We start from the raw sequence: 217,500 nt of genomic DNA on the forward strand, positions 1-217,500 counted from the left end.
GCTGCCATTGGGTATTTAAAGCATAAGATATGACATGTCTCAGCTTTACTGTTTTATCTCCATATAACACTATAAATCAGCCTATTAGTCCCCCAAGGTTTTTGTCATCTGCAAATGTCATGAGTAATGACTGCATTTTTCCTGGGTCATTGTTGGAAATGCAAATTGGTGCAGAAGCAAAAATTCGGCTCAGTGACAGTCTCACAAAGAACATGTTTAATAATGTGTCTTTTTTTGGTAAACATTTCTAAACCTGTCATTTGAAGAGTTTTGAAAACATTTAGTATGCATGACTGCCATTTCACACGATTTAAATGGTGTGGTGCAACGTCAAATGCCTTCTGAAAGCTGTAATTTGATGCTATTCTGTTTGTCAACCAGATTTCCAAGTTAGCATGATGAGAATTTCCAGGTTGATTAGCATTAATTATATTATTTTGCTTTTAATTTGTATTAATTGAGTCTCATATCGACTACTGCATTATCTTATCAGGATCCCAGTCAGGCTGACAGATTTGTAATTACCTAGGTCATCATACTTATACATCACTATGTCCTTTTATGCAATAAACATGAATTGTTGTAGGTCTTCATACAGAAATCATCTGATAATTAAAATCACAGAATCACAGAATCAACCAGGTTGGAAAAGATCTCAGAGATCATCAAGTCCAACCTATTACCTAATACCTAACACCTCCTGACAACCAAACCATGGCTCCAAGTGCCACATTCAAGCCTTTTTGAACACCTCCAGGGACAGGGACTCCACCACCTCCCTCGACAGCACATCCCAATGGCCAATTCCTCCCTCTGGCAAGAACCCTCTCCTCACCTCCAGCCCAAACCTCCCCTGGCACAGCTTCATTATACCAAACATTTAGTATACAGACTATCCATTGTACTAGAATGTTCTTCAGAAAGTGACAATCCAGTGATCTGCTCATAAAATCTCTGAGCATAATCCAAACATCTCATCCTTTGACATGGGGTTTTGTGACACCTTCCTATAGAGAAAGTGTTTTGTTAAAGGGAATTGGGGAGGTCTAGCAACAGTAATTTAAACATAGAACAGAACAGAATAGAATAGAATTAGAATAGACCAGACCAGACCAGGTTGGAAAAGAACTTTGAGATCATTGAGTCCAATCTATCATCCAACACCATCTAATCAACTAAACCATGGCACCAAGCACACCATCCAGTCTCTTCTTAAGCACCTCCAGTGACGGTGATTCCACCACCTCCCTGGGAAGCACATTCCAATGGCCAATCACTCTTTCTATGAAGAACTTCTCCCTAACATCCAAGCTAAACCTCCCCTGGAGCAGCTTGAGACTGTGTCCTCTTGTTCCGGTGCTGGCTGCCTGGGAGAAAAGAACAACCCCCCCACCTAGCTACAACCTCCCTTCAGGTCGCTGCAGACAGCAATAAGGTCTCCCCTAAGCCTCCTTTTGTCCAGGCTAAGCAACCCCAATTCCTTCAGCCTCTCCTCATAGGGCTTGTGCTCCAAACCTTTCACCAAACCCTTCACCAGCTTTGTTGCCCTTCTCTGGACACACTGAAATGCAGGCTCTTTTACAAAAATCTACCAATGCATGTCAGTCTTACTGCAATACCCCCAAATTTTTCTGTAACATTTGTAGAACAACTGGAAAAATCTGAGATTTTGTTGATACTGGGGCTAAAGCCTGCAGTGGGCAGTAGTGTCCTCCCTACTCTAGTCAGGAGGTCTGTGGTGACAGGTTGAACTCGATGATCTTTGAGGTCTCTTCCAACCTTAGTGATACTGAATCTACTGAATCTAAAATAAATATCCAGGAATTGAAAGAGCTAGGCCTCTGGAATCCCACAGTAATATTCCCTCTCTGTTTTCTGACCTAAGGAAAAAAAATTATCCCTCCTGCTACAAAAATACTTTTGGCTTTAGAACAAAGAGGGCACCATCCTGTGCTTCTCCCAGGGAAGAACAGAATTGCACTGTGAGTGTATGATAGACATTACATGCAGTTCCTCATCATATACATAAAAGTCATCACTGGTGAAAGCTCTTTGTCTGTTTTCATCAGTCTAGTTCATTATGAGACCTTGTGCTGCTTTGCTTGACCGTTCTCTAAGCAACAAGTACCTCTGCTGCAGAAACAGGAATGGCATCATAGAATAGAATAGAATAGAATAGAATAGAATAGAATAGAATAGAATAGAATAGAATAGAATAGAATAGAATAGAATAGAACCAAACCAAACCAAACCAAACCAAACCAGGTTGGAAGAGACCTTCAAGATCATTGTGTCCAACCCATCAACCAATCCAACCCAGCTAAACAACTAACCCATGGCACCAAGCATCCCATCAAGTCTCCTCCTGAACACCTCCAATGATGGTGACTCCACCACCTCCCTGGGCAGCCCATTCCAATGGGCAATCACTCTCTCTGTATAGAACATCTTTTCTGCCACAGGGGTATGTATTCTTTTCAAAATTAAAAGGAAATATAAACATTACAAGAGAATCTCAGATCTGAGCACTGGTCAGCTGGAAGAAGCTTAAACTTACAGTTCGCATCAATCCAGCAGCACATCAGCCAAATAGCCATGACTCTTGTGTCAATGCTGGACCTGTGCAGCCAGTGAGGCATGGGGCCAGAAAGACACCACATGACTCCAGCTCTGAACCCAGCTCTTGGGAAGTTATATTAATTTTGTACAAGAAAATTTATATGGTTGAAGCTGGATGCAGAAATTGCCTTGGAAACAGTGCCCTTTCTTGACTGATACTGCAAAGCACCTTTTATCTGCATTCTAGGTGGAATATAATCTGTTCTTTCTTCTCTTCCTCGTCCACTGCCTTAAAACAGACAAGGGGAAGCTGGTACACGTTCTATATCCCTGAGAGAACACAGCACTGAGGGCACTGTGAAAGACTCCACCAAGGATCATGGTAAAGGTCAGGGTATTGACCACCTCCTTTTATCTTAGAAGGTACCTAAATTCAGAAGAGACTTAGCTAGCTGGGATGCTATTGACATTTTCTGCCAGGTCCTTCGAATGGAGAGTGACAGACAGACACAATAGTTGGATGAAAAGAAGGTATCTTCAGAGCTTTCCTTATCTTCATTTGCTCTATGTCCTCTATTTGACTTTCTGCTTCTATTAGGATGATTGGATTGGCTATTTTCCTGCTCTTTGCCCAGTTTCCCCCCTGAAATGGGCACCTAAAATACAATCACATCTGCTCACAAATGAAGTACTGTTGGAGCCTTTCCATTATCTACCACATGGGAGCAGGATTAGGTTCACTGTCAGTTTTGGGAAACATGAAAGGGATAAAGAACCATAAATTATGCATAACAGAATTGCACCCTACTGGTTCCTTAAGACATACAAGATGTTTCAGTCCCACTGTCATCCTAACATGCTCTGGAAGAAAATATTTCATACAGCCAGAATCAGTCCTCTGAGTGTAGCAGGGCTCATCCAATATTCCTGATACAACATCATGTTCACATTCTTTTTTGTCCAGTGAGGTGATGGTAAAGGCTTGGCAGCACATTATAATTTGTTAGACTGGCTAAGACTAAAAGAACTACCTTAAAAAATAAACAGAGTAGGTAAAGATTCATTAGAGAACTGTTAAAACCTGAGTGTTTTCTCTATACCTTCACTTACTTGCATTGCAGTTAATAATGGAAGGAAAGAGTATTAAAGTATCATTGTGATTGCAATTGGCTTAGACCTAAACTCTTCCAAAGAGTAACACAATCTTTTAGTACCAGAACCAATTTAATGAAGGTTTAAATTAGTAGGAATAAACATTTTATGAAAAGCTGTGGACAATGCCTGGAATGACAGAACAGCCTGTGGGTTTCTCTCACTGGCCAACTTCTCCAGCCAGTGTGTTTTCATCAGTTATTCCACCGAGTCTCCTCTCCTATCTTGGTGCAGGTCAGTGATTTGGGTCGTCCTAGTACAACGGGTAACCTTTACGTGGCCACAGCTGGCCCAACGGTGACAGGACACTTAGTCGCGTAGCCTCTTTGATGCAGAGGAGACCCTGGCACACGACTCCCACCGGGCGCACCCGCCGGGAACCCCGCCATTCACTTTCCACCGGGGCCAGCCCCCTCTTATCATCCTTCCTACCACTTTCTGCCCGGGCTGGAGATGGCGCGGCCGGTACCTCAGGGAGGGCCCGGGCACTGCTCCCTGCCCCCCCGCCGCCGCCGCCGCCAGCTGTTCCAGCCCGCCTCCCTCCCTGCCCGTGGGCCGCCCCCTTTCCCCGGGCCGCCTCTAGCCCACGGTTCTCGCTGCGAAGGTCGGGGCGCTCCCGCCGCGCCAGACCCCAGCAGCGGCTCCTGCCGAGCGGAGCGGAGCGGCGCGGGGGCGGTGCGAGGCAGCGGGCACAGCCCGGCAGCGGTGCGCGGAACTACGCCGCGGCGGCCGCAGGGGAGCGCGGCTACGGCAGCGCCTGCCTGCGACGTGGTGCACGGAGGGGGCGGCGGTCCCGGACGGGGTTTTTCTCACCTTTGCTGAGTTTGGCCAGCCCCAGAAAGGCAGCAAAAGTTCAGCATGCAGGAAGTTTGGGGAAAGCTAGAAGAGTAACTCGGCAGCTGCGGCTACTCTTTCGGGCGGTGGGAGCTTCTGGGGCTGGGGGATTTACTTGTGCTTTTTTTTTTTGGTTCCCCACCACTGCGCACAACTCCCACAAACACACAGGCAACTCGCAACAACAACCCAAAAGTCCGTGAAGGGAGAGAGAACAAGAGAGAGGGAAGCGCTCTTGGTGGGGAGAGCCGTGTTTCTTTGCAAAAGCAGGGTCCCGTTCACAGCGGATCCCAATGCAACTGCTCATCCTCCTCCTCCTCTATGCTGTCGTCTGTGCCAACTTCTGCAGCCGTCAGGGCACCACTGCCCCTGCCCAGAGCGGATCTATAAAAGCTTTGCGGTCCTCCAATATCAGGCGAGATGGTAAGTGTCCTTCTGCCTTCTTCATTCTCAAGGGCTGTGTGTGCAGAGTTTAAGTCCCGATCCCGGAGCGCACTACGGGGAGTGACGTCCCCTCTAGCTCAGAGACAGGGGGCCACGACCCTAGAGGACAGCAGGGATCTGTCCGGGTGGGGGTCTTGTCCCTGGGAGGCCAGCGGGGTCAGCCGAGGAGCGGGGACCCGTTCTCGGAGACCAGATTTGTCGACCCTGACAGGCACCGTGTGACCAGGTGGAGAGAGGGAGGTGTGGGCTGAGGGCGCGGCTCTGCCCGGCGGCTGTTTCGGGCGGTCCCAAACTTATCACGACAACTTCAAGAAGGTTTCCTGGGAACCAGCAGTGCCGGCGACAAGCCCCAGGGTCTTCTCCTGGCTAGGGGCGGCACCTCGCCCCTGACAATACGCGGTGCCCTATTCCAGCTGCTGCCCCTCGGCACCCTCGGGTCCCGTCACTTCTGTGTCCCTTCGATGTACAGATGCCGGGGAGAGTGCGGGGAGGATGGAGAGTTTGTTGCGACTCCGGCCTGAGCGGGACCGCTGCAGGGTCCCCTCTGGGGCGGTATGTGGTGGGCAAGGAGGGAGCCCTCAGGGTGGGGAGCAGGCGCCGCTGCCTCAGGGGTGCCTATAGCGGGAGCGCAGCCCCTCAACCGGCCCCGCGGCAGCCTCTCGCAGTTCGGGCTCCAGTAGTGGCTCTGGAGGTGCTGTCCTGATGGAGGGGCTGCTTCGGCGGGAGGGTCTGAGCCCAGGTCTGGGTTCTCACCTGGGTCTGCTGGGCAATGCCCAGCGAGGACTGGCCTCGTCCGTTGTGCCAGCCACACCATTGGCAGGAGTAGGATGCTCAGTGATAGTGAGCACCAAGGATAGTGCTTTATGACACTGCCCGTCTATCGTGTTTGAACTTTGGTGCGTTTCCCCTTGCAAGCCACTGGCAGAGGATATCCTCGACAGCTGAGGTGCCGTTAAGGGCCTGCGCACAGCTGTGTGAGACACAAGTGCCTCAAGTGAGCAGTCCGCATGGCCATGTGTTGTGGCCCCATGATGAATGAATGTGTAGGCTGCATAAAAATAGCACCACTGAAATTCACCTTTGGAATCCACTTGTTGGTGATTAAAACCAAAGAAAACCAGGTGTTTCTGTTTGGGAAGGGTAATGAACTTCTCACTGGGGAGCTGCTTGTGTTCCAGCTTCTTGGGGGAAGACCTGCTTTTGCAATGTAGTGTACCTTCTTGAAGAGTGAAATGGAGGATGTGCTTCCTGAAACTGAACAGAGTTAAGTCTTCAAGTTAACATCTCCCAGTTGCCAAATTTTATATACTTTATGAACCCTTTTCAAAAAGCCCAGTCACTTGAGCCATTTCCAAGATTGTACTCAATATTTGCCAGTGTTTATTTCTCAGCATGTATATGGTATATATAATGGATACGCTGTTGATTTAGGAAGGTAGTTTTGTTTCATCGTTGGAGCTATATTGAACTTAAAAATCTTTTCTATGCTGTTCCTCGTCACTGGAAGAAGGCATAGAGGAGGTGAAGAGGCCTTTTATTAGACTTGAGCTAGTGAGTTAGGAAATAGGAGAGAATTGAAGTTTCTTCTGTCTGAGAAATCAAATGTAATAAAAAGATGTGTGTGTTTGTAATAAAAGCATACAACCATTATTTCTTTATCATCCTCTAAATCTATTGTGTATTTTATCAAATCTTCATGACTTGTTAGCCTGCCATCTTAAACTTTATAGGTGAACTGAGGCCATCTCTGAACTAAGAAAGCTTCCTTCCAAGTCAAACACCAAATCAACTTTTTCATGGAATACTGAAGGGATTTCCCTAGAACTTCAAAATGTGTTTTACTCTGATCTTCTCTATCGTCAGTGAAGAAATCATTAACCCCTAATAGAAATAAAATTTGCACCTTGCTGGCAGTGTGACAGGTGTTTTATTCTGCAGAAGAAGACTCCCTGTGGTGAAATTGCTTCTTGGAGTGATGAAGAGTACAAGCCTGTGTGAAATGATTAGTTAATTATTCTTTTTGTCACTGTGATTGTTTAATACTATGATTAAGCTTTGTACCTTTCAAATTATCTTTTACAACTTCTATTGGCTGAACTTTTGGGGTCTTGGAGTGAACTTGTACTAGAATAGAATTAGCCAGGTTGGTAAAGACCTTTGAGATCATCAAGTCCAACCTGTCATGCAACACCATCTAATCAACTAACCCATGGCACCAAGCACCCCATCCAGTCTCCTCTTAAACACCTCCAGTGATGGTGACTCTACCACCTCCCTGGATAGCCCATTCCAATGGCCAATCACTCTTTCTATTAAGAACTTCTTCCTAACATCCAACCTAAACCTCCCCTGGCACAGCTTGAGACTGTGTCCTCATGTTCTGGTGCTGGTTGCCTGGGAGAAGAGACCAACCCCCTCCTGACTACAACCTCCCTTCAGGTAGTTGTACATGGCAATTAGGTCTCCCCTTCTTCTCCAGGCTAGGCAACCCCAGCTCCCTCAGCCTCTCCTCATAGGGCTTGTGTTCCAAACCCCATACCAGTTTTGTTGCCCTTAGGGCTGTTTGAAAGCAGCAGTTCCATATGAAATTACTTACTGTCTTTGAACCTTCTTTATCCACATGCTAGGGAGGCCTACTGCCTAAAGCCATAGTGAAATGCATGCTCGAGTCAAGACACTTCCGGAGTCCTTTAGTGGATGTTGTCCATGTACTGAGGAGGTAACACACTTTTAGGAAGACCACATGCAGACCCCTAACATGCTGCAGCCTTGCTCTCTCCTTGTACTTGAGACATTGAGACATTGTCCATGCCTTGGACAATTGTATTCTGTTATGGCCAACGGAGCTGGGCATTGAGTCACCACATCTAAAATGGGTTGGCTGCTGTTTCCCCTGATTTTACTCAAATCAACCAAACTGTTGCTTGAGTTTGTCAACTATGTTTGTACAGCTAAAAGTTATGAGCTGTATTCCAAATGTTGCATGCTACAAGCTCATGAGCAAACTATTGGCCATAGGCCACTAGAAGTATTTCTGTCTTTTATAGTTTTCAGTGGTGTTTGTGTCTTGTTTTGTTCTGAAGTGCTGATATGGAATATCATTAAAGACATGTGGGTTGCATTGCTGAGTGAGACAGTCTTTCTTGCTTTGTAAATATTTGCAGACATGACAATGCAGAACAGACTCTAAAAAACACAGAATATGCTGGGGGGTAATATGTTCCAATGGTCACTCTCAAAATGCACAGCGGGAATGAAAGCTACTATCACGTCCTGGTTTGATGATCATGATTATTGTGTTGTGTAATTAAAAGAGATACTGAAGAGGAAGCAAAGGCTGTTCAAAAATAGTATAATATTTATAATATATTTGTATTTATAATTTATAGTATAACAAAAAAAATATTGTGTCTTGGCAAGTCCAAGACCACCTGCATGGTCTATTAAAAAAGAAAGAAATCCTTTGGATTCCAGTTTTCTGTTCCCTCCAAGCAGGATAAACTAGTGATACAGGATACATTGGGCTTTAGTATGGATGTTTGGTCTTGCTTCTGGCCAAAACTTTGCGCTTTGTGTGATACAAGATTGTCTTCTTTTAGGCTAAAAGCCTGTTTGTTCTTACTTAAGACTAAGGTTGCTCTGGGAAGAAATCAATAGATGAAGGGCAGCGCGTACGAAAAATAGTGCCTTTTAATGACTAACAAACCTAACCAGACTGTACTTCCTGCTGAATATATTAGGAATATAAATAACCTGCTTACAAGACATCCTCTTGTCCTAGTGGAAGGCCGGACATTGATGAGTCAGCTGTCCAGTGTAGCACTAATCAATTTTTTGAAGTGTCTTGGAGATGCCAGCCACATTTATAGCCCAAGTATTTCCTTAAAGTGTTTATTAAGGCCATCACCTGTTAAGTCCATTGAAGTGTGTCAGAATAATACACAGAGAGGCCTTCCAGATGCTTCCATTGCTCTCTTTACCGCAGGTAATACCACCTCATTGCAAGAAATCTGACATTTCATTTCTGCTGTTTTGATTGTGTGTGCTTGGAAATAAAAAACAGAGGTAAAAAAGCAAAGTAATATTATTTAATACATGTTGTCTAACTGACTCATCAATTGCTTGGTTTTATGTGCTATTGAATGAACTTCTGTATAAATGCTCAATCTAGGAAAAGAGACCTAATCTGTATGCTCAGACTAAGCATCACAAGGCATATTTTAAACTTTAAAATCCACAGTTTCAGGAACAGAACAGAACAGCATAGTGTCAAGTAATTTTGGTATGTAAACAACTGGAAACCATGGAATCAGTGTCTTCTGATGTGGACTGGAAACCATAACATCAGGCGACTTGAGATAAAATCCTGGGCTCTTGTGGTTTTCATTATGAATTAAAAAAACATGAGGAATTTCCAAACTTTGCTTTGCTTCTGCACCACCAAAATACAAAGGAAAGTTGTACTTTACCAGTCTGGCAAATTGGCAGCCCTTTTGGCTCTTTGATGGCCTCTCCAAAAGGATGTTGGATCTCATTAACTCTACCCTTCCCTTCCTTGTGTTGGCCTGTGCCTAAGCACAGGGAAAAGCATTTGATGATCTGGGCAGTAATTTTCTCACCAAACAGGTGTTAATTGCATGTTCTTGGGGAAAGATTCAATTAGTTTTGGGGTGTGTTTTTATACCACTTTGAAATGGCTCTCATATCACTAGTGATATATGAACCATGGTGCCATGGTTTAGTTGTTTAGGTGGGTTGGACGCGATGATCTTGAAGGTCTCTTCCAACCTGGTCTGGTCTGGTCTGGTCTATTCTATTCTATTCTATTCTATTCTATTCTATTCTATTCTATTCTATTCTACCTCTGTTTCTTTTTTCATAGGTTTGTATGTATATTTTTTTAAAGGACTCTGGTAACATAAAATTGTGTCAACTGGAAAACAGCTTAAGTGAATTTGCTTTTATAAGCTTTATTTTCTTAACTGTTGTAGGCTCTGTAAAAATAAATGTGTATTTCAGGCTTTGTCAAATCGAAATAACACTTTAGTAATTTACCTGTAGCAAAGCACTTCAGTCTACAGCTGCTTAAGGTTGATTTCTTACCTCTATGATTAAGTATTTGGACTGACATACCAATAAATATTGCATGAGAATTTGGACATGCACCTCAGTGTCTTTTGCACAATGAGGGGCCCAACACTGAACCAAAGATTCAAGGTGTGGCCTCACCAGTGCTCAGTAGAAGGGCGTTATCTCTTCCCTACTCCTGCTGGCCATACTATTCCTGATACAGGCCAGGATGCTGTTTCACTTCTCAGCCACCTGACCACGTTGCTGGCATATGTTCAGACAGCTGTCAACCAACAGCCCCATGCACTTTTCTGCCAGGCATCTTTCAGTCACTCTTCCCCAAGCCTGTAGCATTGCATGGGGTAGTTGTGACTCAAGTGCAGAACCCAGCACTTGGACCATTTGCCTCAGCTGATTCATCCAGCCTCTCCAGATCTCTCTGTAGAGTCATCCTACTGTCAAGCAGACCTATGCTCCCTTCCAGCTTAGTGTTGTTTGCTAACTTGATCCCCTAGTCCAGATCACTGATGAAGATATTAAAGAGAACAGGCATCAATACAGAGTTCTGGGGTATACCACTTGTGATACCTTGCCAACTGGATTTAACTCCATTCACCACAACTCTTTGGGCTCAGACATCCAGAGAGTTTATAATCCAGTGAAGCATGTGTGAAATCTGGCTGGTGAGAGAGCCAACTAGGGGAGGTACCCTGCTGGATGTGCTGTTTGCAAACAGAGAAGGACTTGTGGGTGATGTAATGGTTGGAGGTCATCTTGGGCATAATGATCAGGAAATTGTAAGAGTTTCTCAGTCGTTGGACAAGAGGATGTGATGTTGATGCTATCTTGGACTTCCAATGCATAGACTTTGGCCTGTTTCAGAGACTGGTTGCCAGAACTCCCTGGGAGGCAGTCCTGAAGGGGTAAGGAATACATTGTTCAAGAAGAAAGCTCTTAAAGGTGCAGGAACAGGCCATTCCCTGGTGGGAAAGAAGGCCATCCTGGATGAATAGAAAGGAGACCATCTAGAGTGCCATGATGCAACATGTGCAGGGAAACCAGGTGATGGTGCCCAGTGTGGTAGTTTCAGGCTATGCCTTTAAACTTTTCCACAGATTTTGAACAGAAAGTGGTAGAATGTAAATAAATTACTATTGAGTTCTAAACTATCCCATTGGACAGGTAACAAATATAAGCTAGTAATGAAAACTCTGTTTTGGCTTCCTCCCTCTGGGAGACACTAACTTGCTTCTGCTGGCTTTGCTGACCTTGGCTGCATTGCTTTGTTTTGGCTAAGTAACAAAACAATTCTCTGCTCTTGCTCTTGTCCCTTTGTGTACAGGGGACTAAGGAGGGGAGCAGGGAAGGGGAAGCTATTAGCTCCCTTGGTTTTTGGCCAGGGGGGTTCTTGTGCTGTTTATAAATTGTATATACCTGTAAATATATCTAAGTGTTGTATATTTTGTACATATTCACTGCATTTCATTGTAGATTGTAGTTTCACTTGTAAATAAAGCTTCATTTGCTTCCAACTCTGGCAATTGAATGTTGGGGGCAATTTTAAACTCACCACACCCAGCCAGCCAACTGGATTTCAACTTAATTCACCACTACTTTTTGGGCCTGGCCATCCAGCCAATTTTTTACCCAGAGAAGTGTCCTCTTATCCAAGCCATGAGCAATCAGTTTCTCCAGGAGAATGCTGCAGGAGACTGCCAAATGCTTTACTAAAGTGCAGGTAAATGTCTACAGCCTTTCTTTCATCCACTAAGTGGGTCACCTTGTTATAGATGGTGATTGAGTTCATTAGGTAGAAGCTGCCCTTCAGGGGCCCATTCTGACTGGGCCTGATTACCCATTTGCCCTGCATGTGCTGTGGAATGGCACTCAAGGTGGTCTGTTCCATGACCTTTGCCAGCACTGAAGTCAGACTGACAGGTCTGTCGTTCACTGGATCCTCCTTCCAGCCTTTCTTGTAGATGGGTGTCACATTTGCCAATCTCCAGTCAGTGGGGACTTCCCCAGTTAGCCCAGGCTGTTGGTAAATGATGGAAAGTGGCTTGGTGAGCACTTCTGCCAGCTCCCTCACTACTGCTGGGCATTCCATCTGGCCCCACAGACTTGGATGTGTTGTAAGTGGTATAGGAGGTTGCTAACCATTTCTTCTTGGATTATGGGGGCTTCATTTCTCTCCCTGTCCATGTCTTCTAGCACAGTGGGCTGAGGAAATTTGCTTTCACTATTTCTTCTTCATCATCCTTGGGTCACAATATTTTTGTGAAATTCATTTGTCAAATATTCTCTTAAATTAGAAATAAAACCACAATGTACAATAGACAATATGTCCATTACACACAGAATAAATATATGTTGCATCTTTTGCATATTACCTAGTGTGGGATGTTGTAAAAGCACATTTATAATACATACATCAGAGTGTATAAGCACAGGGAAATGAGAGTGAATACACTTCATGAAATTTGGTACAAATTGGCATTAAAATCATAAAACCATTGTAGCTGGGAAAATGTCTTTAGAATCCTAAGATAAAAGACAACCCAGGGTCGGTGTAACTTTTTGAAGTCTTAGTTGAAGAATGAACTGTTAGACAACTATTTGAGTCTTTAACTACTTGAGGTAGTTAAGTTCCCCTTTACATGATGTTATTAGCTGTGTAATTTATGGAATTCAGGTTCAAAGCAGCAGTTAAGTTTAAAGATGTGTCAATTTTCCAGATTGTGAGTGGGAATCCTGAAAGTAATTTACATGTTATTAATTTTTTTGTGAGTAAAAAGGAATTTTTAGAAGGAAGTATTATCTGAAGCAGCAATTATTTCAACAAAACCATCTACAAATTCACTGCATTACATTTCTGGCACTCCTTCTTTACACCAGATGTAAATTTTGCATAAAAGGAACATCTCTGAAACATAAATATTGTTTATACAGCAAGGAACTCCTTTGGGGAGCAGTAGATTAGAAGGACAAGGAATGGCTTTCATTTTGTATATATATGTATCTTGTTATATACACACAAAAGGTGCAGCAGAAGTTTACATTTTGTGCTCCAGTCATTTCATATGGATAGTCTTGCTTACTGTAAAATAAATCTGCAGCAAATTGCAGAATGATCTCTTTGGCAGTAAATAAAATAGCTTACTAGACTGGCCCTGAACACAGGAGAAGTAGGTAGCTGCCCGTGATGGCTTCAAAATCTCCTGCTCATTGTTGCCTCCAGAGCAATAATGATGACCTCCAGAGGTCCCTTCTAACCTCAGCCATTCTCTAATGGTACCTACTGCAGCCTACAGAAGGATGGTGATGGGTGGAACACACCCTGCCTCAAAAGCAGTAATTACCTTCCCTGTTTCTACTGTCCTGCTCTCCTTTCCCACTCCTTTTCACATGCACAGCAGTATCAGAACATGAAGCCTGCTTCTCCCACAGCTCTAGACCCAGCTGTGTCCCTTCTCCTTGCTGTGTTGTTCCATTCTGTGTGTAGCAATGTTCAGTTTTGCTTACCCAGGTGAGGACTTTGAGTTAGCTCTCAATGTTAAGAGTATGTTCCCAACTCTAAAGAAGCCTGCTACTGCCTGCTCTGCCTTGTGTGAACATGCAGGGATTTGACAGTAGGATAATAAATTAATCCTAATGAACACCACAAAGGCTCTGTGTAGACATTCTCTGAAGTAAGAATTTGCCCACTAATGAAGGAACATTTAAGAGTACTTCTTTTAGCTGGTTGGTTCAAGCTGTATTCAAGAACTACTTGGAAAAATCCTATTACATTTAGGAGGTTGGTTACATTATACCACATTTTGGATAAAAGAGACCACTTACATCACTGCTTCTGTTGAGGATCTCTTGACTAAAATACTGGATTATGTTAGGTTACTTGGCAGTTTGTTTCAATTCAATTTCCTGTTTACAAAGCGAAGGAAGTGTCCTGTTTACAGTGTCAAATTGCCTAGATTTTCTTTGGGGAGTTTGGGTTTGGCTCTAATATTTTTGGTAGTGAATAATCCTACACGATCTCCAGCTTCCTATTGTACTTGAGTAATCTTCAGTTTCATGCTTCCTTTTTGATCTGTGTCCCATGCTGTGAAGGCCAACTTCCCATATTTCTGCTTTGTCAGAGCTCTGCATAGTTAGAGATGGCGCAGGGGGACATAATTCTACCTTCTGTAAAACCTTCCTGTCAATGTATTTTAGCCCTGCTGTGTACTGGCACTTGATGGTGTTAGACTTTATAAAATTATTTATTAAACACTAGGTCCATGAACAGCTTGAAAATTAGCCATCTTGACCTTTATTGAACTGAAATCAGTGATAAAAATTCCATCAGCTCTTACTGCACCAGAGTCTGGCTCACAGTGTACATGACTTAATACAAGATAAAAAAATAACATAAAAAACCACTTTGGAATTCCATGATGAGTTTGTTCTAGAATAGTAAACACAATTTAGGTAGAAAAAGACCCTTAAGATCATCAAGACTTACCATAAACCTAACCCTGCCAAGTCCACCACTAAACCATGGCATTAAGTGCTGCATCTAAACATCTTATTCTATGTATTCTATGTATTCTATTCTATCTTCTAAATATCTCCAGGGGTTGGTGACTCCACCAGTTCCCTGGGCAGCCTGTTTAGTGCTTGATAACCCTTTTGGCAAAGACATTTTTCATGTTGTCCAATCTAAACCTCCTCTGGCACAACTTGAGGCTGTTTCCTCACCTCCTATCACTTGCTACTTGGGGGAAGAGAGCAACCCCTAGTTTGCTCAAACTCCTTTAAGGTAGTTGTAAAGAGTGATAAGGTCTCCCCTGAGCCTCCCCTGCTCCAGGTGGAACAACCTCAGTTCCCTCAGCTGCTCCTTATGAGACTCATGTGCTAGGGAAGGCTGGGGAAGGACTTCTCAGGATCTCAGGTAGTGATAGGACTAGGGGGAATGGAATGAAGCTGGAGGTGGGGAGATTCAGGCTGGATGTGAGGAGGAGGTTCTTCACCATGAGAGTGGTGAAACTCTGGAATGTGTTGTCCAGGGAGGTGGTCGAGGCCCCATCCCTGGAGGTGTTTAAGAGCAGGCTGGCTGAGGCTCTGGCCAGGCTGATCTAGTGTGGGGTGTCCCTGCCCATGGCAGGGGAGTTGGAACTAGGTGGTCCTTGTGGTCCCTTCCATCCCTGAATGATACTACGATAGTTTCTGCACCAGGTTTCTTGCTCTTTGGATGCATTCTGGCACTTTATTGTCTTTCATGTAGTGAGGGGCGTATGCAGGTAAGTTTTACAATACTTGCAGCTGAGATACTTGGTGTCCACATGCTGAAAAAATTCCCACTTCCTTTGCACTGACAGAGATGAAGAGGTAACTGTTGTAGTTACAGACTGTGCAGCAAAAGTACAGAACAAAGCCCCATGAGTTCAATGTGTCTGGCTGCTTTTTCTCCTCTAATGACAATCTGATGTGTCATTCACAGGATATCCTACAGGAGACTTGAGCTGCAGTACATTTCTAAACAAGACCTTTAGGAAACCTGTCAGTGTTTTTCAGTGTCTTGCATTGTTTGTTTGTTTTTCAGTTTTAAAGAGGCTCCAAATGTAATGTGCGTGGGGGTTTGTTATTGTTTCTTTTTGGATCAGTTGCAGAAGATTTTTCTCATAGCTGAATGTATTTCTAATCTGATGTGACTCACTATAAAAATGGATTGAGGATAAAGCAGAGATCCAGAGTGGTTAGGGAGAAGGATAAAAATAGGTGCACAGAATGTTGGTTACCAGAAGTACTGAGGAATTTGGAAACCCTTTATGTACCATTGGGAATGTAATTTTTCACCCAGGAATTTGCTTGGAAGATGAATCCTTTGCTTTTAGCAAACCATTGACAGTAGTGTTGCATGAAAACGGCAAGTAGGTGGTAAAAATGCCTTGGGATTCTTTGTGGAAATAGGCCTACACAGCTTCTTAATCACAGTGTCTCAGCAGGGATAAACAGTGATAGGAATGATTTCACTAATACATCCAGATGTCAGTAAAAGGGTTTAAGACCTTATCACAGAAGCCCACAGAGAATTTACTGCTTTGAAATTGATAGAAAGCCCCAAAGTTGCAGTGCTGTTTCTTTTCCTGGATGAGGCTGTAGACCTGTTCCCTTGCTGCTCTTAAGTTGCCTTCATGTCACTGTATTAAGCTGCTGGATGTTTGGAAGTCAGGGTGATGCTGCTTTGCTTCATTGCTGATCATATGGTGTGACTTGGGGCTCCCAAACCCCCATCCCTGCATGTGTCACTGTTGTTACAGTAGGATGGCTATGTAATTGTGACAAAGGGAAAGAAACTCTTTGCTCATTCCATCCTCATAATGGCAGAATGTAATTCTTTGCCTGGGTAGGCTTGGTTTTGTTTGTGGTTAGTACTTGTGACCCAGGAGAGCTTAATGACGTGGTATGTATTTCTCATCACTGGCCATCATCCTGTAAAGTGGGAGCTGAAGCTGAACTCTTCTATGCAAGAGAGAAAATTCATGCATCGTACAGGAGTGATCTGGCTGCTCCTAGGAGAATTGTGATCTGTTTTTCACATGGTTAGCACATATAGATATATGAACCTCCAAAGTCAGTTCTCTGATGGTGCAGACCATGTACAGTGCACTCAGGGTGTCTTGTGTGAATGCAGTGACAACTCCACCTTTGCAGCACCCTTGAATAATGCAAAGGTGTTTTGGATCTGACCTTGGACCTGTGTGGTAGTGCCAGGTTTTGATGTTACCTACCCATCTCCATGAATACAGTCTGCCCCTCACAAGAAAAGAGTGTATTTCTTGGCCTCATGACAACATGGAAGCAAGCATCGCTCCAGAAAATAAGCTGCTTTGCACCACAAAGGAACCTCATACCTTTCTGGAGTGCACATCTGAGGATTGATTCTGAATCTGTGTTATTCCCACAGTGACAAGCAGAGGATGAGAAGTGGATCAGCATGGCTCTTCAGCCTGCTCTTTCCCCAGTCCTGTCACAGCACATGTAGTAAGCCTTTACTGGACAGTGTTCATCCATTTGACAACATTTTTCTGTGAGTAGTAGCACCGTATGGCAGTACCTTCTATTTCAGTGTAGGGGTCAAGCCTCAGCAGCTCAGAGATGCAGAAGTGCCACCCACAGTAGTCATTACATATGGGCAAAGACTGCAGATCTTTAACCAGGGTGCACCCATCCTTAAAATGCAATGGACTTGCTGCCTGTGCTGTCTCACCTGTTCACTTTCCTGCTCAGAGCTGCCACTGTTTTTGCAGGCTCAGTGCTGTGTGACATACTGAAGCAAAATGCAGGACGTGTGGATAGTGGTTTTGGGAAGAGCAGAGGATCATACAGAACAGCATGATGTCCTGCATAATAACCAAATATCTGGCCTCTGACATGCTTGCCTGAAAAGAATTCCTGTTGTGAGGGAGTTAAATATCAGTCTCCCCTTCAAAGAAACCCCAGAATAAACCAGTGAAAGCTATTATCCTGGGTTTGTTTCTTTACCGATTCCTTGGATTCAGTTTCACCTAATGCATAAGGAAATAGAGGAAGACCATGAAGAAGAAATCATAATGACTTGATATGTCAGTTCAGTTTATTTTTTTGAAGAACGACTTCAGAGGCTTTTTTATCAGTAGGTGGAGGATATTTTGCAAGGCTTTCAGGTGCTCTTTTATTTTTGTACAAGGACCTTGTCTCAGGATTTCTCTCTGCGCCCTCACAACAGCAATGCCATTTGCTAATGCTGCTGCTATGTTTTATGCCATCATCAAGTCTTGCAGGACCTAAAGTCAAGCCTTGTCAGGCAGACTGCTTGTCAACTTACCTTAGGCAAGCCATTAGTTAAAATATTGACTGATGAGAAAGTGTTTTTCTCACCAGAAGTGAGACAGAATGCATTCCTATATATGCTTTTGCAATTAAATGATCGAAATGTAAGTACACATCTTTGCAGCAATGAATTTCTAGCACTTTGTTTTCAAGAAAAGCCTTCAAACTAGAATTGAAATACCCAGAGCTGCTTTTTTTTCTTTCTAGAGAGGATAGCTGGCCTGGTAGCCTAAAGCAGCTTCTACTTCCTTTTAGGTTCCATCAATAGGAGACAAACATTTTCTTTGCTTATTTATTATAAATCTGTATTGTCATTAAAACCAAAAATTACTCTGGCTAAAGGAAAACCTATATTTAAGATACAAACCAGCATGAACTTAACAGTATTGTCATTATTTTCCTGGCTTGATGATTTATGTCATTTTGACAGCTGGCTGAACATGAGCCAGCAATGTGCCAAGGTGGCAAAAAACACCAATAGCATCCTGGCCTGCATCAAGAATAGTGTGGCCAGCAGGAGCAGGGAAGTCATCTGCCCCTATACTCAGCACTGCTTAGGCCACACCTTGAGGACTGTGTCCAGTTCTGGGCCCCACAGTTTAAGAAGGACATCGAGACTCTTGAACATGTCAAGAGAAGGGCAACGAGGCTGGGGAGAGGCCTTGAGCACAAGACCTATGAGGAGAGGCTGAGGGAGCTGGGGTTGTTTAGCCTGGAGAAGAGGAGGCTCAACGGAGACCTTCTTGCTGTTTCAAACTACCTGAAAGGAGGTTGTAGCCAGGAGGGGGTTGGTCTCTTCTCCCAGGCAACCAGCACCAGAACAAGAGGACACAGTCTCAAGCTGCACCAGGGGAAGTTTAGGCTCGAGGTGAGGAGAAAGTTCTTCACTGAGAGAGTGATTGGCCATTGGAATGTGCGGCCCAGGGAGGTGGTGGAGTCACCATCCCTGGAGGTGTTCAAGGGAATGGATGTGGCACTTTATGCCATGGTTTAGTAGTCATGAGGTCTTGGGTGACAGGTTGTACTCGATGATCTTTGAGGTATTTTCCAACCTTGTTGATTCTATGACCTGTAAATTGGTTTTGATATTGGTTCCCAGCCATGCAGGAGCAGCTGGCACAACCTTTCAGAGACAATGAGTGGCTCTGCTGAAAAAGCTGACTGGAAGAAACCCAGGGAGCTCCCACTAGGTACTCAGCTGAACTTTTGTAAGAAAGCTACATGCCACATCCAAATACATTGTGCTTGCTTGTGGTGCATACTGAGTTCATGTTTAATGGTTGCTGAATGATTTCACGTGAAATATCCTTTTTTTGTCCTGCACATATGCACCATTTTATTAAAAGGCTGGTACATTTTAGAATTGGAATGGAATGGAATGGAATGGAATGGAATGGAATGGAATGGAATGGAATGGAATGGAATGGAATGGAATGGAATGGAATGGTAGACCAGACCAGGTTGGAAGAGAACTTGAGACTGTGTCCTCTTTTTCTGGTGCTGGTTGCTTGTCTACAACCTCCCTTCAGGTAGTTGTAGACAGCAATAACGTTTCCCCTGAACCTCCTCTTCTGCAGGCTAAGCAACCCCAGCTCCCTCAGTCTCTCCTCATAGGGCTTGTGCTCGAAATCCCTCATCAGCTTTGTTGCCCTTCTCTGGACATATTCCAGCAACTCAACATCTTTCCTAAACTGAGGGGCCCAGAACTGGACACAGTACTCAAGGTGTTTAGATTCAGTCTGCCTTACTGAGTGTTTAAATGAGGTAGAAATGCAACTGGCAGAGAAAAAAGAAAGTTCATCTTACAAAACTTTGGTGGTTTGAAAAGTAGGGCATCTTGTTAAAGCTTCCTTTATAATTGAGGGGGATAGGCACCTGCCAAGAGCTGTTCATCCCATTTGTTTTAGATGTCTGTCTTTAGGTGGGATGAATTACCTTCTGTGTGTCCCTTCTTTTTGCACTCAGTACGGAGCAAGTCTAGGGCAAGTAGGTCACTATCACAGCAAGCTCAGAGAAGTACCTAAAAATATTCCTGGTTTTATCATTCTAAGAAATGTGGATTGGGTTATCCTGATCTCCTCAAAAGCTGAATCTTTAAGGTAAGAGCAAAGATTTCTTTACAGTGATGAAGAATGGCATTATACTAGCTATTTTTGACTAGCAAGTGATACCAGGACATCACTCTGGAAACGTGAGATTAAGAAATAACATTCCTTACCGCTAGTTTGGGGGTAAAATGTGAAGGGTCACCATAACTGTTGGAATAAGAGCAGGTTTAGAATTAGATTTGGTTTATCTCTTTTTTAAGGATCACAGGCACTTATTAAATAGACCAACATATATTTGTGCAAGATTTTGTGTGAGCAATTTTTTATATGTACAGAGGTCAACTGAGATTAATACATATTACCCCTGCCAGCTGTTTTAGACCTCATAATGGCACTAGCCTCTGACTCACGGAGAATGAATTTGTCAGAGGTTTCTGGCAGGGTCTGCAATCACTGCTTGTAAGAAAGCAGCTCTCAGCCATGCTTGGCTAAAGGTACACGGTCAAGAAAGTTGAGCCAGAGGTTGCTGCACAATTGTAAGTACTGAGCAGAAAAAGGGTTGGTAGAATGTTGCCTCCCAAACTGCAGAGAACACGATTAACCTTGTGGTAGCTTTCCTTGATATCTGTATGTGTGGGCTGCTTGTATGAGTATTTAAGTGCAAACATGAATCTACAATTTTTGAGCCCATTAGCTCTCTGCCTTCAGAATCTTTGCAGTTGTGCCTGTCTCACTCTTTGGCTGAAGCCTCTTTCCCTTTCTCTCTATTCTTTCCATCATGTCCAGAACCACTCAGACCTTACTGAAAGATCTGTGCCTGGGGATGTCATCCCTGAATCTGTAGCTGTAGCACATTTAGTCACTGACTTATGTATGTTTTCCTGCACCTCAAACTGTGTAATGATGGCTGCCTTCCACTCACACTTTGTAAACTCTCTTTTTCCCTTATTTATCAGCAGGTTTAAAAGCAAAGGAAAAAAAATCTGCCATGTATTTAGAATTTGTTTTAAAATCTGATTTCTTGCTTAAAATAAATCTGTTTAAATGCAAATAGAAAATGTTTGAATCTTACTGTCTTAAGTCTTTAATATATTGAATTAAAATCAAATGTAATTCTTTGGACAGCAGAAGTGCTATTCTATGAAGAGGGGATTGGACATGGCACTTGGTGCCATGGTCTAGTAGGCATGAGGTGTTGGGTGACAGGTTGGACTTGATGATCTTTGAGGCCTTTTCCAACCTTGTTGATTCTATGATTCTATTCCATGATTCTATGATGCAGCTTCATGTCTCAGGACCTCATTGACAGGCTATGCTGTGAAATGTCAACTGTTTGAAACCTCTCCCAGTGTTAAGGAGAACAGTGATGCTCCCCCTCTGGGCTGCCTGCTGACCAGTGAGGATAGGCTTTCTCTGTACATAATTACACAATAGGCTCTTTCCAACCTATGGCTTCTAGGGTTCCATTTAGTGCAGCTAAAATCTGCAACTGTGTCTTAAGGGAGGCTTTTACAAGCACAAGCCCTATGAGGAGAGGCTAAGGGAGCTGGCATTACTTATCCTGGAGAAGAGGAGGCTCAGGGGAGACATCATTGGTGTCTGCAACTACCCGAAAGGAGGTTATAGCCAGGTGGGGCTTGGTCTCTTCTCCCAGGCAACCAGTGACAGAATAAGAGGACAGAGTCTCAAGCTGCTCCAGGGGAAGTTTAGGCTCAAGGTGAGGAGAAAGGTCTTCACAGGGAGAGTTGTTAGCCTTTGGAATGTGCTGCCCAGGGAGGTGATGGAGTCACCGTCCCTGAAGGTATCAAAAACAGATTGAATGTGGCACTTGAAGCCATGGTTTAGTACTCATGAGGTGTTGGTTGACAGATTGGACTTGATGAACTTTGAGGTCTTTTCCAGCCTTATTGATTCTATGATTCTATGATAAGGCTCACGCTCCTTGCCTGCTCCCTGGGAAGCATTAATACAGCCTCTCTCCACTCCACTTTCCTGTCTTCAGAAAACTAACAGAACTGGAGTACCTTTGAGGTTTTTAGCCTCGATTTAACCAATGGATTCAATAGCTATTAGGGAAGTTCAGGAGTGGGAATATGGGCATAGAGCAAATTCACACTGGTGATGCTACTGAGAGCTTAGGTATTAAAAAACAGATTTTGTGTATACCTAGAAGTCGATTTATGGAAAGAGTACAACATAAAATCAGACCTCAGTGTTGCCTGAAATCTCATCCCACTGGAGTGTGGGATGAAGCTAGCAGTAACTTCAGTGGGAATAGGGTATTCAGAGCTTACATAAATCCCCATCCAGTCATATTTTTCTTTCTCAGAGAGTCCTGAGTATTTCAGAAGCAGTTTTTCAGCTATTTGGGTAAGCAAACTGAACAAAAAAAAGAAATGCAAGATCTAGTGAATAAAAATGCAGAAGTGAAAAGGTGTATAAACACAGTACAAAACAGCTAACATGGGATTCTTCCTTTGACCCGCTTTGGGAATAGGTGGTGGAGGTCTCGTAAGGATTTATTTACCCAATAAATTAACTTGCTAAAATTCAAGTGGTAGAAGGCCTGATTCAGAATATTCCCAAAAGGTATTTGACTGCATCTAATGTGAGACAAATGGTTTAATAAGTTTTGAGCAATGCAGAGACATTTCTGGATTTGCCCATATGCCCAGAAAGATGATTACATAGAATATTACATAGAATAAACCAGGTTGGAAGAGACCTTCAAGATCATCGTGTCCAACCTATCATCCAACACCACCTAATCAACTAACCCATGTAACCAAGCACCCTGTCAAGTCTCCTCCTGAACACCTCCAGTGACGGCGACTCCACCACCTCCCCGGGCAGTCCATTCCAATGGGCAATCACTCTCTCTGTGTAAAACTTCCTCCTGACCTCCAGCCTGAACTTCCCCTGGCACAGCCTGAGACTGTGTCCTCTTGTTCTGGTGCTGGCTGCCTGGGAGAAGAGACCAACCTCTGCCTGTTTACAACCTCCCTTCAGGTAGTTGTAGGGAGCAATAAGGTCACCCCTGAGCCTCCTCCTCTCCAGGCTAAGCAGCCCCAGCTCCCTCAGTCTCTCCTCATAGGGCTTGTGCTCCAAGCCCCTCACCAACTTCGTTGCCCTTCTCTGGACTCGTTCCAGCAAGTCAACATCCTTCCTAAACTGAGGGGCCCAGAACTGGACACAGGACTCAAGGTGTGGCCTAACCAGTGCAGTGTACAGGGGCAGAATGACCTCCCTGCTCCTGCTGGCCACACTGTTCTTAATGCAGGTCAGGATGCCATTGGCCCTCCTGGCCACCTGGGCACACTGCAGGCTCATGTTCAGCCTACCATCAACCAGCACCCCCAGGTCACTCTCTGCCTGGCTGCTCTCCAGCTACTCTGACCCCAGCCTGTAGCACTGCATGGGGTTGTTGTGGCCAATGTGCAGAACCTGGCACTTGGATATGTTAAATCTCATGCCGTTGGCCTCTGCCCATCTGTCCAGCCTGTCGAGGTCTGATGACATTGCTACCTTGGCCCTGAATGAAATGGAATAGGCACTAGCATTAAATTAACTGAATGTTTCTAGGGCTGTGAGTCCAAGTAGAATTAAACAAATCTAGAATAAAAAATACATTTTCTTTTGTTATCTAATATTACAAAATCATTTATGTCTATTGTAGTTTTAAGTTGCCCTCTGAGGAACTTGGCACAAGTATGAGCAGAAGAAAGATCAGGCTGACTGACTGATTTGCTGTGTTCCAGCAGTTCCTACCAAAACATACAAACCAACAATCATGTGAGTTCCTTCTTGGCTCTTTATTGCTGAGCCTAGATAAACAGAAAAGCAAAGGCAAATGTGTAGAATATGTTGGAGATAATGATTTGGACAAGCAGTGACTGCTTGTACTCTCCTCTGATTGTTGTCTGCTGACACTGAAAAAACTCTTTTGGATGTGATCTAAACCAAAGCATCTCAACATCATTTCTTGGTCTGAACAGCAGCCCACTGGGGGAAAAGCTGTTTGGAATGAAGGAACTAAAGATAGTTAAAGATAGCACTTTGTAGCTTAATTTTAATCTGTACCTTGAAGGCTTTTAACAGACATTAAAAATAAAGGTCCTCAGTCATCTTCCTGCATTTCTCCATCTTTTCACTTGACATCTTCATGAGGTTCACAGCTGTTAGATGGCTTTCTTCTCCTTACTGGCTTGATTAATAAACTGACTTTCTCTCATAGGAAGATTTTTTGTTCCCTTTCTGAAATGTAGAACTAGCATAGTATCATAGTATCATAGAATCAGTCAGGGTTGGAAGGGACCACAAGGATCATCTAGTTCCAACCTCCCTGCCATGGGCAGGGACACCCCACACTAGATCAGCTTGGCCAGAGCCTCATCCAGCCTGGGCTTAAACACCTCCAGGGATGGGGCCTCGACCACCTCCCTGGACAACCCATTGCAGGGCTTCAGTTTTAGCACATGTACTCTGCACTGCTGTTCGAGCAATGGCAATGTAATGAGGGTGGTTGAAAATTAATAAGACGGATTATCTTGGTTCCTAAGTTATTAACATTATTTTCTGAGTGACAGCAAGTTGTTTTGTGAACAGTGGACCAACAAGGATTGGTTTCTTCAGGTTTTTCATTTTTTACTGTGCGAGTTTGTGTGGATTCCCTGATGCCTGATGTGTTCCCAATCTGCAGCTGCCTTCTGACTGGTGTCGTTAACAGAGTCCCTTTTCTCAAGCTGGCCATCCTTTTTTTCTGTTAACTTGTACAAATACTGTATCTTTTTAACTCTCCTCCTATTTCATCGTGGTTCCAATTGGCTTGAAGCTTAAAAGTCCAGTAGTGGGGCTTGACAGACATGTCGGTGTAGTATGTTCACATGGGAAACCAGCTCTAAAAATCTGTTTGCCTGAAAATCTACTGACTCAATATAAGATCCCTTTGTATATTGAATATTACAGTGCATGCTTCAAGTATAATTATTAAATTATAACTCACCAAGTGCAAGTCTCATGCTTAAAAATATAAAGATAGTTTGAAAATCTCTCTCTATATATAAAATACACAAATAAAAAATTGATATAGAAACAGTTTAAAGGCCAGTCTGGTGCCTGTATAAAGGACTATCCAGTTCTGGGCCCTTCAGTTTAAGAAGTATATTGAGATACTTGAACATGTCCAGAGAAGGCCAATGAGGCTGGGGAGAGCCCTCAAGCACAAGCCCTATGAGGAGAGGCTGAGGGAGCTGGGATTGTTTAGCCTGGAGAAGAGAAGGCTCAGGGGAGACCTTATTGCTCTCTACAACTACCTGAAGGGTGGTTGTAGTCAGGAAGGGGTTGGTCTCTTCTCCAAAGCAACCAGCACCAGAAAAAGAGTCTCAAGCAGTCTCAAGCCGTGCCAGGGGAGGTTTAGGCTCGAGGTGAGGAAAAAGTTCCTCACAGAGAGAGTTGTTAGGCATTGGAATGTGCTGCATAGGGAGGTGGTGGAGTCACCATCCCTGGAGGTGTTCAAGAAGGGATTGGACGTGGCACTTGGTGCCATGGTTTAGTAGTCATGAGGTGTTGGGTGACAGGTTGGACTTGATGATCTTTGAGGTCTTTTCCAACCTTATTGATTCTATGATTCTATGACTAGCTCTGTCTGTATACCATAATCCTTTGCAGAAAGTGGAAATAATGTTGATATTCTTGAAATACTAGGCATATATAACTCATAGATATGCTTGTCAGAGTTCTAAATCTTTGCACCTCTTGCATTTTATGTTGGCTTAAGTGGAACAAAGTGGGCAAAAGCATGTGAATTCCATGATTTATTTGGTGTTAAATACTTAGTAGAATTTTCCATCAGAGTGTGTCCCACCTTTCATTGCCCATTTTTGAACCTCCTCTTCTTAAATGCCTTGCTTTCTGGCCCTGTATCAAGACAACACTCAAGCACATACTTCCATCCTATTAACTTCAGTACCATTAAGCTTCTTTATGTCCATGCATGTACATTGTAAACAAAGGACTGATTGCAAAAGTTATGTGAACCAGTTGCCTAAAGGTGAAAATCTGTTTCCAAGATGCACTGCCAAATCTTTATACTTAAAACGTCACAGCGTGGGCTGCCGTGTGCCAGCAACTAGAGCTGAGAGGGCTCTTGGCAGAAGTTTCACGTCACTGCAGGGTGGAATGTGAGCAATATTTGCATTTTTTTCAGAATAACCTAATATATTTGATACTACTAAACTTTAATGTGTTTGTTTGTTGAGTTTTATTGCTTGTTTTTGTTTGCTGGGTTTTTTTTCTATTGAGAAGGATGTTGTGATTTCAGAATAAATAAAGCTAATGGAAACAGTACAATAAAAGAAGCATGGATACTATTTTTTTGAGTGGAAAGATTATGAGGAATCTCTCTTGACATTAAGGCCCATTTATACTCCATTTGTATATTATCAGTACTCCCATTAGGACTGCTGATTACTGTGTGGATTTTGGGTTGAAAGGCTAATCTCACCATCTCTTTCAGCTCTGAACACAGGCTCCACTTTTTGAGTTGTCAAGACCTTTCTCTTTTTTCATGCCACTCTGGCTTAAATAAGTTCAGCAGAAGTAGGAGGTTGCAAAGGAATGGCCTGATGTGCTAGGCCTGTAATGGTGACAGTGGCATTTCAAATAACCTATTGTAGTGAACTTAGATTATGGCTGTAAGCACGGATTTCTGTGTCCCAGGATAATTACTCTGCAAGAGGAGTTCCTGAAGAACTTGTAAGCAAGTTCTAGACCAGAAAAAAACCCACTAAATTTATTCTGCCATTCTTCATTAAGCAGGCTATAATATTTCACCAAATGATTACTTCATTGCAGTAAGACATTTCTGATTAGGTTTAGAACAAGTTCTGATTTCATTACTTAAAAATCCTACTTTTAAACACTTAAGCTTGCTAGAATCCATTGTTATGTTATTCTGCTTGTTGAGAGTTGAGTTTAATCTCATTTTCAGTCTGAATTTGTCTAGACTTGTCCAAACTGTATCAACTTGCTGTGCCTTAAATATAAATATTTGCAATCATGGCAATGGGGACAGAAGATGTGTGCTGCCTAAGAAAATTTTCACTATGTAAATTTACTCTTGTGTGGAAGAATACTCCCAGCTTTTTAAGACAATAAAAAACCCCAACCATTCTTTTTGTCAGTTTTATATGGTTCTGTCACCTATGAGTCTGACTGACTAGAATTCACATTTCTCAAAATACCTTTGCACTTTAATATGCAACTTCTAAAGAAGATGTGACACGAGGTCACATAGCCCTGTTATGCCTGTGTGATGTTTATCCCAGGATGATTTCCAGACTCAGAGCAGCTTATGATCTACTGATGGGAAGCATGGTCACAACACAGCTGCTTTGCCAAAAGTACATATTTTGCTTTGCATGTTGGACCTACCAGTGAAGATTGTTGTTACAAAGAGAGTTTTCCCCCTTACCACTTTTCTCTGTGTGTCCCTTTTAATATGGGGGAGCGGTGGAATTAGACATGTTCCAGCTGATAAAAGGTGATCTTTATCTCTGTATTTTATCTGCTGAAGCATGTTGTGTTCCCTCCAATTTCTGCTGCCCTTTGTCTTCCCTGCTGCAGAGGACGAAGTCTCACATAAAAATTTGGAAGTGCTTACAAGTCCCTAGAAACCTGAATTTCTCTGGAACAGTGGTGGATCTACAGTTGTTCAAGCCATGGGCTCGGAATGGAATGGAATGGAATGAAATGGAACGGACCAGACCAGGTTGGAAAAGACCTTTGAGATCATCAAGTCCAACCTATCATCCAATACTATTTAATCAACTAAACCATGGCACCAAGCACCCCATCCAGTCTCTTCCTATACACCTCCAAGGATGGTGACTCCACCACCGCCCTGGGCAGCACATCCCAATGGCAAATCACTCTTTCTGTGAAGAACTTCTTCCTAACATCCAGCCTAAACCTCCCCTGGTGCAACTTGAGACTGCATCCTCTTGTTCTGGTGCTGGTTGCCTGGGAGAAGAGACCAACCCCCACAGAGCTCTTTGGGTTGGGGAGTATTTGCATAGAAACTCTCTCTTCAATATGGTCATCCTTCAGATTTGTGTGGCACCATGAGTAATGGTTAGCCCCATGTGTAGTCACTCTGTGAGCTGTTAGCTCTTGCTCAGCAGAAACTTGAGGCTGTGGTAGAGTAGGATGTCAGTCTGGAATAAAATCATTGTGAACTTAACTGGTATTTTAAAAATTGTTTAATGAAGCATTCAAAGATCAAGGTAGTACTCCAGAAAGCTCAGGACAACTACAGGTTCTGGGAAGAGTGACTATCAAATAGTTTCTCAAAAAGAGAAAAAAGAGCAGATTGTGGAAGTGGTTAGCTTTCTGATAAGAGAATGTTTCCAGTGTTGCCTAACGTGCCAGTGACACAGTGAAACTTGGCAGAGATCTCTCTCTGTGCAGTGTTAAATATTATGCTGGAAAATGCTAGCATGTGTTGTCAGTTAGTGATTACAGGAGAAATGCTGATGAAATAGTGTGCCAGAAAGGATAAAGAATAGAAAGTGATATCATCTTGTTTACAGGGAGATTCAGCAGTAGAACACAGTCTTGCAGAGGGTTCAAAGGCACATTCATGTGCTGATGTTCCCCGAAGCCTCCTTACAGCTCTTTGAAGAATGTCTCGTTCAAATGCAGTAGATCTGGTGACACTTTTGGATTCATCTTACTCAATGATTTAAGCAGTGTGTGAAGCTGGTCATCTGGGTTCTGTCTGAAGGGAATGAACAATGACAGGCTCATCCTGAGAAAGCTTTACCCCACCTTAGGCTGATGTTAATGCAAGGTGATATTAATCCCCGCTGCTTTCCTGGGAGCTTTTTGGCTAACTTTCTGACTGTCCTGTGGGACTGGTTTTGTGCAGCTGGTCTGCATCCCCCTAACTATTAGCATTTCAGACCACACTACATATTTCTTAATTCCCATTCAATGAAGAGCATTGGTTAGGACATTTCTTCGATCAATGACCTGCCTTGTACCTTCTTTTGCTTATTTTATTTGCCCTAATCCCTAAGGAGAATATATTAGTTTACAATAATTTCTTGACTTCATTACTGTCTCTGTAATTAATATGCTAGGTCATGTGTAGTTCTGAAAGATCTTGTAGCACATGCTCAGCATTGCACAACTGGGACCAAAAATGGATTAAATGGAGGACAGCATGGAAAAGCTGAAAGCTTTCATAAACTGCCAATTTTTGTGTTTGTGTCTCGTTGCTAGAGAGAAGTGGATATATTGAATGTATGACAGAAAATCTCTGAAAGGACAGAAAGCAGAGTATGCATGGGGAATGAGAAAGAAATGAAAATGCAAAATATTTACCCAATAATTATAATATCCTTGATTAAATTGGTCTTTCCTTGTAATTTAACAGAAGGGCTGCCCGGGAGGTGGTGGAGTCGCCATCACTGAAGGTGATTAGGAGGAGACTGGATGGGGTGCTTGGTGCCATGTTTAGTTGATTAGATGGTGTTGGATCATGGGTTGGACACGATGATCTCAAAGGTCTCTTCCAACCTGGTCTGGTCTATTTCTATTTCTATTTCTAATTCTATTCTATTCTATTCTATTCTATTCACCTTCAGTGCCTCAGCGCTTGCACAGTGCAGGCCAGAGAACATCATGTACCAAAGCTAGATTAATGCCAGCGGTCGTAGGGGCTATACAGTGGAATGAAGGGACTCAGGTAGGTTGTGATCATGAGTGACCTCACCATATTTTTCCTTTAAAAATTCTACCTCCTGGTTGTGCACTCTTGTGGCTTGCCCTGAGAAGTGATCATTTCTGTTTGGCAATAGATAGGAATATGGGAAGATGGGTATGGTCAAAGAAAATTTATCTAACTGAATTTGATGTACCACTTCTTATTAAACAAAAAGTAATGCCATCCTGCAGAACTCTTTTCTTTCATAGCATTAAATTAAACATTTCTGTGTGTGTCCTGTGTAATTTAGAAATGTTTTGAGAGAATTTGAAAAAGTCCAGTGTCATAGTTTATGTATTTTTACTTGTCAAAATAAGAGCATTAAGCTGAATGAATAATGAATTGGGGGGGAAAACCAAAACCAAACCACCATCATTAGTATAATTTCATTATTCAGATGCATCAGTTGAAAAACACTAACTGGCCAGTTCTTGTCTTTTCTAATGTTGTTATGTAGATACTGAAATACAAGATAGGAGCAAAGTAATGGACAAAGCACAGTGCAGTTCTGGGCCCCTCAATTTAAGAAGGATGTTGAAACTCTTGAACGTGTCCAGAGAAGGGCAATAAGGCTGGGGAGAGCCCTCGAGCACAAGCCCTATGAGGAGAGGCTGAGGAGCTGGGGTTGCTTAGCCTGGAGAAGGGGAGGCTCAGGGGAGACCTTATTGCTGTCTGCCACTACCTGAAAGGAGGTTGTAGTCAGGTGGGGGTTGGTCTCTGCTCCCAGGCAACCAGCACCAGAACAAGAGGACAGTCTCAAGCTACACCAGGGGAGGTTTACGCTTGAGGTGAGGAGAAAGTTCTTCACAGAAAGAGTGATTGGCCATTGCAATGGGCTGCCTAGGGAGGTGGTGGAGTCACCATCCTTGGAGGTGTTCAAAAAGGGATTGGACGTGGCACTTGGTGTCATGGTTTTATAGTCATGAGGTGTTGGGTGATAGGTTGGACTTGTTCTCTGAAGTCTTTTCCAACCTTATTGAATCTATGATTTTATGAATATAATGCTTAGACTTCAACACCACAGATTTTATTTTACATTACATATTTATGCAAAAGCTGGATTGGACTAATTTATGAGTCATGGCAAATAAATTAATGAACCTTTTCATTGATCAAACATAAAGAAAACACACTAATAATAACTAAGTAAATATAAACAGAAGTAGGTTTGGAGACCATATGCCAAAAAGTAAGAACAACCTTCATATCTGGAGGTTCAGCAAATGGAGGCTGCTTTTTTACCTAACAGCATCATCATCGTGGTTTTGTTTCTTTTTCTTCCAGTTCTAATTTAGGTCTCCATTCAGTTGATGTCTGTCATTGTTGTCGTATCCTTACCCCTTCATTTCTTGTGTCCATTTCTCACCCAGTCCTGAACTTCTCTTTGCCTCTCTTTCTCACAAGAGCTACATAGCAATGTTGGTGGATGCGACACTACTGCACAAAAGTCATTCTTAGCATCTCTTTTTCCCCAAGGAGAATGAACTGACCTTTCATTTAGAGGTGTCTGTCTTAGTTATTGGTCTACTAGTATTCTGTTGTACAGATATATTTCTTTCTGAGTACTAATGATAATAGCAAGTGGCAACATTCAGCAGAAGGTCCTGGAGGTCAGGAGACAATGAGCTGGGAAGGGAGGAGCAGCCTGTGCCTCAGCTAGGCTTGACAAGAGAAAAGCAGTGTTGGGAACAGAACAGGAGTTGAGGGGAGCTCTTTTACGTGTAGCTACATGGTAGATGTACTGCCCAGGGAGGTGGTGGAGTCACCGTCCCTGGAAGTGTTCAAGAGGGGATTGGATGTGGCACTTGGTGCCATGGTCTAGTCATGAGGTCTGTGGTGACAGGTTGGACTCGATCTTTGAGGTCTTTTCCAACCTTGGTGATGCTGTAGTACTGAGATACACATTAGACCTGTCTATTGACAGCTCGAGACACCAGCTCCAGTCAGCATCATGACAAACTGGGGAGATTTCTGCTGGACAGAGGATTTGCTTTGAAGTCCCCTTTCCTGCAGTCTGGTATTTGTGTGCTAGGAAATTCACTGAAGCTAGAGTGGGTTTAAAATACTCAAAGTTCACTAACTAGCTGCTGCAGCAACACTTGTTCTGTGAGCAACAGACATGCATTTGGGCATCATTCAGTGATGCTGCCACCATTCAATTCACTTCTTTCCTTTTGCATAAAGGAGGGGAGATTTCAGCGCCTGGAGGATGAATGTGAACATTTATCTGTCTTACCCTTATTGATTTCCTGTTATAACTTGTAGCATAATAGTGATAATAGCTTGAGCACACTGTTTTTCTCAGCAATAAACCATGTGATAAACTACTGGGCCTTTTGTCTCTTAATTTGCCTTGTTGGCAGCCACATTTAGGCTTTTACATAGCACAGTGATAGTTTTATTACTTTATTCAATTAAAACAGCAGACACCCTGAATGAAGGATGGAGGTACAAATACAGTTCACATCTGATGCTCAGAAAATCTGGTGTCTGGGCCTGGTTATTGATTCTTGCACAGAGCATCAGCATTGAGCCGGTGCTTGGGCATTCCAGCTCTTGTGACTACAGAGGAAACCCAGACTTTGCTTTAGATTGGGTACGTAGCTTCAGATAGCTTATTCCAGCTAGTTACCCCATTTCACCTTGAAAAGAATTGCACAGTGTAATTATGGGTTACCTTGATTAGCAGTGAGTGGTGAAATACTGGAACAGGTTGTCCAGGGATGATGTTGAGGACATTAAAAATCAGACTTGGTGTGGCCCTGGGCAGCCTAATGGAGCTAGTGATGAAGAATGGTCAGGTTCAGTGCCTGGGGAGGTTGGAGCCAGGTGGGGGTTGGTCTCTTCTCCCAGGCAACCAGCACGAGAAAAAAAGGACATCATCTCAAACTATGCCAGAGGAGATTCAGGCTGGATGTTAGGAAGAAATTCTTCACAGAAGGAGTGATTGGCCATTGGAATGGGCTGCCCAGGGAGGTGGTAGAGTCACCCTCCCTGGAAGTGTTTAAGAAGAGACTGGATGAGGCACTCAGTGGCATGGTTTAGTTGATTAGATGGTGTTGGGTGATAGATTGGACTCAATTTCGAAGGTCTTTTCCAACCTGGTTAATTCTGTGTTTCTGTTTGAAGGATGGGGATTCACTTTTCACAAAGTCCCTGTCTCAGGGATTCTTTCTGTATAGAAGTGTGAGTGAGATTTCCAAGCCAGCTTGAACTTTTCTTCCCCTCTGCATTTACCACCATGAAACATAACAACAATGGAAGAGATGCAGTCTTCTCCTGTCTGTTCTTTATGACATTTGTCTTGTGATTCATAAAAAGTGATTCTCACTTTCCACCCTGCCCCCTTCCTGAAGGCTTCCTGTTCAGAGCTGATTGATAAGTGAATGCATTTGCCAGAACTGCTTTATTGCTTTTTCCCCCTCCTTTCCTTCCTTATTTCTGAAAAGCAGCGGTGAGGGGAAAGAAATGGTCTGTAAATGAGGCACAAAAGCAGAGATTTATTGAATGATGAGAGCAGACTCCAGGGGTCTCCAGGTAAAAATAATGTAATTAGCATCATATCATCTGACTGAACAGCTCCTGCTCCACCACCATCATTCCTGCACTCAGCCCAGAGCCAGGGGCAAGACTCTCACCAGCCAAGACACCACTCAGAGGAGCTTACCCCCCATAAGGAGGCCCAGCCAGAACCCGTGGATGATATCGGAGGTGTATTGGATCATTGCCCTAACAACCGGGGGGCCACCAGGCCCCCCGGCCTTTGTTGTCACCACCACCATCACCCAGTGTGCACCATGGGCACTCACCAGAGATGAGAGGAGGATCCTCAGCCCAGATGGGCTCAGCTTAGGGCTTCTGCTTTTCCTGGGGGGGATTAAATAGGGCAGTGGGTGGGGAGGGCCAAGTGGCCACACCTGAGGCAGGAGGAGACTTCAACAGAGCCCAGGTGCTCTGGGATTTGGGGGAAGAAAGGAGGAAATGGGGCAGGTGAGGGGCTTTAGGGTGTCAGGTAATGATAGAACTAAGGGGAATGGAAAAAAAAAAAAGGTAAAAATGGGAAGATTCAGATTGGATGTTAGGAAGAAATTCTTCACCATGAGGGTAGTGAGACACTGGCACAAGTTGCCCAGGGATGTGGTGGAAACCTCATCCCTGGAGGTTTTTAAGGCCAGGCTGGATGTGGCTCTGGGCAACCTGATCTAATGTGAGGTGTCCCTACCCAGGGTACAGGGATTGGAACTGGATGATCCTTGAGGTCCCCTCCAACCCTGATAATTCTATGGTTCTAAAACAATTTTGCAGTGCAGGCTGCATGTGAGGAAGAAATTCTTCACAGACAGAGTGATTGGCCATTATAATGTGCTGCCCAGGGAGGTGGTGGAGTCACCATCACTGGAAGTGTTCAAAAAGAGACTGGATGAGGCACTTAGTGCCATGGTTTAGTTGATTAGATGGTGTTGGGTGATAGGTAGGACTCAATGATCTTGAAGGTCTTTTCCAACCTGGTTAATTCTGTGATTCTGTGATCTAGTTGGAACTGTCCCTGCTCACTGCAAAAGGGTTGAATAAGATGGCTTTTGAGGGTCCCTTCAGCATTAGTCTCTTCTGTATCCTGTATCAGTGAGCTGTACAAAGTAATTACATTTATGGAAACTGATTTTGCTGTTTGCAAACATGCTGCTTGTATTCCATCATACCAGTTTTATTTACTGTGGTGCAGCTTCCCTGTGCAGGTTAGGAGGTGTGACAGAGTGGGGTGTATGGTGCCTGGCTGTGCTTGTGCACTTGGGGACCATCATCCTGCCTCTTATGGACTGAATAGCACACAACTGGAGTGACTGGCTTCTACTTGAGACTCCCTACTTGAGACTATAGGAAAGTAAAGGAATACTCTTTTCATTTTAACCTCAACCCAACCCAACCATTCGTTGTCTGCCTTTCTCTTGGCAGAAAAAGCTGTCAGTTACACATTCGTGGACTGTATTCAGTGAAGGGTCTGACCTTGCCCCCAATCTCTTGTGTTCCAAACATGCTGTACTCTTTTCAGACTAGGAATTGAAAAGCATTTTGTTTGTAAAACCATCAGACATTTATTTCAGTTAGTTTTAATTAAGTCCCCTGAACCTAGTTATTCCTGCTAATTAAAAAAGAGAAAATTAGTCAAATATAAACAAATCTTTAATACACAGCCAGTTGTGATTTTTATGGTGGACATGATAGTACCCAGGGTGAAGATTAGTATCCATTGAGATCTGAATGGTTTCTGTTGTTTCTTTCTTAATACCAGTTGATGTTGTGTGTGTCTGGTATTGTCATTTAATGCTGGACTCATGTCTTTCCCTTAGCCTCCATAAGAAAAAGAAGCAGGGAGGAGGCTGTGTTCTTTTGTTCTTTGTTAAACCCTCAGTGACTGTGGTGTGCTCCACATAGCTGGTGCAGGTCCTTGTGTGTAACAGTCCCTCCAGAAGGAGAGGGACCTGGCAAGTACAGCAGCATCCTTTCTGCAGGACTGTCTTCACAGGTCTGCCAGTATTCTCTGAATTCCTCAAGAGTACTAAAAGCAAACTTTCAAGGTCTTTCCTTGTTCACTTTCTCTTTTGTGATAATGGCTCTTTTCCTGATTCCTCTTGATTTTTCATTGGAGACCTTCTCCCCATGCCTTCCCGCAGCAGCTACACACAATAGCCTGTCTATGCAGCTCAGTCTGTGCTTTTCAGGATAAAAAATTTCCCTCTTCTCTCCTCCTTACAGAAATAAGCAGGGAGGTGGCAGGCGCTTCATCTCTTTGCTGTGCTGGGCAGCTCGCCAGCTATTTGCGGAGAACGGTTCACCTTTTGAAAGGATCTAACAGTGGAGGGAACAATATCATTGTGAGACCTTTCATGTGTTTTTTGGACCACCACTGGGCTAACAGACGAGGATCTCAAATAAATTCTCTCGGCATAAAACGCCTGCTGAAAGCTCCTGTAACTTTTAATAGAAGATGAGCAAAAAGCGTGTGTCGCATTCGGAACGTGTGCTACACTAGAAAGCGGCACACCTGTTGTATTTTATATGTGGTAGGTCAAAATGCTAACAGAAAGTTTAGCCCTTTCTAATAAATCCTATGGCTTTCTAGAGTAATTCCTCTTGAACTCCTCACATTTCTATAAATCCTGTTCTGTAGGACTGGTCTGCTCCAGCTTGGCTTGCTTTGTAGTGTTTTCATTATTGCACACCGATTATCTGTGGTGCTCTCTGATGGCACACACACACCTCCATCTCTACCTCCCCCAGTGACTTATTCCCTACTCAAAGACTAAATTCTGCCTTAAAATTATGATTCTTAATTAGATAATTATGATCTTGTCATGGGGCAGAGCTTGGCCTCGGGAGATACCGCTTTGTCAAGCTCCCAGCTGTGAGAAGCAGCTTGGGTGTTGGCAAGGAATGGCTCCACGCCCACCAGCATCAGCAGCAAAAGGCCCAGGAATGTTGTTTGTGTCTGCAAAACTCCCCCTGATCAAGGCACACAGGGCCACCCTGGAAGAAGCAAACAAGATAAACAAAACATCTAACTCCTGCTTTGCCTTCCTCACTGACGACCTGAGCATTAAATGAGGTTCCTTGAATTCAGACCTCTTGCAGCATGTGGGTAGTGCTGCAGCCATTGTAATGCTCAAGCTCACAGAGTCATGGGGTCTGTGTTGATAGGTTGGACTCGATGATCCTCGAGGTCCTTTCCAACCTAAGTGATACTGTGATACTGTGATACTGTGAAGAGCAGTGAGCAGGTCTGTATCAGGTACCCCACACTGCTGGCTACTGCTACTCTGTAGAGGCAGCATGAAGAGGTAGGAAGGGGTTGGGACTGCCCAAGGTGCCCAGTTTTGGAGGTGTGATCATCTTTCTGCACTGGGAGCTAAGGGGATGCAATGAACCACCCATCCTCCTCTTGACCACCAAAGGCAGGCATCCTAGTGCATGTGGAATGGTTTGGTGCATGGGCACCACTTCTCTACTATCTAACATCTCAGGAATAGCAAAGTCTTGCTGTGGTTGTATGCTGTGGGGTAAAACCTTTCATTTTACTTGTTCACCATGAAACATTGAAGTACAGAAGGTTGCTTATGCAGGTAAGACCCTGAATATTTTATGGGTTTTGCTAGTGGAAATAAATTACCCCACCATTGCGTGAGCATTCTTGTCCCACCACTGACAGAAACAACTCTCACTGCTGTTTCTTTCCCTGCAGTATGGAAAGTGGTCAGGATTTTCTAGTGCCAAAGCATGCAGTTCAGGCAGACTTTCTGTCTGTCACAACAATAGTCTTTTTCTTATGCCTGAACAATATTTGACATGACCCAAGTTCATTTATATATTAAAGTTTCTGTGAAGTGCCATCTTTGAAGAAAACTATGTAGAGTATCTCCAGACATAGAATCACTGCAGCTAGCAGCCAGGCACTCCAGTGAGGGAGTCTGCCAGCCCTTTGTTTCCAGCACAACGTTCAGAGAAAAGCTGGTGCGGCGATTGAAATGCAGCTCTGCTCGAGGAGGTGCACCCAGGAATTGCAGCATTCAAAGCTTCCCCAGTGATGGTGCTTTATCTCTCTTGTGCAGTAGTACAGCAGAGCTAAAAAACAACTGCACAACTGAGTGCCAGAGGAATCTTCTTTTTTTTTCTTTTTCATTTCTTTTTTTTCTCTTGTGGAGACAAATTAAGCAGTGTAAATTTGTCTTCTCAGAGCAATGAAGGACCTGTGATATTCTAAATTCACAGCTTGAAGAATTTTAACAGAAAGCAAATACTGCAGTAATCTGATCTCTCAAATAGGAGCACGCTGGCTTTCCTAATTTTCTTCTATTTTATCCAGGTGGGGTTATTTTTTCTTAGTCATAATAGTCACTCACTGATTTGAATTTGTTTTTAAGAGAGCATGAAGTAGTCTTGAATGCCTCCTCCTGACTCCTTTTCTTGTTGATATTGGAACTTTTCAGTTAAATTCATTTAAGTCTATGTCATTTTCAGTAGTCAAACATGCCCCTTTCCCCCCCCCCCCCCCCCCCCCCCCCCCCAAACTTCCACTTAATCACTTTTGTTGCATAGCTGCAGAGAAGGGAGGGAAACATTGCTGCCATCATTTCAGAAGGAAAAATCAAAGTGAAAAGTCTCTTGGCCAATGGTCAGGATTTAGAAAGCATGTGACTTTGCTAGAGTTTGGAGTAGGTAGCAGAGCAGGGTTTTGATGTGAGGAGCACCAGAACAAGAGGACACAGCCTCAAGCTGCACCAGGGGAAGTTTAGGCTCGAGGTAAGGAGAAAATTCTTCATTTAGAGAGTCGTTAACCATTGGAATGAGCTGCCCAGGGAGGTGGTGGAGTCACCATCCCTGGAGGTGTTCAAGAGGGGATTGGATGTGGTACTTGGTGCCATGGTCTAGTCATGAGGTCTGTGGTGACAGGTTGGACTTGATCTTTGAGGTCTCTTCCAGCCTTGGCGATACTGTGATTCTGTGTGTGATTCTGTGAGTACTACATCCCTGTATTGAGCATGAGGTATACACAGCTGACTCTTGGCCTACACTTAGCAATACCTGAACCCACTCCTCATGTATTTGCAGTGCAGAGATGCTGCCTTTGTCCCTTGTTAGAATTCCATTGTTCAAATGCAGTTGGTTCTGTGGTCTCTGCACCTAGCTCTCCCTTTTTGAGGATTAAGGAGCGAGGCTGTAGGGTCATGCAGCAGTTACCTTCTCTTTGTACAAGGCACCTTCCCCAGCAGCATGATCCATGAGCAAACACCTCGCCTTCTACAAACCTCCCAGTAAACTTGCAGTTAGCATCTCTTTTGCAACCCAGAAACACTGGGTTCACTCAGATCACTGATCTACATGTTTTAACAAACAACAAGAAAAAAGAAGCCAAAAATAGCAACGCAGGTCCCCCAGGATAATAGCCATTTTCTCCTACTCACTGAAGTCCCAGCTTGCATAAGGACAAAACATCACATTTCCTGAAAAAAAAAAACATTAAAAAGCAGCATTTGTAAAATGTTGTTAAAGAGCCAGAACTACCTTATGTAAGTGGAATGTATTTTGTCTTTTGATGTTATTTTCTGCGCCTTCTATCGTTTAGAACAAAGTGATTCATCAAATAAAAGAACTTTGCAATTAATGGCTTGGTCTGTTTATTTCTGATAACTGCCTCCAAGGTTTTAGAATTATAGCACTCATACTGTCACCCTGTGCTTTTATTCACAAGATGAAATTAGCAAGCAAGCTGTCTCTGAAGCTTTTTGGTTTGTTGTGTGCTTTTTGGTTGTTCCTCCCCCCTCCCCCCTTAGTTTCAACTTGGAATTAATTATTCAGCGAACCAAAACTATTGAAATAAAAGAAAGATACATTATCTTTATTTGCAGAAGAGACTACTGCTGTCAGAATCTGTTTCAGAACTTCTTATTCTAGATGCTTAACAAGTATCTTCCATTTAACTTGTTCCTAATAAACCACTTCAGATATTTGACTTGTTTTAAAACTCTGACAAGCATGTACTGGTTCAATTATTCAGACTAAGTAAAGAAGTATTAACATTTTATGCTTTAATAGATATAATTGGTTTTGGTTGGACTTTAAATATGCATTCCAATGCACTAGCATAATTTAAACAAATAGTGATTAGTTTCTATTTGGTCTTTTCTTAAGTTAGCCTAACTCAATAGGCAATCTGGAGAGCCAAAGTCCATCACTTTCTGGTTAGAATAGAATAGAATAGAATTAACCAGGTTGGAAAAGACCTTTGAGATCATCAAGTCCAACCTATCACTCAACACTATCTAATCAGCTAAACCATGGCACCAAGTGCCCCATCTAGTCTCTTCCTAAACACATCCAGTGATGGTGACTCAACCACCTCCCTGGGCAGTCCATTCCAATGCCAAATCATTCCTTCTGCAAAGAACTTCTTCCTAACATCCAGCCTGAAACTCCCCTGACACAGCTTAAGACTGTGTCCTCTTGTTCTGGCGCTGGCTGCCTGGGGGAAGAGACCAACCCCCACCTGGCTACAACCTCCCTTCAGGTAGTTGTAGAGAGCAATAAGGTCACCCCTGAGACTCCTCTTCTCCAGGCTAAGCAACCCCAGCTCCCTCAGCCTCTCCTCATAGGGCTTGTGTTCCAAACCCCTCCCCAGCTTTGTTGCCCCTCTGTGGACATATTCCAGCAACTCAACATTTTCCTAAACTGAGAGGCCCTGAGTACAGGGGCAAAATGACTTCCCTGCTCCTGCTGGCCACACTATTCCTGATGCAGGCCAGGATGCCATTGGCCTTCTTGGCCACCTGGGCACACTGCTGGCCCATGTTCAGCCTACTATCAACCAGTATCCCCAGGTCCCTGTCTGCCAGGCTGCTCACCAGCCACTTTGTCCCCAGCCTGTAGCACTGCATGGGGTTGTGATGGCCAATGTGTAGAACCCGGCACTTAGACCACAGCCAGCTGAAGCTTCTGCAGAGGCATGAGACCCCTTAGCACACATTCAGTTGCCAATGTATTATATTTTTTAATCAGTTAATTTAGATCTAGTCTTCATTGGAGGCTCTTTGGGATGAGATTAGAAGGGCAACAGATAGAATCATGTGTTCTTGGCTGTTTGCCCCTTGCGTGTCCACATTGCCATCTCCTGCCTTATTTCCAATATCTACAAATGCAGCCAACCTTTGTGAGGCTTTAAATTATTTCTGTTTCAGCAATTCCACCTCACTTTTTCTTATGGTGCATGAATACTACTCCTCTGAAACCATATACATTCTTCAAAGAATTCTGCAGAGTAGTGCTCATTCAAGTCAGCTTTTTAGCTTTTCTTCATTTGTAGGCATGAAAAAGAGAGGTTCCACATCCTGTGATCTACAGTCTACATGTCCTCATGCCTTCCTTCATTTCTTCCTCTTTTGTTCTATACTTTGTGGTATTTTTCCCCCACAATATAATGTTGGGGATTCCAGATGTTCATCAGAAATGGTTGTGTCGTCAGAGTCCCTGCAAAACAGCTGATCCGGGAGAACAATAGCTGAGTAAATTTGATGGATTGAGCAAACATTTAACGAGAATCAAGGGAGCAGGGGAAATAGAGGCTATATGGAGCTCTAAAAGTACTGCATTTTCCCTCTGGCACTCATCTATGCTGCCTTGCTTGGTACAAAAGAGCTGAAACCAGCTGCCTTCTAGCATTTGAACACAGCGAGTTATAGCAGCTGATTTTCATCCCTGACGCAGTCTGCATATGCTCTTCTGTCAGGCTCAAAGTGCCACAAACGTGCTTCAGTGGGGCAAGGTGAACAGTTCCCTGACACAGGGACAACACAGACTAGGAATTCAGTAGCTTTGCCACATGCCCACCACAGACCCCACCACAAAATTCAGAGGATGACCTCTCATTCACTGCTGCAGGAATTCCAGACCTTACCAGAAGCCAGGGATGGCCTTAAATTGATGCAGACCATTGTTATTGTAGTGTTGTTTTGACACCTATTTTACTTGCAATTTTCCTGAACTTGTATAAGAAAAAAAGACACCTGAAAAATCACAGAATCGCAGAATCACCAAGGTTGGAAGTGACCGCAAAGATCATCAAGTCCAATCTGTCACCACAGACCCCATGACTAAACCATGGCACCAAGTGCCACGTCCAATCCCCTCTTGAACACCTCCAGGGATGGTGACTCCACCACCTCCCTGGGCAGCACATTCCAATGGCCAACAACTCTCTCAGTGAAGAACTTTCTCCTCACCTCCAGCCTAAACTTCCCCTGGTGCAGCTTGAGACTGTGTCCTCTGGTTCTGGTACTGGTTGCTTGAGAGAAGAGGCCAACTCCCTCCTGGCTACAACCACCCTTCAGGTAGTTGTAGACAGCAAGAAGGTCTCCCCCTGAGCCTCCTCTTCTCCAGGCTAAACAATCCCAGCTCCCTCAGCCTCTCCTCATAGGGCTTGTGCTTGAGGCCTCTCCCCAGCCTCCTTGCCCTTCTCTGGACATATTCAAGTGTCTCAATATCCTTCTTAAACTGAGGGGCTCAGAACTGGACACAGTACTCCAGGTGCAGCCTAACCACTGCAGAGTACAGAGGCACAATGACTTCCCTGCTCCTGCTGGCCACACTATTCTTGGTGCAGGCCAGGATGCCATTTGCCTTCTTGGCGACCTGGGCACACTGCTGGCTCATGTTTAGGAATGGCACACACAAGTGGAAATTTACAACATCCTACTTAGTTTATCTAAAAGTTAACACATCCCATTGTAAGATGTATGGAGGATGAGCTTTCTAGGGCAGCCTGTCTATGCTGGCTACCAAAAAAGCCTTAGGATGACAGAGATACCTCTGCTTTAGGTTGGAACACATTTATTTTCTGCTTCATCAAGGACAGGAAATTCTCTGTGTCTGTTCAAACTGGCACCTGTTTTGTACTCAAAAGTTGCATGGTGGGATCGGAGTGGTCTATTCAACTCAGAGTTTGTGGTCAGGGGTAGTTGCATGACATAAAAAAGGCAGTTAAATATTTCTAATCAGAAAGCATCACCAACCAAGTGTCAGCTTTACCTTTATCTTCAATTTGTTGCTTAGGAATCCTGGATCTTTGCAGGAGTCTGCATTCCTCTCCATCACTGTGTTGATTTCACAGTGGCTTTTCTTGTGGAGAATTTGTATTAGTGATCTTTCTGTTTCCAAACCTATGAGCCAAGAGTGGTCAAAATATCTGAGTCAAATCTTGCTTAGCTGCCGAACTGCCAGCTTTCTCATTCTGCTTGCTCTGAAAGTTCCAACTTTTCCACCTCTGTCATAAGTCCCAGCCATCACGCCTGCTGCTGAGGTCTCTTCTGGGCTCTCTGCCAGACTTGAGCCTCACTGAGGGCTGGCAGCTTCTACTTTGACACATGGAGCCAATCTCTGCCTCCAGACTCAAGTCCAGAGAGACCACGAATGAAGAAAGCTCAGCTCAAGGGCAGAGGGTGAATTTCCTTTGGCCTGAAGGAGGCTTTTGGGGATTTTTTTTTACAAGCAGCATACCACTTGCTCATTTCAATCCCTGGATGATATCAGATAGTTGCAGTGAGTGAAACTACAGGAGTGGCCAGAGAAGCATGTCAAAAGCAAAACAGTATTGAGTTGTGGTGCTGTGCCAAAATGTGTTAGGCACAGATTTTATAAAGCTGCCTTGTCTGCTAAGCCAATGTAAAAGATGAAAGTCAGGGTGAGCACAAGGTCAGGCACCAGGCTGGAGGTTCACTCCAGCTGAAAGGCAGCAATTACAGCCTGTTTGTAGGCAGAAAGGACTGCCAGACCATTCAAAACCATGGCTTGTACTCCGAAGAATATATGTTATGACTCCTGTTTATTTTTCATTGCATTCATGAGGTGTGAGATTCTTCATGTCTCAGTGAATGGTTTGACTAAGTTGGAGTGTCTTTAGTTTTTCTTCTTCTTAACTCTATAAAGCAAAATATGTGTATAGTCAGATATAAGGAAGTTGGTGTTGATGCAGGGCACTTTCCAGTCTTCTAATTTAGTTTAGGAAAGATGTTGAGTTGCTGGAACATGTCCAGAGAAAGGCAACAAAGCTGGGGAGGAGTCTGGAGCACAAGCCCTGTGAGGAGAGGCTGAGGGAGCTGGGGTTGCTTACCCTGGAGAAGAGGAGGCTCAGAGGAGACCTTATTGCTCTCTACAGCTACCCGAAGGGAGGTTGTAGCCAAGTGGGGGTTGGTCTCTTCTCCCAGGCAAGCAGCACCAGAACAAGAGGACACAGTCTCAAGTTGTGCCAGGGGAGGTTTAGGCTGGATGTTAGGAAGAAGTTCTTCACAGAAAGAGTGATTTGCCATTGGAATGGGGCTGCCCAGGGAGGTGTGGAGTCACCACCCCTGGAGGTGTTTAAGAGGAGACTGGATGGAGTGGTTGGTGCCATGGTTTAGAGTTGGGTGTTGGGTTGGACTTGATGATCTTGAAGGTCTTTTCCAACCTCGTTAATTCTCTTCTCTTCTCTTCTCTTCTCTTCTCTTCTCTTCTCTTCTCTTCTCTTCTCTTCTCTTCTCTTCTCTTCTCTTCTCTTCTCTTCTCTTCTCTTCTCTTCCTCTTCTCTCTTCTCTTCTCTTCTCTTCTCTCTCTTCTCTTCTCTTCTCTTCTCTTCTCTTCTCTCTTCTCTTCTCTTCTCTTCTCTTCTCTTCTCTTCTCTTCTCTTCTCTTCTCTTCTCTTCTCTTCTCTTCTCTTCTCTTCTCTTCTCTTCTCTTCTCTTCTCTTCTCTTCTCTTCTCTTCTCTTCTCTTCTCTTCTCTTCTCTTCTCTTCTCTTCTCTTCTCTTCTCTTCTCTTCTCTTCTCTTCAAGGTGATCATAGGGTTCTCACAGCCTGAGATAGCACAAATAGCTGTGCTAGTCTTACAGGGCTATTCTCCTGCATTTGAAGTCAAGTAAGTGACCTTTATTCATATGAACAGCTCCTACTGTAAGAGAATGGCCTCACTGACATGACATGGTTGAGGTTATGTGGAAGAAATAACAGATGAAACTGCAGGATTGTATTGGTGTCACTGACATCCATTACCTACACTACAAAATAGTGGTGTTGGTAGCAAAATGGATCAGGTGGGTCACAGTTTGCTCTTTAGACATCTTTCACATTAGCAGTTGGGAAGGAGATTGCAGAGAGGAGACACACTAAAGTGATTTTAGATAAGCAAGGAAGGATAAAAGCAAGGATAAAAGAGGACCATGCACACCCTTTTTATTAGCATGTCTGTTGTACCCCACCTCCCTCCATAGCTTCCCTTAATTAGTTATGGAGATGTTGCTAAACTGCTTCTAAGAGGTCAGAGCTATAAATGCTTTTCTGGGGCTGTTTCATTCCATGTGAAATGGTAGTCCAGTGACCATCTTGGGACTACCACTAGCCAACCCTAGGTGATTGCTATGCTTCATTGTTCCATTGAGATGACTGACTGGTCAGACAGACTCCTGGTCAGATTGTGATCCATCTGGCTCTGGAATTGTCAAAATTACTCATCTAACACAGGGAAAGCTTCTGCAACCTTTCTCCACAGCTGATGGAAAGATCTACCCACCTCTGTAAGGTGGTTCATTTAGTCCTAGAGCTAATATCTCCACTAAGTGGTGTGAACCATCCACTGGTATTGGTGATCTGGTAACAACAAGGAAACTTACGCTTGATTTCACATTACCAAGGCTGAGGCTTGTTTCTCTGTGAAATGGCAAGAATAAATCTGTGTTCTGGTCAGGGCATGAAAGTGTGGCTGTGTGGGTGGGAAATGATTTAGGTACTTCCTTGCTGTGATGGTTTGAGCCTTAACTGGGACTTAAGAGCTCAGATGGGGGCCAGGCTGAGAAGCCCTCCCCCCACTGCCCCCTCCTCTTTCCCAACGGAGAGGAAAAGAAAGGAAAGGAGCAAATCCGCCAAGAAATAATTTGGATTTGGCTTGGAAGTAGAGAGGTAAAGAATTTTCTTTAAACAGTGTGTGTGTGTGTGTGTGTATATACATATATATATATATATGTATATATATGTAATGGTAACAGGATTCACAAGGGTAAGGAACAAGGATGAATGGGAAAACAGAAGTATGAAATACAAATCCAGTCGTGTGCAAAGGCGTGAGTGCAGCAGGGAGGACCACGTGGCAGAGAAGCAGGGGAACCAGCAGCAGTCCTCGTCCAGGCAAAGGCAGAGCCCAAGAGAGCTAATGGCTGCAGTATCCTCCTTTATATAGCCTTGCTGGGCAGGGAGGGGGAGTGGAACAGATTAATACAGTTTTCAAGGGGAAAACCCTCTCCATGGAGAGCAAAAGCTCTCACAAGCCCTCCCAACCTGCTTTCAGGATGGGCATAGCCCATCACACTTGCACAGAGAGAAAACAAAGCACAGTTGTATTTAAGAGGTGCTGGTTCCAGAGGTAGATAAGCAGGTTTCCTTTGCATTTCATGAAGTACTGAGTGAACTAATGTTAAATAATTCAGGTGGTTTTTCCCTTTTAAAACTTTTATAGCATTTTCATTGTGTAAGGAATGAAATGCTTAAATAATTGTATTTGTAATTTAGACTGTAATGAGACATGTTATCATCATGTTTTCTTTGCTTCAAGATGTTTTGGTCCCATTTTTACATAGAAAATGGTCCTAAATGCCTTAACTATTTTTCTAGCAAAAGTTAATGTTAATTTAATGGTTAGCTGTTCTCGAGAAGAAATTGCACCTACTGTGCAAAATTGTTATTCTGAAGCAAAAATCCAGGGTACAGAGTACCTAATTTGTGGAGTTTACACAATTAGAGGGTAGTTTATTTACAGGAGATATTCTAAAAAGAAACATTTCTTACTTATTACAGGAAAAAAGGAAAGCTTAACTTGCTTTTATCATGAGGAAAAGAGGAATTAAAGGGTGTAAATATACACTGCCTTTCTTTTGAAGGCAAAGCTGGGTTAGGCATGGGGTAGTAAAAAAAAAAAAAAAGAGCCTTTTATTGGAGTCTGAAATTCTGTAGCTGATTGTAAAAATGTGTACTAGAACTATGCCACTGTCCCGAGCAGAGGCACCCCGCTAGCCCATGGTGGATGAACATCCTTTCTTGTTGCCCTTTCCTCTCCCTCAGCCCCATAAATGCAGCAAACTTAACACAGTGGATTTTCAAAAGCACTGTGCTTGTACAAAAATTCTGAATGTTTGAAATATTTGAAATCCCTGCATTATATTACAGTGCAAAACCCTTGTGTGTTACAACTGAGACTGTGCCATGTCCTCTGCAAGAGTGTTCTGGTTTACATCCCCAAACACATGCCAGATTTCAACCACAACACATTTTTCTTCTCTTCTTGGCATATAACCATGCTGTTGAAATATATACAGTAAAAAAAAAAGAAATAAAGAAGGAAAGAAAGAAAAGGAAGGAAGGAAGGAAGGAAGGAAGGAAGGAAGGAAGGAAGGAAGGAAGGAAGGAAGGAAGGAAGGAAGGAAGGAAGGAAGGAAGGAAGGAAGGAAGGAAGGAAGGAAGGAAGGAAGGAAGGAAGGAAGGAGGGAAGGGGGAAGGAAGGAGGGAAGGAAGGAGGGAAGGAAGGAGGGAAGGGGGAAGGAAGGAGGGAAGGAGGGAAGGAAGGAAGGAAGGAAGGAAGGAAGGAAGGAAGGAAGGAAGGAAGGAAGGAAGGAAGGAAGGAAGGAAGGAAGGAAGGAAGGAAGGAAGGAAGGAAGGAAGGAAGGAAGGAAGGAAGGAAGGAAGGAAGGAAGGAAGGAAGGAAGGAAGGAAGGAAGGAGGGAAGGAAGGAAGGAAGGAAGGAAGGAAGGAAGGGAAGAAAGAAAAAAAAAGCTGTCTTTTGCCATAGCTTTTAACACTGCAGACAAAGTACCCATCTCAGCCAGCACTTAGGCACTAAAGTGTAACTGAGACCTTTTAGTTCTCTTGATGTCAGACACAGCCTGGAAATCAAAATATGGTTCCATAAGAATTTCCTGTGAGTTCTTTCTCCTTACTCATCAAAAACTTCAGCAGCCTTGAATTCCTGATAGAAGTTCCTCTTTCTTCTCTTAAACTAATTATGGGGAAGTCAGGCCAGCACTGGTTCTATAATAATAGCATGCTGTTTAATCAGTGGTGGGGGTTTTTCTGAATATCCAGAGTCAGTTTTTATTAGACTACTCCTGTGTACCCAGTAATGTGTTTTCTTTCAATAAAAAATGTGTATATATTAGAATAGAATAGAATTAACCAGGTTGGAAAAGCCCTTCGAGATCATCAAGTCCAACCTATCACCCAACACTATCTAATCAACTAAACCATGGCACCAAGCGCCTCATCCAGTCTCTTCTTAAACACCTCCAGTGATGATGACTACACTACCTCCCTGTGCAGCCCATTCCAATGGCAAATCACTCTCTCTGTGAAGAACTTCTTCCTGACAGCCAGCCTAAACCTGCCCTGGTGCGGCTTGCGACTGTGTCCTCTTGTTCTGGTGCTGCTTGCCTGGGAGAAGAGACCAACCCCCACCTGGCTACAATTTCCCTTCAGGTAGTTGTAGAGAGCAAGAAGGTCTCCTCTGAGCCTCCTCTTCTCCAGGCTAAGCAACCCCAGCTCCCCCAGTCTCTCCTCTTAGGGCTTGTGCTCAAAACCCCTCCCCAGTTTTGTTGCCCTTCGCTGGACACGTTCCAGCAACTCAACATCTTTCCTAAACTGAGGGACCCAGAACTGGACACAGTACTCAAGGTGTGGCCTAACCAGGGCTGAGTACTGGGGCACAAGGACTTCCCTGCTCCTGCTGGCCGTACTATTACTGATACAGGCCTAAGGATGCCATTGGCCTTCTTGGCCAGCTGGGCACACTTTCTTCTGGAGCAGAGTGATCCTTGTCTTCACTTGAGAATATGAGGCAATATGTATGAAGGCAGAGTAGGCCAAAATTCTTGGACTATGCTCCTGTCCCTTACCCAATCAAATAGAAAACCTTATCACAGATACATTTCTTAGGATTGAATGGGTAGTAAATATCAACCAATTTGGCTTGTGGGAAGCCTTAGATGAAGCAAATGTTTTCTGCCCTGTTTCTACTTTTTCCTGCCAAAATATCTACCAAATCCACCAAAATCTGGACCTTTACAAAGCCTCCATGTTTTGTTTGATGTCATATCTTCTAAAGAGAAAGCTAAGGTTTATTTTCCCTGAGGTTTTCTATAATGACCTGACTGCAACAGTAATTTAAAAACAAATACTGTGTTTGGAGTCAAGAGTTAATGTACATTTTGATTGATATGATATCAGTGCCTGACCTATAGTATATTGTTGCTGTGTGACAGAATGCATTGCGACAGAATGCATTCCAGACCAGCTTTATGCTACCAAAGCAACTTGACTGATACATTTATCTGAAAGCTTTTGGTGTGAAATAAGCAGATTGTAATAGAAGGTCATGAAACTGAATAGAACTAAGTTAGGGCTTTGCTTGAAGCTTGAGAGCAGATGAAGCAGTTCAAGCAATCAAAAGAGTTCCTGTGTTGTAGTTTGTCATGCCATTGGTCTTAGTTTAGTTGGTAATTGCTTTTAATGCACTGGAGATGCCCTCATTTTTTTCCTTCCATCTCATAATGTTCAATAGTACAGTGTTCATGACCAAAACTTTCATTGATATTCTTGTGGGATATCATTGCTGAGTATCACATTAAACTACTATATGATTCCCTCATTGCTATTTTACAATGGTGAAGCTGTTATGTGAAGCTGAAATGTGAAACTGTGCCACTCAGTTTAGGAAAGATGTTGAGTTGCTGGAACGTTCCAGAGAAGGGCAACAAAGCTGGGGCGGGGGTTTGGAACACAAGCCCTATGAAGAGGGGCTGAGGGAGCTGGGGTTGCTTAGCCTGGAGAAGAGGAGGCTCGGGGCAGACCTTTATTGCTCTCCACAACTACTTGAAGGGAGGTTGTAGGCAGGTGGGGGCTGGTCTCTTCTCCCAGGCAACCAGCACCAGATGAAGAGGACACAGTCTCAAGTTGTGCCAGGGGAGGTTTAGGCTGGATGTTAGGAAGAAGTTCTTCACAGAAAGAGTGATTTGCCATTTGAATGGGCTGCCTGGGGAGGTGGTGGAGTCACCATCATTGGAGGTGTTTAGGAGGAGACTTGATGGGGTGCTTGGTTGCATGGTTTAGTTGATTACGTGGTGTTGGATGATGGGTTGGACGCAATGATCTTGAGGGTCTTTTCCAACCTGATCTGGTCTATTCTATTCTATTCTACTCTACTCTACTCTACTCTATTCTACTCTACTCCACTCCTATTCTATTCTATTCTATTCTATTCTATTCTATTCTATTCTATTCTATTCTATTCTATTCTATTCTATTCTATTCTATTCTATTCTATGATTTCAGTATTCTACAACCACAAAACATTTAGAAATTTTGATGACGTCTTGAAACCAATAGTTGTTATACCTTTTATTTCAGAGGAACCTTTTACAATGTTACTGGGACAATGCCAGCTTAAAGTTTATGTTTCACTAAGGTGGTTCACCTTTTACTGCTGGTATTAATAGACATTTTGATCCTGTTGGACGCATTTTGCAAATGCATTGAGACTGAATGGATCAAAGAAAAGGATCAGTCCCTGGTCACAGGTCTGATCTCTGGTTCCTGCACAGCAGAGTAATGTTTCTGTGCTTGTGTTCCTGATACAATAGAGAGAAGGTTAATAGGGTGCAAAATTTCTCAATACAAAAAAGTAAAAGCTCTTTTGCTCAAGTGTGTGAAACAAGCTGACATTAAAATGTATCCAGGTTTTATTAGATCTCAATAAACAGGCCTTCTAGTTTTACTATGGCACGTAAGTGCTTCCAAGCTCAGATTTGTCATACTACATGACATGTCTGGAGGAGTTACAAGCTCTTGAAATGTGAATGGTTTGATCTTTGATATGTGTGTATGTATTGAGGGGTGGAGGTAGTGAAATTGCAGGTTGACCTTTTTATATAGCAGCCATAGCAATTGCTGCTATAATAATCATCCTCCTTTCAATTCCATCAGAGAATGGAAATTGCAGTTCTACAGATTGCTTCTAATTTTATGCATGAGCTTGTTTAGAGTCATCTATCACTGAAGAGCTTGTTGTCCCACCATTGTGGCTTTTCAACAGCCTGCAGCATGCCCACTGTATTTGATAGCATATGATGCTGAATGCAGGCTGCTCAGATCAAGCCACTGTCACGTGCGTGCTTGCATCAGCCAAATAGAGCTGCTTTACTCCTCTGCTCACGAGGAGAAGTGGTGATGAATACTGCTACTTTTCCCTGTGAGGATGAACTATGACTCTGCTCCAGGTGTTTGCCAGGGATGGAATGGAGCTGCCTTATGTAAGTATTGTTCTCAGAAATTAATTAGCTGCTGCTAATACGATGTGGCTCTGTGTTGCTCAAAGGCATGATGTTACCTTTAGGAGCACAAGTGTCTTTGAAAATGGTTTCAGATCTATCATGGTATTGGTTTGGCTTATTTTAGAATAGAATAGAATAAACCAGGTTGGAAGAGACCCTCAAGATCATCTTGTACAACCCATCAACCAATCCAACCCACCTAAACAACTAAACCATGGCAACAAGCACCCCATCAAGTCTCCTCCTGAACACCTCCAATGATGGTGACTCCACCACCTCCCCGGGCAGCCCATTCCAATGGGTAATCACTCTCTATGTATAGAACTCCTTCCTAACATACAGCCTAAACCTGCCTTGGTGCAGCCTGAGACTGTGTCCTCTTGTTCTGGTGCTGGCTGCCTGGGAGAAGAGATCAACCTCTGCCTGTCTACAGCTTCACTTCAGGTAGTTGTAGACAGAAATAAGGTGTCCCCTGAGTGTCCTCTTCTCCAGGCTAAGCAATCCCAGCTCCCTCAGTCTCTCCTCTTAGGGCTTGTGCTCCAGACCCCTCACCAGCTTTGTTGCCCTTCTCTGGACTCGTTCCAGCAACTCAACATCTTTCCTAAACTGAGGGGCCAAGAACTGGTCACAAGACTCACGGTGTGGCCTAAAAAGTGCAGAGTACAGGGGCAGAATGACCTCCTTGCTCCTGCTGGCCACACTATTCCTGATACAGGCCAGGATGCCATTGGCCTTCTTGGTCACATGGGCACACTACTGGCTCATGTTCACCCAGCTGTCAACCAGTACCCCCCAGGTCCCTTTCTGCCTGGCTGCTCTCCAGCCACTCTGACCCCAGTCTGTAGCACTGCATGGGGTTGTGGTGGCCAATGTGCAGAATTGTTTTCCTTCAGATATATATAACGCCAGTGAGTGAAATCCAGGGCTTTTTGCAGAGCCCTCACTCAAGCAATAGTCCTACAACCCTTCTGTCAATATTGTGCCAGAATGAAGTTGTGATAAACCAACATAATGACACCAGGATCAAAGTGCTACTGGACAGACATGCAGGTCCCCAGGGCTGAAGGAGGGCTTGGGGCTGTGCCCTGACTAGGCCTGCACTATATGGAAATGTAAAAGCAGAATCCTTAAAATGATGGGGTCAGGGAGCAGAAACTGTGAGATTATATTGAGAGGGGTCAAAGACAATGTCAGGGAGGCAGCTGTTTAAGAGGACTTCCAGGAGAAGTTTGTGGTAAGGGAGAAAAAATGTGATGAGTATTATTTAAGACTGAAAATAACAGGAGTGGTACTGCTCAAGCCATAATGATGCAGACATCACCATGTGCTTCACCTCAGAGGCCTCAACCTGAGTGATTATGGGCACTACATTGTTTTTGTGCTTCTGGAATCAATCCCAGTGGATCCAGGAGACAGTGTGTTCAGAGGATATCATGGAGAAATGTTGTCTTGTTACTCATAGAATCGTAGAATCAGTCAGGGTTGGAAGGGACCACAAGGATCATCTAGTTCCAACCCCCTGCCAGGGGCAGGGACACCCCACACTAGATCAGGCTGGCCAGAGCCTCGTCCAGCCTGGTCTTAAACACCTTCAGGGACGGGGCCTCAACCACCTCCCTGGACAACACATTCCAGGGCTTCACCACTCTCATGGTGGAGAACTTCTTCCTCACATCCGTCTGAATCTCCCCACCTCCAGCTTCATTCCATTCCCCCTAGTCCTATCACTCCCTGATATCCTAAGAAGTCCCTCCCCAGCCTTCTTGTAGGCCCCCTTCAGATACTGGAAGGCCACAATTAGGTCACCTCAGAGCCTTCTTTTCTCCAGAATGTACAGCCCCAACTCTTTCAGTCTGTCCTCACAGGAGAGGTGCTCCAGCCCCTCTGCTCATCCTCGTGGCCCTATTCATGCATGTTACCAGTTTAAGCAAAAGTGGTTAATAATTTTTTGCAGGTTATTGTTTTAAATTTCAGTTTACTTTTATTCCCTCAGCTTCTCACAGTGTTCATATTTCTCTATATCTACCTTGCAGCTCCTGAATTCAGAAGTGCACAAGTGGTCTTTGTTTCCCTGTGGGCATTGCTGAAAGGAATCCTAGGGAATAATCCTTTCCATGTCCTGAAAAATACCCAAAGCAAATTTATACAAAAGAAAAAGTGGGAAAAGAAAAAGTCTGAAAGGAATGCACAGAATGTTTAAGTGAAATTTGGATTCAGTTACATTAGTGTAAAATGTCTTGGATTACCATGGAGCCAGGTTTGCAGCTCAGGATTTTATTTCCATTACTGCCATTAGATGTGCTGCCAGTTTCCCCCACGTAAGATGAAACTATGGCACTTTCCCATCATTGTACAGCACTGCAGGGGTCACTGGAAGGAAAGTCCACACTAAATCCAGGTACTAACTCGGTTTACAAAGCATTGGTTTATTGCAGGCTTATCATGGGATAAAAAAGTGTGGGGAGGTTTTCCAGCTGTTTCCAGACATGTCTTGCATGGGCTGTCCCCTTCCTGACAGCTGAGGCCACATCACTCTGTCTGCCATACCAGTTGTTCTGTAGAACAGAACAGATAGCCACCAAGAGCTCAATGTCTTTACTGTGTGGCCTTAATTCCCTGTCTGTCTAGCGTCTCATCTTTTAGACATGGATCATCTGTGGAGTAGAAAATATTCCCTGGTGCTGTGAATCTTAGGACATTAGGGGTTCTAATATGGGGCCACTAACTGGAGAGAGTATTTACATCTGAGGTGGGCCTTGCACCTGTGAAAACATATCCAAGGAGTGCAGCTCAGACTGGGATCCACCTTGTTGGAGAGCAGCCCTGTGCAAAGGGACATGGGGGTCTTGGTGGGCAACAGGCTCAACATGAGTGAATAGTGTGCTGCAGCAGCAAAGAATGTCAACAGAATGCTGGGCTGCATCAACAAGGGCATTATCAGCAGAGACAAAGAAGTCATTGTCCCATTCTACTCAGTGCTTGTCATGCCACACCTGGAGTACTGCATGCAGTTTTGGTCCCCCGCTGGATAAAAACGATGTGAGCAGGCTGGAAATTACCCAGACAAGGGCCACAAGAGTGATGGAAGACCTTGCAAAGCAAAGGCTGAGAGAACTGGGTTTGTTCAGCCTTGAGAAGGCTTAGGGGGGATCTTATTACCATGTACCAGTACATAAAGGGTGGCTACCAGGATGGTGAAAACTCCCTTTTTACAAGGAGTCACGCAGAAAAGACAAGGACTGAGGGGGGCAAGTTACTGCTGGGGAGATTCCCATTAGAATTCAGAAGAAAATTTTTTGCAATGAGAACAGTTAGACATTGAAATAGTGTCCTAAGAGGAGTACTGGATTCCCCTAGATTCCTAAATTTTAAGACTCAGCTTAAGAGGGTACTGGGTTATCTCATTTAACCTGGAAATTTGACTTGTGAGGACCAGAGACTGCCAGTAAAAGTTGTAACAGTCTGCCAGTAGGCAAAAAGTTAATGCCTTCTCTTATTATTTATAGGGATTCTTCCTCTTTACAGGATCCAGTTAAAGCACTGGTGGTAGTTAAGTAATAATCTCAAAGAAAAGAGTATGCAGGTTTGGAAGAGGCTTACCAGATTGGTAGTCCCATCCATGCAGCATCCCTACATGTGGGACTGCACTGCAGGGTGGCTGCAGCTGTGCACATAGCAGAGGTGCTGGGCATCGTGCCTGGGTAGGAAGGCTGTATGCTTACACATGGAGGGGTAAATGTGGGGAACTGAGTAGCATAGGACAGTGATATTAGACATAAAGTATTTTACCACTAGTACAGTTAGAAAGGATTTGTAGAGATGCACTTTTGCAAGGTGATCTGGGCAGCTGGATCCATTCTGTGTGATCCCAGAGAGTGTTACACCCCATCCCTCCATCTTAAACACCATCTGCTCTTCTAACAGCATTTGTCTATCTTCACCCTCCCAACACAAGCCTTCCCCATCACCCCAGAGCAGCAGCAACCCACTCACACCTTTTCCCTCCTTTGGCAGGCTTCTTGCAGCACTGGCAACCAAAGGTTATTCCTTCTCTCCCCGAGAAATAGCAGCCTCTTCCCATCTGCTCCCTCAGAGCCAGCCAGCAGAGTTCCTGAGGTCTGTGAGCCAGCATGAGAGGAGGTGTTTGGCTGCTCAGCCAGCCATTCTTTGTGCTTCCCAGGGAAAAGGCAGCAGGCTGAATGGAGGCCCTGGGTTTGACTCACTGGCTGCCAGTTGGGCTGTGCTGCTTTAGCACATTCCAGCCATGAACAGTGTAAAATGATATTGCAGGACTACAGATGTGGTTTGCTCACTGGCACTTTGCTTCTCAGCATTCCTGATCCATGCAGCATGCCCATCACTCTTTTATTCTATTGCTTTGACTGAAAAATGATGAGTAAGGGATAACTGCTTTTCTGCTGCGTAGGGACTTGGGTCAACTCTCTTACTTGGCCAAAGAACAGAGGTTGTGAAACAGCTTCCACACAGTCAGAAATGCAGTATTTCATGCCTATAAAGGAATCTGCTACTCTACTTGTGTATATGCAAGCATGTATGTGTTTTTTTGTTCTTCTGCTCTTAAAACACTCTGTAATTCCATGCTGTAAGAAGCCAAATATCAGGATACTAGGAAAAACAGAATCATAGATTCACAGAATCACAGAATAGTTGAAGTTAGAAGGTACCTCTGGAGATTGTCTAGTCCAAACTGCCTGCTCAAAGTAGGATCAACTAGAGCAGGTCTCTGTAAACAAGGCTTTCTAGCATTTGACTTTCCTCAAGAACAAACAAATAGTTTTTATGATGTTTAAATTAAATTCCCTGTGTTTTGTTTTATGCCCATTGCTTCCTCTTCTCTGACTGTGAATGACTGAGAAGACTCTATCTCCATCTTCTTTATACTCTCATCAGGGTTTATATATATTGATGACATCACCTAGAGCTGTCTCATCTCCAGGCTGAGCAGTCCCAGCTCTCACAGCCCCTTCTCATATGACAGATGCTTCAAGACCTTAATCAGCTTTGTGGCCCTTTGCTGGACTGTCTCCAATATGTCCATGTCTCCCGTGAACTACGGAGAACTGGACACAGCACTCCAGATGTGGCTTCACCAGGGCTGAACAGAAGGGATTGTTCACCTCCCTTGACCTGCTGGCAATGCTCTGCTTAATGCAGCCCAGGAAGTTGTTTGCCGCCTTTGCCACAAGGACCCATTACTGTTTGATCCCAGCCTGTCCTGGTGCTTGGGGTATTTCCTTCCCAGATGCAGACTTATAATTTCCTGTTGTTGAACTGCAGGAGGTCCTTGTCAGGCCATTTCTCCATCTTCTTGAGGTCCCCCCCAATGTCAGCACATCCATCTAATGTATTAGCCATTCCTCACAGTTTTGTGTCATCTGTGGAGTCGCTGGTATCATCTGCAGAGTTACCGAGGGCTCACTCTGTCCCAGCATCCAGGTAACTGATAGGGATGTTAAACAGTATTTAGTTGGCCCCAGTGCACCACTAGTGACTGGACTTCTAAATGGATTTCACACCACTGAGCACAGTCTGTTCTGAATTTCAGATCTGGCATCCTACAATTTACCTTGTTCCCTCCTATGAGGACCCTGACCTCCATTTTTAGGCAGCTAAGGCTGCCCCCAGCCTTTGCATTTTTAATCAGTCCTTTCTCATTGATGAATATTTGGTCCAGCAGAGATGGACATTACTAAAACACTCTCAAACACAGGACTTTTTAAGTTTACCTGTGAAATGAGTTTGATTTTCTTAAGTCATTTGTAGCTTTTGTTAATCACTTTTTTGTTTTCCCCCTGCAAGTTTTGGTCCAGAAGGTTTTTGCTGTGACCTGCTCTGCTTTTGTAGGTGCCATTGCATGAGCTAAGTATTATCCTATCATTCTGTGCAGTTTCAACTACAGCAGAGTTACTCCTGGCAATAACCTCCTTTGAAGATAATGTTGCTTTTAAGGTGGAGCATGCAATCACCTTCCCTTCTGAAAAGACATTTTAAAGCTAGAACAAAATTAAGGACATAATGAAAGCAACATTTTTGTTCTCTGATATTAGAGGGAAGTTAGGTTTGTTCCGTTGACCTTTGTGTGTATTTGGCATGTTGACCTCATTGATACACCAAAATTAAGGACATAATGGAAGCAGTATTTTTGTTCCCTTATATTGCAGGGAGGCTGGGTTGGTTCAGTTGACTTTTGTGCATGCTCAGCATGTTGATCTCATTCTGGCCTATCACCTGTACCAGTATGGGCATGTGTCTTCCTGAAATTGGGCTTTGGAAAGAGGCATCAGTATAGAAATGCCTCAGGTCTTGCATCTGATACTGCTTTTCCCAGGTTTAGTTCCACTTTCCTAGAGCTGCATTTTTTGCCCAAGGATGAGCCAGTGCTTGACTCTTAGCTTTTTCAGTATCACTGGTTGTGATATAATCAGTTCCTTACTCTAAGTGTGTCAATTCTCAGTTGGCTAGCACAGCAATAGATTAAAAACTTAAGTGGGTGGAAAACCAGCTTTAATTAATTAAGATGGCTCATAATTATTTCTAATGTTACTGTTCTCTGAGGACATACATAGTCACCCATGAATTTGCTGCATTAGTTTGAAAAAGACTAATTTCTCCAAAAGGGAAAGATAATTTAACATCAAAAGTTAACCAGTAGCAGCCTGTTTAGATATTTCCATCTATGTCTTTTATTGCAAGTGGGTGTTGTTACCATGGTTCATAAACCATGGATTACACTAAATAACATAACCTTGCCTTTTTCTTCATCTGTCTGAGCTCATGGACCTCAATTGAGTGACCTTGGTGAAGCTGGGGACAATATTTTCCCCAGGCTGTATTCAGGTAGGTAAGTTTTTTACTGACAAGAAGCTATGCAGACCATAGCACAACACTAAACATTTGTATTCTTCAGTATCATCCCTTTCCTTCAGAGTATTTTTATGACTATCCAAGCTTTTGATTACTTTTTTTGTACATGTTCAAATTCACTTTCTGTCTCTAGAGGCTACAGATACCAAAAATCTGATATCCCTTAGAAAATTAAGCTTCAGCATTTATCTTTAGTATCTCTTTCTAGATCTGTGGCACTCCCTCTGGTGAGTACTTGCCAGGAATGCTTTTCATGGATATTTATAGCACCATTTCTTTTGTAAACTAAATCTTTTTTTTTTTTTGATAGAATTTGGCTTTTGGGGTTATTTTTGTTCTGTTTCTCTACTTGGGCTGTCCAAGACCTCTGACATGCTGTAATCCACTGGAATGAGAGAAGAAGGTTCAGTTTATTCTAGCTTTACAACAAGTTCTGGGACTTTATGTAAGTTTTGGGATATAATTCAAACAACTTTTTCAGTATCATTACTGTTCAAGATCATTCATACTATGTCCTGATAATTCTTGGCTTCATATGGTATTGATCATATAAACCATCTCGGTGGAAATGAACATTAGGTTCATGAAATACCGAAAACACATCAGTATGAATGTCTCTTTAAGCTGTGTAGATAGATATAAGTCTCAAAATAGGAGGAGAAAGAGCTGACTGACAGTCCATCTATCTATATGTACTTCCTTGAGTGAAGGTCTCTGATCCAGAACATTGTGTTGCGCAGATACTGTGATACTATGAGATGATGGTTTCAGTCAACCAAGGCTGACCAGTAACAGAGTTCAAAGTTTGCAAGTCATGTTGTCCTTTTACTGATCTTTCTGTTGTGTACCTGATGTCTGATGTGACTTCAAAAATGTGGGCTAATACCCAGCACTAATTTGAAATATCCTTATCTTGAAGAAATAAATAGGAAAGTTAGATGCTCCTTGTGCATCATATCTGAGAATTTACCCCTGTGGATCCATCCTACTGACCAGGGCTCTATCCCTCTCTCACCCAAAAGAAAGGCTATGTTTATTCACTTTCCAGTGAGAAAATTTCACCAAATATGTGAAAGTCCATTACACAACTGCAAATTTAGCTTCCTTCAGGGTCCTAAGCTTTAGTAAAAGTAATGACTTCCAAAATTCGTAGTGTTTGTCATCATAGTTCTATGTAGCTTTAAGCCCCAGGGAAGTCTCTTTAGCTGATAGCCTCATCCTATTAATTTTACTTTTTCTTTCTTTGTTTTTTTTTTTTTTTTTCTTTTTTTCTTCATTTTTTATCCCTTGACTTCAATTTGAGCAGACCTAGGCCAAAAAAAAAGGATTGTGTTCCATGCTAATCTGGTAAATAAATGTTACTTAATAAACTGAATGATTTAAGGCATCAAGTAGGTGAGCTTGTTTAGTTTTTTTCTTCCTTCAACTGAGTCATGTTGCTTTTCATCCCTCCTTCTCCTTCTGTATTTCATTATCCTCCCTTCTTCATTTCTGAACTTGTCATAGCTCCAATAAATATACAAAAAAAAAACCCCAAACAAAAATAAAGAGCCCCTCATTGCAAATGCTGCTGAGATTGCAGCTCACTTAGAAATAGCTGTGGTAACTCTCAAGCAGCTGCAATACTCAGCATGCTGTGCTGTGTGTTATGATAGCTATCCTCCTATCACTACTGAGATAGCTAATTTAAAGATAGCTCAAAGATGTTGCCTTGAGCTCTAGTGACTGGAGTGTTGACTGTGAATAAGTACTCTGATTGCATGGTGAGGAAGTATTCTATATAATATATAGGGTATACCCCACAAGATAATGGAAAATGGAAAAGGAAGACTGCTTTTCTTCATTTGCAGCTACTCAGTTTGACTGCATGAAATGAAAAAGGTGAGGAAAATGATGGGAGGGAGGGGCAGGACATCGTCATGATGATAAGGATGTGTTTCTTTCTTCTTGTGATAGAGCAGCATTAAAATTCTGAGCATCACAGCAGCACGCACGGCATCACCACCTTCCAGGAGCAAGCAAATACAATTCAACAGCGCCTACATTTGTCAGCAGACTGTGCTGTTGGGAAGGAAGGGGGAGTCCACATGAATGCTTTTAGCATTTCTGCACTGACAGGGTTCCAGAATAGCATATTGTCTCCCAATTATTTCCTTTAGAGTTGATCCAGTGAACTTTCCTCTACTTCTGCCATCCCACATCTGTTTTGTTCGACAGCTGTAACTGGTTTAGAGCCATCGTAATACTAAAGGAACCTTTTTCCTTTCAAAGCAATCTGTAGTTTGGCAGGGAATAAAATAGCCGCTTCAGCACTGGTGACAGAAAAATCCGCCTTTAATTGACAGAACCAGCTTTTTCCAGACTTGGTTAGGCACAATATCTGAGCATATGCATACCCTAAAGTATCCTGGGGGTTAGCGTGTAGCATAGAAACACAATTTAATCTGTTATATTTTGTAGTCTTCTTTGCTGTGTTTCCCTGTGAATTCCTCTCTCTCTTCTGCTTCTTTCAACTCCATGCATTTCTGTGCTGCAATTCTGTATTTCAATTTCTCTTTCCCTCCTTTGTCTTTTGCGATAAATACAATGCAAGAAATTCTAGATGCTCGGATCTGACCTGGAGCAACTTCAGGTATACTGAAACAACTTGGGGGAGCAAAATAGTATTTGGTGAACTAAGGAAAGATCGGTCAGCACAACCTCTGAATGCTCTCATCATACTCTCCAACTGCTGCAGAAAACAAGGACAAAAGACATTTCACCATTTTTGTCCTGCATTGTGAAACACTTTTTTGAATCTCTAGTGCCTGCCGAAGCTGTAGGCTCAGCCTTTAGAAAGAGAGAGTGTGAAGTTCTCCTCTGGACAGCAGATTTCTGCAGCAATCTTCCTCTACAGCCATTCTGCCTCCCTCTGTTTTCCACAATTCAGCAGAGAATTTACAAGCCATAAAACTGCATTATTCAGTTATGAAGTAACAGCCTCATCACCGTGACTTCAGCAAAGGCTCATAAAAGCCAGCGTCAGATTTATAAGCGCAGGAATTGCCAGCTGCGTCCAACATATGGTTTGCAGTGACAGGCTTGCTGGTTTCTGTCACCTGATAAGGTAAAATTGTGATTAGGTGTATTGCAGATAGTTGTTGTAAATGATTAAATGGCTTAAAGCCCAAGTCAAGCATGTCACATGGTGCACTTTCCTTGAGGAGATAGTATTGTCTGCTGGGATGATGTTTTCTTCATTGCAAATGAACCTTCAAGTTCTTTGTTGTTTTTCCTGAAAGCAGTTGTCGTGCAGAAAGCTGCTGTTCCCATGTCACAGTTTTGTCACTGTCCCATGGGTAATTAACAATTTTCCCCTCTTTTGATGCTCCTTCAACATACCCAAGTGGAATGTTCACCCTGTGGGTAAAGTAGAAGCCAAGGGACTCAACTGGCCTGCCTTGGAAGAGCCAGAGGCACATTGCTTTGCTTTTTGGGTAATTTTTGTGTCTACTTGTTTTGAAAGACAGAGGCCATATTTTCCTTTTTTCAGTTTCTTCAGGAGCTCACTAGATCCATGTGATCTTTCAAACCTGGCTGCCAGTGACTCAGAAAGTTTATTTATTCTTTTCTCACTTGAGGCTCTATTTCATAGCACGGTATTAGTGGCCTGCAAAATACTAATGAAGACATCAAGCCTGTTTTTCCTCACAGGAGTATGAAAAAGGGTGAAAGACACTAAGACCCCATATATCACCCACATATATATATATATCTGGAGGGTATTCACATTGATTATTTCAAATACTTCACAAACTGCTCTAAGGCAAAAAAAAAATTGTTAGTGTAGTCTGGAGCTTGTTATTATGAACAAACCGAAACTGAGATGTTGAAAGGTCTTTTACATCACTTCAGAGTAGCTGTTGCCCATTAACTGTGCTCTAATATTGCAGAAATTTTAAAGGGCATTTGAAAATCATTAAAAGATGAGACATTTAAAGATCATTTAGAAGGCATTGTAAGTGACCTGCATGGCCCTGGATATTCTGCTATGTCCATGGTTGCCTGTGTGGACGCTTCTTCTGTTTTACAAATTAGCCCTGTGCTAGTTCAGCAGTCATGAAATTAATGAAGTTTTTAATTTGAAACATTTAGAGTTGGTGTTAATCTTGCCATCATTCCTATCATTTTATCTAGTTACATAAAATACGGTGGTTCATGGAACAGCAGACTGTTGTCTCTATTTTTCGCTCAAGCAGTGATCTAGTGTGAGGTGTCCCTGCCCATGGCAGGGGGGTTGGAACTAGATGATCCTTGTGGTCCCTTCCAACCCTGACTGATTCTATGATTTTGTGATTCTATCTGGTGACACAAGTCACCAACAATCTGCTTCTGTTTGTTGTGATCGACCATCTGTTTTTTTTCTATATTGTTTACAAATATTTGTTTCAAAATGAAGGCCTGGAGAAGAGGAGACTCAGGGGTGATCTTATTGCTGTCTGCAACTACCTGAAGGGAGGTTGTAGACAGGCAGATGTTGGTCTCTTCTCCCAGGCAGCCAGCACCAGAACAAGAGGACACAGTCTCAGGCTGCACCAGGGGAGGTTTAGGCTGGATGTTAGGAAGAAGTTCTATCCAGAGAGAGTGATTGCCCATTGGAATGGGCTGCCTGGGGAGGTGGTGGAGTCACCATCATTGGAGGTGTTCAGGAGGAGACTTGATGGGGTGCTTGGTGCCATGGTTTAGTTGTTTATGTGGGTTGGATTGGTTGATGGGTTGGACGTGATGATCTTGAGGGTCTCTTCCAACCTGGTCTGGTTTATTCTATTCTATTCTATTCTATTCTATTCTATTCTATTCTATTCATGGCTATTCTGATTTTGTAATAATGTTTGAGATCTGATTCCATACCACTATGAAAATGACATAATCCTGAGCATAACATTATAGAATACAACATTATGAATGAGAATATTTCCAAGAAAAACAATACATGATGAATTTAGAAAAGGTAGTGCCTCCTGACCTTAATGTTTGCCTGAAAGTCAGAATGACATAAGTCTGGTTTGAGAGGTGTTTTGTGGTTCATGACACAGGCATCAGTGCCGCCAGCAAGCTTGTATACTGCAAATGATATATTTCTGAGGTTCCACAGAGCATTGCAGCCTGTGAGGGATGCTGAATTATGTTTCAAATGAAAGAAAATGTGAAACATAAAAGGGAGAGTGGAAGCCACTCTTCAGGCAGAGTCAGAAGTGTGAGCTGCAAAACAGGGAGAGGGCAGTGCTTGGTACTTCTCAGAAGTCTGAGTCTCTTCTCCCAGGCAACCACCAACAGAACAAGAGGACACAGTCTCAAGTTGTGCCAGGGGAGGTTTAGGCTGGATGTTAGGAAGAAGTTCTTCACAGAAAGAGTGATTGGCCATTGTAATGTGCTGCCCAGGGAGGTGATGGAGTCACCATCACTGGAGGTATTTAGTAAGAGACTGGATAGGGTGCTTGGTGCTATGGTTTAGTTGATTAGATAGTGTTGGATGATAGGTTGGACTCGATGATCTCAAAGGTATTTTCCAACTTGGTTGATTCTATTCTATTCTATTCTATTCTATTCTATTCTATTCTATTCTATTCTATTCTATTCTATTCTATTCTATTCTATTCTATTCTATTCTATTCTACTCTATTCTATTCTATTCTATTCTGTTCCGTTCCGTTCCGTTCCGTTCCATTCCATTCCATTCCATTCCATTCTATCCCATCATTCCTTGGAAGCAGTGTGATATTTGTTTTGTTCTGCTTTTGATGGATCTCTAACTGCTTCTAACCTTTCCTCTTGAATAGAAATTTCAGAAAGATGCTTTAAGACATAAATTTTTGTGCTAAAAAGAAAAAAAAATGAAAATAAAGAAAAAGAACTGTGTGAAAATGTATTAAGGCAGTGACATGCATAAAAATATCATGTTAAGTCAGAAACATTTCAAACCAATGTGACATGAAAATGTGGTGATATTCAAATCAGCTAAAACATTGCTTCAATGCTTATGAGTATTCCATAAGTGCTCTGATGTCCCTGGAAACAGAAGGTGTTGCTGAATATCTGAAGAGAATGGTGAGCTGTACACCTTACACTGCATGTAGTAATGCAGACATTTTTGTTTGAGAAAGGATGACAACAGTTTTTGCAACCCTAGTAGGTAATACTGTCATTTGGTGGGCCCAAATTACTCTAGTAGTCTTTTGAAATTATTAATCATTGGTTCGGATTAACCTCAACTATGCAGTTCCATAGATGTCATTAGCACTCCAGTGAAGAGTAGAATAAACTGACTGTATTGTGGACAGTTCTTGTTTCTTACCACCATCTTTGTATTCAATTTTCCAAGTAAAATACACCATTAGTATATCACAAAGCAATCTGCAGCAAGTAGAATAGAATAGAATAGAATAGAATAGAATAGAATAGAATAGAATAGAATAGAATAGAATAGAATAGAATAGAATAGACCTTTATTTAGAATAAACCAAACCAGGTTGGAAGAGACCTTCAAGATCATCGCGTCCAACCCACCAACGAATCCAACCCACCTAAACAACTAAACCATGGCACCAAGCACCCCATCAAGTCTCCTCCTGAACACCTCCAATGACGGCGACTCCACCACCTCCTTGGGCAGCCTATTCCAGTGGGCAATCACTCTTTCAGAATAGAATAGAATAGAATAGAATAGAATAGAATAGAATAGAATAGAATAGAATAGAATAGAATAGACCAGACCAGGTTGGAAGAGACCTTTGAGATCATCGTGTCCAACCTATCATCCAGCGCCACCTAATCAACTAAACCATGGCACCAAGCACCCTATCAGGTCTCCTTCTAAACACCTCCAATGATGGTGACTCCACCACCTCCTTGGGCAGCCCATTCCAATGGGTAATCACTCTCTCTGTGTAGAATTTCTTCCTAACCTCCAGCCTAAACCTCCCCTGGTGCAGCTTGAGACTGTGTCCTCTTGTTCTGGTGCTGGCTGCCTGGGAGAAGAGACCAACCTCTGTAATTAAATACATAAAGAAGTCCTGGTGTAAAGTATGTTTGAGGCAGGTACCTGGTGTGCATTTGCTGAAGCTTGTTGCCTTTTGTCCAGGTTGATCAATGCAGCATGGGCATGGACTCTGCTGGGTTTTAGTGCAGTAAAGGATAATGATGCATAGAGTTAAAACCTGTAATTAATTAAGCCCAGACAGACGTCTGTGTCTGCTGTAGCAGACTGCTGTGGTCTTGGGTGTGCCTTGTCCTCTGGGAAGTGTGTCAGCTTCCTGAGCCACACCGGCCTCAGTGGGATTGCAGGGGAGGCTGCAGGCACTACCAGCAGACTTCTTCAGCATTCTTTTCGAGAAAATTGGCAGGCTTCTGGGAACTGGGATCTCAAATTCCTCGTCCCTTCATCCAAAATTCCAGGTAGATATTGAATATGTACCTCACTGATATTAAGCTTTTGGCTCTGTCATTAGTTTAAAAAATTATGTTTACTGGACTTGCATGTTTTACTTGCCCCTCAAGGCACATATCTACAAGTTTATCTAAATTTTCTATTGATTTTATCATATCCTCCATTTCAAATTAGACAATTCCTACTTATTCCTTTCTGCAAAAATGGCTCAGAAGTCACTTTTGTGCTGGCACATGAGAAAATGAGACCAGTTGTACTTCAGAACAACACTTCAAAGATTTTATTGATTTTTTTTCCTTCTTTTTTTTTTTCCAGAGGAATGTTTCATCAAGGGCTTTCAGTGAAGTTCTTTTGTCAACGCTTCTTGTGATATATAGTGCCCTAAAAAGGCAAAATGTTGTCTTTTTAGATTATTGACCTTCTAGGGCAGAGGACTCAGTGACTCAATATTTCAAAACCCAGAATCATTTGAAATTGCAGTATATTGGTGATGCAGATTTTTCTGCTCAGAGCATTTAGAGATACATCCTTGCAGGAAGCAAAATGTGAAGGCAGCTTTCAGTTCGAGATGTCGTCTCTGACAGTATTGTGTATTTTCCTCCTCTTTGTGTGCATGTATAATCAGTTTAAGATCAGAGAAATCTGATTTACATAATGTGGTAAACATTTCATTTTGGTCTTCTTTCTTTTAGCTGTAACTCAGGTTATGAATTTTGTGTGGTTGTTTTTTTCAGAGGTAACTAACAGAATGTCTGTATTTTATACAAGGTTACACTCCTCTATGTAGAGATGCTCTCACAGTTGTATGTGTTTATGGGTACAGAGGAGGATGAGAGGGAGTAACAGAGTTGAGGGGAAGAAACAGTGTACTGTGAGACATGAGATAAGGGGTTTATTGTGAGTCTTTCAGGATCTGGCTGTATTACTGGAGATGAGCCATGACACAGTTATGCAGTTTTCCTGGACAAGTGCTGATAAACCCTTATGGCACACCAAAGCAGAGGGGGTCCATATTGGAGATGGATCAGGGGAGATCCTTGAGAACCTTTTATAGTGCTTTTAAAAAAATAATAATCTGTAGGATTATTAATTATATCCATCTGCTTTTAAAGCTAAAATCAATTCACTGTCATGGCCTGGAGTGAGAGCTTACATCCTCATCATCATAGAATCATAGAATCATCAAATCATAGAATCAATAAGGTTGGAAAAGACCTCAAAGATCATCAAGTCTAACCTGTCACCACAGACCTCATGACTAAACCATGGCACCAAGTGCCACGTCCAATCCCCTCTTGAACACCTCCAGGGATGGTGACTCCACCACCTCCCTGGGCAGCACATTCCTATGGCGAACGACTCTCCCTGGGCAGCACATTCCTATGGCGAACGACTCTCTCTGTGAAGAACTTTCTCCTAACCTCAAGCCTAAACTTCCCCTGGTGCAGTTTGAGACTGTGTCCTCTTGTTCTGGTGCTGGTTGCCTGGCAGAAGAGACCAACTCCCTTCTGGCTACAACCACCTTTCTGGTAGTTGTACACAGCAATAAGGTCTCCCCTGAGCCTTCTCTTCTCCAGGCTAAACAATCCCAGCTCCCTCAGCCTCACCTCATAGGGCTTGTGCTCAAGGCCTCTCCCTAGTCTCCTTGCCCTTCTCTGGACACGTTCAAGAGTCTCAATGTCCTTCTTAAATTGAGGAGCCCAGAACTGGACACAGTACCCCCCAAAGACAAGTGGTAGCAGATGCCACTGAGCACACTCTGGGACTGACCTGAAACTGTACAGTGGGACATGTTTTGGGAGGAAGGATCAGTTCAGATGAGCTCTTCTCACAGTCCCATGAAGCAGGAATAACATCTCTTACAAAGTTCTCATTAATCTCCTCCTTTTTTTTTCTTTCTTTTTTTTTTTCTTTTTGTTTTTAGATTAATGACTATGCTACACTTTGACAGCTTGTAATGAGTTTTTCCAAGATGGATATCTGCCTTAAGCCATATTATTTTAATTATTTTCTTTGGGAAAATGGTGACCATAAAATGTTAGGCATTTGGGGGAATAAAACAGAGAAAGAAAACGTTGGGGTTTTGTTCTGATGCTGATAAGTTTAGTGGCTGTCAATGAGTAGCTGTTTTGAGGGAGACCTGAAATTTGGTTGGTGGTAGGGATGAGGGGCTGAATTTCTGCTAAGAAAGTGTTTTTGATGTGTTCCTCCTCTACTTACCAGAAAGTAAAGCTGTGTGTTTGTCTGTTCTCAGTGAATACTCCTCAGATCTCCTTTGCAGCCATGCGGAGCACCTCCTGGTGCAGGCTGAAGAACGCTCTGCCTCATGGTGGCAGGGCTTCCATGAGGAATATTGGGCTGCATGTGCTATCCATGATATCCCCACTCACAGAGTGACCTAGGGAACCACTCATTTGTGTAAGTAAGGCACCATATTTACCAGCATGCACCAGTAGGAAGGGACTGCTCAGGAGGGACTGCTCTGATCCTCCATCTCAAAGCAGTGTGTGATGTGCAGCCTCACATCACATATATTGTCTCCCACATGTGAACTGAAGTGTCCACCCATGCAGCATTGGCTGCTACAGCATTTGAGTTTTGTGGTTCACTCACAGATTCCTGACTCCTGATTCACAGTGCTTGGAATACCCAAAATGGGTATTCCATGAAGTTGGAAATCATACTCCTGCCATTAAACGCAGCCAGCAGTGGTCCCTAACAGTCAGGGGCTTCTTTTTGTGTGTGTGTGCACTTTGTTTAGGTCTGTTTCTAATGTGTTTAAGTGTTTAGTGACTTTATCTATAGCTGTGCAATCAAGGGTGAGGTATATCTGATGCACACCCCTGGAGAGACTTTAGATGAGCTAGGCACTTTGTCTCATGAAATGTAAATGTATGCAGATGGCGTTTTTTCTTATATAAAAGATGATCATGTGGTGTGGGGGCTGGCAGTCACATTTATCCTTATTAAAAAAGGGCCAGAGAGCCAAGGTTTGTTTGGTCCCACAGCAGCACCAAATGATGGCAGGGGAAAAAAGAAATAAAATCAAGTCCTACCCTAACCTTTTTGTTCCTTTTAAGCTGTGCTTAAGGGAGGCCTTGGGTAAGGAACAAGGAGAAACAAATACCTACAAGTGAGGTATGAACATCAGTCAAACCTTTCAGTTTTTGAAAAGGAGGCAGAAACAACACATGCCTACAAAATCAGGTAAGGCTGTCAGTGTTGTCAAGTCTTGCAGCCTGTAGCAACTGATGTCAGGTCTGTGGGAGGCACAAGACTTCTGTGTCTCTGATTTTGAGTTAGCAAACAGAAAGATAAAAAGCAAAACATACAGTCTTGTCCATAAATAAAAGAAAAACAGTAAATGTTTTTTCTAATTCCCTGCCTCCACCACCATCAGTGAGGAGGGACCAAAGTAGTTCCAGGCTGGTTTAGTTGTGTGCTTCTTGCTAAAACTTAATATAAACCATATGTGTGAGAAGTTCCTGGTACTCCAGTGAGAGCAGCATATTGACAGCAGAGCAGACAGACCAAGGAAGCCAAGCTGTTTTTCCACGAATCTTAGATATTCTTGTTAGAGAGATGATGTTAAATTCCAGTATCTGGTTAAGACTTAACAGCAGCAGTCCCTGAGATCCTCATCCCTCTCAGTGAGACCAGATGCTGTCACGATCTCAGTGAAAGTACCTGGCGGTGGTGATGAGGATTGACATTAGGACGTTACTGCAGGCTGTTGAACTGCAGGTGTGAGCAGATCCTCAGTGAATAGGGGCAGGTGATCCCCAGGGTCCTCCAGGAGGAGTTGGAGAAACTTACAGGCCAGAGCCTTTGCCTGCTGCTTCTACAAGGATGTCAATATTACCATACCAAATGATGGCCATTCTAATTTGAGACAACTCTGCTGTTCCTGTCAGCAGATAAACATCTTAACTGATTCTGAATCTAATGACTGTAAATGGAGCCTATGTGGCAGGGTTAGTGAGGTGCCATACCTTCAGCCAGCTAATAATTAAAGACATGACCCTGTTCAGCATGTTCACATTCTAGGTTTGAATTTATTTGGGTTACATTTTAGTCATATTCTCTGCCATCAATACAGTTTGGTATCTTCTTTGTCCTGAGTGCTGCATGAATGAAAATGAAGAGCAGTTTACTTTGACTACGGAGAGTCCAAAGCAAACAATGGCAGGCTAAGTTCACAAACAGTTGAGAGCAGCCCTGCAGAGAAGAACTTGAAGATACTGGTGGATGAAAAATTGGACATGAGCTGGAAATGTGCATTCACAGCCCAGAAGACTGACTGTATCCTGGGCTGCATTGAAAGAAGTGTGGCCAGCCAGCAGGTCAAGGTGATTCTGCTGTTCTACTCTGTTCTATTGAGACCTCACCTGGAGTACTGAATTTAGATTCCTCAATACAGTGAATACATGGATATATTAGAGTGGGTCCAGAGGAGAGCCACAAAAACTATGAGAAACATGAGACACCTCTCCTGTGAAGAAAGCCTGAGAAGGCTCCAGAGGGACCTTACTGTGACTTTTCACAGTTTATTAGAATGTGTATTAGAATGACAGAGACTTCTTACCACGGTCTGTAGTGACAGATCAGGGGGTAATGGCTTTAAAAGGTTCAGCTTAATTAAGAAATTTCCTACAAGGGTGGTGAGATGCTGGAACTGGTTGCCCAGAAAAGTTACGACTGTCCCCTCGTTGGAACTGTTTGAGATCATGTTGTAGGGGCTTTGAGGTCCGTGAAAGATGTCCATGCCAATGGCAGGGGTGTCGGACTAGATGGTCTTTAAAGGTCTCTACCAAGCCAAACTGTTCTATGATTTTGTGATTCTAAAATAAATTAGCATAATAACCAGCAGCTGGACTGACTTGGCTTTTGTAACATCTTCATAGGTATTGTGTACAGGAGAACATAAGAAAGCATAAATAAGTTCCTCAGGGGCTGATGAGTCTTTGAAAGGCAGAAGGCAGACTAACAATGGTTACCATGAACTGCACAGAAGTTATGAGTGAGCCATAATAAATTCTACAGGCTTTGAAAGTCAGGACAAGTACCTTATATTTGATAGAGCAGAGCAGAGCAGAGTGGGTTAGTGACACGCAGATGAGATTATATGGTCAAAGGCATGATCCTGAGAAATGATGTCTGCATGAGGTTTCAGGATGGGTGTGAATAGTACACAAGCCCATGTGATTCAAGTAGAAATGACAGTTTAAGATACATTTCATCTGTTCAGATGTCTGTGAAAGTATATCCAGTTATCCAGAGAGAATCAATACCTCATATGCATGGCATAATAAATACAGGATCTGGAATGAGAAAATGCTGCCAAAACTGTAGACCATAAATACGGTAATGGGACTCCAATAAGTGAGGTGGAAGGGACTACCCATTTCTTTTTCTTCATATCAGTACTTCTTTTGTCACAGATATCTGAGTTCCCTGGATACAGCGAGGCTCAGCATTTACCAGCTATTAATTGAAATTAATTATCCCAGGTTTTGAGTATTCAGTAAATGTTTGATGCCTTTCTGCCTGACAGTGACTGTCTCTTAATGACTGCTGTCAGGTTGTGTGAAAAAGTATGAAGAGAAGTATGTGAACATTGTGACAAGGTCTGATTTGGTCATACACTCCTGTTTAATACTGCAAAATGTTTTCAGTCTTCAGAAGTGCAGCACTTTTACAGGGTTTGTGGCTGTTGCATCAGTAGGGAGCTTGGCACACTATTGACTCTGCAACTTACTCTTGAACAAGGGAAAGCAGGCAAACAAGGAATTTCAGTCTCTTGCCCCTGGAACCCATGAGCATGGCCTTTCAGAATAAATGGTTGTCATGTGTTTAGTTTTATGGTACCTCTAAAGGACTTACATGAGTAATAAAACTTAAAGTCATTTTTATTAGAGTTCTACCTTAGGAACAAAGGAAGGCTTCCATAAAGGTCATATTTGTTTCTGAAATCATAAAATTGGATCCTCTTCTTTTGGGTATTTCTTACCTGGAAAAATCTTTTCCTTGTATCTCTGAACAACTCTTTAGAAGCGGCTTTTGTCTTTTCTTTTTTATTTTTCCTTTTTTTTTTTTCCTTAAATATAGCATATCAGAGCTCCTTGACTCAAAGCCAACACTGTGTTTAGTTTTACTCTGAAATGTTGTTTGCTTTCTGTGCATATGGACACGGGTGTGCAGGACTGCAGTCTTCCACAAGGACAGCCTTTTCAGGTTAACGTGCTGACCTGCACTCTGGACCTCTCAGGCCCAGAGTAAACCGAATGAGTAGAGAGTGGCAGAGTGCTGCCATCCCTTGGTCCATGGCAGGGCTGGCAAAGTTACACGTAGCCCTTGCACAGGGCACAAGCTGCAATTACAGTATAGCCTGCTACCTTGCTTTTGACAATCAAATAAGCACAACCTTATCTCTGCTATGCCTGATAACGCTGAGAGAGGAGGGAGTGTTTTTTGCATATATTATTCATACTTATTAGAAAACAAAGAGAATACAGGGATGCTTGTCTTCTTCCAGGCATTTAGATCCACATCAGAGACATGAGCAATTGCACCAAGTGCTGTTGAAGGACTTCAGAGCTCTTTTGCAAATGGCAGGAACTCTCTTCACCTCAGTCTCTGCCAGAGGGTAGATGAAGCCCTGTGAATAGCTGCCTCTCAAGGTCAAAAATGCTACTTTGTTGAATGCAAACTAATGAAATAATCTATTTAAACTAAAACCATTTTCTATGCTGTATTCCTGACTAAGTATGATCTGAATGCCTTCAGAATCTCAAGGAGCAGCTGTTAGGTCCCATAGCAGTTTTCTCTGACTTACATTATAAAGCCAAGTTGCTGCTGCTGCAAATGTAAAATCCTGCAGGGTCCTTGGAGTTCTTTTATAGGGTAGCACAAAACTGTCTCCTCTATAATCTGTTTTCTGAACTGGCAATTTCTTCTTTACTTACATAAAATTGAGGATTTGGAGGGAAAAAAAAAAAAGCTTCAAAAAACCCCACAAAACCCCAACAACAAACAAAGCCTTCCTCCCTGTATAGTAATGGATATCCTTATTTCATGTCTGCTGCTACTATTGCTGCTTTAATAAATCTTCTAGATTGCACAAACCCTTTTAGTGTTGCCACCAAAACTGATAGATTATTTGCTCTAATCCTCATTTCTTTGCCTAATACTGTAATTATTATGCTCAGGTGACCCAGTTTTCTAAATGTAGATTCCATGTGAAGGGTACATTAAAATTAGAAAGATGATATGATATGATATTATTATTATATTATATTATTCATAGTATATTTTATTATAACATATTTATTTTAGAGATTAAATTATATATCTTATATTATGTTATGTTATGCTATATTATGTTATGTTATATTATATTATATTATATTATAAACTCTTTCTTCTACACTGTGCTGGGTTACACCGCCCTGGGCTGGGGAGGGTTGCGAGAGCCCTGCTTCCCCCAGGGGACAGAAGAAACCTGATCCAGGTGGATGTGGTTTCTCCCTCCTGGGAGGAGGGGTCCCTAAAGTCAAAGTTGGTCTGTTCTGCTCTCCCTTCCTGTCCAGCAAAACTGTAAAGAGGAGGGCAGGGCAGCCATTCTTTTTTCTTTGCTCCTGCCTTGCCTGCTCAAAAGGACCCTCTTGGTTCTGCCACATGGTCAGGCCTGATCTTCTCCCTGCCACATCCATGCATCTCTAAAATACTTTGCCAGGTGGCCAAGAAGGCCAATGGCATCCTGGCCTGCATCAGAAATAGTGTGGCCAGCAAAGCAGGGAAGTCATTCTGCCCCTGTACTCAGCACTGCTTAGGCCACACCTTGAGTACTGTGTCCAGTTCTGGATGCCTCAGTTTAAGAAGGACTTTGAGACTCTTGAATGTGTCCAGAGCAGGGCAACGAGGCTGGGGAGAGGCCTTGAGGAGAGACCTACAAGGAGAGGCTGAGGGAGCTGGGATTGTTTTGCCTGGAGAATGGTGGCGCAGGGGAGACCTTATTGCTGTCTACAACTACCTGAAGGGAGGTTGTAGCCAGGAGGGGGTTGGTCTCTTCTCCCAGGCAACCAGCACCAGAACAAGAGGACACAGTCTCAAATTGTGCCACGGGAAGTTTAGGCTTGAGGTGAGGAGAAAGTTCTTCACAGAGAGAGAATTGTTGGCCGTTGCAATGTGCTGCCCAAGGAGGTGGTGGAGTCACCATCCTTGGAGGTGTTCAAGAGGGGATTGGACGTGGCACTTGGTACCATGGTTTAGTAGTCATGAGGTCTTGGGTGGCAGGTTAGACTTGATGATCTTTGAGGTCTTTTCCAACCTTATTGATTCTATGAAATCCACATACATTGAGGGAGATACAAGGCCATCCAAATTTGGTTTTGTATATTTATCTTATTCATCCTTTTTCCTTACCCTTGTAATCCCTCCCTGTTATTGAGATATATATATATATATATAGTTAAAAAAAATTATTTCTCCTACTTCCAAACTGACTCCAGGTTAATTTTTTGGTAGATTAAACTCCAGTAAAGGCTTAAACCACCACATACACACATTGACCTTTTCCATCAACTGAATGAGCATTGACAAACATGTTCCTTTCCAATGCTTAGGATTCAGAATGGAATAAATTTATGTAATTGCTCATCTATTTATCTGCTTTTTCAATATGTGGGTACTTTCAAAGCAGAGTGTGGGAAATGTGGTTGGGATCCATAATGAATGATGACAAGTAATGATCCTCCTATCTGTCAGACACATGAATACGCTATCGCCCTGGCTGAACCTGAAGGAAAGATGTTGACTGCTTTGCTGTATAACAATTTTGGGAAAAGGCATTAATGCAGCTGGGAAATCCTTCTCCACATTCCTTTTCCATTCACTGTTTTGCTGATTTGAAAGATTGCTAATTTAAATACCTTGTACAATCCCTGAGATCTGGTTGCATCTTCTGCAGCCGACAGGAGCTAGTAGTCCTTCTCAGCAGCTTTGACTGAGCATTTGAAGAATTAAGCTCATGCCTGAATTTAGTGGGGAAAGAATGCCATTACTTTTTTCATGGCAGCTTCAGTTAGTTGTGCTCATTATCCCTGGAAGCATCTAGAAGAAATCTGATCCATGAACATACACTGCATATTGCTGCTGGAGTCAAGCAGGGAGGCATCCCTAGTTATTAGTATTTCCCTGCAAGGATCCAAGGAGCTATATGACAGGTTGGACTTGATGATCTTTGAGGTCTCTTCCAACCTTGGTGATTCTGTGAGAAGGATTCTGTGAGAAGGACCACTTTCCCATGTGTGGGTACTGATTACTACAATATGTGTGTATGCATGCACATGTATATAAAGGTACACATTTTATCAACCATTGCCTTAGCTCTGATCTTCACATTTAAGGTTTGAAAAAGGCAAGTCTGGCATCATCTGATTCCCACAGATCTTCTCATTCACTCAATCTGAAACTGAGCATAGGATTGGTCTTGAAAAATTCTCACCATGAGCTCTTGTCCTGGATGATGTTCATGTTAGATTGTTCTACCCATTATTCATAGAATCATAGAATCATAGATAGATTCAATAAGGTTGGAAAAGACCTCAACGATCATCAAGTCCAACCTGTATTCTACCCATTCTAGTACTGTCCTACTTGCATGATTTTGAACTTGACAGTTAAATGCTGCAGCCATAACATCTTTGAGACCTGTTGGCTGGAGTGGCCTACGGGATAAGAATTGTAAGGAGAAATATAAATACAACAGAACATCTCAGAAGCTGAGCAAGTATGAAACCAATTTTCATTTGTTCTGCTTTTCCCAGAGCCCTTGTTTCTTGTGCAATACATTTTTACTTTGGGCTGTAGCCTCTATTCTGCTGCAATTTATAATGGATGTTCATGATGCTCCCTTCTAATTTTATCATATATTGAATGTTTGCCAGAATATATTTGTTGATTCTTGAATATATATCAGTACCTGTCCCTTGGCCTCATTTTTTTTTTCTTTTCTGTTTTTGTTTTGTGACATTGTGAGTGTGACCTGTTTTTCATCGATTTAGACAATTATTTGGGTTCGTCATGATTAGCTTATTGATTAATTTATTTATTAGAGACCTGACTGCTGCTCTGAGCAGCCCTGTGGAGGAGAACCTTGGAGTTCTGGTGGATAACAAGTTATTGATGGGTCAGCAATGTGCCCTTGTGGCCAAGAAGGCAAATGCGATCCTGGGGTGCATTAAGAAGTATCGGGATGGAGATTGGAGTCAGTAGAGCTGACCAATATGATCGAGTATTGCTCCTTTATCGTTCCGGTATTGCAGGACTATGGTGCGAGTATAGCACAGTAAAGTAAAGCATAGAAGAAGAAGAGAAAGGAAAGGCAGAAGTGCATAGCAAGGGAACTTCTACAACTTATATAAACTAGGAGAGCCTCATTGGCATGGCTTCATTGGTTCCCTGTGAGTGACCACACATCGCACTACTATAGATTATTGGTCCAACTACTAACGACACACGAGGTTTGTTGATGCAGGTGCATGTCCTGTTGTCCCAAGATAACTTTCTATGTTTATAGCTACCAGTACCCTGTTTTAGTTACATGCTGCAGGCACAGCACTGGTTTGCTACACTGCTAGCGTGCTCTGCACTAATGCTGAGCATGGCCTACCGCCATGTCAGGCTCTAGGCCTGCACTGCCAGATTGCTCACACTGCTCATCGCTGGCATTGCCACAAAGAAGAGTGTGTCCAGCAGATCAAGGGAAGTTCTTACCCTGAGACCTCACCTGAAATATTGTGTCAGTTTTTGGGTTCCCCAGTTCAAGAGGCTCAAGGATCTACTGGAGAGAGTCCAATGGAGAGCTACCAGGATGATTAAGGGGCTGGAGTATGTGCCCTATGAGGAGAGAATGAGAGACCTGTTTAGGCTGGAGAAGAGAAGTCTGAGAGGAGATTTAATAAATGTTTATAAGTTTCTGAGGGCTGAGTGTCAAGAGAGAGGGAACAGGCTCTACTCCATTGCATGGTTTAGTTGATTAGATAGTGTTGGATGACAGATTGGACTTGATGATCTCAAAGGTCTCTTCCAACCAGGTCAATTCAATTCTATCCTATCCTATCCTATCCTATCCTATCCTATCCTATCCTATCCTATCCTATCCTATCCTATCCTATCCTATCCTATGATAGGACAAGAGGTAATTGATATAAACTACAGCACAGGAGGTTCCACCTCATCATGAGGAGGAACTTCTTTACTGTGAGGGTCACAGAGAAATGGAACAGGCTGCCCAGGGAGGTTGTGGAGTCTGTTCTGGAGATTTTCAAGGTCCATGAGGATGTGTTCCTGTGTGACCTGTGCTATATTCTATGGTCCTTCTCTGGCAGGGGGGTTGGACTTGATGATCTTCAAAGGTCTTCTCCAACACTGAACATCCTATGATCCTGAAAAAAACCCTTTGGTGACATTTGAGAAGAGGGAATCCCAAACTTTACTGATTATTCGCAAACTATTTTATTCCATCTTTATCCATGGACTTTCTGAACAGGATAGTCCTGTGTACCCCTGAGGCCTGTCTCAGTGTAGTGTGTGTGTGCACCTTTAAGAACAACTGAGAGACATGAATAGGGAGTCTAATTTTCTGCCCATCCCTTATCTAGCTTTCCTTCCATGATAGTATTCACCAGCTTTTGCTTTAGTGACGCATATAAAATGCAGTTTAAAAAAATCAATACTGGTCTAAGTGTTGCTTGCTACTAGTTCATTCTCTTTGGGAAATTATGTATCTATATACTCCATAAAGCTAGTCAATTGTTAAAAAATAAATAATTCTTAAATCACAATTGTTTACTTTGCTTTATGGAAGTTTGGTATTACACAAAGACCTCACTGAAGTAAACTAAGTGCCTCGTAATGCATCTTAAGGGCCTCTTAAGTGCATCCAAGTGCCAGGTTCTGCACATTGGCCACAACAACCCCATGCAGTGCTACAAGCTGGGGTCACAGTGGCTGGAGAGCAGCCAGGCAGAGAGGGACCTGGGGGTACAGGTTGATAGCAGGATGAACATGAGCCAGCAGTATGCCCAGGTGGCCAAGAAGGCCAATGGCATCCTGGCCTGTATCAGGAATAGTGTGGCCAGCAGGAGCAGGGAGGTCATTCTGCCCCTGTACTCTGCACTGGTTAGGCCACACCTTGAGTCCTGTGTTCAGTCCTGGACGTCTCAATTCAAGAAAGATGTTGAGTTGCTGGAATGTGTCCAGAGAAGGGCAACAAAGCCGGGGAGGGGTTTGGAGCACAAGCCTTCTGAGGAGAAGCTGAGGGAGCTGGGGTTGCTTAGCCTGGAGAAGAGGAGGCTCAGGGGAGACCTTCTTGCTGTCTACAACTACCTGAAGGGAGGTTGTAGCCGGGAGGGGGTTGGTCTCTTCTCGCAGGCAACCAGCACCAGAACAAGAGGACACAGTCTCAAACTGTGCCAGGAGAGGTTTAGACTGGATGTTAGGAAGAAGTTCTTCACCAAAAGAGTTGTTGGCCGTTGCAATGGGCTGCCCAGGGAGGTGGTGGAGTCACCATCTCTGGAGGTGTTCAGGAGGGGATTGGACATGGCACTTGGTGCCATGGTTTAGTTGATTAGATAGTGTTGGGTGATAGGTTGGACACAATGATCTCAAAGCTTTCTTCCAACCTGATTAATTCTATTATATTCTAAACCCTGTGGGAGAGAGTGCATTGGAGTTTGGATCTTGAGATCTTCAGTCCCAGGTCAGTTCTGAGTCTCCTTTTCTTACTGTGATTGCAACATGCAGACATGGAAGTAATCATCAAAAAAGTTGCAAAAGACCATGATTGTTATCAGAAGAATGTTCGGAATCATTTGATCCTGGTCGCAGAACACAAGGAAACTTAAGGCAATGCTACACATATGATTTTCACATTTTGGTCATGGAGTTAAGTCCAAAATAGCACTGTCTTTGATTTCTTCCTAGCAGAAATTAATGAGCATTACACAGAACATTTTGTCCTGTTGAGAAGCAAGTTCTTGCTCTTAGATTGTGTATAACACTCACATGTCAGTGACTTTTCATAATATGAGGATAGCATCCTGGCCTGCATCAAGAATAGTGTGGCCAGCAGGAGCAGGGAAGTCATTGTGCCCCTGTGCTCAGCACTGGTTAGGCCACATCTTGAGTACTGTGTCCAGTTCTGGGCCCCTCAGTTTAAGAAGGACATTGAGACACTTGAAGAAGTCCAGAGAAGGGCAACGAGACTGGGGAGAGGCCTTGAGCACAGCCCTACAAGGAGAGGCTGAGGGAGCTGCGGTTGCTTGGCCTGGAGAAGAGGAGGCTCAGGGGTGACCCTTATTGCTGTCTACAACTACCTGAAGGGAGGCTGTAGCCATGAGAGGGTTGGTCTCTTCTTGCAGGCAACCAGCACCAGAACAAGATGATGCAGTCTGAAGCTGCACCAGGGAAAGTTTAGGCTGGAGGTGAGGAGAATGTTCTTCACTGAGAGAGTTGTTAGCCAACCACAGATGGTGGTGGAGTCCCCATCCCTGGAGGTGTTCAAGAGGGTATTGGATGTGGCACTTGGTGCCATGGTCTAGTCATGAGGTCTATGGTGACAGATTGGGCTTGATGATCTTTGAGGTCTCTTCCAACCTTGGTGATTCTGTAATTCCGTGTGAAATGTCGTAAGAAAAGCTTTAAGTTTTTTTCTCCTTCCCTCTTTCCAGCTACAGTTCTTCTGATTCTGCCATATATACAGCCCCATTTTTCAGCCTTTTTCCTTCAAAAGAATCAAAGTCAGAAGTCAATTGCATCTGTATTGTTGCCACTGCTGGAATGTTGGGGCTTTTTTCAACATTTTAAGCATGTGGTGCTACCTCTGAATGGACACAGATTGTTGAACAATAGTAAGATAATGCAGAGAAATCTTCAGTCTCTCAGTGTATTGAAAATGCTAAGTTTCTTCTGCCTTTAAAGATTTACAGGCTTGCTGGGTTGTGCTCAGCTCCTTTGATGTTTAAATAGTAGATGCTATAGTTCTCTCAGACATTAAACAGAAGTGATAGTTCAAGTCTCGATGGCTGGCAAAATGATCTCACTAAAATGTATGCCATCTGAAAGGACCTTGTGTGCCTTTGTCTGATTCTCACAGAGAATTTGAGGTGTATGTTGCTTGCATTTTAAATGTGCTACATGTTCAAGGGTCTGATTTTGTATTGGATTAGTTTAGAGGAAGTGTGTGTGTGGGGGGTGTTTCCATCTTGTTTGATTCTATCATGACCCCAAGGGAGTTTTTGCATTGACTTCAGTCACATTTGCAATGGCCACATGAGTCTGAAAAACACATGTCCTTTGCCAAGGAGTTGTTTTCCTTGATCCATTTGGCAAAACACTGATTTTGCTCCCCCATGTGCTCTGAATGAAATTTGAAATGAACGTCTGCTTTTATTAGACAGCAGCTTATGAGGCAGGGAATGGTGTCGTGTCTTTCCTAAGCGCTTTTGCAGAGCAGCAGCAGCACAGCTGCTAGAGGAGCTTTGCAATCTGTGTGTGCTAATTGCTGCAAAAAAAGTTCCTGGAATAAAGATTCTGTGTGTGGTTCCTTAAAGAAAAAAAGAAGTCCAGCCACAAAGTCTCGTTTGCATGCAGGAAGTAAGCCCATTGTCAGGAGTGGTTTGGCCCTTCTCCATTTTCCTCAAGGTGTTCACTTCCAGATGAGCTCTGGTCCCAGTAGTCTGGACAGTACACTTCATCTGCACTTTCTGTACCGAGGAAACCTTCTTGCTGTCTACAACTACATGAAGGGAGGTTGTAGCCAGGTGGGGGCTGGTCTCTTCTCCCAGGCAACCACCAACAGCACAAGAGGACACCGTCTCAAGCTGCTCCAGGGGAGGTTTAGGCTGGATGTTAGGAAGAAGTTCTTCACAGAAAGAGTGATTGCCCATTGGAGTGTGCTGCCCAGGAAGGTGGTGGAGTCACCATCACTGGAGATTCAGTATTCCTAAGGTTGGAAGGGACCTCAAAGATCATTGAGTCCAACCTGTAACCACAGACCTCAAGACTAGAGTAGGGAGGACACTACTGCCCACTGCAGGTTTGAACTCACGACCTTCCCATTAAGGGTCTGATGTGCTACCAACTGAGCCACATCCCAGTATGTTTAAGAGGAGATTGGATGAGGCACTTGGCGCCATGGTTTAGTTGATTAGATGGTGTTGGATGATAGGTTGGACTTAATGGTCTCAAAGGTCTTTTCCAACCTGGTCTATCCTATCCTATCCTATCCTATCCTATCCTATCCTATCCTATCCTATCCTATCCTATCCTATCCTATCCTATCCTATCCTATCCTATCCTATCCTATCCTATCCTATCCTATCCTATCCTACTTCCAAGTGTCTCATAAGAATGAAGGAAGTCTTGAAAAATCCAGTTCTAAACCTCAACAGCAGAACTCAGCCACAAAGAGAGGACCACTGAAAATACTTTGTGCCCAAAGGCATTTTGGTTTTTAAAGCCATTTCAGAGAGTCCAATTAAAAATTTTTACCTTTTCTTGCAGGCTTTCTTTCCCATCCTCAGGCCATGCAATGTTTTTCTGCTGGCAAACAGTAGGCATATAATGAGTAATGTATGTGAATGTGCTGTGACTGTTGCTTTTTGTGTATTATTCTATGGCTTATCTATGCTGCAGTGGTTTGGATTTTTTGTGCTCCTTCTCCATTTCTTTTCCTATCCTGTCCTTTGTCACTGCTCAACCTGTTGGAGAAGTATTTTTCATAACCATATGGTGCCTAGCTCAGGAAACGCTTTGAATCTTCAGGACTAAAAGTCTCTGACATAATAAATTAGGAGAAACAGCCATGTTATAAAGAGACAACCCATCACTGAAGGTGTTCTGAGACGGTTGTGATGTGAATCTTTGCCAGCCCTGGAGGAAGATTTCCAAGAAGCTGTGGGCAAGTGTGTCCCAGTTCTTCTGCCACACAGCAGAAGTTGGCACCAGAGGGTTTTGTGAGCATTATGTACCCACGGTTACGTTAGGTGCAAAGATCTTGTGTAGACCTTTATATGTTTTAAGTGGAGAGCAAGGTGGGAAATGTGTTGCCTGTCATTGGAATCAAGGATATACAAACAGTCTGGTGATTTTCTTTGTGTGTTTGAGGAAAGAGGGGAGGGAAGGGAAGGATGGCTCACACAGCAGATGATGTGACTGATCAACATGTTAACTAGTGTGGCAAAATCCCATCTGTTTATGTGGTTAACATCTTTCTCAAACATGGAATGGGATGGGAGAAAAGAAACACAGAAACCAAATCCAGTATGAATTAAAAGCTGGAGCCTAAGCCTGTTACTGATGAAACTAGCACAGCTTCGAGGAGAATAAGATAATGCCTTAAGAGAAAGGCAACATGAACAGCCACAAATACCATCATCCCCTAATTCTACTTGGCAAAAACAGTAGGGGCTTTTCTCTCCAGATTTCTACTTTTCATTCAGAATGTGCTTAAGCTCCTTGCTGCCTTCTGTAATAATAATAATCAATTCCCTTTTTAATGACAAGCAGGGCCTAGAAGAAAGGATATTTTAACAAAGGAGTCTTTCATAATAATTAATTGCAACTTGATCATGGTTTGAGCTTTTTTTTTTTTTTCAGTTTCTGTCTGCTTGGTTTCTTTTATTCAATCTGGCAATGGCAGTGAGGGGGGATAATAAAACATACTGAGATCCAGGCCTAGTCTACTTCCTGTGAAAATATGAGGACACTTAAAAAATACTCGTGCCACAAACAGTTTCTGTGCCGTGACAGCACCCTGCCTGTGTTGCTTCTTTTCTGTAGTTGCTACAAAAGTAGCTGAAGGAGCTTTAGTTCTGACTGAAGCAATGTTTATGCTTTCTTTAATCACTATTTACTTTCAGTAAGAGAGCTTTTTCAAGTGGAGTAAAATATATTCTATCAATTAGTCTAAACATTAAGAAAGCCATGTAGAAAACTATTATAATTTAATCATAGACTCGCTCATTTAGGGGGAAAAAAAATTACCAGAGGCATGCATGCAGAAATGTCTTAGCTGTGTGTGCAGATTCTCAAAAAAATGGCTGTGAATATATTATTGTGCATGTAGAGAAATTCAAACTATCAACATTTTGACTTCTATCACAGTACACAGTGCTCCATGAAGTGCCTGATAAAAAGCTGTTGCAATCTGCTCTTACAAACGCAGGATCAGGAGTAGTTTGTACTCAGCTAGTATGTGTTTGGGACCTCCTGGATGTGGGGTATGGCAGAACGTGGAGGGTGAAGTCTTGCAGAAGATTCAATGCTCCCAGGCACCTAAGAAGAGAGACAGAAGTTTTATGTTAAGTGTTGATGGAGTTCAGAAAACCAGTTCTGCCAGAATTGTAGCACAAGTATGATGGCCAAGGGGTATTATTTGATCTAGCCACAATTGCAGTTATCAAGAATGTGAGTAATGACAAATGTATTGATTCTCATGATAAAGCAATCTAGTGTTCATTCCCTCTGAATTGTAAATTTTGTCTGAATCCCAGGATAATTTAGATCCCCTTGGTGATATCTATTCAATACATAGCCTATTAGGGCTAGAGTCTGTTTCCCTTTATATTCATCACCTGCCGTAACAGAGCTTTGGTCACAGCTTGCTGGAAGTTACTGCATACGAATAATATTACTCCACTATAATGATGCTAATGTCTTTTATCTTTTCCAACAGCCAAGGAAATTCCCTTCTCTTATCTGCCACTGTTGAATTTGGAGAGTGGTGCCTTTAATGTCCTTCCACTAACCTTAGATATTTATGGTAACGTCAAATGCTTTGACAGTCTTTACCTCTTGCTCCTTTAGTGTCTGAGAGAAAATACAGTCTGCAGGCTTCCTCGTAACCAGATGTGCATTATGTTCTGATAGAAACTCATTCTCTGCAAACTTTTTTTCCTCCATCCCTGCTGCTCAACCTCAACTGAAAAGAAATCCTCAAATTTTAAATTTCTATTTATTGTTTATCTAATTTGGGTGCTTGGTTGCATGCTTTAGTTGATTAGGTGGTGTTGGACGATGGGTTGGACGTGATGATCTTGAAGGTCTCTTCCAACCTGGTCTGGTCTATTCTATTCTATTCTATTCTATTCTATTCTATTCTATTCTATTCTATTCCATTCCATTCCGTTCCATTCCATTCCATTCCATTCCATTCCATTCCATTCCATTCCATTCCAAACCTTCAGTTGACTTGATCTTTTGTCCTGTTAATATTCCTTAGATCAAAGTGCTGTTGTCAATGTGATATTTTTGGAGTCATCTCATATAACCTTTTTTTCCTTTCCCCTTTTGAGCTGTCTCCTTCTTCTCTTGGATTTCTTCACTGTCTGTTATTTGACTAACTGATAATTTTGCTTGTTGATGTAAGCAGTGGTCTGTATTTGGAGGATGTGAAGAATTCAACACATATTGAATTGATTCCTAGGCTTATAATGGCTAGTTGGCACTACTTTCATGACTTGCATGACTTTCATGACTGTATGGAAATATTTCAGATGAATCAAAGAGAAAAGAAACAAAACAAAACAACAACAAAGTCAAATATGATGCCTAAGAATCCACTATTTGCAAGATTATAGGTGAATTTTTAATTAAGGGCCTGTAACTATCTACATGTTTATGTCAGTAACAGAATGTCCAAAAGATTACACTAATTTTAAAAAATTCACAACACAGGCTGGGGGCAGAGTGGATAGAGAGCAGCCAGGCAGAAAGGGACCTGGGGGTACTGGTTGACAGCCGCCTAAACATGAGCCTGCAGTGTGCCCAGGTGGCCAAGAAGGCCAATGGCATCCTGGCCTGTATCAGGAATAGTGTGGCCAGCAGGAGCAGGGAGGTCATTCTGCCCCTGTACTCAGCACTACTTGGGCCACACCTTGAGTCCTGTGTCCAGTTCTGGGCCCCTCAGTTCAGGAAAAATGTTGAGTTGCTGGAAGGTGTCCAGAGAAGGGTAACAAAGCTGCTGAGGGGGTTGGAGCACAAGCCCTATGAGGAGAGGCTGAGGGAGCTGGGGTTGCTTAGCCTGGAGAAGAGGAGGCTCAGAGGAGATCTTATTGCCATCTACAACTATCTGAAGGGAGGTTTTAACCAGGTGGGGGTTGATTTTCTCTCCCAGGCAAGCTGTGACAGAACAAGAGGACACAGTCTCAAGCTGTGCCAGGGGAGGTTTAGGCTGGATATTAGGAAGAAGTGATTGGCCATTGGAATGGGCTGCCCAGGGAGGTGGTAGAGTCACCATCACTGGATGTGTTTAGGAAGAGACTGGATGGGGTGCTTGGTGTCATGGTTTAGTTGACTAGATAGTGTTGGATGATAGGTTGCACTTGATGATCTCGAAGGTCATTTCCAACCTGGTTAATTCTATTCTATTCTAGTATGTATAGCAGCTGAGTAACTTTATCAATGCTGTGCTATGCATTTTAATGTCAAAGTCTTACTTCAAGATCTGTGTTGTATCTTTCTGTGCAGTAGTGGAAATCTTGTCTAAAATGTGTGACCAGGAAATAAAAAAAACATAACAGGAATTATGTTGTGTGGATGAAGGCAATGATCACTGTGTCTTGGTAAAGGGCTATTTTCCTTTGCTCTCTCCTGGCAAAGAACAGCTGGCTTTGCTGCGTGTTTATTGTTCAGCCCCAGCTCCAGGACAATAAATCAGGCCAGGTCCATTTTAGTCATCTGAACAGTACTGATTTGCACTGGTTGATGAGTTGGTTTTCTCTTGGGTCATATGAAAGTCCCCAGTGCAGCTGTGTGAGACTTTCAAGGGTGCTTTCCTGACCTCAACAAATTATAACCCCACTAAAAATGTGACAGGTAGTGCATGAATTCACAGAAGTGGCTGCATTTGGCCCTTACTTTTATGTCCAGAAGATAATTCAGCAATGACAAAAAAAAAAATTGGTGTCTTGCAATAGAATCATAGAATTATTAGGGTTGGAAGAGACTGGTTCCAACCTCTCTGCCATGGGCAGGAACACCTACACTAGATCAGGTTGCTCAGAGCCACATCCAGCCTGGCCTTGAAAACCTCTAGGGATGGGCCTTCTACCACCTCCCTGGGCAATCTGTTCCAGTGTCTCACCACCCTCATGGGGAGGAACTTCTCCCTGACATCCATTCTGAATCTACCCATTTCTATTTTTGTTCCATTCCCCCTAGTCCTGTCACTCTCTGGCACCGTAAAAAGTCCCTCCCTGGCTTTCTTGTAGCCCCCCTTAAGATACTGGAAGGCCACAATAAGGTCTCTCCAGAGCCGTCTCTTCTCCAGACTGAATAGTCCCAACTCCCTCAGCCTGTCTCCATAGGAGAGGGGCTCCAGCCCTCTGATCATCCTCGTGGCCCTTCTCTGGACACACTCCAGCACCTCCAGATTAGAAATACACAAAAATGAAATGCTTTCCTTTAGATCAAAGAACTCATAGCGTTTTGATATAAACAGGAATCTTCCCCTCCCCATCTAAGCCTTTGAATGAATAGCATCTCTTATCTCTTCAATTCTAATTAATAGCTTGGAGAGGCACACCTTGCATCTTCCCTGATATCTCTATGAGATGATTTAGTTCACTTTCTCATGAGTTTAATGTATCACTGCACTGGGCATTTACTTCTTCTCACATTCTACATCCTGCATTTAAAATTTGGGGTTGTTTGGTTCTTTTTTTCCTTTCCCTTTTCATCTGTTACTCTGGTCAGATTCTCAGCTGATATAAACAGCTTTAATCACTGTAAGGATGCTGATGATTTATGCAAGCAAGTGATCTGTTTCTAGGCTGTCTTGATGCTTTATGAAAATAAATTTGGAGAGTGAGCTTCATTTGTAAGTGTCTGATAGGAGTTTATTAGCATCCTAATATGCCTTGGAAAGTGGCTTTTAAGGGTGTTTTCATTTTATTTCTTAGGAGAATTTTATGTTTATTCTTTCTTTATTACTTAAATGCTGCATTGAAGAAATAAATTGTCCATTGAGATGGGTTTACTGGAGCATTTGTTTCTTTCTTGACAGAATGCTTCTCTGCATCCATTAAAAAGCAGGAACAACAACAACAAAAAGGCATTTTATTTTAGTCTTTATGCATTAAATAACCAAATAAATGTGTATATGGGTGGACTTGAATTGGCAGGTGGGGGATTACCAGTCCCTTAATTAAAGTGAATGAATCAGGAAAATTCACTGCCTTTACCTTGCAGCTGTGTGTCAGACAAACCCTTGGCAGGCTGTGACCTGTGGGTCTGCTGGGATTTTAGGTTTTCCTGCACTGCTTTCTGCCAGTGAGTGCCAGCCCTGACCCTGCTGCACCTAGCCAGGGAGAGAGGGAGAGATACCTTCTCCTTGCCAGATATTTGCTGCAAAGATCTCAGTAGTGTTTGCTCTAGTCAGTGTGGATTTTTAAAGTATATATTGACCTGGAATTCAGAGGGGGAATGTGGATGTGAGCAGTCTGTGCCATAGCATGCTCCATCCCATTTGTTGCCATGATGCTTTTGAGGAGCCCAGTGAGGGTAGTGGCTCCAAAATGCTGACCCATGTCTTGTGCACTGAAAGGGCAAGGAGTGGTTTGGCAAATTTGGTTATGTGGGAAGGAGATGGGGTGAAATGTCTCAGTGTGGTTCCCTTCATGCTCCCACAGCTTCCATAAGCTGACCTCTGCTCCCTTTGCACCATAGTTGAGTCCAGCATTTCGCTAGTCTTTGCAGCTGTCCATCTTCAGCTCCGAGAGGAGGACAAAGTTGAACATGGGGCAAATCAGTGTTCATAACATCTCATAAGGTTTACAATCTAGGAAGTTGGTTTCAGTGACAAATCAGGAGTGAAGGTCTGAGAAAGGTGGAGCAGTTGTGAGACAACAAACACCCTGAGAATACAAATATGAATCACTTTAGATCAAGTAAATCAACAGAGGCTGGCAACTGATGGGACAGTAGTGCAGAGCTGTCTAAATAACACACTAACACTACTCAACAGCTGATTTTACTAACACACCATGCAGCTGTTATTTACCAAAGATATCACTTATTTAATTATAGTTTATACTAGAAGATGTTCAAGGTCATAGTTGTGGTATTTTCTTAATTACACTATAAGCTATAAAGAAAACCATAATGTTTCACCCTAGGGAACCTGAAAATAGTTGTTGCCATTCCATCTTACTGAGTGCTCTTGAGTGTCTTCTGTAAAGCAGGACTTCTGAACTCCTGAAACCAGGAAAGGTTTAAAACGTTATCCTTTGGTGGACTGTTCTTCCGTGGTTTCCGTGGAAAAGGCTGAGATAAACTCATCAGAATGGCTGAAGTAGATTGGAAGTACAAACAAACAATGAGGGGGGAAAGAAGGTCTCTGGAATTCTTTCCAAAAAATAGAAAGCATAAAAATACAATTTTGACACCAAATCTGCCATTAAGCCTGTTTTCAGATCTGTTCTGCCAGGCTGAAGGTCTTGCTTTTCTTTCTCGTTTCAAACACGTGAACTTTAGCATTCTTCCTCTTTTGGGCAAGGGTTCAACCTGGCAAGAGTGAAGGGGCCTGTGGCTGTTACTTCTGAGCTTCAAAAGCAATAAAAGAACATTTACTGTTTGTCTTTTTAGGTCTTCTTTTTTTTTTTGGTTGGTTTTTGTTTTGGTGAAAACTGACCAGAGCACAGTTTTAGGCAGAACTATGGTGAATTTAACTGTCTTGTATGGGGTCATATCTGATAACATCTGGCTCAAGGTTGTTTGTGTCTAATAAAAATTAAACCCTAGCATCATATATTCTGGTTTTGTTATATGTAGAGATGGATTGATGGCCAGCAGGAGCAGGGAAGTCATTGTGCCCCTGTGCTCAGCACTGCTTAGGCCACACCTGGAGTACTGTGTCCCGTTCTGGGTCCCTCAATTTAAGAAGGACATTGAGACACTTGAATGTGTCCAGAGAAGGGCAACAAGGCTGGGGAGAGGCCTCAAGCACAAGCCCTATGAGGAGAGGCTGAGGGAGCTGGGAATGTTTAGCCTGGAGAAGTGGAGGCTCAGGGGAGACCTCATTGCTGTCTACAACTCCCTGAAGGGTGGTTATAGCCAGGAGAGGGTTGGTCTCTTCTCCCAGGCAACCAGCACCAGAACAAGAGGACACAGTCTCAAGCTGTGCCAGGGGAAGTTTAGGCTGGAGGTGAGGAGAAAGTTCTTCACAGAGAGAGTTGTTAGCCATTGGAATGTGTTGCCCAGGGAGGTGGTGGAGTCCCCATCCCTGGAGGTGTTCAAGACAGGATTGGACGTGGCACTTAGTGCCATGGTTTAGTCATGAGGTCTGTGGTGACAGGTTGGACACGGTGATCTTTGAGGTCTCTTCCTTGGTGATTCTGTGATGCCATGAAAAAATGCAAAGATAACTGAGTAAAAGTAATTTTGTTTGGGTAGTCCATAGAGTGCCAAGGTAGCCTTTTGCATTTCAAGCATTAGTGTGGAAAAAATTTTCCAAGGAAATGGTGCAGTATGTCTCTGTCTCCATTCAATAGCTCTGCTGTAGGGTGCTCACAAAATTTAATGATGTGAGAGGACTGCATTTATTGGACTTTCTCACTCTTTTTATCTCAGTCACATAAGCCTCTTGTCAGATGCCTCTCTATCCAAACAGCTGCTCAAAGATGTGTTAAGTAGCCAACATACAGCTGGACCTTTCTAGTGGTCAAGAACCTCAGTGCATGGCGTTCACATATATGTGCAATGTTAATACAATAACAGAGCTGGGGGGAGACAGCAGTGAAATAGTTCCCTTTGACATCTCCAGCCAACAGAGATGGAGGGTGGATCTTCTCACCTCAGGGCTGCTTTCAGGCTGCAAGCCTTGGTGGCCTGGCATTGGTCTCCATGTTCTGGGGCCCAAATGCTTCCAGACATCTACTGTGTTCATACCTGAGGCAAGCATAGAAGTCCTGTCTGGTGCCCAGCCACCTGCTATACAACCATTGTGTGCTTCTTTACATTTCTGATATGCAGTATAGATCAAGGTGAGTAAGGCAGAGCCTGAGATTTCTCCTTTAAATCCTCTGTCCTGACACCTACAGGCATTTCTCCACAGCAGTAAGCTTTCAGCATGGTAGGGGCAATTGGTTGATTCACCATGTATCTCTGACAGCTTTGATGTGATAATGGTGCTGGTGGTGTCTGCTAGTTAATATTACATCATCTCATGTGTCTTCTGAAAGTTAGAGGAGTGAAATGCACTCCTTCATGTTCCTTCTGGCAAGATCTGGAGCTGAAGATGGCTGAATTTATCATTGTAACTGCTCAATTCTTCTCCTGTCAAACGTTTCACTGAATCCACAGTCAAAGGACAACTTTGAAGTTCGGCTTTGCCTACAGTGTGCTACCCAGGGGACTCCAGTTCCCTGTTTAAAAGTGAGAGTGCATTGAAGGGCCATGAAAGTGAAGAATTATTTAATTACTTTTTGATTTGCCAACAGTATACTCATCCCTGTTCAGGACATAAATATACATAATGTCTGCTCCCCATGGAGTCTTAACAGGGTCATGAATATCGTTTCCTCCACACAGGTTTTAAGGTATTTTCATCTGTTCATGCAGTGTCTGTTGTGGCTCTATCTTAACAAAACTAAGAGTAGGGAAACAGAAGATTTGGGAGCATGTGCAGCAGAAAGTCATAGACCTGCTCTGATCACATGTTTTTCAGCTGAAAGTGTGTGAGGTAGAACTTATTTAATGAGTGGGATAGACAGAAACCCTTTCTCTCAGGAAGGAAACCTCCGTGCACATCTTAATTTTATTGTGATATAATTGGCTGGAAAATGGAAAAGTAATTTAAAAAAGATTAAAATATTATTTGTTGTTTTCCCATCCCATTTAGGCAGCTTCTGAGTGAAGATCAATACCTGGTTTTCTAGGAGCATTACACAGTGAGGGCTGTGGAATAAAAACCTGTAAGAATATGTCCCATCACTGTATTGTTGGATGATATCAATAAAGCTTCTCTGGACTTCCTAATTCATCCATCTTTTATCTTGTGAGCTGTAAACTTTCCAGAGGAGAGGGTATAGAATAAACCAGGTTGGAAGAGACCTTCCAGATCATTGCGTCCAACCCATCAACCAATCCAACCCACCTAAACAACTAAACCATGGCACCAAGCACCCCATCAAGTCTCCTCCTGAACACCTCCAATGATGGTGACTCCACCACCCCCCTGGGCAGCCCATTCCAATGGGCAATCACTCTCTCTGTATCTCTCACATTGTCCCAGTGGTGCACAACACAATGTTGATCAGTATCTCCAAGCGCCACAAAGTTGATGACGCAGATGTTAGGTTCAGGGAGCAAAAACAGTGAGGTATCCAATGTTAAACAGAGACCTGTAATGTAAGTTCACAGATTGCATTGAGTTGGAAGGGACTCTGAAAGGTCATCTTGTCTAACCCCCTGAAGTGAGCAGGAACACCTCCAACTAGATCAGGCTGCCCAGAGTCACATCAAGTCTGATCTTGAATGCCTCCAGGGACAGGGCCTCAACCATATCCCTGAGCAACCTGTTCCAAGTATTTCACCACTCTCATAGTAAAGAACATCTTCCATATGTCTAACCTAAATCTACCCTGCTTCAGTTCAAAATCACTGCCCTTGTCCTATTGCTACAAGCCCTGTAGGTCCCCTTCAGATACTGAAATGTAGCTATAAGGTCTTTCTTGAGTCTTCTCCAGACTGAACAGCCCTGATTCTTTCAGCCTGTACTTCATAGGAGAGATGCTCCAGCCCTCTGATCATCTTCATGGTCCTCCTCTGGACCCGGTCCAGCAGGTCTATGTCTCTTTCATGTTGGGGGTCCCATGCCTGGACACAGTACTCCAAGTGAAGTCTCATGGGAGCGGAGTAGAGGGGCAGAATCACCTCTCTCAATCTTTACCCATCTGAGTTTTTATGCTAACTGTTTGGCTTTTTTTTTTAATTTACTTTCTGTTATGCATCATGTTGCCCTTCTGGTATTGGGCACTGCAACGAGGAAACAGTGAGAGAGTAAAGTTCTGCATTTTATGACTCAACTCATGCAGCGAGTGCCACTCTGTAACTGGTAAATTCCACAACTGGAAGTAAAAACAGCAATAATCTCACTACTTGACACCTTTATCCTCACTGCAGAGCCACTGCAGCTCAGCCAGTTGTGCAGGAAGCCCTGTTTGCTGGGGCTGAGTGCAGGTGGGATGGCTGCAGCAAGGCCTCATGGAGCAGCCCTACAAAGGCAGCCTGAGTGGTAGCTTAGCTCCACGACTTATTTTTGTCAAACACCCGCACACAGCCTAGAAGGAATGCTTCCAATCACTTCCTCTTGGTAACCAGCCAAACAGCTGTTTTTCCAGAAAGGACTTGGGAGGCTGGTATGTGTAAATTGAGCCTTTAGAGACAGCTTCATTTCCAATTACTTTTGTTTTTTTGGCTTACTGATCAGGATGTGGCTGTGCTGGTGTGAGAGATTGTTGCTGCATGTGGCACAGCAGCTCCTGAGCTTGTGTGCCATGCTAATGTGCACCGGCATCATCTTCCCAGACACTGATCTCTCTATGTTGACAGTGAATGAATTCTCTTTCACCACATGTATTTTTGTTCTTTGGTGCAGGACTAAAAAAAATCTCTAGATGATCCTTTGGTGCAAGATCATAACAGTAAAAGAAGACCACAGCCAAGAATTTTATGGATGTGCCTGGAAACTTTGTAAAATTGCAGTATCTATCCACATGACAGCTCTGCAGTGTTCAGATGTCAAACCTCCAGAGAAAATCCTAAGCACTTACAGGAAAGATCTTCTGTACTTTCAGTACTTTCAGTATGTATGACTTAAATTGCTTTCCAAACTGGGGAAATGTTTCTCAACACAGGGGTTTCATCTAAACACTGAAGAGCCATCCCTGTAGCCCTAGATGTGTTCTGCCTCCTTGCTGGGAAAAGATCTCAATGTCTACTGCCCTCTTTGCCCCAGTGCTGTGTTTCTCATCACAAGGGTTTTATCTAAACACTGGAAAGCCATCCCTGTGGCCCTAAATGTGTTCTGCCTCCATGCTGGGAAAAAATCTCAATGTTTACTGCCCTGTTTGCCCCAGTGCTGTGGTTTCCATCAGAAGAAATGTGAGCCATGGGGACAAAAAGGGAGCTATGATGTGCTCTGGTCTAAACTATCAGAGACAGGACAGTGTGCCTTAGATCAGCCAACAGAAAATCTCCTGGATCTTTACTTTTACTCCTTTACTTGATCCAAAAACTGCTTCTGCATTTTACCTCTAACTGTTTCATGGAAAATGGACAACCTGTGTTTGAAGCAGCATGGAGAACCCATCCATCCCCTGAAAGAAGGCAGAAGTGATCTGAATTTTCTCAAACAGGTAGAAGAATTGCAGCACAGGCTCCTATTTTATTTGAAAAGATTTAGCTGTTAGGCTACTACAGAAAAAGGGAAGTACTGCTGGCAATCATTTTAGTACAGCGAGATCTACTTATGTGTTTTTTAGAGAGCTAGCTAACTTTGAGGTACTCAGGTCGTTAACACACCTGCTTTAAAGGGACTGAAATATCCCATTTTATCTTTGTACAGTCAGTTGATATACAGACTCCTGGACTTAAAAGCATGCACATGGCAAATTCAGTTCAAGGAAACGATGTCTGCTAGAACACTATTGCCAGGCTTTCCATTATTAGGAGCGACCTTTCACTTGCTTAACAGAGATTTTGGATCTTCTATGCTGACATCAAGGGTCAGGAGGCTCAATGTTACAAGAGAAAATTGCTTTGATTTGTCTTTTGAGACAGCTTCTTCTTTTACTGCCTAATGTTCTAATGTACAACCCTCCACTCAGTAATTACTTGTCTATCTGCTACAATATGTTTAACACAAGAAGCCTTTCCCCTCCTTAACTAGATTCTATCTTTTTATCAACGTTTTTCTTTCTTTAAGGAAATTCTGCATCACATTGAGTCTTAGAAGGGCTTGACCAAAACAGTTTCTAAAATAATATGTTGAAACAAATTCACTTTTAAGACTTGAGCCATCCCAGACTTCTGAGGAAAAAATGTCCTTGAGTAGCCATAAGAATTAGGCAAATAAGAGAAATTGGAAAAGGAGTATATTTTCATCACATCAAGAGGATTTGAAGGAAGCTTCGCAAAGTTCTGCTTGCTTAAAGCCACCCTCTAAGCAATAAAATTTGGAGCACCTAAGTGAACAACAGTCTAGTGCTCTACAAAACAGTGTGATAGCTTAACAGCTATTGTGTCTGCAATTGCCATCATCTTGTCCAAGGCAATACACCAGCCTGTTATGCACCAGGCTTCTCATGAAGGTGTTGGTACCCACTGCAAAAATCTACTTCAGTTTTCAGATTTCTTTTAAGCTCTTAGTAGCACCAAGAGAGTTATTTCCCTCTTTACTCAGTTTCTTATGTGTTCATGTATCTCATCTGTATGTTTCTTATGTAATTTTAGTCACATGATCATGGGGTTCTTTGTATTAGTCTTCCTCCTCATCATTAGAATCATAGAATCAATAAGGTTGGAAGAGACCTCAAAGATCATCAAGTCCAACCTGTCACCACAGACCTCATGACTAAACCATGGCACCAAGTGCCAGATCCAATACCCTCTTGAATACCTCCAGGGATGGTGACTCCACCACCTCCCTGGGTAGCCCATTCCAATGGCTAACAACTCTCTCTGTGAAGAACTTTCTCCTCACCTCGAACCTAAACCTCCCCTGGTGCAGCTTGAGACTGTGTCTTCTTGTTCTGGTTCTGGTTGCCTGGGAGAAGAGACCAACCCCCTCCTGGCTACAACCACCTTTCAGGTAGCTGTAGAGAGCAATAAGGTCTCCCCTGAGCCTCCTCTTCTCCAAGCTAAACAATCCCAGCTCCCTCAGCCTCTCCTCATAGGGCTTGTGCTCCAAACCTCTTCCCAATCTCATTGCCCTTCTCTGGACATGTTCAAGAGTCTCAATGTCCTTCTTAAATTGAGGAGCACAGAACTGGACACAGTACTCCAGGTGTGGCCTAACCAGTGCTGCACATTCTTGATATACACATTTTCCTTTTTCATACATAATTATGGAATGCTAAGGGAAAAACACATTCAGTTTGCTATTAGTTTAAGATTCCAACAGAGCTGTATTGCAACACTACCACCCATGAACAACTAGCAGATAGCAAAGCTTTTTATCTCTTGGCCTAACATATGTGATTTTTCTGTAGACACTTTTGCTTTAATATAAGGCATTCAGCATGTTGTTTGCTGTAAAACAAAATGTCTATCAAGAAGTCAAATAAAGGCAAGTAATACAAGTCACTGCAGAAAGCAAACATCGCAGAGTTTGCTGTTGCCATAAAAATAAGTAAGGAATTGTTTTCTCAGTATTCATCTGTGGAAGTCTGAGCAAGGCACTCACCAAAGGGAAAAAAAGAAAGACAGAGCCTTCATCCTACCAAAATGCAGTCTAGCTTGTTCTTCATTTTGGAACTGTTTCTTTAGTACTGCATTCAAAACATAGTTAGTATGGTGACAATTCCACAGTACAAATAAATGCAAATAAAATAATGCTTACTAAAGGGAGGAGCATTGCAACAGGCCATCTCTACAACTTTTATGAATGGAATTCCTTATCAGTTGCCCATTAATATTCTCATGAGTGGCCTTCGCTGATGTCTTGTTCAACCATAGATTGACTATGTAATGCTAAGACTCATGGGGCTGCTCTGCACAGAAGCACAGACAGACTACTAACTATTCTCTTATAAAATAGGTGATGGCTCTGAATTGAATTTCACATGGCTGGGTCTTTTTCATTCTTTGATACAGTCTATACTGGTATTCTGCACTGGCTGATTTTTCATCTTTCCATTACAGCTCAAATTTTCACTGCCTTGATATATCCTAGATAGACACAAGACATATTATTCTAGCAAAGATCTCCACACAACTCAGGGATTCAGAGGGAATTTAGTGAATGCATTTGAGGTCTGAATTTGGCTGAACGTGCACACATCATCTTTTGATATCGCCTCAGAGGCAGAACAGCTCATGCTTTGGATTGGACCTCTGGTGATGCCTGGAGTATCCTTCATGCTCCTGATGAAAAGAAAGGGCCTCTTGATAAAGAGAAGGAGCAGTTACTTGAAGATGATTCTTTGAAGTTCAATGTCAGGCCAACCAAACTGAGAGTCATTAGGCCTGGTTGCTAAGTGAAAAGTAACACACAGTGATGTTAAAACGCTGCTCTCTTATTTGGGTCTTGATCCATCGCACTTCTTAAGTATGAGTTTAACCATAGGTTACTTTGAAGTCTCCTTGAAATAAATAGGCCTACTGAAGCTGTGTAAAGCCTAAAGAAACCTGAAGTAATGCTTTGGACTGGATCTACTGGCCCAATACACTCTCATAGAAGAATGACTCTTTTATCAGCTTAGTTCCTCCATAAGAGAGGATTTACAATTTTTAGCCCAGCCAGGGTTGTGCTATTCCTCTTTCATGACTAGCAATCCTAACCCTTTACCTCCCTTGTCTGCCTTTCTGGAGAACTGCTGCTGAATCATGGTGGGAGTGGAGCTCACCTAGCTGTGTTAGGCTTCTATATACGAAATGACAGATAGGTCTAAGAGAGGTCCTATCATGTAGTATTATTTTCTTCATTAGAAAGCAGAAATGTGATGTTTTCATGACTTCAGTTGAACTTTATTGTTTCTAGTCCCTTAACAAAAAAATATTTTTAACAAGGCAAATAAATTTTGCAGCTTTTTATCTTCCCAACAAGCTGTGGCCAGCTATGTAACACACTATTTTGACCACGAACTTCGTCATCTTTTCCTCTGGTTTATACAGAAACTTATGGATAACAAATAAAGTTTCCCTTTATTGCAGAAGGGTGGAGGAATAAAACAAATAAATCTACTGTGTCTAGTTCTGGGCCCCTCAGTTTAAGAAAGACATTGAGACACTTGAACGTGTCCAGAGAAGGGCAACAAGGCTGGGGAGAGGCCTCGAGCACAAGCCCTGTGAGGAGAGGCTGAGGGAGCTGAGATTGTTTAGCCTGGAGAAGATGAGGCTCAGAGGAGACTTTATTGCTGTCCATGACTACCTGAAGGGTGGTTGTAGCCAAGAGGGGATTGGTCTCTTCTCCCAAGCAACCCGCACCAGAACAAGAGGACACAGTCTCAAGCTGTGCCAGGGGAAGTTTAGGCTTGCAATGAGGAGAAAGTTCTTCACAGAGAGAGTTGTTAGCCATTGGAATGTGCTGCCCAGGGAGGTGGTGGAGTCAGCGTCCCTGGAGGTGTTCAAGAGGGGACTGGATGTGGCACTTGGTGCCATGGTTTAGTCATGAGGTCTGTGGTGACAGGTTGGACTTGATGATCTTTGAGGTCTCTTCCAACCTTGCTGATTCTGTGATTCTGTAATAAGAATTAATAAAAACCAAAAGCATATCTGAGCAGGCTGCCATAATTACAGCTTGCTTGGCATGCCTGTCCTCAGGATGAACTGATGTGTGGCCTGGAATAAAAAATGTTTTTACTGTTCTTTGCTTCTCACTCTGTGGATTCAGCTGTTTAGATCAGGCTAATTTTCAGCTGAAGAAGCTGAAGCACTTCTGTTCTCCCTGAAGGTTCTCTCATTTGTTTAAAAACTGGTGGCAAACCATTGACTGCTGCATTTGTTTCAAAGAGAGCAATCATGAGGGAGAAGAGTTATAGCTGGAAAACTCCAACATGCAAACTCCCAAGGTCCTTTCCTGAAACAACAAATAGTTTCACAAGTGGTAAAACTTCATATGGTTTCCAGGAATTCACTTCTCAGCTGAAGCAGAGGATAAGCTCATCAGGTTATGCTCCATGGGATTGAGGAGGGCGTATGGCTTGTCATAAAGCATGTCAGAATATGGTATTGTGCTTTTCAGCCTCTACTGCTGTATCAAGGTTGTTGAGGTTGACCACTTCTACAAAGAAGCAAACTTAGATATGGGCTAACACCTAAAGAATTGAGAATAAAATTCCAGAAACCTTATATTAGTTATTAGCAAGTAGTAATTGCCTTTAGGGTTTTTTTCAGGTTTGAGGGTTTTTTATTATTTTAGTGAAGAAATTAATTGTCTATTGAATAATGATGATAAAAGTTTACTTCTTTCTGTAGCAGGTAAGTCATGACCGGGAGTAGTTTTAACAAGAATGCATTGATACATTGCTAAAGCTTGCAAGTAAACACTGGGTGAAATTTCTGGTTTGGAATCTTGCTGCTCATGCAGCATAGTGTTTAGAGAACTTGCCCTAGCTGAGGGAGAAATATTGGATCTGCTGGGCACCCATGGTGAGGAAAGGGAGACAAGTAACAATTTTCTGAACATTGAGCTGAACTTTCCAGTTCCCAGTCTGACACTCAGCTGCCCTCCATGTAGGAAGAGGGAGGCAAGTGCTTCTGAAAATGTGGATGCTTTGAAGCACTTAAATATGAGCTCCTCTAGCTTGGACAGCTGGACTACCATGTATACCATTATGTTTAAAATCAGTGGTTAGGAAAGAATGAAGAGGCAAAGAAAAGAGAGATTAGTTCAGATAAATAAAATATAGAGCAAGCTGCTTCCCAGTCAGTGCAGACTCTGCCGGGAATTGCCTCAGTGCAAAGGATGTCTCCCAACTTCTTCCCACTCATCTTCCTTATGAAATAGTTTTCCTTCCCCAGTCCAAGGATGTCTTTGTAGCTCCTGCCATCAAGAATATCCCCTTTCTGTGTACAGTTTAAAGGGCCCTTTTGCCTTATGACTTAACACCTACATTTATTGCTTGTGGAATGATTTTATGTTCTTTTGAGTAATTGTGACAGGCAGTGTATTACCCACTGTCGTCTTTTATTTACTCCCATAAAGCATTATGGAGTACAGTCAGTATGGGACATTCAGGACACTGTATAGTACTGCACTGTGACATGGGACACTTTCAGTGCCTTTCCATTTGCCTACATCACTTCTCAATCAGGTTTCTTCCTGGTTTCCTCCTGGCTTCCATGAGTTCCCCCCGGCTTCCATGAGTTCCCCCCATGTATCTGATGAGAGCGAGAAGTACGGAAGTTATTCACATCTCCACAAATGTTTCCCAAATGCTTGATGATTCATGAGGGGCCAACCTCCAGAGACCAAGTTTGGGCAAGTTAAGTGTGCAAAATCCCACAGAAAATCCCTTTAGAAAACTCCAGTGATTTTGATTACAGTCCTGGCCACACCACTTCAGGTGGTTATTTAGTGCATGGGGAGAGAAGTAAGAAGGAATCGAGCTGTTTCAGAGTTCCAGAAGATCCACTCTGGTGTCAGGTGAAGGGTCTGAATGATTCTGCATTTCATCCCATGTGAGTTATAGAAGTGCCAGTTTTATCCACTCTCATCAAACATAGAATCATAGAATGGGTGAGGGCCACAGAAATGTTGCAGTTGTTGGAAAGTGTGGACTGCTGGCAGAGCAATGACTTTGGTTCTTTAATCAAATGAAAGAGGGGAACACCAGTCTTATTACAAGCGGCCATGTTCTTGCCACTGTTCTTGGCTAAGTGAGGGGATGTGTGGTTCATAGAATCACAGAATCAATAAGGTTGGAAAAGACCTCAGAGATCATCCAGTCCAACCTATCACCCAACACCTCATGATTAATGAAACCATGGCTTCGAGTGCCATGTCCAGTCCCCTCTTGAACACCTCCAGGGATGGTGACTCCCTGGGCAGCCCGTTCCAATGGCCAATCACTCTTTCTTTGAAGAACTTTCTCCTCACCTCGAGCCTTTATTCCTTTATGGGAAAGGCATATCTTCAAGCTGTAATACTTTTATGTCCTCAACTTTGCATATGTATATAAAATGGAATTACATAAAACATGTATAAATGTAAATGTATGTAAAAAAATGCAGACACATATTTTTTTAAATGTTATTGTAGTATTGCCAAAGTATTGTCTCCCCCTGCTTCTCTCCAACTTGTCCTTGTGGAGTCACCATCCCTGGAGGTGTTCAAGAGGGGATTGGACGTGGCACTTAGTCATGAGGTCTGTGGTGACAGGTTGGTCTCGATGATCTTTGAGGTCTCTTCCAACCTTGGTGATACTGTGATACTGTCCTCTATAAGGATTTTATAAGTACTGCTTTTGCCATGATAGAAGTAGCAAGTCACTGTGCTTTGATTTTCAGACTTTTGAACATGTACAGCTCAGTCTCTCCATTCACCTGTTCAACTGGGATACTGTGGAGCTGTGCCAGCCATTGCATTTCAGCACTGACCTTGCTCTGCTGTGATTGACTTACTGTTAGAGGAGCCCAGAGATTCAGAGCTTAAGTTAAATAAAAAGCCATGACAGAGCCTGTCTTGTTGGGGTACAGTAATGCTGGTAGCATACTTTTTCAGCTGGTGTGCTAAGCGCACAGGTTTGTTGTTTGGGGATGTATAAATGAGCACATTTGAAATATAGATTGCAGTCCCTAGCACTTCAATCTCAGCAGTGGAGAACTCCAGCATAAAGCCTGTACTAGGACTGCCTGGGAAAAGCAAACCTTTCCTTCAGAATCTTGAACCACGTTGAACCACTCAGTGAAATGTGTGCTGTTAGTGGGAAAATGGCAAGGGCTTGTGGCCCAAGAAAGAAGGGCAAAGTACTCTCAGGTATGTGGTGAGTTCTGACATGCTTTACTGCAGTAACTTTTGTTCTAATGTAGGGAATGTTTGTTTCATTCAAAAGTGCAGAATTTGCTTTCATCGAAATTTTTGTTGGACGTCTTGGACACAGTCCTGTGAAATATCTCTTGTCCTCTTGGTTGTACTGAGTGTTTTCAGAGTCCAAATGTCCTCAGCATTTCAGCAGAAGCTCAGAAGTGTTGGCTGGACATTTTGTATCATTGCAGATTAGGGGGGGGAAAAAAATACAGAAGTGTCTAAAAGTAGAAAGCAGGCTTCAGTATAAATTTTCATGATGAAAATGCAATAAAACTGAAAAGTGACTGAATTGTAACTTTTCCAATGCAAATTGGTTGGTCAGAACAGCACAGCACAAATGAAAACTGGCTAGTTCTGCCCTTTGTGAGCTATGGCATCAGGGCTATATTTGCTTAAGAGCGGGTGGCTCAACGTGTGAGAACATTGCAGTTTGAATGAAGGCATTGCAGAAAAATGTCACAAATAAATCTTTGGAGATAGTTCTTACAGGAAACCCAGACTTCTATTTTCTAAGTTTCAGGTTGTTTGGAAGCTAGAATTATTACCCTGTCGTAAGGATACAAGGAACTGCTGACACACAACCACACTGTGCTTACAGCTACATGCAGGGAGGTATTTATGCCCAGGAACCAGTGAAAAACAAAATAACAAATAGCTGTACCTACCATGAAGTTTGTACCCTTTCTCTAGGTTTCTGTTTTCAATGAACATTTGTGAAACAAATATGTTTCTTCCTTTACATGGAGACCTTAGAAAGCTTCAGTCAAACAGATTTTATTTTAAGAGAGACTTTGATTACTGTGTGACAGATGGCTGTGGCTCTTTGCTTACTTTGGTTCTGTATTCCCAATGTTCGTAGTGTGGCTTGGTGGGGGAAGATTTTCCCTGTTTTGCTCTTGCTGAGTAGCTGGGAGAAGATTTTTTTACGTCTATTGTTTTAGTGGAACTGGAGGTTGTTCAGGAGGAGGCTGGATGGGGTGCTTGATGCCATGGGTTAGTTGTTTAGGTGGGTTGGATTGGTTGATGGGTTGGACGTGATGATCTTGAAGGTCTCTTCCGACCTGGTCTGGTCTATTCTATTCTATTCTATTCTATTCTATTCTATTCTATTCTATTCTATTCTATTCAGCAGAGTATTGGGGGAGATGTTCCTTTTAAGAGTAGGACACTGGAGTTTAGGTGTTTACATGAAACCATGTTCCCAGTCAGTTGTCAAATATGATCTGTGCAGTTGAGTGACTGACTCAGGACCTGTCCTGGTGTAGGTTCCACCAGCTATGTAGAGAAGAGGTTCATCTTACCCATGTGCAGCTGGCTGTGTGGCACAATACAACTTCTAAGGGACTTTTGCTGGGGGCTGCTGGATGTGCTGCTCGACCTCCCTGTCTTTGTGGAGGCCAGGAAGAAAATCGTGCTGTGTCTTCAATGTCATTAAGTATCTCTCTGTAATTAACTGAATTGAGTCCAATATCACAACACACAACGTGGGAGACACGGAGAGATGTGTCACAGGTGAAGGCTCAGATCTGAGCATCTTAACTGGAAGTTGAACCCTGACATGATCTGCTGGTTAATTCTAATCCTCAAAATTCCATCATGCTAAAGCTGTCAGTGCATGAAAGAATAGCTCTTTTCAGTTCTGTGGTACTGGAAGCCAAATTTCAGTATCAGTAACATCTGGACAATGCAAGTTCATGGTGAAACTGAGAAGTCATTTTAACTTCTAGGGAACTGGATCTGGCCACCGTTCCTCTTATTCTTGGAGCCAAGGATTTACAGCAGCTAAGGCTTTACCTCAGTATAAGAAAACTTCAGGAGCAACTGAGTATTTGCTCAGGCAGAAGTTGTGAAATTATAATTAAGTAAAGACTTGACCAATTATCTTGAATTAATAAAATGATTGCTGGGACAATCTTTGACTTCAGTAGGGTCGGTTTTAAGCATGGAACAGCAATTTGTGTTAATGATCCATTAACAGCAAATGATTCACACCATATAAATAAATCAAAATGTGCCCTAACACGTGCTTCTGGAGGAAACACTTAAGCACAATAAACAAACTTAGACTCACTCACAGCTACTTTCTTCCAGCCTCTTGTTGCTGTTTTTGTTCAAAGGGCATTTCTCCCCAGAGCATCAAATTTTGGGGAGCAGGTCTGTTTACCTTTTTTGCTTCCCTCTGTCTCACTGCATTATTCTCAAGCTTGTAGCATTCATTAAAAGGTAAATTCTGTTTTAAAACCAAAATAGAAATATGTAATTAATATCAGTGTAAAAAGAATGCATTTATCATAAAATAAAGAGTCTATGTATTTGAGCACTGTGGTTCTTGTTGTTTATAGGGGGGGGTAAATGAAGAGAAAATGCACTGTACTTCATATTTAATAGTAAACTGCTCCTAGGCTCAACTTGCTATAGTATTTAACTGCAAACAATTTCTGCTGTGTTATAAACTGTTGTGTTTTTTGCCTTCCTGTAACTGGAGCAACATACTAATTTCTACAAGTTGTGACTACTAACAGAGAGCAATCACCTCACAGACTTGTACCGAAAAGAAGAGAGCATCAGCGTGGCAGGGAACGGCTGCATCCACAGTCCTCGCTTCCCCAGCAGTTACCCTAGGAACCTCCTGTTGACGTGGCGGCTCCACTCCCCGGAGAGCACCAGAATCCAGTTGGCTTTTGATAACCAGTTTGGACTGGAGGAACCTGAAAATGATATCTGCAGGTAAGCGGTGAGAGGAAGTTTGCAAGGGCCTTCTTAATACAACTTTTGTGCTTGAGGATGTGGCCACTGACAAGAGACTACAAACTGAAATGTGAGGTTTGGTTTTGCAGTCTCCTGGTTTTGGTGGCAGACCTCTCTGGCTGGATGGCACTGCTTTGAGGACAAACCTCCAAGGGTCCTTTCCAACCCAAATTGGTCTTTGAGTTTATAAGTAAACTGAGCTGTCCTGTACTTGAAACAGTTTTGGCAGGTCTTAGTCCTATAGTGTTTTAAGCATAAGGCACTTTCATGCATGAATCCAGCTACCTGGCAAGTCAGATACTACTTTAATAGGATGTTGTCCTCTCTCACCTCAGCTAGGCAAACCCCATCTTTTTCAGTAAATGAAAGGCTCTGGGGGCTTTGAGTGAGTAAGTATGTGTTTATCTGAGGGACAGATGAAAATGCATTGAAAAATATAACTGTTATTAAAATTGTCTTTATTGTTACTCTTCATTGGTATGATTTCTCTTTAAACCTTTAAATATAAATTCACAAACATCAGCATACTCTGCATATTGATGTATCTAATAAAGTTACATCTGCTATGTCCCAATTGCTTTGGTTTCCCCTTTTCACACAGAAGTGACCATAAACTCAGTTGATCTGACTGATTAACCCAGGTGGATAAACTGCTTTGCTTTAACAGAGCACAGAGGCAAATCTTCCCAAGATTCACTAAATCAGTATACATCCACAGGGTTTTTGTTTATGTTTCTTTTATGCAGCTATCTGTGCTGCAGGAGAGAACAGGCTTAGGATTCCCATGTGCTCTGAAAGGCAGATTGCTGTGATGCTACTTACGTAAAACGCTTAAGTCTCAGCTTCCAGCTCTTTGCCTGATCATGTTGCTACGTTCACCTTATCTGTGCAGAGAACTGGGTTGTTAGGCTTGCTGCACACCCAGCCTCTGCTTATCTTATCTTCTTTGTCAATTAATTTGCATTTATAGGGTTTGGCAGCTCTGCAAGGTTTTACGGAGTGGATTTTTTTTCCCCTGTTTGGCTTTGTTAATTTTCAGTGGTACCAATGGAGAGAACCATTTCTGCAGGTTTGCTTTCCATTTAGTAATAAAATGAAAAAAAAACAGCCTCAAACTGGCTCTCCTTCCCTGTGCCTGGGTGATCTTGGCAGGTGCTGCTTTGTTCTGGCACTCTTGGTCCAAGATCAGCAGCAGAGTCAGTAATGGCAGTTACCTCCTAGCACTGCAAACGCTTTCCCAGATTGAGAGCCTAATGAATACAGGAGCAGCCTGTTAATATTTACATAGTGAATAAACTGTGGCTGACCTTAAAGCATCGCAACTTTGAAACAGAGGGTAATTTACTGTGGATAAAAAGGTGAAGAATTCTGTCAAGAGCCATGAAAGGTGGTGGCAGGGTGAGGGGAAGTCAAGCTGTTACCGGCATTATGGGTTTGGGGACCATCTTGGAAGACAGTCTGCTACTTCTTCCAGAGCAGCTAATTTAGGCTGCAGAAAGAAGCAGAGACCTTCCATCATCCATATTGTCCATGGAAACTGGAGAGATATCACATTCTTTTCTGCAGTAAAGCTTTCACTGGCACTCCTGGAAGACCTTTATTTGGGTAGCGTTGCTTCCAGAGTGAGGAATTTCTCAGGCAGACAGCTCGTGATGGCTTTAAGCCTGTTAAGTACTGTGTGCGTAGTTAGGCTTTTTGCTAATGCTCAGTATGTCCTTTCTGCAACTTCAGTCCCTGACAATCCCTGCAGTGCTGCTTTAGAGGGACAGCCAGAAATGTTTTAATTGAATGCTGAGAGCTGAGCATGTGCTTGAACACTGTGCATATTGGACAAGTAATTTCAGGACCTCTGCACCTTCCCTTCCTTTTGTACTTGCTTCTGACCATTCACTTTTATTTTTTCACAAACTTCCTGGTGTTTTCTTTCAATTTTTCATTAAAACTAATTGTTGTAATTTGCATACTATTAAGACCAAACTGATTGAAATTCATCCAGGCTGAGGAATGAAAAGGTATGCTAGTGCAGAGCTGTTTTGGAAGGAGGGGAAATATCCAAGGTTTTACAGATGTTTCTAGAAGTGCTGTTAATATTTCCACAGGCACATAATAAGAGACAATTCTGAAAAGTAATTAAATTATCCAGCCTCTTAGGCTCCTTGGATGCACAGAAATAACCAAGACAGCACCTACTGTGTCCAGTTCTGGGCCCCTCAGTTTAAGAAGGACATTGAGACACTTGAACATGTCCAGAGAAGGACAACAAGCCTGGTGGGAGGCCTTGAGCACAAGCCCTATGAGGAGAGGCTGAGGGAGCTGGGATTGGTTAGCCTGGAGAAGAGGAGGCTCAGGGGAGACCTTATTGCTCTCTACAACCACCTGAAGGGTGGTTATAGCCAAGAGGGGATTGGTCTCTTCTCCCAGGCAATCAACACCCTGAACAAGAGGACACAGTCTCAAGCTGCACCAGGGGAAGTTTAGGCTGGAGGTGAGAAGAAAGTTCTTCACAGAGAGAGTTGTTAGCCATTGGAATGGGCTACCCAGGAAGGTGGTGGAGTCACCATCCCTGGAGGTGTTCAAGAGGGGACTGGATGTGGCACTTGGTGCCATGGTTTAGTCATGGGGTCTGTGGTGACAGGTTGGACTTGATGATCTTTGAGGTCTCTTCCAACCTTGGTGATTCTGTGTGTGTTTCTGTGAAAGCCTCTGCTTCTGGAAGTAGAAATCATCCCTGAAAGCCTCTGCATTTGCCTTGGTTTTACTAGCAGTTAGTCTGGCTCCTGGCCTTAAAAGTTTGGGAGGCCAGTCAGGAGAGTGTCCACCACAGCATACAAGGTTATCTTATGCTGAGAACTCTGCAACCCCTCATTTCAGAATGAGTGTTTGCTGGCACTCATGCATCCAGAACCAGTGGTAGATGTTTTCATGGGCAGCACAGAGTTCTGCCCAGGTACCACATCCCTCACCGTGAGGGAGTGGGAACAGAGGATGGTTGAGAGAGCATGAAACAAATTTACCTCTGACTGGAACTAAACTTTGTCATGTTGAAAAAAAAAAAAAACACACACAAAAAAACCCACAATAAAACCAAACAAAAAAAACAAACCAACCCAACCTTTGGGCAGCTTTCAGTGATTTGGTTATGGTCAATCTGTTGATTTTCTGTTCTGTGCAATTTAGGGCTGGTGTATATAAAAGCAGCAGTGCTGACATTCTCAAGCCACATAGTATTTATACTGTTTCACATGGGCTCTCAACTGAAAAAGAAAAGCAGATCTGTTATTTACAGAGCTATTCAGCTCCCACAACTGAGCAGAGAGGTGGGTGCTTGGCCCGCAGATCCAGAGCCAGGGAGCAGCACATTGCTAGTAAGAACCAGTGAGCAGCCTTAAACCCCTCTTTGGAAGAAGCACATGCTTTGATAATATAAATCTTTCCTGGTAAAGACCTCCAAGGGTTTATGGCTAAACTGTACTGTGAGGGGGGCAACTCTTGCCATATCTTGTTGCTTGCACTCAACCTGCTAGTCCTGTCATCGCCTCTCCCTTGCTGGCCACAATGTATGGAACCTTTGCTTGCACTCAACCTGCCAGTTCTGTCATCACCTCTCCCTTGCTGGCCACAATGTATGGAGCCTAAGCCTGGCTCCACGGATATCAGAGGACTGGCTTTCTCATAGGCATTGTGAGATCAGGACTTTGTGCTATGCCTCCCTTGTTCTCCAGCTCAATGAATTAACGAATGACCCAAGCTAGAGAACACACAGGCTGCAGCAGTGTCACTGTGTCCTCTCATCTCTGGGGTTTAGTGTCTGCTGCTCCTGGCAGCACCTTATTTGAGCTCAGGGCGCCATGATTGTGGCATAGGTGCCTGATCAAGGTGTGACCTTGCATAGGGCAAGATGTGCTGTTGCTTTTCCCATGGGGACAGCACCCACACAAACAGCAGAGCAGTTCCTTCCCTGGCAGGTAGAGTACCAGCCTGCCCTTTTCTGCTTGAAAGCTTGAAATGAGTCTTTCCAAGCTATCTAGCAGAAGCACCATTCCACCTACAAAGAAGGTCCTAAAAAGCACCTTTCAGCAGCATACACTACCCTGCATCCCTCCAGCATCTCCCTTTGATCCTGGCACAGTGGCAGCCCAGCTTCAAGCCCTCTGATAAGCACAGCAGGAAGGAGCCAGTATCTGCAGCTTCAGGGAGCTGGGAGACCACCACAAAGTGAACAAATGCTTGCAGCTGCTCAACTTGGGCAGCCTGCCTTAAATAATATTTTATCAGATCTCTAAATAATTTATCCACCACATTAAATGCAATGTGTATGTTTGCTGTGTACTAAGCACATGCACGTGCCTCCCACTGCTATTTTAACATGGTAGAAAATACTGTCTGTCATGTTCCAGAAGACTAAAACTCAGTCACTTGAGCACTCAAGCAGTAGCTTGAAACTTAGTGGGTTTTGTACTGCATGAGCCTGTCCACCATTTGTAATATTTAGGCAGATGCTTTGTAGTGGAGAACTAGAAATAGTTGTCTTTGTGTGTCCAGCTGTATTCCTGTCTATTCTTATTTCCCATCTGGAGTGCTGAGCCCAATTGTGGAGTCCCTATTACAAGAAGGATCTGGATGTGCTGGGACGTGTCCAGAGAAGGGCCACAAGGATGATCAGAGGGCTGGAGCACCTCTCCTATGAGGACAGACTGAAGGAGTTGGGGCTGTTCAGTCTGCAGAAGAGAAGGCTCTGAGAAGACCTTATTGTGGTCCTCCAGTATCTGAAGGGGGCCTACAAGAAAGCTGGGGAGGGACTTTTTAGGGTGCCAGGTAATGATAGGACTAGGAGGAATGGAAGGAAACTAGAAATGGGTAGATTCAGATTGGATGTTAGGAAGAAGTTCTTCCCCATGAGGGTGGTGAGACACTGGAACAGGTTGCCCAGGGAGGTGGTGGAAGCCTCATCCCTGGAGGGTTTTAAGGCCAGCAACCTGATGTAGTGTGAGTTGAACTATCTTCTGTAGCCAGAGCTATCAAAAAATAATCTTTCAAACTGGTTCCTAGGTATGACTTTGTGGAACTGGAAGATGTATCAGAGACCAGCACAGTTATACGAGGACGGTGGTGTGGACACAAGGAGGTACCCCCAAGAATAACATCAAGAACAAATCAGATAAAGATAACCTTCAAATCTGATGACTACTTTGTGGCTAAACCTGGATTCAAGATTTGTTACTCCCTTGTGGTAAGTCACTTATCTGTGTCATGGATGACAGACAGATTGCAGTGTAAAAGAGCATCAGTGCTTGAAGATTAGATGGTGCAGCTAACTGCACTGGATCAAAACATTAATTGACTGAAACTATTGTCATTCCAGCAACTACATTAATGCAGATCAAAGTATTTATTGCATTCTGTCATTAAATATAAAATAAAGTCAAGGCCAGGCCAGGATTTACACTAATACCACGTTTCAGAAACACCAACACATTCTACACTTAGATTGCACTCCCAGTGCTTTGACAGATGCTGCAGAAACAGCAAAGAAATGGCTGTTCTAGGAACTCCTTTGTTCATTTGAGGTCAAATAAAAATACCTCGAGGGGTTATGGCCTAGATTCTGAGTTAGATGCAGAGTACTTTACTCTACAAGCAATAGAATTCTACATACTACACAAAGTACTAAGGCTCAGGCTGTATTTTTAACCATGTGTAAACATGCCTCTTTGTATATGCAGTGGCACCGGCCTTGTGTCACGTACTGTTTCCATGAGATGAAAACTTCCTCTCTGTTTTTGACTTCGGTTTTGCATTTAGGGAGCAGGAATGCTCACTGGTCTAAGCAGATTTGGATACAAAATTTATTCCTTTGTATTGTCCTGATTAATATTATAATGCTTTTGGTGCAGCGTAGCCTGAAAGAGGTAGATTTTGCAAACACTCAGGAAATGGGGTAAGCATTAATTTATTATACTGTCATCATTACATTTTCATATCCATCACACTGCTTATTCCCTTTTTTATTCAATCCACTGTTATTTAACAAGGAGAAGAACGCCTAGAATAGCAATAATGTTAATGCTGTAAGAGAAGAAATCTCATTTCAGCCGCTTGGATTTGCATGCATGTATGCCTGTGTGTGCTAAAAAGAGTCCATAAACAGCACATTGACAGGAAAACTCTGAAGCTATAAAGATTGTGCTCCCTTGCATTTCAATTGTTAGGCTTCTAGTGGAGTAAGCATTTCACTGTGAGTAAATCCTGAGCTCTAATTTACTCTAATTTGAAGGTAGCCTACTAAAACTAAAATTTAGGCAGAACAGCCTGTGAAAGGCCACTGGGCATAAAAATGAGAGAGTGAAGCAGCCTCCCTTTACCCTGCTCATATTTCAGTGTAGCCACAAAAACCTCTGCTGCATTCAGCAAGCTTTATTACAGACCACGTACAGCTAGTCTGATAGTATTGGGCTTTCCAAAAATCAACATTATCAGTCATAAAGGGACAGGACTCTCTGTCCTAGAAAACTCAAAAAAGGCTGGGTTTATGTAATTGCTGGGTTTATGTCATTTCTGGGTTTATGTCATTTCAAAACTATGAGTAAACAGAGAATTTTACAGGCTTGCAAATCCATTCAGAAGAACGCTCTCTGAATGAAATACTATTTTGTTTCTGAGAAGAGAAGCCTACAGGTGATGAGTGGCATCTGTGAGATGGAAGATGATAAGCACTTAACTGATCTTCAGATTCAGAGCTATCCAACCTAAAACTGCAGGATTAATATTCAGCAGCGTCAGCCCTTTTTCAACAGTCCCCACAGTCACTCAGAACTCAGCTCATAGATATGCTGAGCACTGCTGACCTCTGAAGGTGGAATTCATTGTGAGTTTCTAGGCAGCAAACCAGGGACCATTAATGAAGCATGCAAAAACATATGGTATTTCGTATTGGATTAAATGAAAGACCTTTACATTGCCCTTTTTTTTGTCTTTACTTTTGTAACCTTCTCCAAGACAAGGCTAATTCTGGAGCTATCTTGGAAAATGCTGTTATGTTTGGTATTTGGATCTGCAGGGCAGTTATTTGTTTGTCTACCAGATTCTGACTGATAATTTTCCCGAGAAAATTGAAGCAAATGATTTGGAGAGTTCGCTTGAGTTTATTGATCAGCTGCATCTCCTGAGCGTGGTGCCAGAATGGCTGGGTGAATTTCTCACTGTTGCACATGCAGCCAAACAGCCTTGCAGCCTTGCTCTCTGCCCCCCTCATTTATGAATCTTCAAGGAAGTCAGTTAAGTTCACTTCATTTGATGCAGATCAAGTTTTTACTTAGTTCAGCACTCTGCATGAGGCACAAATGAAGCACCGCAGAGCTTAGCAGAAGCATACTTCATTATCTTTGTGTACTTGTGGTTTTGTGTTAACTTCACATTTCAGTGTCATTTAGGGAGACAAAAAGGGATGTTTTTTTTTTATAAAGAAGACATAAATTAGACTTGTATCAATGGAAATCACATTTGCCCTTGTAAACACGGCATGCAGAGTAAACAACCCATGCAGAGTAAGCAACCAGGACTCAATCATGCAGGACAGTGGGATTAGAATTCAAAGTGACTCTGGAAAATTGGGCTGAAAAAACCACAAGGATGACCCTTAAAAGGACAAGGTTGAAAGCTGGACAGATGCCTGGGAGTAATTAGCTGTCCCAATAGAAGATAATGGACAATGGGAGCCGATCTGTGAAATAAAGTCTGACCATCTGAACACAGCATTTAGCAGCTTTTGCTTGCTGAAGTGGATTCCTTCACCTTCCTCCTCCTCTCCCTGCATCCTCTGCCTCTTGGCACCTCTGCCTTTGCCCTCTCTGTGAGTCTGAGGGAGTAGAAAGGCTCAAGAGGAAGAAGTGAGAGTGATTTTGGGTGGAAGGGGCAGATCCAACATGTTGTTTCCTGTCTGTGATCCAATCTTTCCCCATGAAGCCATAGAACTCCCTGGGGTATGAGCTTCAGGATAGACCTGACTCCAGGAACTTATTGGTGAATTGAGTGTGCTTCACTGCTAATCCCAAATTGAATAAGTGTTAATAGTGTCCTGATATGGCTGGAAAAATCACTCCTACACTGTACTGTCTCTGATGGTGCAGAAGTAGGTAAGTATGCTCAGCTGATGTCTGGTCTCTGTGAACACTTCACATTCAAACCCCCCAGATGCTGCAGTGCAGTTTGTTGGCATAGCCTGGGTACCCACACAGAGGAATGTCTCCCTTGAACCTCTTTAAAAATCATCTTTTTCTTCAAGCTTCACAGACCCAGAGCAAAAATGTTCTGGAGCAAGCCCTGGACAGCTATTAGGCATGAGCCTCACTTAGCTGCAAATTTGTTTGAAATTCCTTCCTGCCATGATCACTTGAAGTGCTTACTTCTCAAACGTTTATTTTTCGCTTTTCTTGATTGAGTTGCCTTAGAAACCTTAGTTTGCAGTATAGAAGGCACTGATTTATTCCAGCCTTTTATTCTCACACTTTATATAATTCCTTCCCCTAAGGACATAGTGTTTCAGCATTTCAGTGGAAATATGTGATACAAAAGAAGGTCTCAGATTACTCACAGAGTTGCTAATGAGAAGGTAGGCACTGTCATGAGAAAGGTCCCTGGGTTGCTCACCTTGAAATGGGTGATGTTGCCACAAATGTTAAATTTCATTCTACTGCTGCTTGCAGTACATTTGCAGGCATCCTGGCCTGTATCAGGAACAGTGTGGCCAGCAGGAGCAAGGAGGTCATGCTGCCCCTGTCCTCAGCACTGATTAGGCCACACCTTGAGTCCTGTGTCCAGTTCTGGGTCCTTCACTTCAGGAAAGATGTTGACTTGCTGGAACGTGTCCAGAGAAGGGCAACAAAGCTGGGGAGGGGTTTGGAGCACAAGCCCTATGAGGGGAGGCTGACGGGGCTGGGGTTGCTTAGCTGGGAGAAGAGGAGGCTCAGGGTGACCTTATTGCTGTCTACAACTCCCTGAAGGGAGGTTGTAGCCAGGTGGGGTTCAGTCTCTTTTCCCAGGCAACCAGCACCAGAAAAAGAGGATACAGTCTCAGTGTCAGGGGAGGTTTAGGCTGGATGTTAGGAAGAAGTTCTTCACAGAAAAAGTGACTGGCCATTGTAATGGGCTGCCCAGGGAGGTGGTGGAGTCATCATCACTGGAGGTGTTTAGGAAGAGACTGGATGGGGTGCTTGGTTGCATGGTTTAGTTGATTAGATGGTGTTGGGTGATAGGTTGAACTCGATGATCTCGAAGGTCTTTTCCAACCTATTCTATTCTATTCTATTCTATTCCATTCCATTCCATTCCATTCCATTCCATTCCATTCCATTCCATTCCATTCTATTCTACCCTACCTCAACTGAGGAGTCTTGCATGTAGCAAGTAAGTATTCAATAATTACTGAAAATACCGCATTAGCTATTGTGAGATGTAGGCATGTAAATTGTTACATGTGGAAATAATCTTTGCTTGATTGAAGACATTTTATACAATATTCTTTTTCTTTCTGAAGTGAAATTCTTCCAGTGTCCTAATTCTGGAAGGGAATGTTAACAAGATTGAACCTTATGTTTTACAAGAACATTAGCATGGACATTTACTAAAATAATCTAGGACCTTGTTCAGGGATGTGTTCCAAAAATAAAGGTGAATGTTTTGAATTAAAATTACAACTCTGCATTTAATTTAATTCTGATGAGACAACTAGAAAATGTCAGATTCCATTTGCTAATTAAAAGCATTGTTTGAAGTTTATTGTAAAAGGAACATATTTGTTATACCTTCCTAACAGTAAATTGTTATTGCCTTCCTAATTGTTTCATTAATCCTAAATTAAATCCATATTGTGGAACTTTTACTAATATCAGTATTGGAAACAAGGGCTGCAAAAAAGCTAGGAACATTCATATACATGCAGGTATAAATATGTACAATGATGTAAGGTTAAACCCCCATGTACTTACACATACAACTTTTTACACACACACACAAACATATAAATATATATGTGTGTGTATATATATCTATATGGTTTTGGCTTTCTTTTCTTATTAATTCCTAGACTCTTAGAATCATAGAATTAATAAGGTTGGAAAAGACCTCAAAGATCATCAAGTCCAACCTATCATCCAACACCATCTAATCAACTAAACCATGGCACCAAGCACCCCATCCAGTCTCTTCTTAAACACCTCCAGTGATGGTGACTTCACCACCTCCCTGGGAAGCCCATTCCAATGGCCAGTCACTCTTTCTGTGAAGAATTTCTTCCTAACATCCAGCCTAAACCTCCCCTGGTGCAGCTTGAGACTGTGTCCTCTTGTTCTGGTGCTGGTTGCCTGGAAGAAGAGACCAACATCCGCCTGGCTACAACCTCCCTTCAGGGTAGTTGTAGACAGCAATAAGATCTCCCCTGAGCCTCCTCTTCACCAGGCTAAGCAACCCCAGCTCCCTCAGCCTCTCCTCGTAGAGCTTGTGCTCCAAACCCCTCCCCAGCTTTGTTGCCCTTCTCTGGACACCTTCCACCAACTCAACATCTTTCCTAAACTGAGGGACTCAGAACTGGACACAGGATTCAGGGTGTGGCCTAACCAGTGACTGGAAAACACCACATGGAATTAAAAGCAATCTTTCCTTATTTGGGAATTGTAAACCACCAGTGGTGGGCATGTGGTGCTGAACAGGAGAAAATAAGTGCATTTATCCCAGAGGAAACTTCCCTGTCAAAATGTGTATTAATGTGTTAGATCATGAGCCATTTTTGCTTATTTGAAATTGATTATTTATTTTTTTTTTTAAAGAAGAAGGTGTAAAGAAATTAGTGGAAAAGAGTGGGGGTAACTTTGGGGTTGGATTCATCACATGTGGAATTTTACAGAGATGTAGTTTTCTGCCAAACACTGGATTTACAGATCACTACTCACATGATCAAAAAAAGGGCACTGGTCACAAAATGGGGTGAGAAACCATGATCTACTAAAAGTTAGTTACTGTCTCATGCAAGAAATTTGGAGCAAAATCAGTTCCAATACTAAACCTAAATTCTTTGATACTTCCTGTTAAGCTCACAAGAAAACACAAAAAAATCAAAGCACAATCAGAGAATGCAGATGTGCAGGGAAAGCAGCCAATTCTGGTACTTACACACACAGTCACTTTGAATCAAGAGACTAGCACCTTGTATTTTATCAGATATATTTGCAAAATTAATGAAGCACCAGGCTGGAGTGTTTGGGGCTTAGGTTTTCTTTTTTATAGTAAGTCAATAAGTAACCTCCCTTGTAAGAGTTAACATAATCACAAAAAGATTCAGTCACCCTGTGAATACAGATTCATAAAGCCCATAAAGGATAATTAGTTCTTTATCACCAACCACAGAGCTGAATCCAGCCTGGAAGCTGCATGAGTCTTTGCCGCTGTGCTTCTGTTTTCACTTGTCACTGCTTTCACAGAGTAGACATTTCATTTCTGTCTCCAAGACAAAATATTCTGCCTGAAAACCCGTATAATATATCTCATGTGACAACAGGCATGATAATGGTGCATGAATTCCTTCCCTGCTTTTAGATAATCCACAGAAGGAATCCCAGTAAATTGCTGGGGGTGCAGAAGGAGAGGAACAGAGTGGGGGGAGAATGTCTACCTTAATGAATTGGTTGAACATGAAATAGATCTCACAGTGAAGAAGAAGCAAGAACTTACATGCGAATATTTTACCAGTTGTTCTGCTGCTCTTTTTCTGATTTCAGTTTTGATTCCCTCTCCATGCTAGACAGCAAGATATTTTAATAAATACAAACCATGTGCAAAACTCCTAACAATTTATATGACAGAACTTCTGTTTTCTGTCAGAATACTACTTTCTTTGGTTTTGCTCAAGGCGTGCCATCATCATAAAGTTATCAGCCAGAGGCTCATCTTTCAGGAGAGAAGTAATTAAGTCCTTTCTAATTAGGTGAAACTTACTCAAAATCATTAGCATTCTTTCCCCAACTTCGCATATGCAGAGAATTTGAGAAACTGTCTAAGCACAACTTTTTTTCTTTTACTTTGGAAGCTGTTTTAATGTTTTAAAAGGCAACATAAAATGACAGCATGTTAAAATGAGAGGTTGTGCCTCAGTGCATCTTGAGACATGAAGCATCTCAAAGGAATTTTATATGGGGAGGAGGAATGCTTTCCATTTAATGAAGGTTCCTGAGAATCCGGCAAGCTTCAATCTGTTGCGTAATTCATCTCACAGGACCCAGCCTGCCTTTCAGCACAGTTTGACGAAGGAAGGAGAGTGGTGTGGTAGACAGGCCGACCAGCATTGTAGGCAGCTCAGTTATCCCAAACACTCAGAGCAGAACAAAACATAATGAAGGATACAAAAGCAGCGAAACTGGTAGTTGAATAGCTTGGCAATAAGAAAATGGCATACTTGGGTTGAGAAGGCATGTCTGGACAAGCAGTTTCACAAGCAGCAGCAGCTGCTCCAGGGGCAGCCAAAACTCATAATTAAAAGGTTCATTTCAACATTTACATCTAATCAAGAGCTATTTCTACCTCTAAAGTCCTATCACACCTTCCAAAACTTCGAGCCTTTACTGCCCAGCTCCTACTGTGTCCTTACTGTGCCCAGTTCTGGGCCCCTCAAATTTAAGAAGGACATTGAGACACTTGAATGTCTCTAGCAAAGGGCAACAAAGCTGGTGAGGGGTTTGGAGCACAAGCCCTATGAGGGGAGGCTGAGGGAGCTGGGGTTGCTTAGCCTGGAGAAGAGGAGACTCAGGGGAGAAAGATGGGAAAGAGGAAGCTTGCTTTCTTTACCAGGAAAGATGTCCACATGTCATTTATTTCAGTAACATGAAAGCATTTTTGTTGAACTGAAGAAAGGTCAACGGCAATTAAGGAAACCTTTGTACAAGGTAATGAGGGGAAGGAGGTAGTTGTATGAACCAGAGGAGTTGTGGTGGCATGGTTAGGGAAGAAAGGAGTCAAACTAATTGGAGCTTTAAAATAGGCAGTTGGCCTGCAACTGGAAAGTCTAGTAGGAGAGCATGTGTGTATCAGGTAGAAAACAGGGCAAAAGTAGGGCCACTTGACTACATTAGCATCTTCTGGCAAAACTTCTGACACTGAATTGAGAAGTAATAGGGCTGGGTTTGGGAATGTTTCAAAAGTGAAAAGTGTCAGCAGGTACCTGAATGAAGAACTGAGTTATGGCCAGGGAAACACAGACCTTCTGGCAAGGAAGATACCAAAACCAGAAGCAGCGTGTCCCAGTAAGCACACAAAAGCTCCTGGAAGACTTCAACTGATAAAACAAGTGTTTTAATCTGGAAGAAAAATAGACCTTAGTGTCTGTGTTTTCCCAGATGCAAGCATGTGTGCATGGCAGTATTGCTGTTTGAACATTATGGCGGAGAACTGCTCTCCTCCACCTCTGATTTGTCAGCAGCTCAGTTAAAGTGTGGCTTCTTTGCAGAACATTGTCATTGATCTGCAGTCCTGTTCCTGTCCAATTCCTGTTGAAAATGCCACATCCAGTGGTGTCTTGTGCACTGTTTGAGAACTCACAAAAGTTGTGGTGATGGCCAAGGACAGGAATATGTGTCACTCTGCATCTTCAAAGGATTATCAAACAAGCATGTGACTTTCAAATCCAGTACCCTGTCCCAAACAATTGACTCTAACAAGACTTAGAGTCATCGTTCATATAGAACAGGTTTTGATGTTGAAGGACTGCATTTCCTGCTGACAGTACTTACCTGTTTTAAGGGTTCAGTGCCCAGAGGAAATTCCTACTTTTCCAAGGTAAAGTAGAGATGCAGAGACAAAAATAAAGACCTTCATGTGCAATACAAGAGGTTTATCCATGTTAAAACAAGCCATTAAAAGAAAAAAAAAAATCATAGTTTATTCTTTGTAGAAGCTCAAAAGCCTTAGTCAACATCAACATGATTTCTTGCAAACCACAACAGAAGCAAACTGGAAGATGCAAATTCTAGGGAGCATGCAGTCATATTCGTAATGCAATCAAACAACTATGTAGCATGTCAGAGTAATGGATAAGGGCCACAGAAATGTTGCAGTTGTTGGAAAGTGTGGACTGCTGGCAGAATAATGACTTTGGTTCTTAAATTAAATGAAAGAGGGGAACACCAGTCTTATTACAATTGGCCGTGATCTTGCCACTGTTCTTGGCTAAGTGAGGGGATGTGTGATTCATAGAAGCATAGAATCAATAAGGTTGGAAAAGACCTCAGAGATCATCAAGTCCAACCTATCATCCAACACCTCATGATTAATGAAACCATGGCTTCAAGTGCCATGTTCAATCCCCTCTTGAACACCTCGAGGGACAGTGACTCCACCACCTCCCTGGGCAGCACATTCCAATGGCCAATAACTCTTTCTGTGAAGAACTTCCTAACATCCAGCCTAAACCACCCTTGGTACAGCTTGAGACTGTGTCCTCTTGTTCTGTCACAGGTTGCCTGGGTGAAGAGACCAACCCCCACCTGGCTACAACATCCCTTCTGGTAGTTGTAGATAGCAATGAGGTCACCCCTGAGCCTCCTCTTCTCCAGGCTAAACAACCCCAGCTCCCTCAGCCTCTCCTCATAGGGCTTATGCTCCAGGCCTCTTCCCAGCCTTGCTGCCTTTCTCTGGACAAGTTCAAGAGTGCCAATGTCCTTCTTAAATTGAGGTACCCAGAGCTGGACACAGGACTCAAGGTGCGGCCTAACCAGTGCTGAGTCCAGGGGCACAATGACTTCCCTGCTCCTGCTGGCCACAGTGACCAAAGTGCATCACCCGGCACTGTCCCTTCAGGTCGCTTGCCATGTTGCTTCCAGGTTGATAATCAGTTTCTGGTCCTAACAGAGGTGGATATATATTGAGAAAAAAAAAAAATGCGTGTGCAAGAGCTAATCTTTTCTATGTTCTTCAAATACCAGTTAGGGCCAAATAGTCTCTTTAAAATAAAAATACAGCATACTCTGCAAGCAGACTAACAGTGAGCCAAAGTTCATTAGTGGTCAGTGGCAAAGTTGTGCCATTGGACACGTGTGGGAAATTAAAGCCATCACCAAGCATTTTGGAAAACTCTTAAGCAACTATTGATAATTAGAGAAATAAATCAATGACACCTAACAGTCTCAAGCTGCACCAGGAGAGGTTTAGGCTGGATGTCAGGAAGAAATTCTTCACTGAAGGATTGATTTGCCATTGGAATGGACTGCCTAGAGAGATGGTGGATTCACCATCACTGGAGGTGTTTAAGAAGAGATTGGTTGAGGTGTTTGGTGCCATGGTTTAGTTGATTAGATGGTGTTGGATGATAGATTGGACTCGATGATCTTGAAGGTCTTTTCCAACCTGGTCAATTCAATTCAATTCAATTCAATTCAATTCAATTCAATTCAATTCAATTCAATTCAATTCAATTCAATTCAATTCTAGTTGATTCAATCCAATCCAAGTCCTATTCTATTCTATTCTATTCTATTCTATTCTATTCTATTCTATTCTATTCTAATTTCTTGAAGAAACATTTAACCATCTGGAAATACCATGAATGAGTGGTGGTTAAATAAAAGGACGCAGGATAGTCAAGATATTTTTGTGTCAAAACTGCAGTGGGCAAATCAATTAGTTTACAAAAGAATGTATTGTTTCAGGATTGTTTTTAGAGCTTGCCAGTCTTAAAATTAGTAATACTACTTGCCACATGTGTTGGAATGTTTTTTCAGAGTATCCATAAAGAGGTAGTCTTAATTAACTTTAAATGTATGTAGGTAATAGAAAGTTACTTTGGATCCAGCACTGAAAATTGTAATGCATTGAATGAAAAGGCACATTATCTGTGCCGTAGTAGGAAGAGGGCAAAGGCCATCCTGTTCTCTGACTTTGCTTCCAATGTTTGTGTAACCAAACAGAAAACACCGATATTTCAGCACTGCAGTAGGGTCAGGCAAGTAGCAGTCTCAATACAGCTCCTGTTAGAAAATGTGGAAAGACCTTATTCCTAATTTGTTTGTTTAGAGCTGACCATTAGGAGAGCACCAGGGGACACGGGAAATACAGTAGCAAACTGGACATACCAACAAACATCACATCAATACCACCGATAGATGTGCAGACCTCTCTGTCTCTAAGCTAGGAAGGTTAAATCCAACAATTTTCACCTAAGTTTACCCTAAACCACATGTCAGTGTGTAAGAACATCAGGTGAGTTTACACTGTCAGGCTTTCTTAACAACAGCCATTAACCTGTGCATTGCATGAGTTGTTTGGTTGAAAAGTGGGACTATTTTAGATTGTTGACTTAAGGACATAATGCTGCCTCTGTAAATACATATTCTCTCCTTTAATTCCACCTTGGCAATGGCTGAAGATGTTAGCACGTGAAATGCTGAACGTACTTCTTATTTTGATTTTGTAACTTGGGAGGTTTGTTGCATAGAAATTTATTTATAGATGACAGATTTGTAGGGAGAACAGAGATACCACATTTGATTCTATAAAAAGGTTAATTAGGTCCTTAAGTGGTGTTACAGCACTGCAAGGAGGTATTGATTAACTCCTGGTGCTTCAGGGTGGCACGGCTGTTCTCTTCTACCACTGTGGCCACAAAGGAAGAGGAGATAGCCTGTTCTTCCCAGGCCTTGTTCCTGTTGAGCAGTTCTGCTCTATATTTAGAATGGGCTGCATGGGGAGGTGGAGGAGTCACCATCATTGGAGGTCTTCAGGAGGAGACTTGATGGGGTGCTTGGTGGGGTGCTTGGTGCTATGGTTTAGTTGTTTAGGTGGGTTGGATTGGTTGATGGGTTGGACGCAATTATCTGGAAAGTCTCTTCCAACCTGGTTCGGTTCTGTTCTATTCTATTCTATTCTATTCTATTCTATTCTATTCTATTCTATTCTATTCTATTCTATTCTATTCCATTCCATTCCATTCCATTCCATTCCATTCCATTCTATTCTATTCCATTCTATTGTATTTTCCACAAAGGCTGAAGATCTTAACTTTAATCTTAATCTTAACTTTAATGTGTGCCAGATGTGTTGGAGAAGAATAGGAAGTGTCCTTTCAGCATCTCCTTCTGAAAGACTTCCAGAAGTGACTGTAAATTGGAACATGCTAGGCCTCCAAACTTGCACTGAGCAAGTTTTGCAAGCCCATCACAGCATGTGTAGGTTGCAAATTGCCTTTTAAATCAAAACAAGAATTGGATGTCTTCATACTTTTGTAGAAAGGTGAGGTCCTGGGCTCGGCTTCAAGTTTTGTATTACACCAGTACTATTTATTCCACTATGTGTCAATGTTATCTTACAAAGCCTTGCAGCACAATCCTGCTCTCGTGCTGTTCTAGACCAGGGTCATTTTCAACCTTACCACTGTTCAATGTGTTTTTGTCATTCTTGGCAAGCCAGGGAAAACAATGCACTGTTCATAATCTGTGTTTACCTTGTTTAGTGCAGCATCTGGAGAGTACTACTGGCTCAAGTGATGCTGATTGTTTTAGGATTTCTATGTCTAAATTTGCTGGGGGGGGAGGGTTGTAAGTCTGGGTTTTTTAGTGTTTTGTTTTGTGGTTTGTTTTTGCTTTTTTAATTCAATATTGTGTAATACAGTTCAACAGGATCTGATAATTTAAAGATGTGAGGTCATTCAGATCATTTTTTCCTTAAGAACCAGAGCTTTCTGTGCTGTAAATTCATTGTTTCTTCATCTGGTGTAATTTTTAAGTATAACAAGCATAGGAGCATACCTCACAGGAGATTAAAGCACAGCCTAATAAATCACAGCTGGAAAGACAGTTTTAATTTTCCCTCTTTTAATGCCATACTGTTGCCTGAAATTATATCCATTCCAGATTTATGATAAAGGATTCTGTTCTATTTGTCATGGGTGTTGATCTCCTTTAGATATTTACAGAGTGCTCTCACTCTTTGCTTATTGCTTAGTCAAGCAGTGATGTCTGTGTTTAGCTTTTAATCTTTCCCAAAATTTCAGGCTAGCCAGTCCCCTCAGAGCTTTTGATGTTCTTTTCAAAACTCCCCCAGCTTTCCCCAGCTTTTTACAATGTCTCTGTGGTAGTGAAGGTTTGGTTCAAGCACCATCCCAGCTGTGTAGTGGGTTGAGTGAAACCTGCCATGACACTCCCTTTAGGTAGATCTAGATGGCAGTGGCCAGCTTCACTACCCTAACACTAGCAATGTGACATTTTATGTGTTTTCCTCTGTCAGCTCTGTCCATCTCTGAGCCCCTAAGTTTCCTACATTTCTCCTCCTGCTTAGCATGTAATTTGGAGTCACATTAGGTTGCATTTTTTTCAGGGTAATCTTCTCCTTGCTGGGCCAGATTAATATTTGTGGGGTTTCCATGTCCTAAATGAAGATGGCTATGCCTGCTGGTTCCCTGCCTGCAGGTATGGACGCAGCATCATGACCTTGGGGAGGGTGGAGCTAAGTTCCATCACTGCTTGCCCTGACACCTTCTCACAGTCTCAAGCCTTGCCACCTCAAGGACCGCCACAATAAGCCTTTGTAAAATGGCACATGATTAATATCTAAAAGAGGCTGTGAGGCATGCTGTGTTGTTCCTGCTTGCAGTCAGGTCCACTGTGCCAGCAGGGTAGGCTACATGACCAAACCAAGACTGATGATCAAAGGTGGTTGTCTGCTACACTCTTTCATTTGAATACTTGCTTTTTCTCTGCCTGCCAAACTTACCTCATTTCCTCTCTAGTTTAAGCAATTGTATGATTACAAAATGGAGAACAGCATTCCCAAATTCTGAAGAGGAAGGTGAAACAGCAAAAATTTGTTTCAGACCATGTCAAAGCACTTGCAACTGATTTAGTGGGTGGGGGAAGGCTGGCAGTTATTCTTGTCCTCCCCTCCTCCTCCTTGGGCTACATCATTGCTGGAGCTTTTGGGATCTCTACACTTCCTTTGAATATTTTTAGTCTTATTCTGACTCTGCAGTTCCAGGCAGAGGTCATCAGAAAAGGTCCTTTCTCCATGCTGAAGAAGCTGGTGTGCTTGCAGGCTGGCACTGTTCTTTGCTCAGCACATTGCTTCTCGCATCAATGACCTTCACGCTATATACCACATCCTCAAAGGCAGTCATGACACTGGATAAATCTGATTTGTATTTTCTGTCCATACATCTTTGTTAAATTTACAACCTTCTGTTTGGCTCTGAGCACTTGATAAAGTGCATACATGTCTTGATAATAACACAGGTGACAGATAAGTCACTGAGTGTTTCTGGTTTTCCCTTGCATATACATATTCACACACACACACACACATTGAATCATAGAATCATAGAATCAATAAGGTTGGAAAAGACCTCAAAAATCTTCCAAGTCCAACCTGTCACCCAAGACCTCATGACTGCTAAACCATGGCACCAAGTGCCACGTCCAGTCCCCTTTTGAACACCTTGGGTGACAGGTTGGACTTGATGATTTTTGAGGTCTTTTCCAACCTTATTGATTCTATGATATTTGTAAGAATAACGCATAAGAGAAATGACAAGCATGACTGTTCCTAAGGTATTTTTATTTGGCTTGAACAACAGTGACATCTTTTGTAAATAGGGCTTGGGGCTGGAATTCCAGCCTGAACAGTTTTCTTTTCCTTATTCTAGCTGTTTGATGAAACTTCAGTTAATAGAAATCACTAGCAAACAGCATCTGGGGCTGTTTGCAATACCTCAGCTGCTTTTGATCACATCAAAAACCCTGGGAAAGCTAAGAGAAAATGGTTCTTGTATTCTTCAGTGATTATGTATTACTGCTACTTTTATGATTATTGTTATCATCTTAGAAAGTTTGTATAGCAGTCCTATTTGTTGTCCTGGAAAAAGCAATGCCTTCCAGTCAAAGCAGGAGGGTGAACAAATTGTTTTCCTTTGCATTAGCTGTGAAACGTAACACAGGCTCCTGCTGCATGCTTACTGCAGAATTAAACGACATCCTCTGGGAGGGAGCTCAAAAACAAATGGATCCTTCACAAAAATCAATAGACTGGGATTGCTGCTAGGACAGCTAATGTCCCTTACTGCTTCCTTTTTCACATTGTGTCCTCAGCTTTGGAATTAAATTTGCTTAGCTCCATTAAAGTTGTTTTTTTTTCATTATTATTATTATTCCTCCCATGTTTCTCTCAAATCACATCTGAAAATGTGAGCATGCATGTCAGAGCGCTTAGCAGAGCCTTCTAGTCAGCAGAAAACTTGGAATATTACATGAAATTAGACTGCATTTGTTAATGATTATTTTTGACTCATTATAGAGCGTGCTTGAATCTATAAAAAATAGGTAGAGTATCAAATGGAGAGGAGACAGAAAATTAATAGCTGGCTCCTAGGAGATTTTCTTCATTAATATTTTTCCTTATACCCCTACTACTAGAGCCCCTCAGTACATTCCCATTTGGTATGAGTCACACCAAGGAAGAGGACCTGCAATAACCAGCTGTCACTGCCTTCTGTTATCTCTGAAAGATTTTTTTGCCCACCTGGACACTGCCGGGCAAGTGAAGTGCCAGCTTCTTCAGTTTTGCTCAGGGCAGATTTGCTATAACCAGGGAGACTGCTTCCAAAAACCTGTCAGTCAGCATGGCAGAAGTTCACTAAAGTCTTCTCAAGGGCACTGGACTACAATCTGAGAGTGAGTTTTTGGCTCCTGGGATCACGCCTCCCAAGCTCTTTTCCACCTGGCAACTCCTCAATACCATTTTGATGTGCAGCATCACACTGACCAGGATTCCTCTTGATGTTCTCTTCCCATTGCCCTGGCAGAACCAGCATGGGGTGTCATAGGAGCATCAGCAAGCTCTGCAGAATGAAGTGGCTCTTTGACCCAGGTGTGCTTACACACTGAGCCAAGGTGAATAATAAGCCCAGTTGCTTTCAGCACCCTCCACAGAGAGGTGCCCAGAGAATGGGCACTACAGACCATAATGCACAAGAAGTTACTGCTGAAAGCAAGTCTCCCTTTCTGTGTAACAGTAATATAAATGAAGCAGGGAGCAGCCACAGTCTTAGCTTAACACTCCAGGCTGGATAGTTGTAAGATGAACCAGGGCTGACATGCAAACAGTGAATGCTGTGCCAATCTATAGCATCAATGGCAGGAGAGTGGCCAGAGCAACTGCGTGCTCATTAGTCTGACCTAGAAAGCTTGCAGGGTGCTTGTCAGCAGAGAAAGTGGTTAAAGATACAGGAAACTAGAAAAAAAACCTCTATGTCTCTTCATCAAAGGAGCTCATGCCAGACTGGAGAGGATAATCTGGAGAGGAAGGAAATGTTATATAGCAAATCTAATTGGACTTCAGAGAAGCATCTCACCCAGTGCCACGTAGGAAACAATCACTTATGTTGGAAAAAAGATGGCACTTAATAAAAGAGCCACAATGTAGTCAAAGGGCAGACTGAACTGTAATGCAAAAGGGAGCATCCAGCCAGGGAGAGCTCACTAATGGGAGTTCTAAAGGGATAATCTTATGCTCTATTTGAGGTGTTTTTAGGGACCAGAACACAACCTGTCAGAGTAGCATTTTAATGGCTTTTGCAGTACACACAGAGCTGAAGGGAATTGCTCAAGAATGGAAAAAGATCAGTGTTGGAAAGGAGAACAGGGTGACTCTGACCGCTGCAGAACTGATTTGCAGGGAAATGCAACACCCCCCAAAAAGCAGAGTGGTCATTTAGGTAGAGATTAAGAACAAAAACATTCTCTGTTAAATGGCATCTCACTGATTAGCGAGAGGTGAGAAGAAAGTTTCTGGGTGTACTAGGCAAAGAAGTGGTAGTTGCATCTTTTCTGGAATACTTTGTACAGTTTTGGTCCCCATAGTACAGAGCAACCACATCTTTCTTGGACTGTGTTCAGGGAACAGCTACAGGACAGCTGGGTAAAAGAGGACATGTCTTAATGAGGGCCAAGACAACTTGGCTTGCTTAGTGTAATAAAACGGATGCTGAGGGGAGATATAACATCTTTTCAGATGTACTGCAGGAAGCAAACTTGGGAGAGGAAATAAATGACAAAGTTGGCACTTACATAAGTGCAATAAAAAGAAATTTAACCTGAATTGGGTTGGACTCGATGATCTCTTGAGGTCCCTTCCAACCTCTAAAGTACTGTGATACTGTGAAAAGAGCCAACTAGAATGTGGGTTTTAGAAGTGACAACCTCGAAGAGCCTTTCAAGATTTGTGCCCCAGTCTTTAACTGAAGAAGTTAAGATTTGTCATTCAGCTGAAAATGGCAAGAGAGGGATTGCAGAGCATTTGTAAATGAATGCTAGTTGATTTCTCAATGGAGGTGTTTAGGAAGAGACTGGATGGGGTGCTTGGTGCCATGGTTTAGTTGATTAGATAGTGTTGGACGATAGGCTGGACACGATGATCTCAAAGATCTTTTCCAACCTGATCAATTCAATTCAATTCAATTCAATTCAATTCAATTCAATTCAATTCAATTCAATTCAATTCAAGAAGGCTCTGAGATGACCTAATTGTGGCCTTCCAGTATCTGAAGGGGGCCTACAAGGAGGCTAGGGAGGGACTTCTCAGGATATCAGGTAGTGATAGGACTAGGGGGAATGGAATGAAGCTGGACGTGGGGAGATTCAGGCTGGATGCAAGGAGGAAGTTCTTCACCATGAGAGTGGTGAAGCGCTGGAATGGGTTGTCCAGGGAGGTAGCTGAGGCCCCGTCCCTGGAGGTGTTTAAGAGCAGGCTGGATGAGGCTCTGGCCAGGCTGATCTAGTGTGGGGTGTCCCTGTCCATGGTGGGGGGGTTGGAACTAGATGATCCTTGTGGTCCCTTCCAACCCTGACTGATACTATGATACTATTCTATTCTATTCTGTTCTGTTCTATTCTATTTTGTGTATAGTTACTTATCTGCAGTATGCACCAGTATAACTATTAGCAAAGAAGTTCGTTGTGCATGGAGATCTAAGGACAGGCCTCTATGATAAATAGAAAAATTAAAGGGAATGCACAATTTGCACAACAGGACAGTGAAGTCTTGTGCACTCTCATGTGGGTATGTGCATTGAATGGGGTGCTCATGAGCAGTGCAGTTTTAGATGTCGTCTGATTATTCATAGGAATAGCTATCATCTCATTTGAGCAAGTATTATCTGACCTTTTGGAGAGATCATTTAAATGTCAATGTCAGCACTCATAAGATGCATCCAGCAATGCCTAATTTTGAAGCTAGGTGAAGGATGAAGAGAAGTATTGACCGAACATAGCTGTTATTAAATATCTTTTTCTGCTTCAGTTTTACTTCAACTTTTCACAAATAAATGTATCAAATATCAGTTAACCTAAATCATTATTGCAGCCTTGCACTTCTGAAATTCAAAGTGTCTCGTGCTTCCCACTCAATTATAGTTAGTAAATGTGTCAGGACAAGTGAAAAGTGTTTTATATGTCATTTCCACTAGTTTTAACTTAGTCACAACTGATAAGGTTGTAGATACTGATATGTGGTGGTAACTGTGCCTCAGGAACTCAATTTATGTCTCTCTTTAAAGGGCAAGACTACAACTACCTGAAGGGAGGTTGTAGCCAGGTGGGGGTTGGTCTCTTCTCCCAGGAAACCACCAACAGAACAAGAGGACACAGTCTCAAGCTGCACCAGGGGAGGTTTAGGCTGGATGTTAGGAAGAAGTTCTTCATAGAAAGACTGAATGTGCTGCCCAAGGAGATGGTGGAGTCAGCATCGCTCAAGGTGTTTAGGAAGAGACTGGATGGGGTGCTTGGTGCCATGATTTAGTTGATTAGATAGTGTTGGATGATAGGTTGGATTTGATGATCTCAAAGGTCTTTTCCAACCTGGTTAATTCTAATTCTAATTCTAATTCTAATTCTAATTCTAATTCTAATTCTAATTCTAATTCTAATTCTAATTCTAATTCTAATTCTAATTCTAATTCTAATTCATTCTAATTCTAATTCTAATTCGGGTCAGACATTGGTGGCTGTCTTACCTTTTGTTACTCAGTTTAAAACAGTTGTGTCCTGTCTGGCCTGACTTTATAGGGACTGCACCAAAAAAATAGAACAGAAAAATATGGTTACTGTTATTTTTTCATTTCCTATTGGTTACAGCAGGAGTTGCCATCAGTGGTAGCATTTACTCATACTTCCAGCTTGAACTCTATTACCTTCAGATTGCAGCCACTTGATTTTGCTAAATGCTTGCACTGGTAGATAAAATATGTTGTTGACATGGATAATGGCCTTGTGTAGCTAACTACAGGTTATTATCTGGAGAGACAAGGTTAAGTTACCTCTAACCTTCTTGAAAGACATTGGCATCCATTTAGTGTTTCATTGCAAGGTGTGATTTTCACATTACGAATAATCATTGTTGCATGCTTTTCACATTCAGCATCTTGTATTTTAAAGCCTGGTCACCAGAGTTGAACAGTGGCTTGATCAGTACTGCAGGTAATGAAAATGCATCCTCTGACTTCCTAATGAGTAGCCTGCTGTAGCAAAATAGGTATCTTTCAGCATCCTTAGGAGATGTGGCAAGAAATATCATTCTGGTATGAAAATTAAACCTGGCAATGTGGTGGATTGAAAGCATGGTAATAGAAAAAGAGATTTCAAAGTATACATCACTAGGCTTTTAGTTATCTTTTATGTATTTTATCAATCTTTATTTCTTATATTAAGAACAGAAATGCTACATAAGAAATTTTATTTAATCAATGGAATTCTGTTGAATTGAACTGTGACTTTTCTTTGCCTCTTAACTAACACCCATTTCTCTTATACAGTGTGTTCTGAGTTTGGGGGTTGTTTGAAATCATAGAATCATAGAATCAACAAGGTTGGAAAAGACCTCAAAGATCATCAAGTCCAACCTGTCACCCAACACCTCATGGGTACTAGACCATGGGACCAAGTGCCACATCCAATCCCCTCTTGAACACCCCCAGGGCTGGTGACTCTACTACCTCCTGGGCAGCCCATTCCAATGGCTAACAGCTCTCTCTGTGAAGAACTTTCTCCTCACCTCAAGCTTAAACTTCCCCTGGCACACCTGGCATTTGGACTTGTTGAATGTTCTCATGTTGGACTCTGCCCATCTGTCCAGCCTGTCAAGGTCCCTCTGCAGAGCCCTTCTACCCTTTAACAGATTAACACCTGTTCCCAGCTTGGTGTCGTCTGCAAATTTACTGATGATGGACTCAATTCCCTCATCCAGATCATTGATAAAGATATTGAACAGGATGGGTCTCAGAACTCACATCTTTTCACATATTTGTTGTACAGCAAAGTGAGTCATGGACTCCATGCTTCTCAAACTAATGAGCTTTCCAGCCTCATCTCTGGTGTTTTCCTGATGCCTTCCTGTTCCTACTGATCCTACCAAACTGCATGGCTTGAGCCTGGCAGAGCCTCTCCTTTCTGTGGGTAACAGGTCCTTAGGCTGCAAACCATCTTCCTCATCAACCAGGACTATCTGACTCTGCAATCTTGTGTATCCTTGATAGCATCTTGCCTCATAGAATCATAGAGTTGTCAGGGTTGGAAGGGAACTCGAGGATCATCCACTTCCAACCCCCCTGCCATGGGCAGGGACACTTCACACTAGATCAGGTTGCTCAGAGCTGCATCCAGCCTGGCCTTAAAAACCTCCAGGGATAGAGCTTCTACCACCTCCCTGGGCAGCCTGTTCCAGTGTCTCAGCAGTGTCTCATGGTGAAGAACTTCTTCATGATGTCCAATCTGAATCTACCCACTGCTATTTTTGCTCCAATTCCCCTAGTCCTGTCACTACCTGACATCCTAGTAAGTCCCTCACCAGGTTTCTTGTAGGCCCCCTTCAGATACTGTAAGGCCACTATAATAAGGTCTCCTTGGAGCCTTCTCCTCTCCAAACTGAATAGCCCCAACTCTCTCATGATCTACACTTATGAAAACTCCAGGTGGTATTCCCCATGACTCTCTGTTACTTATTGGAGATTAGTGATGAGAGACAGGCTACAGACAAAGTCAGTCTGTGAAGGAGAGAGTAGCTTATCTTTGTCTGAAACAGAGCCAAGAACAATGTATCAATGTCCATACATATTTAACTCTAAGAACTGACTCAGGATTTATCTTGCTGAGGTGTAATTTTGGAAGTAGAGGCATGGAAGTCGTTTTTCTTCAATAGAAGTAGCTGCTCTCAGAAAGTGATTGGTAGCCCGGATACTTTGCCTGTGATTTTTGCTGCTTGTAGAGCAGTTAATGCAATGCTTTGCTGAACTCTCATTAAAAGTTATTATGCTACCATGACACACCTACAGAAACAAAAGCACTGTTGTCAGGGTGATGTAGCCAAATTATTACCACCCTGGTTTTCCAACAGTTTAAAAAATAATAATAGTGTTGATAATAATTAAAAAACATCTCACTGAACGTTTTAATGTTTTTTTAAGTAATGATGAAAACAATAGCCAAGTGATAGGATAGGATAGGATAGGATAGGATAGGATAGGATAGGATAGAATAGAATAGAATAGAATAGAATAGAATAGAATAGAATAGACCAGACCAGACCAGACCAGACCAGACCAGACCAGGTTGGAAGAGACCTTCAAGATCATCATGTCCAACCTATCATCCAACACCACCCAACCAACTAAACCATGCAACCAAGCACCCTGTCAAGTCTCCTCCTGAACACCACCAGTGATGGCGACTCCACCACCTCCCCAGGCAGCCCATTCCAATGGGCAATCACTCTCTCTGTGTAAAACTTCCTCCTGACCTCCAGCCTGAACCTCCCGTGGCGCAGCCTGAGACTGTGTCCTCTTCTTCTGGTGCTGGCTGCCTGGGAGAAGAGACCAACCTCTGCCTGTCTACAACCCCCCTTCAGGTAGTTGTAGAGAACAATAAGGTCTCCCCTGAGTCTCCTCTTCTCCAGGCTAAGCAACCCCAGCTCCCTCAGCCTCTCCTCATAGGGCTTGTGCTCCAAACCCCTCACCAACTTTGTTGCCTTTCTCTGGACACGCTCCAACAAGTCAGCATCCTTCCTAAACTGAGGGGCCCAGAACTGGACACAGGACTCAAGGTGTGGCCTAACCAGTGCAGTGTACAGGGGCAGAATGACCTCCCTGCTCCTGCTGGCCACACTGTTCTTGATGTAGGCCAGGATGCCATTGGCCCTCTTGGCTGCCTGGGCACACTGCAGGCTCATGTTAAGCCTACCATCACCCAGCACCCCCAGGTCCCTCTCTATCTGGCTGCTCTCCAGCCACTCTGACCCCATCCTGTAGCACTGCATGGGGTTGTTGTGGCCTATGTGCAGTGTGAGTTGCATACACAACACTGAAAATAGATTTGTCCTTCAGGTTCTGGTAGGGACAATGGTGAGAAAGGAGGAGATGGTTTTGTAATGATGAGAACCACTTTGATGTTATTACTTGAAATAGCTGCAAGCAGAAGCTATAGATAATAATAATCTGCAAACTTTAGAGGTTGAAAGAGCTCTGAGAAGCCAAGAATGACTGCAGCTGCTTTGAGTGATGGTGGAACAACGCCATGTAGTTGTGAATAGTTTATGCAGATGAAATATAATCAGAGTCAAAATGTGCAGTCATCAGGTTTGAGATCCAAGAAGCAGGTGGTACTCATGTCTGTCTCAGGATTTTGGAGGGGTTCCCTGGCATCAGCCATCTCAAAAAAAAAAAACCCAACTGTAGACTAAAGAAACAATTTTGATATCTACAATTAGGTAGCATAAGGGACCATCACTTCAAACACAAAATTATTCCTTGTCTGTGGTCTTCTCCAGACATTCAATGAGGCAGATTGTTCCTGTTGTAAAATAATGCCTCAGAACTCAATGCCACTTTTTTTTCTGGAAGTGTTAAATGGAAGCTAATGACAGAGAGGAAAAGATTTCCAAGTTTTGCAACTGGCAACCACTACCAGAGAATCCATGAGCTTTTCAAATCCATTTTTATGTACTTTAAATAATAACTTGTCAAGAACTGGGCAACCAAACTGTAGAGAATATGGCCAAGGTAACCCACGGCTCCTGAATTATTTATGACCTGATCGTCACATCCGCATAAAAACCCCAAACCAACTGCGTCAAAAAAACTCACCAAAAATTATTTGCTTCTGTATTCCCACAAGAAAATGACCACTTTAATTATTAATGTGTTAGCAACCCTGCAATTTCAGTGGTTGCTTAGTGACACCATAGTGTGATGGGGTTTCTTAACTTCTACTAATCTTTAAGTACTGAAGAAATCACTGCTGCCTCGCATTTGAGAGAAAGGAACAATTTAAGGAAGATGAAACAGTAACAATGATGCATGAACAACCTTGTGACTTTTGGGGAGGTGTTTAGGAGGAGACTTGATGGGGTGCTTGGTGCCATGGTTTAGTTGATTAGATAGTGTTAGATGATGACAGTATCACAGTATCACCAAGGTTGGAAGAGACCTCAAAGATCATCAAGTCCAACCAGGATGATGGGTTGCACATGACGATTTCAAAGGTCTCTTCCAACCTGGTCTGGTCTATTCTATTCTATTCTATTCTATTCTATTCTATTCTATTCTATTCTATTCTATTCTATTCTATGGAGGGGGCCAGCCTCTTCTCCTTGGTGGCAAGCAGCAGGACTCCAGGAAATTGTTACAAGCTGTGCCAGGGGAAGTTCCAGCTGGATACTGGAAAATATGTCTTCAAAGAGAAGGTTATCAAACCTTGGAATGGTCTGCCCAGGCCAATGGTGGAGTCACCATCCCTGGAGATATTGAACCAGCATGTGGACCTGGCACTTAGGGACATGGTTTAGTATTGACCCTTCAGTGCTGGGTCAAAGGTTGGACTGGATAATCTCTGAGGTCTCTTCCAAACGGTTGTTTTCTGTAATTTCTGTGATTTTTCTATACCAAATGAAAAGTATTAAAATGCCATGCATAGAGTCTGGATCTGAAAGCATTTTTGTTTCTTCTCAGTTAAAGGACAATTTTATTGATGAATTAGCAGATTGCTTGAACAGTTTTGTCTTTACCATTCCTAAGAAGTAATTGAATATATGCATGTATGTATGGCCCAATGCATCACTGAGTGTAGAGAGCATCATCTGAGCAGCTACCCTTCCATTTTCCCTTTCAGTTGCTAACTTAAAAAAGGGGTGGCAGATAGTCAGTATTCAAGCCCAGGCAGTGATCCATCTTCTTTAAATCCTTTCATTATAAATTCTGCTACTAGAAATGAAAATCTTGGTGTGCTGTCACTTCAGCCTACTTTCCTTACCTGCCTATTCATGCTGATCATTAGGTATTCACTGCATGTGTGTGTTTAATAACCATTCTGTAATGCTGCCTTTTCTTCCCCCCATTCTTCATGCTTTAATTATTCCTGTTGAAAATGAGTAAAACTGCTGAAAGATGAAAGAAACAGATTCTTCATTATTTAAGCAATGATTTCCTATCACTGGTCAGACAAGTGGAAAGGGATTCAGGTGACCATATGTCAGTATCTACAATTTTGACATCTGTATCTAAGATAGTCCTCCCAGGATTGCCTTTGTGGAAAACAGAGTAAAGAAAAAATAGTCTGCAATAGCATTGCAAATTAAGCTTTTCAAATAGATCTGATTATTTACACCCCAAAAATGCTGATTTTAATTGGCTGTAAACAGAAACAAAAGTTACTAGACTAGATGTTTGCTTTAAAGATGTCCAAAGGTAGATGAGATGAATCCCACCCCTGTGCTCAAATTAATCACCCAGATTACATTTCTAATACACATGTACTGTGACTGTGGGTTTTGATGTAAAGGACAGTGCCATTCAGTGCTCTGCATAGATGAGCAAGTCCTGTTCAGCACAAGCACCAAGAGCAGTCATGTTAGGACTGCATTTCAAACTGATTAGATTTCTCTGCTTTTCACCTTGGCTAAGTAGTGCCAGGCTATTAGTACATCCACATTCTTTCCAGAACAGATCAGTTTGAGGAAGAGCATTAACACTGAGTGCAGACATACTGAGGTGGCCTTGAATATTTCTGTTGGAAAATAAATTTAATAGCCTTGGCCACGTTGGATCCTGCTATCCAAAGCAATGTGTATCATAGTACAAATAATAACAATATCTATTCTTGCCCCAGCAAGCTCATAGGGAGCTAGTTTACAAACAATGAAAAGGGAGAAAACTGAATGGAAGTAGCCTTATTCCGACCTGGCATTCTGTGGTTATTTAGGAATGACATATGGCAAGGGCCTCTTGCATTAGAGGGGGCTGAAAAAGATGGCAAATTAATACTGAGACATTTTTTAGGTTTTGCAGTTAATTTGGAACAGTGCCTTAATGGTGATCTTTCCTGTGGGTTTTTCCCCTTAGGATGATTTCCAGCATACAGACTCAGAAACCAACTGGGAGTCAGTCACAAGCTCTGTCTCAGTAAGTAATTTGTTACTGTTTTGCCCATGGATGGCTTGATAGGATGCCTTGAACTCGGCTCACTAAAACGGTCCCTGCATAGGGGAACCACATTTTCACCTTTGGCATAGGATGAAATAAGTGTTTATTCAACTCATACTGGGATCAGCTAGTATGTTTTCTAAGAAGAAAAAATGCAAGATATGCCATCAGCTGTTGTAACCACATGAGATAGCCGTTGGGAAACATTTCTTGCTTTCAAGCTTATCCTGTCAAAATGAAAAGACATGATACAACCTCCTTGCAATTTTCAGTTGTAAAATGTCTTGACCTGAACACTCTTAAAATAGGTTGTCAGGAAAATGAATCCAGTTTCATTGACCGTACTGAGGGGGTTTTAAGTCTTTGTAGTAAAGTGTTACAAGTCTCCATGCACAGCAGTGAAATGCAGCTTCAGGGAAAATAAATAAATTAGAAAGTCAAGTATAAAATTTCAGTATAACATCTTATTTTTCTTTTCATCACATTCCATTTGTGTCATTGACCCAAAATTTGTCCCCACTTTCGTTTCCCAAATTAAATTATACACTGGGGAATTACTATGACATCAGAATTCATGGTATGGACAGTCCTTTTCTGTGTACTCTGCTGGCTGGTCAGCACCATGTCACAGTCTTGTAAACTCCTTTTAAAACACATGAGATGAGGATAAGCACTCAAAGCAGATCTGAGACCAATGTTTAGAGCATTCATGGAAGGCAGTTTAATGATGGCACCTTTGTTACAGCAGCTGCCAGAACTGGCAGTAAATAAAATAAGAGAAAGTTCTACTGATGTGTCCAGGCTGGGCAGCAAGCAGAGAGAAATTTCTGTACTGCCAAAATTAGAAGAGGTTAAGCTAATCTCACTTGTATTCACCCTTGAATTTGCAAATAGCCCTTGCCCTTCATGATATGATGCATTGATAGCCTGGAACTAATTGTCCTGAAAGTCTTGGGCAGTAATGTTAACAGGGCAGGGATCTACTAGATGTGCCAAGCACTGAAAGATCTAAGCTCATTTTTCATTCTAATATGGGGCTCTAAAAAAATAAGAAAGGTCTATATAATAGAATATTTTGTTTCAAAATATTGTAGGCAGTCGTTTGAAAATGTAAGCCTAGGGCTCCCTCATCAGGTAACCATGGAAATGAGATCAAGTGTATGGTAAACGCCATGTTTGTTATAGATCTTAGCATTGTAAGGCATGCCAGATGCCAAACAATAATCTAATATTCATCTAATATTCATTTCATACTGAAAGACAAAAAGAGTTCTGAAAGAAAAAAAAAAAACACTTCTGAAAAGTTGTGGTTAATGTGTTACAAATAGGCAACTTCAGTATTACAAGTAGCAAGCTGATGCCCAAGATCATATGGAAATCTGCAGCTGAAGCAGGAGCAGAGCCCCAGTTTCATAGTATCATAGTGTCATAGTATCATTCAGGGTTGGAAGGGACCACAAGGATCATCTAGTTCCAACGCCCCTGCCATGGGCAGGGACACCCCACGCTAGATCAGGCTGGACAGAGCCTCATCCAGCCTGGTCTTAAACACCTCCAGGGACGGTGTTCCCAAGCACTCTTCTATCTAATAAAACATACCTTGTTCCACTGGGTGTGCATTGCATGCTCTAGCCCTTTCTTATCCTCAGGGAACATAAGGTAGAGAGGTGCCAAAAGGCTCCAATGCAAAAGTCTGAGGACATCTAAATTCTTCAGGGATTCTTCTGTGGTTACAAGGGACAAAACAACAAACTCAGACCTGTCAGCTGCTAATAGGATGACCAGCTGTTCTGTAAATACTCAGCATGGCAGATCTAAGTTTTGTCCCTCAAGCCCACAGGCTCATTTTAGGGTCTGGGAACATTAAAGTTCATAGACTAGACTAGAACAGAATTAACCAGGGTGGAAAAAACCTTTGAGATCGAGTCCAACCTATCATCCAACACCATCTAATCAACTAAACCATGGCACCAAGCACCCTATCAAGTCTCTTCCTAAACACCTCCAGTGATAGTGACTCCACCACCTCCCTGGGCAGCCCATTCCAATGGGTAATCACTCTCTCTGTGTAGAACTTCTTCCTAACCTCCAGCCTAAACCTCCCCTGGTGCAGCCTGAGACTGTGTCCTCTTGTTCTGGTGCTGCATGCCTGGGAGAAGAGATCAACACCTACCTGGCTACAACCGCCTTTCAGGTAGTTGCAGATAGCAATAATGTCTCCCCTGAGCCTCCTCTTCTCCAGGCTGAGCAACCCCAGCTCACTCAGCCTCTCCTCATAGGACTTGTGCTCCAACCTCCTCAGCAGCTTTGTTGCCCTTCTCTGGACACGTTCCAGCAACTCAACATCTTTCCTAAACTGAGGGGCCCAGAACTGGACACAGGACTCAAGGTTTGTGGCCTAAGCAGTGCTGAGTACACGGGCACAATGACCTCCCTGCTCCTGCTGGCCACACTGTTCCTGATGTAGGCCAGGATGCCATTGGCCTTCTTGGCCACCTGGGCACACTGCTGGCTCATGTTCAGCCTACTATCAACTAGTACCCCCAGGTCCCTTTCTGCCTGGCTGCCCTCCAGCCACTCTGACCCCATCCTGTAGCACTGCATGGGGATGCTGTGTAGAACCTGGCACTTAGATGTGTTAAATCTCATGCCTTTGGAATAAGAGTCTGGGTTCATATCATAATATTTTTATCTTTTTTTTCCCCTCAGAAAATACTTCTGCCCTTAATCCAGCATGGCAAATTCAGAAAAACAAATCAAAACAAATCCACACATAAAACTAAGAAAAAAAATACTGGTCCCCAATTCACTCCTTATTAGGTTAGTTTCCATTTTTTATAATGTTATGATCATCACCTGCAATGCCTGTCAGCTTCAGAGTACAGATAGAAAATAGAAAAGAATGGAAGAGCAGAAAATAAGGGTAAGAGCAGTGACAGAAAAAGATACCTTTGTGTCCCATTAAATTAAAAATGCCTTCAGTGATTTAAGAAACGTAGAAGAGATACATAATGTGGAAAATCTTTGCTCTTCATTGCTTCTTGGAATTCATTCTTTCCTTTGCCCTTTCTTTGGATGTGATCTCAGAATTCAGATTACAGTGAGCACAAGCTCTTCTAAAGCTACCGCTTCGTTCTTGGCAGGACAAAAGAAAGGCAGTTGGTTTGGGAGCTCTGAAGTTGCTTTTGGGGCTGCCACAAGATGTTGCTGCCAGTAGGTTATCTGAGCTGTTAAAAATTCTTCTTGGCTTGGCTGTCACTGTGCATGAATAAGGCTGCACAAATCTCTTGAGTGGGGAATCCCTGCTGTCTGTATGAGTTTGAAATGCCCTGCAAATTCACAGCCTGACCTGGGGTTCTGTAGTCAAATGCACAGCTGAACATATGAAAAAAACTCTTGCATCATCTGAGCTACACACCTGTGGTCTGATTTTTATGCTGCTCTTTCTTCAGCATCCTTCTACCATCTCCCTCACTTTTGAAAGATAGCTGGGGACTGGAATTTCCCAGTTGGGCTGCTGTCACAGCCATGAGCTCCACAGAGCTCTCCTGAGCAAGCAGGTAGAACCTGGGTGCCTTTTTGTAACCTCAAAGCCTGCATTAGCACACTGTGTGGTGTCTGCCCATAGCAGTCTGTCCTGCAGCATTGTTTTAGATAACAAAGCTGTGTGCACTTGGCTGGTGTGAGCTTTTCAACTCTGAGGGCTTCCATCTCTCTGAGATTTTCTATTCCATGTCACTTACAAGTCAGGAAAGATGCTTCCCTTTTACTGGGTCATGAATTTTTACAGCCATCTGCACTCTGCCTACTTCAGCACTGCTTTGTAGAGTCATTGCAGTCACATAGTGGGCCATATGAAACTTCTTGTGCTGTTGGTGATAAGCAGTAAGTGCAATTATGTTGATGCCACTATTGTAGTGTTTTCTTTTTCTTCTCTTTCTTGGTTTTAATACTTTGGACTGCCCATGCCTTCAGAAAACACATGCAGCAAAACATTAAGTACTGTTGCTGTCGTGATACAACTTACCATTAAAGACGAGTGTTTTATTCTAAAAGACGTATTTCCTTTAAAACTGTTTTAGTAATCACTGAAGGACACAATCTTGCAAACAAGTGAGTGACTTTACTCAAATGAGTTGACTTTTCCATTACTGCCCATTAGTGAAGCTAATCACAAAGATTAATAGTTTAACATAGGCATTTACTTGGGAGATAAGGTAAAAAAAAATACTTTGGGGGGCCATTAATTTTAAATTACATCTTTTTGCTGCATTACTTCAGAGCTGGGTGTTCATGAGAGAAGCAGGTTTCTAGGGGTTTGCCCCAATGATTTAACTTATAAGACCAAACCCCAAACAACTCTTTCTGTTCTATTATGCTTCTTGCTGGCCTGCATCAGAAGTAGCGTGGCCAGCAGGAGCAGGGAAACCATTGTGCCCCTGTTCACAGCACTGGTTAGGCCACACCTGGAGTCCTGTGTCCAGTTCTGGGCCCCTCAATTTAAGAAGGACATTGAGACTCTTGAACGCGTCCAGAGAAAGGCAGTGAGGCTGGGGAGAAGCCTTGAGCATAAGCCCTACGAGGAGAGGCTGAGGGAGCTGGGGTTGTTTAGTCTGGAGAAGAGGAGAGACCTCATTGCTGTCTACCACTACCTGGAGGGAGGTTGTAGCCAGGTGGGGGTTGATCTCTTCTCCCAGGCAACCAGCACCAGAACAAGAGGACACAGTCTCAAACTGCACCAGGGGAAGTTCAGGCTTGAGGTGAGGAGAAAGTTCTTCACAGAGAGAATTGTTAGCCATTGGAATGTGCTGCCCAGGGAGGTGGTGGAGTCACCATCCATGAAGGTGTTCAAGAGGGGATTGGACATGGCACTTGGTGCCATGGTTTAGTAGTCATGAGGTGTTGGGTGACAGGTTGGACTTGATCTTTGAGGGCTCTTCCAACCTTACTGATTCTGTGATTTGCCAGGTGTTTTAGTTACTGTCCTTCAGAAAGTAACAGATCTCAAAGAATAGTTTTCTTGCACATATTTTACACATAGCATTAGACTTCATGCTTAGACAATGGAAAAAGTTGTATCAGGGCGGTGAATATTGTGATTCTAAATAGTATATTATTAAAAATGTTTAAAGTCCTCTCCAGTAAAAATTAAATCACTGCAGTCCTTCTGTCAAAGCCAAGTTGTGCCATAACTTCAGGGGGAACCAGATATGCTCAGAGGATGATATTTGACCCTTCCTGCTAGGAAATAAGCTAGCATTTGGTATTATGATGTAATTGTGGGAATATCACTATGTTGGTAATGGCAATATTCATTGTTAAAGTGTTGAGATCCAAATATCATGGGTTGTGTCATTTGCTTAGTAACTTGTATTTTTGGTCCACAGATGGGAGAATGGGTATTCCACAGTGTTTTATAATGCATTTAATTCTTGGGAACAAAGGTCCATCTTTTCAGGTCTTTAACCAAGCCAAATTTGTTGTCCAAGCTGACCAGGGAAATAAAGACTGTCTAGTGCACTTGTTGCCTTTGTCTTTCTCAGCTGTGATTTCTGATCTACCTGTTACAGATTTAGCAACAGAGTTAGTGGAGTTGTGAAGGCACCACCCCACCACTGCCTGGCACTTCTGTTCTGTGACCATCACAGTGGTGCCAAAAGATATTTCCATTATAGCTTTGTATATGTGCAAATCATCATAACCTTTGAGGAGTGGGTCTGCATGCTGACAGTCCAGCAATGCTTCCACTCATAGCATGTCCTTGAGAATTTGCTTGGGAATTCCTTGGTGCCTCTTCTTGCAAAAAGAAATCACAAAGGCACAACAAAGCTTGGTCCAGCTAATGACTTCAAAAGATGGCCCAAACCAGCTGTTTCAGTCAGTAGTAAACCAAATAGTCATGAGGTCTGTGGTGACAGGTTGGACTCGATGATCTTTGAGGTCTCTTCCAACCTTAGTGATACTGTGATACTGTGATACTGTGAAATTTCTCAGTAACTGTTTTCAATTGTTTTAAGTGGTGCTGTAATTTATTCCAAGTGCACTGAGATGTATGTCACTCTTAGGGGGTATCCTATCCCTCTCCATCAGTGACTGATGCTACGCTCACAGCAGAAGCACTGGATCAGACCATCGCTGCGTTTGACACGGTGGAGGATCTGCTCAAACACTTTAACCCGGACTCCTGGCAAGAAGATCTTGAGAACTTGTACACAGAGAGCGGTCACCATTATCGAGGCAGGAGCTACCACGACAGGAAATCTAAAGGTAGGCAATGACGCTACATACATGCACTGGGTCAAGGCCAGGATATTCCCTCACTCACACAATTGTCCACTGGTCAGCTATTAGATTTTGGTGCCCATGTTCCTGTTGGACTCACAGGACAAACTACAACTTGGACAGGATGAGAGGACTCCCAAACAACCTGTGACAGAATGAGAGGACACAGTCTCAGTCTGCATCAGGGGAGGTTTAGGCTGGATGTTAGGAAGAAGTTCTTCATAGAAAGAGTGATTGCCCATTGGAATGGGCTGCCCAGGTAGGTGGTGGAGTCACCATCACTGGAGGAGCTTAGCAAGAGACTTGATGGGGCACTTGGTGCCATGGTTTAGTTGATTAGATAGTGTTGGATGATAGGTTGGACTCAATGATCTCAAAGGTCTTTTCCAACCTGGTTAATTGTATTCTATAAGTTATTTAATCCTTAATAGTTTTCTGATTGAGTAGGATTTCATTTGAGGAAACAAACTGAAAACTGCCCATTGTTATTGTGGATTCACAAATAAAAACATAGGCCCCATGTGTAAAGGACAGATGGTTCTCAGTTTCACCCTCTTAAACACTGCTTTGCATGTTAGGCATGGGGCTCCTAATTACCTGCACTATCATCATACTTTAAATATCCTGCTTAGGGATTGTTCTCTGTTGAGTGAGGAATAATCACTTTTATCACATTGTGCTGAGGGAAGCATCTGGTGCAGACACCTGTATGTGCAGCTGGTTTTTTAGGATGTGAACATCTCCCTGTTTTTCATTATATTGGAGGGGAGTAGTACTATGGTTTAACATCTTTGTCTTTATTTGAGCAAAGGACACATTTCTGGGTTATGTTTCTTGTTTCCTTCTGTTAGTTCAAATCATCCATCCACCAAACAGTAGAGCAGTACAAAACCATGATGATAAATAAAGCACTCTTTAGAAGAGATGGTCGTGCTCTAGGGTAACCATGCAGCGAAGGCCTGCTGAAATTGCCTTTTATGTGCAAGTATAGACCTAGGAGGTCTGTTAGAGTTCTCTGAGATGATAATTGCTGTACTTTTCACAGAAGATCTTGAATGCAATAGTTTGTTTGAGTTGCCTTGTTAATACTGTCCTCCATTTCCAAATTATGTGTTCACATGCATTCTTCTACATAGCTTTAAAATTATAATGTCCAAATCACAATTCTGATTCTGGGCAATCTACCATTTATTTGCATCTGAAATCTCATTCCCTGTATATTAAGCATTTTAGTTCCATGTTTGTAACTTACTTGCTGTCAATGAAAAGGCTTTGACATGGAAAGGATTATACAGGCTACATGTGTATTAGGGCAAATAGTGTTGGGGAAGTCTTCCTAGACCCTGAAATCCAGTCACCATATTGCTAATTTGTCAGCCTTGTCTCTGCTAAGTTTTGGCCTAGGCCAAGTGTCATTCTCCCAGGTCATTGCTGGGCATGAACCAGGAGCGAGCAGAGGCCAGCTCCCATTCCTCATGGGTAGTTTGTATGCAGCCACCTTGTCTTGGAGACTAAGGGATAAATGTGGGCTCTGGCATGGCTGTTGACCCTTGTGCAGTATAATGACCTCAGGTATATACAATGAATGAGTAAATGCACAGCCAGCTTAGCATACAGTTTCCAAGACACATTGTCATCTGTGGTTTTAGGCTCAGCACTTCAAAGAAATCAGTGATAAAGGCCTGAGCACTCATCCAGTGAAAACTAAACCCCTTTTCTTTATTCCTTTTTGGCACAGCAGAAATTTCAGGCAACCACAACAGACCATGTTTTGTGAAAACATCACCCAACTGCCAGTGCATCACTTCTGAGATCAATTTGATCTCATTTAGGGGTCTGGGAAACATGATCTGTGTGCCACTTAGTCCCAGGGTTTGGCACAAAAAGGCATGTATATAAAAGACATAAAGGGTCATGATTGTAATAGAAGCTGATTACCTGGATCCTGTACTAGTTCTGCTCTCCAGACTTAATTTCTCAGATCACACTGGAGGGCTGAGCCCAGAAAGTGGTGGTGAATGGTGCCACATCCAGCTGGCAACCAGGCACTAGTGGTGTCCCCAGGGATCAGTGCTGGACTCATCCTGTTCAATATCTTTATTGATGATCTGGACGAGGGTATTGTGTCCATCATCAGTAAATTTGAAGATAACACCAAACTGGGGTCAGGTGTTGATCTGTTAGAGGATAGGAGAGCTCTGCAGAGGGACCTTGACAGGCTGGACAGATGGGCAGAGTCCAAGGGCATGAGATTTAACACATCAAAGTGCCAGGTTCTACACATTGGCTACAACAACCCCATGCAGCACTGCAGGCTGGGGACAGAGTGGCTGAAGAGCGGCCAGGCAGAAAGGGACCTGGGGGTGCTGGTTGATAGTAGGCTGAACATGAGCCAGCAGTGTGCCCAGGTGGCCAAGAGAGACAATGGCATCCTGGCCTGTATCAGGAATAGTGTGGCCAGCAGGAGCAGGGAAGTCATTGTGCCCCTGTACTCAGCACTGCTTAGGCCACACCTTGAATACTGTGTCCAGTTCTGGGCCCCTCAGTTTATGAAAGATGTTGAGTTGCTGGAATGTGTTGTTGTTGTTTTGGTTACAGGAATAAGTAAAGAAGTTTTATAACAGTTTTTCTTTCATCTTCAGAATAAAGGCCGAATTTCCTGACTGTTAGCAGCTCTCTGGATGGAAGTACCTCAACATGATCAGATCCTTTTAAAACCTCAATTAAGAGTTTTATTTAGTCATAAATTTCTGACAAGATTAAAGGCTTGTTCTTGGATGAAGTTAGGAGCAGGGAATAGCTTTAACAAGTCTTTAAATTAGGAGTGCTGGTGGCTTTTCACCACAGACACTGTGGATCTCCGAAGGATGTGTGTAGGCACTGCGGTAACCTTGTAGCAAAGAGACCAATAGATTATGTCATCATTTATTTCAGATATTTATCTGTTTCTGCTTTCAGCTTGGGTTTTATATTTTATTCTTAGAACAACCCTGAGGCAGAAAAGAACAATTTGATGTAATCTCTGCCTATCTTTCACAGCATTTTTACAACATATCATATAAATGGTATAAATGAATCACTAATGATTTCGCTCCTACACAGCTCTCTGCCTATACTAAATTTTGCCACAAAATTGAGCTTAAGAGGCAGTGTCGCTGAATGCCAATTCTGATAATGGAGATATGTGATAAGTTATATTTAAATTGTATGATTTTGTGGTGGTTTGGCCCTGGCTGGAGGCCAAATGCCTGCCAAAACCGATCTAGCACTCCCATTCTTAGATCGACAGGGGAGAGGGGAAAAATGTAACAAAAGGCCGGTAACAAGATACAAGCAATTTAATAATGCAAAGGAAAAGCCCAGGCTGTATGTGGAAGCAAAAGCAAACAAAGATAGAATAGAATAAATCAGGTTGGAAGAGACCTTCCAGATCATCACATCCAACCCATCAACCAATCCAACCCACCTAAACAACTAAACCATGGCACCAAGCACCCCATCAAGTCTCCTCATAAACACCTCCAATGATGGTGGCTCCACCACCTCCCTGGGCAGCCCATTCCAATGGGCAATCACTCTCTCTGTATACAACTTCTTCCTAACATATTCTCTACCTCCCATCAGCAGATTGTGGTTGGTCACTCCCGGGAAGCAGGGTTCCACGCACAGCAGTTGCTCTGGAGGACAGACACCACGGATGAATATCCCCTCGCTTCCTTCTTTTACTTAGCTTATATATCTGAGCTGACAACATATGGCAAGGGATACCCCTTTGGCCAGTTTGGGTCAGCTGTCCCAGCTGTGTCCCCTCCCAAGATCTTGCCAGCCCTGAACAAGGGGAAATGTTGGAAAAGCACAACCTGGGTGCTCATTCAGCAGTAGCCAAAACACCGGTGTGTTATCAACACCCAGCTACAGTACTGCAAAACACAGCACTAGAAAGGTGCTCTGGGGAGAATTAACTCCAGCCCAGCCAAACCCAGTATGGTTTTCTTAATTTGACAATCAGTAATCTGCAAAGATAAGGATCAGGGAAATAAGAAGTACAGCATCTTAGCATAGCAGAAACTCACAGAATCACAAAATAGATTAAATTGGAAAGCACCTCAGGAGTTTTTCTAGTCCAACCTTTGTGGTCAAGACAGGGTCACCAGTAGCAAATTGCTCAGGGCCATGTCCAGACAGGTTTGAATATCTCCAAGGACAGAGATTACACAACCTCCCTGGACAGTCTGTGTCTGACCACTCTTTGAACAAATGGACAAAAAGCTAGATCCATCTTCTTTACTCTGTCTTATGTGTATTTACAAACACCTTTGCAGCAGTTGTATATAAAAATACTCCAAAAGGTCTGCTAGCCATTGCTGCATTTAAGGTACTCTGATAGTATGAATATTCAACTTTAAGCTCATCTGAGACTCTGAGGAAAAAAAGCAGGTCATACAAAATAATGTCCTCTAAATAATTCCTTTTTCATTGCTGTAACATGCTATAGCTGACCTCAGTTTAATAGTAATTTGGCTATTAAAAATATGAAGCACCTCTAAAAGGATATCACTGGCTATTGGGTTATCTAATACTGTTCTTAGCAAGAATGTAGGTAAATATAAAAACAAAAACGGTGCTAATTCACAATTATGTTGATGTTGACTTGCTGGAACGTGGCCAGAGAAGGGTAACAAAGTTGGTGAGGGGTTTGGAACACAAGCCCTGTGAGGAGAGACTGAGGGAGGGAGCTGGGGTTGCTTGGCCTGGAGAAGAGGAGACTCAGGGGAGACCTTATTGCTCTCTACAACTACCTGAAGGGAGGTTGTAGATAGGCGGAGGTAGGTCTCTTCTCCCAGGCAACCAGCACCAGAACAAGAGGACACAGTCTCAAGCCAGGGGAGGTTTAGGCTGGATGTTAGGAATAAATTCTACATAGAGAGAGTGATTGCCCATTGGAATGGGCTGCCTGAGGAGGTGGTGGAGCCACCATCATTGGAGGTGTTCAGGAGGAGACTTGACAGTGTGCTTGGTTGCATGGTTTAGTTGGTTGGGTGGTGTTGGATGATAGGTTGGACACAATGATCTCGAAGGTCTCTTCCAACCTGGTCTATTCTATTCTATTCTATTCTATTCTATTCTATTCTATTCTATTCTATTCTATTCTATTCTATTCTATATTCTATTCAAATAGGTTTCTATTCTTTTAGACAGTGATAAAGAGAATTTAGATGTGTTTGGGGAAAACCCTTTCATTCTACAGTTTAATTTTTAAAAACATCAAGGTGTCTGCTTGATAATATTAGAAGAGCTCCTCAGAGATAGCCTTGTAAACAGTTACAATCATCAATTAAACATTATTTCACATTTCCTGCATGCTTGTTTGCATTTATCTTTATCTTTATTTATCTTTATTTATCACTCTGAAGCCTTTCATTCCCTTTAAAAGGGCTTGATAATTTAAAGGCTTATGAAATGACTTGTGTACAAGCAAAGAAAGAAGGGATAAAGAAAAAGTTCACTGTCATGACAGAAGTAGATCCAAGTGTCTGGGAGGTGGTGCATAGAGAAAGAGGTTGTCTTTAAAAAAGAATGAGATATATTTTTTGTTTGTTTAGGTTTTGTTTTGATGGGTTGTTATGTTTTTCACAAGTAAACCTGGGAAGGACAAAGGCATGTAGATAGAAACATTCTGGCAATTAATAGGACTACAGAATCACAGAATCACTGTGGTTGGAAAAGACCTTCAAGATCATCAAGTCCAACCATTATCCAACTCTACCTGGGCCACTTCTACATCATATCCTTGAGCACCATATCTAGACAACCTTTACATACATCCAGAGATAGCAATTCAACCACTTCCCTGGGCAGCCTGTTCCAGTCTTTGATGACTCTTTAGTGTAGAAGTTTTTCCTAATGTCTAACCTAAATCTCCCCTGGTATAAGTTGATGCTGTTTCCTCTTGTCCTATCAGAGACCAATGCCCATCTCTCTACAACCACAGCCTCCTTTCAGGTAGTTGTAGAGAGCAATAAGGTCTTCCTTTTCTTTGGACTAAACAATCCCAGCTCCTTCAGCTGCTCCTCCTAAGACCTATTCTCAAGAATGTTCACTGGCTTTGCTGACCTTCTCTGGACCTGCTCCAGCACATCAGTGTCTCTCTTAAACTGAACACAGTATTCAAGGTGATGCCACACCAGTTCCAAATAGTCAGACAATCATCTCTCTAGCCCTGCCAGCCACACTATTCCTGGCTGCTGTTGACCTTCTTGGCCACCTGAACACACTATTGGCTCATATTCAGTTGCTGTTGATTGACACCCCTAGGTCCCTTTCTGCCAAGCAGCTTTCCTGACACTGAACCCCACACCAGTAATGTTGCAGGGGGTTGTTGCAGACCAAGTGTAGGATATAGCACTTGGCCTTGCTGAAGCCCATGTGGTTGGCCTCAGCTCATTGTTCCAGCCTGTCCAGGTCCCTCTGAAGAGCCTTCATGCCCTCCAGCAGATCGACTTGATGTCATTTGCAAAGTGACTGACAGTGCTATCAATCTCCTTGTCAAGATCACTGAAAAAGAGATTAAACAGCAGTGGCCTCAGCACTAAGTCCTGGGGAACACAACTTGTGCCCAGCCACCAATTTGATTTAATTCCATTCACTTCCACTCTCTGGGACTGGCCATCCAGCCACCGTTAGATCCAGCAGAATATGAACCTGTCAAGGCCTAGGACATGCAGTTTGTTTGTGAGGATGCTGTGGGGAACAGTATGAAAAGCTTTACTGAAATCCAGGTAAACAACATCCACAGCCTTTCCCTCATCCACAACACAGAATCACAGAGTCAAAGAATCAGAGAGTGGTAGGCGTTAGAAGGGACCTCTGGAGATCTGAAGTCCAACTTCCTTACCAAATCAGGTTCACCTAGAGAAGGTCACATCTGTGAGAGTTTTGAATGTCTCTGGAGACGGAGATTCCACCACCCCTCTGGACAGCTTGTTCCAGTGCTCTATCTCCCTTAATTTAAACAAGTTCCACCTCATGTTTAGATGGAACTTCTTATGTTAAGGTTTGTGCCTGTTACCCCTTGTCATGTCACTGGGCACCACTGAAAAAGACTGGTCCCATCCTCCTGACACCCACCCTTTAAGTCTTTATAAGCATTTATGAGATCTCCCCTCAGTCTTCTCTTTTTCAGACTAAAAAGACACAGTTTCCTCAGTCTGTTCCCATAAGAGAGATGTTCTAGTCCCCTAATAATCTTTGTAGCCATTATCTGTATACTTTCCAGAAAGTCCCTGTCCTTTTTGAACCTCTGAACTCATTTTCTTTTATAGAAATAGTATGCAAGTAGCCTTTGGCTATCAGAAGAAATGAATCAGGTGGGACATTCTTGCAATAACATCTGTCTGTAGTGACAACTTTACAAGTTAAATAAATAAACACTGGCTGACACTGCCACACTGCTCTCTAGAAGAGGAGTAGCACATAAAACCACAGATCTTCATGGAATGTTTAGAATAGAATAGAATAGAATAGAATAGAATAGAATAGAATAGAATAGAACAGAAGAGAAGAGAACAGAACACATTGGAAAAGACCTTTGAGATCATCGAGTCCAACCTATCACCCAACACCATCTAATCAACCAAACCATGGCACCAAGTGCCCCATCCAGTCTCTTCTTAAACACCTCCAGTGATGGTGATTCCACCACCTCCCTGGGCAGCCCATTCCAATGGCCAATCACTCTTTCTGTGGAGAACTTCCTAACAGCCAGCCTAAACCTCCCCTGGTTCAGGAGACTGCATCCTCCTGTTCTGTTGCTGGTTGCCTGGGAGAAGAGATCAACCTTCACCTGGCTACAACCTTCCTTCAGGTAGTTGTAGACCTTATTTCATGTGGACAGTTATAATCCCAGTGAATTTCTGATCTCTCATTCCTGTAGAATTCCTCTAAAATAGATTATTGTATTGAGCAAGTTTGTCTTGGCATTGTGATTCTGTAGTAAATCCAAATTGCAGCATCTTATCCCCAGCTCCCACGAGAAAAGCTTGGACAGCTCCCAAAGTTTTCAGGTATATTACACAAAGTGCTTATTGTGGTATTATTAAGCATGTGCAATGGAGCAGTGAAAACTGTCAGCCATATGTGCTGAAGACTGAAAACTACCGGGTTTGGTCAACATTTAGTATGGAAAAGAATAATTTCAGCTGTATCAGTGCATTTCAGTCGCTTAACCAGTGGAAGGTATGATTTTATCAGATGTATGTCACTGCATTTTCCAACTCAAATTCAACCATGCCATAGTTTATTGAGCTACAGTGCTGCTGTGAATGTCTTTGACTGCTTGTAGATTACCTCTACTACCTGACACTGCTCTAGCACACACCTTTATGCTTAGTGCATAAAGGATTCAGTATATTCATGTCATGAAGAAATTCCATGCACTATAAAAGGCAAGAGTCATAATTCAAACAGCAGCACAACAACCTTTGTTCTAAACTGCAAGCCATGCATGAAAAGGGATGAGAGTCAAATTAGAACTGAACTCTAGATCCCCACTTGATACACAAAACTCCAACTACAGTTGTTGTGCATTACTGATGAGCAGAAGCACGATACCAAGTGCAGGCCCTTCTCATGAGTACACCTCTGTAGCTGCCTAAAAGAATTCCAAAGTTAGAAATGTTACCAGAATTGGCACTTGTTTTCATGCCTTTGGCAGGAGACCCAGGTAGGTGGAGATTTCTGCCTAAGATCCAGGGGAGGTTGGTCAGAAGCTGAGAAGTCTGTACACCCATTCCCTGTATAGTGTGGACAAGTCCCTTCAGTGAGAGTTAGGTATTTTAACATCTTTGAGGATCTAGCCCTAATTACAACAGATTTCCCTATTATGGCGTCAGACAAGATTTCTGGTAGTGTTGACACCAGTGTCAACTCCTGGGCAAGGTTGTTAATAATCAGCCCCCAGCTGCATTTGGAAATGTTGATATTTTTGATGAAGCCTCTTGGACCTTCTGGTTATCCACTGAACTTACAGTTCACCTATCCCATTATATCACAGCACTTTGGCTGCAAGGATGCTGTAGATCACTGTCAAAATCAGCAAAAGCCTCTGCTGCTTTTACTTCATCCAGCAAGACAATTGTCTCATAGCAAATTCTTGTGTTGGTCCATCGCAACTTGCTCTTGTTAAATACATCCTGGATGTTCCCTGTCAACCCAGTGTCTTTCAATTGCCTAGACATTGCTTCCAGAAGGATTTACCACTTAATTAGCATGGGATGAGGTTGGGTTGAATGATCATAATCTGCCCGAATCCTTCATACCTTGCTTGTAACTGACTTTGACAGCTGGTATAGGAATACTGTGGCAAGGTGACTACCATTTCTTACACCTCAGTTCTGGTCTGTGGCTCATGCATGAAAAACATCTAAAATGTTCTGATGTGACAATGTTAAGGCCATGTATGAACTGCAAGAGATAAGGGTTGAAAGAAACCCTAACAGACCTCCTGTCATTTAAAAATGAATCAGTGACCAGCAGCACAGGTTTTCTCTCTAATCTTTAAAGCTGTCCCCCTTCTGAATAAGACATGACATTAGCTGCAGTCCCTGATTCCAGTGCTTATCTCTGATTAACATAATATTTCAGGTTAACCATTTGCTACGTGACATGACAATGGATTTATGTATATGATTTAAGGGAGAGGAGGGAACAAACACCTTAGCCCAAGTATCCAGCTTGCTGCACCAGTGCATCTTTTCGTGACTGCCTTTCCTATAAATTGAATCTCTGAGGCAGTCATTCTGTAATAATACTTTGAAGTTATTTGCATCAAGTCTACAGAACTTTTTTATTCTAGTTTTAAATTAAGGACTCCAGTGGTTTCAGTCCTTGATAAGCAAAGCAGCAGGATTTCACACCAATCATACCAAGGCTCAGTTACATTTTAGTCACAGCAGTGAAGTGATGCATGAAACTGGCTGTACTGTAAAATCTCATTGTTATATGGATGAGGAAATGGACTGGCTCCTGACAGTAAAACAATTTCGGGACAGGGGAAAAAAATGCATATCAACACTTTCAACACAAAAGTTGTTCAGAGAAAGATGTGGTCCTTCGTTAGGGGGCTGCAAACCATGGTCTACAGCTAATGGAATGGAATGGAATGGAATGGAATGGAATGGAATAGAATTAAGCAGGTTGGAAAAGACCTCAGAGATCATCAAGTCCAACCTACCACCCAACACCATCTAACCAACTAAACCTCGGGGCCAAGTGCCTCTGGGAACTGTTCTTGGGTGTCAGTGTGATGTTACTAGAGAACAGAAGACATTGCATTCTCATCTTATCCCACCAAGTATTGTGTTTCTGTAGAGCAGAATCAAAAAGAGCACAGGTTTTTACCTCCAGATGATTTTTTGTGGAGGACATCTTATGTGTCTCTTACCCTTTATTTAGTCTTTCCTTCTCTGCTTAATTTATTGTCATGACTTCATCATCACTAACATAAGGCCTTTCTACTATTATATTTGTCCATTTGAGCCTCAACTCTTAGATATGAGATATGGCAAAGAGCAGAGAATTCATATTTAACTGGCAACTCTGGGATTTAGGCTCCTGAAAACTGATAAATCAGGATCAGGATGCTTTGAGAATACCAAGGAGAATTCACACACCCCCTTGCTCTGGTCCTTTCAATCCTCGTGCTTTCCTTCTCTGCCCTCTCTTGTTACAAAGTGTAACTTCTGTGTTGTTGATAATGAAGCAGTGTTGATAAGTATCAGCTCAATGCAATAGAGAGGGCTGTTGAGCCTGAGGAAGAATTTAATCTGTAATAGAGCACATTTTGTTCAGTTCCCTGGACATCTTCATCTGGACACAGATGTCAGTTCATGTGACCTGGGTCAGAGCCCTCTTTAATGACCAGTTTGTTACTGGAAGCCTTGTTTCCTATGTTAACTCTGCTAAATTAAACCTGAATTAAGCCTTTGAGCATTTTATTCTCTAGAGGTGCACCATCTGCAAATGCCATCGTAGTCCACAGCCAGCCTGTCCAGCCTCCTCATATCAGCATCCATTCCCCTGGATTGCTTCAGTGCTAGAGTGTGAATGATCCATGCTTTCCCCTCAAGAAATCTCATTCATCATGAAAGCAGTATATTTTTTGCCCCATTCTTCCTTTGGTGATTATTTCCTTTACATCAATCAGTTGCAATGAATAGTAGCCAGATGCCTCTTTCCTTTAATGGTAAGCAAAGCTGATGGCTAAGGTCCTGACAAGAACATTTAGATGAGTGGGAAACACTTCTCTGAGAGAAGGATTAGCCTGAGAGCCTGCAGTGAGAAGGGCTGGCTTTGGAGAATGACAGTGGATAAAATATCATCTGTTAAAACAAAAAAATCTATATTCTCTGGACTTCTAAGTCCTGGCTGTAGACATTCAAAGTGTATTTTTCTCGCAGTGCAGGAGTATACCAGCAGCCCCATTGATTTTGTGCTTGTATGAGGAGGATGATCTATGCCTCTTCTGGAGAGATGCTAGCTCTCTGGAGAGAACCACTGAGATTTCATGGTGAGATGTATCACAATTGCTATAAAATTGCAATTTATCTGCTAAATTCCCATTGACTGAGATAACATCTCGCCAGAAATGCGAAGCTGCTGTGATTTTCCATAATAGCACTCATGACATTTACGTTCTCTTTCCTCTTGCATATCTGCCTTGTGACTACCTCCAGGCCAGAATTTAAAGGTGCATGATATTTACAAATCACAGCTTTTTCCACAGTTTGGTTTGTGATGTTGACAAGGACTGAGTCACAGAAGGTATGAAATGTCTTTGGTGGAGGTTTTCACATGTTTGTGGTAAAGCACAAACATGAGTGCACTCAGGACCAGATATAGTTTTGAGCTGTGAAACATGTCCATGAAAATCTGAGACATTCACAAACAGTAGATTGTTATCTTGGTTCGCATTTGAGCCATTCCTATTTTCCTGTTGATGTTTCTGTGCGCAAGAAGTGTTTTGGGGTGGGAGCTCATAACGAGTTCACATGTCCTCCAGTCCTGAATGAATTACTGAGCTTTGAAAAAACATACTTGGTGAACATACTCGTAGGGAAAGGAAGCAGAAAAGGAGGGGGGTGGGGGTGGGGGTGGAGGTGGTGTTTAGGGGGAAAGGCAGAAAATAATTAAAAACATAAAAATAATTAATTGAATTACTTTTAGCTGAATCTCTTACTGAAGGATTCAACAGGTCAGTGACAAAGAAAATAAAATAACTAGTCTGTCTTTGGGCAAACATTTTACTATGAGCCTTCCATCCATAGAATCAGAGAATCATAGAATCAATAAGGTTGGAAAAGACCTCAAAGATCATCAAGTCCAACCTGTCACCCAACACCTCATGACTATTAAACCATGGCACCAAGTGCCATGTCCAATCCCCTCTTGAACGCCTCCAGAGACGGTGACTCCATCCCCTCCCTGGGCAGCCCATTCCAAGGGCTAACAACTCTCTCTGTGAAGAACTTTCTCCTCACCTCGAGCCTAAACCTCCCCTGGTGCAGCTTGAGACTGTGTCCTCTTGTTCTGGTGCTGACTGCCTGAGAGAAGAGACCAACCCCCTCCTGGCTACAACTTCCCTTCAGGGATTTGTAGACAGCAATAAAGCCTCCCCTGAGCCTCCGCTTCTCCAGGCTAAACAATCCCAGCTCCCTCAGCCTCCTCTCATAGGGCTCCACATTTATAGTCAGTGTAAGCTCTGCTATGGGAGTCATTGGAAGTAGGATGAGAGCCTAGGTGGCCACCTGTGATGATCAAAAATTGGTAGGTTTATGTTTGTCTGCTCAGAAGCCACTGTTATAGTTCACATACTGTCCAGCAGTGTCACTTCACTTTGTGTAATTGACTGCCTGCTGTGTGGTATGAACCAAAGGAATGTCCCACTTAAACCTCACTAATGAAAGTTCTTTTGCATTGTAGTTGACCTGGACAGGTTGAATGATGATGTGAAACGTTACAGCTGCACTCCAAGGAACTACTCTGTCAATTTAAGGGAGGAACTGAAGTTGACGAACGTAGTTTTCTTCCCCCGCTGCCTCCTTGTCCAGCGCTGTGGAGGAAACTGTGGCTGTGGGACTTCAAACTGGAAATCCTGCGTGTGCACATCAGGGAAAACAGTGAAAAAATATCATGAGGTATTTTCACTCTTCTTCTTCTCTTTGGTACTTCTTTTGAGTACTTATTATGTACATGGATTCTGAAGACTTTTCACATGTTATATTGACCATGCTATATCATGTTGTAATTATGCTATAACCTGTTATATTATCATTGCAATGTTATATCATCGTGCTCATATTGATTATCCTGTTGGATCTGCAGTGCAAGAATCAATGGGCAAAAATCACTGTCTGCAGTGTAGTGTCATAGGCCAAGATGCTATCCTTTGGGATAGGATAGGATAGGATAGGATAGGATAGGATAGGATAGGATAGGATAGGATAGGATAGGATAGGACAGGATAGGGTAGAATAGAATAGAATAGAATAGAATAGAATAGCTCACTGAAGAAATACATATAGCCCATCCAAATCACCTAGAAAAGCACTGTTAGATAAGATTAAATAAGAGTGAACATTGCTTGAGCTGTAAAGTAACATAGAGAGAAAAATTTGAGAAAATATAGAATAGAATAGAATAGAATAGAATAGAATAGAATAGAATAGAATAGAATAGAATAGAATAGAATAGAATAGAATTAACCAGAGGATTAGATTGTGCCTATATGGGATTCAAGCTAGGATGCCATTTGCCTTATTGGCCACCTGGGTACACTGCTGGCTCATGTTCAGCCTAGTATCAACCAGGACCCCCAGGTCCCTTTCTGCCTGGCCTCTGTCCAGCCACTCTGACCCCAGTCTGTAGCACTTCATGGGGTTGTTGTGGCCAATGTGTACAACCTAGCACTTAGATGTGTTGAATCTCATTGGACTGCCCATCTGTCCAGCCTGTCAAGGTCCCTCTGCAGAGCTCTCCTACCCTCTACAGATCAATATCTGCCAAGTAAAATATAAACTAAAGGATTCTGAGTCACACCTGTTTCAGAGCTTAAGCCAAGTATCTGCAATAGCAAGAAAAAAAATGCTGATTATGTACATATTATCAAGCACTTTTTTTTTTTATCAGGTGTTTTGGCGTGTGTGGTGCTGGGATACTAGGATATCACACTAGAATATCACAGAGGTATTCATCAGAATCAGGATGTCACAGCTTGTGGTGACCTCCAATGAATCACTGACTCAAGAAATTCAATATTCACACTAATACATCACTGCTAATTTGTTTCACTACTCCTTTGTTCTCTAAAAAGCATATGTAACATAAAATGGCTTTTGTAAGTCTAAATTTAAACTTAATCCCTTAGGGACAAATTAACAGCTTGCTGAGCAGAAATTTAGCCGAGTGGCTCCCATTAACATGAGTGGAAGTCATGCAGATAAACTCATGTATGCCATGCTAAAGATGTGTCCATTAATTTTAGTCCAAAATATTTTCCACTTTATTATTATTAGCCACACACAGCTAATCAACTTTATTCTCTATTCTCCTTTGACACTTGACTCTAATTGTATTTAAATGCCTGGCAGTAAAGGCACTGAGGAGTGGCCTCTAAATACGCCAGTTTTAGAACTATTGGAGCTGGTTTACTCTTTTCAAAGCCAATTTGAAACCACTAACCTTAACCAAAAAGCCTTTAGTTGCATAATGAAGGACAAAGCTTCATGAAATCCCCAGTGCTGTTAATTCAGTTAAAACTGTCTGCTGCAGGAGAATATTGGCCAGATTCAAACATAGGTCTCAATTACTTTGATTTACGTGCAAAATAAACCAGAAGGAGGTATAAGGCAGTGGAGCAAAGAAGCTGTTTGTAGCAGCTGAAATTGAATCCTGAAGATCCCGGACTACTTCTCTTTCCAGGATGATTTTGCCTAACCGCTATCCTGGACTTCATCTACCAGAGCTACTTGTTCTGCACATGTATATTCTTGTCCTTAACAGTAAAAATGTGACTAGAAATCACTTTAAAGTTATCTGACATTTTTGAACTGCCTAATATTTGTGTGTGAGAGAGAAGCAGGCAAATTTTGCAGAAGTGCTAGGCTCCTTTCTCAGCTTCATAGCCAGTGCCTTGTGGCGCTGGAGTAGCTGCATGCTGGCAGCTGTGGGGACGCCAATGCCCACAGTCTTTATTGAGAGAGAGGCTGCTAGTCCTGAGAGATTTCAAGGCTATCTTCCCCTTATGCTCTTAATGTTTTTTTAGTTCCCCCTCAGTTCCCATTGAAAGCCTCAGACTATACTTATCACCAAGCACTCCCTCCTAGTATTGCAGTACTAATAGATGCCACGTGTGGCCTTTGATTTCCCCAAGCTAGGAGTGCTGCTCCAGTTCTCAGAACAGACAGTACAGCCCTTTCCTACCATGTACAATTGTGAGAAGTAATGCAACAGCAGGGAAAACAGGAAAATGAGAATGCCATGCTGAGGGGTATCTTTTTCTTTATTGCCCTGGAAAGTGTTAATAATGAGATCTTGGTTGTTTTCTTAAGTGTGGAAGTTCGCCATCGTTTCACCAAAATACTCAGCAGTTTCCAGAAGTAAAAGAGTTCCTGACTCGAGTAAACAGATAGTTTTATGGCTGAGGTGGTTTTTTTTGCATCAGTCTCGTGATGCCCTGTGGTTTTCTGTGGCTTCTGGGTTTGCTTGAGTGGAGAGCTTGTGGACAAATACTCATGGCTTACCACGTAGTGTCACGAACCCTGCAAACCAAACAGGCCAAGTGCTGGCAATCACTTAAAACATCTCTCAGGCTCAGTCTACCATAAGTGATGCTGCAAAGGAAAGACAAAGCAATGTATGGAAATGGATGAAACATACCTTAATCAAATGCTCACAGCCACTGCCGTCTGACTTGCTAAAGGGGAGCTGAAATGAAAGCATGTCTTCCCTTGCAGTGTGGTGTTTGGAAATGCCTGGAGCTTCTCTTTAAAGAGGAGGCAGCTCTAAACCTGTAGGTCACCCAGCTCAGAGGAGATGTGGGGGAACTCAAGCCAGGATTCAATTCAGCTTGGGCTGCAGCTGTGCCATCTGCCCAGCACACGCATACCTCTGAGGAACAAGAAGTCCGTTTCCTCATCTCATTGCTGTAACTGATGAGATGTGAAATGAGTTTCTGTGAGGAATAAATGCTCTTAAGTTAGCAAACAGAATTTGTCAGTGGATAAACCTCCACAAACAGTGCTGATCAGCACAGCTGAAAGGCACATAAGGAAAAGAACTGAAGTGGTGAAAGACAACTGCATCTTTTACTTGTCTCTCCTGTAAAGACTGATATATTTTTCACTGCCTATACACTGCTTCTTTCCCAGTCCCCATCTATGCTTTTTTGAAACATTACATCTCCATTCAAGTTTCATATTGACTGTGGCTTGTCTGGTGCCTTTAGAGGACATACATGCAATTAATTGATTCTCAATGACAAGGCTTAGATTGGTGTTGGGGTGGTTAGTTCATAACCTCCTGCTGCCCTGAGAAAGGTAGCAGACACCTCAGAGTACCTACATAATAGTGTGCACAAATTGCTGGGGCATAGAAGCAGCTTTAACTGGTCCCAACATTGTAAACCAAAAACAAGACTGTAAGGAGTATTATTGGGAAGAACAGAACAGGAGAGCAGGGGTTAAAATGAAAAGGTGATAAGGGACATGAGTAAGACAGAGGAATTGTTGCAGTAGCTGCTGGACAAAAATACCAAGCAAAAATTACCCACATGCTGCTCATACAACAAAGGAAATTCACTAAAAGAACATCATCAAAGCAGTGTGCAAGGAGTATAATGTGATGGTTGTGTGTCCTGGAGTTGATAGTAGATGGATAAAGGAGATAAAAGGATGTTATGATAATAAGGGCACAAAATGCATAGAAATGCATAGTTAATGCATAGAAATGTTACATAAGAAAGAGCAGGGGAATTCATTTGGAATGCAAATACAAGGAAACAGAATGAGTCAGAAATGGCTGCTAGGTCACAGGAAGAGCAGAGGGAACACAGGTACCATGAGAGAAAAAATGTTTGTTTTGTACTAGATGAAAATGAAAGTTCTTGGGGTGACATCAGGAAGTGAAGTGTGTGAGACACCCTGCGATACCTATCTGGCCAGAGAGGCATTTAAGAAGGGGAAAAACCTCTATCTGGTCATTGAAAATGTAAATAGCTGGAGCCATAACGCATGACAAGAGCACCAAAAGTAAGGGGTTTTGTCATGTCAGTCAACAAAAAATCATGGCTTTAGTGGAGATGTAACACATCTAAATGCCGAGTTCTACACATTGGCCACAGCAACCCCATGCAGTGATACAGGCTGGGGTCAGAGTGGCTGCAGAGCGGCCAGGCAGAAAGGGACCTGGGGGTGCTGATTGACAGCCGCCTAAACATGAGCCAGCAGTGTGCCCAGGTGGCCAAGAAGGCCAATGGCATCCTGGTCTGTATCAGGAATAACATGGCCAGTTGGAGCAGGGAGGTCATTGTGCCCTTGTACTCAGCACTGGTTGGGCCACACCTTGAGTCCTGTGTCCAGTTCTGGGCCCCTCAGTTTATGAAAGATGTTGAGTTGCTGGAATGTGTCCACAGAAGGGCAACCAAGCTGGTGAGGGGTTTGGAGCACAAGCCCTATGAGGAGATGCTGAGTGAGCTGGGGTTGCTTAGCCTGGAGAAGAGGAGGCTCAGGGGAGACCTTATTGCTGTCTACAACTACCTGAATGGAGGTTGTAGCCAGGAGGGGGCTGGTCTCTTCTCCCAGGCATGCAGCACCAGAATAAGAGGACACAGTCTCAAACTGTGCCAGGGGAGGTTTAGGCTGGATGTTAGGAAGATGTTCTTCATAGAAAGAGTGATTGACCATTGGAACAGGCTGCCCAGGGAGGTGGTGGAGTCACCATCACTGGAGGTGTTTAAGAAGAGCCTGGATGGGGTGCTTGGTGCTATGGTTCAGTTGATTAGATAGTGTTGGGTGATAGGTTGGACTCGATGACCTCAAAGGTCTTTTCCAACCAGGTAAATTCTATTCTATTCTAGTCTAGTCTAGTCTAGTCTATACTATTCTATTATATTCTATACTATTCTTTTGGATGCCTGAGTTTTAAGCCAATTAATTTTTTCTCCTCTATTTGCTGTGTTAAAAAATCACATAGTAGAATCAGTATTGCCATGTGCATTCAATGAACCATTCCAAGTCTGAATGCTACCAGTGAGCAAAGTCTTTTTTCTTCTTCCTGATATCCTGCAATTATCTCTGGTGAGAAAGAACACAGATTTGGGTCTCTGTCGTTATTTTAGGCTATGTTCCTACTAGAATCAAAGTTCTGATGCTAAATTATGAACCACAGTCCCATAATGCTTAGTTTTTTTTATGCTCAGAGCATAGCTAAACTGAGTGTGACCTTTGGATTAGATAACTTTCAAAAACCGCAGAGTAAGATTTTTTTTTCATCTGTATCAGAACTTGGATCTGTGTCGAATGTTTGCACTTTTGATGCTTCCTCTTTCATGAGTTTCAGAAAAAAAAAACACCCAACCATAATTTGGTTTGCATGCTGGAATGATGGTATTTTTAGATGAACAGAAGGAGATTAGATAATGCTGCCTAGCAAGATTTTAAAATAGGTTCTGCAAAGTGCAAATTTCATTATCTGAAATAGCTTCCGGAGTTGCTCTCCGTCCTCTGTCGCTGGAATACGAATCTAACCAGATACATGGCAAGCCGTAGTCTTCTTGTTGATTATCTGTGGTGGTCTTAAGCTAATCAGAAAAAAAACCCAAAAATTAAAGTTGATTTTTCAGAGAGACTTTAAATTTCTATTAGTTTTTATAGTTTATATCTATTAGTTTTTATTAGTACTGGTCAAGAAATTAGCCAAGAATGTTACTACTGTTCCGAATCAACAATGAAATTATAGTAAGGGGAAAAAACCTGCCATGAGCAACTGTTTAGATACACCCTCCCTCCCTTTTTGTTTTTCTTTTCTTTCTTGAGAAGTGTTGAGTGGACTTCCTATTACTCTTTATTTTTTATTAAAACAGAAATTAGCCATCATTGATTGTCAGGGATAAATGTTGCTTGACTTAAAGGTAAATGATACATGGCTGTTACTATTTTAGCCTGGAGAAGAGGAGACTCAGGGGTGACCTTATTGCTCTCTACAACTACCTTAAGGGAGGTTGTAGACAGGCAGAGGTTGGTCTCTTCTCCCAGTCAACGAGCACCAGAACAAGAGGACACAGTCTCAGGCTGTGCCAGGGGAGGTTTAGGCTTGAGGTTAGGAGGAAGTTTTACACAGAGAGGGTGATTGCCCATTGGAATGGTCTGCCTGAGGAGGTGGTGGAGTCACCATCACTGGAGGTGTTCAGGAGGAGACTTGATAGGGTGCTTGGTTGCATGGTTTAGTTGATTAGGTGGTGCTGGATGATAGGTTGGACGCAATGATCTTGAAGGTCTCTTCCAACCTGGTTTATTCTATTCTATTCTATTGGTGAGTGGTGTAGAAGGTGAGTGGTGTAGAAAGTGGTTCACCTCATCTGGCTCTACATGTTTAAATTTGCAAGTCCAGCCTTTGGTCTCTTTCACTAGTTAGCACTGACCCCACCAGAGATGGGTGTTAGAGGTGAATCATTCACTGGAGTGATCTCTTTGTTCCTGCTTCTGCTGGGGAAATGTTTGGTATATGTCAGGGTGAGTAAGTTAACTCCAGCGGGGTCCTTTCCCCAGCAGTCATCACCACTCTGCTCACCTCAGCCCCTGATCATGAAGTGCTGTGGCAGATCTGCTGAGATGAGAGTGACAAATCTGCTGAGATTAGAGTGACCACTGGGCCATCAGCCTTGACCTCCTGTACTGTACCTTGCTGCCCCCAAAGCAAGACTCAGACTTGTACTGTATGCCTTCTGTGAAGGTGGTCATTTTTTGATGTCCTCAAACAGGCTGGAAACTCCACAATTCCTGGGAGCACTCTCCAGGTGGTGAGTCAGCCTGATTTAAACATGTGTGCCCTGGTTCTAGTTTGAAGGGTTTTTTGACTTCAGCTTCCAGATACTGTTTCTTGTGATGGCTCTGCCCTCTCATTTAAAGAGTCTCTCAGAAGCTGGCATCCAAATTCAATACACAATCAATGAAGAAGACTCCTGGCAGGGAAACACATGCAAGCATTTTCTTTACATTTCCTCCACCACTGCCCCCAAGGAAAATTATGCAGTGGCTACAGTCACCTCACCTTGAAATATCTCAGATGCTCAGGCATATCTTCAAAGTAAAATGCCATCCAGCATATTGATGTGCTCCTATGGATCTATCTGCACAAGTGATGCTGCAAGACTCTAATACCCTTTTTTGTATTACCTATAAACACCAAATCCAGCTCAGTAGCTAAGTCCTCTGTCTTGATATTGTTTTTTATTGCCTTTAATAGTTTTATGACCATAATTAATTCAGTGTTTGATGAGCTAGATATGGATGTAGTTATATACTTCTCATGAGGCAATGATCTGAACAGCTGAGGCACCACATTCTGGTTAGTACTGACAGGCATTGCTCCTTTAATTTAAAAACTGCAAGGTTATGCTTTTTTTTTTCACCCACATAAAACAACCCTTTTGGGCATTCCAGACCTTCCTCACATCCATAGTTTTTTACAGCTACTGATCCTATCAGAAATGGAGCAATAAAGTGTCCTGAACAAAATTTCTTTGAACTGCTTTCATTAATTCAGTAGTTCCTTACCTTTAAGGACCTAACAATGTAAAGAATAAAGAGCATCTATTTTTCAGAGTAAAAGGGTTTATTTCAAGTACTATGGTCACCAGAAATGATCTTACTTCCTGGTTCTTTTCAATTCCCTTGTGTTTATCTGAAACTAAAACTATTAGATGGAATCTAAATGGAGGCCATTGAACATACGTTCTGTGATCAGCTATTAAAGCAGTCCTACAGAGGGATCTGGACAGCCTGGATTGTATGAGGTTCAATTAAGGCCACGTGATGGATCCTGCACTTCGGTCACAACAACCCCATGCAACACTACAGTCCTGGAGAAGAGTGGCTTAAAATGAGAGACAACAGTAAAAGACCTGGGAGTATTAGTGAATACCCAGATAAATATGAGCCAGCACAGTGCCCAGGTGGCCAAGAAGGCCAACAGCATCCTGTCTTGTATCAGGAGTACTGTGGTCAGTAGGAGTAGGGAAGTGATCATGCCCCTGTACTTGGCATTATTGAGGCTGCAGCTTCAATACTGTGTTCAGTTTTGGGGCCCTCACTGCAAGACAGACATTGAGGTGTTGGAGCATGCCCAAAGAAGAGCAGTGAAGCTGGTGAAGGGTCTAGAGACAAAGTCCTATAAGGAGAGGGTGAAGCAACTGGGGTTGTTTAGCCTGGAGAAAAGAAGGCTGAGGAGAACCCTTGTCACTCTCCACAACTACCTGAGACGAGGTTGTAGTGAGGTGGGTGTAGGTCTCATCTCTCAAGTAACAAGTTACAGAACAAAAGGAAGTGGCCTCAGGTTGCACAAGGGAGGGGTTGTATTGGATATTTGGAAAAAAATTCTTCACTGAAAAGGTTGTCATATATTGGAACAGGCTGCCCAGGAAAGTGGTTGAATACTCAGTGCTGGAGGTATTTGAAAGACATATACATGTGGCACGTAGGAATTTGGTTTGGTGGTGGACCTGATAATGCTAGGTTAACAGTTGGATTCAGTGATCTTCAAGGTGTTTTCCAAGCTAAACAACTCTATGACTCTATAATTTCATCTGTATTCAAACACTGCTTTCCTGTCTTGTCTGGGAAGTACCTGCCAATTCATTTTCCTACTCTTGTCAGCAAAGCCCATATGCTCATGCTCATGTTTTTCGATACAAAACACAGAGAAAATCCCCAAGCTGTCAAGAGGTCTGGTAGCTTGAATATAGTCCACATCTTTGCTCTCATCCTGTTGCATACTTTTATTTGTTCTCAGTTGAAAAAAAAACAGATCTCCCTACCCATGATCTTGCAAAGTGCCAATCATCTGAATTTGGCAGATTTTTAGGAAAGGCTTCTTTAAATAAAGAATTTTATCGTGGGTTCAGGATCAACAGCTGTACTTAGGGTTTTTTTTTTCTTGTCTTTTTCAGCTTGGCAGCAATTGCAGCAACCTGAAAACGTTCAGTTATTCTCTATTTTGGATGACAGTGTGGTACAGTGTATTGTCCCAGTGTCCATCAGGATTTATTGTACATATTGAGGCAGTCAGTGTTTGAAATCAATTAAAATACTTTTATTTTTCTTGAAAGAAAAAAAATTAACAGGTGATGTGACTGTCTGGAAAGCAGCCCTGAGGAGAGAGACTTGGGGGTGCTGGTGGACGAGAAGCTCAACATGAGCTCTCAGTGTGCACTTGCAGCCCAGAAGGCCAATCAGATCCTGGGCTGCATCAAGAGAAGTGTGGCCAGCAGGTCAAGGGAGGTGATTCTCCCCCTCTACTCAGCTCTGGTGAGACCCCACCAGGGGTACTGCGTCCAGTTCTGGAGCCCCTATTACAAGAGGGATATGGAGGTTCTGGAGCATGCCCAGAGAAAGGCCACGAGGATAATCAGAGGGCTGGAGCACCTCTCCTATGAGGACAGACTGAAGGAGTTGGGGCTGTTCAGTCTGGAGAAAAGAAGGCTCCAAGGTGACTTTATTGTGGCCTTCCAGTGTCTGAAGGGGGCCTACAAGAAGGCTGGGGAGGGACTTCTTAGGATCTCAGGTAGTGATAGGACTAGGGGGAATGGAATGAAGGTGGAGGTGGGGAGATTCAGGCTGGATGTGAGGAGGAAGTTCTTTACCGTGAGAGTGGTGAAGCCCTGGAATGGGTTGTCCAGGGAGGTGGTTGAGGCCCTGTCACTGGAGGTGTTTAAGACCAGGCTGGATGAGACTCTGGCCAGGCTGATCCAGTGTGTGGTGTGCCTGCCCCTGGCAGGGGGGTTGGAACTAGATGATCCTTGTGGTCCCTTCCAACCCTGACTGATTCTATGATTCTATTTCTAACAGGGAAATGTAATTATATCTTCCCAGCACATTGAAGCAGTATGTCCTTAGGCACAGTCTTTTCTCAGCATTACATAGTTTAAACATAAGTTTTATCACAAAGGGAGGACAAAAAAATGAAGTATGTTCATTGTTTATCACATTTGTTACATCCCATGGCCTTTCTACCCTCCAGGCATTAATGGTAAAGAGCAAATGGACTCATCCCGAAGGCTAGTCACTTGCCTGCCCTTCCCTCCCCAACTGCACAGCATGACTTGTGTCAAGTCATTTAGATTGACTTTTGGAGACTTTCTAATTGTGTTGAAATTGCTAATAATTGGTTGATCTGGTGTGCAGCCCCAATAGATAGAATAGAATAGAACACAACAGAACAGAACAGGTTGGAAAAGACCTTTGAGATTAATCCTTTATCCCCTCTTCTACCCAAGACCATCTCATTTCTTGTATGGTGTTTTGACATCAAAGTACAGAAAGCACTTTGGAAAAACAAGTAATTGTTAATTGAGTAACAATACAATCTGTTGATTATTCAGGGCAGAAGTGTGGGCGTTTCTGTGGTTGAGCTGCTAAAGATATATAGGTCCCATTTCCTATTTGACCAGTGGTTTCAGAAGGTCATAGACAAGACAGACTTCTCTCCGTCTTTTGAACCAGCAGGACAAAAAGCTCATCTATCAGTAACTATGCCAAGTTAGCGTAAGTCACAACAGCCTGCCAAGAGATGAGATGAGTTAGCTCTAGTACTTTACTGGTGTCTGTTTTCTAGACTCAAGTGCTTGAGGTCACAGAGAGCAGAATGAGCCCACCAGCTTGCTGTTAACTGTGGAGCTGCAGTATTATTTTCTCTGTTTCCTGCTCCCCGTCATTAAATAGAATTAACCAGGTTGGAAAAGACCTTTGAGATCATCAAGTCCAACCTATCACCCAGCACCATCTAATCAACTAAGCCATGGCACCAAGTGCCTCATCCAGTCTCCTCTTAAACACCTGAACGTGTCCAGAGAAGGGCAACAAGGCTGGTGAGAGGCCTTGAGCACAGCCCTGTGAGGAGAGGCTGAGGGAGCTGGGATTGTTTAGCCTGGAGAAGAGGAGGCTCAGGGGTGACCTCATTGTCCTCTACAACTACCTGAAAGGTGGTTGTAGCCAGGAAGGGTTTGGTCTCTTCTCCCAGGCAACCAGCACCAGAACAAGAGGACACAGTCTGAAGCTGCACCAGGGGAAGTTTAGGCTCGAGGTGAGGAGAAAGTTCTTCACAGAGTCATTGGTCATTGGAATGTGCTGCCCAGGGAGGTGGTGGAGTCACCATCCCTGGAGGTGTTCAAGAGGGGATTGGACATGGCACTTGGTGCCATGGTCTAGTCATGAGGTCTGTGGTGACAGGTTGGACGTGGTGACCTTTGAGGTCTCTTCCAACCTTAGCATTACTGTGATACTGTGATACTGTGATACCTCCAATGAGTGATTCCAAAAGGCAAGGGACCATGTGACACCACTGGTAATTTTTCTACGTATGTGCTGCAGCGCCTTGAATGAATCCGTTTCAGATTCTTCATCCATACAAGTTTGACAGTGGTGCATATCTTTCTGTGCAGTCCACTGTGAGACTTGGGAAGAAAAATGCTGTAGTTAAGTGTTAAAATGTTCCTAGTCTTAGCTCATTTGTTGCACCATATCCAAACTAACGTTTGAGCTTCAGGGTAGAAATCAGGAACTAATATATCTTTCTTTTAAACTGCAGTAGGCCCTTTGCCAGCAAACTGATGAAATGGTGGTCAGGGCCATTAAGGTGTGTTGATGCCCTCAGGGGCCAAACACTCTCATTCTAAAATCCCTTAACAATGTTTTCTAATCTGTGTCTTTCAGGTGCTGAAATTCGTCCCTGAGGCTGGGCATCCCAGAAGAAGAGGCAGAACCAAGAACAACATGGCCATAGTCGATATACAGCTGGATCACCATGAGCGGTGTGATTGTATCTGCAGTTCAAGGCCACCCCGATAAAAAAAGGAAGAAAGAAACAAACAAGCCACACTAATTGCAGGTTGCTGGACGTTTCCTTTCAAGCAGGATTACTCTGAGGACCTTTACTCACTAATCATTTGAATTTTGCTACTAGCCTGCCTTTGCAATTAGCAGAAATGATCCGCAGTGTTTCAGCATAGCTATGCTGATTAGCGCCATGGCAGATAAACAGGTGTATCATAGATTTATGTATCAGCATCCAAGAATATAGGATTATGGTTATCTGTAACTAGATTCTGAGTGTTGAGATTTTTCAATGCTCACTTACAGTCCTTAGGCACACAGTGCCCACTGAAGTTAAACACAAGCTGTGTAGGTATTTGTGGTAGCTGGCAATGGAATGACATTGTGTGTGTATTTCTCATTCTCCACTTCCTAACTCAAATTCTGCTCAGCTCTCCTGAGGGTCAGTAGGGTTTTATGGGTATAAATGGAGAGGTAATTTGAGCCTGTATTAATATAAAGTGGATTGTGCAACTCCAAGAGGAACTTCCCAGCGTTCTGGCCCAAGAAAGTGAGATATACTAAGTCCATCGCTACATGAAATAACACACCAGTGGAGTCAAATCTCACTGTACTCAAGCAAATCGTGGTGAAACCAGTAGATGCTTTGCAAAGGCTGAGACACTGGTGGCAGTAGAGGGGTGATAGGAGGTTGGTACTTTTTCCATGGTGACTCCACAGGAGCTGTCACCCAGGCCCTTGTGCAAGAGGGGGCCCCTGCCAGGTCCCCAGATAAATCCCCATGGGTTGGATCTGATTGTGGGCTCCACCTACCTGGACTGCCTTTTGCCCACAGCTGCCCACAGCTGCTCAGGAGGATTCCTTGCTACATGAAAAAGGAGAGACCACCCTCCACTTACATCCTTCTCACTACAGTTTGAGGAGTGCCACGTTTCCCCATGCAGGTGATGAAGATAGGGAACCTGTTTGTTGAAAATATTGATCTGTTTTGCAGTTGAGTTACTGGGAAACAAAACTGCCAGCTTTGTTTCGTAGCTCAGAACTGTTTAAAGAAGACTTCATTCTTTTTCTGCCTCTAGCTTAACAAAAAGATTGGTGCAGTCCTTCCTTAAGTTTTAGCTAATTTTGGAAGAAATATGCATGCAAGACCTTGACAATGCTGACTGGTTTTTTGAGAGAGTGCACTCAAATGTATATTCCTGACTGAATTCTGCAATTATACCTAAGCACTATGACCTTGTAGGTAGCATTGGTTATAGGAAACACCAGTTTAGTATGGATTTATGCACTGAATGATCTTTAATTCCCACCCACCGGGAGAAAATGTGCACCAAGCATCGACTGTGCCTGCTGCCTCTCACAGACTTTTGTCTGCTCACCCAGTCTGCTAATCCATGGGATCCATCCTGGTCTGGGAGCCTGAATTACCACTACAGGCAACTGAAAAAGAGAGGATCTTCCAAAGTGTGCCTTAAGCCCTCAGGCTGAAGACACTTGGTGTAGAGCTTTTCTTTCTCACTTTTGATTATGTAGAAAGATCTGAAATCTAATTTGAACATCCAGGTGGTGAAATACACAAAGTTAGACGGTATGAATATTCATTTTAAAGACTGAACAGCTTATAGCTTATCTTACTGAATTTAGATACAGGCATCAGCAGATGCCAGAGTCCAGCAGAAAAATTCATCTGTGAAGTAAACTAAATACCAGCAAAAAATTTCCCTTTTTATTTATTAGCAGAAATTACAGAACTGTTTTCCCATACATTTGCTGTCTCCTTTGTCCAAGAAATAATTCTTAGGTTATTTGCATGCTATTTTTTCATTTAAAAAGCAAAGCTACCAAAAAAAAACAACACTAATCTGGTTCATTTTTACTGCTGCACTTAGACCTTCCCAAAATAAATACCTTTTCAAAGGAAATTCAGTAAAAATCCCTCATTTCAAGCCACTAGCTTTTGTTTCTTCTGGGGTAAAACCTACTTTCTCAAGTGCAATCTGTATTTTTTTTTAATTGGTTTTTAATTCTGTTATCTCAGTTAAATGTAGCTTTCCCAGCAGTATTCTGTACTTTATGCAGTATGTAATATGTCTTTACCTTGATGAAAAACAAAAATAAATATTGCTTTTGAAGGAAGAAACACTTGAGTGATCATTTGGAATTCAGATGAACTAAAACCCCATGATTTGCTGGAAGACATTTCCCCAGCAGGACACCATCCATGCTGGGTCTTCTTGTGAATTCTTTTGACAGGATCACAGCATTTCTGATAGTCACAGTAGGGTTTCTCCTAGACTTCGTGCTGGTCACAGCCTCCGTGGGCTTGTCTCCAGCAAGACGTCCTTGCTTGTCCTGCAGAGTCTGCTCCCTACTGGCAAAGGAACCTCCTGCTTAAGCTCTGCATCTCACCTAAACCAGGGTATAGCTAAGCATCCAACTGAGTCTTTTTTAACCAGAGGAAATAGCCTATAGACAATTATCATAGAATCATAGAATCAATAAGGTTGGAAAAGACCTCAGAGATCATCAAGCCCAACACCTCATGACTAACTAAACCATGGCTTCAACTGCCATGTCCAATCCCCTCTCGAACACCTCCAGGGATGGTGATTCCGCCGCCTCCCTGGGCAGAACATTCCAATGGCTAGCAGCTCACTCTGTGAAGAAATTTCTCCTCACCTCAAGCCTAAACTTCCCCTGGCACAGCTTGAGAGTGTGTCCTCTTGTTCTGGTGCTGGTTGCCTGGGAGAAGAGACCAACCCCCACCTGGCTACAGCCTCCCTTCAAGTAGTGGTAGACAGCAATGAGGTTTCCCCTGAGCCTTCTCTTCTCCTGGCTACACAACCCCAGCTCCCTCAGCCTCTCCTCATAGGCCTTGTGCTCCAGATCCCTCACCAGGCTTGTTGCCCTTCTCTGGACACATTTAAGTGTCTCAATGTCCTTCTGGAATTGAGGAGCCCAGAACTGGACACAGTATGCAAAGTGTGGTGGTCACCTGGCCATAGAAGGAGATCAGGTTGGTGAGGCAGGACCTGACCTTCCTAAATCCATGTTGGCTAGGCAGAATCTTTTTATGTTCATTGGTGTTCATCTAGCACTTAAGCACACAGGAAATAAACTGAATTCATTAATGATGTGCCTAGTTTTACCATTCCAAAGACTAAGGCCTAGACAACTACAACTATTTGCAAGTATACTTTCAAATGAATTTTTACTAATGGTGCAGATATTTCTCCCAGCTTAGAAGCAAATTTCACTGTGTTGCCTCTGGAACATAGCTTCCATAGCCAAAGTTCTGATTAAACCTTTCATTATAACTTGATTGTCATGTAGTTTGGGACAAGCATCTTGAATGAAAATGCCATTAAAACTGATGTCAGTTTTACATGCTGTGGTTTGAATTACAATCTTGACAAAATATATTCTCTGCTGTCGGAGTGTTGCCAAAGATTTTTCATTAAGGTTCTTGTGTTAAGCTAAAGCTGCCGTGGGCCCTCAGTGGATTTTGGACTGAATGAGGACATTAAATTTTTGCCAAATTAATTCTTCACTAGCTAGACACCCTTTCTGATAGGAGAAATATAGAAAGCATACAGCCTGGAGACCCAGCTTTGTAGCCCGTGCTCATGCATGTGTGCTTTATTCTGTGTGGTAATGCCGCTGACCTAGAACAATCAGCTGTTCCAGCGAGCATGTTTATCCCCTTTGATTTGGTCCTTGTTACTCAGAGAAATAATTCATAATTTTTAATTTATTTTTTTTTTTAATTACAAAAAGCTTTAATGAAAAGAAGAAAAGGCTCTCAGAAGAGACATTTCCTAACAAAGGAAGCAGTTCTCTTGTGCACAGCAGACAAGGACACACTTACCGGATACATTTTTTTTGCCCTTCGGAAATGCACTGAATGCACTGTGCAGACATCAGCTCAGCAATTGCTAAGTGTTCAAGGATGGCATAAAGCTCCTCTCATCTGGCATTGCTATGTGCCTACATGACTCTGGCTAGCTAATTTCATCAGTTTGTCCTTGTCCTCACATGAGCAAAAGCTTTTTCAAATCTGCAACATGAAAAGCATCTCTGTTTCCCCAGCTGAAAAAGTGTAAGGATCCTGAGGTCATAGTATCATAGTATCAGTCAGGGTTGGAAGGGACCACAAGGATCATCTAGTTCCAACCCTCCTGCCATGGGCAGGGACACCCCACGCTAGATCAGGCTGGCCAGAGCCTCATCCAGCCTGGGCTTAAACACCTCCAGAGACTGGGCCTCAACCACCTCCCTGGACAACCCATTCCCGTGCTTCACCACTCTCACAGTGAGGAACTTCCTCCTCACATCCAGCCTGAATGTCCCCACCTCCAGCCTCCTTCCATTCCCCCTAGTCCTATCACTATCTGAGATCCAGAGAAGTCCCTCCCCAGCCTTCTTGTAGGCCCCCTTCAGATACTGTAAGGCCATTCATGACCTTGCCATTATCTTTTTAAAAATAATAATGTACACCTTAAACATTTTTCTCCAGAGTTTTGAGGAGTGCAGAATCTTCTAGGTGAACTTCAGGTCTGCAACAGCTGTAAAATACTTCTGTGCAAATTCATTTAAGATCTCCCTTGCTCTTTTCCGGAGTGCATTGCCCAGTCACGCTCCTGTTAATGCGAATTCAACAGATGTCCAATTTGTACTTAAATCTCCCAGGGATTCCAGCAAAGCAGCTAATGAAAATGCAGAAATTAGTATTCTGGTCTCTCACTCTCGGAACTCTAACTTTGTTTATTGATAGTCTTGGTCAAATATGCTGAAATACGTTGCATCCAGTTCTGGGCCCCTCAGTTTAAGAAGGACATTGAGACTCTTGAACATGTCCAGAGAAGGGCAGCAAGGCTGGGGAGAGTCCTTGAGCACAAGCCCTATCAGAAGAGGCTGAGGAAGCTGGAATTGTTTAGCCTGGAGAAGAGGAGGTTCAGGGGAGACCATATTGCTGCCTACCACTACCTGAAGGGAGGTTGTATCCAGGTGGAGGTTGGTCTCTTCTCCCAGGCAACCAGCACCAGAACAAGAGGACACATTCTCAAGCTGCACCAGGGGAAGTTTAGGCTGGAGGTGAGGAGAAAGTTCTTCACAGAGAGTTGTTGGCCATTGGAATGTGCTGCCCAGGGAGGTGGTGGAGTCACCATCCCTGTAGGTGTTCAAGAGGGGACTGGACGGGGCACTTGGTGCCATGGTTTAGTTAGTCATGAGGTATTGGGTGACAGGTCAGACTTGATGATCTTTGAGGTCTTTTCCAACCTATTGATTCTATGATTCTCCAGACCATGTACATCTTCAAGGGTAAACTGATTTCAGACTGATCTGAGAAAGCTCATTTCAGCGCACCTGCTACTTGAGATGATACAACAAAAAGGTTAAGATGCCTGTTGTTATTATTTATGTAATAAAATGCAATGAAGAGAAGTTAATAATTTTTTCTTCTTTATAGAAAACTGTTTGAAGGGTACCCAGGTCTTTTTATCCTGTTCTCTTCATGCTGGTTCTGAATCTGAAATTCTTTCAAATGAAGCAAAAATCCTTTGTCAGCATGAAATTGGAGCATCTAACACAGGAACTGCTGTTATGTAACTAGTTCCATTTTTTATTAAAGCATCTCTGTGCCACAGCAACTTTTTACAAGCAATACACAAATGAGGTTTTGAAACTCAGTTTCAAAAATCATGTTTTATAAATTCAGACCCAGTGTGAAGTCAAATTAATTTTAGAAGATATTCCAAAAACCTAGAATACTTCCTTCCTTTTATTATCTCCTTTGCACTTTAAAACACTTTAGACAGATTTTCAAGGCCTGTCAATGAATGACCAAATAAATCACACACACACACAGAGAATCACCAAGGTTGGAAGAGACCTCAAAGATCATCAAGTCCAACCCATCACCACATACGTCATGACTAAACCATGGCACCAAGTGCCATGTCCAATCTCCTCTTGAACACTTCCACCACCTCCCTGGGCAGCACATTCCAATGGCCAACAACTCTCTGTGAAGAACTTTCTCCTCACCTCGAGCCTAAACTTCCCCTGGCACAGCTTGAGAGTGTGTCCTCTTGTTCTGTCACAGGTTGCCTGGGAGCAGAGACCAACCCCCACCTGGATACAACCTCCCTTCATGTAGTGGTAGGCAGCAATAAGGTCTCCCCTGAAATTCCTCTCCTCCAGGCTAAACAACCCCAGCTCCCTCAGCCTCTCCTCATAGGGCTTGTGCTCCAAACGTCTCACCAACTTTGTTGCCTTTCTCTGGACACACTCTAGCAACTCCACATCTTTCCTAAACTGAGGGGCCCAGAACTGGACACAGGACTCAAGGTGTGGCCTAACCAGTGCTGAGTATGGGGGCAGAATGACCTTTCTGCTTCTGCTAGCCACGCTATTTCTGGTACTTGCCAGGATGCCATTGGCCTTCTTGGTCACCTGGGCACACTGCTGGCTCATGTTCAGCTGGCTGTCCATCACCCTTTGTATCAATACAATTCTGTCAAACTTTCTATCTGCTGTCATAGTCACAGTCACTTCCTTTTCCCAAACAAAGAACAAATGGTTTGGTAATATTTCCCCTTGTGTCTAGCATGTGAAGGAAGGGGATTGCCTCTGGTTTATTCTATTCTAGTCTCCAAAAATGAAAAACTCTTATGTATGCATTGAAGAATCACAGGCTGGTTGAGAGGGGAAGGGACCTCTGGAACTGGTCATGTCCATCCCTCTGCTCAAATCAGGTTCATGTACAGTAGGTTGCTCATCATGCCCAGCTGGGTCTGCAGTTTCTTCATGGATGGAGACTACTGGAGGTAGAATCTTGCACCTTTCCTGGGGGCTGTGGTTCATGGAAGACCCTCCAGTCCTTGTGACAAAGCATTTCTCCCTGCCAAGGTAGGCAGGATTTCAAGCTCATAGCCCCACACTTACCCAACAGTATCAGTAGTATGATAATTCAAAGACCAGGGAGAGCCATGTGACATGGGGAGAAAAGCCTAAAAAGCCTGCAGGAGGATTTTCCCCCTAAAGTGTAGTAAATGTCTGATTCATTAATAACAGACACAACTTGTTAACTTGCATGACTAAAACCTTCACTCCACACACAAGAAGGAGCAGAGGGGCACACAGGCATGGGAGGGAGCCTCAGCCACCTTATCAGAGTAATGGAGTACCAAATCCCCTCACCCTTGGGCTGCCCTGGGAGACCTCAGCCCATTGAGAGAGGAACACCTATCATCACAAGTCAGCAGAATACAGTCCCCATCAACCTACAGGTTGAAGGGTGGTATCTGCCAGGGGCATAGGGACCAGCATAAGAGGGCAGGGGAAGGATATTTCAAAACTGCACAGAACTTATTATGGTATGTTCCAGGAAGGATGAGAAAAAGGAAGGATCAAGGTGGTTTGGGTAGGAGCAAGTGGGGGCATAGCAGGAGAAGAGGACAAAAAGGACTGCTTGTGTGCAAGCTGGGGTAGGTCTTGCCTGGATGTGCCCTGTGTGTGCCCAGTGGAGTCTTTCTTGACTTCTCAATAAACTTCATTTACAGTTATTTTTCTAGGTGAGGGGGCTCTGTCCTGTGTACAGGGGTGTGTTGACAAGGTGTCACAGCGACAACCCCTGAGCTGGGACCAGGAACTAGAAGCCCATGAAGCCTCCATGATGTCAGTCATTTGAGAGACTTAGCTGGCTGCTAGAGGGAGCAGCTGTGGGGTCTGAGAGTCAACTGAGATACATCTGCATGTGTGTGTTTGCCTGCCTATGAGTACAGGAGCTCAGCCTCACTGCTGGCTGGACACGAGCACCATCAAGCTGAAGCAGCCTCTCCTCAATCGGTGCGCCAGATGCAGCAGCCACTAACACCATTCAGCAAGCCACCACAGGGGAATCTTTCATAAACATTGAAAAGATTGGAGGCTGCAGCATTTCACATCTTCCAGATAGGTTTTCTCATTAAGTCATAGGAAAGTAAATTGTCTGGCTTTATTGACATATGCAGGCTGGGCTGCAGCACAGCCCCCAGAAAATCCTCCCGAACTCAGAGAGCACCTGATTTAAAACAGGCCTTCATTAAACTGTTCTGATACCCGACAGATGGCATTCATTGCAACCTTTACATCAAAATATCAACCTTTGGATTCTGTTGCTAATTTATTTCAAAAGGTCAGGCAAGGATTTGTGTGCCCTCAAGGAATCGATCGCTTTAGCGGAAGCTGCAATTTAAGTATTCAAATAACCCCACACAGGGAAAAAAAAATGCTGCAATTTTAGCAGTTAAACTCTATCTTAACACCAAGTACACAACTGATTACTAAATGAAGATAAGCCATGTAGGCTTCCATGAAAAAGACTAATTGTGGGGTTTTTTTCAGTTAAAATGGAGGCCCCATCCTCTTTAATATCTTCATTGATGATCTGGATGAGGGGATTGAGACAGTCATCAGCAAATTTGCAGATGACAGCAAGTTGGGAGCAGATGTTCGTCAGTTAGAGGGCAGAAGGGCTGTACAGAGGGACCTCGACCGACTGGACAGATTGGCGGAGTCCAACAAGATGACATTCAACAAATCCAAGTGCCGGGTGCAGCACTTTGGCCATGGCAACCCCATGCAGAGCTACAGGCTGGAGTCAGAGTGGCTGGAGAGCTCCCAAATACAAAGGGACCTGGGGGTGCTGATTGACAGCTGCCTAAACATGAGCCAGCAGTGTGCCCAGGTGGCCAAGAAAGCCAATGGCATCCTGGCCTGCATTAGGAATAGTGTGTCCAGCAGAAGCAGGGAAGTCATTGTGCCCCTGGACTCTGCATTGGTTAGGCCACACCTTGAGTACTGTGTCCAGTTCTGGGCCCCTCAGTTTAGGAAGGACATCGAGACACTTGAACGTGTCCAGAGAAGGGCAACAAGGCTGGGGAGAGGCCTTGAACACAAGCCCTGTGAGGAGAGGCTGAGGGAGCTGGGATTGTTTAGTCTGGAGAAGAGGAGGCTCAGGGGTGACCTCATTGCTCTCTACAACTACCTGAAAGGTGGTTGTAGCTAGGAAGGGGTTGGTGTCTTCTCTCTAGCAACCAGAACCAGAACAAGAGGACACAGTTTGAAGCTGCACCAGGGGAAGTTTAGGCTCGAGGTGAGGAGAAAATTCTTCCTGGAGAGAGTCATTCATCACTGGAATGTGCTGCCCGGGGAGGTGGTGGAGTCACCATCCCTGGAGGTGTTCAAGAGGGGATTGGATGTGGCACTTGGTGCCATGGTCTAGACATGAGGTCTTGGGTGGCAGGTTGGATTCAATGATCTTTGAGGTCTCTTCCAACCTTGGTGATACTCTGATACACTTGGGTCCAAATGAAGAACCTGACAAGAAAGGGTAAGAAAATTAGTTTCACTGAGAAATGAAGCTAGTGCATATTTGAAATCTTCTGGACTCAACAATGCAGGCTAAGTCAGCAATTTTAGTAATCAAAATGGAAGTATCCCTTAAAAAGTCCTTCTGAAGAAAGCTAATTCAAGAAGAAAACGAAAACTCTTCTTGCATTTTAATATCACTAGCTGATTACACTGAGCTCTGGCCAGCATCGAGTTCTCTTTTGTTATATCTGAGTACATAAGTTTTTTAGTCTGACAAGCATTTTAACAAGCTGTGTAACTTTCATCAAATACAAAACTGCTGTTCTTTGCCCTTCACAACAATGCTTGTTGAAAAACAGAGATTAAAGATTATTCCAAGTATTCCTTGCATTCCACTGCAGGCTCATGTTCAGCTGACTATCAACCAGTACCCCCAGGTCCCTTTCTGCCTGGATGCTCTACAGCCACACTGACCCCAGCCTGTAGCACTGTATGGGGTAGTTGTGGCCAATGTGTAGAACCCAGTCCCAGGCATCTGGGACCTCTCCAGTGAGTCAGGACTGTTTAAAAATGGTGGAGAGTGGCTTGGCCAGCTCATCTGCCAGCTTTCTCTGCACCCTGGGATGGATCCCATCCGGTCCCATGGACTTGTGGGAATCCAAGTAGCTGAGCAGGTGTCTAACTGCTCCCTCCTGCTTCACAGGGGAGCTATACTGCTCCCTGCCTCCATCTCTCAGCTCAGGAGGCCAGTTATCTGGAAGACAACCTATCTTGCTATTGAAAATTGAGGCAAAGAAGGCATTAAGTAGCTCTACCTTTTCCTCATCTTTTGTTGCAATATTCCCCTCCATGTCCACCAAGGAGTGGAGGTTGTCCTTGCCCCTCCTCTTGCTATTAATATATTTGTAGAAGAATTTTTTGTTGTACTTCACAGCAGTGGTCAGTCTAAGCTCTAAATGGACTTTTGCCTCTCTAGTTCTTTTCCTGCATGACCTAGCAACATCCTTAAACATTTCATGGGTAACCTTTCCTTCCTTCCAAAGATAATACCCCCTCTTTTTTCCCCTTAACTCATTCAGAAGCTCATTGCCCATCCAGGCTGACTGTCTGCCCTGGCAGCTCATCTTCCAGCGCACTGGGACAGCCGGTTGCTGAGCCTTCAAAATTTCTTTCTTGAAGTAGGTCCAGCCCTCCTGGACCCCTTTGTTTTTAAAGGCTGTTTCCCAAGGTGCCTTCTGAGTTAGTTCCTTAAGTAATCTAAAGTCTCTCCTCCAGAAGTCCAGAGTGGAGGTTTTGTTGCTGCCCCTCTTAGTTTGTCTGCATATTGAAAACTCAATTATTTCATGGCTGTTGGATCCCAGACAGCCTCAACCACCACATCTCCCACCAGCCCTTTTCTGTTTGTAAAAAGAAGATCAAGCAAAGCCTTACCCTGGTAGGCTCATGCAGAAGCTGTGACAAGAAGCTATCCTCCATACACTCTAAGAACCTTCTAGACTGCTTCCTCTCTGGTGTGTTAAGTTCTCAGCAGACATCAGGCAGGTTAAAATCACCCATAAGAACAAGGTCCTGTGATCTTGAGACAGCCTCTAGCTGCCTATAGAATAATTTGTCAACCTCTTCATCCTGGTTGGGTGGTCTATAACAGATACCAACCAGGATGTCAGCCCTCTTGGCCTTCCCTCTAATTCTCACCTATAGGCACTCAATCTGATTATCCTTAATCTCTAGTTCCACCGTGTCTGGAACCTCCTTGATGTACAGGGACACCCCTCCATCCCTTCTCCCTCTCCTGTCTCTCCTGAAGAGCCTGTAGCCATCAATTACAGTGCTCCAGTTGTGTGAGTCATCCCACCACGTTTCTCCATCACAACTTTCCTGCTGTAACAAGGCTTTCAAATCCTCTTGTTTGTTACCCATACTGCATGCATTAGTGTACATGCACTTCAGCAGGGCTGTTGGTTTCACCCCTGACTCCAGCTTACCACCCTCAGACTCCTGTCTGGATGGACTGGTTTCAGCCCTTCCTTCATTTAATCCAAAATGGAAAAATCCTCTGGTCAAATGCATCTTGTTAATACACCTGTGTATGCATAAATACAGGCATACACATAAATAAAATACATATTGCACTTCCACCCCCCACCCCCCCATATTTATGTATATAATATTTTCCATAATTACAAGTTAAAAAACAGCAGGAAAAAGTTAAAATTCTACCCCATCTAGACAAAATTCTCCAGCAGGCAAAGAGAAATATTTTTTCTTTCACTACAGCTCAGTTTTCTGTTTTTGAGAATCAATGAAGGCTGAAGTACTGCAGCAAGACCCTCTCATTTCTTGCCTAGTCTTCCTCTCTAGGTTTCCATTGTTCATGTAGGAAAGTTCACAGAATCACAGCATCACAGAATCACCAAGGTTGGAAGAGACCTCAAAGATCATCAAGTCCAACCTGTCACCACAGACCTCATGACTAAACCATGGCACCAAGTGCCACATCCAATCCCCTCTTGAACACCTCCAGGGATGGCGACTCCACCACCTCCTGGGCAGCACATTCCAATGGCTAACAACTCTCTCTGTGAAGAACTTTCTCCTCACCTCAAGCCTAAACTTCCACTGGCACAGCTTGAGAGTGTGTCCTCTTGTTCTGGTGCTGGTTGCCTGGGAGAAGAGACCAACCTCCACCCACCTACAACCTCCTTTCAGGTAGTTGTAGACAGCAGTAAGATCTCTTCTCCAGGCTAAACAACCCCAGCTCCCTCAGCCTCTCCTCACAGGGCTTGTGCTTGAGGCCTCTCCCCAGCCTTTTTGCCCTTCTCTGGACACATTCAGGTGTCTCAATGTCCATCTTAAACTGAGGGGCCCAGAACTGGACACAGGTCTCAAGGTGTGGCAAATTTCTTAATCTGCTCATTGATAGCACAGTTACTGAAGATTTTTAGTGATAGTTCATTGAAACTCCTTAGCTGTATTATTTTTCTATGAATTTTGCAGTTTTACTTCTGCACATGTCTTGAAAGATTGCTAACAGCTATGCTTTGTCCTTCAGGTGTTTAAATCTATCAGATATCAAAGAAATTCAGTGCACAAGAAATGAGGAAATGTTATGTGTGTAACTCTCCCAAGGTCTTTGTGACATTACTGTGGAACACAGACATCTGTTAGCAGAAGGCAAAGATCCTATTCTCACAAGACACTGGCAAACCCTGGAAAATGATGAACTACATGAAAGCCTTAACAGCTTCCTTATCTCGTTTCATTCATAAGCAACACCTTGAGCTGCAACTCCTTGAAAACTTTCAAGCACTATCATTTTCATCAGAGAGGATAACTCATCTTAGGTTCATAGAGCCACAACCTACGCAGAAGAAGACTTAAATCAGTTAACTTAAATCAGATAACTTAAATCAGTTATCTTGTAGATACTACATCAGCCTTCACTTCTCGGGAAGGGAAAAGGCACATAGAGGATGAATAATGAATAATGAATAGAAGGCTCCATTATTCTGAATGCATCAAGAAGGTCAGTCTGACCTCAAGGATCTTTGTTTTGGTTTGATATTTTGATTGTGTATTATTGATCAGTCATTTGCACTGGAATATTAACTGGGTCTTTGACCCAGAAGCCTATCAATGTTGAGATGTCTGGTAAGACAGGGGATTCCTCTGACTAAGTGCACATCCCTGGCCCAGCCTACATACCATGAGAGTCACAAGAGTGAAACAGGTCCATGCAGGGCATCTTCTCTGACTGCAACACAAACATCTAAACTAGATCAGGGAAGGAGAACAGAGATGAAGAAGTGCTGCTTTGACAAAGTCATCCAACAGCCCAGTTCAGTCTAAATACTATGGCTGACCTGTCCCACATTCGGTTCCTGATACACACAGCTAATTAGCAACTGGTACAAGAATGAGCAGGGGCTGAGGGTGTACAGGGAGAATAGCTCATACAAGCTAAATACAGAAAGGTTAATGTTAGTCTTGCATTTGTTAAAGGCTGAAAACTGGTCTAAACAGGCACATTTGTAGATGGACAGCTGAATAACTGGGCTGAGGAATAACCGGTATCTAAACACACCACTCCCTGGGCTTTGGAAAAGGTCATCTAGATAGACTCTCCCTATTTGATCATGGAAAGGTTCTCCACCTCTTCCTTCTAACACAGTGTTTTAATGCACTATGGTTACACAGGTTTGAACCTACATATGATGTTAGATATGGTGCTGGTGTAACATTTATAAGAGCAGAATGCAGAGACACTGGCATGCTTTGCAGACGATAAGGTAAATTTATGCATATGCTCAATACTGCATTGCAAATAATTCCTCTTGTTGAACAAAATGAGTGACAATGCTATTTATTTACACTGCTTTTTCCAAGGCAATGTTTGCCAGCTGTACTGACTATGATTACATTGGCTGTTACCTCCTGCTAAAATGTGGTGAAACTAAGACTGCATAATAGATCTCTGCGAAGTGCTCTCCCCTGTGTATTGGCAAACAATGCTCTCCATTCACTTCTAGACATAAGTGAATGGCAGGCTGCAATACAACAAAAAAAAGTAATGAAAACTGCAGAAAATATAAACTTCCCACCTACTAATTCTGGGCTGCTGGGACAGGCTGAAGCAATGGACAGTAATAAAGAACATTCCAACTAATAGTAGGAAGACTAAGTTACCTTAACAGAATTATTAGAAGAAAATGTAGAAGTGGCTGGGAAAACTACCTATGCCTGAGTGTTGTTTGGAATTCAGCTGAAATGGATGGAGTGATGCAGAGGAAATTGCACAAGCCCCTTCAGGGTGGATTTATCATGCTTGTAGAGCACTAATTCTTTTCAGGCATACAATGTCATATAACATATCACTCATGGCATGGATCATTATAATTGCTTCTATAGATCATTCTATAGCAGTTCCCCAGCTCCCAAGCTGTTTGGGTATATGCTCACAACTCACAGCTTGATATTTCTAACTGTTATTTCTAATCCAACACAACTGTTTGTTCCACCTTTTTTTCCCAAGTCCTTCCATTTCAGACAGTGTTCAGAAGCAAGATTTTATTTCACTCCCATCTGCCTGTTTTGCATTTTTTCCCCACTGGATTCAGAAGTTAACTGCTTCTAGTTCACAGAGAAACAATTATCCTTTTTACTGTAGCCCTGCTAATTATTTTGTATTAGATTTTGGCTGCAAGAAAGATATCTTTGTGAAATGACAAGTCAAATCTCTGTGCAGTTCAGAACAGACCTGCTTCACCTAAGCCAGTTTTCATCTTGTACTCTTTGTTTGCATGCATCAATGTGGCATCACCATAAGCTAGAAAAACTTTCCAAGTGTCTGCATTCAAAAATCAGTATAAATTAGGGTTTCAGTTTCCCCAGCTTTCCTGATGTGTGATAGCAGCTGGGAAAATGGTGATATTTAGAAACTCCCCTGCTGTCCTCCCCACAACAAAAATTTATACCCTGTAGAGGTTTTCCTGAGAGTATGAAGATAAAAGCTCTTCCAAAAGCATTTGTCTGCGAAAACCAGCTGAATTTTAAGCAGATTCCTTTTCTAACCTGTGTACAGCAGGTTATTTGCAAGCCTTGATCACACCTACAGTCCCTGTAGTGACCTTGCTTAGTCAAAACTCATTGGCGTTGGCCAGTTCTTGCTCATGAGAAACTGGTGCCAAGGGGGGTGTGTGTGGGGGGAATAATTAGTTTATCTGAATGCTCTTTTGTCTAGCTGATTGACAATTACCAGTCAATGGACGAGATGGACATGGAGAATCACCTTTGTAAATCTGACTTTTTATAGACTCCTAATATGTTAATTTACTCAGTTTACTCAACGTTGGGCCCATTGGACTGTGTGATACAGCACTATGAAGCAAAAAAAAAGAACCCAAAATTCAGTGGTATAGCATGGAAAGAATGTGCAATTTGAATTTGAGAAGAAACATGAGGTGGAGGGAACCCATACTGCAGTAATCCTGTTGGGAGATGTGTAAAGAGAGAAAGCGCTGTGGTGATTAACTCCCCATGACATTCACGTATCACGGAGGGTAGAACTGATCTTATTAGTTGAGGAATGGGTTAAGTAACATGTTATAAATTGTCCTTTTTGTCCTCTCAAAAATCTTCTCTGTGGTTCTCCCTGTGCTAAAGAAATCCTAGATTGCAGAGAAACAAATGTTAGAAGCTTGAAGGAATTAAGGTGCAAGAGAGTTATTGTGGCATCTTATTTTTAACACCGTATTTCTTAGCACTGCTGGCAGCATCATAGAGAAGATAGCATTTAATTTAGTGCTGCCTTCAAACTGTAGAGAAACTCTGGATGAATTTTGTTTTGATCTAGTAAGCAGAGACAGTTCCTAAACCCTAAAACCAGCTTGTGCTATGGTTTATTCCTCAAACCCTTTTAATTCTAAACATTAAGTATCAAAAGCAGCTTACAGATATTACCTGTGCAATTATTTGAGACAGAAACCAACATTAGCCTGAATGATGACTTGCAGGAACTGTTCTACAATGAGGTAGAAATAGCAATACACTATCTACATACAGAATATATGAGGCAAGAAGATTCTGCAGCTAAAGGAAAGTGTCAGAGAGGCAGAAAGGTTGAAAGCTCTAAGCTGAGAAGAGAAATTCATCGCAAGCTGTAAAACAGGTTAATTTGGATGCTGTTCATTCTGGTTTGGTTTCATGGAATTGAGCATGTCCAGAGGCTGCAGCTTCAATCTCTGAATCTCACAAAGGCTTGTTTATGACTGAAATTCAACAAAGCTTGTGTGTGCATGCATAAGTTAATTTCTTGAAGGTAATGAGGTTTGGTAATGTTGTCACTTTGACTTAGGACAGTCTGTGCTGCATCCAAAATGCTGAATTCCAGTATATTGGCTATCACTGTAGTGTGCACTAGTTTATTCTGCTTCACCTCCACTGCTGATAACACTTACACTTTCATGCAGTGAGCTAGACTATGAAAATATATGGATGGAAATTAATGAAAAATTAAAATCTCTCTGATCTGGCTGGAGTTTTGGCTGGGAGAAGGCAGAACCACCTTGTTCCTTGGCAACATAGAGCTAAGGTTGTTCAACTTTATATTTCTTATAAATTTTGTAATTGTAATAAGGGGTTGCTTAGCCTGGAAAAGCGAAGGCTGAGGGGAGACATTATTGCTCTCTACAACTACCTGAAGGGAGGTTGAAGACAGGCAACCAGCACCAGAACAAGGGGACACAGTCTCAAGCTGCACCAGGGGAGGTTCAGACTCGAGGTGAGGAGGAAGTTCTTCACCAAGCGAGTAATTCGTCATTGGAACGGGTTGCCCAGGGAGGTGGTTGAGTCATCGACCCTGGAGGCGTTCAAGGGGAGATTGGACGTGGCACTTGGTGCCATGGTCTAGTCATGGGGTCTGTGTTGATAGGTTGGACTCGATGATCCTCGAGGTCCTTTCCAACCTAAGTGATACTGTGATACTGTGATACTGTGATACTGTTTGGTCTCTTCTCCCAGACAACCAGCACCAGAACAAGAGGACACAGTCTCAAGCTGCACCAGGGGAGGTTTAGGCTGGATGTTAGGAAGAAGTTCTTCACAGGTTGAATATCAGGAAGAAGTTCTTTACTGTGAGGATTGTGGAACACTGGAACAGGTTGCTGTCAAGGTCCGGAGACACTAGATGTCTCGGTCCGGAGACACAGTTCTTTTAAATATTCCCGTGTTGTGAAATTAGAGGCACAAACGAGGCCAAAGTATCAACAGCTAGACTATTTATTACATAAATAAAGAGGACATAAGAAGGGGAGAGGGAGAAAAGAGAGAGGGAGAGAGAAAAGAGAGAGAGAAGAGGAAAGGAATTATATTACCACACCCCTCATCCCCCCCAAGACAGTTTATGGAGGAAAGGTGCTGCAGGAGATGTTGGGTTTGTAGAGAAACGGTGTTGAGGCTGGAGAAAAGCTGTGGTCCTCTGGGGAGATGTTGGGTTGATACAGGAACGGTGCTGAGGCTCCTCTGGGCAGCCTGGGTCTGTAGAGAAAGGGTGCTGAGGCTTGGTCCTCCAGGCAGCTTCTTTTCTCCGGAGCAGCATTGTCCCGGCTTTCTCTTCTCAGCGGCCTGGCCCATCTCCTGTGTTTTCCTTCATCTTCGTTTTTCTCCCCATTTTTCTCCTCTGTTTCTCTCTACAAACCAGTAGTTGCTCCAGTCTTTTATACAGTTTTTAGTCCTTAGGTATGTATTCAAATATTGTCCCTCAGGAATTCCAGTGGCAGGAAATAATCCTTAGGTTCTGTGTATTGCTGTGTGTTTGGGCAAGATCCTGGCTGGAGGGGGCGGAATCTCCGTCTACCCTGTCTCCATCCAGACAAGGCTCAGGAAACAGGTGGAGATTATCTTGCCCTAAAGGTGTGATGGCTGGGTCCTTGGGTCCTATTGTTGTAGTCCCATGTCATCACAATGCAATCACAAGCCGACTTGCATCCAGGATTGGGGGACAGGATTCTTTCCACCTTCTTTCCAGTGGCTCTGCTATCACTTTATCTTTATTGACTCACATAGAGAGAGACAAACTTATTAGACTCTCACAGTTGCCCAGGGATGTGTTTGAGGCTCCATCCCTGGAGATACTCAAGGTGAGGCTTCATGAGGTCCAGGGCATCCTGCTCTAGTTGGGGATGTCCCTGCTGACTGCAGGGAGGTCAGACTAGATAACCTTTGGAGGTCCCTTCCAGCCTGGACCACTATATGATTCTATGATTCTAAAAACTCAGCAATCAGGGGAAAAAAAGTGTTCATAAAGTGATCTGTCTGGTGCTAATACCCTTTTGATTACAGCTTTGTGATCTGAGTAATACCACCTGCCATGAGGAACACTAGCTAGACCAGGCATTAATGTTCTTAATAAAACATGGAATTTTTTCTTGTTTGAGAGTTCATAGCAAAACATGTAGGCATTTAAATATCTAATTAAATGTTACCTGCCACCTCTGCTGGCTACAATGTAAAAAGTGCACATTTCCCAACAAATTTCCCTTGGCAAATACTGTGCTATGGTCAGCAAACAATTCTTAAAGCTCTGCAGTGGAAGAAATGTGCTCTGAGTTTTACACAGTCCTTAAAAGGAGTAGAAACTTCATCTACCTTATTCACAGAATCACCAAGGTTGGAAGAGACCTCAAAGATCAAGTCCAACCTGTCACCACAGACCTCATGACTAAACCATGGCACCAAGTGCCACATCCAATCCCCTCTTGAACACCTCCAGAGATGGTGACTCCACCACCTCCCTGGGCAGCACATTCCAATGGCTAACAACTCACTCAGTGAAGAACTTTCTCCTCACCTCCAGCCTAAACTTCCCCTGGTGGAGCTTAAGACTGTGTCCTCTTGTTCTGGTGCTAGTTGCCTGGGAGAAGAGACCAAACCCCTCTTGGCTACAACCACCCTTCAGGTAGTTGTAGAGAGCAAGAAGGTCTCCCCTGAGCCTCCTCTTCTCCAGCCTATTAGTGCCAAAAGTATATGTTACCCCTTTGGATTTAGAGGCAGGACTATGAACAGCTTGCCAGAGAAGAAATAGCATGTGAGCAGCCACAGGTCTTCATAGAACCTACAGAACTTTACTATACACAGGAGGTGTGTCGTTTATTACCAACAAAAATATGATTTCATTAAGGAGCTTTATCATATGCAACATTACATAAACTATCTTTTGTGCATGGCACAAATTCCTACTGAAATTTATCAAGCAAGTGCCAGTTCCCAGAGCAGGAATAGAATAGAATAGAATAGAATAGAATAGAATAGAATAGAATAGAATAGAATAGAATAGAATAGAATAGAATAGAATAGAATAGAATAGAATAGAATAGACCAGACCAGACCAGGTTGGAAGAGACCTTCAAGATCATCATGTACAACCCATCATCCACCACAACCTAATCAACTAAACCATGCAACCAAGCACCCTATCAAGTCTCCTCCTGAACACCTCCAATGATGGTGACTCCACCATCTCCCTGGGCAGCCCATTCCAATGGCCAATCACTCTCTCTATGAAAAACTTCTTCCTAACATCCAGTCCAAACCTCCCCTGGCGCAGCCTGAGACTGTGTCCTCTTGTTCTGGTGCTTGTTGCCTGGGAGAAGAGACCAACCCCCACCTGTCTACAGCCTCCCTTCAGGTAGTTGTAGAGAACAGAATATGAAACAGCAGAAAACAGTTACAAATTAGGCTTTCTAGACAATGTCTAGCACTACCTTCTGAAGGATCCTGCTTCCCCAATGAGGTCCAAAGTCACGGTTCCACAGCCCAAAAAGGTCTCTGAGTGCTCTCAGGAGTGCCTCGGAGACCCTCCAACCCAGAATGTTGCTGAGGATTACAGAAGAATTTCCAAGTCCAGCAGAAGGGAAGTTTTCAGGGTAGTTCCCTGGGTAGTTGCAGGGTAGATCCCAAGTTACAGAAAATACTTTTCTGCTCATACTTCCTGAGGGGGGGAAAAATAAAAGAAAATAGAAAAAGAAAAGAGAGATAGTAGTTAGTTATGTGATGTTATTTTCATATACACCCCATTATTCATCCCATATTGTATATTTGATTCAATAGCAGTAGGTATCTACATAAATCCTGTTAATATCAGTGATTCTGCCTCTCTATTCACTTCTGTAAAATTACAGGAAATTAAAATACTTTGCATATGTTCTAATACTAAAGTGACAGCTATGTAAGGGGCTCATTTATTGTGATGGGAGTCAGTCTTGCCAAGCTGAGTAGAGTCTAAGTTCATTTCATTTTCTATATGGATGTTGTATTTTATGGAGTTTTGTCAGCCCTCTGGAGGGTCTTTTCCTCTGCAACTCTATCAGAGATTCTTCTCTCTGTCACTTGCAGTTTTAACTACTGCTACCCCTCTTCTTACTTTTTAGTTCGGACAACAGCACTGCCTGTCTTTCCAGACTACATATTTAAAATGAGATGTCTTCTCATCATGGCTGTACAGGAGGAGGGATCTCTCTGATGTTTGCAGCCACTCTCATTCTTACAATGACCTAAATTAAGAACAGAGATGAGCACAGCAAAGGTGGACCTTCTAAATGGCTGCACTTAGGCATGGAAGTTTGGGATTTGCACTGGTTATGCCACACCTTGAGTCCTGTGTCCAGTTCTGGGCCCCTCAGTTTAGGAAGGATGTTGAGTTGATGGAATGTGGCCAGAGAAGGGCAACAAAGTTGGGGAGGGGTTTGGAGCACAAGCCCTATGAGGAGAGGCTGAGGGAGCTGGGGTTGCTTAGCCTGGAGAAGAGGAGGCTCAGGGGAGACCTTATTGCTCTCTTCAACTACCTGAAGGGAGGTTGTAGACAGGTGGAGGTTGCCCTCTTCTCCCAGGCAACCTGTGACAGAACAAGAGGACACAGTCTCAAGCTGCACCAGGGGAGGTTTAGGCTGGAGGTTAGGAAGAAGTTCTATACAGAGAGAGGGATTGGCCATTGGAATGGGCTGCCTGGGGGGGGGGGGGGGCGTGGAGTCACCATCAGTGGACGTGTTCAGGAGGAGACTTGATAGGGTGCTTGGTTGCGTGGCTTAGTTGATTAGGTGGTGTTGGATGATAGGTTGGACACGATGATCTTGAAGGTCTCTTCCAACCTGGTCTATTCCATTGCATTGCATTGCATTCTATTCTATTCTATTCTATTCTATTCTATTCTATTCTATTCTATTCTATTCTATTCTATTCTATTCTATTCTATTCTATTCTATTCTATTCTATTCCATTCCATTCCATTCCATTCCATTCCATTCCTGTAAAGTACAGGATCCCTCTATAGTCAAAAAGGGTGAGTATCAGTAGACAAATGCTTATGTCCCTACATCAATTTTAACAGGATCCATAGTATCTGCACTTTAAACCTCTAAAAAAAGGTGAGATTAATCCCTCTATAAGAGTCAGAGATGCATCTGAGGTGAGAAGAAGTACTGGAGAAAGGTGTGTGTGGTTGCAGGTGTATTCCCTTGTTCCTATTGTCCCTTACTGAATTTACTAGCAAAATATGGCTTCTGCCTCACCACCCATGTCAAATATACAACTTTTGAAGTTACTGCATCATATGGAGACTGTACAAGCCATAAATTTAATAAAATATGAGATTTAGTCATAGAAATTTGGTACTTAAGACTATACTTAAATTATTGCTTTCTATGTTCTCTCAGAGTTACTGAGTGCACCCAGGAGCCTGTATTCAGTGGAAAGCATATATTCACAGCATATCACACACAGAATCACCAAGGTTGGGAGAGACCTCAAAGATCATCGAGTCCAACCTGTCACCACAGACCTCATGACTACTAAACCATGGCACCAAGTGCCACATCCAATCTCCTCTTGAACACCTCCAGGGATGGTGAGTCCACCACCTCCCTGGGCAGCTCATTCCAATGTCTAACAATGGCTCTCTGTGAAGAACTTCCTCCTCACCTTGAGCCTAAACTTCCCCTGGCGCAGCTTGAGACTGTGTCCTCTTGTTCTGGTGCTGGTTGCCTGGGAGAAGAGACCAACCCCCACCTGGCTACAACCACCCTTCATGTAGTCGTAGACAGCAATAAGGTCTCCCCAGAGCCTCCTCTTCTCCAGGCTAAAAAGCCCCAGCTCCCCCAGCCTCTCCTCGTATGGCCTGCCCATCTATCTAAGCTGTCTCTACTTCTTTCTTTTCATTGTTTTTCTTCCTTCTTTTTTAATTTTTTTTTTCCTTTTTTGTTCTTTTTTTTCTTTTTCATGAGAGATCTGTTGAGGTTATGAATATGCAGGGCCAATGCAATCTGATACATATGAACATAACCCCTGAACTAAATAACATAAACCACATTCAGTTGAGAATTCTCTGCAAAGCTGTAAACATGCTACTTTTGTCCAGATTTAGCTACCCTCTAGCTCAAAGGAAATATTGAGAAACTGAAGAGAGTCTAGTAGAGAACTAATATGATAGTGGGGGACCTAAAAGTCATGGTCCATAGGGAAAGGCTGAGGAAGCTGGGGTTGTTTAGTCTGGTGAAGAAAAGACTGAGGGAAAACCTAATAGCTGTCAGCATCTGCTGGAAGAAGACTTACAGAAGCAGCAGACTGAAACTCTCCTTGGTAACAACAGATGGTATAACAAGGAACAACAGTCACAGTCCCTGGCTTGAGACATTCTGCCTGGACATGAGGAAAATCTGTTTCACTATTACAGCAGTGCAGTCCTGGCACAAGCTGCCCAGAGAGGCTGTCAAAATTCCATCCTTGGAAGCTTTCAAGACAACTCAGTAAAACCATGCGGTCATCATCTAGTTCCAGCAGCAGTCCTGCTTTGAGCAAGAGTTTAAGAATAAGAATAAACCAAACCAGGTTGGAAGAGACCTTCAAGATAATCTCATCCAACCCATCAACCAATCCAACCCACCCAAACACCTAACCCATGGCACCAAGCACCCCAGCAAGTCTCCTTCTGAACACCTTCAATGATGGCGACTCCACCACCTCCCTGGGCAGCACATTCCAATGGGCAATCACTCTTTCTGTATAGGACTTCTTCCTAACATCCAACCTGAACCTCCCCTGGTGCAGCCTGAGACTGTGTCCTCTTGTTCTGGTGCTGGCTGCCTGGGAGAAGAGACCATCATCTGCCTGTCTACAACCTCCCTTCAGGTAGTTGTAGAGAGTGATAAGGTCACCCCTGAGTCTCCTCTTCTTCAGGCTGAGCAATCCCAGCTCACTCAGTCTTTCCTCATAGGGCTTGTGTTCCAAACCCCTCACCAACTTTGTTGCTCTTCTCTGGACTTGTTCCATCAAGTCAACATCCTTCCTAAACTGAGGAGCCTAACTGGACACAGTACTCGAGGTGTGGCCTAACCAGTGCAGTGTAGTGTAGTTTGGAGAGGAGGACTACAGAACTCTCTCCCGAGAACAACAGAACTCTCTCCCAACCATTTAAGTGATTCTTTAAGAGGTCCATATAGTCCTGATGCATAGGAAAAACAGGAAGGACTGAGGATTTAATTTTCAGAAGTTAGTCAGGTAATTTCAAACCCATTAAAAATTACACCAGTTATGAATATGGTAACTGATTTGTATCCTCTTTCTGGTTTTCTACCTCCCTTCCCTCAGGACTGTGATACGACTGTGCTGGGATGAGGAGATATGAAATGAGGTCTACAGAAGCCCAAGCACTAGTGGAGAGGTAGCTTGAAACAGCATCCCGCACCATTAGTCACATAATTCATTGTAAGCACGAGAAAGCACAGCGCCAAAATAGCTAGAATAACATTTCAGCCCAGCTTTTCTGTTTAACTGTGTCAGTTATGGAAACATTTAATGCTAGCAAGAATTTGCTGCCAGTGATTAAAACACAAAGCTGTAGTATCTCATTGAAAACTATTTGCGCAGTCTTAAGATGCTTTGTCAACAAACACAGACTGAAAAGGATTTATGAATGTCCTGGAGAGCACTGCTTACATTTTTAACCACCGTTTTCCTTTAACTCTGTAAGCTGCGTATTCAAGACTGACACCAGTGATCATAAATAACAATCATCCAAATAATGGTGATGCTACAAATCTGGGAAGAAGAGGAAGATACAGGATTATCTAGGCAGGGTTATAATTTGCTGGGGTTCAGCTCACAGAATTTAAAGGAGACATTAGACAGACAAACAGAACACAAGCTTTTTTGCTTTCCAGATTCTGTGTTGGCAACGTGCTTCGGCAGTTTTGAGTCTCAGAAAGACTGGAGTTGCAACAGTTAAGACATAAATAATTAATGAAAGCCTCAAATTCACAATGAATTAGACAAATAGCTGTTATTATATGCACACCCCAGAGGGAAAAAGAATTCAAAGGTTGCCAAAGACACTGGAGAAACGCAGGGATTTATCTCAGATGTATTGGCTGCTGGAATTTTTCATCATTAACTACATGGTTAAACACCTGTACACTTTCTTCTTCATTTGTTTTTTGTTTGATTGATTGATTGTTATTTTTTTCTAAATTATAAATCATCTGGAGGGCAACAAAGATATAAAGATTTAACTCAATCACTGCTTATTTCACCCAGCATGAAGCTAAAATGGGGACCCACTGGTACATATATGCACTGCCTACTTGTCAGTTGTGCTTATTTATCCTTGTTTTCTCTCCAGGCTATTCCAGTTCTGAGTTCTATTAAATAAAATAGGATCCTGGGCTGCATCAGGAGAAGTGTGGCCAGCAGGTCAAGGGAGGTGATCCTCCCCCTCTACTCAGCTCTGGTCAGACCCCACCTGGAGTACTGCCTCCAGTTCTGGAGCCCCTATTACAAGAGGGATATGGAGGTGCTGAAACATGCCCAGAGAAGGGCCACGAGGATGAGCAGAGGGCTGGAGCACCTCTCCTATGAGGACAGACTGAAGGAGTTGGGGCTGTTCAGTCTGGAGAAGAGAAGGCTCCCAGGTGACCTAATTGTGGCCTTCCAGTATCTGAAGGGGGACTACAAGAAGGCTGGGGAGAGACTTCTCAGGATCTCAGGTAGTGATAGGACTAGGGGGAATGGAATGAAGCTGGAGGTGGGGAGATTCAGGCTGGAGATGAGGAGGAAGTTCTTCCCCATGAGAGTGGTGAAGCCCTGGAATGGGTTGTCCAGGGAGGTGGTTGAGGCCCCATCCCTGGAGGTGTTTAAGACCAGACTGGATGAGGCTCTGGCCAGCCTGCTCTAGTGTGGGGTGTCCCTGCCCATGGCAGGGGGGTTGGAACTAGATGAATCCTTGTGGTCCCTTCCAACCCTGACTGATACTATGATACTATGAATTTGGGTCTTTGGTTTAACCAAGTCTCCACAAAGTAATTAATTGGGGGGGGAAATTACCCCAAAACCTCCAGTGAAGCTGTCCTGCTCAGTTTCATTACCTGGATGCCAGAATTAAAACCCACAAGATGCAAAACTCTGTGCATGATCCTCAAAGACATTAAAAACCTTAGGAAAGGTAAAGACAGCAATGTATGAGGAGGTCTTCTCAGAAGGGGATACCAAAACCAAAACAACCACCAGACAGCATAGCTGAAACAGCACAAACACTTGAACCTGTGTGCAGTCCCAAACTGGTGTTTGCTTTTTAAACTTCTCTTCAACACTCCAGCACTGAAAAGCAGCTGCTAACTTTCAGTGACCTTAGTGACAGCACTCGCATCTTTAGGGAACTGAGATTGATTTTCCACAGTTATCAGTGTAAAGACCTTTTGCATGGTAGTACACAATGATACCAAGGTCAGAGGATTTGAAGGCAGCAACTTTTACAGGGTTAGACTTCATCTGTTTGGCGCTTAAGGCTACCAATTACTGTTTGTCATTGTATGCCCAGAAAATCACCTGCAGTTTCAAAACAGATTAAGCAAAGTGGTCCCTTCAAGCTCCAGGGGGCAATTCTCTAAAGTGAAGTGCCAGATTCAAAAGAGTCTGGCAGGAGGCAATGCATAAATCAAAGCTAATAATGAATTACCAGTGCATTTAGTGCTGGGTTTGAAATCTTTGCATGGCGCAGCTGAGGCACATACTGTTCTCTGTTGGATATGGGTGCTTTTGGGGGATGGTTTAAACATACTGTGTACCTCCTCTCTGCCACCATCTTTACAACGTTTCTTTGAAATTCTGAGCCTATTCTACTGTAAAACTGGAGCATCATTCAGTCAGGCAAGACCATAGGAGAAGAAAAATCTTATATTGCGCTATACAAACCAGTGAAGAGGAAGCACTGCTCACACACAATATGATGAAACATCCCAGAACACATAGAAGCAGTTTACTCCATTACATTTCTGTCTCAAAGCACAACACATTGGGTTTGATATAATGCTGAGAATATGATTACTATAATATACTTTGAAAACGTAGCCCCATCTTCCCTTTACCTGCTTTATTGTGTACCAGGCTATCTCAAGGGATGAATTGCCTCACGCCTAATTGGAAACGCTGAGACCTTTCTATATCCTTTAAGGTGCTGAAGTCAAGATAGGAATAAATACCCTCAGGGCCTTTCTATTGTCAGTGGGAGGAAATTGCACTGAAAGAGATTCAGAAGGTGATTTATTGTATTCATGCTGCCATATGATGTAACCCACCATGGATTCAGCAGTTACGTGACTGAATACAAATGGATACATTAATTTACACATGAAATGTGGTTTCTGTAGTTTTATAAAGAGGATCTAATTTAATGCCTCCTGAAGATGTTGCTCTGGGTAAGATATTTATCCAAAGTGGTCCACTGCCCAGTGGAAGCCTTTTAATTCCAAAGTCTTAAAGCGTCACACAAATCCATGGAGATTTTTTTTAGTGTTTTTGTAAAATTAGTCTGCCATCTGGAAAAAAAAATAAATATGTAAATGGAGAGGCTGAGAACTGCTAATTATTTGAACCACTTAAATAGTGGGAAGTGCTGGGCTGTGTATTTAACAGTTTTTGCATTGTGCTAATCTCTGCTGGCAGCAGAGTCAATAAAAGCTCTACAGGGAGTCTGAACGCAGTGTGATTTTCCTAGCCAGATAAATCTTCCCCATCCCCACCATCCTTATTATCCTCCTGACAATGCATCTAGCAATTGGAATAAATGTGTAATGGAGAGCTGTGCTGCAGAGCTGAATTTGCTCGGAAAACGTTAGGCAGGAAATAGCCACAAGTGAAGGCTGAAGTTTTGTGTGAGCTGCATGTAGTTCCCGTTGCTCTGGGGGAAAGGGAGTCTCAACTAGAAAACAGGAATGCGCTGCAGTCAGGAAACTGACTTCCAAATACATTTCTGATTCCAATTCAGTAGCTGTAAGGCTTTCCTGGAGGGGTGGGGGGGTGGGGAAGAAAGAAGGAAATCCAATTGCTAACAGCTGTGGGATTGTCTCAGGTGTTCATTGCCTGTGCTCATCCCAATTGAAAACGAGAACAACAAAACCTGATCACAGGTATCATTTTTTCGATGAGAAGTGGAAATGAAATGGCAGAAACTAGAGGTAAGACAAACTGGATGAAAAAATAGCAATTTCTTCATAATCTTTCCTTGTAGGCTGCCAGATCTTGCCCCCAAGGCATTCACTAAGATGATGCCTATAAATACATAAATCAAACCAGGTCTTTTTCAGTCACTCAGCTGTCTCCTGGTGTTACATTCAGCCATCATATAAGTTTATTCTCATTACCTTTATAGCAAACTCTACCTTAAGCAGTTTCTTTTCTGACCCCACTTGGAGGAGCTTTGGAAAGCTCTACCAATCATTAGATGTTTAGAAAAATTCCAAATTCTGGCCTATTTTTATTTATCAATGATTGATACCAGTTTGTTTTTCTCCTAGAAAAGTCTCAGAGTCCAAATGACTCTTTCCCACCTTGAAGGAATATCATCTCGTGCTTTAACAGTGAGCCAGCATCAGTCCCACCCGTTTACAACTTACCTTTAAATCATTGTTCTGACTTATTAACTGTTGCTGTTCACAAGCAACAGTTGCCTTTTCTGTAAACTGCACAAACCAGTGAAGCAATTGGAGGCTCCTTTGAACTCCCAACCTGTGGTGGGCTGAAGTTTTCCCCAGCATTAACTTTGCCAGACCAACTCAGTTAGAAGCAGATGAAGCTGCATTTACAAGCAAGGACTACACTCTACAATGGAATGCAATGAGTATGTACCAAATATACAGGATTTACAATATTATACAGGTATTTACAATTCACAAATAACACAAAAAGCCCCCTGGTCAGAAACCAGGGAAGCTGTTCCACTGCCTCCCCCCATCCCCATCCCTCTGTCCCAAGAGAGGAAAGGAGCAGAGAGAATGAAGTGGGTTAGACTTAACTAAACAACTCAGCCAAGGCCAGCCAACAAGCACGTTAACCTCTTCTGAGTGAAGCAAAAACAGCAGAGAGTCAGAAGGGAAGAGAGAGAATTGTTATTATACAGCTACTCTTATTCCAGATATTTAGCCATTGAATTTGTTTAGAATTAGTTTAGGCTCAAGGTAAGGAGAAAGTTCTTCACAGAGAGAGTTGTGGGCCATTGGAAAAGACCTCAGAGATCGTCAACTCCATCCTATCACCCAACACCTCATGACTAACTAAACCATGGCACCAAGTGCCACGTCCAATCCCTTCTTCAACACCTCCAGGGACAGTGACTCCACCACCTCCCTGGGCAGCCCATTCCAATGGCAAATAACTCTTCCTGGGAAGAACTTCTGTTAAATCATTACAGCCCTGTGCCTGGATTAGACTAATTTATGAAAGAAGAAGTCTGCACCAAAAAGCCCAGAATACCAATGGAGAAGCAGTGAAGCTTCCAGTTGGTCAAGCTGTGAACTATGTTTTGATCTCTCATTACCCATAGATTCGTGCATCATTGCATCAACATTGTTAACCATCCTGAGTCTGTTAGATGACTTAGTCTCACTCAGACAATCAGTGAGTGTATTTTCATGTTTTATTTCCTTGTTACTTCCTTGGTAGACAATAGCAAATTGTGAGCATGAACTTTCAGCATGTAGGAAGCCCTAGCTAGCAGAAACCCAGGTAGTGTGTCTTAGCCATGCTTGCTAACACAACTACACCTGACTGGCTTTGGAGTCTGTCTTCTGATTTCCAACTACGTTTCAAATCACTTTCCAAGCCTCTGCCTAGTTCCAAGACACTTATGGCCTGAGCTCACAAAGCATACGTAACAAACAAACAGAAAAAGCCTCTCAATAAAGGTCAGAATAAAGTATTTGTTGATAGTCATATTCATCTGGTACTGTGGAACTCTGTAATCAGGTTAAAGCTCAGATGTACCAGAAACTGTTTTGCAATTGAATTTGCCCTGAGACTCAAAATTCTTTTATGGCTTTTTTCCTGACATACATAAATAAAATAGGATCCTGGGCTGCATCAGGAGAAGTGTGGCCAGCAGGTCAAGGGAGGTGATCCTCCCCCTCTACTCAGCTCTGGTCAGACCCCACCTGGAGTACTGCATCCAGTTCTAGAGCCCCTATTACAAGAGGGATATGGACATGCTGGAACATGTCCAGAGAAGGGCCACAAGGATGAGCAGAGGGCTGGAGCACCTCTCCTATGAGGACAGACTGAAGGAGTTGGGGCTGTTCAGTCTGCAGAAGAGAAGGCTCCGAGGTGACCTAATTGTGGCCTTCCAGTATCTGAAGGGTGCTACAAGAAGGCTGGGGAGGGACTTCTCAGGATATTAGGTAGTGATAGGACTAGGGAGAATGAAATGAAGCTGGAGGTGGGGAGATTCAGGCTGGATGTGAGGAGGAAGTTCTTCCCCATGAGAGTGGTGAAGCCCTGGAATGGGTTGTCCAGGGAGGTGGTTGAGGCCCCATCCCTGGACATGTTTAAGACCAGACTGGACGAGGCTCTGGCCAGCCTGATCTAGTGTGGGGTGTCCCTGCCCATGGCAGGGGGGTTGGAACTAGATAATCCTTGTGGTCCCTTCCAACCCTGACTGATACTATGATACTATGATACATTTAAAACACAGAGAAAAAACAAATGTTAAGAACTCCTCGGAAAGACACATGAAACAAGTTATGTCTTTGAATAATACTGCATTTCAACCAGACCTAGACTGCTAGATGCAGTTTTGGTTCCTGCATCCCAAAAGGGATGCTGGAGAAATATTAAGTGGTCAGAGGACAATCTGGATGATGAGAAATGTTACTCTAGAGGACATCCAAAGCTCCTGTCTGCTGGCTGAAGTGTTGTCTGTCCAGAATACCTTTATCTAAGTGGGCAGCTGATCCTGGACAGCACAGCAGCACCTTTGACTGTTCAAAGTCCCTGCAGAAGAAGTCATCGTTGGAAGGTCATGTATGAATCTGGTTGCTGCCTAGGAAAAGGGAAAAAGAAAAAAAAGAAGGAAAAAATAAAGAAGAAGAAAAAAAAAAGAGCTTCCCCCCCCTCCCCCTTTTTTATTATGTTTTGGGGGTTTAAATATTTAGTTCTTGAATCCTCTCCTCTCATTTCATTGATAGTATAGAGGGAATTTCTACTTCTTTTCTACTTTTAATGGGAGTGTCTGTTCCTCTTTTTTTGCCTTTCTGCTACAATAATGGGAAAAAGGTGCAAGTAGAGATAAGTGAGTGAAAAGGAGTAAGTCATATCGGTCAGCAGAGGCAGTTATCCTTTTCCTTGTGGGAAGTAGGAATTCTTGTCTTGAATGATTTATAAGCTAGGTTTCTCCATGACAAATATTTGCCTCCCATAATCTATTCAGCTTCTTTTTATTCCTTCAGTTGGTCTCTTCTCCCAGGCAACCAGCAGCACAGCAAGAGGACACAGTCTCAAGCTGCACCAGGGGAAGTTTAGACTCGAAGTGAGGAGAAAGTTCTTCACAGAGAGAGTTGTTAGCCATCAGAATGTGCTGCCCAGGGAGGTGGTGGAATTGCCATCCCTGGAGGTGTTCAAGCAGGGATTGGATATGGCACTTGAAGCCATGGTTTAGTAGTCATGAGGTGTTGGGTGATAGGTTGGACCTGATGATCTCTGAGGTCTTTTCCAACCTTATTGATTCTATGATTAGTTTTCATGTAAAAACCAAGAGCAACAAATCAGATTTGGTCTGTATATGCCCCCTCCCCCTTGCCTAGACCCAGCCCTCTTTCCAAGTTCCCAGGTTGTGTTATGTGTAGGAAAATGCAGCCAACAGCACAGGTTTGCATCAAAGGTCAGGATATTTTGGTTCACCAGCTGTAATGCTGCACTGCAAACTATCTCATTTGGTGAAATCACAGTACAATTAATTGCTACATTAAAGCAGAATTTGCATAGGGGTACTTATCACATTCCCATTAAAATCACATTAGTTCATCATGATTAACACTCCTTTACTGAGCACAAAACAAATTAATCTGTGGATGCTTTGTTACACCTGTGCCCAGGAAGGTGACTTGCAGAAGCAGATAGGGGACATACATTGTTTCTGTTCTGATATCATAGAATCAATAAGGTACTGTGTTCAGTTCTGGGCCTCTCAGTTTAAGAAGGACATTGAGACTCTTGAATGTATCCAGAGAAGGGCAACAAAGCTGGTGGGGGTTTGGAGCACAAGTCCTATGAGGAGAGGCTGAGGGAGCTGGGGTTACTTAGCCTGAGTAAGAGGAGGCTCAGGGGAGACCTTATTGCTCTCTACCACTACCTGAAGGGAGGTTGTAGCAAGGAGGGGATTGGTCTCTTCTCACAGGCAACCAGCACCAGAACAAGAGGACACAGTCTCAAGCTGTGCCAGGGGAACTTTAGGCTCGCAATGGGGAGAAAGTTCTTCATAGAGAGAGTCATTCGTCATTGGAATGTGCTGCCCAGGGAGGTGGTGGACTCACCATCCCTGGAGGTGTTCAAGAGGGGATTGGATGTGGCACTTGGTGCCATAATTTAGTAGTCCTGAGGTCTGTGGTGACAGGTTAGACTTGATGATCTTTGAGGTCTTTTCCAACCTTACTGATTCTATGATTCTATGAGATAATCTATGTGCTTCTGGCTGGCCTTGGCTAAATTTAATCCACTGCTTCTCTCTCTCCTCCTCTCTCTCTCTGGATGGGGATGTGGGAGGTGGAGGGTGGGGGAGGAGGGCAGTGAAGCAGCCTCCCTGGTCTCTTGACCATGGGGATTTTTGATGCTTTTTGCTAATTGTAAATGTCTGTATAATATTGCAACTCCTGTATATTTGGTACATATTCATTGCATTCCATCATAGAAGTGTAGATTTTGCTTGTAAATACAGCTTCATTTGCTTCTAACAGAGTTGGTCTGACAAAGTTAATGTTGGGGGAGAAAATTCATCCCACTACATGGGGGAATACTTTTGTGATATTAGGAATTACTACTACAAGAAGTGTTTTCCCCAGTACAAGAGAGATGTGGACTAGGGTGAGTGCAGCAAAGGTCCACAAAGCTATGGCTTGAAGCATCTGTCATGCCAAGAGAGTCTGAGTGAGCTGGGAATATTCAGCCTGGGAAAGACAATGGAGAACTTTTTGCTGTTGACAGTTACCTGATGTGAAGTTACAATGAAGATGGAGCCAGACTATTCTCAGGACAGAGTGATATTTCATGCTTCAGATAGGCGTTGGTCAAATAAGACTGTGCTAAATCTGACCCCCAAAAAGAACACAAAAAGCTCTGCTAGCAACTCATCATCCCAGAAGCCAGCCATCCTCTGCCAGAAATGTTTCTTTGATTCCATTCCTTTGTCCAAAGGGCTTTGAAGAAGGATAAGATTCTCTCACTATTTTTCATTTTGTTACCTACTTGCTGAAAAATTGTTCAAGGCTACTGGTGGTACAGTGGTGTTTCTTAGCTGAGTTATATTGCTCTTGCTTCAAACCAAAATACCAAAGATTAGTTAAAGGAAAAAAAAAGCAAAGCAAAACAAACTAACAAAAACCCCGACAAGAACACAACCAACCAAAAAAAAACTCCCCTAAAAATCCCCACACTGTGAGGCTGAAATAAGGAATACACACCTCTGCAGCTCGACACAGCAGGAAATCAATAAAGTTAAATAAAAGGTAGTTTGTTCACCTGCAGATTTTTTAGCTGCCTTACTGTTTCCTCGTGCACATTTTGCAGGAGATTTTTGAAGCTGGCAGGGGCTACAAAAGTCCATTGAAAAACATGCAAATGGCAGCGTTAGAATAAAAGGCATGGTTTATCTTCTCCCAATCATATGTTGAGGTATAGGGAGAGTGATTGGCCATTGGAATGGGTTGCCCAGGGAGGTGGTGGAGTCACCATCACTGGAGGTGTTTAGGAAGAGACTGGATGGGGTGCTTGGTGCCATGGTTTAGTTGGTTAGATGGTGTTGGGTGATAGGTTGGACTTGATGATCTGGAAGATCTTTTCCAACCTGGTTAATTCTGTTTTATTCCATTCCATTCTATTCCATTCCATTCCATTCCATTCCATTCCATTCCATTCCATTCCATTCCATTCTATTCTATTCTAATGGGGAAATCATGCTCAATTTATTCATGGCATGTACAGTTTGCAACAGTTCTTTGTATGGAATTAATTTAACCCTGTGTCTTCTTTAATACCAAAATAAATATCATATTTGCTTATAACTGTCACACAGTTGAAGCCCTACGAGGAGAGGCTAAGGGAGCTGGGGTTGCTCAGCCTGGAGAAGAGGAGGCTCAGGGGAGACCTTATTGCTGTCTACAAATACCTGAAGGGAGGTTGTAGCCAGGTGGGGATTGGTTGTTTAGATGGTGTTGGATGGTAGGTTGGACTCAATGATCTCAAAGGTCTTTTCCAACCTGGTTAATTCTATTCTATTCTATATTTTTCTCTATGTATCCATACTAAGCTATCATTTTTTTCTCTCTGTGTTACTTTACAGCTCAAGCAATGTCCACTCTTATTTAATCTAACAGCGTTTTTCTAGGTGATTTGGATGGGCTATATGTATTTCTTCAGTAAGCTTGTGGACAGAAATTGGAAGGAGGGTTGCTCAGACAGACTTCTAAGGACAGGCTAAGGGCTCATTTGGCTGAGCTCAGTTTGTTAGCTTGTGTTTTTGCACCGCTAGCTACTAATAGGCAGCAATGACATGACACAGAGAAGGAAAATCTCCACTTCATGGGATTGGCACAAACTGCTTGATAAGGAAATGGTGCAAAACAAGAGGCTCAGGTGCAGCTCAACGCACAGTCTGGAGAGAAATGGAAACTGTGATTGCTGTGCATTGGGCTGCATGGGCGCTGCTTGTGTATTTATCAGAATTGAGCCAGCTTTCTTCCCATTGCACCCCTTAGTATGCATTGGCCAGTAACAAAGCCCAGTGAAGCTGAGTGAATAAGCAGTTCCCCAATCAACTGCAAAAAAATATGGGAAAATGTAGTGTGGCCTTCAGTTATTTACTCAAAGAAGCATGCCTAGCTCTGATACTCTCTACCCTGCTAGCATTCTCAAGTATGAGGCAAAACCAGTGCCAGCCATTACAACAATAATAACTATCCCATGAAATTACTATTTATTTCAAAGATAGAGTTTATATTTAAGTGAATAGAATGGAATAGAACAGAACAGAATAGAATTAATCAGGTTGGAGAAGACCTTGGAGATCATTGAGTCCAACCTATCATCCAACACTATCTAATCAACTAAACCATGGCACCAAGTACCCCATCCAGTCTCTGCCTAAACAGAGTTGTTCACCATTGGAATGTGCTGCCCAGGGAGGTGGTGGAGTCACCATCCCTGGAGGTGTTCAAGAGGGGATTGGATGTGGCACTTGGTGCCATGGTTTAGACATGAGTTCTGTGGTGACAGGTTGGACTTGATGATCTTTGAGATCTCTTCCACCCTTGGTGATTCTGTGCTTCTGTGTGATTCTGTGACCTCCAGTGATGGTGACTCCACCACCTCCCTGGGCAGCACATTCCAATGGCAAATCCCTCTTTCTGTCAAGAATTTCTTCCTAACATCCAGCCTAAACCTCCCTTGGTGCAGCTTGAGACTGCGTCCTCTTGTTCTGGTGCTGGTTGCCTGGGAGAAGAGACCAACCCCCTCCTGGCTACAACCTCTCTTCAGGTAGTTGTAGAGAGCAATAAGGTCACCCCTGAGTCTCCTCTTCTCCAGGCTAAGCAACCCCAGCTCCCTCAGCCTCTCTTCATAGGGCTTGTGCTCCAAACCCCTCACCAGCTTTGTTGCCCTTCTCTGGACATGTTCCAGTGCCAAACTTCTTCCAAAATTTTGTTAGGAAAACAAATATCTGACTCTGGTTTATGCCACTGAAAATGTCCTTGCAGAAAGTGTATTATAATCCTAAAATATTGTGGCTCTATAACTCTAGCCACAGGATTTTATTTTAAACCAAAGCATGGTTACTGCAACAGGCTTGTCACATTATTCTCTGCTCCCTATGGGATGTGCTGTCAGACAAACAGTACACAGTAACAGATAAAGAACTGTCTCACCAACAACCACAAATAGCAGAGTGATAATATTTCATGAATAGCCAGAGTGGAAGCAATACATTTGACTGCTCATTATCTTAGCTTCCTTCTTAGAAATATGCCTCAGCCCTTAAAAAAAATACCACAACATATGAATGATCACAAAATATGACATGGTATCAAGCCTATTCTCCACAGAATAGTGTGCTGCCTGACAGCTAATGTGCTATGCTGCACTGTTGTTAGCTGTCTTGCTGCAATGCAGTGTGTTACATAGAGTTACTCTGGTGTATGCAACTCTGCCCTGCTCAGCCTCTGAACTGGCAGAGTAAATGCTGATTATCTTGAGGTGGGAGTAACAGCATCTTTCAGTATGAGCCTCAGCAGCAATCATAGAGTTAACAAAAGCTGTGACTGGCAGCCAAACTGCATACTGAGCACAATTATTTGAGCCATTAATTGGAGTATAGCATTTCCTCTTGAGATAGCAATGATTAAAATTTATGCTGATAGATAACTTTAGGGTAGGATTGAAAACAGAGATTCTTAAATGCACATGCAACTCACACCTTTGAGGGGAACTTGCTGATATGCCTGACTGTTTATCAGTCCTGTAACAAGGAGAAAAGAGAGCAGTGTCAATGTAAAACCAGCACTGTTTTCTAGGCAGTTCCTGTAAGATTTGTACTGCTCTCCACCTGCAGATGGTCTGAGCACCTTTTATGTAAAATCAGCAGGCATAATGAGGCATTATTAGACACACAGCAGGAGCCTCTGCCCTTGTTTTTCAGGGGAAAAACTCCACTTACTGAACTGATGAAGTATTAGAGTACATTGGCCCAGATATTCTGAGATGCTCAGATAACTAGCAGGTATTGATTCCAGCAAGCACTATGCATCTGGACACCAAGATACTTAATCACTGTCACTGTCCAGGCTCTCTTACTGTAAGAGATGTATACCACCATCTAATAAAGAATCTGATCTTGTCCATAACAGTAACATCAATACGACGAGCTAAGATTTTATGACCATCTAAGCTTAGTCCCTGTCAGCCACTGGTGCGAAGCAGCCTCTGTCCCTCCACAAAAGACAACCAAAAACTAGAGATGCCACAATTTGCATTGTTGATCTTGCCCTGTTCTTAAGCAGCTGTAATTTCAATTGCATCAGTACAAGCTCAGTAGTGGAGGCCTTGTCTGCGTTGGTAGTGCACGCTGTGCTGGCTATTGGGTGTGGGTGGACAAACCATGGGGCTGGAGGCAGTACAGTGTAGGTGGAAGACCTGGCCCTAGGCCACAGAGGAGACCACTCCTAGTCTGAAATACTGAGGTCATCATGGAAACTCCCTGGATTAACAAAGCAGTGGAACTGACAAATCACCATGCCATTGCCAAACTGCACACACATGCATAAAAAAATGCAGACATGCACATGGACCCACACAAGTTGCAGCAGTCAGCAGTCCTGGGCACACTTAATCTCCACTACTGCAGGATGAGGATCAGGAGATTATCCTTGTGCTGAAATTCAGTCCCCATTGAGAAAGAAGGGGAAAAAAAATGCTGAAGGCTATGAAACTGATATATTCCATCACCTTTTTCCAAGTTACATTTTGGACTCAAGCCTTTGTCCTGCAGCAGAGTTCTGAGTGAATGCAAGCACCCAAGGTCTTTGCTTTAGGTGCTGAAATCGCTGTATGGTTCTTAGGCTTGAGCAGCTAATGCCAGGAGGGAAGACACACATAATGCTGCAAGAACAGAGAAAGCTTCAATGAGCCTTTCCTGTAGGATATGCAGATCCTGGCAAGTCACGGCAAGGACTGCAGGCAGAAAAATGCTCTTAAAGACACTGCAACAAAAACCTACAGGGTGGTAATAAATTAACTATAAATGTTGGAGTCCACCTTATAAAATGTGATGACAACATGAGGGTTTGGCTCCTGAGTGTTTCCTTGCCTATGTGCATAACTGTCTGAGTGCTGCAGCATTGCACCACAATATGGTAAGGTCGCTAAGTGCATGGAAGAACAGCATCCCACACACATTTTCTATTTCTTTGCTTCTCCAAGAACCATGTGGCATCTTTCTGAGGCAGAAAGGACAACCCCATTTTTTTTTTAAGCTACACAAAAAGCTGGAGTGCCTCTTGAAGGTACAATATTCTACTTAGCAATAAGCTGAATATAATGTTTACTTGGCTCTTGTTGTATTTGTCTTCAAGAGGTTCTATCAATCATCTATTTCAACTTGATTTAGTCCATAGTGTAGTTTGAGGAACAAAACCTTCAAGGCATGGATGTGGATTTCTCCAGGCTCTGTCAGGAGAATGAGGCTGGTGAGAGGCCTTGAGCACAAGCCCTACGAGGAGAGGCTGAAAGTGCTGGGGTTGTTTAGCCTAGAGAAGAGGAGGCTCAGGGGAGACCTTATTGCTGTCTACAACTACCTGAAGGGAGGTTGTAGCCAGAAGGGGGTTGGTCTCTTCTCCCAGGCAACCAGCACCAGAACAAGAGGACACAGTCTCAAGCTAGGTCAAGGGAAGTTTAGACTCAAGGTGAGGAGAAGGTTCTTCACTGAGAGAGTTGTTAGCCATTGGAATGTGCTGACCAGGGAAGTGGTGGAGTCACCATCCCTGGAGGTGTTCAAGAGGGGGTTGGACGTGGCACTTGGTGCCATGGTTATTTATGAGGTCTGTGGTGATGTGTTGGACTTGATGATCTTTGAGGTCTCTTCCAACCTTGGTGATTCTGTGATTCTGTGTGATTCTGTGGTTAAATAAGGCAAAACACAATAGAATAGTCAAACATCACGTCTAGAAGAATTGTTAAAAGTTTGAAAAAAGCCAAGTTTGAAATACAGAGCAATAATTGTGAGTATGGATCATGAAAGAAATATTGAAGGCTCAGGATTTGCTTATTGCGGGGGACAGAAATTGTTGTTGTGTTCTACAAGAAACCTGAGGAATATAAAGTTAGGGCAATGTACCTGTGGTATTGTGGGACCTAGAGAAACAGGAAACCATTTGACCTTTAACACTTATTCTCACATCACTGAATGTCTGTGCCCATTAGACATCAATTACTACACTGAGCCAGAATCCATAGGCCAAATCTCACATGTAACAGCTTGCTGGTTTTTTCTACGGTCCAGCCTTACTGGAAAATAGATGTGGTGAATCTTCAAAAAGCACTAAACAATATATAAAATGTGTATAAAAAATGACCTTCCTGAGTTTCTGTTTGGTGCTTGGCAAAGGTATCTTACAGAGGTGCATCTCAGCCAGCCACTGGTTCCTGCTCTGTTTCTCTCTCCGTTATAGATTGTTCATCTTCTCCTCACATCGGCACGGCTATTCATCTCACATGTCATTAATGTTGTTGTCCTTGAGGTAGCAAGATGTGGGTAAACCCATGAAATATATAGTGCTTTCAGTCCCGGGAATCATTCCCTATTGTCTGGTGCAGAGGAAGTTGTGACACATCAGCACAGCTAGGGTATGGGACAGAAAAAAGTCTTTGATGAATGCCAAAGCTGCATAAAGGGCTTGACCCCAGAGTCACCCCATAGGATTTTAGCTTTGTTTTCCAGGAATTACTATCATTCTCAAGACAATTATTTGCACTGACTCATGAAACAAAAGCAGTACACAGATAAGGAAACTACTGTGACCTGAGTTTTCCATTTGTGTACAAAAGAGTAGAGTCAAATAGCAACAGCTTTCTCATGATTCAGTGTGAGAGCACATAGCATAGCTTCTCATAGACACACCACCTCCATGTGGGGCTCCCAGTGCCTTCACTGAGAATGTCTCTCTGCTCCCACTCAAGGAAACCAGGCAATTCCCTTATTCACCTGAGCTGCCCAGCCTCACATCTCAGCTTGGCTCATAGGCCATTTTGAGTCCCCAGGGTCCACTTAATCTAACCTTATTGCTGTCTACAACTCCCTGAAGGGAGGTTGTAGCCAGGTGGGGGTTGGTCTCTTCTCCGAGGCAACCAGCACCAGAACAAGAGGACACAGTCTCAAGCTGCACCAGGGGAGATTTAGGCTGGATGTTAGGAAGAAGTTCTTCACAGAAAGAGGGATTTGCCATTAGAATGTGCTGCCCAGGGAGGTGGTGGAGTCACCATCACTGGAAATGTTTAGGAAGAGACTGGATGGGGTGCTTGGTGCCATGGTTTAGTTGATTAGATAGTGTTGGATGATAGGTTGGACTTGGTGATCTCAAAGGTCTTTTCCAACCTGGTTAATTCCATTCCATTCCATTCCATTCCATTCCATTCCATTCCATTCCATTCCATTCCATTCCATTCCATTCCATTCCATTCCATTCCATTCCATTCCATTCCATTCCATTCCGTTCCGCTCTGCTCTGCTCTACTCTACTCTACTCTACACTATTCTATTCTATTCTATTCTGAGATGCCCCAGCCCATGGGCTGTGACTCCCCACAGCAGCCTTGGGTAGGGCAAGTTGAGGCACATATCTATGATGGGATCATTGAGCATCTCCCTGTCCTTGTGCCTCAGGATGAGTGGGGGGGACTGAGTCTCTGTGGGGTTGTTTGCTCTCCTTTGATGCCCCAGTAGCACCTGTTTGGGTGTGTAATTAGGCCCACCCTGTCCCTTGATCCAGGAGGCATCTCTGCGCACGGGAACCAATTTACCACCTAACGCAAAAACTATTAAACCATTTTCCTAAGGCTGTAATTACTTCCCTGCAAGCTTTGGTGTTTAGGTGTTTTGGAAAAGGTGCTCTATTTTTAGTTACTGCAATCTTGATTGAAAAAAAAAAAAATTAACCTAAATTTGAAAACACTCATCTGAAGCAAAGTAATTTAAATACTCATTCCTTAAAATGTGCTCTCTTGTTTCTTTGTAAGGAAACGATACTCCAGAGGAAGTGCATTTCCTGTGATACTGTGAGTGTTTCTGCCTACAGGACTGATAGGAAGTACCTAGGTGCCTGCAAACTTCACCCCTTGCATTAACCCTTCCAACCCTGAGCTGATTCCATGCTTCTAACCCCCTAACATGCCAAACTCACTGCCTGGGATCAAACTGACAAAAACGAATCCATTCTGACATAGCTCAGCTCCCGAGCAAATGGTGGTTGTATATTCTTTGAAGCTCATTTTAATAAGAATTTCTCCTTTTTATAATAATAAAGCAGAACGTGAAGCTGCTAGCAGCCATAATTTAGTTTCAGAAAGAGCTTTATTACAATTATCCAGCGAAGAAAGCTTTTTATTTAAACTGAAATGCTCTACTCCAGAGCTCATATCATAACACATTATGTCACCAGAGAGAAATAAAATACTTAGCCTTGCAAAGAGGAATGATTACAACGTGTGTGAATTGGTCATGTAACAAATGATAGGCTCCCAATGGTCTGAGGAAGTTCAGTTGCTTTTCTGAATAGCCAGGCTATTTTTAGAGGCTAAGATATATTATTTATATTGCAAAGAATAATTCTGAAAAGTTACTGAACCAAGACCCATTGAAGTCACAGATGAAAAATTATAAATTGATAAGGCAGTGCAACTTCAAAGAACACTTGGTCTGAGGAGTTTGTTTAGCCACTGAAATGTCCATAGCACAGCCTGCAGAAGAGGAGGCTCAGGGGAGACCTTATTGCTCTCTACAACTACCTGAAGGGAGGTAGTAGACAGGAGGGGGTTGGTCTTTTCTCCCAGGCAACAGAACATGAAGACACAGTCTCAAGCTGTGCCAGGGGAAGTTTAGGCTCGAGGTGAGGAGAAGGTTCTTCACAGAAAGAGTAATTCTCTATTGGAATGTGCTGCCCAGGGAGGTGGTGGAGTCACTGTACCAGGAGGTGTTCAAAAACGGGATTTGGTATGGCACTTGAAGCCGTGGTTTAATAATCATGAGGTGTTGGGTGATAGGGTGGACTTGACGATCTCTGAGGTCTTTTCCAACCTTATTGATTCTATGATGCTAGGATAAAAAATAACATCACCTCCAAATGCTTTAATTCTTTTTGTTATTTTTGTCCACAGGGTTCTTGCTTTGGATTTTTTTGTCATTGGAAGTCCTTTTACCTTATGCTTTAATCTTGGCAATTTCCATAACTGCACAGAATTAAGTTGTTGTAATATTTAGGGAGAGAATTGTTACAAACTCCAAGAAGAGCCTCAGTTTTAAGCGCTATCTATCTGTCTCCACTATTCTGCTCTGTGCCTTGAATTTTTCCTGGCACTACTGTATTTCTCTTTCACATTTCACAGTATCACAGTATCACCAAGGTTGGAAGAGACCTCAAAGATCATCAAGTCCAGCATGCCACCACAGACCTCATGACTAGACCATGGCATTTCTTATCATTTCTGCAATTAATCCATGAATATTATGGGAAGACTATTTTGTTACTTTCTCTTATGCTCAAGATGTTACTATGGGCAGAGGGGAGAGAACATTTTATACATGAAGACAAGAATTTCATAGTTAGGAGTGCTAACGTCTTAATAGTCTAACAGAACAAGAGGACACAGTCTCAAGCTGCATCAGGGGAGGTTTAGGCTGGATGTTAGGAAGAAGTTCTTCACAGAAAGAGCTGTTGGCCATTGGAATGTGGTGCCCAGGGAGGTGGTGGAGTCACCATCACTGGAGGTGTTTAAGAAGAGCCTGGATGGGGTGCTTGGTGCCATGGTTTAGTTGATTAGATGGTGTTGGATGATAGGTTGGACGTGCTTGGTGCCATGGGTTAGTTGTTTAGATGGGTTGGATTGGTTGAAGGGTTGGACGCAATGATCTTGAAGGTCTCTTCCAACCTGGTTTATTCTATATTTTATTCTATATTCTATATTCTATATTCAAAGATCTTTTCCAACCTGGTTCTATTCTATTCTATTCTATTCTATTCTATTCTATTCTATTCTATTCTATTCTATTCTATTCTATTCTATTCACTTAGTGGCAATGTTGTGTCCTAACAGTCCAAACAAATACAGAAAACTCCCAACATATGCTAAATATTTTATAGAGAAAAGTTTTTGTTGTATCTCTTCTTTTTTCTTGGTGTTATAATCCCCTTGATGGTGTTACACTCCCCACAGCATTGTTATTCTTGCTAATAATGAAGACAAACTCTATCTGGGGGTAACAGCATCCTGGAGTATACACATGGCGAAAGGCTGGGTGCAGAGAGGTCTTCCTCTTCTCCAGTGTAAGCTGGATTGTTATCTTTATTGTCTTGGGGTCCACATGAGGTTATTTTTATACAGTTTCTTCTCTTTTTCTCCTGATTAATTCCATGCATAGGTTTTTTTCTGTTTCCTTCATAACCTCAGAAAATTAATTTTGCCTGAACAAGATCAAGCAAATTTTCAGTCTCTCTGTGTTGTGCATATGATGAGTTATCCACATGCTACCTTTTTTGAGGTAAACCATACATCTTCATCATCTTTATCCTTACCTTTTTATTTTGGGGGGGGTGGGTAAGGCATGGATTTGTAGGATGCATGCTTTCTTTCCAGCCCCAAATCATTACTGGCGTTGCATTTATGTTCATATCTCACCTACTCTGCTCATTTTCCTTTCCTTCTCCCACCTCAGTTTTCTTAATTTAATTAAGAAATAAATTATATCATGATCTCATAAAACTACTGAATGTACTAACATTTAAGTAAATTATTCATGTGTTGCCTGACACTGAATAAAACACTTGGGCAACGCAGTGTTCCAGTACTAGGAACTTTCATTGCGCTATGCGATTTGTAATTGGCAACCATACTTCATGCAAGTTAGATATTGAGCTGAGGCCAGGATTGGTAACAGCAATTACTTCGAGGTCTGCTTTAGTGTTAGGGGGTTTTAAAGTATTTTTTGTATTTAATTTTGCAGTTCATTTTAAAAGATAAATATTCCTTATCACTGGTTTTGTGGGACACACAAAAGAGCCCTACGCCACAGCACCCCCATTGTTTAAAATACAAGCGGTTTGTGCCTGCTCTTTTCACTTGCATTCCAGTATTTATTTAGGCTGCTCTGCCTCCGTGCTAGAGCATTTTAGCAGATGTATATAGAATAAAATGAGCAATCAAAAATCCATTTTATATGGTCAGCAGGCTGCATGCAGTTTCAATTGAGCTGCGAGGTGTCTGGGTTAGGATTTGTTTTGCATAGTGCTCATATAGTGAGCACCCAGTTCCTGGCTAACAATACATGGCTGTTAAGTTCCACATCATCTGGTACAGTCTCATTCCAAAAATTTAGCACATGCCAAGGAAGCTGCAGATATTTAGGTTATGAAAGTTCCAGACACTTTAAAATTATTTTGCCTTGCTTTCACATCCTTTTGGTATTAGAGTCATGTGTCCTCATCACTAGTTCAATAAAAACAGGCTCAGGGGGAGCCATAAAACTTCCTGTAAATGATATGAAATACCTTTTGGTTCCACAAAATGTCATCTTTTAGTTCTGTGGTACTTAGGCTAGAAATGAAGAATGTGCATATCTCATAGGAAAGTGGGAATCACTCCCATTTTTGTGATGTTTCTGGCTTTAGCTCCATAAAAATGGGAACTGCAGGACCATTTTTATACACTGGTCATTATCATAAGACTGAATTGAATCCATCTTGCATCTCAGACAGGAATATATTTGAGGAGATAACACTATGGAGAGGGCAAACTCCTGCTATCTTTCTTGTTACTTGCCATTTTACACTGAGATGAGGATTTGTCACTACGGTTATGTGATGACTACAACATTTCTATCTCTAACATGCTACGAACACAGAATGGATCAACCACATCTACCAATTACCTATCCAATATATCTATTCTTGTAAGAAAAATCCTAAATCCTGCTATGCAGCCAGCTAGAGTCTGATCATGAGCATGTTCCCTGGAACAGTTTTGTTTCAGACCTGATCGTCCTCTCCCTGACCATATTCAGGTACAGTATGCAGATGGCACATGCCAGAAAGTGTTTCCAATGAATGGCCTGCATCAGGAATACTGTGACCAGCAGGGGCAGGGAGGTCATTCTGCCCCTGTACTCAGCACTGGTTAGGCCACACCTTGAGTCCTGTGTCCAGTTCTGGGCTCCTCAGCTTAAGAAGGACATTGAGACACTTGAAAGTGTCCAGAGAAGAGCAACAAGGCTGGTGAGAGGTCTCAAGCACAAGTCCTATAAAGAGAGGCTAAAGGATCTGGGGTTGTTTAGCCTGGAGAAGAGAAGGCTCAGCAGAGACCTTATTGATGTCTACAACTACCTGAAGGGAGGTTGTAGCCAGGTGAGGGTTGGTCTCTTCTCTCAGGCAATCAGCACCAGAACAAGAAGACAGAGTCTCAAGCTGTGCCAGGGGAAGTTTAGGCTGGATGTTAAGAAGAAATTCTTGACAGAAAGAGTGATTGGCCATTGGAATGTGCTGCCCATGGAGGTGGTGGAGTCACTGTCCCTGGAGGTGTTCAAGAGGAGATTGGACGTGGCACTTGAAGCCATGGTTTCGTTAGTCGTGAGGTGTTGGGTGACAGGTTGGACTTGATGATCTTTGAGGTCTTTTCCAACCTTATTGATTCTATGATCTATGATTCTGTGAAAGTGTATGAATGTATTCATAGGTGGGTGGGTACATGGATGGATGGATGGATGGATGGGGCCACCCTGTTCTGACACAGGAGAAAGTTTAGACAAATGGAGATGCGCCATGCCATGACCCTTCTCCTCTGGCCAAAGAACAGTCCCTGGACCATTTCATTAGTATCACAGAAACATCCAGAGTTTGACATCTCTCCTATTTAATACGTAACAGCCTCTACGTTCTTAATGTAGTTGAAAATCTTATTCCATTATTCTTCTCCACAAAAGAATAAATGTAGTATGTAGTAGATGCAGTCAGGACAAGCTCACACGCAGTCCTGCATTTTATTATTCCCCTTCTGTGTCTCACATATCTCAAGTATGGCCACATTACTTCTGTTTTGTTCCCATTGTCCTTTCTGCATGAGATGGCTGCACATGGGTCCCCAGAGCAGAAGCACAGAAGCAGCACACTGTGACTGGTGCTGTAGAAAAGTTGTCCTGGGCATCAGCCTGTGTGTTAGCTCTGCCCAGCAACATGGCTTGGCTTCAACTTCCCAGAAAGCTGACAAGCTGTGGAAATGCTTAACTTGCTTATTTTTCACCAATAACGAATAAGATCATGAAAGGAGAATATGTTGAATTGCTTCCCCTTGTTTACTGTGGAGATTGCTGTAAAGGATGTACAGAACATATGCATCTGCCTTGAGGTGATGTGTATAGTAGCAGATTTGTTGCAGTGTAAGTCAGCAGGAAATCATTCTCTGTATTTACAATTCTCCCCACTTATTTTTGTCAAGACCAGCTCCCAATCTGAGTCTCTTAACAGTTTACTTCTATCTACATAAATGCTTTCAATCACTATCATGACTATGGTGTCTCATAATGATTAGAAAGATTTATCCTTGCAGCATTCTCTGAAAGAGAGAAGCGCTGCTATCCAGATTGTACACTTGAGGAAATGAGGTGTAAAGGCCACTGAAGGTGTCCGTGATTAAGCTGTAAAATAATCCAGGCCCTCTGAGTCCCAGCTGCTGTCCCAGACCCTGGGAATGCTTGCTCCACCAGCACTCCATCACCCCTGTGAGAATACAGGGAACAATACAGAGTGAGAAATGCTTCTATCACCACTTTAATTTATATCAGAGCAATACGCAAAACGTAGATAAATTTATTCAACAATGCTCTCTTGGCAAAACCTGCACGCGGCAAAACATGTGCTTTGCTTGGCAGATCTTGTGTTAAATACAGCCACAAACTGATTTTGATCCAGTTGAATAATTCTCATTAAAGAAAAAATAAAAACCCCTCTGCCTTTTCCCATTTTTGAGCTGTCATCATTCTGTTGCCACACAAGCTTTGAAGCGTGATCTCTGTGAACCGGTAATGAATTCAGCAGAGCTTTTAAATACTTGCCTGAAGTCAGTGGGATAACCTGAGGTGAAAAAGCTGGTCAAGGTGAGCACCCTGAAGAACTGTAGGTTTCAGGGCCACCCTCCCAACATCCACTGAAATTGGCAGGAATCTGTTCACTGACGACAGTGGGATTTGATTCGAGTTCATTTCAACTTGCAAAATGCCTAAAATACATCAGCAGTAGAAAAAAGGAAATAATTCAACTCTTTTTACTCAAATTAGTCAGCTCACGAGGTACATTTTTGCAGTGCATGAACATACATCAGTGCATGAAGAAAGTTCTGTCCTCACTGTCTGAAAACCAGTGAAAACCCATGAAACCAGAAGTTCAGCTCAGGGACTGTGATACTGTGCTACAGACTGCAGAGGCGTCAAGGTGCTGCAGTCTGGAGCACTGCAGCAGGCTATGAGGAGGCTTAAGAGGCTTGAAATGATAAAGTGAGCTGTCGTTTCAAAAGATTTATCATATCAATTACAGAGAGCAAGAAAGCTTGGCCCAGACCAGCAAAATAGAAGACAAAGTGAAAGAAGGAAAAATAAGTGTCTGATTCAAAGGGATATGAATGATCAAACACATACAGCTATATGTCATAGGTTCACACTAATAATCAGAAATTACTTCAGGTGTTCTAGTTTGGGCTGGGATAGAGTTAATTTTCTTCATAGCAGCTCGTATGGTACTGTGTTTTGGGTTTCTGATGAAAATGGTGTTGATAATGCAGGGATGTTTTTGTTATTGCTGAGCAGTGCTTAAACAGTTAAGCTCATTTTTGCTTCTCACACTACCCCACCAGTGAGCAGGCTGGGGATGCACAAGGGGTTGAAAGTGGACACAGTTGGAACACCTGATCCCAGCTCACCAAAGGTATATTCCATACCACACAACATCATGCTTAGCATATAAAGCTAGGGGAAGAAGGAAAGGGGGAGATGTGAAGCAATCATATTTTCCTTCCCAAATAACCACTACATGTGATGGAGCCCTGGTCCCCTGGAGATGCTGAACACCTTACTGCCAATTAGAAGCAGTGAATGAATTCTTTGCTTTGGTTTGCTGATATGAGCAGCTTTTGATTTACCTATTAAAGTGTCTTTAGCTCAACCCAAAGTTTTCCCACTTTTTGTCTCTCCCATCCCACCAGGGAGGAGTGAGTGAGTGACTGTGTGGGGCTTAGATGCCAGTTGGAATTAAACCACAACGTCAGGTAATGCATTTAACAAGATCAAAATCTGTTTCTCTTCATCACACTTGCATTTTACTTTGTCCATATAAGTATAAGGGGGTAAATAACAAACCAAAACGCCAACCAACCAAAACCCTAGTAAAGCTCTGATTTGTTAAACTATAAATCTCTGTTGCCCAAGGAAGTGATTGAGTCACCATCCCTGAAGGTATTTAAAAGACATATAGATCTGGTGCTTAATGATATGGTTTAATGGTGGGTTTAGCAGTGTTAGGTTGACAGTCAGACTCCATGATCTCAAATATATTTTCCAACATAAATGATTCTATGAAGTGATCACCTTTCAACTGATGTTACTGTGCTTTCCCACGCTGCTCCACTCTGCTCAGGGCATTCCGTGGCAGCACACAGAGGAGCACACGGCAGTTGCCCATGTCTGTGACAGAGCATGTAGGGGAAGCTGTGGAGACAAGGGAAACAGCACAGACAGCGTTAGTCATCCTGGGAGGCAGGCAGAGGAAACAGGGCAGGAACAGAAACAAACAAGCAAATCCAGCTCAAGGCTGAGCTGCACCCAGAACAAAGGCCCAACTACAAAACAATTCATAGCACTGTAAACAAGAAAGGCAAAAACTCTGCACATGGAATGAGGAAAACAGCTGTGTCCATTGCCATGTTCTCACACCCTCCCAGCAAGTGACATCCCCTCAGTGGCATTTCACAAGCCTGTACTGAATTCCCCTGTGAAGGAGGTGGTGACCAGCCCTGAGGCTGCTCTACTTCCCAATCCACATCAGGACCTGTGCAAAACCTGGCAGAAGTGGGCATATATTGATGCATTTAACATGAATTTCAGTAGCTGTGCCAAGCTGGCTTGGGGCTCCACGTCCTCTATTTCCTATTATAACTCATATTAAATTCTAAATGGCATGAAGAAAACTTCATAGCATTCTGGGTATCCTGTGGGTTTTGATGATGAGTCATTAGAGTTTGAAAGGCAAAAGTTGTTTAGCTCGGAAGACATATGATAAAACTGCAGTCTGGACAGTGCAAAAATGTATTCCCCTCCAAACAGTGCACAAAGTCTTATCTGAATCCCAGTGAAAAAGACATTCAAATATGAAATTGCTCTCTTTCCAAGGCTAGGATTTTCCATGTCTGAAGAATCCATGTAATATCTCACATAATGAGGTGAACATATCCAAAGTACCAATACCCCTAATTAAGGACAAGCAGAAATTACTTAATACTGTCCTAGGTATTGAGTATTTAGCACTTAGCTGATTCTTCCAAAGTGCATGTAACTCAGCACTGTCAGAGATTCAGAGGACACAGTCTCAAGCTGCACCAGGGGAGGTTTAGGCTGGATGTTAGAAAGAAGTTCTTCATAGAAAGAGTGATTGGCCATTGGAATGGGCTGCCTAGGGAGGTAGTGGAGTCACCATCACTGGAGGTGTTTAGGAAGAGACTGGATGTGGCACTTAGTGCTATAGTTTAGTTGATTAGGTGGTGTTGGATGATAGGTTGGGCTCGATCTTGAGGGTCTTTTCCAACTTGGTTGATTCTATTCTATTCTATTCTATTCTATTCTATTCTATTCTATTCTATTCTATTCTATTCTATTCTATTCTATTCTATTCTATTCTATTCAACAGCCAGCAGACCTGATCCTGTTCACTCATTGCCATGTTCAAGGATGCTCACCTTCTGAGGTCATTGGACATTTCCCACTATCTTCATGGTGGCCAGATGTCACCACAGATCACAGACAGTGCTGCTTTGCTACAGAACCCGTATCAAGTTTAAGAGCAAGCCTGCAACATGTAGTCATGCAATCTTCACACCATCAACAAAAGTTCTTTGCAATTTCTACTTGGCTATTGTGTTTCAATGCTTTTGAAAAAAAATGAAAGTCATTTCAATTTCTTGCCTCAGCATAGCTTCCCCTTCTCCCTCAAATGGCACATTTTTCTTTATGCTCTGGAGAAGTATGTCTCACTTGCAGGGAATTAGGCACCTGTGCTATGGCAGATAAAGGTTTCAAGTCTCTCCAGAGGCATGTTGGACTGTGTATGCATCATTTTAGTCCTCAAGCCCTCTACCTAGCTACAGCCTGGCTTTACAATAGCCTAGTACCAAAACATACAGTAACACCCATCAGTTACTTCTGTTCATGTCTGTGCAGTCATTCCAACCCACCAATGATGTGTCCCTGCTGAGCTGCTTAGAGCTCTCACCGCAAGCTCAATGCCCTGCTAGTTACTTCTTTTGAGGGTAAACATTGTCAGTGCTCTTCCTATCCCCACAAAATACAGCCAAGTAAATGTTTTGGAGCATGTGCAATCCAAGGAGTAACTTGAGGCAAAAATTAGTAGAGATGGACAGTCTGCTTTACTTCTCTCTGGAAGGAAATGTAGGAGCATAGGTAGAGAGAGAGCCACGGATCATTCAAGTATGTCCCAAGCAGAGATGAAGGGAAAGGAGCAAGGGCGCAGACCACATTCATGGGCCACATTGGTAACTGCCTTTGAGGTCCTTCATAGTAAAGGGTTGACCCAGACCAAGCTCCAGCAGCAAAAGAGTATGCATTGACCAGGAATGCCAAATGCAGCTGGGTATCTGTCAGGTTTAATTGGTAGGGATTTGTGCGGCGTCCTCTCCTATTAACCATACCATGTTTAACTCAGTATTTTGTCTCTAATTCTTTCCTTGCATTATACACAATCCATGTGCTGGACTCTGGAGGTAGAAGGTTTTCCTGGTTGCCAGCAATAGCTGGTCACTGATTGATTCTGTCAAAAAAAATTACACCAAATAATCACAGTATCACAGAATGTTTGGGGTTAGAAAGCACCTTTAAAGGTCATCTAGTTTAACTCCCCTCCAGTAAGCAAATACACCTTTAATTAGGTCAGGTTGCTCACAACCTGCTCTTGAATACTTCCATGGATGTGGCATCTACTACCTCTCTGGGCAACCTGTACCAGTGTTTCACCATTCTCATTGTAAATAATTTTTTCTTATATGCAGACTAAGTCTATCCTCTCTCAGCTTAAGAGCATCGCCCTTTGTCCTGTCACAACAGGCCCTGCTAAATAACTGTCACTATCTTTCTTATAATCCTGTTTTAATTATTCAAAGGCCACAATAAGGTCTATTTGCACCTTGGGAAAATCACAAAGTCTTTCTTTCTATTTTATCATTCCTTCCAAGACAGTTTATTCCTTATTGTCCTCAGAGGCTTAGATTCTGATTCCACAAATGGAGATACAGCAGGACTTTCTATGACCTAAGAAGACCATCTTGAAGTTGTCTCTGCTAATATGTGAAATAAACAATATGACCAGAACTGAAATGGGAAAACCAATAGGGTAATCAGATACTGTTTAGTTTGATATCTTTCAATACTTGGTAAAGTTCATAACTCTTTTTTCTAATTAACAACAGGATCAGGGTACAATTTTTCTTCAGTGAAGCTTCTTCACTTACCACTCCACTGCATTTCTTTGTCTTTATTCAGAGACTCATTCAAAACCAAATTATGTTCCTTCTGAGAAATGCAGCACCTCAGGACAATTGATGTAATCACAGCTCTTGGCTCTTCTTGTGTTGCTTTGGCTGTTCACCAGCACTCTTTTTCTGATGAGTTAGACACAAGGTTTCTACATCCCTAACTTCTTTTGGTTTGCACTGATTTAGTATTCAGTGCACAGTTATGACAAAGACAAATATGTGGCTCTGCTCACTGTTAGCTGTGTCTGCACTGTGCTATTAATTTGAAGCAATACATTTTGTGTGCACAAAATATTCTGCTTACCTATCTTTGTTTACCATTGCATTACAACTTAACTGAACTCAGAATGTTTTTCTACATATTTTACATCATTGGCATTTCATGTCCTTCTACATATTGGTTCTTTCCCTTGGGAAATGAAATGCATAAAATGTTGGGCACTAGTTCTGCCTATTTCTGTAGAAGCAAAATCATCATTAATGAATAGAATAGAAAATAGAAAATGGAATGGAATGGAATGGAATGGAATGGAATGGAATGGAATGGAATGGAATGGAATGGAATGGAATGGAATGGAATGGAAGAATAGCATAGCATAGCATAGCATAGCATAGCATAGCATAGCATAGCATAGCATAGCATAGCATAGCATAGCATAGAATAAAATAGAATAGACCAGGTTGGAAAAGACCTTCGAGATCATCAAGCCCAACCTATCACCCAACACCATCTAATCAACTAAACCATGGCACTAAATGCCTCATCCAGTCTCCTCTTAAACACTCCCAGTGATGGTGACACCACCACCTCCCTGGGCAGCCCATTCCAAAGGCCAATCACTCTTTCTGGGAAGAACTTCCTAACATCCAGCCTAAACTTCCCTTGGCACAGCTTGAGACTGTGTCCTCTTGTTCTGTTGCTGGTTGTCTGAGAGAGGAGACCGACTCCCACCTGGCTACAACCTCCCTTCAGATAGTTGTAGACAGCAATAAGGTCTCCCCTGAGCCTCCTCTTCTCCAGGCTAAACAATCCCACCTCCCTCAGCCTCTCCTCATAGGGCTTGTGCTCCAGACCCCTCCCCAGCTTTGTTGCCCTTCTCTGGACACGTTCTAGCAACTCAAAATGCACTTGCTTTGGTTGCGCAGCCTTAACTCCATAAAACATTCCTGGCTAATAACATGCAGTATAAATTACCACAACAGTGATTATCTTGAAAAAAAATAAGGCCTTCAGAGTTGTCAATCCCCTGTAATGTAAGAGGCAACGACATGACATTTTTAAAAGCTATCCTGTTTTTGCCAGCTTCCTGATGCCAGAAACATCCAAATGCTGGAGAAACTGCTTCAAGGGAGAAAATGAAACTCTGGGTTGAATGACAAGTGATCAGGAGGACACATTAAAAAGCCAAACAAAGTGGAAGAAAGTGCAGATGACAGAATTGATAGGTCCAGCAGCAGCAGGCAGAAATGGCCTTGCAGCTGACAGCCACATGAGCTGGGAGAGCAGCAAGCAAAGATAAATTAAGATTCAGCTGAAGAGATTGGCTTGTCTCAGATGCACTCATGTATTACAATTCAGATCAGTGTGGATCAGCAAGTGTTAGCACAAAGGATATTTTATTCTGCTTTTGAGCAGTAAAGCTCTGTTGGAAGGATCCTCTTTTGACCTGTGTTAGTACCTATCCTGGCACTGTGGGGTGGTGATGGGTGGGACAGGTATTCCTTGAAGTTACTGCATCAGCAATTACTGTGGGGATGACATGTTATACTTCATGGACTTTCTCAGTCCCCAATCCTGGCAGGGCTAGTAGCCTACAAGCCAGTCCTTTCTGCATGGACTGTATAAATAAACTCTTTTCCATAGACCCATTCCCCACAATTTCTCTTGCCCATGTTGCAGGACAGAAGGGAATAACTGCTCCCTGCTATTCTTCCTGCCTACAACAAAAAGCATGACATTTTGCAGCTCTAGGTAACCTTCATTAGGAAGAGGCCCTCCAGGCTTTGGGTTTTTTTTTGCAAGTGGTGAGAGTCACCTTATTTGATTTTAGATATCTGAATTTAGAATCTGATCTAGTTTAATTACCTAAGACCTCTGTAAGAGATAAAAATAACTTCATGGACTGACACCAGGCTTGATCTTGACTGACTTAGTGGTTTGTGCCATGATACTACTACAAGGTTTTCCAGATCATCCCCAGGTCAGGGGGCCTACAGGAAGGCTGGGGAAGGACTTCTCAGGATCTCAGGTAGTGATAGGACTAGGGGGAATGGAATGAA

General features: G+C 42.9%; 1 protein-coding gene across 3 annotated transcripts; it reads left to right on the plus strand.

Annotated features, from left to right (window-relative positions):
- Window positions 1–4,318: 4,318 nt before the first annotated feature.
- On the plus strand, window positions 4,319–166,141 carry PDGFD (platelet derived growth factor D). 3 transcript variants are annotated; one of them, XM_068144979.1, is made up of 7 exons: window positions 4,319–4,968; window positions 102,195–102,399; window positions 107,470–107,650; window positions 132,824–132,883; window positions 138,970–139,171; window positions 152,165–152,379; window positions 164,167–166,141. In XM_068144979.1, the coding sequence occupies exons 1-7, from the start codon at window positions 4,839–4,841 to the stop codon at window positions 164,299–164,301; spliced, it is 1,128 nt and encodes a 375-aa protein (XP_068001080.1). In that variant the 5' UTR covers window positions 4,319–4,838; the 3' UTR covers window positions 164,302–166,141. The 3 variants fall into 3 exon arrangements, with proteins under 3 accessions (XP_068001080.1, XP_068001090.1, XP_068001096.1); XM_068144989.1 differs by having other exon boundaries at window positions 102,213–102,399; XM_068144995.1 differs by lacking the exon at window positions 132,824–132,883.
- The last annotated feature ends 51,359 nt before the right edge of the window (window positions 166,142–217,500 follow it).

The sequence above is a fragment of the Melanerpes formicivorus genome, unplaced genomic scaffold (genome assembly GCF_026170545.1).
Source record: "Melanerpes formicivorus ecotype bairdi unplaced genomic scaffold, bMelFor1.0.p_v2 SCAF_1, whole genome shotgun sequence".
Taxonomy (NCBI): Eukaryota; Metazoa; Chordata; class Aves; order Piciformes; family Picidae; genus Melanerpes; species Melanerpes formicivorus.

Coding starts and splice junctions, on each gene's coding strand:
- PDGFD (XM_068144979.1), top strand. CDS start 4,839: ATGCAACTGCTCATCCTCCTCCTCCTCTATGCTGTCGTCTGTGCCAAC. Junction 102,400..107,469: donor CCTGAAAATGATATCTGCAG/GTAAGCGGTGAG, acceptor ACTGGTTCCTAG/GTATGACTTTGTGGAACTGG. Junction 107,651..132,823: donor AGATTTGTTACTCCCTTGTG/GTAAGTCACTTA, acceptor TTTTCCCCTTAG/GATGATTTCCAGCATACAGA.